A 288,358-nucleotide genomic window follows, 5' to 3' on the forward strand; every position below is an offset into this window, starting at 1 on the left:
ATATTGATTCTGGAAAATCTGTATGTTGAAATTTAACCAGTATGTCTTGGATAAGCTTAAAGATTGAAAATATGTTGGCAATCAGCTTAGATGAATCCTTCAGGAACAAAATACACCTGCTCCAATCTCTGAAAGTATCATGTAATGCTTTGTTTTGTTCATACTTAAACTAAATTTTGTGTTGGTTACAAGTCAAACAGGAACAGCTCCAAAAGTTTCCAGATATAGTCAACTTTAGTGTGAACATCTTGTTTGACCCCCCAAGTTATGTTTGGCATCAGTAAACAGAGGAAGTGATAAGTTGCTTATCCTGGTTTTGTTTTCTGTTTTCTGAAAGGATGCAAAAATGTATCGATTCTTACCTTCTAGCATCATCACCACATCACTCTTTTTGTCCAACTTAAGGCTAAAAAGCTAATAGGTAGCATAGTAAAGCATGTCCCAATCAGTGTTTTGGGAGAGCAGATCAGCTGATTGAGCCACTTTTGAACAGATGCCAGCTTTTTTCAATCTTTACCCTTAGACAAGCTAAGCTAACAGAAACGTAACCATTATCCAAAAAAAAAAAAAAAAAGCCAACAAGTTCTGATTCCAAAATGAGAACTCCTTCATTGCTGTGTGTTTATTTGGACCCTAAGTTATTTCCCTCTGCACTGACCTGCCCCACTAACATCCTGTGGCATTTGAAGGTTTTTGCACATTGTAGAAATAACTCAGGAGTGTTTTAAGGCTGACTCGTGGTTACTCTGTGCCCTCGCCTGTGTAGGAGAAATTCATGCTTTAAGTGGTCCTAGTTTCATCCTACTGCTGTTTTGCCATTTTAGATGACCAGTTCAGAGATGAAACCAGAGCCACACACAGATAGAGCTTATTTACAGAAGGTTCTAGGTTATACAGAGAATATATTTTTATGTTCGAGCCTTTAATGCAGTAGAGAGAATTAAAAGAACTGTTTTTATTTTTTTCATCAAGCTGCATTTTCCTATCAGTATTGTATCAATTTTAAGACTGACAAAAAGAAGCAATTTCTTGTGTTGTGTATGCATAATGAGGAGTGCTCTGATGTGAATGACATGGTGGACTAAATTCACTCTGAAGATGTAATGAGAGCCTGGTATCGCCTGTACATAGTTTGACCTTTGTATATAGATTTCTGGTTGTGATCACCTTTGCCTTTTTTCTCTTTTCTTTTTTTTTAATTTTCTTTTTTTTTGCAGGCGTTGCTATCTGCACTGTGCTTGAATCTGAATTTAGACGGGATGTACAGCTTCGATCTTCAATGAAAATGAAATAATGATAAAATAAGAATGGTAAACAAACTCCTGTGCGTCTGTTTTTATTGGCAGTCAGTCATTGGCAGAGCTGTAATGTCTTAATTGTGTGGGAAAAGAAAGGTCTGTGAAAAAAACAGTGTGAAGTAAAATGTATACAGCTGTGTGACGTATTAATATGAAGCAACTTATAAACAATTCATCTCAAATTAAATATTTTAAAGGTCCCATATAACTGTTTTTAAGGTGTTAACAACATGCCTTAGTTTTCTATTAAAGTTCAAAACAAATTCAGTAGCAAAAAATAATTCTCCCGGGTGCTATGGTAATGAGGTGCTGTGCTGATTGGCTGTCTCAGTGCTGTTAAAGGAGGGATTAGTGGTCAGATGCAGAGGATACAAAAAAATAAAATAAAATAACGAGCCCACCAAAATAAGTTCAGTGAGCACTCCAGAAGAACTCATGCAGGTATCTGACCCCAAATAAACAAATTAACATCATTTATTATGGTTAAAAACATAAAATAACCATCCTGACCTCTTGTGTTCTGTTGCTGTTGCAATATTGAGACATTTGTATGAACTGTGGCTTTACAGTGGTACCTTGACTTGCAGGTGTCCAAAATGACAAGTTTTTAAGCTATGCTGTCTCTAGGCTGGTTTTTTGTTTTGAGTTGAGAGATAAATTTAGAGCTACAAGCCAGCTTCAAATATTGTACCATTGGTGCAGCAGACGCTGTACTGAACACAGCAACATCTGCCCAGCATCCTGTTTCTCATTCAGTCACGCTAAGAGGTTAGCTTAGCTCACAGTGGAAGCGTCAGTGCTGTGCTAACATATGTGTTTGCCGTTATTTTGCAAAACTTTCAGACTTGTTTTGTGCATTTCAAAAAGAAATACACAGAAAAAGATGCAACTGGGCGTGTGATGGTGCTGTTTAACCAAACTTGGCTAACTAATTTAAGAAATATTCTGAAAAGGAGGATAAAACTGATGTCATTGAACTGTTTTCTAATGAAAAAAACATGAAAGTGTGGTGAAAAGGAAAAAAATGAGCTAGATATAGTTATTCAGTTCAGCCTTTTCCCCTCACCATCAGCATCTTCAAGTCATCTGATCTCCAAGGATGATGACGACTTAATTATATCTGATATTTGCAGTACATTCTATTGTATATTATAGAATAGTCATTGTTTATGAGTATATGTTCCATTTAAAAGTATGAAACAAAAAAAATTGTGTTTTGTGGGGGTCTGGAACAGATTAATGGCATTTCAATTCATTTCAATGGGGAAAATTGATTTTACCTACAAGTAATTAGATGTAAAAGCTCTGTCACAGAACGAATTATACTCTTGAGTCAAGGTACCACTGCATTTTTATGCTTAATTATTCCTTTAATTATGTCACCATAAAAGCTCATTTCGATCACCTTGAAGCTGTTTTTACAGCAGATGGGTTAAAGAAACAATGCTTCTCTGAGGTTTTTCACTCAAACGTTCCCATGGTTGCTCTGCTCAAGGGTTACAAAAGCATTTATACATAGTCAAGGTAAAAACATGATTTTCATTATGTGGTGCCTTTAACCTCGAGAGAAGGTGCAGATGAAACCAAGCTGTGTCCTCTTTAGAGACTCATACTCAACTATAAAAATCCAGCTTTTGTTTCAGATAAATATCTACAACAGTATGTGCTTTATGGTGATAATATCAAACATAAAAAACAGAATAATTATATATACCTTGTTGTATCTTACAATGAAGTCCCATAGCACCATTGTATTGTATTGGTAGTACTTCATATTATATGGCTGTGTTACTACTTCATTGTACTGCTAGTTTGTAAATATGGGTTCATTTGGTGCCTTGTTGGCAGAGGTTTAATTTCCAGCATTCTCCTCAAAGAAAAGGAAAAATAATAAAGATTATTTTATATACAGTACCTGTGAAAGGTATTTCAAGGGAAAAAAACTTAAATACAAAAAAATGCAGTACATGCTACCACCATCTCCTCACACTGCACTCTGCAGGTTTAGTTTTTGGCTTGAGGGGTTTGACTTTGTTCCACTTTGATGGTGAAAGAAAAGTTACGATGTACCATCGAAGTCAGGCAGATGAAACCAGCTTCAACAGTTCAAAGGACTCTTGAGCACACACTAAATCTTGATCCCAGGTCCAAACATGAAACTGCAGTTCTCATCAGAGAGTCTTTTTTTAAGTCATGAAGGTCTCTCAGCTGCCTGCTACAACTTGCTCTCACTCACATGAGTCTTTCAGTAAGAAGCTGATCTGTCCATGTTAAAGTCCTCCAGGTGCTATAATGAGTTGTCGTGTTGTGATTTTCCTCTGCTGCTGCTGGAGGTGAGGTGAGGAGGTCCACCTGAGGAAACACACACACAAAGAGGAGTGAGTCAGCAAACGTTCATATTGGATCAGAACACAGAAAAAAATGCAGGATCCGCAAATACAGGCGGGAAGTGAACTCTGTCAGCACTTTAACCAGTTATGGTTTCTTGTTTCACTGAGTCAGCTGTAATGTCACTTCTGCGCTGAGTCCAGATTCAGCACACTCGTCACCTGTCGGCCGTGTGGATGCAATGATAAAGGGAGATAAAGACAGCAGGGATGTGTGCCAGTTATCACCACACCTTCTTGACAGTAGAGTCCGATCCAGCTGTGCAGGCAGGTGCAGCGGCCGTTTTGTGGATCACACTGCGCCCCGTTTTTACACTCGCAGGTTTCTGTACAGTCAGGTCCATAATGATTCATTTTGCAGTCTGGAAAAAAGACAAAAATCAACTCAGGTGCAGAAATGATTCTGAGATGGAGAATTTTATTAGTTTAAGCAGCTAATTCCAAATCCTTATCCGAACAAAACCTCACCCTAAAACCAACTGCTGAACCTAAACCTAAACTTTAGATCAGGCGTGAACACTAACCTTGACCTAAACCCTCATCTTTGCCCTAAAACCAAAATCTAAATTGTGTTTTTGTTTTTTTTTTTAATAATTTTTTTTAGGGGGGGGGGGGCTTTTATGCCTGTAATTGGAGATGACAGTACAGTGGCTATAGCAGGAAACAGGATGAGAGTGGGGAATGACATTCAGGGAACAAACCCTATTTTGTGTTTAAATATGAACCCCTTTAAACACCCAAAACAGCCAAAATCATAAATTTAACTCAGATTGTGGACTTCTTGGGTTTTTTATCATGACGATAAGACACATTTGTAAAGGTCACTGTTCATGGTAAAAAAGACTCCAAAAATAACTAACTGGGTTCTGAAAAGGTCCTCACACTGCATTCAGTGCTGGATTCCTGATAAATAACACATCGCATACTCAGTTTGTGATCTGTTGATTACACAACACGATTTATCATCATAGTTCATTTCAGGGACAGAGCCAGGATTTTAAGTTTGGGTGGGCCTTAAATTACAAAAGTTGGTAAATAACTATTACTAAATAGATATAGTGCTGTTGATATGTACTTTTTTGAAGCAGATTTGGTTGCTTTTTGATCCTTTAATATTAATAAAATTTGAGTGTATCAGACGGCACTTGCTCTCCATGGTATGGGCCAAAGAGTAGCGCTCTAGCACAGGGAAAACATTGGGCTGTCAGAGCTGAAATTTTAACTGCAGTTAAATAAAAGACAAAAATCTATAGTCCTCCCCAATATCATTCTCTAGTCCTACTGGTATAACATGAGGCTGGATGATTCATAACTTTTTTACCAACAGGCTATAGGTTGCAAAACTTGCCTCATTTTATAAAGACATGGCATTTAACAATAACATAACAAGCATAAAGTAAAAAAATGTTATAATATTCCTATTCAAATACATTTTTTTTAATAAAGAAAGAAAGGAAAAAAAAAACATTCAAAAAGAGTTTGAGGTGAGCCTGCTAGAAAGTGGCTGGGCCTGGGACCCTTGGGCCCACCCATGACGCCGCCCCTGGTTCATTTGACATTTGTTGATTTTTTTATATGTAAATAATTTAAAATACATTTTGACAAATATACAGTCAACTCATCTATGGCTCTTAATATGTTACCTTAAAAATAAGCCTGGGGCACAGATGGCTTAGCAGTCTAGGTCGCACCCCATGAGGTTCGCCCTCGAGTGGGGGGCCCAGGTTCAAGTCCGGCCTGCAGCCTGTTCCCCCCATGTCATCCCCCACACTAACCCTATTTCCATCTATATCCTCTGTCCTATCCTCCAATTAAAGGCATGAAAAGCCCCCTAAAATAACTTTGAAATAAATAAACAAGCCTGTGTGTGCAACAAACAAACTGACAGATTACCAATGTCACATCTGGATCCAGTCTTCCCAGAGGAGCAGAGACATTTTCCCGTCACAGGATCACATGGAGAGTCGTCCTCACAGTCACACACCCTCGCACAGTTGAGGCCGTATGTTCCCTGATCACACACTGAGGCAGGAAGAAGATTTGCACAGAAATATACAGTTTCAAAAAAGAGCATTACTCTGTTGTTATCATGTGATAACGATGAGTGATGTTACTGACCTCTGTGGCAGCGAGCTCCATGATGTCCTGGAGGACAGACACAGAGTCCGGTCACGGGGTGACAGGACGCTCCGTTCATACAGTCACACTGCAGCTGGCACAGTGGGCCGTGAAGACCAGGAGGACACGCTGAGGAAAAGGAGGAGCAATAAATTCTCACTGGGTTGGTGAATAAGTAAAAAGCATACAGAAAGGCAAATAACCAAAAAATCATACTCCTAGAATATTAATGGACTTATGGATATGTATTTTCTTTTCCCCCCAGGGTACAAGTGTTTGTTTCTCACCGTGTTCACACAGATGTCCGTAGTATCCTGGTCCACACTGACACGTCCCTGTCACCCTGTCACATGTGCCGTTGTTTTGACAGTTACATGTCAGCTGACAGTTAGCACCAAATTTACCTGCGGGGCATTCTGAGAGGACAAAATACACAATCAATGCAGTGACAATCCAGGCACGGAGGAAGAACTCCGCTGCACCAAGACACAAGATAAATTAAAGACTATGATCACCTTCTTCACAGTGTTCACCAGTCCAGCCCAGACCACAGGTACAGTTTCCACTCACAGAGTCACACACCCCTCCATTACTGCAGTTACAGCGCTGGACACAGTCTGCACCAAACCAGCCTGGAGGACAGCCTGAGGAGGAGAATGCACACTCGTCAACTGAGGCGAAGGAAACAAAAACACTTCTGTAAACTGAAAGTCTGTCCACAGATTTCCTGTTGTTTATTTTCCTTTTAGAAAGATGTAAAATGTTGCTCTCTACTTTTGCACAGTCCATATCCATCATGGTAAGAAGAGAGTCTGGATGACACTAATATGAAACTGCACGCAGCTTAAAAGGACAAAATAGATCCTTCTCAAGAAAGAAGTCGTCTCAGATAAAATAAAACCTTATTTTTCTCAGACTGGTGTTTCAGAAAACTCTTGAATCAGCCTCTGCCTGAAACGCTCTGTTTGAGATTCTGCACTCCTTAAACCCCCTACCCTCTGATTGAGGCCTACTCCTCAGACGGGTCATGAACCATTTGGATCCTGAAGCGATGATCTCAACATGTCAGTAAGTTTCCTGAAGACCTTATGTTATTTTTAGAACAGACAACTTTGAGGAGCTCACAGAAAGATTCAGAGATTTCTGCAGCATATGAATGTGTAGTGGTTTAAAATCTATCACACGTTTAATGCTACATCTACACTTAAATTATGAGAAAGCATGATACCCTCCTCTTTATACCCTGAAAATGACTGACCAATCAGGCTTTACGGGTTCTTTTAAGGCTCCCCTTCTCAGTTTTTATATGATACTCACATGAAAAAAAAATGATTCAAATTGGTCCGTACAAAACAAGAGACAAAAGCTCTACAACAAAACAATACTAAATAACAAAACGATGCAATACTGTTTTATAGAGGGATTATCAGTCTTCGTCATCATAAAGATGCGCATGCATCTCAACCGCAGAAGCAGCGTTTAGCTCCATTCATTCAGACGAGTTCGCGTTTTTACAAACACTAAATTCAACCTGTTAGAAGCATCAAAATGTTCAGTTTTTCTGTGGACAGCTGTCAAAAACAATACTACACTATAGAGGCAACTTCTGTCAAGCTTCAACCGTTACAGCCCAACTGGTGTTTCGGCATTAATAGCGACCATGCTAACTGGTGACTTTCAGACAACGGCAGCCATGATTAATGGCCAAGAGTCACCAGTTAACAGGGTCACACTTTACACTGATACACCAGCGACGTCTGCATGTGTGTAGTTAAATGTGTATTCTTCATCCAACCTCAGTCAAACAGGTTTGACTGCAAACAAGCAATAATAACTGCTGATACTTAAAATACAGATTTGACTTTGTTTATTGAATGAAAAAGTTGGTTTGGGGCTGAGGTTCTGACCAAACATGGACTCAATATGGACAGTAAATAATGAGTGAACCTATAAATTATGATTAACAGAAACTGATTTTATGACCAAAGTAAAATTAGTGAATATTATGAAGCGATGTTTACATCCTGGTATGTCACAGTCTGGTAAGAGTCCACGGATAATGCAGTGATGAGCATCGAGTGAGAGTTGTGTTTTCTCTCTGGGTACACTCTAGACGCTAGGTTTCTCTGCTAAAAACGTCTGTCCACCTAATATCTGTCCACTTGCTGATCTTGTCTTTTCACTCACTGCTGTTTCACAAACCTGGGAGCCATTTACCATCTGTCAAAATGTGTTTTTTGTTCGTTAACTCCTCCACATCAGTTGACAAACCATTTTTACTCCGCAGTGCTTCTGCACCCAAGTTGCGCGCGCATCCACCGTTGTTGATAAACAAACAATCCCTCTATACCAGAGCATCAATACAAGATTTGTAAACACACCCTTCCCACAATCCTCTCCTCTGCGTCCTGGCAAGCACACACAGCGACCCATAACTGGATCACTCCGGGCTCCGTCTCCACACAGCGCCGCCTGAGCACAGTCAACCCCGTACCGGCCAGCTGGACACGCTGTCAGGACACAGACACATTTCATGTCATTCAATGCTCTCAGCTTTCCCAAACTCATCCAAACATTAATCGTTGTACAGACTTACTGATATTGCAGCGTGCTCCGATGAATCCTGCTGGACACTCACACGCTCCAGTGGTGGGAATGCACTTCCCTCCGTTTTCACACTGACACTGTCTCTCACAGTTTGGACCGTACTGACCCTCACTGCAAACTACGGAGAAATGTTTAACAGCACAGATTTACTGCTTTGTATTACTCAGACAGCGTTGTGATTCACTGAGAGAGATAAATCTGCTGCGTTTCATACTTTGGTCACATTTGGGGCCCTGGAAACCTGGAGCGCAGTAACACGATCCTGACACTGGGTGGCAGAGCTGGTTTGTCTGTGAGCACTGACAGACCTGGTTACAGTTCTGACCAAATGTTCCTGGAAGGCACACTGAGAAGCAGGGGAGAGGTCACATTAGAGTTTGTGATGGAAGTTACAGCTTTCAGATCATTTCACATCATCTGACGTCTTTTATGACGCCATGACTGAGTTTTTAAGTGTGATGCTTCTCAGGAGCAGAGGGTGACTCACTCTGCTCGCAGCCGTTTCCTGTGAACCCCGGAGGACAGCCGCAGTCTCCAGAGACGTGGTGGCAGGATGTTCCCTGGGCACAGCTGCAGCGCTGGATGCAACCTTTTCCAAACGTACCCGGTAAACATGCTGAAAGGAAACACGTGAGGAAAAAAGATGTTAGAAATCAGTGAGTGTGTTGGGTAATCTTGTTTTTTCCGTCTGTTTTTATGGTTTAAGGACACATCTTGTGTTATTATGTAAGTTTTATCTTTATAAGTCATCTCCGCAGTTGTGAGAAATAAATATATACCATAAGTGAAAAAGCTGTGGTATCATTGCTGAAGGGACAAACTTCATCCAGCAGAGGATGTCAGAGCACCAAAGCCTCCTTTTTACCCAGGTTTGTACCTTTATCACACAGTTTCCCTCTCCACCCGGGTGGACACTGACACTCTCCTGTGACGTGGTGGCATGAAGCTCCATGCACGCACTGACATCTCTCTTCACAGCCGACACCAAACAGGCCAGGTTCACAAGCTAAGAGGGTGAAAGTGCAAAGTTTAGATTATTATTTACAAAAAAATGACACACTCTATAGCAGTGTAGCAGCTCCCTCGAGGTCATTGTTTTGTTTCCATGCTCACCTTTTTCACAGCGCTCTCCGATCCAGCCGGAGCTGCAGCTGCACCGCCCGCTCTGTCTGTCACACTGACCGCCATTCTCGCACTCACACAGCTGCTGGCAGTCCTCCCCAAACCGTCCCACTGCACACTCTAAAAACACACACATGAGACAGCATGATGTGAACCACATACCAAAGAGAAATGATGCTCAGCATGTTTCTTACTCCTCTGGTTTATGGTTTGAAAAAGTACGGAGTTAGTAATAAGAGTTACGAGCCGCAGAGTTTAGTGGGTAAAGACGTTCCTGTGACAGGATTAGAGGTTTCCTGAGCTCAGAGGCTCCTGGCACAGCGACAGGAAGAGGCTGTTACAGTCACAGAGGGGGGATAGTGTGTGATGAGGAGCTCAGAGGGGAGAGAGTCACCGGTGGGTCGACAGACAGAAGTCGTCTGTGGAGCAGAAACAATCTCTGCCAGATTGTGGGCAAAAACAGATGAGCTCAGGCAGCAGATTAAACTCAGACTGATGTGTTTCCTGAGCACGGTGAAGCAACCACAGAGCGCTGTTTGAAACGTTTACTGCAGGAGTCAGCTCGTGTTTTTCCTCTGCATTTGGGTCCAGACTCAAGACTTGATTTTAAATTTGTAGGATGAGGTGCAGTTCACGTTTGAATTTTTTCAGTCCACTCTGAGGAAAATGATATCTTTGGTGTTTGTGTCTTATTTTTGTCAAATTTGTCTTATTAGACTTAACATGAGCCACATAAACCTGGAAAGTCCAGAAAAACCTCTTTAGTGGGGAAGCATAGAGTGGGTTGTTCCACTGTGGAAACCGGACGGTCATTGGATAAACGCTGGGCTTTGTCCCTCGGACGCTCAGCGTCTCTGGGGGTCTATGAGGCAGTGGGCTGGCCTGGACGCTGGGCTTCTGCATGATGATTGGATGATCTGTCTGAAGCCGAATCCCTTTTTGATTGACAGTGAAATGAGCCAGTCAGAGATCTTGAAGTATAACCCTCCACGGAGCATCTTCTCAGTTGTTCAGGTCTGATCCGGAGGCTTCATCAATCCCCTGCGAGTTTACCTTTCTTAAAAATGACGAGTGTTGAGAGAACACTGGTAAAATCCCTGGAAAAAACACCTGGTCGGTACGACAGGGTCACAGATCATTTTCTTGAAAAGGAACCGAGGGTTGAATTTACGTTTGAAGAAATAAACAAATTTATGATGTAGGCCGGAAAAAAATGAGCTTCCCCTCAATTTCTCATGTCTATATATATATATAATATAACTTAGTTGTGACTATTGTGTGTACTATACTCAAATTTACAATCTCCACTGAATTTATAATCTGTAAGAATGCAAAAACACATAAAGAAGATCTATTTTTATAATTGTTTGTTAATTCAAGTAGTAAGGGGTTAAGATATCAGGAGACAAGCGTTAAATAAATGCTACCATCACACTCTCCTGGTACAACAACTGACAGTTTCTTTTTGTTTATTTAGTATTATAACTTTGTCTAATACTGTAGGTACCGTCTTTGTCTGCTGTTCCTGCTGCGCACTTTGGGTCTTTGTTATTGCTTTTGTTATAAAATATGCACTACAAACCACTACAAAGAAAGTGTTAAAAAGAGTTAAGACTCAAAAAAAAACATTCAATGGTGCCAACAAAAATGTACAAGAAATCAAACAGGTACATTTTTTCTTACTCTGACACTTTTTTTTGTATTCTTTACAATTCAAGCATCATGTCAAACAAAATAGGTTATTTTTACCAAGGAGTAAGATGTAAAACTTTGCCAGAATTTCAGTATTTGTAGTGTAGATTGACCTTAATTTAAAACACCAAATTCGCAATATGTGTTTTTACTATTAGAACTTAAAGTTTGAAACTAGTTCTGTAGAGTTTCCTCTGGAAGTTAAGATCAGTGGGATTCAAAACCAATTTGATTTTAAGCCAATGAGACAGGACTGTAAAACCTGACTGTAAAAACTCAAAATCAGTGATAAGCAGCAGGAAATATTCATCATCAAGGTAAAAGTAACTCAAAAAATTGATCTTATTGAGGAAAAATAATTAAATGTGATTGAGAAAACTGGGACAGGACATGGACAAAGTTTTGCATGTGGATGATAAAAACAGACAGTGGTTTTAGAGGAATTTGGTTTGTGTTTCAGCCAGGTTTCTACAAGTTTTGTGTTTACAAACATTTGGTTTCTGTGCTTCTTTAAGAGGAAATGTAGCACAGCTAAAACAAACCTGAGGAAGTAAGAAGCAGAAGGAGTTGGTTGGTTATTTTGTAGCTCTGTTCGTCTCTATCCATAATCTACTTAAAGTAGTTAGTGATAGTAGTTAGTACACTGCATTTTTTTTATCTGTCCTACTTCCAAAGCCCAACACAGTCACAGCAGACGGCTGTTCATCAGGAGTCTGGTTCTGCTCCAGGTTTCTACCTGTTAGAGGGACGTTCTTCCTCCTGATGGGATAATACAGAGCACAGTCTGACCTGCTCTTTCTATGACATGTCTTGATGCCTTGATGTGAAATTTGTAATGAAATATTAAATTGTTTGAAGTGTCACTTTACAACCACAGAAGTTGATGAAAATGTAAGTGCACTTAATGTGTCACCACCGTTTCACTTGACTGCTGATTAAAAAGATGTTGAATGTATGTCGAATGAATGTTCTCTTGTTCCCCTTTAGTGTGAAAAAGTACAAACACTTGGCCAAAGCTGTAATAAATGAGTTTTCTTTCAGTGATCTGTCGAACGGTGGTTCTGTGGAAACAAACACAGAACCTTTGAGTCTTACCCAGCTCACATGCTGCACCCGTCCATCCTCTGGCACATGTACACTTTCCGTTCGTCTTGTTACAGGTGGCTCCGTTCTGACACAAGCAGCGCTGCTGACAGTCAGCGCCGTAAAACCCTGCAGGGCATTCTGGGAGGACAAACACAAAGACTAAACTGTTCAAGATTTTTCATTTACCTGTTTCATAGAGAGATGCTTTAGTGTGTGTTGTGTTCACTGACCTTCTGTACAGTTGGGTCCAGTCCAGCCTGGCGTGCACACACACTGTCCGCTGGCCGGGTGGCAGATGCCATCGTTACGGCAGCTACAGGTTTGGTTACATCCCTCCCCAAAGGAGCCAGTCGGGCACGCTGCCATGAGAGGGACAAACAATATGATTACCTCTTCATGAACTCTGGTGATCAAAAGTGGAAATTCCAGGGTATGGAAAGTGATCCAGGCCGCAGCATTGGGAACATCCAGTCGCTGCTTTCTCATGTGTGACTGAGCTGGGTTTTCCCAAATAACTCTGAAACTGAGCGAGTTTTTGTTCCACGGTGAGTCAGAGTCACAAAGATGCTCTCTGTGCTTCAGTGCTGCAGCACATATGTCCTGTTATGCTCCACCTGAACTTCTGATTAAACCTTTTCTTCATGAAACTGGAGGAAAACCAGTGTTTGAACTTTCACTCACTGAGGTTGCAGAGTGGACCCATCCAGCCAGCAGGACAGGAACACACTCCACTGACGTGATCGCAGCTCCCTCCGTTTAGACACAAACACTTCTTCTGACAGTCCAGCCCGTAGAAACCCTGAGGACATGCTAAAACGCACACACAGCTTTAAAATAAACATGTTACCAGCATGAGTATGCATCTGGCTTTGTTATGGAGGGGCTGCTCTTACGTTTTTCACAAAAGGTTCCCGTCCATCCCACTTGGCAGGTGCAGGCGCCGCTCACATGATCACACAACGCTTTGTTATCACACTGACAGCGATGACGACAGCCGAGACCGAACATACCCGCAGGACACTCTGAGAGGATAGAGTAAACATATGAGTGACAGTTACAAAAAGCAGTGGAAACAGTACGGCTGAGATACAAAGAGCACCTAGAATACATGAAAACAAAAAAAATCTTCTGAAGAAAAACAAAACTGGAGACAAATCAGAGTAAATTCACTGAAAAAACAGAAAAATGTCCATTTGAAAAAAATGAAGGGCTTAAATTATGGCCGAATGATTTTGGAAAAAATCTAAATAAGGTTTTCTGGACCAATATTGTGATTTAGCATGCAATATTTTGGGGAGGATTTCTGTCTGCTGTATTATTCTTTAAACCCAAGCAATAAATCATTCTATTGTATGACCAGATTCTTTCCTTTAAGCCGTTATCTATCTATTTATCTATCTATCTATCTATCTATCTATCTATCTATCTATCTATCTATCTATCTATCTATCTATCTATCTATCTATCTATCTATCTATCTATCTATCTATCTATCTATCTATCTATCTATCTATGAGCACATGAGTGATTGAGAGGAGGGAGAACATATACATATAGAGAAGAGAAACTAAAACTTAAGTATCAGTTTCATTACCCAAGTAGTGATCAATACTGATCCCAACGTTGGCATCAGCATATCAACATTTAAGATTGATCAGCACCCCACTACTCATAACAATTTCTACATATAAATATGTTTTTATGAATGGATCGAAGAGCTGCACACTGAAAGGCAAAGAGCCACATGCGGCTCCCGAGGCCACCCCTGGAATAACATACTTTTATTTCACTAGTATCATTCCAGTAAAATATTTGCTGATTGATTTAACTTCAAGTCTTGTAGATGTGTAATATTCCTGCCACAAAAAAAAACAAAACAAAACAAAACAGCATATTGACTTGTGCTGTTTTTAAGGAAGAACAAGTACAAGTTACTATATTCCCCACAGGTCTGTGTACATGAAATGTTTTTTTTTTCTAAATTGCAACTTTTGCATTTTATCACATTGTGATGTCAATTTCATTTTTGTTTAATTGTTCAGCTCTTACTAGAGTGAACTGCTTGAGAAGAGTAGAAAAAATCTGCCAATCAGGTAAGACTAATGCGTTTTTCTAGTTTCTTAGAATAAACAAATATTTTCATTTATAGAAGTATTAGGGGTGATAAATGCTGAAAGAGTTTCTTCTATTTTTTTCTTTCTTTAAAATATTTGTATTTCTTTCTTCTTCACAATAAATAGCTTTAAACTGGTTTCATAATGGAAATAAAGTGATAGGATGAGTGGCTGGAAGAGTCACTGGGTTGTCCTATGTTTTTATTGCATCATTCGGAGCGGGAACTAGGTCACTTTAGGTCATCATCGTAATCTGGAAAGTGCCTCCAGCTATGAAGGATGGTGGAATCTATGCGCTTGGCTCGCTTCAGACATCCCAAACTTTGAACTACTGATTTGAAACCAATTACTGTTCACTTGTTGAAACTCAATTTTAACAACATTTGGGCTGGCTGCTTCCCTCAATGCCACTTCCTGACTTGTCACTGGATTGACTGCTGGGTTTCTTGTTTCTCAAACCAGTTCTTATTATCAGTCTTTAATTTCCACTCTGTTTGATGCTCGTTAGGGTTACCTCACAGGGTTTTTACTTTTACTTTTACTTAGACACAAAGTCGTATCACTGGTCATTCTTCTTACCCCATTTGGAGACTTTTTTAAGCAATTCAGGTGACTTTTTTCTGACAATTAGACATAAAACACTTGATCAGATTTCAGTTTTTGAGGTGTATGTTATGTACACTAGGGGTGGATGAAAAAACAAAAAATTGATATATCGGGATTTTTGTTTGACAATATCAAAATCTGTATTCTTTGTCAAAAAATTATTTTTATCTTTTCAAATCCAAATTCTTCATTTTAACAAGTTAACACTTTTCTCCAGCAGAGGGTGAAATGTTTCTCTCTGAATCATGTGATGTGCATTTTATGGGAAAATATGGCCCCTGATATAGTCTGTAGACATCATCACCATCATCATTTAACTTTTTCATATGGTCTGGTGTTAAAAAAGCAAACAAAAAATCGCGAAAATTATCAATATCTGAGAATCGCAATTAAAATTGAATTGGCACCTCAAAAATCGTTATAGAATCGAATCGCGAAAATAGCATACCATCTCAGCCCAAATATATAATGTTTGATTCACAGGGTTGTAAACTCCACATAGATAGATTTATAATCAGCATGAGAAATTGATGATGTGTAACAGCAAGTTGATGAATGTTCAAATTATTATTCAACAAATGGAAACATCAGAAGAAGATTCTGCTAACTGGATCCCATGAATAAGTATTCTATAAATAAATTGAAACATTCAACAACATACTCTGATGGCAGCGTGTCCCAGTGTAACCAGCCTCACAGTTGCACTGTCCCGTCACAGCGTCACAGCTGCCGTCTCCGTTCCTACAGTCGCATGTTTCTGCACAGTCGGCCCCCCAGTGTCCTGCATCACAGGCTGCAGCAGAAATATCCCATCTTACATGATTCTCCTCCATAAGCTGACTTAAAAAATGATTTGATGATTTTGAAGGAGCAGCTACCTTTCCTGCAGTGGTGTCCAGTCCAGCCGGGAGCACAGGTACATCGCCCGCTCACAGGGTCACAGCGAGCGTTGTTCTCACACACACACTTCATTAGACATCCTTGACCAAAGCGTCCACTCGGGCATGCTGCATGAGGAGAGAAAAATGATCTCAAGTGCCAAGATTAATCTACCATAACCAGCTCCACTAGATTGCAAGGAGGCCGAGAAAGTTCCCATGACAGCTCTGATTATGAATCAGCCGTTGAGGGATGCCTTCAGAGGCGGTGGTTTCATAAAATGGAATAAATTGACTCCTCCAATGTGAAAATCTGCAGCTGAAGGATTTTGGTTATTAACTCTGGAGAAAGACTGCTTCTCCAACTTCTGACATGTTGCTTTGCTTCTCATCCAAACTGCACTGCTGCAACATTTCCATTCACCGCAGAGCTCACTGGTCGGTTCACTCCTCACTGCACGTTGCTTTGGAAACTAAGGATGCACAGTGCTGGTACTCACAGTTGTGGCAGAGTTTGCCCATGAACCCTGGTGCACAGATGCATGACCCATTGTGTTTATCACACACGCCTCCGTTCTCACAGACGGGACAGGTTTGAGTGCAGCCAGGACCCCAGAAACCATCAGGACACACTGGAGAATGTGAGATTTCGTCACTAACACTGAAACATCATGCTGAATCTGAGAGCTAACTTTAAATTTTCCAAGAAAAAAATCACTCACAGTTTTCACAGTGATCTCCAGTGGTTCCAGCTGGACACTTGCATAGTCCCGTCACTTTGTCACACGGGGCGCTGGTGCAGTTACAAGCATGCACACACCCTGCTCCAAACCTGCCCTCTGGACAGTCTGACACAGAAGAGACAGAGAGATTAATCAACAGATCTGAAGAAAAGAAGATTCAAAGATAGGTACAGCATGTCACACTCACCCTGATCACAGTTCTCTCCATGAGCTCCAGGAGGACACTTTCTCTGGCACTCTCCTGTCACATGATGACACGACACCCCAGGTGGACAGGAGCACTTCTTCTCACAGCCAGCGCCGTATGTACCGGGGTTACATTCTGGAGACCAGACAGGTGAGAGGACTGAGCATGAAATCATGTAGACATGTTACTACACCTCGACCTAAGCTGTAATATCTAGGCACTCTTTAATTTCACCTTAAACTAAAATCACCTCACACTGCACTTCATATTTTTGTGAAATTTAAAACCTCTTGGATGAATGTGCTGTCAATTATAATCATCATACCATGTGACTTCATCATATCCTATACCTGTCACTATAACCCATCACTACTGCATTCATGTTTGTGTTCTTGAAACAGAAAATCAATTTTCCACTCTCTGGGGATCAGTAGTTTAGTCTTTTCTTGTTTTGTCTTGTCCTGTCATGTTCTGCCCTGATTATTCCTGTCCAGTCAGGTCTGGTCTAGCCAAGTCTAGTCTAGTCTTGTATTGTTTTATCTTCCCTTGTTAAGTTATGTCTTGTCCAATCAGCAACCTCCAGTCTAAGAAAATGAGACAATGTGGAAGTGTTGAAATCTGCGGTTTCTTGAGTGTCCACTTGAGGCTGGCACCGGAAGTACCAGAAGTCACATACACATCAAGCCAAAAAAGCAGTTTTTAAAGCAGAAATTAACCTATTTACAGCCTGGTTCAAAAATGGCACCTGTCTGGATCGGCCACGTGACCGAGGGGCGCCTATAGCTGCACTCAAAGCCATTGCCACTACCAATATGGCCGCTAAAGCTGATGTGCTTCATTTTCTGTTTCAGGAACAGACGAGTGACATCAGGGAGACTGCATCCAGTAATTATACAGTCTATGGTCTTGTTTTGACTTGTCTAGTCTTGTCTTGTTTGGTCTAGTCCTGTCTTTGGACTTCTTTTCTTGTCTCATCTCCTCTTTCTTGCCATGTCATGTTTTGTATGTTTTGTCTGGTCTTGTCTGGTCCTCTATAAGCTTGTCCAGTCTTCTCCTGGTTTATCAGTGAATTCCTGAATGTTTTCTGTCTTGTTGGAGGAGATTCAGTGACTCTTCAGCTAATGTATATGGTTAATTTGGAATCACTCCAATGATGATGCCGGGAAGCAAATGGGCCCTGTTGCAATCTAAGTGCCTTTTTAAAGTAAGAGACTGATGATGGATAATACATCTAAAAGTTTGGACAGCAGAGAGGACACTGGTTCATCAGAGACACTTTCCCCACACATACAGGTTAGGATAAATAATTAATTAACAGGATGAAGAAGTGCCACTAACTACTTTAAGTCCATCAGACAGAGGTGATGACATGCAGTCTTTCAGTTTTTTCCTTATGCTGATGTATGGACTCTGTTACAAACTTCAGATTTACAACATATCTATAACATCAGGAGGATCAGACCCTACCTGATACAACAGGCCATGCAGCTTCTGATACAGGCCCTTGTGATATCATGCATCAACTACTGCAATTCCCTCGCAGGTCTCCCTGCGTGTACATTTAAACCTCTGCAGATGATCCAGAATGCAGCAGCACGTCTGGTCTTTAACTAGCCCCAAACAGCACACGTCACCCAGCTGTTAATTTCGCTTCACTGGCTTCCGGTAGCAGCTCAAATCCAATTCAAAGCTCTTCTTCTGGCTTACAAAACATTGACAAGAATGGCTCCTGCCTGCCAGGGGCCCCTCATCCAGGTTTACACTCCTTCTCGCCCACTACGCTCTACTTGTAAAAGACACCAGGTGCCCCCAGCCCAGCGCGGCTCCAAATCACTAGCCAGACTCTACTCCTCCGTTGTGCCCAAATAGTGGAATGAATTACCTAGCTCTATACGATCCGCAGAGTCTCTTTCTACTTTTAAAGATGTCTGAAAACTCATCTGTTCAGGTAACACCTGTGCACTTAATCTGACCCTTCTCCTCTTTGCCCTCAGGGGGGGAATGAGTCAGTAGGTTTAAGACTCAGCTCTTGTGATTTTTAGCACTACTACTGAATGTTGTTGAAATTTGAAGTATACTGTTCTAGCAATTAATTGTGGTTTGTTGGCTTGTTGATTATTGAACAACCCCCACCCCAAAAAATAAATAAATAAATAGGTTTTTGTCTAAAATCTTGCTTGTGTTGTACGTCGCTTTGGACAAAAGCATCTGCTAAATAAAACTGTAAACTGTAAACAATAATAAATCTGAACAACACAACACACACTCATTGAAGTGTAAGCACTGTGACAGTGGACTCACCGTCCTTGCAGGTGTTACCCTGGTAACCGGGTTTACAGACACAGGTGCCGTGGCGGCGGTGACACTCAAGTGTGTTCTGCTGGACACACGGACACTCCTCAGAGCAGCCGGCACCAAAAGTCCACTTAGGACACGCTGAAGGAGGAGCAACAGAGGAGAGATGATTCACAGAGAAACATTAGAGTGTGTATTTTTTATTACAAAGTGATGATGAAATGCTAAAAAAACACCTGTGCGGCTGCCGAACAGTGTTTTTATGCTCCCAACGTGACACATCAAGGTTTGGGGTGTGGTAGCATTTAGACTTACGGAGGTGACAGAAGCGTCCATACAGACCGGGATCACACAGACAGGCTCCGTAGGTTCGATGACAGCGCCCGTTATTGGCACAGTTACACTTCTTATTGCACAGTTTTCCGTAGAAGCCTTTAGGACAGCCTGCGCAGGAAAAACACACAACCCACAGTGAACTCCAGACAACCACCGAGGACTTTCTGAGCTCATGCTGCGGTGGGAACAAAACTTCTCCGTCAGAACTCACCATCTTGGCACAAGTCCCCACTGACCCCAGGTGGACAGCGACAGCTCCCAGTGACCGGATCACAGCTGGCACCATTTTTACACTTACAGGGGAAGGAGCAGTTTTTCCCAAAATACCCCTCAGAGCATGCTGTGGGATTAAAAATGTAAAGGGCTTTCATTGCCAAACTGTTTGTGGCATCACAGTAATTGAGCTCATATGTGTATGTATTTGTGTATCTTCATCCTCACTCTGGTTGCAGACGATGCCCGTCCAGCCATCGGGGCAGTCGCAGCCTGTTTTCCACTGGTTACATCCTCCTCCGTTAGAGCAGTCGTCACATGTCAGACTGCAGTCGTGGCCGAATGTGTCGTCCAAACACACTGGAAACAACAGAAGGAGGAACAAAAGTTCACTAGTATGTTCACTAGGTGACGGCTCAACACAGATTTTTCCCCCCTAAATGTCAGAGGCTGTAAAAGTGTCAGTGCTGACAGAGAATATTGAACCTTTCATGGAAATTAAGAGGAGCACGTAGGCAAAAGAGAGGGGGAAAAAAAATGCCTGAAGACTGTCTCAGGAATTATTAAAGTGGACAGTGTTCTAACCCCACTAAATATTTGTCAGGTCAACCAATGCCACAACTGTTTTCAGGCATTGCTAATGTCAGTTTTGAGTTGAAAACAAAATGTCAACTTTAACTGTTGTAGAAAGTGTTTATTAAGTTTGTATAACACAAACCAGACCCTCTACGGTTGCTAGGCGCTACCCAAGTAGCTGCCTGTTGCAGCAGCTCTCTCGTCTTTGTCCGTTTCTTGTAATTTTTTCGTCTCTTTTTCGTAATCTTTGTATTTGGAGTGGATCATCACTTTGTATGGTTCATTGTCGGTCACGGACACCAAACTTTTTGTGGCTTCGGCGGTATTTTTTTTACTACTTTTCTCCTGTGTTTGTCTGGAGACCCTACATGTAACCATGGCTGCATTGTTTACATGCGAAATTAGCTGTTAGCAGCCTGTAGCATGTCAATGCTAACTAGTGTAGGGCTTGATGATTTCCCTCGAGCTGAGGAGGAAGCGGTGAGGACGACGTGCTGGTTCTCGGATGTGAGCTGGGAGGTGACGACGTGGACCTGTCCTTCCATCCATCGTTGTTGGGAACGTGGGATCTCGCTCCGGGGGATGGATGAGCTAGCTGTGCTAATCCAGCGGCATCGTGCTGTTTACGGACGTGGCTGACGGAGCAGACATTGGACGCCGCGACACATCGGAGGAGCTTCGCCTGCTGTGAGCAGACAGGATCCAGGAGACAGAGACTGAACAGACTGCTGGGGAGGCTCAGTCCTGGACCCTGTGGAGGTGGAGGCTGGCTGGGCTGGAGAGTGGTGGACGGGATGTTGTCATCTAATTTCTTATGGACATTTTTGCACTTTCTATACTCTTTCTTACTTTTGTTTTCTTAAATGCTGCGGTGACTCCTGAATTTCCCCTCGGGGATAAATAAAGTATTTTCTATTCTATTCTATTCTATTCTATTCTGATTTCCTGCTCAGGCTCTGTTTAGCAGCCAGGTCTCATAAGCTCCAGCATTCCTGCCAGAGACGCAGTGATGATACTGTGTGTACCAACAGTCTGCAAACATGAGGCTCAGTAATTAACCCCCACCATGTGGTCTGTTTCTGCCCGCAGTAAATGAGTGTACACCTCCTGGGAGTCACACTCAGGTAATGGGATACAGCTTTTTCTTAATGATAACGAGCCGTTAACAGTTCGGAGGAGGAAACACACCGAATTTCTCAGCCAGGTTGCTTTCGGCCCTCAGCTCCCCCTCATCGTCCTCGTAGTCGTCATAGCGCTCCAAGGCCTGGCTGTAATCGTGCATCAAGGTGAGCTGAGGGCGCATGAGAGGCAGCTCGATGGCTCCCCCGCTGGACAGGGCCTCAACTGCATCTTCAAGTGCTGCAGAAAGACAAACAAAAGAAACATCAGCAACAAACGATACTCCATGTCTCATCTTGTTGGCGGGTTTTCAGTCTGCTGATGCTTCTGTGAGTAACTTTCAGATACTTTTACGGCCCCCAACGCTGCACTGATTTTATCCTGCACTTATGATAATAGTATTTTTCATTTTAAATAAAAACAATCAACTTGCTCTCTTTTACCAGGTAATAGCTCTTTGAGAACCGTTGATTAACCTCTCTGTCTGATATCCATGTAACACCACATTATGTAATAACGCCCTAATATGTGATAATGTCATAAATGTTCACCTCAGTGTGTAATAACCCAGCACTTTGTAATAAAATTCTTTAATGCAATATGTAATAAACTTTGACTTATTATGTAATAAGTACTAGTTACCTGCGGGAACCCACATTTTGTAAAAAGTGACGCAATATTTAAGATCTTATTACATAATGTGGCAAAGTTAATTACATATTGCGTCCTTGCATCCTGTTAACTACTGACTCTCAGATAGATGCTTTCCTCTACATGTCTCTAAGGTCACCATGAAATACTTCTCGGATTAAGATCTTTTATCAATGTAGCAAAGAAGGAAACTAGGATGCATTCCTGAGGACTCTTGTGTTTGCACACGGCAACTGCTGACAGGTTCAGCTGAAAGTCGGCACTTTACAAGGTCACTATTTGAACAGTAACACCAGGAGCTGACGGAGATGCATTCACTCTACCAGGCTGAAAAAGGACAAATGTAAAGTGCTTATCAAATCAAGTGTGCTTTCAAAGTACATTGTATTCAATTTAGATGAATTATTTTTAAATTAATACACTTAAATCAGCTCCACCAGTTACTGTAATTGAGTGTTTTTTTGTTTAATGTGAGGTTTCAGTCTAAATGGCACTTTTTTTATTTGTATCAGAGTATTTCTACAAAGTGGTGTATCTACATTCTCTAAAGTTAATGACCTAAGTTTGTCTTCCAGGACTGCTTTAGTGACAGAGGAGCTTTTTTTTCTGTGACAGGTTGAAAGTTGTTTTATTTTTTTATTTTCCAGCTGTGACATAAAAGAATAAACCCTTTTACAACCGACTGTCAAATCTTAAGCTCCTTTTGAGTGTTCACAGTCTCAATGAATGACTCTGAACACAGGATGTATTTTGCAGTTCGACTCGATGAGTGTGCCAGGTTTCCACTGGCATGTTTCTGCTGTGATCCACACTTGCCCACTCTCTCTTTCTCTTTTTTTTACTGTGATTGCTGATACTCACGGATGCAGGATTGCCGGTCCTCATCCAGACGGAAACCCCGGCGGCAGAAACACTGAAAGGAACCTGCGCTATTCTGGCATGTGTGATCACATCCGCCGTTTACAGCCAGACACTCGTCTACATCTGAACAACACAAAACACAACACACTCTCAAACACTTCTGCGACAAGAATTCAAAAAATCCCAAAGTAATTTAACCAAACAAATCCTCCTTTGTTTAATGTCAAACTAAAACAAAACGCTGTGTTCGTGTAAACCTGTTTAGAGTCAACTGGAAGTCTGCCTAACCCAACTCCAGTTAAAATCCAGGTTTATAAAGTTGTCATAAAACTAGGAGTGTAAGGATTCAACATACCATCACAGCTGCATCCGTCTGAGTTGAGTCTGTACCCTGCTGAGCAGTAGCACTCGTAGCCTCCTGGGTAGTTGGTGCAGTCCTGTTCGCAGCAGGAGCTCTGCTCTCCACACTCGTCCACGTCTGCCAAACACAACAAGCAGAAACACAAGAATTATGAGCCCACGGCAGGGGACCACTGTGCACTGCCACAAAGCTTTATGAGAAAATATTTATTTGGTTCAAGTTTTACTGCCAATTACTGTGAAAGTTTTACTGACTAGCATGCATATTATTATCATTTAATGATGTTATAGCCCTTAAATATCAGATTCTATCTTCTGAGCATAAAAGCGTTTTGTCTGCTTAAATAGTCCAACAGATTCCTGAAAGTTTGTAGAGCATCAGCTGTTGAAATAAACTTTCTGTTCAAAAAAGATCTGAAACTATCTGGTTTTTATTTTTCCTATACAATCAAATCTTGTGTTTATGTTTGATTTTTAGTAAAAAAGGTCTTGATAAACTTTGTATTGGCCACATTCCAGAAAAATGTCTATTTCAAGGTATAAAGGTGCGGTAGGCAGGATTACCCATGTAAGATGGCGATTTGAAAACCAGCACAGCCCCTCCTATCCTGTGTTCTCTGACATCACACCCTTTCGCAAGTTTAGCCCCTCCCACAAAGTTTACACAGGCGTTTATGGTTCTTCTTTTTGCTCTTCTTCTTCTTCTTCTTCTTCTCCCTCTTCTTCTTCGTGCTGTCCTTGTTTAACTCCTTGGTTTTTTGGGCGTTGAAAGTCCAACAAGGCAGGTAAATATGCGAGCCAGGACTTCCTTATGTGCTTTCACGAGAACAGAGAGCTTTACAAACAATCGCGACGAAGCGCTGCCCCTCGACCAATCAGGATAGAGCCTCAGGGGCTCTTCTGATTGGTCAAAGGTATCTGGAGCAGTCAAGAATCCTTGTCAGCTCATAACAGAGACAGATGGAAATGCTGCAATCTTGTGGTAGTGCAATTATACTACACTCATAAAGGCTTATCAATGGATACTCTAACATTTAATCCAAAGAAAACACAAAAAAATTAGCATTGACTAGCTAAATCCTGCCTACGGCACCTTTAAAAGATAAAAATAAGGCCTGGGTTGCTTCATCGTGGGTGGATGATATTCATTTAGTTGGAGAATTGCATTATGGCAAGTTTGCTCTGCCTCTTGGTCTCTTCACACTCTTCACACACTCTTTCCAACAGCAAATACCTGATGAAATGCTACACATGACAGTTTTTGTGCTGAAACAGAACATGACCAAAACCAAACCCTGGTCTCACGTCTGCAGGATGTATCCAGCTTGTTGTTGGCCTTAAATGTTTCCCATGCATGTTTTAAAATCACCCCGGTGGCTTACCAACACAAGTTTTAAGGTCATCATCGAGTCTGTAGCCATGGTTACAGGAACAAACAGGCCCATTGGTTGAATGTTGGCAGTGATGCGAACAGCCGCCATTGTTTTTCTCACAGCTGTTCACAATCTCCATCTCAATTCCTTTAACATGTAGAAAGTGAAATAATTGGTGTCGATTAAAGGACTGAAATATCTTGAATAAGTGAACACAGTGTAAGATTTAATGCAGGTTATAAATATAAAGAGGCTTTGTACTGACTGTAGCACTGTTTCCCATCAGACCCCAGCTCATAGGCAGTGTTACACACACAGGCGAAGGAGCCCAGTGTGTTGTGGCAGCCATGAGCGCAGTTGGCTTCCTCTGTCTCACACTCATCGATATCTGTCACAAAAATATGTTTTTTTTTTAAAAGAATAAAATACAGGAATACATCTGGTTTGTGCAGATTCATTTGCATCCACGATTGTTCCATATGTGCTCTTCACAAATCAAATCCCTGACAAGAATCTTTTCAGACTTTTCACTCAGAGTTGGAAGACACTAAATTGGAAACATCAGCCAAAAAATTTTCCTCAAACTTCTGTATTTATAAAAAGTTCAAATCTTGATGTGTTTAAGTCACAACAGGCATCATTTAGTAGCTTTCCTGGAGCTTTCAATTACCACACAATGATCTTTCTGTTCAAAATGGAAATGTGAACTTTTGAGCCAATGTGTAGAGGAAAATTTAACACCACTAAATTCTATTACCACTGGAAGATGAGTTTATGATACGCCTGAGAGTCCCAAAACAGAAACCCAACCAAACTTCCAACACATTCTTCATATTTACCACTAAAGCTGACATTTATATGTAAATATTAGTTTACCTTCACATGTTTTTCCGTCTTCAGCCAGGAGGAAGCCGTTTTTGCAGTCACAGTGAGCTCTGCCACCGTCAACCCGACACTCGTGCATACAGCCTCCATTCTGATCTGCACAGGGATTCTGCACTGCAACACAAAACACACAAACACACATATATGCTGGCAGTCTCTCAGCCCAACACCAAATCTTGAGGGTGCTGTTCTGGATCAGTACTGGTGCAGAGAGGCTGAAACACTTATTGCATGGGGTGCAAGTTTGACTCCCAGTCCTGTTACGATTTGTGTCATCCTCATCTGTTTCTCCCTTTATATCCTTTACCACCAAAACTAATATTCATTAACATATAAACAAATTATAAAATATCTGCTCCAGTACAACAGAGAGAACCCACTCTCTGCACAGCTCTGAGTGTGTGTTTGACTTGTGTGAGCCTGTCTGACATCTGGGATGAGAACCTTCAGCTCTGCAAAAATTAGAGGAAGCTCCTCACAGCCAACAATTACAAAGTAAAAGCCTCTGAAACACAGTCATTTCAAACGCACATAAGTATAATTTCCCATCCCTTTAACAGCCATTAACGTCACACTCAGAAAGATCGCACAGATTAAACCAGGCAGGAACTTTAATTTTATTTTCAAAAACAATAAAGCAGATTTCTGCAATGCATTCCAATTTAACGTCGTCCCACGAGCATCAGTTAATCAGTTTCCAGAGGGGACGTCCTGTAAGATAATTACATCTGGCAGCAGCTGCAGGGAAATCTGTTTCTGGTGTTATGATCAAAATTCAGTGACTCAGAATCCCACCTTCATAATCTTCCAAAATAATCACTTTTTATTGGCACTCCTTCAGTCACTCATCCATTTTATTACTCCTCTTTTCTGTTTTACGTGGTGTGTTGGTGTGTTGGTGTGTATTCATTATTCCCTTACAACAGATTTCACTTTGGGAACTTACGTATGCAGTGTTTTCCATCCTCTGCTAGCACGTAATTTGGCCGACAGCGACAGCGGAAATGAGCGGCGGATTGCTGCACACAGTACTGTTCACATCCTCCGTTGCTGATGGCACAAGAGTGGGTCGCTATGGAGACATGAAAGTTGAAGAAAGTTTGGTACATGAGAAAATCAGGCATCTTTACAGAGAAAAACCTGCTGTTTGATGTTCATCTGTCTGATTTTTATCTGATTGCAGTCTTTTTCTCAAAAAGGTTACGTCTGTGATCTCAACTCAGACAATACCACAGAGAGCTGCGATGCTTGAACCATGAGAGATGGAGCTCCAAAAACCACAGAAGGGTTTGATAGCGGGACCTCTGCAGTGGACAGCTCTCTCACGCTGATGAGACTGGGGCAGAACCAGATCAATCATCTCTTCTTTTCTTTGTTTCTCTCCTTCAAATCAGCAGATGAAACCCCTGCGGCTGACCTGGACTTTATCCCCTTAGGGAAACTTCAGTCAGAGGCCGAACAGCCTGGTGCTCTGGAGGTCGGTGTTTTTCAAACTCAAAGGCTGGAGATCCATCAATCACAAGCACACGTCAAATCTGTGAATGCTCTCCAGCTCAAATATTATTCAGACACACGCGAAGTGTGTGGGATTCATGTGACCTCTGCTGGCAGATCTTGAGTTGGATAAGATCAGGACATCTGCTCTCGGAGCTGATTGGTATGTGTTGTCTTCTCTCCAGGATGTATGTGGCTGTCATGCACCGTGCAGAAAATTTTTTTATCCACTTGTTGTACACAACGCTTGGATGTATTCTAAATCTTGATGGACCCATTTTGCAGTCTGTCTCTGCACACTTATAGCGTAACGGATATGCAGCCACACAGATGAGCTTCACCTGGGAGTCGATCCAGATGTGCATTGTGATTATTACTGCAATCAGTCATTTTTTTTCACGCATCAGCTGTCACACAAATGCCTCTCGGGGACTGTTGGGTCATTACTACGGCACGGTCTCTGCTCTATAAGACAATGAAATGACTTTCACTTCATGAAGCCAAGAAACACACAATATGATTTCCTCTCTAAATGTTAGGACACTGTACACATTCCTGACTGCACAGGCTGCACAGGCTGCTGCCAGGTTTACACTCTTTATCCCTGTGTCATGCGCAAAAACTAAATCTAATGCAGCTGATGGGAAAAAAACGTTTTGACACTGCTTAGTTTAAGGCTGACAAGATGAAATTTGAGAAATTTAGCTTATGTGGGGCTGCAAGCACAGCCAGTATGAATCTAGTATCATAAAAAGACAAAAATCAAAACTTAATAACAGTACAAAAACAAAAGTCAGCCTAACTGACGCATCAACACTCATTTTCTGCAGTCTAAAAAATAACTGTACTGTGTGGTTATTTACAATGTAAAGTTGTCAACCTGCTGTGAGGCATTACTTCCTTAACCCAGCCTTTATTAAGTTAAACACTACACCATGAACTGTGTCTTCATCAAAAATCATTTCACTTGAGTTAGATTCAAAATTCTTTGCAGCTCCAGAAAAAATAATCCCACCACAAAAGCTCCATTTAGTAACTGTCTGAGAGCTTTCAATCCATCCACACAACATTCATCTCCAGTAAATGGGGTTTGGACCATTGGTGATAAAATGCAGATAATCAAATTTCTGTTTTCCCAGCGCTTCAGAGTGAGTCCATGGTGCATTTTGCTGAGTAAAGGCCACTGAAGGAAATATCAATAAATGATGAATGATGGTAAATGATAAAATCAGAATGCTAAAGAAATTGCTTTTGTTAGATTTTGAAGAAAGACAGTGAATACTTTTGACATAAACCTCAGTGTTCCCATGTGGAGTTTGTTCTGAAACTTGTAGAAAGTTCATTCTTTTTTCATATTATTTTATTCAGTTTTTGGATGCTGAGGTCAAAGTCTGCATACAGTTCAAATTTCCAGAAACTAATACCCACAGCCTGGAGCTCAGACTCTACAGAAGAGTACAACATTTTTGAACCTGTTCAATAAATAACAGTAAAGGTTTACAGCTCTGATTTGAGTGTGATTTGCATGTCACTCATTTGAAGGAGTGGAAAAAGTGCAGTTGCTCTGAGGAGGAGAGTGGAAAAGTAAGTTCAATCCATCCGTTTTCTACCACTTATCCTGTTCAGGGTCGCTGCTGGCTGGAGCCTGTCCCAGCTATAAGGGTGAGAGGTGAGGTACACCCTGGACTGGTCGCCAGCCAATCACAGGGTGGACACACAGAGACCGTCAACCTTTAACGTGCACACTCACACCTACAGGCAATTCAGAATCATAGGGACACCCACAGGGAGTAGGGTTGCAAAATTCTGGGAATTTTTAGAGTCAGAAAATTTCCATGGAAATTTGTGGGAACATACTGGGAATTTATAATGAGAAACTTAAATATATTTTAGGCTAAAACCACCACATTTAATGCAAGTTCACTTGAATATCTATGCTATTCCTTGACCACATAGCAGCACTTTGCTGACTGAAGAGCTACTGAGGATAGACTCCCTTCATACACTGTGCATGATACCCACAGCACAAGATCATTAAGGGCACCACCTGAGGACTACATAAAGTCATGTAAGTTCCGAGTAAACAATTCAGGACTCTTCTGAATTTCCCGAGCTTAGCTTCTGACGGAGAGTTTAAGGAAATTTTCCACCCCTTGACAGTCCACTGGTACTTCAGCCACACGAGGCTCATAGAAGCCAGTGACCAGACCTTAGTGACCCAGAAATAACAAACCAGCGAATACACTTCCAAAGTCTTTCTTCTTGTGATTTCAGCACAAAGTATTTTCTGGATGTTCTCACAAGTCCATCCAACCAGAAAATCATTGATCAGCTGGAAGCCATGTTGTTGACAGAAAGCTCATCTTTGTTTGTCTGTAATTTATTTTTCATTCAGCAATGTATGCTCTGCAAAATGTATTACACAGATTAATATTTCCTACAAACTTTTACTCTAGTAGAGATTCCAGATTTTAAAATAAAAAAAAAATAGCAACTAACACATTTGATTTACAAACTTAAGTGAGCAGTTAGGAAGATCTGTTTCAACTGGACTGCAGCACCACCTTTTGGCCCAGAGTCTCAGGCACACTGACGTGAAGATGTAACTTTTAACAAGGCATGTGTACGTTTTGGAAATGAATAGAGATTGGATCGAAACAAGTTTTCTTTGTATAAGACAACTTTTTACTGGGTACAAAAGCAATAAGGTAAGGTATTTATCAACAATTACATAGCGCATTTATTTGAAACGTGAAAAAAGCAAATGTAAGTTTGTACCGTAGTTTAGTAGCATGCTTTATGAAACACTACTGGCAGCATTTACATTTCTGGTATGTGTAATCGAAGTGATTCCTTGTCATGTCCTGCCAGTCATCTACCAAGCAGAGCTACCATAACCTGACTCTCCAGTTTAAACAGGTCACTGCAGAAAAACTGCTGCATGTGGGTTGAAATGAACATTATCACAAACAGCTTAGTTCGAGTTTTAGCCTTTCGCCCGTGTACTATCACTCTCCTGTTTGACTTTCTTCTGTTCTTCTGTCCTTTTTCTATCTGACAGTTAGGCTCCTGTGTCCACATCACTACAAAATTAATTTGAAAAAAATCTTTTTAAGCTGACAAAAACATAGATCTTTCTTCTCACTACCAAACTTTTTCAGCCAGGGCGGTGTTGTCATGTAAACTTGGATGTGACAAAAATCAATCCGGTCTGGCTCGACCCAATCAGGAAGCTAGGAAGAAGCATTTCGAAATAGCCTAAGTTTGTGTTGCTAATCTCACTTTAAAGTGTGGATTACGATCAGGTATATATCTAGAAGGGAGACTTATTTAAGATCACTTAGAAAGTCCTCACAGCTCCTTTAAACTGAAATTAACAAGATAATAAGAGAACAATAGGCTGAGTATTTTGTAATATATTTTTTCCTTTTTTTAAGTAAATAGAGAGAGATGAAAGCAAGTTTTCTAAGAAGAGGCAAAACTGCTGAAAAGAGATTCTCAGATGAGACAATAAGCTGCTTGACTTTGTCCTGAGTGATTTTGCAATTCTACAATTTTACAATTTCATTTAACAGGCGCTTTTGTCCAAAGAGATGTACAACACAAAATAATCACAGCAGTTTAGAAACTTCAATGTTCATGCTTTCTGTTTTTGAAAAAGGCCAACCAATTATAAAGATGACTATGACATAGTTACTGTGCGATCCAGGGATTCACTTAAACAAAACATTTACTTGAAACCCAGTGCAGAGAATGTAACGTGCACAAGCAGCACTCCGGGTGGTTTAACCATCAAATGTCACTAGACCCATCTCACATCAGGGCTCACACTCAAAGGATCAGCTACCGCAACATCATGACTGTGGTTTACATGAGTGAGTGCTCATGTCAGAAAGTATATGTGACTAAACTGCAGTGAAATTAAAACAAAAATATTGCACTGCCAGTGCCGTCTTTATGAAGCTTCCAGCAGAGTCGCTCTTCCAGAGCAGTGTTTTAATGTTTATGTGACTTTGAGCCAGTCAAACCACACTGAAGAGAGGGAAACTTTGGATGTTTGCATACTCTGTGTCCGACTGGATTTAAAAAAAAAGGAAAAACATCAAATCATGTTGGATGTAATTTTCTCACTAAATTTTGTCAATATCACATTTTTGGTGAAAGCAACTTTTTGTGTTTCTGGTGTTTTCACACAGTTTGACACAAATCGAGAACACCTGACAAACATTAGGGTGCTGTGATTCAACATTAGTCACGGCTTTCTTATAAAGGCCAAGCTGCAGTATTCAGAGCACGGAGAAACTCAAAGCTGAGACGTAGTTACCGAGGCAGGTGCGTCCGTCCACATGCAGGCGAGAGCCCGGGTTGCACTCGCAGTAGTACGAGCCTCTCGTGTTCACACATCTGTGCTGGCAGCCTCCATTATGGACCTGGCACTCATCAATATCTGTGAGGAGGGAGGGAGGAAGAGGAGAGACAGAAGCAGGAAGAGAAATGAGTGCAATTTCACTAAATCCTCTCATTATGTTCAAAAAAAGATGAGCTTACGATCTGGGAAAAGAATTGTACACTGGTTTTAGGATTAAGATGTGCTCGGAGAAGAAAGCAGATGATGAATGAGAAGGGAAAGTATTCTTCAAGTGCAATGTGGCTCAAGCAAACAAATCCCCCATGTGTTAGCAACTACTGAACATTTAAAAGCAAATTTACATTCCTTTGCTTCTTGTCAGAGTCCTCTGGGAGCGGCCAACATATGGTAACGTAAATCAGAGGATGCAAAACATACACATTCCTCACAGTGGAGAGTAGAGATTATAAACAAATAGAAGAAAGGGGGCTCCTGGTCTGAGAAAGTGGTGGTGAGAGAAACATGACTGCCTCACTGTGTGATCAGATTGCGAATGAAACAAGCCCTGCTGCTAAACATTTCTAATCATACAGGGGTCAAAGACTAATAAATTGTTTTCCACTGCAGACCCCCTAAAAGATCTGAGCTGATTTATGGAGCTCAGCTTTGTTTGCACTCCTGCAACAGCCTGTCTGCCTCCATCATCATCATCATCAGGAAAATTAGGACACAAAGTCAACCCCTCTCACCTCCAGCACAGAGACAAGTTACCTGTTTGCTTCGTTAGCAGAACGACAATTAGCACAGTGGACTGACTGGAAACTTGCTGACTTAAACAAGTGACACATTAAAAAGGTGTGTGTAAAAGCATTTAGCTTCGGCATGCGGCCTGTAATAACATCTAACACTTCATAAAAGACCACAAGCCAGCGCCAATTGCAATGCCTGGCGGGGGTGAGTGTTTTTTCTACAATTCACTCCATTACAGCCACCTTTTTCCTTTTTTTACAAGAAAAAAATTCCAAGTATTGAGAGAATTCCAGTGAAAAACGCTGGTTTTAACATCATTAAGAAGATCATTTAGAAAAATTAGACCCATTTTTTGTGCTGTTGAGTTTGAACTCATTGACTTTCCCACCACAGACCACACATTTTGTCTTTGGACTCTATGGCTTTAAACACTGCTTCAAATAGCCCAGGATAAATAAACTCTATACATGATTTCCCAACATTTATCGCAGCGCAAACCCTCCGACAAAAAAAATAAACAGACAATCTGTACACTCAGTGGGAAGACTAATTTGCACACAGTACATGGAGATAATCATCTTCATCTCTCACCTCTACGAGTTATTTCCTCCCATACTTTGAAAAGGAACAGTTTAAGTCCTGTCATAGAGCCATGCCACAAAAAAATACAGTGTTTGCTTTGTAAGGGCTGATCGACTATACATCTTTTAAGTCTCATAAGTAGACAGGACAGTTAATCAGTTTTCCCATCAGCGGCCCTTTGGAAATAATAATCATCAGCCAATATCTGTGCTCACAAAGCTGATTAAGAATATCAACAAATAAAGTCTGCAGACACTGAGCAAAGGTACAGCCGCCCTAAATGACAACACATTGAAAACAGTAACTGGCTGGTGATTAACATTTAATTCCGGTAATATTGTTTCTTACAAAAATGTCTGTGATGGTCTGAAATTTACAGCATAACTCAGTATTTTTCTATTTCATGAATTTTAAGCTTAAAATGTCTCTCACCTTACATAATACATCTTACTACATCTTAAAAGTAAGTCATTATAAAGTCATTAAAAAAAACATTTATAAAAAACATTTCATATTCAACATTCATATTAAGTTTATACCATGAGATAGATAGATAGATAGATAGATAGATAGATAGATAGATAGATAGATAGATAGATAGATAGATAGATAGATAGATAGATAGATAGATAGATAGATAGATAGATAGATAGATAGATAGATAGATAGATAGATAGGTAGATGATAGATAGATTTCATCCTCTTTGTTTAAAGAGGTTTTTGATTGACATCACAATTTTTAGTAAGTATCATTCCTTGACTTAACAATGAATTTACTATCCAACACTTTGCTAAACATAATGATCTTAAATGTGTTATATACATTTTATAAACTGGGTCTGATTTGTTTTAACCAGGGGTACCCAAATTCTTTTCAGTGAAGGGCCAAAAACAAATCAGGGTGAAGGGTCACGGGCCAAAACTTAACAATCATGTTGCATGATATCAAATATGCCTAAAGCATAACTGTGCAAAATAAATTCTCATTCAAGTAATTTTGAATAAAAAAACGCATTTCTTTACTGAATTTCACAGTATGTCCGTTAAAGTTACTGCACATCCATATGGCACAAATACTAGGCTTATGTCTTCAAAGACATTTAGCACAATGTAACCTAAAAGCATGGGACACAGCTTGCTCCTATGAAACCAAAATAGTTCATTTTTCATCCTTTTAAAATAAGTGATTGTGACAAAACTGGACACTTGCTTTAGACATTTTTCCCTCTAAATGACTACTATATCTACATTATTTAACATTAATTTAAACATACAGCACTAGTTTTAGCATTTTGTACACTTGGCGTATTTTGCTTCTTCTTAACAGACAGGTGTCTTTCAGTCACTGTTGTTTTGAATTGATTCAGACATGCAAACTGTGGTTCCATAAAATAATCACATCACCATCATTTCTTTTTTCTGTGGTCTAACTTCATTTTCATTTTGGCCCTTAGACAGAATAGAGACAGAAACAGGTCGTGTCTTCTGCCAGTGCAGATATTTGATATTCGCCTCCTCAGGCTAACAAGCCCCTGAATATCAGGTGGTATGAACTTTTGCCACATAACTGTTAGCACATTCAGAAGGCATGAAGCCACTTGAGCACATGTTTAGTGTTGTGTCTTTGGCCTCCAGTGAAGTTCACTCCAGATCTTCACTCTGGTTTGTTCTCTGTTTTCCATCTCCTCCTGTTTTTGAGGATTAGATCTGTCTCTTTAGCTGCTAAATGATCAGCTTTGTCAACCAGTCACTGGTTGTTTTAGTGCCAGGCCCAAACAGGGAATATAGACTGGAATTTTTTTTCGAGCTGGGAACAGAGTCCCACCGCAGCTTGAAGTACAACTCGTGGGAGCATTCAAGGTCAACTATCGAGATCAATGAAAAATTGATAAATATTCTGTGGAGTTGAAGTGAAGTGCTGAGCTGAGAGCAACGTCTCTTTGGGTTACAAATACCTCTTCACCTCACACATACTAAGCTATAGTCATTCTAAAAATATTTGTCAGGGCAGCTTTACAGCAACAGGTTTTATGTTTGGCAATGAGACTGAATCTGTTCTTCACAGGAAGAGAATCTGGCTGTGTTCAAGCAGTGTTTGTGATCAAGGCAGCGTCAAACTTGGACAGCCTGTATCTCAATGTCATCATCTCACTATACACTACCACAACACTGTTTTCATGCTTCCAAAGTACACACAAGTGAGTACACAGAAAGTACGTGACCTGATATTTATTAAGAAATCAGGTCTTTACAAGGCCCCAAACACGTCATCACATAAAAATACGTCTAAGGTCAGTGCAGCCCTGTAAACACAGACATCTTGGTGGTCTGTGTTATAGATGAGACTGAATTCCACTCAGTCTTATTAAAACAAGGATGGGATTAGGTTGAGAACAAACTGCAGCACATTAGCATATAGGGACGCAAATCTATTTGCCCAGTGGTTCCTGTAAAAGCTTCTCCAGAGAGATGAATTACAGAAATACCCCTCAGCTGAACCTTCTACTCATATTAATATAACCCTAACATATTCAAATATGCTGCTTGAGGCAGATTTAGCTTCTAAATTTCCTTTTCTTTGTCTCTGCGGCCAAACTCTAGCTTCACTTTTGTCCAGGAAAGCTGGCAGGAGCTGTCCTTCATTTTTCCGTCCATGCTGCATGCTGTCCTTTGGTTTGGTTTTTCATGAAACAGATCCAGCGCTGTGGAGCTGCTGTTCCTCTGTCTGCTACAGCGCCCAGTCAGTGACTCCTTTCCAGCCTGGTTTCCACTTCCAGAACATGATCCCCCTCTACGAGCTCAGAGCCAAAGCCTCAGCAGACGTTGGCTTTTACAGAAGGCTCATTAATTCTCTGCCCACAGCTACCTACAGCACTGTGTCGTCCTCATGGAAAACTACTTTGGTCCATGTCCGAAAGGTGGTTTGTTTATTGTGCACAGAAGACAGAGTATTTATCCACAATCTTGATTTATCTCCAAGGATTATCTCTTTAAAAACACAGCAGATCAGCGGGATTATCAGAATTACGGTAATGAGAAATGTAAACAAGCTCCAACATGTGTATTTTTCTCCAGGTGCAGCAATTCTGCCAGAACTGAAACAAAATATGCATGAGTAGCTGTGTTTGTGTGAGCATTTCAAAGCTTCTCTCTTGATTTATGATGTCATGTGTACTAATCTTTGCAGATAAATGTTTTCCTCCTCTCCTCTGACAGAAGTTTTCAGCACAGTGCCAGACAGCACATACAGCAGACACAGTATCTATGAGCCTGATTAGGCCGTCTGACTGCGGAAAGACACAAACACTGACTTACTCCTGACTGTACTAACAAGTGAGTAATGACACACAGTTAAGGTTTTGGCACAAGTTATATTAAAAAATCTCTTGTAATCATATGTCAAGTCAAGTTATGTTAGAATAAAAAAGTACCTACTACTTTTGAAAGATCTGAATTGTTTTGAAGAAAAAAAAGTCAAACTCAGTAAAAAACACTTAAAGCTACTATGAGGATTTCTGGTCTGTGCCCACTTTGGGAAAAGTTTTACTTCTTTACTGAATTTGTCCTGTTTATTTTAAGTACCTCCTTTGATGAAGAAAAATGCATCACTTTTAGTCAATGAAAATGACTATTTAAGTAGCCTGCAGGTTACCACTTTTTCTGTCACCTACTCCCTGGCAGCAGTTTTAGGCAGAGAAAATAAAAACTTACAGATCATTAATCTTGATGCTGATGGGTTTGCTTGCTTTTGTAGCTCATAGAGAAATATTATCATCTATTCCAGACTCCATCATAAGTAGTAAAAAAAATACAAAGGGGAGCTTTAAACAAGTAAATGGAGCTTCAGAATAAACTCTGAAAGCATTAAATTAGTGCATCCTCAGCATCATTTGAGTTACTCACCTGCTGCCAGGTAGCCCATGTTGTAGCCATGGTATCCATGGTAACAGTGTGGCCTGTAGCAAATCCTTCTATAATAACTGTGTTGAAAGTTTGCAGCTCTTGTCAGGTGAGTCATGGCTTCAATTAAAAACAGGCAGAAAATCCAACATCCTGGCGACAGAGCCATGGCTGAAAAGAGGAAAACTTAAAAAGGATGCTTGAAATTCTTAAGCAAATAACATAAAACTGTTTTTATTTAGCACATAAACTGCTAATGGTTAATTCTCCAGGTGCTGAATCCTGCCCTGACTACTTCTTATTCCTTCTGCCTCCTGATTTTTCCTCTCCATCTCCCTCTTTTCACCCTCCCATTTAAATGTCCATCACATTAAAGATCCTCCTCTCTCCCCCACTTTTCCCCACTCTTCCCTTTTACCCAGACTCTCTTTCACTAAAAAGTACGACCAGCAGAGTTAAATACAGTTTTTTCACTTTGATTGATGCTTTTTCCTTGATGATTTACAACATTTAACTACTGATCCACTGTACCTTACTGTCCTTAAAGAATGTACTGAGATAAAAGGTGAGATTTATGATTGCACATTACTCTCTGTCAGAGAATAGAAAATGTGCTGTCTCTATTTTTTCATCGAAACCAACGTGGATTGCCACTAGAGTGAAGCCAAATTTTCTGACTGCCAGAAGTCACATTCAGAATTTATAATACCTACAGCTGAGAAAGGAATGAGGCTTGCAGTGAAATGGTCTGTTCAGGAGTTAACACCATGCTCTCTCATCTGTGGCCAAAAAGCGAGCACTAACGCAGCAGCACTAGCACATACATCTCATACAGCTCCAGAATCACCATTTTAACCTGAAATAACCCTTTAAGACCCCTGCTGGGAACAGGGACCATTCGTTTTATCCTTTTCTGCAGCCTTAAAGCTTCAGTGAAATACACCTGCACAACTATTACTTCACACCACAAGCATGTAAGAAGAACCCAAGCTGAGACAGGCCCCCAGAAACTGATTCTCACTGTGTTTCTGATGCACATCACATGCAAAACGCATTTTTGTGCAGAGTTCAGAATGATGTGGACAAAGATGCCAGGTAGGCGAGAGAGGAGCATGAGAGACTGATGATGGGCACAGAGCCAGGACTCTGAGATACTGAGCCAGAGTCGGAAAATCCTGAATAAAATACCAGAAAAATCCAGTCCAAAATGAAGAAAAGATGTTTTTCTTAATAAAGTCATTACGGGAACTCTCCGACTCTCAGAGTTAATGAGAGCATCTGATATGTGTTGATTTTGGGCACAGCTTTCTATTAAGACAGGTGTCTCAGCTGGCAGTCCGTCACTCTCACCTTCACGCTCATGTTGGTCTGAGCAGTAAAGTTCATTTAGCATGACGGCTAAAATGTTGACACTTTCTGCTCTGTGCTGCACACAGCATGACGGTAGTTACTGTTGGCTTCATTCACTTTGATCAGAAAGGTTTTTATCCATGATGGTTGTTCAAATTCAAATTTAGGCCACATGTGAACACGCAGGGAACTCTCCACAAGGGATTAAATAATACATTTCTTATTTTTCAGGTTTTTTGCACTGAACAAAAGAACCGTTGGTTTGATTCTTGCCCATGCCAGCAGATGTCTTTCATTTAGGAAAAACTACACCACCCTGCCAAGGATAGGATTCCCCAAAAGTTTTAATGTGGTTGAGCATGATCCAGCTCCAAAGAACCATTTACTCTTTCACTTCTAAATGAATGGCTCCCGTCTCTCTGTCACGCAGGTTCTGACTCTGCAGCCCTCCCTCCTGCTGGCTGATCACTTTCTGCAGACGCAGCACCTCACATGCAGCCACAACATTCAACCAGCTCTTTAATTTCTCCTAATACTACTGCCTATTACAGACAATTATGACACTAATGCTGTGGGTTGCTGTTTTTCTGCAGTACACTGCAGTGGCAGAGGGAAGACAGCTATGAAAGCCAGCTGTGACAACGTTCCCATCAGCTCTGCTAATAACCATGACCAGGATCAGATCGCCCTGTGCTTCCTCCAGCAGACAGCCGTGCTGCAGAGCACTCGTCGTGTCTCCTCCAGGCTTGGCTGCAGCACAGAGGAATCATTATTCTGATTACACCAACCACTGGCAGAGGTTTCCTAATCAGAAACATCAGAATATGATGGAGCAAAAAGAAATCTCATGGGAAAAATTTGGGAGAGAAGCACAGTTTGGATGAGTGGTAAATCAGAGATGCTGGGACTTGTGATAGACAGGAGGTAGCTACAGTGGCCGATAGGTGTCAGCCTCTTTGCAAAAGCAACAACATGAACGCAAACGCAACAATTGCAAATGCAAAAGCCACAATACAAATGCAAACACCACAACATGGATGCAAAAGCCACAACACAACGGGAGTACAGCCACAACGAAGGTTAAGAGGAAAGTTTTCCTAACAGACACAGAAAAGTTGTGGAAGTAAGTTAATGATTGTTTTCTTTTATAACTTGAGCTATGATAAACATAGTTCTAATGCTAACATAACTAAAGTAATATAAGTACTATGAAGGATATCATAAGGTGAGACCTCCATGAAGCTATATTTACCATAGATGAAGCCAATTATTTACCTACTTCTACAACCTCTCTGTGTTTGTTTGGATAACTAATGTCTTTTAACTTGCGTTGTGGCTGTACTTCTGTTGTCTTGTGGCTTTCGCATTTGTGTTGTAGCTTTTGCAAATTGTCTGACACCCACCAGCCACTGTAGGTAGCTGCAATTTTAGCTCAATATTGACAAAATCAGAGCTCACTGAATCATCAACATCACAGAAACCAGAAAAATCTTCAAATGCTGAAATCCTGATTACAAGTTACAGACTCCACATTTAGGGAGCCTCAAAAGAACAATAACAAATCACCATAAAGGTCAACATTACAACAGCAATATTGTCCTTATTTTTGAAAGCCCCAGTTGGGTTGTAGTTCATGTTTTCCACTGATTTAACACTGGTAGGGCTGAGGGACATACAAGAAATTCCAAGACGGACACCAGAGAAACTCTCTTCTCCTGTTTCAAAGCATGCAGATTTTTTTCTGACAGCAGAACAAAACAGTACTCGAGTAACCCACTGAGGGAGATCACCAAGCGGCACCCTCCGGTCTGAAAATATGAGACAATGCCCAAGTGCTTAAATCTGCTGTTTCTCGAGTGTTCGCTTGAGGCTGGCTCCGGAAGTATCGGGAGTCACAAACACAACAAGCCAAAAAGCTGTTTTCACAGCAAAAATTAACTTTTACAGCCTGGTACAAAAAAGTCTCCCCACTGAATCGCTAATTTTACCAATGGCACAAGAAGAGAATAGAAAAGAATGTGCTCCTGAGGTTAAGTTCACTTTCTTCTTCTTCTAGAGACATGAAAATACCAGGATGACAAATATGTCTGTGTAACTGCAACGAGTCCTCTACAGACAGAAACACTCAACGCTGGAGATGGCAGAGTTCAGTTTGTCTGAGGTCTCAGTGGCCCGTGTTTTAGCTGAACATGACCAACAGTCTAAAACAAGTGGCAACAGTTGCAACAAGTACAAAAATGTTGATGGGTTTCCAGGTACATGTTTATGACCAAACCAAAGTAATTGGAATATTTTAATGGCAGATACAGTGAAAAGTTAAGAAAGTTCTTAAATTCATCCTGTAGGGACAAATATTTTCAGGAATAAAACGATTGAATGCATTAAACCTTGAGGGTTAAACAAATAGTGAATCATTTTTAACAAGTATAGGCTGTTTTGCCGTATACTGGTCAAATCTGCTATAAACCAGCAATTACTACACTGAGGCAAACAATCACAGATAGCATATGTTGTCTTAAAGTGCAGCACAGTTTGCCAGTGTTTTGACTCAGAAAATGAAAAAAAAGTTGTATGTAGGCCTTAATGACTCAACTGGAGTAACCAGCACAGCCAGGTGGGTGTTAACCTGGAGGGACGACCAAAGGCTGGTGGAGCTAACTCTGCTAACTTTAGCCACACTCAGAAAACTAATGTGACATTGTTGAACAAACATTGTAACCTGGTGTTTAGCCATCTTAAACAGTGTTATACTGGTCAGTTTGTTGTAGTTTAAATTTCTTTTTTAACCCTTCAAAAACACATACAGAGCAGACTCACCTTCACAGGTTCTGCCATCTTCATTGAGCTTCAGTCCAGGTGGACACCTACAGTAGAAACTTCCAATGGTGTTGCAGCAGAGAGCCTCACAGCCTCCATTGGTCTCCTCACACTCATTCACATCTGACAAGGAGAAAGAAGTACAAAGTTAAACCTGCACCTACTACAATCAAAAGCATGACTTTGTAAAGTGCAAAGAGTTGTTGTGGTTCAACAGCAAAACTTGTCTTAGACCTTTGAGTGAAAACAGCGTTGACCTTTGTGTCAGCCTGATTAAGTTCCCAAGTATTTTCCATGAATAAATTAGGATGGAGTTAATGTGGAAAGTGCTCAAGTGCCTGGAAACTCGAACAAATTACTGTGAAAAAAAACGTGTGTGTCCACTCTTAGACTTGTCTCTTCAACAGGAAATTCAAATAAATGAAAAAAGAAAAATTACACTAAGTCCAAAGCAGAATGAAAATGAATCAAGTCTTTAATTGAGCCGGACAAAGGGGGAAAAAAGAGAAGTAAAAGCATGTTCTTGGTGACTCTAACCTGTTAATTCCTCTGCTGTGGAGCAGTGCATGCTCTACGACATTCTGCAGACACACTTCCACAAAAAGTCACAGTTTTTCCATTTCATTTCCATTAGCTAAATATCCTGCCAAGGCTGTCATCAAATAAACCTGATAAAAATCTTTCCCCCCAGCTTCAGACTGCACATAATGACAGGGGTCAGGCTCAGGTGCTGACAGTTCTGCATGTCACCTCATCAGAGCTGCAGAGCTTCTGCGTAATGAGGAGGAATCAGAACTGAAAATGAAAAGAGCAATGTGTTACGGGATGTTTGGTTTCACACACTGCAGTGAAAGGACGTTTGGCTGTTCATATGGAGGGTTGTCGGTAGAGATTACACCAGGCTTTATGACACTGCTCTGCTTCCCTCACTGTGCCAGTGGGAGGAATCTTGGACTAAAAACTAAAGGCCAAAGGGAGAATGAGGAGCGAGCGTTCACTTGGCACTAATCAGCTTGTAAACTTTCCCCGTGTCCATAAAAGAGCAGAGTTACAGTACAAAGGAAGAGTCAGGATGCTAAGAAAATTGGTTGATAAAATGTTTTCCTCCTTTTAGCGAATTTCAGTGCGCTGCAATGCCAGCCGAGCAATTAAACTTTCAGTTTACAACATCTGGAAATGTTCACGCTAAATACAGTGTGCTCTTCCAATTGCAAAATGTTCAAAAGCTGTCATGAAACCTACAGGGCACTTGATATGTAATAAATATTACCTTTAACATTACATTTAAGAGCATTTTATTATGCCATGAAACATAAATCTTTATCACTTTATTTCTCCATTACTTCACTTTATTCTCATCCAGACAAAATTGAACGCCCCAAAAGATCAAATTTAGCTTGTTCACTCATTTTCACTTAAACATGACACCACAAGGGTTCGTTTTAATGAGTCTGGGTTGTGGAGAGAGCTGATTTCACTTATAAAAAAGCTGTCTAATAACCGCAGGTTTGAAGACAAACAAGCAGACAAAAGCAGACATGAGTCAGAAGTGACCCGAAGTCCACAGCAGCATGAAATACCCCAAGGGACACCTCTATGTATCGGGAGTGTGAGCTGTGTTGTATTGAGTGTGCGTGAGGACGTCTATCTCCCCCCTCTCTCGGCCCCCCTGAGGCCACACACCTGTGCAGCACCGAGAGCAGAGGTCTGCCCAGGGTCAGAGTCACGCTCATCATTCTCCAAGTCTTTCTGCCCAATAAGAAAGCAGGAATGCTGAACTGCTTCGGGTCAGGAGAAGACGCAACGCAGCCGTGGAAACTGACAGTCCGCAGGGGCATTGATAAAGTATTAAGGATGGGGTTTCAGCCAAAGTCGTGTTTAGAGGGCAGAAGAAAGTCATTAGAAGGAAAACTATGCACAGACTCTGTTTTTTTTTTATATGGAAATCAACCCTGGCTGATTCTTTTGGGATGCTTGTTTTGGATTAGCTTCTTACATCGCATTTTCTTGCTTTCTTCAACAATGACAGCCACACTAAAAAAAAAAAAAGTTCAAACCTCAGCAAAAAAGAGAAACTGAATCTGGTTAATGTTAATATGTTGTTTTGAGGATATAGATAAAAATGTTTTCAAAACAAACACATGCCCAGCCAGAAAGGTTTTCTCTGTAACTGTTAAACTCAACGACCTCTGAACACATGATTGGGGCCGCACCCTCACCTGACTCCAGGGGGCACGCAGACATTTTCATGTTATGTCACCCTCATATCCATCAATCTGTCACCAGGCTGCACCTCCAGCAGAGTGATCAGACGAATCTGAGGGGGTGAAACAAGAGCTGGAGCCTCTTTAAAGCACAGAGGTGGTGTTAAAAGATCAGCCATGTTCCCTGAACATCACATCCCCGAGGTTTCCTCTCCCTGACCTGAGCCTCCTGGAGAGTGTGTGAGAGTGTGTGTTCTACAAAAAGAAATCAGATGCCTGAACCACAGTAGTGTGTCTGCAGACCGATCCACGCCTCAGGTCTGAGCCAAAGGCCAGAGCCCAGGGTCAAACACATGCAGGGAGAAGCACACAGCACTGTTTCTTCTCCTGTGAAGGCGATGAGGCGTTTGATAAACGTGACACGTGAGTTCACTTCCAGAGCTATAAACTGATATGAGGAAGTCATGACAGACCTTCCTTTAATTCTTTAAATGAATCCATTTAAAATGATATAATGTCAAAGAGAAGTCATTTTTATTCTGGCCGAGTGACAGAGTGACATCAGTAAACCTGCTTTATTGGTTTACTCTTTTAGCCAACTGTCAGTCCAATGAACTGTAACATCGATGATTAAAGAATCTATTAAAAGATCGTCTTACTGTCATCTGAAAGTTACACTCACACGGCTGTTGAAAGAGATACTGGCCTCTGTAATTGCTCCTCCGGTCTAAATTTATATTGGCAAGGAAAGATTCTTTCCTGAGGTGGTTTGATTGAGCTGGATGGTCGACAAAATCCACATGCTTTAACCTAAATCTGATTATCTGTACAGTTTAATTTTAGCAGCTTAATTCTGAACTTCCAATGATGCAGAGCAGAATTTGGTAAGGAGCTTTACACTGGTGTTGATTTTTGTATCCTTCTTGGACAAAGTAATACCCCTTATCTTTTGGCTGATCTTGTCCTGTCTGTGTGGAAAAAAATCCTCCTCCTCCTCTGACAGCGTAACATATCACTCATTGTGAATAACTTTTTGCTAAAACAGTTACCAGAAAGTATAATAAAATAACTTAATCTGGTTTGCGTTTGTTGATTATTAAAGGTACAGTTTAAGTATGTATTTCAAACTACTGTCTCATTTGATATCTGCTCACTGTACTTTGGAACCATGGCATTGCATACCCAGTCATTAGCTGACAATTAATTGATAAAGGTACTATTGACAGGAGGGAGGAAAGCTATTACAAGGAAGTGGTTACAACCCAATGCACCAACACTGGAGGACCGGCAAGACATTTTTTCACGAAATCTATATTATGGAGGGAATGACTTTTGCATTAAAACTACAATCTAAAAAATTTAAGAAGTTGTGGTCCAGATGGATAAGATATATAGAAGTGAGGAGGCCTGAAGTGTTTTGAGTATCTCTAATATATGGCTTTAAGTACCAGAATATTAACTATTGTGAGTGATGATTGAAAACTGTTGTGAGTCAAACTTCATGGAAAATGAGGTAGTGTGACACCCGTTGATTTGTTTTGTTTTATTTATTTTTTCTTACTTTGTATGCCTGTAAATAAAAGGGAGTGTAATAAATTAGTAGATATATTTTGATATTTTTGTATGTAACTGTAACTTTTGTAAGGACTTTGTATGTTCCTCCCTGGAAAAAAATAAAATGATAAAAAAATAAAAAAATAAAAATAAAAGATACAGTTTAATTGTTTCAGCCTGTTTTATAAAAACCTTAAAATCCCTTATAGTGGCTTTAAAAACAGTTTCCATTTCCATTTTCACCAAACTTTTAACCAAGACTGTTTAACACCGACTGTATTTAGCGCAATAAATCAGTGTCATATATAAACATAGAGGATGTATTTGTTAAATACTGTGACCAGGGCTGGGAGGATATGCTGTTCTCGCGATTTGATTTTTTTTTTTTTTTTACGATTTTTGGGTGCCAAGTCATTTAAATTGCGATCTTTTAATATTTAAGATTTTTGAGATTTTTAGTTTGCTTTTTCAACACCAGACCATGTTAAAAAAAATGTGGTAAACTTTTGTCCAATCCAGTTTATAAACAAAGACTGAAATGAAGAATTTGAATTTGAAAAAAGAAAATGATTTTTTTGTCCAAGAATCACGATTTTGATGTTGTAAAACAAAAAAACCCCAATATCAATTTTTAATTTTTAATTTTTCTCCCACCTCTAACTGTGACCCTGACATGTGGATTTGCAAGTGTAATGTTGACTTCTCATTTAAATTAAGAGACTGTTGTTTGTGGTTTGTATTTTGCTGTGTTTTCAAGGTATCATCAATGTGGACCACCATGACCAAAGCTGGCTCACATTATTTAGAACAGAGAATCTAAAAATGAAATGATGTAAAATATTACGTTTCTGTAAACATAATTGAAAACGTCTCTGTATGTAATAATCATCAACTTCACGCAGACATTTGAAGTGTTTCCTGTCATATGAAGGTGGAGTTTCTGTGCATTGTTCCACAAGAACAACACATCAGTTCATGCCAGATTGCTCTGTGCTGTTATGTCTTCTTGAAAGTAAAAAACTAAACAAAATCACATCTGTTAAATAACTGAAACCGTGTATTTCCCTGCAGTGGACGCTCTGTTCCAAAGTAATCAGGTAAAGAATTAAAACAAAAAGTGACTTGGCTAAAACTTTTGCTTGTCTCTAGGACTTCAGCTGCAGTTGAGTTTGGAGTTTGGGTTTACATTCCTCCACAGTATTGTGTGACTTCCTGCGATAAGGACAACAGCCACCGCTCCCAAGAGGAGGACATGGTGAAAGTCTCCTCTCCTCTAGACCATGAGGGGCCGAGAAAGATCGCTAGACTGCTGATGTTATCTCAAGGAGGTCATGGGCCGGAAAATTGCAGTATTCATCAAGGATCAGGAGTCAGAGGATAACCTAACCTGTTTCCTTTTAGGGTCCTGATCTGAAAGCCTGCTGGTGTAATAACGTGCTTTGCTAGTGCTCATTCCTGTCCGCATTCCCTGCTGTTCTCACAGCTGCTTTCATTTACCAGGTGCTATAAAGACACGGTTTGGCTGGAGACTCTGAGACGTGTTTGAGTCACTGAGGTTTCATTGAGACGAGGATTTCTCTGTGGCTGACCTGCACATGTGGCCAGAGGATGACTGACAAACCCACTGTCTGTGAAGTGAAACTGACAGTTTACTTCACACTCTCTCACAGGAAACACATCCTCACCTTCGACCTGCAGTGGAGATGACCCTGAAAATGTTTTTCTAGGGGTCAGGTTGAACTGCATTGTCCAGAAGGTGTCACACAAACAAACTGACCTCACTTTTTTTTCTGCTGGACATGTTTTCTTTTACCGCAGCTCTACAAGGCTGTCTGGAAAAAGCTCAAATGAAAGCGATAAACCAGTGACTTACGCAAACCTGAGCTCACAAAAGTGTTTGGAAAGTTATTTTATGGCATCCATAACTCCTTGTGGACTTCACATGCACATTCTCAGATATCATGAGAATCCCTCAGATGCATTTAAACAGCTTTATCAAAGTATTACCTCTGTGGTTTGGGTCACTGTGTCTATGTTGTGTAAGCACGTTGGTTCTAAGGTTTCCTTGTAAGGCGTCTCTGCCAGGATCTTGTCTCTGTGCAATGTAACATTTTCAGGTAGACTACAGGCAAACAAGAGCAGAGATTGAGACTTTTCTGATGGATGTCATCACATCTGGCAGGACATGCAGTTTTGAGGAATAGTTTTCACTTGGGGACATGATGAAGAAATAAAAAATGAAATATTGAGGCTCTGAAAGCAGTAACCTTGTGGCCTTTTATTGCAGCAGTGTAAAATTTCAGTTCAAGTTTCTGTGCGAATAAAAGACATTTGATGATGGATTGAAAATAGACAAATGTGGGATTGTACTTTTCTCTTTAGCGCTTCTGAAAGACATCAGCTCAGGTTCAACACTGCCCCCTGCTGTCAATCCTCCGCTACATCAACATTGTTCCAGATGTGCTGTTGTATGTTTATGAAGCAGACATTGCTCTCTTTCATTCATCATGGACTTAAACACAGCAACCACAACATAATAATTTAAAATCAAAGACCGGACTTAACTTGTCAACGTTCCCACTCTGAGGAAACAACTGTCAGATTGGTTCACCACACTGACTTACTCCAAAAAGCATCCAATAATTTACACATCCCCTCTTATTTCATACATCTTTAGAGACAGTTTGTACCATTTTTTCCCAGGAGCTCTTTAATTGTGGTCATGGTGGCAGCTTGGCTGTTGTGTTGCTCTGTGATTCAAACATAGCGTGGCCGTGGAGTGACAAATGTCCCCTTTAATGACAAAAAACAACCACAAACAGGCCTTGATGGTGTACATGCTAATGTTAAAGACGTTTGTACTTCCTTTTAATGTTTCCATGAAGTCATGAACACTTCATCCTAAGTTTAGAGCAGAAAAGTCTCACTACAGAGTAAAAACTACAACTGTAATTGCACGTTTACATCGTCAAAATACACTGTTTTAGTATAATAAACTCTATATACATTACTGTGTCCACTGAGTAACTGGTGCTTAATACTTTGTACAACTAAGTTGCAAAAATATCAAAGTCACAACAGATCAGTGGCTTGTTGATCCAAACAGATGATCAGTGCAGGTGGAGGAGCACATCTGTGTTGTGTCAACAAGTAGTGCCAAAAGAAGTAGGAGAGCGTACACTTAAACTGAAACCAGTGCTTTGGTCTGAGTCCCTTAAAATTAGCTAAATCACATGGCAGACTCACAATTTCTCACTTAGCGTACCAAGTTCATCGACATCCATCGATGCCAGTACAATTAAAAGTGATATCACCCATACAACCCTACTAAAAGAAAATAATTAAATATCTCATACCACAACTAATTGCTGTCTTCTATGCGTTTGATTTTATTGGTCAGTGATCAGATTTCTCAATCAAAGTTAAATAACACTAACCTATGGGTTAACCTAGGGGTTCGGGTGCAGAGACTGTGGTCCTCCTTGCAGCAACTGCAGGGTCGACTCTTTGCCTCAACCATTTGCTTCTCCTCACTTTGCCTCCAAGGTTTTTGTATCTCTTCGCCTGTCCAGTTAAGTAAAAAATGCAACCCTCCCCTTCCATTAAAAAGTAACTTTAAGACATTTCAAGAGGAGGATGCTGCTGAATTGTTGAATTGTTTATTCAACACTTTATTTTCATGAGATAAAAGCTTAATGTAGTCTTTACCATACTTGCCAACACTGGACTTGGCCAAGTTGGGTTGCCAGGTCTGACGACAGGTATTCTATGAACTTATAAACAAGCCTTTGATTAGTATCAGTGGGATAAATCAAGAGAAATTACACATCAGGAGTACAGTAGTAGAACGGGTTGAACAGCAGAAGACTCTAGGAGAACTCAGAAGTGTGGGAAGGACTTAAAAATATATACTTAAACAGTTAATGAGCTATTCAGGCTCTAATGACAACAATTAGAAGGGGAGTTCAGTTTTTTAGATAGGGTTATATGAGGTTGTCATCGACAAAATGTGTTTGTTTTTGTCAAGGTAAGAGGTAAAAGTGTCCAAAAATAAAGTGCCAAATAGTAATGTAAGCGTTTTAAGTAGCTGTGTTACATAGCTTAGCTTCCCTGTAGAGTCTCCAGTTGGCTCTTTCACACAGAGACCGTGCTTTCTACAATATGCTGTACATCAAACATTAACTTCTGATGTGTAGCTCATCCTTAAAACCTCCAAACTATCCCTTTAATTGCAACAAAAAGAGCTTGCAGCTCTGAAAACCATTACCACTTTTATAAGGTGTACTGCAGTATATGTCTTGACATGTTTCTCCCTCACGGGCAGGTTTGTCAGACTATTAGCTGGATCGTGGTGAGAGCTTTCCTTCAAATGAACATGTAGGCTGGCATGATCTTAATTTCTTCTTGAAAGTCTTTTTAAACTACTTAAGTTTTTTGTTTATGTACACTTCTTCTCATGACGTCTGTTGACAAGAAACCGCAGACAACCGGCAGACTGTTGTGCTGAGAGAAAGGCTGAGAGGCGGTCCGACTCTTGGGTACAAAAATATTAAGCGACTCAAGTCAGTGAGCCATGAGATTTATTATTTCATGTCTGACCACAGGGGGTTTATGTAGGACATCAAAGACATTGAAATACAGTGTTTAAGTTTGTTTGGTGAACATTTTGCTTCACTGAGTCCGTAACTCCTCTAATCCCTGTTTTGATGATCCAGTTCACTGCACCAGGGGGGAAAGCATGTACTTGTGTGTGTGTGTGTGTGTGTGTGTTAACAGGTACTCATTTGGGTGTTTGTGTGTTCTGGGATATCCCATTTCCTAAGAACAAGCTGCTTCTCACTCCTGTAAGCTGACTGCCTCTACAACAACTCACCGCTGGGAGCATAAAACTGGAAATGTGTGTCTCCATGCGTGTAGAGAGACGGCTGTTATGACTGTAATGGTTTGATTTAGGGTGCCTGACAGAGCAGTAAGTCTTCAGAAGAAGTTTATCCCTTCAGAAAACCTGAGGATAAGCCAAAGGTTTCTCACTCTTGTCACTCACTTTTACAGACAGTAAATGTTAAAAAAGTAGGCCAGCTGCCAACTCTACATGTCTCCAGAATAACATTTTATGATATACACAGACAAACAGGAGGAGCAAATACCTGGTGGACCTCAGGGGATCGACCCCTGACCCTTTGCGTGTGCTCTATCTATGTTCTGCCTGTTAAGACCTGTCTTTTTCAGCGTTGACCAGGAGTTTGGAGTGCCTGGGACAACACATGGAGGCCAGCATAAATCCAAAAATTACTTGTTGTGGTTTTCCAGCCTGTTTCCCTCTCGGTGGCATGCGTGAGATGTTCCACTGTGGTATGTTCGGGGCCTTAGTGGACGGAAAGTTGCTCTGAGGTGTTTACCTACGAGCCAAAAGGTGGCAGATACATGACAGTTGTCATGCTCAAGGTGTACAGCAGGGATAAACACTGAGGCTCTTGTTATTGCTTCACATGCACTACATGGTTTCAAAGATGTTTAAACTTGAAAGGGACAGCAGTCAAATACACAACCCTCTGGCAACATCTGATTCAGGGGAGAAGAGCTCTGCCTTCATGGCAAAAACCTGCATCAGCTGCAAAAAGAATACACTTAGAATAAAATTAAGTTTGTCTGCTTTTTGTGTTTCAAGCACGACAGAAAGAAAGCTTAACAGTCGCAACAAGACAGGAGCTTCACAGATGAAGAAGAATTCAGCCAAAAATCCAAAATCTGAATTGTTTTCAATGCAGCATCTCTGTGCTAAGTATCAAAAGATTCCACAGAAAACCAAAAAATGCAGTCAAAAATTAATAAATATGTGTTACATGATGCACAGTGAGATAAGATACTGTATCATGAGCCATTCTTCATCTCTTGTCTCATCCATCTTTTGTTTAAAAGGGATGAAACATATGGAATTAACAGTCCAAAGTGAGATTAGTAATATATAGATTACAATTTTAAAGTCTTTAGCGGCTGTGAGGGGGTAGGTGACGAGGCGAGTCGCAACCCTTTTCCTTTCTTTTTTTATTGCCAATTGTACATAATGACTCATCCATAATAATTAAAAGAACAGTGGAAGAAGAAACGAGAACCTAAGCAGGAAAGAACGAAATCTCCAGATAGAAACGAGGTGCAGCTTCACCACAGGGGGCGCCAAAATCAACACAAACAAATAGTTTCTTGTTGGAACTTTAAAAAATAAAAAAGAGTGCGTTTTGTTGCAGACCTGTATTCAACACAGATTAATGTCACCAGATCTGATTAGTTCATGGATTTATTTGAGTATTTTGAGACTTAATTTGAGACTTAACAATAACACAGTACCAGTGAGGACCCCTATCAACAAGGTATGCCTCTGATCTTTTTGCTGATCTCATCTTGTACACGTGCAAGTCATATTTTCTGACAAAATGTCCACCTCCTGTCTCTCTAACATATCACTTACTGCAACTTTTTTCTTTGAAAAAGGAAGAAAAAGAGGCTGTTGTAGCAGCGTGCTGTTAATCGCTTTATCTGACGCTGGAGGTAAAAGTTATTACACATAAATATACAGCAACAGTCAGTATTAAAGATGATGCTCTTGTTTATTTTTGTCAGTTACATGAAGGTATCAGTTTAAAGCTCTCCCAGTCCACATGCCTTAAATGTGTAATCATCACAACTATGGCGCAGATCTAAGATCAGAGAATATTTTACCAAATCTAACTTCCATAAACAGTTAATAAGTTGGGGAAATGTTTCCCTGATTGAAATGTAAGTGTGATGTATTTTGACTTAAAGATGCTATGAGGAGGATCTGTTTTTGTTGCACCCCCTCCTCACCTCCTGGCCCGGAGTCTCTGCACAATGTTGTAAATTACTTTCAGCAAGGAGTGTGTTTTTTTTTTTTTTTTTAAAGGAGATCGGATCAAAACAAATTATCTTTTTCCAAAACAACTTTTCACTGGATACAACGCGCCCAGGTAAGGTATTTATCAATACAGTTACGTAGCGCTACGGTTTGAAATGTGACATCAAGCAGACGTTGTAGAAGCTGGCTGTATATTGTGACATCTGCAGGCTGGTGCTCCGACGCAGGAAGCTAAGAAGTAGCACTTTAAAATAACCTGCAACCAGCAATATTGGTGCTGATAATCTCATTTTAAACTATGGATTACAGTCCGGCATATATCTAGAAGGGAGACTTTTCAAGATCACTTTCAAACTCCTCACAGCCCATTTAAGCAATAATGCCAGAGAGTCAGTCTGCACTGACATAAGACTGGATAAAACAACTACTGTAATGAGATTAAAACTGCTGGCTTGACAAGCGACTGACCCTGTCTCATTACATTTCTCTCAGATGAGCATTTGCTTTTTCGCACCTCAGGAAACACCAGTGAGACGCTGGCCGTGAACTGAAAGAGAGACAAGTCTCGCTTGGACTTTCCCCAAGGGCATGGAGACTCTCACATGGAGAGAATACACAGCAGAGGAGATAATGTTGTAGGTGGAGGAAAAACAGAGATAAGAAGTGAAATGTTTGGCTCAGTGGGATACAAACACAGCTGATAAGAAGAAACAAAGGCAGCAGAGGCAGATTTGGACAAATCAGCAGAAGATATGGGAGTAAAAAGGTAGCAGAGATCGTATCAGGGGACTGCGGGCTGATGAAGGGATCAGTCCGCGCTCATTATTCCACTAATTGTATTTTGCAAACTCTTGTCACTGCTAATTTAGACAAACTTGATGCCCTCGCCCCCAGTGTGACCAGTGCAGACCTTTCATCAGGAATGTTGTAAAGAGCCTAATGAGACAGGGTGGGAGCCCAGACTTAGCGCAATTATGGGAGATTAGGGTGCTGCACAGGATGCAATGGCAGGTAGGTGGGCAAGGATATGGACCCCACCCTGACTGCAACGCACTCCCTCTCATTAGTGATGCCTTTACTGACTTCAAGGAAAGATGGCTGCTCTGTTTCTCATAGATGTGGTCAGTTTATCTCTCAGGATGGAACAGCTGACATGAAAAGGAGTAAAATAACAGGGGTTTAGGCTTTTGCTCATGAGCTATTAACAAAAAAATCTCCAGTGAAGATAAACAGACTGAAACTCATAATGCTAATGATGCAAGTAATACTCCAGTCATAGACATGGAATATTTCTTTACAGATGTTTAATTTCTGTTACTATTATCTATTAATTAAAATATCTATTTATTTGGCTGTTCAACGAGAGCAAGATGAAATTTCTGTCATGAAACACGTCTAACACATGATGCATTATTCAGAAGAGACAAAGGCAGTACTGCTTTATTAAGAGGGGGCAGCAATATTTACACAAAAACTTCCTCTGAAGAAGTTAAGCAAAATATTTTTGCTTATCTCAATCAATTAACGTAATCATCTAATATTGGTAGCAAGGCCATTATGGACACATATGAAGAGACATTTCTTAAAAGGAATTTTAAAGCAGTGCTCAATATGCTTAATAATTCAAGTCAAGGCAAACTTCCTAAAAAACAGCTAAATCATACTTGTCTGTATGTCATATTGCTAATTTTGTGTAATGAGTTACATAAGTCTTTGTTCAATTTTTAGTCTTAATTTCTTCAAAATGTACATTATCAAAAGAAATCTCCACTGTAAGGTTTGTATCAATTAAGATGTCTATGGTGTATAAATAAAAATGTAATTAGTGTTAATGGGGTTAACAAGGCTTTTGCAGCTAGCCTCAAGTGGACACTTCAGGAACTGCAGCTGTTCTACACTTCTTCATTGGCTTCGTTTCTAACCTCAGAGGTTGTCTCCTGGTGTAACACACACAAACTTTGGTGTGTGTTAAAAAAGAATGCTCAGTAGCACCACCAGTGGTCAGGAAACCAAATCACACCTTTCAAAATACACAGGAAATTTTCAAATAAAAATAATAAATTTATTAACACGTATTGAAACAACTTAATTGTGGCTTTATTCTCACTGTTGGGTCATTTCAGTGTGTGGCGGTTATATTTTTATTTTCCTGATGTGTCTTCTGCAAAAAAACAGAGCCTGAGTAACATTTTCCAAATGTTGTTAAAAAATGTAGCAATGGCCTAGAAAAAAGGCGAAGCACAAGAGTTGAAGGTATATGCCACCAGTTTTTTAAAACTCATGGAACAAAGAATTTAAAAAAGTACTTTTTTCTAATTCTCAGGGTGCTAGTTAGTTAAGCAGTCTCTATTGTACGCCCATGAGGCAAGCCCAAAAGGGGTGGTCCAAGCCTGTGGCACCTTTCCCACATGTTGCTTCTTTTCTATCCTCCTTTCCTGCTTTATCCACTGTCCTTTCCTCTCCAATTAAACTCATAAAAAGCTTAAAAAGAAAAAAAAATGAATTAAAAAAATCCCTGCTCCAACAGATCCCTCTTTAAACTAAGATGGTCGCAGATCTGTTTATCTCACTGACTTAATCTTGTTTTTCTGATCCCATGTTTCTTTAAGTCATAGTATACCAGAAACGAAAGAAAGACAGACAGGAATTCAGGACATGGTGTGGAGAATGTGTGAGAAAACATTTGCTTTAGAGCCTCTGATTTTCTCAACAGTGCCCTACATCTCCATGACCTCCTTCAAATCAGCTTCTGTGGAGTCACGCTTTGCTGGCTGCTAACAATTCTCTAAGGACCGGATTAAACCTTTAAATGGCAAAAAAACAGAAAACATGTCAGAAACCTTGTGAATGGGTCCATTTAAGTGCCAATTTATTACTGATGGAAGGGATTGTGTGGTTTTAAAAAACTCTAAAGTTATGAAAAGTCTAATTATGTCAGCACCTGACCTTGTTCTTGCTCTAACAACCCTAAATTCCAAAGTCCCTCACTTCTTGTTTTTAAGATTGAAATCTAACAAGTCGTAATTCTTCAAGAGGTAAGTGAAAAAGCAGACTTCAACCTGTTCACAGCAATTTCAGCTGTGGCTGTTAGGTCCATCAGAGAGCAAAGGGGAAACAGTGAAAATGATTTAGACGGCTTGTGATCTTTGTCGACGTTTACTACGCCATTATCAGCCATTTTACTTTTACAACTTTTTCTCTCCCACTTATAAAACCGCTTTAAAGGCAAAGCAGCCGGATTCTGAGAAGATCATACAAATGTGGAAATCATTATACAACGCTTATATAACCTAGTGCCCTGATGCCTCGCACCTTTTGACCCCTCAGTGGAGAATGGACTCACCAATCATGACAGACAAACCGCCGCAGCTGGCTCAAAGCTTTACAACCTTTAGGCTTTAAAGTCTTTCCTGCTCTTATTCACCTTTAAAAAACAGACCAATAGAAATGATAATAATGTGAATTATGGGAAAGTGGTATCATCTGTAACCAAGCCAACACATTTCTATTCCTATGAGCAGTAGATTGAGAAAACAGAAGAATTTAAGGTGTGACACTCCTGGAGTCCTCTTAAAGTGAATCAGACCTGACCACAGTAATCTAGTTTTTTTTTTACTGGAGTGAGTGAACAATCACAGAGCTAAAACTGTCAATCAGAAGCACAGTCATAGTCAATTTCCATCCCAAGAACTTACACACATGATGTCAAAGTAAAGCCTTTCTTTACAGGTTTGGCTCTGGTTTTCAGATGACTTTCTGGAATTATATCTTGACTCTGCTTAGAATGTAAAACCGCTATCTTACAGGCATTGGCGTGACTTGACTTTCCCCTACCTTGTTTTCCACGTTTTATAGTTCCCACTCACAGGAGGCAAAATCTGAGCAGAGCATTGAAGTGGAAAACACACTATGATATGTTTCAAATGTTCACAATGTGTACTCAGATCACGAACCCTCACCATAATGTTCAACTAAACTACCAAATGGTATGTTTATGAGAATATTGACACCAACAATTATCCTATTCACATGATTTGATCTTAATGAAGGGTACTTCACCCTTTTTTATTTTTATTTTTGCTGTGATAATGGATCTTTGAGTATCTTAATGTTTTACGTTTTACCTGTGTCTCTGGTGTTTAGAATCGGATGCTACAAAACACATCTACCTACAGGTACAAATAAGGATGGGTACCGAATTAGGTACTTTTAAAGGTACCGACCGAATTCTGTCAAAAGTACCGGCTACCGGTTCACGCAGAATCAAAAGGTACCATGTTTAGGTACCTAAATGCATCCTTGTGACTGTGAGAGAGTGGAAGAGTAGGCAATTTTCCAAGCTGGACATGAACACAGCATTGCAAGGTTATATATTGAAGAGTAAATATGTTAAGCTGAAAAAAATATGTTTTATTATTAAACAAATTGATATTTTTTACCACAAAAACACAAAAAAGTAGTGAAACTTGGTACCATTGAGTACCGATACCTATTGCCAAGGACAGGGCATCGGTACCGTAATGTTTCAAATGTGAAAGGTGCACATCCCTAGGTACAATAAAGTAACCTGAACCTGAACACTTCAAGAACTTAAATCTAAGCAAGTGTTGTTTCTTTTTTTAGTAAAATTGCCCTATTAGACTTAACAAGAGTCACATACGCCTGACTGGTGCAGAAACGTCTTGTTTCAAAGAGACAAAGCCGTCACCTGAATTGCAAGTAAAGAGTAAAAGTAAATGCCAGTAGCTTGTGAAAAAAGTAAATATTAACTTTTTTGTTTTGACACTTTATCTTTATTTGAAGAAACTAAAAAGGTACATTTTTCTTACTGTTATGGATGTAGTATTTAAATTAAGTTAAATAGATTTGTTAGAAAAGGGATCCACATCTGCCTCATCTTATCAGTAGGAGCACCTGTGATATTCTCCCCAATCTGGTGGCAATCAATCTTACTTTTGACACATTTTTTAATCAGGGTTTTAAGTGCTTCAGTTTTCTTTCTGCCTATCAACCATTTCTTTACCCCAGATTATTAACTTTCATTTCGTTTTATTTTTTGAGATTCTTTAAGTAGTTTTAATGGATGTCTGTGGGGAGTCTAACTTCCTGCAACATTTTTATGGAACTCACAAGGGCCTAGTTAAATTTGTGCTTTAAAATTAAGAGCAGTTATGTTAGTTTCCCACACTGTGACCCCTGCCCTCTATCACTTACCTCACAGCAGACTTATTTACTCCTAAGAACCACTTTCGGCTTCATTTTTGTCTTTGAATAGCTTAAAAATAAGACATTTTTCTGGATTTGTCAAGTGAATGGGGCTCATATTAGGTCTAATAAGCCAGTTGTCATAAACACTTGGCTGAAAGCTGGAACCAAAGCCTCACCAGATGCCTACAGGTTTGAGGTTGAGGAAACCTGAGGTAACAACTTGATAAATTCCTTTGGTGAAAGTGTCACAAATTTACTTTATCTGTGGGTCGACAGGAGATGAATGCTGCTCTTTTTCAACCTATTCTCTTCATAGATCATTTACTGTTTCCACTACTAAAGCTTTATAACCTACTTTTTTAACAAAATAATCAAACTTGAATGCTGCAGCAAGGAAACCATTCCATCTCGCGTAATGAAGACCAATACATGCACACGTGTTTCATTTTGGGGCACTTCCTGGTAAAGTGCTTGGATAGCTCAGTGTGGAGGTTTCCCAAATGTTTCCATAATTCTAAGTGAAACTGCTCAATGGGACTAAGAGCTCTGGGATTTATTTTTACAATAGGGAGCCTCCCAAGGCCGCCACTCTAAATGCACCTCTTTCATTACATCCCTGAGTGGTCCAGAGAAGCACAATGTTTCCTCACTACTCAACCAAAGCAAACCTGTACCAGAGTGAGCGGCATGTGGGAAATGGTTTGTATGTGCAGTAAAATTATGCTGTCTTTTGTACAATGGCTTCATGTAGACTGTAACATGACAGCCTCTGCTTCCTGTCACTGTCACTCTGAACGATCAATGAGCAGCAGTGATGATCACAAACAGGCAAAATTTCAAACAGGGTGAGATGCCAACTAGCTTCCCCGCTGTTTATTACCAGCAAGTGCAGCTGTGGATGTTCCTGGCTGTACTAAAAGGGTGAACGCAGGGTCCAAATGCTTCCTGACCTTTGACCTTTGTACCCCTCTGCAATCCTCAGCACAGAGGGAGGTCAGAAAAGTCACCACTGTCATGTAAATCAGGATAACTAGGCACAAAGTTAGACTAATTATAACATTTTTACTGGTGATGTCCTACTTTGTAAGGCTAAAAAGACCACTTTAATGCCTCGCTGCAAAGTCCTGCAACACTTCTGGCCAACATGCCAGTAATGTGTTAACTAAGATTTCACATCTGGGACACATAAACCACCCACATCTTTTGGTCACATTGGACCATGATGGGCTTATGTAATTACCATGAAAAGAAGGAACAAACCTTGCGTGCACAAGCAAAAGGAGCCGTTTGTGTGCAGGAAAGATATACACATTATAAAAAGTCAACAAACACAGAGTGGCTTAAGAACTTCAAGGTAATTTGCTAAGTCTGCATGTAAGTGAGGTGAGAGCAGGGGTGATGAAAGGCCGGTTACAACAGGCCACGAGCTGGAGGACAGACTACGGCTGGGTTTCAAGTAATTGCAGAGCAGAGCAGGAACAGAGGTAGCATCATCAGTCACCACAAGTACATGCGAACTTCATCATTTCTCAAAACAAACTGAAGCACAGATTTTTGAATAAGATAATGAGTTTCATGTTTGTGGCGTCTATTTTTTCGCTTACATTTCAAATTCCTGACCACGACCCCTGCTCAAGTCTTTTTATACTTCAAAGGTTCAAGTCAACAAGTGTCCTTTAACCAGACAATGAGTTCTCACAATAGCTCCAGGGTTGTTGTCCTGACCTCGCTACCATGCTGACAAGCATGACACTAAACAATACATCTCCTGGTAAGAACCAGAAAAAACAAAGTACAGAAAAAAGCCTGAGAAACTGAAACACAGGAATAAGATTTGTCTTCTGTCCTCACAATAACTGTTTTAGTTTTGAGCACAGAAATACTGAAATGCACAATTAATGCACTGAGAAGTTACAAATGATGATTAAATAATACTTGCTGAGCATATCAAAACGATCACAGGTGAAACTACTTTTCAAGTTGTGCTTGTTTGGTTGTGACCAAAACTGTTCAGACATAACCACATTTTGAACCATGTTTGTAAACAAGTTATTCTTTATTGTAATAATTTTTTTGGGGGGGCTTGGTGTTTATATGGTTTCTGGTGTCTCTGAAGACAAATGCAGTTTTCAACTCACTTGGCTGTGAATGGGCAAATGTGACAAGTAATTCTCTGAATGATCATAAGACAAGAGGAAGTGTGATATACACTCCATTAATGTTGCCATTTATATAGACCACATAATGTCTGTAGCATAGAACATTCACCTTTGATTCACTTATTTTCTGACTGAAATGAGTTTTCACAACTTATTCACCCATGTGGTTACAAAAACATAGTTTAAATGCTTAGAAAGTGTAAGAAGTTATTTGAAATGTGATCTGAAGGTCATTGTTCTGCCCCTGTGCTATTTCTCAGCACCTCAGCCACCCGAGTGTGGAGGACTCACGTCATGCACCAACAGGCTCCAGAAGTAAGCCGCCTCTTGTTTAGATCTCCCGTCATCTTATTATAAGCCTGACTGAAACTGTGATGACATCTCGCACATTATTTTGGGATTATGGGAAGAAACTCTGTGACTGGCGTGAACTTTTATGATCAGCCCTAACTTTGGTTTCCTGATTGGATTATGCATGTGTGGATGCAGCAAACAGCATAATTTCACAACAATGTTATTTTTTCAAAACATTTTGTTTTATCTTCTGGTTATTTGCTTTGTTGAAAGGAGGAATATGTCATTTCATTTAACTGATAATCACATGAGATGTATGTAAGTTACCCAACAGATGGTTTAATACTTTGGCTAAAAGCTTCAAACGAGACATTTCTGAGAAAGGCAGCCTGAGTGCTTTGAAGTCTACATTCAGTTTAATGATGATGATGGTGATGGCCATCAGGAGGGTCTGTCTTGAGTGATTTCGAGAACAAGCTGGTCCCCCTGGCACTGCAATGACCCCAAACTCAGCCAAGATATGAACTTAAAGTTCAGGAGTAGCAGGCAAAGAGCAGATGAAAACACAAGGGGCGGCTGTGGCTCAGTGGTGAAGTTGTGGCCTCTCAATCGGAAGGTCAGGGGTTCGGTCCAGCTCCTGCAGTCACATGCCGAAGTATCCTTGAGCAAGACACTGAACCCCGAATTGCTCCCACTGTTGGTCAGGGGTGTGTGGATGGAGGTGTAAATGCATTAGTAAAAACTGATTGTTTCCAATAGAAAAAAACTTTGCAATCAGTGTGTGGATGGGTGAATGAGGCTGGCAGTGTAAAGCGCTTTGAGTGGTCTGAGAGAATAGAAGTACTGGTCCATTTACCATTTAAAACTGAGAGAGATCTCTTTCAGTATAAGACATATGAGGTTTTAGATCAAAAAATAAAAGCTGAGTCATCATGAATTAAAGCTGTGGGAAAGGGATAAATAAACTGGGTTCTGGATGTCAGTTTCTATTGGATTTCTTTTCCTTCTTCTATCAAGGATTTCAACCTATCACTGACTCCTTCACTCCTTCATCTATTTCAAACAACTCCATTTACACAAGCCATCCGTTTTATGTATCCTGGAAACCTTTTTTTTACCTTTCACCGCAGAAAATGACAGAAGAAGAAGCTTTAATGGATAATTCAAGATTCCTCAGGACAGACGCTTTGGTTTCATATTACAAACAGTGTCTGCCTGCCTTCTCTGTCTGTCTGTCTTTCTGTCTGTCTGCAGCTGAGCCCAGATGTCAGCTGGTATGAAGACATCTGCTCTGCCAGAGGTCTAAAAGCCTTGAAAGCTGTTGATCCCACACTTGTCTGCTGATGACAAGCTGAATACCGAGTGCATCAGGCAACAAGTGACTAAATCCCTCTAGATAAAGACAAGACGGAGTCTTAAAGAAGCGGAGAGACAGTTAAAACTACATAAGCACAGGTATGCAGCCACTAAAAACAGTGACATAACTTAATTATATTTATCAACAGCCTTAGTTTAAGGTACAATACAAATGTATTGTGAGAAGTTTATGTATGGTATCTGTAAATGATACCACCTTAAGATGATCAACTGTACTACGACTTAGAAAAAAGACAAAAAAAAAGTTTCTAGAGCTCAGTCATAGCCTAAGTACAAACTAAAGGCAGTCATACAAAAATCTTTAATTACTATCCTACAAATAACCAAGACAACATGAATAAAAACAAAACAGATGACAGCCTCAGACAACTATTGAGAGTGAAGCACTAATGAGCCCCTTCAAACGACATAAACACACACCAATAACTGCACACAAACATGGAGGAACCACATCAAACACACTTGGAGGGGCTGCCACCACATGCAATGTTAGAGGAATGATTGCACTGCCGAGGACCATCAAAGTGATTAAACAATGAGTGAATCTCCACACACGTCCCTTTACCACATCCTCTGCTGTGGCTTCAGCTTTCATGTTAACATGACCAGAGAGAGCGCGCTGTGACTGACAGCTGTGGGAAGCAAGTGGAGTAGCAGTAACCAAACACAGCATATAGACTCAGCAGCCATATTTCTCCCTATATCACTCTCAGGGTGTGAGGGTCTAACAGTGTTAGTGTACAGCTCCATGGGTGTTCAAAAATATGATGTATTATTTCAGGTAAGCTAAAGCTAATGTTAGCATTTACTCATGTTGTAGCAAGAAAACAGCTAAATGCTACACCAGTGGTTACCTTTTTATCTTATCTTATCTTATCTTATCTTATCTTATCTTATCTTATCTTATCTATTAGCTATTGTCAGGGTAAAAAATAAAGCTAGCTTTCAGCTTCTTTCAAGCTAATATTACAGTAACCCAAGGAGAGGTGAAATGCTAATGCTGATTTTGAAACAGTGCAGAAAAAAACAGGAGAGGCAAAAACAACTAAAAGACAACAAAAATGCAATGTTTTAGCTAAGCTAAATTTAGCTACAGCCACCCCCTGGCTAAATTGACTAACTCTAGCTAAAAAAAAGAAAATTTTGGATGCTATAATGACCTAACTTTGTGAAAAGACCAAGCATTTACCTATTAGCTAGTATAAATCATACTAGTCTAAGCATTTAGCTAAAATTAATATCAACATCTTTTCTATTGTATTGTAAAAAAAAAAAAAAAAGTCAAGTCACATGCATTTAGCCAGCTCCTTGCTAATGCTTTTTAAGCCTCCCAGTTGCTAACTTTAGCTGTAGATTGATGGAACCTAATGGTTTAGCAAACGTTTTCTCACTTGAAATATGTCCAAAACAACTTTGAATTTTCTCCTTGCTAGGTCTATTCATTTGAGGGGGACAGATGATATAACACTTCACTTACTTACCAGGTTTATAGAGCCTTAAACTTGAGGACACATCACCTAGCACATTATACGTCAACAGAACAAGGTTGTGACACACTGACTATCAAGGAGTTTTTTCAACAATTCATAAAACTTACTGTTAAGCCATCATCGTTTAACAAAGTCATTCACTGGGGATGATGTTGCTGTTTCTCTATTAAGTCAGTTTATACTCAGCCTGCAGCTCTTCTATCTGCCCTTTTGACTCTGAACTGACCTGTATTTGGCACATGCAGGACCTCAAAAAAGAGGGACAGCTGTGAGAGTATTCCTGTCTGACTCCCATCATCTTAAATGTTAACCCCCACTCAGGCAGAGTCTCCGTCATCCCAACACCCCTCATTCTCCAGCCCATTCTATGCCAATCACAAGGTAATATAACTGCCAAAGAGTTTACGGGCTGATAGCCTCCAATAGTGGGAGGATCAGGGTGTGGGCGTTAACTGCATAACTCTCCACCAGCAAGGGCCCCTGGGTACCCACTGATGACAGCTATCATTCAAACAGAAGAACAATGCAGGAGGATCTAAATGTGTGGAGGGAAAGTAGGGGGATGCTGATGTTTAAACTGATATCAAACTGTGTCGCTGAAGAGATTCCTGTAAGCAACGCTGACAGGGATTGGGCCAGCTTAATCATTTTTTCTTGAGTGTCAAATAAAGATTTAATCAACTATTTTTAGAATGTGCTTCAGGTTGTTTTCTTCAATTATAAGGTTTTTTGTGACTCAGTGCTCTTGCATCTTCAAGATAGTGTTCAAAACTTCAAAATCTAGACCAATACATAAAATCAGCCTGTGGATATTTCTTCCTTTCCACTTATCTTTGCCTCTGTCCCAGAGAGGAGAATATTTTGACAGATTCCTCATATACTAATGACTTCAATACTAACAGCTTTGACAATTCTTCTTGTGCTCTGTCCGTCTTGTGTCACTACACAGACATAAATCAAATACATCTGTCTACTTTACTGACAAATCTTTCATCTTTTGCTGAGGGTCAAAGGAGTTCAAGAAACTCATTCTCATCATAACACAGGAATCTATTCCCTCTGCAATGAAGAGGTGTATTTACTCCAGTAAGGACACAACAGACCTCTTGATGTTTGTTTTTCACAGTGAGGTGTAAAAGATGACGAGGAATTACATCCCACTGTGCCTGTGGCCATTTCTTCACCCCAACACACCATGATAAACCTTTAGTGTCACAGAAATATGCCAGTCCACTGCAGTACAGCTCAGTTCAGTTGAAGCTGTGATCAAAGTGAATTGTGGGGCGTTGTTCACGACTTAAAGCCCGTACAGAATTGAGAGCATGCTCCTGCACACTGAGTGTCAAAAACAAATTACTACAGTACCAGTGTTACTTTCTTAAAGGGCTGAACGATTTTGGAAAATAATCTAATTGCAGATTTTCTGGACCAATATTGCAATTGTGATTTATCATGCGATTTTTGGGGGTGATGTTTATATTTTCATTATTCACTCAACACAAGCAATAAACTGTTCTACAGTATGACCAACAGGACAAAGGATGCTGTCAACATATAAACTTTCCTTTCCTTTAGGCCAAGTCTACATGTTATAATGAAATGAGATAAATTGGTGCATGAATTAGTACGAATAACATAACTTTATTTAACTACTGCAATTACAGCAGAATATTGACTGATTGATTTAACTTCAAGCCTTGTAGACATGTAATAAAATTATTAATTTCCTTGAATAGCATCAGAGAAAGGAGCAAAACACTATAGAACAACAGACCTGGTATGACCAATAATCTGAAAAATAAATATGAATCCTCTCTTCCATGAATCTCACACTAAATAAAGTGAAAAAATGAGAATAAAATCAAATCTCTCTCAACCTCTGAAATATGTCAACATGCGATGTGCTCTTTTATAAAATGAAAAAGAAGCAGTGTGTAAACATTCATACCAAATGTATAAAAATCTCACTGATCTCTCATCAGTAACAAAACACAAACTAAGGTGCAGAAATGTAAATAAAAACAAAGTTTTGGCTCAACCACTGGAATATGTAAACCTGTGGATTACAGTTTTTAACTGTATTTTTATTTTTTTTAATTGCAGCCTTTGGGATTTAAAAATTGCATTCTATTACAATGCAATATCGGTTTAGATTTGATTAATTGTTCAGCCCTACTTTCTTACTTACCATTGTCTAATATATGAAATTATATGTGTGTGGAATGATCAAATCAGAGAATAATCCAACCACAAATACCGATCATAAATAGAAAATATGCTACTTCTCAATGCAAAGAAAGTTATTAGCCAAGTGTTGCAATATAGCACAAATAGTAAAAAAAAAAAACTGATCATAGTTTGACATAGTTTAGAGCAAACTGTGACTGTGCCTTGGTGTTTAAACAGATTATAATCCATATGTAATTTAGTTTGTATGAACAAGTACCTGTGGATCTATACTGTAAATTTTGCTGAACATGAAACTTCACATCCCACAGGTGGCTTCAATCTTCTTAAATTATTGTAATTACCTTAGCAAGGTAATTTGGCAACCAGCAGATGTTCCTTTTTTCAGATCCTGTATCTTTAACATTACCTCTTTCATTCATGCATGAAGTAATCAAAAGTAAGCCATGTTAGCTGAAGTAGCACACAGATCTCTGAAGGTATGGAGTGTCTCTCAGTGCTGCAAACTTAAACAAAGATCATTTCAATCAGTTTCAAAGTGCTACAGGGAGTCATGCAGCTCCAAATGTTGTTGCAGAAAACTGCTGAAACACTCACGATGGATGCTGACCCTTGTAAAGCTAGACTTGAATGACAGATAGGCACCATGACTTCTCCCCTCAGCATGAACTTGTCTTATGCAACACAGTCTGCAGTGTGCAAGACAGCCTAATTTCAGCAGGAGATAGATTATTCTGGTAAAAAGAAGTTGACACCAAGAAGAATTTCCTGTCGTGTGGAGTTATCAGAAAAACAACAGAATCCTCTGCTGTTTTACTTCAACAGAGCAGAATTAACAATGGGGTAGCTGATAAAATACTTTGACTGCTGTTGAAGAGGCCAACTGCTGATGTGAGGAGATTTTCATTAAGTTGCTGAAGTGGAGCTCAGTGTCCAAGCTGAATGAAATGGAATTGTAGACTCACTGAAAGAGCCAAGAAGGTATTTTTAATCAAGCAGAAAGCTTCTATCAATTTCAATCAATTCTGTGGGGAGGTTGTGATTTCTTGATTTCGCATCTGACTGTATCTGTTTTTAACTTTTATTTCAACAGACAGGATGTTTCCACTCACCATACTGGCAGCTGGGTCCGTTGAACCCGGCAGGACAGTCACAGAGCTGCGTGGAGCCCTCCCGACACTGGCCTCCATTGAAGCAGACACCGTAGCTGCACACCGCTGCACGTGTGGACAGACAGAGTCATAGGAAAAGAGAAAAAGACAGGAAAAAAAAAGTTAGGGGAGCAGACACCTGGCTGTTGTCATGACATGTCAACATCTGCAGTTTGAAACGCTGACCTCCTTCTATCAAATCCTTATCACAGGCCTGTTAACTCCAGACTAAAGAGGAGCCATAATTTCTTCTCCATTCACACCAACCAATGTCAGAGGAATTCACAGCTCGGCTCTCAGCAGGATTTAAGCCAAGTGAAAGAAATTTCTGAACTCCATTTTCACAGAATCAGAGTGTTTAAAATGAGTGGCAGCAACAGCTTGAAAGAAGGAAAACAAGGCCTTCTTTCCTACGTCCAGCCTGGAAATAACTTTGATTGATTTGACTGAAGTTCTTTCTTTGTCACAAGCAAGCGATCATACAGATGTGCACATGTGGGATAAAATCACAGAGCCACAGGGTGTGCGTGGCTCATCCATCTCTCTGAGCCAGCGGCTCCATGTCCATAAATCCCTGTAAGTCAAACTCGTGAAATTCAAAGAATCCAGGACGCATAAACAGCGTGTGCCACTAGGTAGCTCCGAACATGTGAATCCACCGTCACATTCCACTCACTCACATCAATCATGACAGTCCTCGGCCTTAAACTCTGCGTGCGTGTGTCTGAGAGTGTGTGAGTATGTGTGCTTGTAGAGTACAAGTGTGTTGAAGTCCCCCTCCGTGTGTGCTTATCTGATGTGCATGGAGCCTAATGTCCCTGTGGAGTCAGAGACAGCTGTTAAAGCCAGCCCTGTTGTTTGCACTCTTCCTGAGCAGAGTACAGTTCTTAGTGATGACAGGAACAGATTGATGTCTATCATTGCTGTTTCTAGCATGGCAACATGTGGACACTGAGATTAAAAAGCAAAAGAAACCAACAAGAAACGCGATCCAGCTAATCATGAGAGGAATTTAGATGCCAGTCATTCTCTCAGGATGTGGAGAAACCCTCTTGAAGCTTGTGAAATAAAACACTGTTTGCCAGATCTGCATTTTTCTGGTCTTGTTATCCAAGCAGAGGCAGCATGACCAATCATCACACCAGGCACTACTGGTTCTGAAGACATGTTTTGGCGACGTGAGAATAGTAACCGTACCAATAGGCCAGGGACACGTTAAACAAAAACCTTTTGCTGATCAGAATTTAACTGTGGCTTTTATCATGTGGTCCTTTTGTTGTGGTCTATACTGAGTTCAATGCTGGCTCTTGTACACTGATAAAGGTTTTGAACTATTGACTGTACAGAAAAATGGATGGCGCAACAGCTAACTTTAATGAAGCCGAAACATTTAGGGCTGGCGACTGTCTGTAGCACAGGTCATAAAGCTACCATCCACTTTTCCGAACAGATTAGATGAATGCAACCAGTATAAAGTTAAATACATGATGAATAAACTTTTTGGTGACGGGTGTCTGTCAAGACAGCTCGTTCTTATCTTCCTAAAAGTTATGCATACCGTAACTTTCTGAGGGACTAATCAGTTGTTTCATAAAGAGAAAAAAAGAAATGTAGTGTCACGATTGACAGTTTTGTCAAAACGTACAACAGATAAAAAAATTGAAACTCCTGGAGAGTTGATTATCTGATTTGAAGCCTGTCAAAGAAACCGTGCAAAAAAAAGTATCTAACACCCACAGTTAAATGTGTGCTTTGGTTAGCTGAAGAAGCACGACACCATGGCACTAGTCACCAGTCAGATTGCCTCTGTGCAGACTCTGGCTCCAAATGAGGTATTTTGGCTTCACTATATTTTACAATGTGAGGAAATTAAGACACACTGGTAAAAATTATGTCGAGTTAATGTTTTGATTATCAGTAAAATAAGCAGGACTGCTGAATATAAAAGTTGATTCAACCATCAGTCAACAAAGAATTTAGTCAATGACTTTTAATAATTCAGTGGGTGACAATAATATAGACTTTTTGTGTCTTGAAAAACAAAATTTAACTTGATTTAGTCACTGTTATGTTCAGATGTGAAGCTTTTACTCAAAACATTACTCAACCACTGTGAATCTAACAACCCACTAACACACAAAGGTTTAGGCTGATCAGGTGAGGAAACTCAACGTGTAAGAAAAACAGCATCTAAATTGAACTGTCATTACTGTGACAGGGGATCACATCATATTTTCTAGAAAAAGAAGAGGGAAACATGAAGAAGTAATCCTGAATAATCACAAATGAGCCAGAATAATTTCATCCATGCCTCTCAGTAGATTTCACAGGGCTCAGCCTTAACATCCGCCTGTCGTCTGGCTTCTTCCTCAGACACCTGCTAAACAACTGGACCATCCAGAGAGTCCACGATAAATAACCCACGCTGACCCTACACTGTGCATACAAAACTATCCCTTCAAAACATCAGTGTCTCAAAAAAACTGATACAACTGCACATTCTTCAAATACATACACGTTCCTGTGCTCGGTAATCTATCTTGCCCCAAATTGTGGAGCCACAGAAATCGTTCTCCAGCAGGAAGACTGTCTCAGTGTTGCTAATCTGCACATGATGACTTCCAGTTCCTCCAGATTGCGCTGCAACACAAAATATGGCACACAGAAGTAGTTCAATGTACATTCTCCAAGCTATCCAAGCTTCTGTGTTCATCTAACATAAAGAGCATTTGATGTGATGACTGCCGTCTGACATGGGTAAAGTTTAATGCACAGTTTCAAACAGATCCCAGTCCTTCAGGACAGTTATATAACAACAAGCTGTGATGGATCAAATTAATTAGACATTCCACAATTGTGGTAAAATGTTTCAAATTAACTAAATTACCAACAACAAAGCAAAGGTCAGATGTCTCAGGGAATTATGGCTAAGCGACAACAAGAAAAATGTACATTCCCCCTCCTGAGATGTGAGACACAGGATTGTTGGCAGCTGACCAGGGCATTTTTTGGCCTCGCCCTGAGTCCTGAACGCTGCTTAATCTTCCCTGAAATAATTCTTTAATGTGGCATGCAGCGCTGCATGAAACTCACTCTCATCTGTCACTGTGAAAGCCTCCTCTCTGTTACAAAGACACCTTCACAGAAAGGATTAGCAGAATTCACAAAACAAGGAGGCAGAACGAGCAGGGTCAGCGACTCACTCAGAGAAACTGAAGCAGGTGTCACCCTTACAGCTTCTGAAGGAGATGACCACATCGACAGAGGCAGCCCTGTGTTTGTTTTGGCTCAGTTGATCCGTTTAACCCCCAGAGTGCGACCCAGAGGGAGTCCACATTTAGGGCAATTCACAGACACAAAGGCCTGCGCTCCAGGCTCCGTTTGGTGCCATAATTGTTACGCGCACGGCAAAGCACTGTACTTTAGGGTTACAAATCATGTTCTGCTATGCTGAGGAATGTGTCATTTTAAAGAAAACCAGGCCAAGCTTTGTAAGACATTCTCTGACAGGTTTCTTTGAAAGACTTGGAACACAAATCAAAGAGACACTGGGTCAGTTTGACAAAGCAGGCACAAAAACAGTTAGCCAAACTGTCTTAGAATACAAGACCCTGCAAGGGGTAAATCTGAGGCACTTGAGGAACGTTTTGTTTTGTTGTATACTGAGAATGAACTGATTTATCCTTTTCTCTCTTTAATTTGATATAGCTCAGGGTCAGATAGGACAAACAGGACAAATACGACACATGCGTGTACGGTATGTAGTGAGATTATCTGGAGAGCTGAATGGTAAATCACAGTTTTAACCAAAACGGCCACAACACTTAACCTCTCCTTACTTCACCTAACTCAACATAACCTTGTACATTAACCTTAACTAACACTACTTCACTTTTCCAACCTGAACCTTAACCATACTGAGCCTTCCACAATTTAATCCTACTTTACCTAAACTAACCCTATTTGACCTTAACTGACCTTATCTAAAAAGAACTGAACCTTACCTGGATTAACTTAACCTGCTTTCACAAAAAAAAGTAACCTAACCCAACCTGACCTAACCTTTTCTTCATTAACTCAATCAAGCGTAGCCTAGCCTAACCTAACATGACAAAACTTAACCTTAACCTAACCCAATGATACCTTTATCTAACTTAACTTTACCTTATATAAACTAGTGACATAGTCTAACCTTACCATCATTATACTTACCAAACATATACCTTGCCAAGCCTGACGCCTAATTTTACAAGACCTATCATGACCTAACCTTACGTTTAAGCAGACCTAACATCAACTAATTTAACAGTACCTTTCATAGCCCAACCTAAACTATCCCAACTTTACCAGACTTCACTCAAATCAAGTCAACCTACCGCACTTTAACCAAGCGGCAACCTCTGGTCTAAGAATATGAGACAATGTAGAAGTGCTAAAATCTGCTGTGTCTCGAGTGTCAGCTTGAGGCTGGCTCCGGAAATACCAGAAGTCACATACACACCAAGCCAAACGAGTTGTTTTCAAAGCAGAAATTGATCCATTTACAGCCTGGTACGTCTTCTATCTGAGTCGCTAATTTTACTATCGGCACACACTGAACGGGGGGTGAATTTTTTTCTAACTTGGCAGTTTAGAGGATATTATGATCGCAAGCTCGCCCAATAAGAGGCACACCTGAGGGTCACGTGACCGACAGGCGCCCCATAGCTGTACGCGAAGCCCTTGCCACTACCAATATGGCCAGGGTAGCCCATGTGCTTCATTTTCCGTTTCAGAAACAGATGGGTGACATTGGGGGGACTACGTCCGTATTTTATACAGTCTATGATTTCAACCCAACCCTCTTCACTTGGGGTGGGAGAAAAATAATCGTTATATCAAAGTCGAGACTGTCAAAATTTTTTTTTATTTTTTCTAATTCAAATTCTTCATTTCAGTCTTTGTTTATAAACTGGATTGGAAAAAAGTTACCACTTTTCTCTGGCAGAGGGTTGATTCTCTAAAATTGTATGAGAATCAAATTGAGCCCTTCTCTTCACACAGCTACAGTTAACATCCCACAAATCCTGAAGCTAAAAATGGAAAGCGTCATCATCATCTTATTATCTGTGTGTTGACGTCTAGTCAGGGGATTCAAAAAGCTGCTTTTGCTCTTTAGATTCAAACTAGTGTTAAGGCTGTGTATGTTCTTGTGTTCCCTCTCTCTTGTTCTTATTTTCCAGGTGAGACTGCTACTTATCAATGAGGTCACCTGGTCACAGATTTAAAAAGCTGACCGCTACCTGCAGCAGGAGAAAGGCATTTGAGTTGGGGACAGCTGCCCTGCTACCTATCCTGAGGGATTTTTTTTGTGGGTTTGTTTGTGCACTTTATTCCCTTGTTTTGTATTAATAAATCCGTCTTTGTAATCGTTTATGGTATGTTTTAATATATTATCATTTGGATTGTTGTAAGCCTCATAGGACCACTCTTAAGTTGTGGCGTAACGCTAGTTTAAGAGTAATGCTACAACCAGCACTTCTTCTTGCCAAAAAGGCCTCACCCTGTTGTGAGTAAGCTGGTGCCTGCTCAAAAACTTTGTGTAAGACCCAAAAACTTCACAAAATGTGGTAGCTTAATTTTGTTTTGATTATCCTGCTAACCTTGCTGCTGTTACTCGTTAGCTCAAAGAGGATCTCAGAGGCGGCACTTTGTGAACCAAACAATCTAAATTACATCACTGATTTGTTGTGTAATGCTCCATGTTACGTTTCAGTCTGATGCTTCCTGTCTGTTTGTATGTATGTGTCTGGGTCTGTTCTAATTTGTGTTCAGCCGCTCACTGTTCTGTCTCATGACCGCCACTGTTTTCCACGACTGAAACACACATACACATGCACAGACCACCCAGGGCTAAACAAAAGCCAATTTCCTCTTCTTTCTGGCTTCTGGGCCTATGTCAAATGTAGCTACCTTCCCCTGCCTGCTCCCTCCACAAAAGGGGGCCAAGTTTCTATTCAGCAGATAACAAGGATGACAAACTGGAGGAACCATTGTCCCTGCTCCTTAGCCCTTGTCACAAAGCGTATTGCCACTGTCAATCAACACAACTGCTTGTTTCCACTCCCAACGTCCACCCTTGGCCCATCCTGCTGCTGCTGGGGCAAAAAAGGTCCTACTCGTTAATGAAGTGGTGCTTCAAACGTTTAAGTGGAGGAAGTCGCCACCATAAAGTCAAGAGCTCTTCACCTTCAGGAAAACAAGGATAGAGTCATGGAGCTGATTGAAGCCTTTGGAAAACACACAACTGTCACCTCAGATGCTCTCTGGGTTTTCGGAGACTGCATTCAAGGCTTCATATCATCCAGATGACTCTGAAGACAAAAGTTATTAATCTTTTCTTCAAACATTGATTGGATTATTGATAAACTGACCATGACACGCTGAAATTTACAGCACATAGCAGCTTCATTTTAGATTTCTGCAACCAAGCATACCTCCAAAATGAAGGAACAGCAAAGACCTCAGTCTGTTTTGTCACTTTATGCATTTTTGTGCAATAATGCTGGAAAACATCAGAGCTTGGAAACAAAACCTTAAAATCACAAATATTTGCAAGCCCGCTCTAAATCGATTCTATTGTTTGACTGGAAAACTCATAAACTCTCATAATTACATGATAGGAACCTTAAACAGAGAGATTTGGAAATAGAAAAGAGGTGGTCAAAATGGGGGAATAAAATGTGAAAATAACCAGATGTTTACTGAGCTGTGGTATATACTTTCACCAAGTATGTGACTAATTAAGCCGGGCAAAGAATGCAGGAGGGAACAACAACTAAAGGAATTCACTGCAAGACTGCGGGAAGACATCAACATCTGCATGAATACAGAAGAGAAAGAAGAAGACAGGTGAAGTGAAAGAAAGGCAACGTACTTAACTTGCAGCCTCTTCCCAGACGCCGTGTTTGCTGTGTCTACACCATGATTAGAGGTTCAATTCCACTCCACTACCTCACAATGACCGCAAATCATTAGCCTAATTACCCAACACTGGCATTTTATTGGGGAACACACACAGAGAAAGAGGGGCAACACAGAAGAGAAAGAAAGAAACCTTAGAAGTGCCAGGCACTAAATCACTATCTCCGCACAAAGCATTCCCATCTTCACAATCTTCCTGTCTTTTGGGGGTTTTCAGAGGATTTGCTAAAGCTGTACATTTCGCAAAGCAGATTTTCCCTTTTGGATGTCAGAGTTGCTGTTGAAAACTGCCCCTCAGATTGCATTGTGCTGACTGAGGTACAGTACAGATAGTGCACAGCAAAGTGCGCAGGGGTGAGAGAGGGAGGATTGTGGTGTGAGCTTCCTTTTATCCTGGTTCAATGGCTCAGAGAAAAGGGTGATTAGTTTGTCCCATCTCAAAGCGCTGCCACATCTTCGGTTACAGAGATAAAAGCTCTCGCCTCACGTCGAAGAGAGCAGCCATTGTCACGCGAAAAACGAAAAACAAAACCCTGAGTCTGCTTAAGTGAGGGGAGACACTGGGCAGCCCTGAGGAATGTCTCTCAGATATTTCTTTATGAGTGCCCTGAAATGAGTCTGGTTTGTTTTAAAAATGACAGTGTAATGCTTCCTCGTATAATTTAATACTGTAACCTTTTCCTGAGAAACAAAGACCTCTTTGAAGAGAGTAGGGATGCCATAATAAGACACCGATGACAGGCACATCCAGGAGATCTTCCCTTGCTCTCTATCCCGCCACTTCTCATCTGCAGACTATCCCACAGAGCACTGGGCCTGTGCTGGGGTTTGGGACGCTCAGGGTTTGGTTCTCGGAGCATGGAAGTGGGAACCGACTACTGGACAGGGGACAAACTGTTTACAGGAAGGCTTTGCCAAGGGTCTCTCGAAGGTATGCAGGCTATGCGATCTGGATCACTGGCTGTAAAATCCCATCAAAGGAGGCTTCTTGGTCTCAGCGGTGTGAAGCTAAGCTTATCCACAAGGAGATGAGCCGCTGGCAGCCCTACTGTGACCAACAGAACCACTTCTCCATACATGGACCCAAGGACTGAAATCACAGAGGGGAGATTCAGGTTGTTTCTCCTCTTTTTGTGCTCATCAGCAGGTGGTCCCCCCAACATGAGCTGATAGGTATTGTTTTGGGGGCCCTGACTGTGAGTGGTTGGGGTAAACACTTGAGGAGCTTGTCTGCTTTAATATCCATAATGTAATCCCCTGACCTGCACCGCCATGTCACACCTCTGAAAGAGAGGAGTGGCATGACTGTATGGACAAGAGCCAAGATTTAAACATGGGACCACAGCATGGCTGGGAATGTGGACATTGGGGGCTTTAACTTGTACTTCAAAGTGTAAAAAAGGCAAGTCCAAGCTGACTTCCAGACAGGCTTTCCATCTTACACTGGAGCCAGGGTTGTAACTGTTTTTTGTTAAGTGCAGAATGAGACACTACAACCCTGCGAGCCTCACCTTAGAGCAAACGTCAACACTCAAACTCTGTCAACACTCAAGATGTTTTTTCCCCTACTAGCCTCATTTAAACCCAGTGGGGCTTTGTAACTGTGGACATGGCACTGACTCACTACATCTGCTGAAGGGTCTGGATGGGCAAAGCACCTCTTGACCCTTTTTGAAAACCTTTCAGTCACAGGTTTGTACCATGGGTGGAGTGATGTTCAAAGCAAATGAAGGCTGAGTGCCTTTTAGCAAACATACCTACCTACAATCAAAGTGATGTCAAAATAATGAGAATATTTCCTATTTTCATGCTTTATATTTTTTTTTACTTACGGTAAAGGCATCCTGCTTCTCCATTGAGTTGAGACCATCCACGGCAACACTTGTACACAGTCTGGTAGTCCTGTCTGTAAACTTGTCTGTACGCAGTGTAATACGCCGTCCTGTTAAATGAGTAACACAGTTCAAAAAACTTGCATTCAAGTGGAAGAAACAAACAGAAAAAGGCATTATCTGGGCAATAAATCTGGAAATCTAATGTGGCTGAACCAGTAGATTAAGAAAACAAACTTTGACTCCCAGTCACTTTAATGTTCAGCAAACATTTTCCCAGACTTTTTAAGCGTCTCTTTTTAAGTATAAGACCTGCAGACTACAGAGAACGCTGCCTATCCCTGTACTTTGGGACCCCTCTCATTGCTCCACAGTCATTGTGGTAACACGTTTTGTTTACAGCGAGTAATTGTGGCCTTGGCTGTCTTCAAAGCAGCTTTTTGACTTTGTAACACTGTAAAAAATAACACAGGGAAAGCTAGCAAAAGCAGCACAGAGAAAAGTCCATAGAGAAGAGCTAACATGCTAGCAATAGGGCTCCTTCAAAGGAATGCTGGCTGCAGTGATGCCTGTGTGTTAAATAGAAAAGGGGCTTCACCTTGCACTTAAAGGTGTTTGAGAGGTTCAAAGCTGTGATTATAGAAGACAAACTGAAGTTTAAGGAGGTGAGCTCAGGGAGTTAAACTCACTTTGTTTGATACTGTTGGGGTTAAATGAAGGATCATGCCCTCTCTGATGAATTCTTTTGCTTGAATGACTCAAAGAGTAAACATAGAACCATTAATTAATGCTTTGCTCCAGCCAGAGCTCGGGCACGTCATCCCCCGCAGGTGAACGTTGGAGTGTTTGTACGAGAGCAGAGTCAGACATTTAGACTGCAGATAGGTGCATTACTCACCTCCTCTCGTATCCCATGCACCATGACTGTCCCACACAGCCCTGCTTCCACACTTTAACCATGCGTGTGAAGGCCTGCACGCAGGGCTGCCTCTGGGCTACAAGTGTCACCTCCCGCTCCATGCACACATTAGGCCTGCAATGAAAAAAAAAAAAAGAGTTGTTCAAAAATACTTAAGGTGTCAGAGTGTTCTGCTGTGATTTAACAGACGTACATGGCAGTGAGGACATTTATGAGTTATTTATAGAAAATGGGACATCCAAGAGAGATGGGTGTTTTTTTTTTTTCAAAATTTTAAAGATGTAATGCCTGTGACAATACCTGCCGGGGCTGACACTAGGATTTTTTAAGACTTTAGGGGAATTCCTCAAATATAACCAATCTTATTCCTGAACCGCAAAGCAAAAGATGACACCTGAAGGTGGACTTATCTTCAGAATACATCTGAAATATCTCCTTTCAGAAAGTGTGATGCATGTAGGACTCCCAGGTCTCTCTTTTAAATGAGATTTCTGATATTAATGGGACTTCCAGATTAAACAAAGTTTGAATAAATAAAATGTAAATGTGGCGACAATTTAACTTCTATTTTTATCTACCACTCCCAAAGCTAAAAAAGCAAACACACAAAAAAAAAATCACAACCAGAGAAGATTGAAATGTTTTTGATGTAGTCCACATTTGCTGGGAAAACAAAAGCACATGATGCTGAGTTGTCAGTTCCCTTTGCAACATTTTCTAAATAAATGAAAAGGGCAAAAACATGCTACAATTTTCCATTACACATTTGTGTGTTTTTCAGCTGGACATACAGTGGCATGTACATGTTTACACTTGTATGTACAAGGCAGATCATCAGCAGAGACAGAAGAGAGTTCCCCTCCTTGCTCTCTCTCCCTCAGGTGAAATAAGTTAAGCCTTCAGCTGTTCTGTTTCGTCCCTCTTACACAAAGTCTGTCTGGGTTCACAGGCAGACCTGCCACTGATGTCTTCACACCATGTGCGGCTGATCTCTGAGACATTTACTTCTTTGGTTGCTCTCCAAGGACAGTCAGACAGACAGGGAGACGGGAGGCTCTGCATGTGGAGATCAGCAGGAATCTTAAAGACAACCTCCAGCTGCTCATCTCATAAACAATAGTAATCACAATCACCTCCAGCTGTACACATTATCTCCATGAAAGAGCGTATTGTCAGCAGCAGGTAACAGCAGAGATTCTTCTCTCAGCTCATTTATTATTTCAGGGTTTTAAATAGCTGTTAAAGTTGTCTGGCTTTTCACTCTTAGGGTCTTAAAATAAAACTGGGTTTGACAGACTTAGGTATGCAGTGCAGAAAATCCACATAATTATGAGCATTAGTGTGATACCTGGAAGGGGAAAAGAACAGCAGAATGAACCCTCCAGAAAACAGATCTGTCAACTGACTGTTGTGGTGATCAGAAAACAGCACAATCCTCAGGTTTCTGCCACTGTTAGTGTGTTTGTTAGTGCATCTAAGTAAGGGGTGCAGGTGGCTTTCAATACTTCCAATATTCAAAAGATGAGTGATTAATCTGAATCAGCTACACAGTCTTTAACTGAGAGAAAACAGATTACTCACATATAAGGTTGAAGGTTGCTGGGGATGCCATAACGCACTGCAAGAGTTTCTTTTATAAATAATACAAGAAAAGAAAAGTATAAACAATCCATGCTTCTTGTTTTTCTTGGTTTAGTTTCGAAAAATCATTCACTATTCGGACTCATTCATGGGAATAACTGGACAACAGCACGAATGAGAAGAGACCGAAAATAAAAAAATAAGCTTATCAAAAATAAAATCCGCGCGATCAACAGGGGGAAAAAAAACTTAAAAGGCGCGTAAAGGATCTCCCGCGTGGCTATAGTCAGCACTTTCCAAAAGGATCCCAGCCATCACATGCGGTGTGTTTTCTTTCCCTCTCAGCCGGTGTGTGACACTGTCTGCAAACTGAAGCACACCTCCGCTTCCTCCTCAGTGCAGATGTTGGACTGACGGGCAGAGACTCGTGGAGGCTGAGCGCTTTCTGAACTCTCTCCATTCATTTGGTAATGACGGCAGAAAGGGGTGTTCGAAGAGGGGAGGATGGAAAAGGTGCCATTTAACATTCAGACCTTCTGAATCATACACGAGACAGTCTAAAAAGTATACAAACAAACTTAGGAACGGGAAAGTTCCCTCGAACTTTGATTAACTATTTCCAGTTCTATACGGTGTATTGCGGTATTTGACTTAAGATAGGCCACCAACGCGCACAACATTTCCAACCCCGAAATTCAAAGTCCTACTCTTATATCGCGTTTGGTTCTAGGGACATCCATAGGTGAACACAAAGTTCGTTATAAAGGGAGAGAAGCGCACGTGCACCCAAGAATCCCAGCATCTGCACGAGGGAAGCTCATACTCACTTGGCCACAGACAACGACATCCAGGAAAACTGTGATGTACTACCATTCTTGGAGCAACAGAGGAAGTTTGGGGTTAAATTCGGGGTCTAAAGCAGCCAGTGGTCACTCTGCAGGGCAAACAGCTGATGGTGCGGTCAAAGGGTCAACACAGACTACTGCTGCTTTCTAAACAAAGCGTGCATTGCCCGCATGTGTGCTCATGACCCCAACGAGACCCAGGTCACTGGTGTCCGAGCGGCCCTGCATGTTGTTCTCATTAGATCAGGAGCCGTCACCCAATTGGCGTCACTGAAGGTGACCACAAAAACGAGTCTAATGGTTTTCTGGTCTAATTAGTTTGTTGTTCCTGATTTTTTTGCCCTAATTTAAAAATATCCAAGACAAATCACCTGTTAGAAAGCCTCAAAGCATAGGCCTTATCTTCTTTGTGACCCCCTATTTACCTACTTCTGTGTGCAAAGTGTTTATAACATTTGAAGGCTGTATAGGCTCAGAGAAAAATATGAGGAAGATTTACACTAGTTATTCATGTAGCTTACATCCTTTAAGTAAATCTCAATTAATTTAGTCAAACTCTGACATAATTTAAGATATTTGAACTGGACTGAGACCTCTGTGAGAGAGTGAGTCACTCACCGACTTATAACTTTAAAAAATCAATGCACTAAGTGCAAAAAAAAAGTTTACGGATGCTTATCCCTACACAGTTTTGCTTATTATCATTTAAAGAGTATAAAAGCGAACTCGGCCTGGGGCAAATCACTGGCAGAGGTGGATGGGTACATGCACTACTTGGGGTCTGATGATTCAGCACATGTTCAATACGTTGAATGACAAGTCAACCAAAGAGAAGACAACTTGAAAATAATCAAGTTGTAACCTTGTTTTGGACAAGAGCATCACCAAACAAGTCCATTTCAGGGCCTGTATTCACAAAAAAACAAACAAAAAAAAAACCGGTTAAAATTATGTCATCTTAAAATCCCAGCCATGAACCATCTCTTGCTGTCCATCTTTTTTATTGTTTGGGTTAGGGGAGCTGTCGAGGGGAAGGTAATGGAATTTCAAAGTTGTGCATTAACGCTGGGATGAGGACACATGTGGTGGGCCCCCTCAAGAAGCACTGATCCTTTCATTAAAACCCAAGTACCTTGTTCAAAATTGTCATAATCTTACTGGAGAGGGATGCACTGTCAGATGCTGCACTCATGGGTCGGGAATGGAGATGGTCCATACAAAGGTGAAGGTTAACAAATGTATTGTCACTAGTTTGCAATATCCTTGGAGTATTGTGATCTCTAAATGAAGCAGTGATAGATCACTTGCAGCTCTGAGCGACTTTTTTAGAAGAGAAGAGGTGGCTCGGGAATCAATCACAGTGTTGGAGTTGTATACAGTTATGGGTGATGGGTGCAGAAGTGCAAGAGACAAGCTGGAGACGGACATCCACATACACTCAGAATAAAAATATGTGATCTATCCTTGACTAAAACATGGCTGGAAACGCAAAACTTACCAACAAGAAATGACAAACAATTGAGGGTTTCTCCTTACTCATACAATAATACACTCAGTAAAGTGTGTGGAAAGCAGTACTTAGATTCTGGCTTCAATTATATAAGAATTACAGTTAACATCCATTATTACAGCATGATATGAGCTCAGAATGTTGATATTAATAATGGCTCACACATTTTTTTTTTATCTGTCTGAGAATTTGGCCCTGTCTCAAGCAGTTAATTTTATTACCTTTACTATTTCAGTAAATATTGTTTAAATATCTTGATCTGATTTTGACCCCCAGTGTTTTTCTGTCCATGCATGGAAATCTGCTGACACCTTGTGGTTAAGAGCCTGAACTATTTCTGTAGCCTGTTAAAAACTGCTCTCTAAATGGTACAACGAAGAGACTTGAACAAATATTAACACATCATACCAAAAACAACAGGAAATGGTCACAGACGACCTTTGCACCACCCAGTCAAAAACTAAGAGGCCAGCAGGCGGCTGTTCCTCAGATATAATATAATATCACACTCGCTCCGTTTAAACACGGTTAAGTAACTTTACGACGCTCCCTAACTACTACTTACAACACGACCTTTACCCTTCGCATGCTCGCTGCTGTACTTTAGCATGCAGTGGGTAATAACAGGAGCACTCTGCACACTTAGAAGGAGCCACATTATTAAAGACGTGCTCGTACATCTGCCGCGGTTTGCAGCTCGTCGAAACATGTCGTCTACAGCGAAACGGCCAGTTTCCTTACTGGGAACTATGGCGTTTGGTGGGCGAGCTGATGCGGAGCAGAGCCTGCAGATGGTGCAGGCTTTCCTGGGCAGGGGGCACGATAAAGTGGATACAGCCTTCATGTACGCGGATGGAAAGTCAGAGACAGTCATTGGGGGCATGAATCTTCCTAAAACAGGTATACTAGAAGCACGGGTATTCATGTTGAAGGGAAAAACTCAACTATCCTTGTGGGCTAACAAAGTTAGCAAAGTTAAGTTCTTCTGTTACTAATTAGTACATACCCGTGTGCTGACTGCAGCTTGGAATTATGGGTACCAGAAAGACCCACTTCCCTTAGACCCAGTAGGGACTTCTGCTTCTGTAGCTTTTATTTAGTTAGCATATGTTGAAATGCGGGCTAGACTCTCAAATTAGCCACAAATTATTAAAAGTATATTCATGTTACAAAGTAAACTCCTGAAATTTGCTGAATTGATTGGTTGCACTGTTTTGTAACAACTGAAGCATTTTCAATAGTGTTTTCATGAAACTCTCCTTGCTTGCTTACAATGCAGTCTTCTGAGGAAGGGGTTACCAAACTTATATATATATATATATATATATATATATATATATATATATATATATATATATATATATATATATATATATAAAACATAAAGAACAGATAGTTTTCAGTGTTTTTTTCTCAAAGTTTTGATTGTTTGTAAAAATGTATGCACTTCCTGGCTTATGAAAAACATGTTTTTGCAAAAAATTACCTGTTAACTCAATTTTAATCTCTTGACAGTAAGTTTAGCTACCAAGGCCAACCCCTGGGAGGGAAAGACGCTCAAACCAGAGAGTGTTCGCTCTCAGCTTGAGACATCCCTTCAGAGGCTGAAGACTGACTGTGTCGACCTTTTCTACCTTCACGCTCCTGATCATCAAAACCCGATTGAAGACACACTTAGGGCCTGTAATGAGCTACACAAAGCGGTAAAGGGACCAGATGCCCACTGATTCAATAATGCTGATGCACCGCTTACTCAAATAACTGTTTTGATTTTAAAACGTCACTCACAGGGTAAATTCAAGGAGTTTGGCCTTTCAAACTATGCATCGTGGGAAGTTGCTGAAATTGTGTGCATCTGCAGACATAACAATTGGATTGTTCCAACTGTATATCAGGTATTGTGACACTTACTGAAGTAATGGTACCGTTTCATTTCCAGACATTTTATTTTAATAAGCTAGTCACTTTTCATTTAAGCTTCAAAGCTGACGATCGTTTAAGTTTGTGTTTTATGTGAGCTGATCAATTTTAGGTATCCAACTATCCAAACATGGTAGCTTTTGTATTTTAAAGGACCATGGTTAATTAGTCTAACTAGCATTCCTTTCTTTTCTCCATTTCAATTTGTATGCAGTATTTTTGCTGTCTTATACTGTTGTTTCATTTCCCAAAACTTGTAACAGGGCATGTACAATGCCACTACAAGACAGGTGGAGACGGAGCTACTGCCTTGTCTGAAATACTACGGGATGAAGTTCTACGCATACAATCCTCTTGCAGGTATTGTATAGTTTCCATCTTTGATGCGCAGTTTTATTTATTTATTTATTAAATGATGGAAAAAAAACATTATCCACATGCCTTAAATTTACATTTTAAATAGCTATCATGCAGATTTTTTAAGAACGTATTGTAAATGTGGTTGGTATACATTTCTATATCCACACATTCATATAAAATCTTATTAGGTTATATGCCAAACTGTTGTGGAAGTAAGAAAATAAAAATGTTAAGTGTGGTGTAGGGAAAGTATTAAGGACAACAAAATACTGGATAATTTCTGGTTAAATGTGCCCTCTTGCTCCTTCGCAGGAGGCCTTCTAACTGGGAAGTACCATTATGAAGACAAAGATGGCACAAAGCCTGCAGGACGATTCTTTGGCAACAGCTGGGCTAAAGCATACCAGGACAGGTCAGAGACTGGATACTCATTTGCATGAAATATTCCTGCACGCTTGCAAGTATTGAAATCTGTTGACTCTGATAAATCAACATGTTTTTTTTTTCTCTGTTAGATACTGGAAGTTGAGTCATTTCCAGGCGATCGAGTTGGTTATTAAAGCCTTGGAGACAGCTTATGGACCAGAGAAACCCACTATGACATCTGCTGCTATGCGCTGGATGTACCACCACTCTAAACTTCAGGTACTCATGGAGGATTTGAGTAAAATATATCCTTACATTATATGGTTTTATGGGTAAATTAGTTCTGCACTGGCACACCTCACAAGAGTCTGCAAATTAAGAAATTCAAGAAGCTTTTACCATCCTGAACCTAAGGCATGAACTAAGAGGAGAATGCACAGTTTTCTCTTTTAGTGGTCATTAATTCACCAAGTACAACAAAAGTCTGGACACTAAAATCTATACATTTTTGCTAATACTAGTGTTTTATGTACAGTCTCAAAACTATAGAGTCAAACAGTCTATTTAGCAGGTATAGTAATTAGAGAGAGATTGTATACAATCTTAAATAAAAATAAATGTTAAGTCATTGTTTTAATAACTCTAATTTGTCTGTTCAAGGGTGATCTTGGTGATGGAGTCATCATTGGAATGTCAACTATGGAGCAACTTCAGCAAAACCTGGCTGCTGCAGAAGAGGGTCCTTTGGATGAGAGGGTGGTGGCCGCCTTCGATGAGGCCTGGAATCTTGTTGCCCACGAGTGTCCAAACTACTTCCGCTAAGATCTCCTTTTACAGTCCAATCAAACATCAGTCAATCTTTGAAAGATTTCTTGTTCTCATTTTGGTTTTTACAGAAATCACATTTTGTAATTGTTTTCTAATCAGCAGACATATTCAGAGACCAATATGCAGCGATACCAAAAGCACTTCATAATTAATTTATAAATGTCTAAAATAAAACATGGAGATTGTTTTCAGAGAAAATACTTTTCTTTTGACTGCCTTAATGAAACAAACATAAAAAATAGATCCTCAAACATTTTTACTACACCCAAATACATCAAACAGTAGTTTGTGTTTTGTTTACTTTCCTTTTTTCTCAGAGCACAGGGTTTTGGCATCATTATGCAAGTTATCATGTGATCTTGACTCCTGTGATAAGTGTTGAACAAGTGAATACTGAACAAATACTCAGTTTGAAGCTTTAAGTTCAAGATAAAGGACACACGTTCTTGTGTTTGGATAAAAAATGAACAGTGAGAGGAGGTTAAACAGTGTCCAGATGCAGCACTGGCACTAAGGATGAATAGTTTCAGCATCATTGTCCTTCTGCTGCTGAAGGTCAGCAGAAATAATATAAAATATGTTTACAAGCCAGTGGCCTTGAATGTCATTCACTCTGCATCATCATCATCATCGTTGTCTGCTTCTTCATTATCCTCCATGGCCTCTTCCTCTCCAGCAATGTTCTCAAACTCGCCCGTCTCTGAGTTCCACATACATTTGATCTGCACCTTGAATTCTGCCATTTCGATGGCAAAGAGTTTCTGTGGGCGAAATGAAAAAAACGCCAGGTTAAAAAGTCAGTAAGATTTGATGCATCAACAACATATCATGGTTCACATCTTCTGTTGATCAAAAAATTTGAGAACTCACCAGAATACGAGCCTGCTCAGGTGTTAGCACATCTCCCTCCTTACAGACCTCATAGTCCTTCAGCAGTGTCACCACGCCTAAAAACACATGATCCAAACTTTTAACTTGAGGTATGTGATTTAAATATGGGAATGTATATTTGTGTTCCAATTTGCAAAGTTGGATTCTAAACACTGAGCTTAGAGCTGCAGACAGCACGGAGGTATGATGTCTTATGCTTATTAACTTTTCATTTGAAAAATAATTCGAAAAAATCATTCAAACACTAATTATAATCATACCTTTCTTTAGTGCAGTAGGAAGCCCCAATTGTCTCAACTGTGGCTCCATTGAGTGAGGAAACTGATCCAAAGGTCCCTCATCCAGAGTAATGTCCATCTGTGCCTGGTTGCCTGCCCGTGCATAATCCGTCTCTTTGAAATGATTGAAATACCTTAAAAAAGATACCATTCTATTAGCTTCAAATGCAATGTGTGAGAGAATCACAGCTAAAGCTTTTCATTAAATGAGGCATTACTTACTCCTGCACCTCATCCTTTGTTTTGTTCGTGAATAACACTCCCACTTCTCCTCTGAGATATTTGCTGACCTAATGGACATAAAAACATGTTAAGATTCTTCAAGATAACCTTTTGCCATGAATATTGTGGCACTGCATGCAAAGACTCAAATACCTTGTGCAAATTATCTTTGTATTCATCTGTTTCCCCTTTACCCAAGGCAATCATCATGACTTTATTTTTTCCAAAGAAGAACCTGCAGAATAAAAATGTCCATCTGTTAGCGTGGCAAAAATTCAAGAAAATAAAAAGTCAAAATGAAAGACCAGGACACTTTATTCTTTCAGTAACATGTAAGACAAAATTTTGTTCATTCTCAGATTCCTGCCCCTTGTTGAAGATTTAGCATGTTGTTTTTTCATTGAATAGTGAAAACAGCATTTGGGTTTTTACCTGTAGGTTAAACATAATTAGCTCCTCAGTGACACTTTAGTCTGTGACAAATAGTGTACAATCTTTTGAACTCCATGCTGCGATATTACTAAAACAAGCAGTCTGATTTTTAATTTTGGAGACTCAAACTACTCTGACAGTAGTAATATAGCCATACCAGACTCGCTGAAAATGGGCAGAAAATCAGTATAAAACACATCAAGTGTCTGTAAATCTTATGATATACGTCCTGTCGTTACCTGCTGTGTTTCCAGGCTGTCCTGATGTCTTTCAGTTTGTTATTCCTCATGTTTTCCACGGAGAATATGAACAAGTTTCTGTATGTGTCCACACATTTCCGTAACTAGAAAGAAAAATACCAAAAATGATTTAATAAATGAAAATCAAGTTGCTCAGAGTTAGCATATAGCTAGATGCAGATGACACTCACCTCCTCGATTAATTTCTGTTTTAACTCCAAGCCTTTCTTGGCTGTCTTCGTTAACGAAACTAATGGGAAGGGTTTATACGAAGACAATTTGTTAATCACGAGGATCAAATACTTCTTCAGCCATATCTGTTACAGCATTCATATGTACGGTAACTGCTACTTCACCCAAGAGGGCTAATGTTAGCTTGTTTATCAGTTTTCGTTACTTTTCTCCTTCAACAGTCAGCATTCAAACACGTAACGAGATAACATATCCACCTCCCAAAAAAAGTCATTCTGAATTTCACTAAAACATTTATTAACTCACTTTTCTTGTCTCTCTTTGACTTCGGCATGGTTTCCTCTCACGATGGCAGAGCAGCAAACTCACACGTGAAGTGAAAGGACCCCAAGTGTTTCTATGAGTTGTAGGTGGCCGTGTAGTGCCTGATGACAAAAGTAAAGAAGAAATCACGTGCAAGTATAAATAATTAATTATTCAACTGTTCCTCGAGTGTACTACAGCATTTCACTGCTGGTGCTGAATATTTATTAATACACGATTAAGTGTTAATAGATTTGGCTTTATTTGAAACAACTCGTAGGGCTCAAAGAGGCTTTTTCTACTGTCTGTGCTTACTGGTGCAATACAGCCAGATTTTAAAAAGAAAGGACAGCTCCAGTAATTCATTAGAATAAGAGTAGTTAATCTTATCTAATTCACTTCAGTGAAATAAACAAATGTGTGGAAACCTGTTTCCTTAAGGTATTAGAAATAGGTAAACTTTCCCCAATTTTAAAAAAATAGATAGAAACACATGTCAGTTTTATGGCAAGTCCTAAAATTTTGTTTATTTATTTTTATTTATAAGGGCAAGTGGCCTTCCCCCCACTTTTCTCATGACTGTACATCCGTGTCTCATAATTTCGACTTTTTATATGTTATAGGGCAAGTACAAATTTTTATATTTATTTTTTAACTTACTTTTTTGTTAATCGTTGGGGAATTTTCTATATCTATTTGTTTTACCTGGCGGAAACAGGTTTCTATCAAAATGTGACCCAAAGCAGCATTTCTTACAAATTACCGCTAGGGGGCGTCTGAACCAAAGCGACAACATGCAAGAATCGTAAACCTGACATCATCACACATCCACAACGTGGTGCAAACCCATGTACCTTGAGTCCCTTTCAATTCAATATACTATCTCTATTTTTTAATCCTATGACATCTATAAAAGAAAAAAACAAACAAACACGTTTTTATACTCAATCGCTCCAATAGTCCTCTTTAAGGCACATTGGGTCCACTTTCAACGTTATGAGTGATTTCAATAAATGAGATTAGGATGTACAGGTCCTGGCTTCGATAAAAAAAAAGGCCCTAAGAAATAAAAATCAGACTCATTAAACGCTTTTTAATCTGGTGTTTTAAAAACAAACTTTTCATTTACCAGGGGGAAAGCATTAGCTAGAGTAGCACAGGCAGACAAGTTCAATAGCTTTAAAGAATATATCAAATGATACAAATAGCTTTAAAATGATATAAAAATAAACATGTCATATACAGTAAAAGGTATTGGAAGTGTTTACTTTAAGGGGACTGTTGTTATGAAAACCAGCTTACAAACTGCTCATATGCTTTAGCTTTCATTAGGCTCTACAGTGCAGTCATACACACTACAATATACAAAAAAAGAAACAAGAATAAAAGAAAAAAACGCTCTGACAAGAAAGAAAACCAGGCTATCACTGTATAAATCTCTCTGATACAAATGTTTTTGGGTTTTTTTTGTCATTCTAAATCGATACTAAGTTAAGCCTCTAATTTCATGCTTATTTTTTGTATTTTAAATAAGATGAAATGGAAGTCCATTGTAATTAAAGTTTCTTTATCCTATCAATTAGGTTTATGTTTATCCTTTTAGTCATGATGTGATCCGTCTCGTCGCTGCTGTCTCGTGTGAAAGGGAAAGGGGGAGGGACGTGGGAGGGGCTGATGTGGGCGATAGTGCCGAGTTTAGCACTTTGCAATATGATCCGTGCACACCACGGAGAGGCCGGGCTCTGCGGTCCTGCATCCTTCCAGCCCACCGCACCATATGGAGGAGACCGGATAGAGGAAAACTAACGGAGGAATGACAAAGAAAGAAGGTGGACCGTCTTCCTCAGGCTTATATGAACCGGCACAGCATCAGCAGCTCCTGACAAAGCAGAGACAAACAGACATGAGGGTGACGGGAAGGGTGACTGCTGTTGCTTATTGCGGTCTGCGTCAAACCTCCTCGAGATAATGCCCTCGGTGCCTCTTTAAGGACTTTTTGGGGATTTTTGTGAGCTTACATGCGGCAGGGGTCCATGTCAGTATCTCGGGGAAAACATCCAGCAGGGACAGGGATGGTTAGCCAGTCTCAGCCACTCTCAGCATCTGCATTGTAAGGAGAAACTCGTCCTGTGGGAGTGGGATTGTGGGTGAATATGCAGAGATAGGAGGAAGAGTTTTGTTGTGTCTTCCAAACCATTCAGAGCCATAGTTGGTTTATTCGGTGTTGTGTGTTTGGCATCATGAACTCCATGTTTTTCTCTGACACACCACCCGGGCCGGTTTGTGGCGTACCCACCGGGTCGGGTGCGGTGACCAGCGCCCTGCGAAATGACCTGGGCTCAAACATCCATGTGCTGAAGACCCTCAACCTGCGCTTCCGCTGCTTCCTCGCCAAAGTCCACGAATTGGAGAGGAGAAACAAACTGCTAGAGAGCCAGCTGCAAAAAGCCCTGCAGAAACAGCAACGCCACTTTTACGCCCGGGAAGTTGCAGTGCAGACGGACGGTCCCGAATCCAGACTGCCGGGCACCATCTGGAGTTTCACCAGCGTCCGGAGGCAGGGGGAGCGCTTTGAGACCCTGCACGGGCCCGGGGTGACGTGGACTCATCCTGACGGAGTTGGGGTCCAGATAGACACCATAACCCCAGAGCTGAGGGCTTTGTATAATGTGCTGGCCAAAGTCAAAAGAGAGAGGGATGAGTACAGAAAAAAGTAAGTACCGGCTTGTTAACATGTTTGTGGACTGCTGGTGTGGACAAAATGTGCTTGTTGGTGATGATACTACCCACTCTTCAAAAAAGAAACAAAAAACAACGAAATATTTGAACTGATTATAGCTTAACTTTAAACTTGGCTGCTTTTGTTGACTATGAGGGGGTAAACTGACTGAATCACACCCCATAATAATCATTAACAAGCAAGGAATTATGGGTTGTGGACAAATGCTTTGGGCCCCTTTTCTTTTTCGGGTCCTACAGTCATCTTCCTTAAATTAGTCATGCTGCGTACAAAAAGAACTGAGAATGACTACATACCACATAACACTTCATAAGTATGAAAACATAAAGCATTCAGCCCAAATTCTGCATTAGCTCCCCTACCACAAGTTCAGGGGTTGACGATCCATGAAATTAAAACAGTTCACGAGTGAAGAAACTGTTGTAATGTGGGGCTGCATTAAACAGAGACATTTAATCAATAATGCTCTCAAAGACAAGCCTGTTCTGAACACGTTAACCTGTTCATATTAGAGCTTAAAATTGACAGACAGCTCCTCCAACAAAGATTTTAGAGAAGTCCTCTTCAGCCCTTTTAGACCAAACAATCAGTAGATTAGTCACAAATTAGATCAGGGCATGAAATCATCAGTAAGATGTCTGAGAGTAAGATCTGAATGTTTTCATATCGAGATGCAGTTTTCTTTAACCATCTCCTTCATCCAACATGTTTTTCTCACCATGTGGGTGTGACTGTCAAATGTCCCCATATGCTCATCTGACATTATAGTGTAGATACCTGATAGGGTTTCACTTGAGGTCATGTTTCATATGGAGGATGTCAGAGCTGAGAGTGTTTTCTGTATTTTATCTCCACACTAATGAGAACTGATTTGGCTCTGTTTCACACACACTTCTGGGGAAATTCCTTTTCCCGGCCCAGTCTCCACCAATTGTTCCTCTTCTTTAGTCACATTAGTTATGTTTCCTTGAGGACTCATTGATGCGTCCCCGGCTGACCCACGTCACTGCTGGCCGGCTTGGCTGGCTGCTGGGGGGAGACTTTGCCAAGCAGCCGCCAGCTTCTGTTTGCTGCTATGATTCAAGCAGAGAGGCATTTTAACAGCCCCAGTCTACTCGCTGAGGTCGGCTATGACGAACACCGACTTCCCCCTGTGTTCACTGACTCAGTGACACAGAATGTGAGCTCTCTCCCATTTTTCGGGGAATCTTCACATCCTGCCCAGTCATTCCCTGTAACACCAGCAGATCCTTTTTTGAGCATTTCTGCTCCAGGATGTCAGAGACTGGGAGGGCAGCCAGATTGAAAAGTGCTGCGGCTGAGTCCAAAAAAAAATTGGATCTCCACTGGCAAGATTGGGAGCACTTAACTTTATACATCACTGACACAGCTGCCTAATTTTCTTTTAAATAGAGTTTCAGTTAGCAAATACATAAAGCCACTGCACTCTTAATATACTTTGCTGGAAATAGTGGCTGTTGGGTAGTAGATAAACTGGTCCCCTTTGGTTTTTTTATTTTGGATGTGTGGATTGGTAATCCAAGCAACTAAACATCGACACCTTTGCTTGCTGGCACCAGAATGACTGATGTAACTATTTGTACTTTTGGTGCCACTGGTTGAGCTGTAGCTCTGATGAAAGATTACCACAGGATTGCTCTGATGGTCTCATACCTAGATGTAAACAAGCAGAGTTGACAGATTGCATGTTATAGCGCAGTTTCCCAGTTTTGATCCAGAAAATTAAACAAACATAAAGTTGTTTGCAGGCTATGCGAATTTTAACTGCCATATGACTATCCGATGAAAGCAGTGCTTCACCTGTACAGGCATGTGGACATTAACCTTCAAGAAGAATTGGAGGCTGGTGGGGCTACCTCTGCTAGTGTTAGCCACACTTTTTGCAGTGTTTTCTTTATTTTAAAAAAGTCAGTTCTCCAGAGTTTAAATTTATATTGCAATGACTGGCGAATGGGTTGCTTCAGAACGTCCCTGTTTTATTCATTGTTTTGTGGATTTGGTTGAGTTTGGTAAAGTGTCATTTGATATTTTCGAAAAAAAAAACCAAACAAAAGGGTTTTATCTTGTAAAAGCAAAGTAACAGCTGTTAATTTTTTCTACCAAAGTTTTGTATGTTTTCATTAATCACACTGGTATAGTGTTACTTATCAAACTGGATATTAAGAAAGAAAAAATGGATTTTTCCATGCTTAGGCTTGCTTTGATAGTTCTAAAGGTACCAAAGTAACAGATTTTCCCTTTTCAATTCTTTTTAGATTCACAAAAGTATGGAAAAAGAAACATTTTCAGCTCCAGCTCAATAATCTTTGCAGTCAATCTGTCTCCTCTCACTTTCCGTCTCTGCTCTCAGCTCAGTAATTGCATCATCGCAGAGTTCACTGCCCAGTTGTTTTCTCTCTGTCTACCAGTCTAAATCCTCTTTACTACAGTCACGTTTCAGTGTTCAATGCCCTCACCCCGTCCTCCCAGTGCCTTTTCAGTTCTGCACTTTTTGTATGCCACCATTCCTTCAACCCCTTGCTCCACCCCTCTACAGCCCCTCCACCCGTCTGCGTGAAGACTGCTTTGTAAGGCATCTTTGAATCCCCCTGGTACTCCCACTTCGCCCTGGTGATTTATTAAAGCTTTACCATAGTGGGCACACACTCAGATAGATGGCCAGATGCTCCATTTGTGACTTGCACTTCTACTGAAAAGTACTGGTTTGTTTACTTTCGGTCTGATCAAGGCACTATTTTCTGAGCCTGAGGCAAAATGGTGTGCTCTGTCACTGTTAGTAACACAATCACTTATGAGGTTATTCTGTGAAGTCAGTTCCCAGGCTGCTTGTAAACAAAAACATGGCCCAAATGTAATAGAAAGTATGCTAGCCCAGACAATGGCAACCAGTACAATACAGACATCACACAGATCAGCACCTGTGGTATGCTCCCACGGTGAGATGGTTAAATTGGCACAACTTCAGAGTTTAGAACCTGATTAACCCTTTTACGTTCTAAAACTTCTATAAAACTTTCCCTTAAGAAGTTTTAAAGTAAAAATCAAAACAGTTTCCTAAATGTTGTCAGTTTTGGTTCAAATTCATCCCTTTAAAAGTAGTCAACTGGTCAGTGTCATTGTTGAATCTTAAATAACCTTGCAGTCTGAAGGCCAGACTGAGTTCAATTACAGAAAAAAATACCCAAAGAAAGTAACATGACATTACTGGTACTGGTAAAGGATAATTTTTGATTAAAATTTGACACTTTTGGAGAACTGGTTCAGCTTTCATACATAATAGGCGCCCCATGTATGAAGACAAAGTCTTCCACGCACAGGTTACAATTTCAGTCACAGTACTTAAAAAATAACTCAAACCATTGTACAATTTACAAGTGTCGGAAGGACAACACTGTAGTGTTCACCCCACTATTTTTATTTCTTTAGCAAATATTAACATTTATAAACCTACATGCTACAGATTTCCAGATTTGTAGTTTCAAATTAATATGATCAGTAATAGGAATAACCAACTGGTAACTAAGTCAAAACCAGCACAGACAATGTTTAACTACGAATAAGACAATGTTTAACTACATATATGTTTAACTACGTACCTTGGTGTGTTTTCTGAGTTTCTGTACACCCTGACCAGGTTAGTGTTTGGGGAACAAAGCAAATCAATCTTGAAAATGGGTTTAAGACATGGTCATGGACACTCAGGATGAGAATCCTCTTCCTTCACTCCATCATAACAAGCACTAAATGGACATCCTGATCTTAGAGACATTTACTCTGCATTTGAGCTAGGTTCAGTTATTGAAACGTGCAACGCACAGTAACTGCAATACCACTTAGACAAACCACACAGAAAACTACATTAGAAGTACACAGTTTTTTGTGTTTTGGATTGGTTGTAAGAGAGGACAGGTGAATTCCTCAGCGGAAATAGTGAGTAACGAGAACAGTCAAAGAAATGCAGTAGAGTTCAAAAATACGATAACGGTCTTTCAAAGATACTGCAATAAAAGTAATGTTTCCCGAAAAAAAGTACAGAATAAAAAGTGAAAAGGTGATTCACTATTCACTATACTAAGAACTTCGATAAACCTTTACCTTGATATAAATTTCACAAATTTTAGAAATATGAACATTTTTGATATCAGTTGACTTCATTAGCCTTTAATTGTTTTTAAAAGATTTTTTTATTTATTTAAAGATGGTTTTGTACTCTCTAGATTTGTACTTGAACTTAAAAGTGTGCTAGTTTTCAGACACAGGAAACGCATTTACAGGGAGGGGTTTTAATATAGTGCCTGTTTTCTCCTCTCCAGTAAACTGCTTTGTTTTGAAAACACTGCAATCATGTCCTTTCACATGTATTGGGTCTATTTGTGGATCTGTAAAAGCTCTTAAACCGATTTAGTCCACATTCTTTACTTTGTCAAAAAAACTGTGAAAAAGCTGTGCCCTGTCGCAGCCATCACGTCACGTCCACATACAAAATATAGAGCGTACAGAGATACATTTGTTCAAGGTCTGGCTTCATAAATCAGAGGACCAGCTCATATGAACCTCCACTTAGTGCTACAGTGTCTGGACTGTGGGGTCACATACCTCTCACTCTGACAAGCGACTGTGTAAGAGATGCAGGGTGAGGTCAATGCCACTGCCCTCGTACACACAGTGTTTATCCCTCTGTCGTCCTGCATCCCTGTGAAATGTCTCACTTTGATGTCAGCGCGTCTCGAACAGTCATTACCAGGTTGATGTGATAGTGCTTATATGGTGATGAAAACAGCTGCAGGGACATACATGTTTGTCAGTCAAAACATTTAGTGTGTTAACTGGAACACAGTGTGTCACTGCAGCTCTGTGAGCAGAGCGATAAAACTGGAATTTGTTTAAAATTTACATGTTGAACTGTTGATGCAGCGATACTGACGACGGCGGTATTCAATATGCAGATACTGCACAGACGAAGAGATAGGGAGTGAAAGAGAGCATTTAAGCTGTGTGTTAATACAAGTTGTCAATGCTGTGTGTTTTAAGATAAGGTTTTTTTCTTATTCTTTGAATATTCATGAAGATTAAAGCTAAACTAGTATTTTATTTGTGTGGAGGAGACATTGAGATGATTGCATAAACAGATTTTTAAGATGCAGTATACTGGTATGTTTTATTTTTTTCTTCTTTGAACAGAATGCAATGCCATTCATAGGCAACAGAATTTATTTTTTAACACTAAAAAGATTGTCCATTTTTATTAAGAAAGAAAAAAGGGAGACAACAAAACCCTTATCCCTGTATCCAGCAATATTTGTCCAGTATACTTTATATTTTTCTTTTAGAAGAAATGTCTGCTGGTAGTGTGAATAGCTCTTTAGAACAAGAGAGAAAGGAAGGGATAAACATAAATGCTTTTAGTAGTTGAATAATATAACACTAAGCTATTCAAATAAAAAAATACAAGTCTAATTAATGACAAACCAACACATATTTACCATCAGCCATGTGCCTTGACCAATTGAATAGGTCCCAGAAGTTTGAGAAAAGTAGTTTTAGTTTTTTCTAACTTACTGTATCAGAATGTACTTAATTCAGTCCGACCCTTTTGCTTTACTGATCTCATGTAATAGAGTATGTGTGTGTGCTGATGATATATGAGACAAAAAATTAGGAAATCATCCTGACTTATAGATACTTGAATAAAAAATAATACAGGTTTCACCTGAAATTTGACTCACCCTGTCATTTCTGCATGACTTCTTGTAGGTACCGATACTCAACAGTACCAATTTTTGGTACTTTTTTGTGTTGATGTGGTAAAAAAAATCAATTGGTTTAATAATAAAACATATCTTTTTTTCAATTTAACATATTTATTCTTCAATGTATAACCTTGCAATGCTGTGTTCATGTCCAGCATGTAAAATTGCCTACTCGTCCACTCCCTCACATTCACAAGGATGTGTTTAGGTACCTAAACATGGAACCTTTTGATTTTACCTGAATCAGGTACCTGGTACCTGTGACAGGATTCGGTCGGTTTTTGCAATATATCAATCACATGCAATATTGCTGTATCATGATGAATACCGTTATTGCAGGCACTGAATTGAGGGGTCTTATCATTTTTCTTCCAATTTCTTTCTTTCAATTTGTGTCTTATCCTATTGTATCACATCCTATCATATCACACAATATCCTATTTTATTGCATTGCATTGCATTGCAATGCATCCAAATGTAGCACAACGTCAAGTTCTGTTTAATATCTTATTGCATCATACCGTTATGTATCGCTGTGTAAAGTTCAGTAAATTATTATTTTGTATTGTGTCATGTTCTGTTTTTGTCGTGTCTTTACATCTAATTTCATGTTGTGTCAGTCGTATCCCGTTGTATCACGTCAAAACATGTTCTGGTGGTCATGGCCCTGTGTAATTGTTTGTGTCAAAAAAAATGTCAGCATTATCAAGGTTGTTTGGGAACAAACAGACTATTTTTCAGCCTTGGTTTCCATTTCCCCACTATGCCTACATAGGGAGTGGAAGTGATGAAAAATTGAACATTTATTCAGCAAATTTCTCTCTACTGCAGCATTTTTTCGACACCCTGTAGTGCCACAAAGACACGCTGGCTGAGAGTTCTCCCCCCTCTTGTAAAGATTACCACGGACCCTCGGTCATTGTAGCCTCTCCTAATTGGTTCTTTATTCCGTTATTGCACAGAGGCCTAACAAGTGTCCTGCTGGATGACAATGTAGGCGATCCGTAGATGTATAGTGAACCCAACAGTCTCTGGGCCTCCTGGGCATGTTCTCTCTGCATGAATAATTCACGTTCAGCTGAATTTAGCTGCATGTGTGGATCAATGCAGCCAGAATCTACTGAAGACACTTTTCTGATGCTTTGATCTCGCTTCCTGTGCTAAAGACAGGGAGTAGCAGAGCTGAGCATCTCTTTTGAAAGTAGGATTTAGGGTTGTCTTGTTAAAGAAGTGACTAATTACAGGCAGAGGTTTGCCGTGATTCAGAGCTGCAGGCTGCATTGTGTTTCAAATATCATATTTCCTCTATGAAGTGCAGCGCTGATGAACTCTTCACTCTCTGTATGTCTTTGGATGCTGACCTGCCCCTGATTATAATCCAGGCAGTCTATTCAGGAAAGGGATTTTCTCTAAGCCGTCACCTAGCACCGAGGCTCTAACCCTGCTGCCAGCGCTGCACCGCGTCCTGGCATACAGCCGGCACTCTGAGCTGGGGCCTCTCAGAGAGGGAGACTCCCTGCTGCTGAGATACTGAGAGAGAAAGAGGGAAAGAGAGTTCAGTCCACTAAGACCATTGAGCCTCAGATTAGAGCTCATATTGTTCCTCTCTTACCCTCTCTTCCTGTCTGCTTGGTGTGCTTTGCTTAAGCTCACAACAAGTTTTTGAACTTGCATTCCAGCTTTTATTGTGGGTCACATCTATTACTGAGACTAAAAATTCCTTTAGTTGAATATCCGCATAAAAATGTCCTCAAGGTTTATTTGTCTGTGCCGTAAACCTCCATTGTTGTCCTGAAACAATAAACTTGGCCACACTGTTGCACCAAGTTATTTTACATCTAGGCACTGTAGTTTATTTTAAGTCCTGTGCACACATTCCTTCACTTGCTGCCAGACCCAGGGGTCAGGCCATCCAAAGTTAGAAAAGTAAACCCTCGGTGTCCTAGAATACGATTGCAAAAAGGAGACAACAGGCAAATTCTAAAAAAAGTAAAGTAATAAAAAATTGGGCATAGTGTTTGCTCAGGCAGGCCAAAAAGCCAAGCTTGGCCACAGTACATCGGCTACTCTGAAAGCCAGCCCCCATCATCTGACAGCTCAGCAGTTATATCTGGAATCTAAAGTATCAGTGTCTTTGCTGCTGCTCTCCCTGCTTGATTTCTCATGTATGCACTTAATGGAGAGGGGAGGTGTGCTCTCCCCACCACAGGCTTTGGCACTCCACAGAGGCACGTGGTAAGGCAGGACAATCCCAGCACAGAGCCATGCCACCAATTATAACATATTAATGCTATTAATCATTGCTTTGACAAGACTGGTCCGACTGAAATGTCTGATTTTTCAATCTATCCTCAAAAGTTTCCTTTTTGCAAACATTTAACATGTGCCTCTTAAGGTGTATGAATCAGTCTTGTGACAATGTCTTAACAGCACTTTGGAACTTGATTCATACCAAAAACTCCAACTGCCCCGCATTTCTGGAAAAATCACTTCTCTAGAGTTTTTCATGCCTTTTCATGATTTATTTTGGAGTACTATCAGCTCCAGGTTGGCATAAAAAAAATAACAAATTATTCAGAAACAGACCATGATAATAGATAAATACAGAAAAATCATCTCATCTGCAAATAAATATGTGTAGTAAACTGGATTCTGGGACCCTTATTAAAGCAAGAATCAGTCAGACATTTGCTGTGTTATCAGCACGAGATGATGAAAGGAAGTCTTTGTAGCCTTTGAAGGAGAAACTGTGTGATGCCATGCCTGGAGTGTGTTTCCCTCTCTGTTTTCCTGCTTGTGCCTGAGCTGCTTTGCTGTGCTGTGCTGTGCAGCTGTGCTTGATTATTCATGGGTATCGATACAGTTGAGAGCAGTGGCGTGCTGCCATACACAAAAGTGCATGAATGCACCTGTACCTCTGTGTCGTGAGCTCTGCGACTGCAGAGGGAAAGACTGATCCAGCGTTGAAGGTTTGTTGTTGGGTTGTTTTGTGAAAGCAGTTGTTACCTGAAGCAAAGCAGAAGAGTAAGTGAGGCCAGGTATATTGTCCTCCTAATTCCATAATGATCAGACCTAATCCTTATTTACACCCTCTGATTTAACAAGTTTGTTTGCCTTCTGTTCAGACCTGCTAAGTTTGAAAACCTATTAGTCTTTTACCTAAGGCCTTCATGTCCTGAAACAGCATTCCAACTTAATAATCGCTGCAGTTCAAAAGCCTGATTTTCCAAATAATGCTAGTTGGCTAGAAACCCAAGAAAACAAACACACATCAAGGAGCACTTTAGAATGCTGCACATGTGCCAGGTAGAAAAGTGGCGTGTGAGAGTCTTGACAGGTTGTTATATCTGTGCTGCTGCATGCTGGGAGGAGACCACAGGAGCCAGTCATCAGCAGAAATATGAAGTGTTGAAATCTTCTAAGACTGAATTTCCAAAATGAACATATAAAAGCTGTAATTTGTGACCTCTTTGTGAAAAAGCAGTGCTTTCACAAGACGGCAATGATGGCTAACACAGCAGGATGGATTCGATAGATAAAAGTCACATCATTTACAAGCAGAGGCAAATAAAATATTCTTTTATATTGCAATTTTACATTGCCAATGAAGTCAATATGTTTTCATGTTGACATATTGACAACAAGAAGTAGGCTCATATCTAATTCCCTTGTTCGAAAAAGAAGACATCTACCTTCATTGATGCATTACATGTGAACGTATTGCATCTTTAAAGACACTGTAGGCAACTGAAGAGTCTTCTTGTGTTAATATGTACGATACACAGTCAGTGTTGTGGTCAAGTCACCAAACCCCGTGGGTCCACTTGTGGGTCCAAGTTCACATTACCACTGGTAAAATTGTAATTAGTTTTAACGAGGCTCCCTGACCCATTCCAAACTCTTCACCCGAGAACTTTTTGGTTATAAAGAAAACGCTTTTTATTTGTTAAACTAGATTCAGACTGGTCCTATTGCCCTGTCTGGAGATTTAAATTATAAATGAAGCTACAGCGCTGTCTGCTGTGTGTAAAAACGTATTGCCTCCAGTAATGAGGAGACACTTATCAGTTCTGCTGCTGTAGGACAGCTGTAAATGCAGAATTACCTTAAAAACACAGTATCAATTAGAATTTAACAAATTCAAACTAACATCTTGTACTTACTGCATGAGCCATTTTTCTACCATTAATGTTTATTTACTTCTATTGACAGTCCACATAACATTGGAAACATCTTTTCTGGTTGAATCCTTTTCTGTTAAAGTTGGAGATTGTTTTTGTCTTCTCCTTGATGAAAGTTGTCAGTGCTTAAATCATATTCAAGTCTCAAGGTCTGGAAATCAAAAATTTGATGAGAACTTCAGTTCTGGTCTGGATATTAGAGTTATCCATTAAGTTGGAAGGCTTTTTGTTTGTGTAAATACAGTGCCATAATGGGGACACACACTTTTCACTTCTGCTGAGGTGGGATTAGTACAAGTGTCTAATATATTCAAAATAACCATCAGAGCATTTTTTGTTACATTCTTTTTTATTTTCTTTCTCATTGCTTTTTTTACATTTTGGTTTTGAACCTTAAGTCTTTATTTTCTCATAGCATGCATCCTGACACTGCATCATAACAGGACGACATCTATTTGCTCACAGCTAATTCACATTAATCTCCATGAAAATTAATCTTCTATTTCACCTTTCTGGAATCTGTCTTAAGCCCACCTTTTTTTAAGTTCAGAGAAAAGACGTTTTGGGTGTTTGTGATGTACAGTAGTTGAGCCGAATCCGAAAAGTTTACCCTGGTTTAGGAGTTTTTGTTTGAAGTCGTTGCAGCTAAAGCCAAGGCAAAATGTATGAAAATACAGTTTATCTAATCTGCATTAATATCTCTATTATTTTCTGAATGAAAGTGTAGAAAGTGTTTTACTTAACTGAAAAGAGGGGCCATCTTTCTGTCCCTAAGTGATCCAGTGCGGTTGTTGGACTTTCTTCTTAGAAATGGCTAAAATGTTTGTCACCAAATTGGCTGATTGGCTAAGGTCTCTGTTTGTAATCTGAATGTCTTTCTTTGTAATTAAGGGATTATTATTAACTACAGTACCAAGGGTTTGTCCATGATTCAGAAGCCTGCAGGTTAGTTTTTTGTGATGTGAGCGTGTAAATGGGTGAATTATAGCCTCATTATTAGGTACATTGAATGAACTAGTGCATACTTGTTGTGCATTTTGCTGAAACTCAAAATGGAAACAATTAAATGTAATAAAAACACAGGGGTTGTTGTGTAATTGTCAGTGGGCTGCATGTAGCCCATGGGATGGGAGTTTCAGTTTGGCAAACACATGTGTAATAAAAACCAATTTGTGGTCAAGAAACCAGATTTCCTCTGAATAGTGCTGTTGCAGTTTGATGTTGACCCCTGGGGTTCTTCCTGCAGGTGTGTGTACCCAGAGGTATAAAAGACGTTTGTGTCCCAGGGATGTCTCATAGCTCTGTTATGTCTCACATAATTTGTCTGCACACACCCTTGACACTTTTTGTGCCAGAACCTAACATCTTTCTCTTCTTTTCTTCTTCACTGTCATGTCCCTCCCTGTGCTGCCCCACCCTAACAAGGCCGGGCATGCATGATGTTGTTTGCACTTGGAAGGACTCTCCTAAATCCTTGTCATTTGTCAATCAGAGCATCCAGCTCAAAGCCCTTCTTTCAGATTGAAAAGTCTATAAGTGAAGTGTTTTCACAGCTTATGTCTTAACAGTTTTTATGCTTGTACTTGAGCTGTACATTAAGTCAACAGCCTGGGGTGTAGTGCTTTTATGAGAACTGAAGGACATGAAATCAGTGGGAAAATAATTCACCAGCAGAGTTTGGGGTGGGGTCTGTTTGCACTTTGCAAGACCGCAGAGAAAACTGATTTTCTGTCACAACAGTGTCACACCCTCTGCTGCAGGCTGTACCAACAAGCCATGGGTTACAGATCCATTCTTGGGAAGAAAAGATCAAATAATGTGAGATTGAGCCCAAAATGAAATTCTTATGCCAGAATGCCCCAAAATCACAGTATCAAAACAAGAGTGAGACAACAGAGCATGATTTATAACTCATATACATGATGGAATTATAAAGATTTAACGCAAGAAACAGTGCCCAAAAGAATAGGAACAAAAGCGTGACCAGTAAAACACCAAATTAAGCTCAGTAGGAGAGTAATAATGGCACTTACAGGAACAGTAGTAATGCAATTTTAGTAAGAGGTATTAAAAAACTAAAATAGTATCATAAAATGAATATATACATAGACATTATGTTGAACGCAGTCAAAGAACCCAACAGCTATCATCTGCTGCTTTGACTAAAGGTCAGCTCTGAGGGCATTCCAGTGTAGCTAACTTTTAGCCTCACATGTCTTTTTCCAATATATAGCCTTATTAGCTATATAGAAAAAGGGGATGTGTCCACATTGAAAATAAAGCCAGATTTCCTTTGTGGGACACAGCCTTCACACAGTCTTTTCTTAGAGCATGACATCACCCTCCCCAGCAAGCTTGTGCATTTGTTTCTGGTGGGTCTTGGTTTCGCTGTAAATAGTAAGTTACACAGAGGCTTCAGCTGTTTGAGTCCCCAAAAGAAATTGACAGTCTTTTAACAAATTAAATGATGATACATGATCTGGGTGAAAATAGTGACTTAAGCTTGTCGGGATTGTCCTTCAAAGGAGGGAACAACTGTTAAAATAGAATAGAATAGAATAGAATAGAATAGAATAGAAAATACTTTATCTCTGAGGGGGAATTCAGGAGGTAAAGTTCAGGAAAAGTAAGAAAGTGTATAGAAAGTGCAAAAGGGTCCATAAGAAAATAGATGATGACAGCTTATCCATCATTCTCCAGTTCAGCTAGTCTTCACCTCCACAGGGTCCAGGACTGAGCTTCTTCAGTTATGCTCCATCTCTGTCTCCTGGATCCTGTCTGCTCACAGCATGTGAAGCTCTCTAAATGTGGCATTGGTGTCTGGTGTTAGCTCTGTTAGCCATGTCAGTGAATAGTATGATGCTACTCTGCCCTCTGGTATTCCCTCTGTTGCTGGGTTAGCACAGCTAGCTCATCCATCTTATTGAAGATAGATCTTACGTTCCCAATAATGATGGATGGAAGGACAGGTCCATGTCGTCGCTTCTTAACTCCTGAGAACCAGCACGTCGTCCTCACCTCCTTCTCCTCACCTTATGGGAAAACATCAGGCCTTGCACCAGTTAGCATTGACATGCTACAGGCTGCTAACAGCTGATTTCACATGTAAACAATACAGTCATGGTTACATGTAGGATCTCCAGACAAACACAGGAGCAAAAGTAGCAAAAATATCACTGAAGCCACAAAAAGTTTGGTGTCCATGACCAACAAATGAGCCCCACAAAGTAGTGACCCAATCTAAATACAAAGATGACGAAAAACAGATGAAATTAGGAGTTCTAAATTGCGTTCTCGGGGCGGGTGGAATAATAAAAAAGAAACTGACGAAAAACAATAGTGTTCTTGGCCTGCGGCCAAGGACACCTTCTAGCTCTTGCTAGAAGGTGTCCTCAGCTCAGGCCTTGGACCCTAAAAATTACAAGAAACGGAGAAAGAGACAGAGATGCTGCAACAGGCAGCCACAACCAACAACCACAACCGCCTGGCAACATGCCTGTGTGTTGACCATTGGTTTGGGCAATCATTTCTTAACCATCCAGGAAGTTGGAAAACAACCACAGATTGGCTTTTGTGGCAGAGCTTGGGCAACATTTGATTATTTGATATAGACTCTTAGCTAGACTTGCATGCAGATACCTATTTCAACAGATCAATAAATCGTCTTTAGACTACCACCGATCAGAGCAGGGATGTCATTGGGTTCTGTTGCATGATAACATACAAAAACCTTGTCCCCTGTAAACAGCATTATCATAAACATGTTTATAGAGATCATATTGAATGCAGTTGTGTGTGACAATAATGGAAAGTAATTGAGTTTGATAGTGAAAGTTAACGTTATGTTTCACATGGTATTCATATGTGATGGGTTTGCAATGTTGCTCATTAAAATAAACAGTCTCTGATATTTGAAAGTAATGTGATGTTAAAAAAGAAGAAATGTATGAATGAAAAAGTGAAACTGCACATGAGAAAATGCATGTTATCATAGCGTGCAATCACCAAGTTATGGTTCTTGAGTAGGTTCAAAACTCCTGTCGACAGATTTGTTCGGACTTCCTGCCAGATCTGCCATCAGACATTTAACTGTCAACCACTGTAAATATCAACAAATCATTAAGTTTGGGTTGGTTTCAAAGAGTCTTCACTGTGGGCATGTCACTGCAAAGATCAATTATTTACAGTTTAAGACGCAGCTGCCATTATAAATACTTACATAAGACTCCATGGAAATAATTAGCCCCCCTTTTTGGGTGACACTAAGGTCATACCTGTTTGTTGGAAATCAACGGTAATTACTTTTGAACACTCCTGTTTGTCTCTTATCCTGGAGGGTTTACGACTAACCTGACAGCAGTATCCCGCAGGCAGGAGAAAAGAGGGCTTGGACATAGTTTGGGAGTGGAGCAATTAGATAATGCATGTGCAGAGTGCAAACAAGTCGAGCTCACACCCTTATTGTGGGGTAAGGCTGTGTGGCAATGCAATGAGGCCGGGTCGGGACTGAGGATTAGACATGTTACAACAGCAGCAGCTGATTATCTCTGAGTCCATCAGCATGAAGGGAGGATTCACTGGTGACGTACCCAACCCTCTATTCAGACAGGTGCTTTGATGTGAGCAAATGAATCGCTATAATCTCACCTCATTTCAAACAATTTAAAAGACATAATCAGTGTCTATGGAGTCGAGTTTAATCTTAATGTTACTGTGTTGTCTAGCAGCCAGTCCACATTATAGAAGATTTAACTCAGTCTGAGCTTGTTTTAGGGGTTAAGTCACCAAAAGTTTTTTCCATTCAACAAGGATTTAGTAATGATTATACAAGATGGGATTTTTTTTTTTAGCTTGTTAATGACCCATAAAAATCCTTTGACACAAATGCTGCTTAGAGAAGCTTTATCCCTGCTTGAGTACAAACAAACAAACTACTATTATAAGACCAGTGATTAACAGATGTGTGTTGGGACAGAGAACATCCATCAGGCTCTGAGCTTGAATTTCTCGCATCCTCAATGTGAATGCTCTTTATCTAAATGAAAGCTGTTGCTATTACTGGTATTGATAATAACTGTTTTTTTTTTTAAATAAATAAATAAATTGCGCCATAAAATTAGCTCATGGTAACTCTGTTTAACTGATTGGTTCATTTTAGTGGTGGTTCTTTATGCTCTTTACAAAAAAATGATGAATAGACTGTTAAAGTCAAAGAAATGATACCTAACATCATTGTGGTTGCGCCCAGTTGATGATTTTGATTTAGATGGCATGTTGTCATCAGGTGTTGGGCTTTGTGGAAATTTTGTTACCAGTTTATTTAGTTTCATTTTCACTTTTCTTTCAAAGTGAACTTGTTCTTTTTTGTAGATATTTTTTCACAGAGTTGGTTTGAGACTCGTCCTTCGTCTTCCTTTGCTTTTGTACAAAGTACTTTGCCAATGACGAGATTAACATTAAAGTGAAAGACTTTTCTGGGTGATAACATTTTGTTTTTTTCACTAAGTTTATCAAAATATCATATTAATACCATTGTCTTTTGACCACATCAACTTGGAACTGAAATTCTTTTCCTTGACCAGCACTAGTTAAAAGAATGAACTTCCCTGGATTCGGCTTGTTGATAGTGTGTACTCACTGAAATAGCTTCTCAGTGTTTTTATTGAAAAACATATTCCTGCTGATAGACACAACTGACTATGATTAAGTCTTTTAGTTATATTCAAGATACTCAGTATTTGACTCTCCTTATTGTGACATGTACTTTTACATGCTTTATGAACATCAATGTCCATTTGAACATTTATGCAAGCATACATGCTTATACTGTATAGAATAGATCTATATCATTACAGTTATTTTGCTTGTCCATTGCAGAGACTATCAGTCAAGTGAAAACACACTCAGATTTGCAACTTTTTCTGAACAGTGATAACCTTTTTTTAGTTTTTTTTTTTTTTTTTTTGCTGATTAATATAGCAGCATAATATCGATTGATAGGTTTTAAAAAAAAGAAAGAAAGAAAGAATACTTTTTCAAACATCTTATACACTAAATAAGGAGGAATGGTATGATATTTGAGGCATAAACAGTTTATATATTTCCAAGTGTTAGGAGTTGACCCCTAATAAGCTCAATAACCTTGAGGAATGTTCTTCCCTCAGAAAATGCCAGATATTTTTAATCAAAGCCGTCTGCATTTCCTCCCAAGAGGAACTCTCTCATAAATGAAAAATGCTCAGTGCGAGCCGCCTCCGACAGATTTCAAAGTCTTCAGATAGAGGCAAGCTATGCCGACTGATAAAGACACAGCAGGGAATGACCAGTTAATGAAGACGCAGTCCTCATACTCCATCGAGAAGCTGATGTTTTTAAGATACCGCTGCTCTATTTTACAAGCTGAAGGTCAGAAGTTCAGTTTGGTTTACTGAGCTTCATTCAAACTATACAGCCAGTTCTAAGGAAGGAGCATCGTGTTATTCTGGATGTCTGTTTTATAACCATGTGGTTAAGACAATCAATGTAGTTCCAGTAAAGTGAAGTAAAAACAGTCAGTGGTTTGTCTAAATATTTGTCCAAACTGGAACCATTCATTAAAATTCTTTGCTGACATTGTGCTGTGGTAGAGTTGCTGATCTCAGCTACCACCATCTTTTAAAATCTCTTGAGAACAAGCCTCTTTTTTTGTGAATCAAGTATATTTCTGCAAATACAAAGTCTGTTTAAAACATCAAGAAAGATATGAAAGATTTTCTTCAGCAGTGCAAATATAAGTTTATTTTTACTGAGTTGGCACAAAGCAAAGATTACCTAAAATATAGATGCAGCACAAAACAAAAATATTAACTTAAGATTTCATAATAGTATCACATACTGCACATACACTGCCACAAATTTTGTTTTCAAATACTTCTGATCCCCGGATTATTTTTGAAACTCTCCTTTTGAGTTGAATTTTTCTTGAATAGATTCTGAAAACACTATGGACACACAATTAATGTGTACATAGATTTTCCCTGAAACTTCATTTTTAAAATGACAATCCAGTTGCTATCATGGCCTTGTATAAACAGTGCTAATTTTCAAATGTGAGCATGTTAGCATTTTACTTTCAGAGGTTTAATGCTAAACCTACTGAATACCATAATGTTATTGTAAACATGTTAGCATGTCCATCTCAATATGCTAGAATTGTAATTTAGAACACGTGAGAATGCCAACATGACTATGTTAGCATCACCATTTTGAACATGTGAGCACGTCAGCCTCAACATGAGTCATGATTGGCAGTTTGGTTTCATGCCAACAACAATACAAAGACATGACAGTTGTAAACTTGTTAGCTAGCCAAAATTTATTAACAAGTAGTTATTTTCAGCATGTTAGCAGGCTGGCATCAACCTTTAAACATTTTCTTTGTCACAAGCTAGCATGACATTAATTTCAAAGTACAGCCATTCCCAACTACGGCCTCAAAAAGCTAACTGTTGTCTACTTGATATGCTGGTCTTGTTCTATGTAAAATACAGTGAAGTGATGCCATGTTAAAGCAGGGGGTTATCTTTCAGAGTAACACAATTGGGAAAACAAGTTTTATTCTTACTATTATCAGAGATACACCCAAAAGCATGTCCTCTTCCAAATTATAGTTATTCTGTTGTCAACAAAAAAATCTTACATGATTTGGAGGAAAATATTGAAAAATATTGTGTTACATTGTTACCTTTAACAGTGACGGATGAGATGCTCAGTTTTCCTGGTGTCCAGTGAAAACAGTGGCCTGGGAAATGTGTGTGGTCACTTAGCAACACCAGCATTCCTGCTGCTCTGCCCAGTGGTGTCTGTGTCCTGTCTGGGTGTGGAGGGCTATATTTAAGTCTGACCGTGCTTGTGGAGCTTCAGGCAGAGAAATCATCCGTCAGTGAGCAATGATACTCCTCTACATCTCTGCTCACAGTTTACATGATTGAGTTGAGCCAGGAATTAATCGGCATCCACTTCCGATGCAGGCCAGTGGCACAGTTTCCATGGACACAAGATGGGAAGATGGAGCGATGGAGGACAAATGTGTGTGTGGTTTTGTGTTATGGATATGGATTGAGGTCAAGGAAGGAAGGTGGAGTCATTCTGAGCAGAGGAATGAAATGATGTTGACCTTGAAGCGTTGTCTTGTCACAGACCCTCAAAGCAGACAGACCGGGCTCTTCAGCTGCCATTTTATCCCATCTGCTTCCCATAGCTGCCTCATTAGCACGCTACACATGTGTCTCTGTGGAGTCTGGAGGTGCTATTGATTACAGAGAGCCATAACACTCAATCGATGACCCACTATGGTCAAACCTCCCCTTCTTCTTGTCCTCAAGAAGCTGCACATCTCTCTGTGTTTCACATCCCTCACTGTTTCACATCTCTGTGATTCTTTCCATGCTGCTCTTCCTGCAGCTGAGCTTATTGCAAGAATCTGTCCTGAAAGTAAATCACGGACCCTGGTGTCCTGTATGACGGCCCATATAGGGTGGGGTGCGGGTGCTGCCACGGACATTATAGACACCTATAGAGATCCACTGGGGGAGTCATGTGAGCTCTGGACACTGGGAAAAGATTTATCAAAGCTGTCAGCAGCCTCATTTCATACAGCAGATGAGCTGAATGGCTGCTTGTCCTGTATGTAGCCAAGTGTATTGATCCTTTAATCTGTTATCATATAACACTTCCTGTTTTACTATCGCCTGCACTCATGAGAATGAATTTTAATGGCCCTAATAAAATCTCTTGATAGTGTTTAGCCTGAGAGACTTGGGTATGAAAAGAGACATCATGATATGTTTCCTCACAAAAATTCTCAGTTCAAAGTACACAATGAATTGACCTCAGTGATGGAAAAAAACAAGTTTCAAATTTAAAAAGTTCCCAGTTTATTTCATAAAACTAGAGGTACATTTAGAGATACCTAAAAAAAAATCCCTTTTTCAAAAGTCAACATTTTTTAGTTTTCGCTTTCTTTGTTCCCGATTTTTAACCTCACTGGCTGTTTTGCATGACACAGTTTTAGATGTTGCTGATGCTTAATGTTGTACAAACAAGTGCCAGTGCTATGTAAACTTAATCATCCTGAAGAAGTCAAAGTGAATGGAATACTTCAAACAGAAACTAAAACTGTCTCTGAAAAGGATACTCTGTCCTGACAGCTTGAATCAGTGTTTAAGCTTGTAACCAGATGCTTAAGGAGAGATTCCAGTCAGTAATATGTAACACTCTTCAGAGCATCATATAGTTCAAACAGGGTGTTGTCTGACTCTTAACTTTTTTATTTGCTCTGAGTAACAGAGGCTTTAAGAATGATACAACCACACCTCTGAGTTTTCCCTGTGTTCCTTTGGTATTTACCGCCTGTTGCCAAGCGCCACAATGCTCACCTCACCATACAACATATGATCATTAAAACAATTATGCATCATTTTATCATCTCCTAGGTAAAATCTTTTAGAAGTTTTCTAATTCTGGCAGCAGTTAATCAACTTTTAAGATTAATCATTATAGCTGCCAAGAAACTGTCACTATGAGCACTGTAATGAAAAGATGTATCGGCACATGAACACAAGTGCAACAGATTTTCATGTACGTGCTGTGTATCCACAGGCACAGTGATGGGAAATCATAAAAGCAGCTCGCGTGCAAACATAACTTCCAGACATGCCACACAAGGCAGGGAGTGTTAGCTGACAGGCGCTGCAGGAATGCTAGTGTTCAACAGAGAAAGTTGTATGAGAAAATCTCTGTTTCATGTGAGACACTCGCTTTTAATCCCTTTGTGTCGCACTGCAGTGTCTTCTTAAGCCTCAGCTTTAAAGTGTTTTGTTAGATTGCTTTTATAAAAGGAGCTATTATTGAGGAAATATGGACCCAAATGTGTACGCCTGCTAGACAAACTAGTTAGACAAATGTTGATTCAAATGGAACTCTGTCTAAAAGAGAAAAATATGATTAAGCATCACTTGATATTTTACTTAAAATTTCCAAAGTTCGATTTTGTTCTCCAATCCTATAATAATTTTGATTGCCCCATAAAAGGAAAAGAAACTCTTCAGTTTATTGCAGCAATTTCCGTTGGCCTTGGCGGGACAAGCACATCTGTAACAGCACACACAGTTTGTGATTTATTAGAGCAAGATTGCTGAAGATTCCTCTGGCTATAAACAGATGTCTGTGAGCTGACACAGGCTCCAACCCTCCTGCTGTCTTTGTCCTTGTAAGGACACTTTGGGTGTGTTCATCTGACTCAGTCACACAACAGGTACAGGAAAATATGAACCTCAGCTTTGATTGGGGAGGCCAGTGAATACCTCTTGCATGCTGTAGTGTTATATTTGGATGAGCAGTTTTGATCTGGATGCTTGAAAGCAGCAACTATCTATCATGACTTTTATAGATTTTAACCGCTCCAAAATAACGTGGTGCAAGCAGCAGCTGCTAAGTCCTGTCAATGACTCTATTATCTTTGATGGCTGATAGAAGCACCCTTGACACATTGTTGACACAGAGAGTTACCCCTCTATCAGGAGGTCAATTTAATCATGTTCTCCAGTAATCACCAGCACTTTTAAAGAAAGTGCTGTGGTTTCTTCAGGAAGTGACAACACAAGTGATGCAGATTCAGTGACACAGATTTGTGTCTGCAGAGGATGTGATGCAGTTGTGAAAATCTGTGACCTTAGCCAGAGTCCTGCGGCAGACAGCCCCAGTGTTGTGGACACAGTAGAGCAGCACTGCCAGCGATTTTTTAGAAAACAAGGCTTCAATCACAGAGGGGGCTGGCACACCCTGCCAAGGAATACTTCTCTCTAATTAGACAGTGTGTATTCATTGGGACCTGAATGGACACAAGAAAGAGAAAGCCTGTGAAAGTGATTCTCTGGCAACGCATGTTGTGATACTTCTCGCTGTGTTTACGTTTCTCCATGGCAAAGGCTTTACGTGCAGCAACATCCTGGGATTTAACACTGGTAGTCATATGTAAGATGTTTCTGCTGTTTCCCGTAAATATTTATCGAAAGACACTAAACTCAGCCCAAATCTTAGCTCTGTTTCTTCTCTCACACACATGCAGCAAAACCCTCTTAAATTCTCCTCCACTGTCATCCATGTGGTTCACAGCAGCTTATCATCACGAGTGTCTGACACTGTGCGGTTACTTCATCTCACTGAATGAGCTCTTTATTCATTCTGAACCTCAAACTCTCTTTTGGGAAGCATCCGTGACTCAGCACACAGACTGTCTCACATCTTGGAGAACAAGATAAATGTGTATTAGTAGTATGCTGAAGTGAGTAATGGGGAATAAGCCATGACTTGTTTGCTTTGTATTGAACGCATACTGCATGGCCATTATAAAGACTACTTACTTTGTTTTACATCTGTGTCTTTCATGGTGCGAATTAAGTATATTAGTGAATGACCTGTCAGGAGAGGTAAAGAGAGGAGAATGTGTCGCTAATCATAGCTAGATGCCAATGTGGGGATGGGCCTGATTGTTTAATTTTAGCCATACTAGCAGCACCAGCCTTGTTAGCTGCTTTTACTTGTGTCTTAATCACAACCTGGAAAAAAAAAAAACAGGTTTAGTGATAAATGCCGGAGAAAATTGGTACCCTTATTCATCTTCCCTATAGGATGAAACTGTAACATCCTCAAACGCCTTGACTTTGCCTCATTTAAAAAAAAAAAACCTCAGCCTTTAGAAAGTTATCAAAATACCAAAAACACTCTTAATAGCCTTGGAAAAGCTAGTAGCATAACATGCTAACACTTAAAACTATTAGAGCCTCAAACCGTGAACATCATACATCTGTAAAATTGACTTTTTGGCTTTGTCATTGTGCACGTTAGCATGCTAACATTAGCTTAAAGAGGTTCAGTGTCTAAGTATAACTTTGAAGCGCTGTCAGCATGGCTGTAGGTCACATTTTTTGTGGGGGTGTGACTTAACACATTATTTGGCATGCTAGCATGAGTTAAAGGTCCAACTTTGTTGGTTTTGTCCCCATCAGTACAATCAATAAAGATTTTTTAAATTCCTTTTAGTTTTGGTAGTGAAATTTCGTAAACAGATTCCTCACTCGTCCTGAGACTTCATGTGGAATGACAGAGTTCACACAAAGGAACGCTGCAGCACACAGATACTCCACCCTTTTGGGTGTGTTAGAGCTCAATGTCCCTCAGCAGTCACTCAAAAGCAATTCATGAGTAATGTTTGCTGTGCTTGGAGAATGATGGGACTCCATTCAATAGTTTTTCATTGAGGCAGTGGGGCTGTAAAGATAAAAGGCCTCACAAAGAAGGAAAGGGACAAAACGCTGAGAACAGGAGTAGGAGAGGTGGGTGTGAAGCCACACTGTCAAGGGCATTTTGTAATCAGAGATGGGGGCATTATCTCCACAAAAGTAGCATTAACCTGCCTGGTGGCTCACAGGAGACCAGCTCTAGCTATTACTGACCCACCTCTGTGTTCTGTGTTGCAGATGGGAGGAGGAGGTTTCCAAGCGAGAGCAGCTGGAGTCCACGATGGAATCCCTTCAGCAGGTTGGAAAACATAAACATTATAATACATTTCCACCAACATGCTTATTGATGGGTTTTTGAAATCTTGCCAAAGGTTATTTACCACATGCAGACAAAAGCACAATAATAAATGTGGCGAAAATGTGTGCACGCACATTTTAAAACTGCTAGTACAGCACATGCATAAACATTTTTATATAACCCTATTCCTCATGGTGTTTTATGGATCCAGCAAAGCTGAAACAGAAACAGCTACAGCCAGCAGGATGTGTGTCAGATTAGAAAAACCATATTACAAACCCATCAGGGAGAGTCTGTTGGCCTAGATATAGATACAAACATCAAATATCACCAGCCAGCTACCATTATGTGCCTATTCAGGAAATAGATTTGGAGGCAGAATCGATTTCAAGTGTCACACCTGGAGGCTGTATCACAACAACGTGCTCCGTCCCAGCAGCTGCAAGTGCCTTGTCCAGGCAGCAGCCTTCCCTATCTCTGCTTTAGCTCCATTGATTGCTTCAAGCATGCGTGTTTGTTTTAGATTCTGGGTCAGCAAAACCCAGATAGAAAGGTGGAGTGCTGTCCCTTGGGGGCTTTAACCTTTTAGAGCACACAAGCTGATGTCCCTGTGTGTGGAGGGGCTGGAAATCTGTTCGGAGACGGTCAATTCAGTGCAAACAGCCATTTATTGTTGAGGGCCCAGAGCCAAAGGGCTGTTATCCTATGCTGATTTAAATCAGATGCAGGGAACAGTGTAAGTCTTTTTGAAGTCTGTGTTAAATATCTGTATAGTAAGTTACATTTTGGTCATTGTCTCCTTCACTTGACTGTAAAACTGAAGCAGGTCAGTTGGGGAGAAGAGAGTGGGGCTGTGGCGAAGACTGCAGAGAGTATGTTACAATTGCTGAACTAGACCAGTGCCCAAGACTGAAAATTTACTAACTGAAAAGATCTTTTTAGTGGGTATTTCTTTGAATAATTATTATTTTCAAAGCAACTTTAACAAGGTAGAGTTCCTGAATTTCGCAAGTGGGAGGTAAATTACAAGGTTATATCTAGACCAAGAAAGGATGTTATATACCAAAAAGGAGGCTCCTGGCTAAAGCTACAATTCAGCCATGTACTGTAGATGAGGATACTGAACTATTTTGCTTTAAACAGAGTAGTTTGATATCTGAGGAAGGATTTCTTTTTATTCATGTTCTTAAATCGGAAGAAAGAAGCCCTTTCCATGTTTTAGAGTCCAGACTATACAGACCTGTTAGAATGAAGGCGGTGGTTGCAGCTAACTTTTCAACCCTCCAGTCCGATTAGATATGCCAGATTGTGTTTTTTACATGAAGGGTTATGTGTTAGACTGTCTTGACAGCAAACAGCTAGCATTGTGGGGATCACTGCACCTAGCTAACAAAGTGAAGCAGTCTTGAATTCACAACTGTAAAACAACTTGACTAGTTCCTACGTTGTCTGACATAGTTAACCCAAAAATGTTCAATGTGTGAGAATTTGGGCTTTACTGGAATGAAAACTTTTTCAATTTTAGGCACAGACAAGCTAGCTGCTTCATTGTTGGTTGTTATGCTAACTTAGCTAACTGTCTGGTACTTGCTAACAATAGCGCTAACTTATTCTGCAACCACAGAACCTTTGTACCAGTTCTTCTTAGATTTTGTCAGGAAGAAGTGGAAATGACTATTAGATATTTAGCTTTATAGCTTTCTTGTATGTTCCTAAAATCATTCTGCATGACTAAAGTCCCTGATGGCCACAGCCCCAAGCTAAGGTACACTGTTGCATCATGGCCTATGTAAGGATAGGGAGGGAAAAAGCTAATTTTCTTTTTACCGGTCATGAAATGCTCTAAAGTAACCAAACTAAAAAAGTTGGTATTGCTTTATATTAAGGTCCTGTAATAAGCATTAATAAGACTTTTGTAAGTACTTATAAGATTCTTATTCACATTATTATTTGTTTATAAGACTATATAACTGCTTAATAAGTGTTTAATAAGGTCATTGTAAGGGTTAGGCGTGAGGCCCCACAGGTTAGGTTTAGGCATGGGGCCCTAAATGGTTAGATTTAGGGGTAGGGCTTGGATAGGGCTCATGAGAGACCAAAGCAGAAGACAAAAAACAAAGAGGGTTAGGGGTAGGTTCCATATAGCTTATAGATTAAGTAAACACTCATTAAGCAGTTATATAGTCTTATAAACAAATAATAATGTTAATAAGCATCTTATAAGTACTTACAAAGGTCTTATTAATATTTACTACAGGACCTTAATATAAAGCGTTACCAAAAAGTTACAAAGTTTTATTTAATTTGAAGGGGTTTTCTGGAATTTAGCTAGACAGTTTTTTTTTTAATCTAACTGAAAGTTTTTAGCCATTTGGTACATGTAGTTACTGATTACCTAATTTCCTAAACATAATAAAGCAGAGTTTATTGTGGTTAGATATTATATGATATCTGCAGTATCTTTGTTTACCTGTCAAGTGGGTGTATTGTTTTAATTTTTTCCCTGTGCTGTTCTCTCAGAGCGCCAAGGAGTCATCTGAGGTCCGGGCGGAGCTGAGCGAAAAGGTGGACCGACTAAAGGCTGAGCTTGTGGTCTTTAAGAGTCTGATGAGTGATGTAAGTATTTGTTCAGAGCTTAGGTTGACGTCACCATCACTTTCCCTAGTCTGATAAAGCTTTCTCACAATTGAAAAAAGTGCTGTGTTAACTCCCATTCTCAAAGACGCCCAATAAGCTTTCCAGCTGTAGTGTTTGAAGAATGAACTACTGCTTTCCTGCACTGGTCTGATAAAAGGCTCATTCATGCCGCCCATCATTGCACAACTTACAACAAAACTCCTCCTCGTTCTTCCTTCCTCTTATTTCTGGAGTCAAGAGAAATATATAATGCCTTGAATCCTCCAAGACAATCCTTCATTGAAAATAGCTCAAATCGCAGCTGTAGATCAGGAGGACTTCCTGTTCTGTACAGTCCTGTATTGTTCCCTGGCAGGCCTGTTTCAGTGTGATATACAGCTGTAATATACTGCAGGGGGCTCGGTCACAGCTTGTGCTTGCTCAGGGATAAATAAAGTCAGTTGTTGTTTATTTTGGCACACTTTATTGCTTTTTTCTTCTTATCTCCATCGTTGGCATCTGCAGATGTATTTCATAATTTTCTTTGCTTGACTTTTTCCCTGATGTGTGACTCCAGAGACAGGTGAGTGACGTAGAAGTAGTGGATCTTGTAGGAGACGGAGGTTGTTTAACATACTGTTTGACTGAGTTGTGGTTAGACATCCTGTGTGTTGTGATGTGTCCTCTAGTTGTGGTGATCTTAGTGTCATAGCTCATTAAATCCTCCCTTTATTCAAACATAAACTAGAGTAGAAGGAATAAATACATATATCCTCTCATTGTGATAAACACTTAATTTTGAAAATTGAATTTAAGAATTAAAATCTCATGACCAAAATTGCAAAGTAACACTGAGTAAAATTCAACTCCAAATGTCTTTTTAAAGTTATAAATAAAGGTGCTAATCCAAGATGTATTAAAAATGTTGCTTCAAAGTAAAGAAAAATCTGTCAAAAAGAAATGTTAATGATACAACATGTAAATATGTAGCTTGAACAGACAGAATGATGTGCTGAAGATCAGGCTAGAACTGACATTGTGTTGATTCTTCATGGACTAACTTCACTAAATTTGTGTAAAAAGATCAATGATCTATCAATGGATGGATTTAAATTGGATCAATTTATGTTTTAAGAAGGTGTCTCAATTACACACGTCATTGAAACACATCTCTCTACCCAAGCAGCAAATGTCCGACCTGGACACACAGATCCAGGAGAAGGCTCGGCGAGTGGACATGGACATCTGCAGACGGATCGACATCACGGCCAAACTGTGCGACGTGGCCCAGCAGCGCAACTCCGAGGACATGTCCAAGATGTTCAACGTCAGCCCGGCCAGATCGCTGCCGGAGAGGGTGGGTGTCATCTGCTGTCTCACTGTTAGCAAGCGAAAAATGTGAATTCTTCTGTGAATGAGCCAGTCAGCACTCTGTGGATGTAACCAGAGCTGCCGCGTCTGACTGTGTGTAGTTCGCCAGCTGATCATGTACCGGGTGACCCTTCTGAAGGGGCAGAAATGCATGCCTGAGATTTCGCAAATACACGCACAACCATATAAACATACACATGCGGACTTGTGTGTATATGTGAACACACACACAAACATGCAGGAGAGTGAAATCCTGAGGTGGACTCTCTCCACTGCTCACAAGGTTATCACATTGCGCAGACAGGGCTGGCTTTGGACCAAGAATAAACCTGCTGTGAATCAAGCTGCTGGCTTCTCTTAGCTTGTATGTTGTTTACGGCCTGACCCTGATTCTTGTGATACTATTTACAGTATCTATAAGTAAGATTCTGCACATATGAGTGGCTTATCTTTAGATTTGTTTACAAAGCAGGCAGTGTGTGTGGAAAGTAGCTCCTATACCACGTCATTCCCTTACACTCTCACCCAGTTTCTTCCAATATATGTAACGTTATTCCCTCTCCAAATAAAGGTGTCAAAGCCCAAAAAATGTAACACAAGATTTAACTCACAATAGGTTCACTGAATATTCAGTCTTGTAAAGGAACTACATTAAATATGGAAGGATTACCCATTACAAATGTTAGATTTTGGATTCAGGCTTGCCTTTAATTGTCATCATCACGTGTTTAAACTTGTCTCTGTGTACTGCAGGGTGCTGTGGCGTGCTGCAGGAGGAAGGAGCGTAAAGCTGTATCAGATGAGGAGAGTTCAGAGATGGATGCCGAGCCCAGCTCCACAGAGGAAGAGGCCCCTGGATCGCTTAACATCACTGACGAAATGAAACGCATGCTCAACCAGCTGTAAGCAAAACACACACGCACTTACACACACCTGAGCACCATCCTCTCTGCTTTAAGTAAAGGCAGTCAAACCTGACCTGCTCAGTACCGTTTCCTGCAGTGTTGTTTTGATGCACCTGCTCTATGTGTTCCTTTATCTCCCTCTATTGGTTATATGGAGTATTGCAACCGGTTCATGGTGTGCTGATTCAGCAAAATCCAGTAGCTTTTTATACAGTGGGTCTAATTTGCTTTGTTAAAGTCACTGTTACATTCTAGGTTTAAACACCACACGTATTTTAGCTCTGCCTTCTTGCTAACATCTCATCCTAAAAATAAGCTGTCGAGGAAATTTTCTGCTTGGGGCTTTTCTTTTGAGAATATTCACTGTCGTCTTCTACAACCTCTTCTTTCTCTGTTTGTCGTAAGCGCATCTTCCTCCTTGCTTGTGACCTTTGCTGAGTCTGGTGGCTGTTATACATGTCCTTCCCCCTCTCTCTTTCTCTCGCCTCCTTTTTCCGTTTCCCTTGTCTTTGTCCTACACAGACATTGTTCAGATAACTCCTTTGTTGCCAGGCGCGAGACATTCGAAATCGACGATGACTGCGACAGTCTGACGTGGGAGGAGAACGAGGAGACTCTGTTACTGTGGGAGGACTTCACCAACTACAACATGCCATACACCATCGCAAACACAAACTGCACCAACACTGGGACCTGTGACAGCAGTGCTGAGGCCGCTGATCCAGTAAGTCCTGAGTGCTTTTTTAAGGTTGTGTGCTCAGAGAACTGTTTTTAAACTCACACGTGTGGATCGGTGCGATGTGTGCTGTGTCAGACATTGACTCATGCATGATGAATGAAGCCTCTGTCTGTGCTCTTGCAGGACTCCCAGGATGGAAGTCTTGGCAGCCTCATTGATGAGACAGAGTCACTGTTTAAGACCAGAGAACAGGAGTACCAGGAGACCATTGGACAGATCGAGGTATCTACTGTCTCTGTGCAGTGATGTGAATGAAATAAATGCTTTAAGGCATCCTTAAAACATGAACAATAAAAGCCCCACATTCCTGTTAGATCATTTCCTCCAGTCTCTCACATTTGCTCTCCCCCTTTTCTCCCAGATGGAATTGGCCACAGCAAAGAGCGACATGAACCGACACCTGCACGAGTACATGGAGATGTGCAGCATGAAGAGGGGCCTGGACGTTCAGATGGAGACGTGTCGGCGGATGATAAAAGGTGGAAGGAACTCTCCCTCTTTCAGCTCTGTGGCCAGCAGCGACTCAGGGAACACAGACGAGATCCAGGATGAGATCTCGGACAAAGACGCAGAGGCTGAAGTCCCTGTTAGTTGATGGCTGTGGAGCCCGGCTTTGTCCCCTCTCCTCCTGTACCACCCCAGAGGTCTAACACACTCAGAGCTCTACCGTAATAGAGAGTAAGAGCGACCTTAATCCAGTTGTGTTTGACCTGTTTAGTTCTGATGGTCATGCTCTCTGTCGCAGGCCCAGAACTGGTGCTTTTATACGATTTCTGTTGTTGAAATAAAGGTGAGGGGGCGATTTTGCTTCACTAAGAGAAAGGGTGCAAATAGGGTCTGAGCTGTGCTCTCTTCCTCTCTGCTGCCTTGCTGGATTCTCATCCAGAGCTTCACATCATTTCAAGAGAGAGGAGAAAAATCTCGTCTTTTTGACTCGGCTGACACGTATTTTGTACAAATTCTTACCCAAATAATGTCCTTTTATTTTCTAAAGGATAAAAAATAGTACATATTGTGCTCCACATAATAATCACAACATAATACACGCTTTTTTTTTTTTTTTTTAAATGTTTGATTCAGACTGAGACGTGTCCGCGGCCCTCGGTTGGAACACTGTGCTGTTTGTATTTGCAGTCCAAATTAAAGTGCCGAGGCTTTAAGTGTCTCCTGCCACTGAGACAAAACGAGGAGTGGAGACGGATGGTGTTGGAGTTCTGGTGGTTTCTGAGGGAACTCTGCGGAGTTGCCAAAGTTGAAGGAGGAAAGGAGCACAGCCTTTGATACATCAGTGCACTACTGAAGTTCTATGCAATTACGCTGGCCTTATTTTTGGACTGGCTTTCACCCTTCTTCATTTCTCTCAAAACAAATAGCCTTCCAAGCAAAGCAGGTGTTTTCTATGTATCATTTTGAAAACTGTGCACTTTGAGTGTAAAATAAATGTAGGATTGTGGGATGTTTTACTTTTGCTTTTTGTTTGCTTTTCATGTAAACCAACAGTAAAAACTGGAACAGTGTCCCCTCAACAAGAGACTTTTATCTGTTTTCAGTTGTAATCTTTAACATCTGCCTGCTGAAGAAAAGTTGTATGACTATCTGATTTTGACATACCATCACTGTTTGCCTCGCACAGTTTAGTCTGTGCACTAAATAATGATTGTTTTAAGGCTTAGACCCAATTATTATTTAGAAAAATCAATGTCAAGTTACAAAAGCCAAACATTGCCCACTGACATCTTGAGAAAAACCAAAGGACACATTTCTAAAGTTCCTGTGTTTTTATCCCGGTGCGGGGGATTCTGTTCCAGCACTTCCTGCTTTGTTTCTTGTGAAATGGGGCTATCAGTGTCAGACTGTACATAGAGGGCTGTGGGCATGTGATCATGAACCCCTAGTGGCCTTTTTGTTCACATCAGTGGTTTTGCAGCACATGAAGATGTCTCAGACTGCTTCTTGTCAGTGATTTCACTAGAGGAGCGTATAAACTAACGGACGCATGGGGAGGAAAGTGATGTTTTTATTGCCTCTTTGTATCATTATGTATGTACCGTTTGCTGGATCAAAGATCAAGTGCTACTTCTATCTTGAAGTTTTATAGAAGCAGAATGTTAAAATACAGGCCTTTTCCTTATTTCAGCATGTTTGTGTGAGGAAAAAGAAGCTATGGGTGTTTCTTTTTATATAACTGTGTTTTTGAACTGAACAGCTGCGCGCCATGATTTTAATCATAAGTGTCTATCATAATCATTAACTGTATTTGAAGCAGGTAATATATTTTACACAGTTTTTAATTATTAAGTGTTAACCAAAAGAGTTTGTTTCTGCTTGTTTTTTGTTTTTTGGATTTTTTTTTTTTGTTGTTGTTGTTGCTGTTTCTAAATTTGCGATATGATTAAACTAATTTCACAAGTTTTGGTCATTCATTGACCTATGAGAGAGGATTAGGGCCACAGTGGAAAAAAAAAAGCTTTCAAGTTTATTTTCATAGTGTAACAAGATAAAGGTTAGTATTTCAAGATTAAAGTCACATTATTATGAAGATAGTTTTTATATAAGTAGAATTAAATCATAAAATACAAAATATTGTCAGAACTTTGGGCTCGGTTAAGCCTGTATGCTAAATTGGGGCAGATTGATTGATTAGCTATAGCCAATACTTAAGACTTCTTTCTTATAAACCTACAAAATAATTCTCTAAATTTAACAACTCAAATCTAGGAATATTACAACTTTTTTTCTATCATTTCTACCTAAATCTAAAGTTTCCAATTTATTGTTCAAACATTTTGACCCTTATCTCTTAACACTAATATTTTTTCTCATAACATTAAAACTTTAATCTTGTTACATTGCGGCTTAAAAGTCATGACATTTTAACTTTTTCCAATATCCTTATTCCTTTAATCTTGAAACCTTACATCATTCTCCTAACTATTCTTTATTTTCATGACATCACATCACAAATCTTGTAACATTTGATTTTATGCTTTTGGCATTAAGACTTTATTCTTGTTACATGAAAAAGTAAATCTTGTAACATTACCACTCTTTTCTTGTAACATTACAGCTTTGATCTCACAATGCTGTGACTTTTTTCAACTAAAACATTTTTTAACTGTGGCCCTAATCCATCAGTGTATGGACCATATGAGATAACCCATAACAAAAACTAACCGCTGACATGAGACAAGAGTGAAGAGTGTCACTCACACAGAACCTGTGTGTTGTTTTATGTTTGTGTTGATGTAAAACCAGCCTGAAAAGTAACAAAGAGCCATTCTTGTGTTGGTACTGTACTTTATATAAACAATATCAAAAGCTTTATTTACCAGTTAAACAGCTGTGACATCCACAAACAGCAGGACCAACACATTTCACTGTTCTTACTTTTTAGCCATTAGCCATTAGCCACAGCAGTCTGACCATCGCTCCAACCAGCCAACCAAAGCTACAGAAACATGTCAAAGATGTAAATCATGCAGAGTTATTCCAACAGCAGAGCCTTAGATACAGCTCTTTGCGCCGTATCTGGTGTGGCAACCTTACCTTACCTACCTAAGATTTTGTTTTTTCCATCGCAAATTGTAAGGCTATATTCTTTTTAACTAAGGTATTAAGGCAAAAGAAAGGAAGGCCTGCAAACAAAAGCAACCATATCACTTCCACACAGGGTCAGTACTGTGGAGCTCAGAACATCTCTAAAATCAAGCTTTGAACACAAATAGCTGTGGAAAGCCTCACACTCACTCTTTGTTATTAACTGTGACAGATGTGTTGACCTGATATAAGAAAAGTCATTGCCCTTTTTTTCCATCACATCTGGTTGAATTCCCACAACATCCACCTGATAAAGCTGTAAAAAAAAAACCTCCACTATGAATGTAGCTGGATTGGAGGCCTTCTTTGAAGATCTGACAATTAAAAATGTAGCTGTTTAAATCCAGGGATAAATGGTGTGCTGTTACTTACCGGGGACCTTGGTATGTTTCGCTTCATGAATCCAGTTCCTACTCAAGCTAAGCTACAGTGTGTGAGCTGTGTGTAGGTGAATGAGGTCCTGGTCGATGTGAGATCTTTCATACTAAGAAGGGTTTTATATGATTGTTTTTTTAAATCCCTGTTGCTCTGGATTTATGTGGTCGATTTAACTGTTGTGTCAATTTACAGTTTCACATGTTCATGGGCGCACTGATTTGCTGTTACATTTCATTATTGGTTGTTTCATTGTGGTAAAAATGACTGGATATGAAAAGTGCAGCAATACTAATTTGGGTAAAATTAACTTAAGTGTTTAGCAGGAAGCATCCTGCTAAGTCACTATGAGAGATTCATTTGTCTGCTTTAATTTAATGCTTTTCTCAGTTTTTTTTTTCTTTGTTTAAATTGTTGATATAATGTATTCAAGTGGGTCTGGGGGTGATTGTTTATTAAATAATGAATGTATTCAATTGATACTGAGGGACAATGAAATAAAAACGGTGACTTGGTTAAAAAATCACGAGTTATGCGACTTTACTGTGACTCTTAAGACAGGAATCTAATCTCTAGTTTTATTTTCCAATGTTTTTTAATTATTATACACAACGTCCATATGTTACCCACCTTCTCTGGCTTCCTATTGCTTTGATACGTTTAAAAAAAAAACTGTTGGCAATCACTCAAAATGGTTACATTGCAGTATTTTATTTGTTTAAGAATGTGTTTCAAACATCACGTTAAAATACATTGTGTTTTTTATTTTCTAAAAAAATATTTTCAACTAAACTAATACAATTCGATAAAATTGTAAAACAGTCAAAGTAAAACCCTAAGAGAATATTTTATTTCAAATGTTCCAATCTCATGCTTCAGGAACATCAAAGCAGAACATAGTGTGCTTTGCTTGATATCACACTCAAACACCTCAGGTAGCACATTAGATGAGTGTCACGTTTTTTCTCCTTCTTATTGAGACTAATCTGCCTTTCATTTTCATCCCTCTACCTCAAGGAACAAGATTCTTTTCACAAGTGCCTCCTCGCCGTACTTTTCTTGCAGCTGCTGTCGGATTTCAGGATCAGCTGCGAGTAGGAGATTATCATCATGGCGATCCCAAATGGGTCCTGAAGTGCAGCCTGGGTTCATAAGCAGATTTAAAGCGGCTGAGAAGTCTCCACTGGCCTTCAAGAGGGCTTTGGTCACAGAAAATAGATCCTAGAATAAAACATGTCTGCAGCAGTCAGTAGATATTTGCTGAGGGAACAGGGAAGAAAACAGAAGCAGTGGCAAAGAAATTTGATAAATAAAAAGCAGGGCTTTAAATTTATTCCAAATTTTTGTAGCACTAAAGGAAACGCTGCCCCCTGCTGACTCTAATAACAACGTAGGACTCTTCAATATGAAAGGTTTACTCATAAACTGGTTTGCTCCAATGATTATTTCTTCTTTCTTGATTGATTCAATTTGTTTTAGTATAAATCAAAGAATAAAATAAAGATATAACTAAAAAAATGAATAATGGAAGCAGCAGCTCTTCAGGCTGAACGTTTGAAACCAAAGTTTAAACCCCCCTGAGGTCTCACCTGATTTGTCTCATTCATCAGCTCTGTGATTCTTCGTTTGTCCTCTTCCAGCTGATTCTGGGTCAGAGAATAAGGAGGGTTTTCATTCACCGTTTCCTTCGGCGCAGGTGGAACTTCTGTCTCCTCACTGACTGTAGACTGAGCTTCTTCTTCTTGTGATTCTCTGTCGAATATAAACTGGTGAGGCTTGCTGGCAGGGCAGATTATCTGTGGTGGGAAGTTGCTTGTGGAGGCCTGGATCTGGGTTTCTGACACGACGTCCTGCGGGCTGGGTACATATTCAGGGTTGGACTGGGCGGAGGCAGCATCTGCAGCTGTGTTTGAGGAGGGCTCTGAGGATGTGGGCTGTAATGCTGCAGTTTCTGTTTCCTTTTGTAGATCTGAAGTTTCATCCTCATCAGACTGAGAGATGGGAACAAAAGAGTTTAAATATTTAGAGCACAAGCCCTCATTTTCCATGTGAAATTCATGTGGCAGTGCCATAGTTTTCTACTCCATGATGAGATTTATTTCAAAAATGTGATAAAACAAAACAGAAAATCAGCTAAAATCCCCTGTTGATGTATCACTGATCAGGGGCATGTGCAGACTTGTTTGACTGCATTAGCCAAGGAACAGTGCCAAGAATGCCCAATCCAACAAACAATGTCCTGACAAATCCTGTGTATGAGTCAGAGAGGGCTGGAGATGGTTTCAAAGTGAGGAAAAGAAAATCACGAAATGATGTGCTGCATGGGAACAAGATATACCATCGAATACTAATAAACAACAACAACACAACACCTCCAGTATGAATTCTAACAGTAACACAACTGAAAAAGAACTTGTGAGCACTTTATAAATGGCATGTTTAGGGTTGGGAATCGATAAGAAATGTTTCAATCTATCGACATCGTTAGCCATTGTGCTTAACGATTCTCTTAGCAATTCTTTACACTATGTCAGAGCTGCAGGACCTTATGTGACTAGTCTGCTGCAGCTTTCTTAGCTTAGCAGTTAGGTAACGTTTCCCAAGAAAACCCTGTCTTAAAGGGGACATATCATGCTTGTTTCTCCTTTTCACTATGCCAGACTAGGATGCCTGTAAAGCATTTCTGCCCTCAGTACAAGTCATTTAGTTCCTTCATTGCCCCACAATAGCGTTCTCAATATCCTCAGTTTAGGCCATTCTGGAGATCTCGTTGAAACGCTCCGTTTCGAGAATGACCTCCAGTAACCTCGCAACGTCACAGCCCTTTGTGCTCTGATTGGTCAGTTCTATCAGAGGGGCGGAGGGGGTGGAGTCAGGGGGCGGTTTTTGCAGCATGACAGTATTTACAAAATCGCCACATTGAATGGAGCAGAACGAGCGAGTTTGCTGTTTGTCAAAACTTCACCGTAAGGCATTTATAGCACTAATAAAATGCCTTTTGTATTGGACCCCGAGTCAGACCCGGACGGTTCTACAGCTGAGGAGGAAGAAAATCCATTTCGACACAGATCATCTCAGGATGCTTCAGTGTAGTGAGTTAAACCGGTACTGTGACATGTATAGTTTATACGTGGAAATACAGGCAGACTTCACCAATAAACTATTTCTATAACAGGGCTCCATCCTGCTCCTTCACTTTTCTCTGTCTGTTTTATCCATCATGCTGAAAGTGTAGTCTAAAGATCGCCTCTACCGTCAGTTCGTCACTATGTTAGCACTCAGTCAAGTTAGCCAGAGCTAGTAGGGAGCTTTATTTATACTCGGCTCTTGGTGGGTGTATCCCTCGGTGGTGGTTGTGTGACTAACTGACTTCACACAGGAGGAGCTGCTTTATCAGATTACTCCAATAAAAAGAAAATATCCGTCATAAAGGTCGAAATCTCAAAGCCAAATGTCAATGACCTATTTTCAAAGGCATCAAATCTCGTTCTAGGATATCAGAAAAAATACAATATGTCATTTTTTGAAAATTCAGGGGGTGAAAGGTCTTGTTTTCAACTTTATTATTTTATATGTATATATTAAATCACGGATCAGCATGATATGTCCCCTTTAAGGATTTCTAGCTCAAAATTTTACTGACGAACTAAACACACAAAGAAATCTATATTACTCGCTCACAGGAGATTCCTATTCAATACATTCAACATGGTATAAATTTCCTTATTTACCAAAACAATATAAACAAAATAGCCCTAGCTTGATGCTAATGTAAATGGGAAATTGCATTGATACGCTAGCGGTTAGCATACGTCAGTATAACTTAGGCTTCTGAGTAGAATTTCAACTTTCATCACGGAGGCATATCACAGTAACTCTTTTTAAAAAATACTGAGAACTCCAAATGTCAAAATACTTTCATGCAAATGAAAGAAAAGTTTGGCTCATGGTTGGCTTCATAGCTACGGCAAGGTTCCAAACAACTTAGAATAATGCTATAACTACTTCGAGACAGTAGATGGCTTATTTGAGTCAATAACATATTACAAAACTGTACATATTGAAAGAAAGAATTGATAAGGGAATCGATAAAGAATTGAATTGATAAGCAGAATCGATAAGAGCATTGATATCAATAAAATCTCTTCAACGCCCATCCCTAGTCATGTTTTTTTTGTAAGTCTAGAAATGCAGCTGTGGTTCAGTGGGAGGGTGTATCGTAATTTCAAATAGGATTCCTTTTGGTGACTGATGGAGGGGTAATCATTTTTAAATCCAATGCTTCTACTTTCTTAGGTAATCATAATCTCTCTCAGTATGTCTGTTATTTCTTTTATCTTTAGTTCTGGGTTTTCCACTGTTATTTTAATGTTTAACATCCTTACTTTGAGAGTAGATACATGCTTTCCAAATATCTGTGCCTTCTCTTACCTCACTGTCGTCCTCAAATTCCTTCGTAGCCGCTTCTAAAATCCCCAGCTTTCTCTTTTCTTTTTTCTTCTCGGCTTTCTGTGGCACTGAAACAGATTCTGCATCTGCAACACAAACCGTAAGAAATAAGAAGGAATCAGCAGATCAGTAGCTTTTAAAATATTTTTCTGTGCTGTGTTGTTTAGTGTGTGTTGGATGCCACACACTAGTTGATGTTACTAACCTGGTTCTGCTGTTTTTTGAACATTAGATGGTTCAATCTCTTCTTGTTGGGTCTCTTGCTCCACAGCGTCACTTGTTTGCATTTCCACCTCATTTTCTTGCACTGCCGCATCACTTTCTTGCACTGCAGCTGCACTTTCATGCTCAGCAACATCACTTTCTTGCACTGCAGCTGCACTTTCATGCTCAGCAACATCACTTTCTTGCACTGCAGCTGCACTTTCATGCTCAGCAACATCACTTTCTTGCACTGCAGCTGCACTTTCATGCTCAGCAACATCACTTTCTTGCACTGCAGCTGCACTTTCATGTCCAGCAACATCACTCTTTGCCGCTGCAGTCTTACTGTCTTGTTCAACAGGAGCACCCTTGCCTCTGGCTGTTTTAGAAGGTGGCTGCTCCGCTGTTGTGTCTCTCCAAGAAGCTGACCGAACAGTTGGTTTGATTCTCCTTAACAGTTGGGGAGACGATGATGATGATGATGCAGAGGAGGGTGAGGATCTGAGTTTTTTGCAGTAAGGTTCAGGTCCCAAAAGCTCATCCAGCTGAAGCTGCCGGCGCGTTCGCCTACGCTGTGGCTGCTCAGGGGAGATGTTTCTCTTTTCTTTCAGCTTTTTCTGAGGGGAGACATCCTGGGACACAGAATGAGCTACAGGAGAGTCCTCTGGCACACTTTCTTTTTGTGTGGAGATGACTGTTTGCTTTTCCTGTGTTTCAGGTTCTTGTGTATCAGGTAGAAATAGATGGAAATCTTTCGGACATTCTGAAGAGGGTTCTTCTTGGGAAGTTTTGGACGCTTCAGTTTCTGGTTCTGTGCCTTCTGCAAGCTGCTCTCCTGTGTGTGCACTCACTGGTTGCATTTCTTCTTCCTGAGATGAGATTGAAGTCTGAGCTTCTACAAGTTCTAGCTGCTTGCTGTCATCTGGTGTTGACAGGGAGTCTTTCTGCTGAGATAACAAATGCATTCTGTTTGGATTAGTTGTATTTGATCACACACAGACATCAAGTCTTTAAATTAATGTTAAAACTATAATCAGATTCTACTTGAACTATGGTGTACCTGTGTCAGGTCTGATCCTGCTGAATGTGCCGGGGGAGGAAGAGGAACATCTTTTGCACACGAGGGTCTCTCAACATCTGTCTCCTTGTTTTCTTCTACCTAGAAGCAGAAGGATAAGAAACATCTGTAACATCCATTAAACATGTGAAAATGGGTTAATGTGTAAATGTTCCCAGCTGGAATAGACTTTACCATACACATGTGTATAAGCTATTTAATGTTTTTTCTTTTTGTTTAGAATTTAGTTTTGCGTTTAGATTTTTAAATCAATTAATTTTGATTTAATCATGATTACATTTTTGTTAGTATTCCAGTAGTTTATCATTCCTTTAGTTTGGGTGTTTTGTTTATTATTTGTTTAAGTTGGGCACGGTGGCACTAAAGGTTAAATAAGTAGGCGCACGGTAGGGACCAGCATGCACCTGGGTGGGCAAATGGTTTTTTTACCGGCGCGGGAGAGACACAGGGATCTTTCCTTTGTTCTGTGTTTGCTTGATTTCTGATTTCATATACCCCGTTTTTGTAAAAATTGGACATTCGTTTGGACCTTACGGTTTTCCCATCCGTGTATGCCACAACCCACGGTGCAAGAGTGGCCTTTTGAGCCTTTTATGAAAGAGTTTGTTTGAAACTTTTTGTTGCCTTTTTTAGTGGACAAACGGCCACTACAACATGTGTAACACAGAGAGAACAAACAAAACAACTTGCAGGCTAATCACCTTGCCAACGCTTTCTGCTGCTTCTGTCATTTTCTCCTCCACAACCTCATGCTGTTTCTTTCTCAGTCGAACTCTGTAACGGTATTTCATAGACTGCCAGGTGTGGTTGGTTACTTTCTGTTTCTCCATCTCCTGCCAGAGCCGGTTTCCCCCGACCTCTGACCTGTGCTCATTGACATATTTCAAAATGGCGGCATCCTCTTCAGATGTGTAAGCAGCCCTCCCTTTTAATAAAGACATAAAGTACAAACATTAGCAGGGCTAGAAGGTCATGGTCAGAAAAGCTCACACTTGCATACTTTTCATCAAGAAAATGTTTTCTGAAGCCAATTTTCTTCATAGGTTACAATATAAGCAATGGATTGTAATTGACTATTGTAACCAGGATTGCTCCTCATAAAAACAAAGTCATAGTTAAATTATACCTGCTAAATTTGCAGCAGAGCTTTCTTTGTTACTGCTTCTTTTAGCAGACTGATTTGGGACAGCTTCTGGGTTTAACCTGTAGTCCTCTACGTTCAGCTGTTCGCCTTTTTCAACACAGTCACGGATGTACTGAGTGGAAATATACCTGGGACAGAGACAAACAGCAGCTCATGTCCAATTACCCCGGTTTAGAAAGAATCTGTAGTAGTAAATTAAAATCAGCAAAAGTTTAATGTTCCTTTAAAAGGTTGGAAGTGAACAAACACAAGCTTTAATTTATGTTGTAGCTGTGTGATTGGTTTGGTTAGTATTACCTACACATAATAAAAAGTTATTCAAAGCAAAAAGTGAATAAAAATAAAAGGCATGTGCAGGTGAGTTAGAAACCGCACCACGACAGAAAAAAAACAATCAAATAATGAAATAATGATCCTTCTGAATACTATCATAACCACTTCTAAAGGCATCCCCATTTGGTGCTCTACCCACCTGTGTGCAGTAGATTCAGTGACAGAGCCTCTCTCCGCCGGGTCAATCAGCAGGACTGCTCCTGGTTGCTGAACGTTACACAACAGCCCTCCTCCAGCTTTAATGAGTGGCTGGAGATCACATTTCACAGGACCTGGGCGCAGGTAAAAAGTCATGGACTCACCATCCACATTTATGAAAAGAACTGGTGAGATATCAGGTTTAACCACATCCTGCTGCTTGGATGGCATGGTCAACCTGGTTTAGAGATAAAGGGAAAAAAAACAAAAGACACTGAAGGCAGTGCTCTCATACCACAGACATGAGCACAACAATATACTATTCAGTGTTAATTTGGCAGCTATTTAAGGTGAAGTCTTAGTCTTGTGACAAAAAAATACCTGAAAGTTTAAGTCCACAAAACTCTTCACATTTGTTCTTGTGTGACATGTTTATGTTATAATTCCGCCTGGTCTCTGCTGCCAATGTTAACCTAGATAGAAGTGTAGTTATAGAAGAATGTTCCCTGAAGAAAAAACGATTTTTGTGAACGCTGTGGTTATAATTCTAATCTCTTGCTTCAAATGAAAGTGTGGTGGACGCAGTACAATAACAGTCATGCTCTATTATGACAGTGCTTACATGACACCTGCAGTTACAGACTCACAGTCTTGTGCTTTGACCCAAATCGCATACTTCTGCACTTACTATTTTGAGTACATAAGTGTGTTCACACTTGAACACACTTTGATTCCTCAACTGGCACACTCAAAACGGTCAGAGAGATGAGTATTTACACTTTTCACACTAATGGTCGCCATATGGGCTACGTAAAGGAAGGGGCGGAAACGGACCAAATGATGGTTGATGGACGTAATTGTGAATGAAAAGCAGAAGGACACGCGTGGAAAGCGATCGCAGTTTCCGGTACGTGCGAAGCTACAGTGTTTGAATTGGGACAATACTACCCGCTACGATTTCTGCTCTGGTAAGTGTAAAGTGTACACAGTGCAGAACAAGTAAATGTAACAACAGAAGAAGGCGTTTAGGAACACAGCACAAGTAAACGTGTCGAACAGATCGCCAAATGCCTTCTACATGAATGTATTGCTAGTATTTTCAGAGATTAACCCAAAATAAGAAAATCAATATGGATTTCCAAAGGGGTCCCCGACGAACATTTTCGTCTTACCTCAACGAAAACAAACTTCATGCATATGGCTAACTCACAACAATATGACATCGGGTAACGGCAAGACTATGAAATTCACAGTAGTTGTAACATATTAATTCAAAACTCTTATTGGTCTTTATATTTAGTTGCTGTCAGCACACACTTATTTAGAAGCTTTGTTATAATCTGGCAATATGCATTATGAAACAATTGGTTATTGTAGCTAAGCATAGTTAGCATTATTAGCTTTACCGTAGCCAGTTTTATCGCTGCTTTTTTGTTAAGTGTTGACAAATTACTGATGAAGGCGTAAATTTAGATAAAACATTGCCTCCTAATCTTACCATTACAGTTGTTTACCTCCCAAATTTACTTCCCGCCGCGTACAAATCCAAAACATATCCAACATCCGGGTTTTTCTTCTTCCCATGTAGCTCTTTGGCGTTTGACAAACCGCCTTCCTGTGCCTTGTCGCCATCTTGTGTTCTGGAGTACAGTCTAACCCTTGGTGCCTTTAGGCAAAATACCCATTTTTGGCCTTTTACATTCACACAATACATCCCAGCTGTCGTAAAACACTTTTAAAAGAAGAGAAAAACCTTGAGTAACCAATAGCAGTGTTTGAATTTGCATTATTATCATATGGAGGTCATGCAGAATCCCTTTTTTGCAAGGACCAACTCTACCAATAACTTTGTTTTTACTTTCTACATGGCTTTTCTTAGTCTAGAAAAAAATATGTTCATATTCAAAGACAAGTAAAGTTGAAGCTCTAATAGTTAAATGTACTTGTGTGTGTGTTAATGTTTTAGTATCATTTAAAATTCACAGCTCTTGTTGTAGGTTTTATAAAATACCTGCTTTATTGTTTTAGTAGTCCACAGTTGCCACTCGTGCCATTTCAACCATGATTACGCATTTAGCCACCTGTAATGTTGACTGTAAGGAACAGCAATGAGGTTATGGGTCATTTTAGCCACCACAAGGTAAAATATCCAAAATAGGTCCCAAACCCCCAAAATCCTGATAAGCAGTGTCAATATTTTATTACTATCAATATTTAGTGCAGCGCTGTTCTGTACTCTCATAGGTAATTATTCAGTTGAGATATTTCACTTGTTTTTTTATAAACAAAATATATGTTTAATATTTTACTAAAAGTTTCACTAACTTCTTACGTTCTAAAAACTAACATAAAAACCCACAGATTTACATATCGTTTTGCACAAGTAACATGCCCTAATTTTTGCTTTGTGTAAATGAATTTTGCACTTTTCACACAGTATGCTTGTTTTGACATCATCAGATGGGCTGCAGACTTGGTACCTCTTCCTATTTCTTTTTCTCGTGTTGAAACTAGAGGATGTGTGGTGTCACAAGCCTCTTCACCAGCTCCTCAAGAAAGACACACCTTTTGTACAGCTATGACACTAAAGAATCATCAGTATAACCAGTTGTTATTTGAGCAAAAATAACAATAAAAAGGAACATATAACGTGACTCCAGAAAATGCACAGGGTCAGGACCACACACACCCAGAGTGTTGTTGACCATATATTAACATAACAGTACTCTGCATAAGTGAACACAGCTGAGCTGTGATTCTCTTTCAGCAGAGAAAAATTAGATTCATAAGATTAAAAACAAACACATGTAGTCCGGGGAGACATTAATCTGCCTGGTTGATTGCCCCCCTGAGTGTGTAAAAGGCACATTGGATAACTTCAGTGCTGCTTTCATCACTGCATATAACAAACAACAGACAATTTAACCAGTTAACCTACATTAAAAGCTAAACAAGATTAAATTAAATAAGAGGATGTGTTGTGGGAACATGCTCTTCAATTTCACAGTAGCGCACAGTAAAAATCTTCCTGTATATTCAAAACAGATAAAAAGATACAAAAAAAATCTTTTACTGTTTCATTACAATTACATTTTTTCCAACATCACTTATACTTAAATTGTTTAAATTTTTTGAAGCTTCAGATTTTTGCATTTTTGCCTCACTGGTGTGTAGTTTTGACTCCATATCAGGGATCCAGTCTCATTCTGACAGAATTCCATCAAAGCAAACTTTAAATAGTCAAAAAGAAGCTATGGTTTATTAGTTGCAGTGCACAGGTTAAAGGGAAAAAAAGATGATTTCACTTGTAAAATCATAATTGTGTAGCATTTCTCACACTAACTTCCTTGTTTGCCTTGAATGGCACAGGTGTCTGATGTAGGTCACATTGCATCACAGTGATGCACCTTTCCGTTGAAGTACCATGGTATTCAAGAACAAGTCGAGTGAATCACTTTGGAAAATTTCACCTGACAGGAAACATGTTTAAATACCTGCCAGCATATGGCTTAGTCACACAATTTTTCCACCAAGTCAGTGCTGGGACTTCTTTTGAGCCAAGGGCAGATCTGGAACCAGTTCTTTGTGCTTTCAAGAACTAGCCCTCAACCAGAAAAACCCGTCCCAGAGTAGCACCAACTCCTTGCTGGTCTACAAGAAAGTAGCGCTTGCGTCAGGGACTGGAGACATGTTGGAGACATAGTGGGTGGAAAAACCAGCTGACTTTTTAAAATGTACTAATACACCAGTTTTTGACATGTTGACCTATTACAAAAAACCTGTGGAATAGAATAAAATTGAACAGAACTTAATTGTCATTGTAACAAGTACAATGAAATTAAAGTCACAGCAGCAATCAAGAAAACAAAAGTAAGAAAGTGTATAGAAAGTGCAAAAAGGTCCATAAGAAAATAGATGATGACAGCTTGTCCATCATTCTCCAGTCCAGCCAGCCTCCATCTCCACAGGGTCCAGGACTGAGCTTCTTCAGTCATGCTCCATCTCTGTCTCCTGGATCCTGTCTGCTCACAGCAGGTGAAGCTTTTCCAACATGGCGTTGGTGTCTGATGTTAGCTCTGTTAGCCATGTCTGTGAATAGCATGATGCTACTCTGCCCTCTGGTATTCCCTCTGTTGCTGGGTTAGCATGGTTAGCTCGTCCATCTTATTGAAGGTAGATCTAACGTTCCCAATAACGATGGATGGAAGGACAGATCCATGTCGTCGCTTCTTAGCTCACACCTGAGAACCAGTACATCGTCCTCACCTCCTTCTCCTCACCTTGTGGGAAGACATCAGGCCTTACACCAGTTAGCATTGACATGCTACAGACTGCTAACAGCAGAGTTCACACGTAAATAATGTGGCCATGGTTACATAGAGGATCTCCAGACAAACACAGGAGAAAAAAATAGTAAAAATGGTGTCCATAACCAACAAATAAGCCATCCAAAGTAATGACCAACTCCAAATACAAAGATTACTAAAAAGAGACGAAAAAAATTACAAGAAACAGATTAAAAAAAAAGAGAGGTGCAGCAAAAGGCAGCCATAGCCAACAGGGTGGCACCTAGCAACTCAGAACATCCAGAACATCTAGAACATATCATACAGAATTGCTCATGTCAAATAAGCTTCACATCCCAAAGTCTATTATTTTTTTATGTACTTCAATTAACAACAATTAGGGTGGTAAGGAAGCATAAAGCATTGAGTTTGAGAACAGCACCAAATCCTTGATCTGACCCGTTCGTGGCTCTTGTTGAAACATGTTGAGGACAAAAAGAACACATTTTATAATTTTTGGTTGATACCAATCCAAGCTATCAACAAACCCACACAATATTAGTGCCTCATTTATGATAAAGTCCAGCTTTAGCTTGTTCTAATCTTCATCCTTCATTTCCTGGAAAGGAATCGAGCTGGCCTGTTTTTATTTACTGTATCGCCTCGCCGACCTCACCTCCCTCACAGTCCTGACAGCTTTTATTGTTATTGGCCACCATTATTTCTCTCCCTTTTCAACTCAACCAGCTGAAACAATACAATAGCCACTAAGGTGCTGCAACTCCTCTGTGCCAGTGAATGTTTGTGAACAGGCTTTATTAATAAGACAGAGGAGGTGATATTCCCTCCCTGAGAGATGAGATCCATTCATGACCCACACCTCTGAACTGCAATCATCAACTTGTTTTGGAGACGTCAAGCTGTTTTTGTAAGAAGTGTTTCCCTCTCTTTTAACCAGTTACTGAAGAGGCAGTGTGGCCAGGTCATTAAAATCTAACAGTTTAGTTTGGATCTGGAGGAGACAGATGTCAAGGGTTATTTTCAGCCTACAGAGGGAGATGTTACACTACTTTACAGAACATTAGGCCTGTCAATCAAACAGTACACAGCATGACTTTGGTTTGTATTTATAGTCTTTATAAAATAAAGCTAATTTCAACAACATCTGCTAAAGGCTGTATAGTAATCTGTTTGCAGAATTGGAAGCAGTTTAGTTGCATTTTCAGATGTCAGTCAAATTGATGTATTTTTTATCCATAGAATGTCACTGAACCTCAGTCATACCATAGTCAAGGATCTGCCTTGATCTCATTCCTGTGAATGCGCCATTTCAAGGAAATATATTTCCAAAGGGATCCTCTGAACCACTTGAAGGCTCAGATTTAATCCAAGTAGAGCCACATTGAAATTCCTTCATGTGTGCCCTGCTGCCCTCCCAGATTTTATTTTTTACTTCTTTATCGCATTTTTTTAGGAGATTTATGTCAGAGAAAACTACGACCTTGTCTTTAAAGTTCCTGCCAGGCTGTCCCCTCAGAGCTTAATGCCATAAATAGACCAGTTTTCCCCGCATTTTGACACATGATGAGTACAGATGTTTTACGGAGAAAGCTTTGTCATGCCTCTTTTAAAAATATCAAGCTTTTAAGATTCCGAACTTAAGAGTTATAATGGAAGAAAGACTTCATTCAGTGGACGTCTACAGGCCCAAGGATGGAGACTGGTAAACCAAACATTGTTCAGTTTTTCCCTTGGATTCTCTGAGTTGTTTCCCTGATCCTGGTTTGATAGAGAATTTAAATTTAGCACTGATGCCTGAATCTTCACAGGGGAATTTGCTCATTTAAGGTAAACAACTGAGCAAAAACTAGGCCACTATGCATCACGTATTACATCACTTTCTTTCCTTTACAGTGTCATGTAATTGTATTGAAGAGTCACTGGAACGCCATGGAAACTCCACCTGACACAGGTATGTTATGTTGTTGAATTGCTGCTGGTTAAAGCAGTGCTTAAACAATGTCTGAAGTATGATGGTGGGTGGAAAAAAAAAATATGTCAACATTTCCAGTAGTTATTTAATGAAGCATTCAGTGTCATGAACAGTGGCTGTTTTCAGGTTGAGCAATGTCAAATAACCTAGATTCATTGCATGAAACAGGCGTTGTTTTAAATCATAGATACTAAGCTTGAGTATACGTATGTGATAAAATATTACATCATATAACTACACTGCACTTCGATTTTTATCAAAGAAAGATGGAAACATTAACAACAGATTTAAAAAACCTTTCACTGTCTCTCTGAATATTCAACATTTAAGAGAAGAGCAAGTCTTATCTCAGTAGGTTTTGCTTTGTGTCATACAAACTGATCTCGTATAAACATCTAAAATTTTTATTAAAATGTTTACCAATAATTTTGTTTTCTAAATAAAAGAACCAATTCTATGTCCATTGAATTTCAGACTGAAAGTGTTGAAATCATTCTTCTCTTTGGAAAGTCTAAAAAGTTTTTCCTTCCTTAAAACAACCTAAAGTCAGGAATACGAATTCCAAAGATGTTGTCTATTTAAACATATTAAACAAGAAAATCCCCCTGAGCTGTAGTTGTCTTACAGTGGCAGGTGTATAGCTTCAGAAACTAGGCTTGTACCAGAACCCACATAAACATGTATCAGGTATCGCAGTGTGGTGGGAGTGAAATTCCTCTCTGATACTAAAACAAAAGAGGATAAAACATGAAGCTGCTGTTTCTTAAGGATCTCAAAGAAAAACAAAATTTCCCTGTGTAAATCACAATCCCTCTCCCTCTGGCCTTGGTTCAGCGAGGACGGACAACAGCAGAAATATACTTTCTGAAAATTATTTGGCAGATCAGCTCAGAATTCTTGGCAGGGTTTGGTCAGCAGAGACCGGCTGCAACAAAGTGAGGATATGCTGACTCGACATAAAGAACACATTCAATTACCATCATCATCAACCATCCAAGAGAACCATTGGGGTAAGAGCCAGAATCCCCCCACCACCACCACCAACAGCATCATCTGCCAAATCAAAGGCTTATTTTTAGGGCCAAACTTCTCCTTTACCCTGTTACATTCTCACGGCCTTCATCCCTCTGTGTATCAACGTTCTTAAGTTTTACATCTTACATATCTTCCTGTGATTCCTCATCTTTTTCTCCCTTAAATTTTGTATTGAGTCACCTAAACCACTTTTTTTTTTCGTTTAGCAACAGATCACCGAAAAAAAAAAAAAAAATCATCCCATGATGCAATATAATCCAGAAGCCTGTAAAAACAGTGGCATGAGAAAAACGCTACAGACACCTCAATTAAACTAGACTTAAAGCTAGGTAGCCATCTACTAGGAAAATAAAAATAAAAATGGTGTATGTTCTGTTCAACTGCAGGGACAAATTCCCCTTCCCAAAATAAATAAATACAATTTTTGTGAAATGAAATGTAAAGATATTTTTATTTGCTTTTACAAGACTTTTTTATTATTATTATTATTTTAACATTAGCACAGCAGCACAAAGCAATATCTTAGCCCTCTTTTCAGAACCATATTCTTGTTTTATCATCCTCTGTACTTACTTTTTCTCTCTTCAAAGCTCTGTCACAAACCACACATTTTTTGGTTGTTGTTCCAGATGTAAGTTGTAAGTCGAACAAGTTTATTTTCACTTTAGTTTTTAGCCAGCTAACTAGCTAGCAACAGCTCCAGACATTGTGCTAGTCCTCATTCAACACCCTAATTATCAGAATTTTAACACCTTTCCCTCATATTCCTGTATTAATGCTTGAAACTTATAAATTGCCGTTTCTTTCAACTTTAAAAGCCAGGTTGATAAATTAGAGCAGCTATTCCAAATCTCTTTTTGCGCCAACAGGGTATTGGATAACTTTGCTTGTAGCCTCTGTAACTATTAGCATCGGCTGAGCTCCCGTCACTAGTGTGTAATGTGAAGTGTTCCAGCATGTTTTAGATCGTGTTTTGTTGGAGCAGTTTGGTGATTTGGTTCACCCTAGGCTCTGACAGACTTTTTCAAGCCAGGAATTTAGTTTTTGATCTGCAGTAAACTGCAAACTGTGAGATAAATCCTGATATCCCGTCAGAGAGGCAGTTAGTGTTAGGTATACATAGGTTTAGCAGAACTGAGGAGCACAGCTGCTCCATTTAGGGCCACATATGTGTTAGAAACCACAGAGTGCATTTCTTATGAAGAAGTAGAAGGCACAACCACAAGGTCCACACAGGAGGTGAGATCATAAGGTGAGACCCATATATGATAAAACACAATGTCTGAACTTGTGTAAAAAGTTTTTATACAAAATGTCAAAAAGTGTGATGAGACCATTTTTGGTCTTGAAGCATCTTCTTCCACTTCAGTGAATATATGTCATTTTTACAGACTGACTATCAGAAAAATAAATGAACATAAAGATATTTAACTGTCTCAGAGTTAACTTTAGTTCATGTTACACTGTTTTTAATGCCAGTGGTCATTTAAGGTACTGTGGCTGCCACTGATAAATAACTTAATCCACATTTGGAAGCAGTCATTATCATTGTTCAGGAGGTGACTAAACGTGTTTGTGTGCTGTAGGGTTTAAAACCTGGCAAAAAGCCAAATACTGGTCTATCTTTGTACAACTGGATGTGCATTGGGTGTTGAGGTGATTTAAGTCTCAACAGACATGTCCTGAGTTTGTCTCTGAACCTGTAGTTGCATGCTTTGTCCTGTAGATGGTATTTGTCAAATTTTTGTAGATTTGTCACAAAAGTGACAAAAGCTGGTGCCTTCTCCAGAAAGAGACAGCATCTCGAATACATCAAACTTAAAATGTAAACCAGTTCCTTCACTCTGTGATCACATCTGACAGACTTTGGTCTTTTGGCTTGGTTCAGCAGAGTTCATGTGTTGCAATCTTTTCAGCAGGGTGTGTGTAGGTTTGGTAAGAGACACTGAGGACAGCTGATGTAATGACTGGGAAAAAGATTTCCCAGAGTTTGGGAGTCTGGGAAGCTTTTGAGAAAAATACACGATTTGGAAATCAAGAGTTTATGAGGAGAGTTCTCTTTTTAAAGTTATTTTTTTCACGTTGTTTATGCCTATAATTAGAGACTATAGGACAGTGGATAGAGTAGGACACATAGGGTGAGAGTGGGGAATGCCATGTGGGAAGTAGGCCACAAGCTGGATTTGAACCTGGGCCACCCACTCCAAGGCACGTCCTAGACCACTGTAAGAAGATGTTGTGCAGTTACACTTTCATTACCTCAAACAAGAGACACACTTTAAATAAAAAGTTAGAAAATATTTTATTTACAACAAATTACCCCCCCCCAGCTCTCTGTCATAAATTCATCCCTTTTGAGAGCAGACCCTCCCTTGAAAAACAAAATCTGAAGATCAGACGCAATAGACACTTTGCACATGTACAAAATAATTTCATAGTAAATATCAGACCTCTTCTGAAGAATTTGAATAAAAATTAAAGCCAAAAAGTAAATTGTGTTTGGCAGTTTTAACCATTTAAATAATATATACAAAAACGTATACACTATACATTAGTAATGTATAAAATGTATGTAAATGGCATTTATTCCACATAAAAGTCATAAGCAAATCTTAAAGGCACAATATGGCACATACAGTTTCATGTTTGACACCAGAACAAAGATGTGCCTTTTGTTTTCTTCACGTTCTCACAGTTTCTGCAGGTGGCTGAGTCTAAAATATGTCAAAGGCAATAATCTGATTTCTGTTTTTGGATCGAGCTGATTGAAAAAGAGATAGCACCTTCCTCCCTGATGTCAAAACAGAGAATGTGTACACATGAGCGTTCATGCATTTGTGCGCGTTCACGGAGGTTTAGAGTCACGTTCACACTGCGACTGCCGCTGCTGCCTAGGACGGTTGTAACGTAAGGTGTGTGTAGATAAGCTACACAATGAGCATCATATGGGGGGTGAAATATTCACAGTGGTGCATTTCTCCTTCTGTAGAGTGAGCTGTGCTGTGTTCATCTTGTTAAGTTTGCGCATAAGAAAGCTGTCTGTTCCCCGATTGGTGCACAAGGTAGTCGTCCTTGTGTTTTGCTTGGCAGCTGAGTCATTAACAAAATGTCCAGGCTCAGCAGTGGCTAAATGACTTAGCACCACAACTTCTTCACATGTTACAGTCTAGACAAGATGAAACACAGATTCTGTTTCTCCCTTCCTGGATTTCTTTCTCTGTTCTTCCCCTTCACTGTCTCATTTTCAGTCAGACAGTTGGCTGACCTCCCTTTTTTGTGCATGCTTATTTCACAAGCCCTGATTTCAAAAATAAAATCCCTTTTCCCCCTCTCCTTGTTTTATCATTCTCCTCCCACTTCTCTTTGGTTTGTCCACTTGGGCAGTTAAAGTCTAATACAAGTCTTTTATGATCTCCTGCAGAAGCGGGTGTATACACATGTCCATCTCCGTGTTCTTCAGCATCTGAATGAGGTGCACATGGTCCGTGACGATCTGACGCAGGTCGGTCATTTTCTGGAGCAGCTTGGCGAACAGCTGCAGAGAGTCTGGATGGTTTAGTTTCAGCTGCAGCTCCAACGAGTGAAGCACTGTCTCTTGGAGCTGCTCGATGGGCTTCACATTGAGCAGGCCTGGGCGATCTGGGTGGGTCAGAGCAAAAACAGTGAATGGAAAAAAAATCAGTTAGTTAAGGAAAGTAGAAAGAGCGGTGGGGAGATGATTCAAATTTGCAACATTTATTTTACAGATTAAAAACAAACATTTAAAAGCCCCATATTTCTATAAAAAACACTCTTTATTTAGCCCTGGATATTGGTGTGTTGTTGCTTTTTTTAAAAAGCCGTCTTATCTCCTTTTCAAGCCGTAATCTGAGTCATTTCAGTTAATAATTGACTAGAATGTCTGATTTTAATCCTCATCAGGTTCAAGGTCAGACTTTTATCAAGTAGCCACACGCAAACCAGAAATATTAGATCATGGAGCTAGGATTTATGACGAGTCTACTGGATTTACTTTGACTTTTCAAATGAAGATTTTTCAACACCCCCCCCTTTATGGTTGTTTTTTTTAGCTTGAGTTGGTTTGTTCTGGTTGCTCATGTGGTCGTCTATGAAACCTGACCTACTTTATGATCCTTGTCCAAATGTCTCAAACTTTTCTCAACAACACAATGTCGTAAAATCTCACTGAATATGATTTAGCTGCTGTTTATAGTTTCCACGTGAAAAATGATTCATTCACCTTCACTCCCACTCCCCCGTTCTTTCTAATAATATCTTTCACCTCACGGCTGAAGATAAATGGGTCAAGGCGGGCCATAGATAGCATGGCAAACACAGCAGTGTTTATGAGTCTGCTGTTAACCGCAGGCAACTTAACGTGTCATGCTCGCTAAGAACTTACCTGTTCTGATGCCACGTTTGCAAGAAAAAATCACGTTAATGTTACAAGACAGGCTGAGAGTAAAAATGTTCTGACGTAACTGTTTTTCTGTTTGTTTAAGAAGAAGTTTAAATTCTGGAAAGCAGTCAGAGTTGAATAATGGTAAACACAGGATCATAAATACAGGGGTAAACTGTGTTAAGTTAGCAGAGCTAGCACCAGCTAGTCCTTCTTGCAGGTTAACGCCAATGTGTAGCAGCATCCTCTGGTCTTAAAATGTGAAGCCTATGCTAAAGTGCTAAAAACTATAGTTCCTTTAGACAGCTTGAGGCTGCAGGAAGACCAGAGACCACATACACACTAAGCCAAAATGACGATTCTTACAGCAAAAGTAAACATGTTTTGATTGGCACACACTATACAGGAAGTGATTATTTTTAGCTATAACATTTTATTTTTTTAATTATTGTTTTATATGTGGTCAAAGTTGTTAAACCTATAAGTTTTGAATCTGCACTCAAACTATTAATAAGATCCACTTTATCCACCGTTCTATCTGCTCAAGAAAGACAGTTAACATGCAAAAATAAAGTATTTGGAGAAAAAAAAAACCTGCTGTATCACAACACATTTACTTGTTTAAAGCCAAAATAGACCCTTCTTTTTTCTCTAACTTATTATAGGGAAGTGAATGCTGATTGTATGATCTTTGTTACTAAGTTACCATAAGGGTTAGGATTAATTTCCCCTGCAAGACTGCAATGCTTTCAGTAACGAAAAGGCCGCTTTAAATTTAGAGTAGGAAAATGCCATAAGCTGCCTTTTTCAGAAAAATTATAAAAGGTTAAGTGACAGTGGTGTGCACACTGGAGATGGTCTAATTGTTGAAAAATGTGCACTTAAGTGCACTCTCGGAAGCCAAAGTGCACATTTTACTGATTTCTAAGTTGACAAAAACGCGCAGAAGTATCCGCACTAAAGTGTATGCGCTAAAGTGCCCCCTTGAGAGCTTAAGTGTGTGCCAAAGTGCCTTCTTGGGAGCCGAAACACATGATAAACTGCTTTCAAAAACACACAAAACCCCATATGTAACTCTTCATTTACCCCTGCTCTTTAAAAAATCTGTGCACTGGGCTGTAAAGTGACATAAAATAATGGTTTGGCCAGACTGTTGAATGCTACCAAATCACTTCAATCAGAAACCTGAGAACCCCTTAAGGCTTCAGTGATCTATGACCAAAAAGAAAAAAATTCCACCCACCACCACTGAGGATGATGACAGCCAGAAACAGAGCCATGTCACTGTCGTCCAGCTCCAGTGTGTTGAACTTGACTGAGAACTCAAACTTTGGCTCCATCATTTGACAGAAAGGTTTCCTGAGACTCTTGAGGAATTCCCGCGTCATGAAGATTTGTCCGTATGAGATCAAGGTCCCATCTTTGTTCATCAGGGGTGACATCATGATGATTAAGACCTCAATCACGCCATACTTTAGTAAAGTAACCTGGGATGAGGGAATGATTACGATAACAATCAATAACACAGATTGAAGTTTGAATGAAGGAGCTGCTTTTTTTAACCCTCCCACCTGATCATTAAGATCCAAGTTGATGAATCCTGGGATGCTCTTGGCGAACTCTGTCACTTCTCTAACTGCTTCAACTGAGCGTGATTGACAGCTGTTGAAAAAACGCAGCTCCACAGCTTCTGCGACGGCATACTCCAAGCCTTGGTGAGCTGCTGGTAGACCTGATGGTGGATGAGATAAACAGGGAAAAAGATGAAAGAGCTGCAAGATTCCAAGAAAAAATAGACTCAGAAATGTCATGCTAATCTAGCAAGGATTGTTACATTGTGAGTTCACTCTCTGCATGACACAAAAATGTCTCCCCATGAAGGATTTTTGTGGGCTGACTAGATAACAAACAAGTTAGCTGAATGAAGTAGAACCTTTGGTTAATTTTGAGACTGTATATACTCATGATCTAAAACAATTGTTGTAGAAATAACATATAAACAGACTAAATAACATCTCCAAATAATGACAAAAAGTGTTTTTAAATCTAACCTCCATGTCCAACTGTTGGAGAGGACGTCGGCTGCTGCTGCTCTTGATTCGGTATCTGCCTACAATTAATAAACTGCTCCCCTTCCACCAGAGACTTCATGTCATGGATGACAAAAGGCTGGAGGAATGGAAAGAAAAAAAGAGGGCATGAAAAAAATTTTGGATGGTGAGGGAAAAGGGAGAGAAAATGCAGTAGAGAGGGAGACAGAGGGAAAAAAAAATCAGTGCTGCTCCTTATGGGTCCTCTGAGGACATGTGAGCTGCAACTCTAATCTCATATACTGTGTGTGCACTTTGGTCACGGCTCATTCATCAGACCTGCTAAACCAAACACGACACATCTCATATGTCTGATGGGCAAAGTAAATAAATGTTAGCTGCAGGCTGGGGCAGACAAAAACACCGTTTGCTGGCAAATGAAGCTTCACGAGTTCAAAACTGTTTGGTAAAATACTGACATGCAGCGGCCTGAATGATGAATGGGAGCATTCATTCACCGTTTCCATGGTGATAACATGAAATGTGAGACGTGATAAAGGAAACAAGAGATGAAACCCAAATGTGATGCAATCAAAGACACTTTTTAAAATATAAAACGGAGCGCAGTGGCATTTGCCGTTTTTCTTTTGGTATATGTGCCGACTTGTCCGATTTTGTCAGCCCCCTAAGTTTGGGAGTGCTCTTTAGTTTAAGGCTCATTATTCTGATTAAATTACCATGACATTGGACACTGAACCTGAATACAGCATGGGATTTACCATGGGAGAGATGGCACCTCGGTAGTCTATAGAGAATGTACAAGCAGCAGGACAAGCTAACATTCACTTTATTTTTGATTTATCTAACAAAAGTCATTTATACAGCACAGAGAAAGTCCTTTTTGTCATACAACTATTTCTTTACATCAAACCTCAAAATCTAAAAGAATGGAAACATTTCAAAATAAAACAAAAACATTTAAAAAATCCTTCTAGCTTCATTGACTCCCTATTTGTCTCAGGATGTTTGCAGTGGTTCAGTAAATATCCCAAAACTTCCTCCAGCTGCTATCACAGTGATGACCAGTCACAACAATCTGACCACAAATGTTCAGAGTGGCCTTGAACGCATCTCAATCTGGAGACAACTACAAACAAAAGACGAGAGAGAAAACAAACTTTGATGTCCAATACAAAACGAACTACTATCACTACTTCTACTTCTACTGAGCATTTACTGAATCAACATCATGACTTAATTTAAACATATTTTAGCTAAACACCTGCTTGTGCTTTGACATTTCAAAATAAAAGCCAATTAGTTCCACTGTTTGCATGCACTCACTGTCTGTATAAGGAACAATAATTCACTCAGAAGGCTGACTCACTAAACTCTTTAAAAGGATTGTTTAATCTTGTTTTGGTTCTAGATGGGTTATCTTAATATTGTGAAAACACTTGCAAATTATAATTCTATTTCTTAAGAAACTACAGCTTGAAACTGAACTGTTCCCTGCATGCGCATCATTTAAAGTATTTGTTTTTTCTTTTGCTGTCACTCCTGATTTAGTTGAGGCGGATTTCCTGGTTAAGTGTCCTTTTTGAAAACTCAGACTCAATGATTCATTTCATAATTTCATAAAAACACAGAAAGACATTATATCCAACATTTAATGGTTTAGACAAAAATAAATTCTTGGTCAACTTGTATCAGTTCCCAACTGTCATTATCAATGATTGTAACTCTCTGAGTAGAGTTACCCTGATTCGTAGTTTGACTGCTGTAATCTGAGACTATTTCTAACAGCCAAAACACGTAGAAACCAGTCAAACCACTTCTGTTCAACAGCAATAGAGGCTTAAAAGGACATCACTGGAACTGAAGTGAGTGAAGAAACTGCAAACAGTGAAAGAAAAATATGTAGTGCGTTGAGAGGCTGTGGACTACAAGACAGAAGTTTAAGGATTTCAAGGTAGGGTTTTTGAATAAATGAGAAAAAGTTGAGACAATTCTATTTTTTTAGATAATGATTGACCATTTTATGCACAAAAAGTTCCCAAACCCGATGAGATCACAGGACGCCAGAACTTAAGTCCAAGTGATCCAATAATTAGTTGCAAGTCAGAACAATGTGGCATGTTTCTTTTACTAATCAGTCTTAAACACTGTTTTCTTCTTTAGTCCTCAGAGAAAATCCTCAGCTACACTTTTTCAGTCATTAAGGAAAGACATTTTTTTTCTTTTTAATTTTGCAATGTTGTTTAGAAAACATTAATTTCTGCCTCTACCTGAAACACTTTGTTTTAGCAGCTGTCTCTTTAAGGCTCCGCCCTCAACAAACCCCCTTCTCCCTGATTAGCCAGCCCTCTGGAGGCCTGTTGGAGGAGGACTCCGGTGTTTGATGTGTCACAATTTCAGCAAAACTTGTCATGATCCTTTGAAAGTCTTGTGTTAATTTTAGAACAGACCGTTTTGAGCAGTTTATGATATATGAACATGTAGCAGTTTCAAAATCTGCACGCATTTAAGATGGAAATCCAGTATTGTTGCTTTGTCTCCATGTTTAGTATGCAGGACAGCAGAATCCCCCCTCTTTAAATGTTTTTGTCTTACCTCATGAATATCAGGGACTAACATCATGTTTTAAACTAAGAAAAAATGATTCAAATAAAATACACAATTCAAATCACTGGCTCCAGGATGATGATGAAAACCATCCCATATAAATATATTTCTAACGAGCCTGACGAGACATCATTACAATTTTTTTCCAAAACAAGAGCAGCTCACGTTTGTGTCTGATGTTTAGGAGCTCCACAAATTTATGCGTGCATATGTGACAGTAAAGTTTCAATAATGCCATTACTTACTGCGTTATCTCCAGTCTTCCCAGAGAGGATGGCCCTGGCCTTGGCCTTGGTAAGGGGGAAGTATTTTAGATAGGCCTCGTACAGATGCCGGGCCAGAGACCTCAGATCTGCTGCCTCCGGATGCATGTGCTCCATGTCAGAAGAGAACTCGGCCAGAAGTTTCTCCTTCTCTGCCTGCGGCATTCTGCCAAAACGAATGGCTGAGAAAGGAAATGGACAGAGAGAAAGACAGATTATAACATAAATATGAAGATAAGGGCTGCTGGGCGAGCAGATCAAGTGTGCAAGAGTAGAGACGGAAACAAACCATACCAACATACACCAACATCCAATTAACACAAGGGATGAATCACTGTAGGAGAAAACCTGTTTTAACAACAAACAATAATTATCCCTTTGTGTGTCCACAAAATGGTGTAAAATAATATCTTCCCTCTTATTACTTGTAATGAATTTTTATAGTTAAGTTGTCACAGTTCACTGCACAACCAGACAAACACTGAGTACCCACTGCCTCATCTCCACCTGTTGCCTCAGGTTATATTTCAGGAAGAAAGGAGCCAGGTCTTATTTTAGCATTATTAAGCACAGATGTGAATCTGTTTATTTTTTTAAATAGTTTTGAAGTCCTTTTATTTTTCTGCAAGCTGGGGGGTAAAGCGCTCTTCACTGTCTCTCTGTAACCTGACCTCATGTTGTGAAATAGTTAAACCCTTGTCTTTCTGTCAGTGGAAGTCATTAATTACACCTCCATTCAGGCCTGCACTCTGCGTTTACAACAGTGTGTATTTGATTGTGTAATGCTGACTGCGTGATAAACGCACACCTTAAGCAAATGAATACAAACCAGAGCTGCCCTACCACCATTTGGCAGCGTGCCCGCTGCAGTGACACAGCAGGTTGGGGAAATCAGTTGAGGTCTGTGCACTCTGAGATGTCAATCATTGATAAATACAAACCCACACAGAGCAAAGACTTTCAAAGCATGGGCTGTGACTCGTTAAATAGCAGAGAAAAGACGCGTGGGAGGAGGTAAGGGTAAGTTAAGGATAAGAAAGTGGTGGACAATAATGTGGCAGGAGAGGAGAAACAAACACGTTAAAGATAAGAATGAAGTACAGTTAAAATAAAGCTGCACCTGAGAGCTGAGGATTGACGAGACTGGTTGAGGAGATTAGCTTCAGTGGAATGCAGGACATGTAGACTACTTTCTGCCAACAAAACATTAATACAATGCTAGTTTTTAGATGCAAAAAAATAATATCTATATTCATCTTTTTGTGGCAAAAATGGTAATTGGCTTTAAATAGGGATGAATCATAACTTTTACATATTTGAATAATTGCTTAACAATAAAAAAATCAAATCGTTCATGTGATTAAACCCAATCTTAAAAATGCACAACACTAGTTGTTATGTGATAATAAGGACATCTGAAAGCTATTTTTTCACAATTTGGCAGAAAAAAAAAAATTCATACTAACATAAAAATATCCTAAATAACAATAAAATTATACTTTTTTAAGATTTACTGTTATTTATTTATTTATTTAATTTTTTCTTCCTCTCTGTTTACTGTATTTATGTCAGTAATCATACACAATATTCTTTTGGCAAAAGATTATTATTTAATTACCTCCACCAAGGAGATTTGTTTGTTTGTGAACAACATAACTCAAAACGTTACGTACAGATTTTGATGAAATTTTAAGGAAATGTCCAAAATGGGTTAAGGAAGAAGTGATTACATTTTGGAGGTGATCTGGATCACTGTTTGGATCCAGGATTTTTTTAAAGGATTCTTTATCATTGTGAGATAAGGCTGTTTTCACCATATGTGTGTATAACTCTATGATAAATGGTCGGATTGCTTTGCAAAAGAATACAAGACAAAGTCACGATAATTTCTGACAGATGTAAAAGTATGATCCAGATCCTGCTAATATTCTGGATACTAAGATAGGAAAAATTAAACATGTACTGGGTCATCATAATTTTCAACACTGTCAGGTAACAAATTATCGTACAAACCTGCAACACCAAATTGTAGCAGACAGTCTGCTGAAAGGAAGTATAACATTAAAGTAGGACTAAAGCGTGAGAATCACAATATGCTTGGCTAAGTGCTTGTCTAGTTGTAATATGCAATATGTACTTATTGTAATGTACCATTGTTTGGGAATGACAATTTATGAAAACTTCCTACATGAGCTTTAACTGAGAGTTAGAAGCACTGATAATGGAAGCTCCAAACGTTCTAATTAATGCAAAGATACAATGAGAATTTCAATCATTAATTTGAGTTGGGGGGCCATAGCTGTAGGTATTCAACTCTTGCATGCACGACAAGGTTTACAAAAGAGTGTGACGAACGTCAGAACGTCAGAACGTCAGAACGTCTATACTTGAAGTCATAGATGAGGCCAAGTCAGCTGAGCACAGGAAAAAGGGTGTTGAAGGCTCTTCAACAAAAGCTTCTGAATTTTTAGAGTCAGGTGATTTCTTTCATTCTCATACATTATATCAGGAGCTTGTGAGGAGCTGTAACATATCAGTGGCTTGTAGCAGCTACACATCTATTTGAGTCATCAATATCTGCGAATTCTATTGGTAATGTGTTTCAGACCAGAAGCAGCTTGCAAATAGAAACAGAAGAAGCAGTAAACTACATTTGGATCTAGTTCAACTGATGCAGACGTCTGAGTGTGGGAGGTGTTGGCAGTTACTGGCCACCATGAAACATTGAAGAGTTTCACCAAACGACTAAACAAAGCATGGATGTTTTTAGTGGGTGGAGTTGGATTTAAAGTTAGCTTAAACCACAGTCTTATCTGTATGGGAGGTGCACAAGCACACAAATGATGTGAACTGGACCATGACAGGAGGGTGTGAGTTAGGCTTGAGACCACAGAGGAAGAGATGGGAAACGTATAGGGCAGTGGTGCACATTTTATCACAACACTTCAGACCAAATTGGCAGTAGTGTGGTAAAGACGTTCTGTGGGCGTCAAAGACAGAAGAGTTGGTCTGAATAAGGAGGTGATACCTGGGCCACACTTGTAGAGAAGAATCAGTCTTTTACTTTAGTGTGCTTATTTATAGTGAGGTGGCAGAGGGGTCTGTTCCTGTCTACAGAGAGTCATGAAAATGAAACTTCAGTGAACGTAAGCTAGACTTTTGTTCATGGCCTGTCAGTTTAAAACTCAGGTCAATCTATGATTAAATTGAGATGGACAAGAGTTTTGAACATATTGTGACTGTAGACTGATGTAAAACCACCGCCTTACCGTTGTGTGACATGCCAACATTGAGGCACTTCTGGAAGCGACAGTATTGGCATTTGTTGCGGGACTTCTTGTGAATGCGGCAGTGGAGGTCGCAGTGATCGTACACCAACTTTAACCTGATTGTCCGTCGGAAGAAACCCTGAAACAGAAAAGAGACACCTCAGATGTTGACATGTCATCTATCACACTTTTTTTTCTCACTGTATACCAAAAACTGTGTCCCTTTAGGTAAGAGGTTTCTTCCACTCTTGCCCATTCTTGTGACACTCTGCTTACAAATATGTCAGAGGTCACTTGTGTGGAAACATAATTAGACAATAACTGTATAATAAAATTATAAGTACAGAAGATATCTTGATTAGATTCAGGATGAAATGTCATAATAAATTACTCCTTGTAGATAAGGGCTGGAAAAATCAAACATCTATGAGGAAAGTATGACTGAAAGAAAAAGGATAAAGTAGGAATTGTTCAAGCTAAATGAAACACATTTTTCCCCTTGAGTAAATAAAACAATGACATTGTTAAACTTTCTACTCCAGCATTTATCACCTGTCACATGTTCCTCATGAGCAGAGGAGCTCCAGAAGCTTTAATTTCCGAACTGATTCATATTACATCCTGTACTTTCTAATCAGTGAAAAAGCCTACAAGTGTATTTAAAAGTGGACTGTGTCTCGGGTTGATTTTCTGCTTTGATGTTTTCAACCTTAGGACCAAAGGAGCCATAAGACTCCTTGCGCTTATCTTTTAACTACACAGCCATGGTAAAACTCTCACCACAGTCACAGGTTTGTTATCGGCTCTTGTGTTTGACTATCCTGACCACAGGACATCATGAAAAGATGAAGTAAATGGAGTAAAACAGTAACAAAGAAAGTGCCGCAGGAAGGTTATGTTTGAGTTCTTCTTTCACATCCACATCTGGATTTATGGGAAGTCTGCTTTGATTGGCATCTGCCTTCCTAAGTTCTATACGTGTTTCTTTTTTAAATCATAGGTTATTTTAAGAAAGAGGAAGTTAAAGCGGGTCAAGCCCCCACCTTATTAAAGAATGTTTTCTGTTATGAACAATTAAGTGCTTGCCTGCTTGGCTGACCCCTCTCCACTCTCTTCTGGTGAGTCTCCCCTGAGACCTTGACAGAACAATGACTACTGTACCTTAGCTTCATTCATCCTGTGAAAGTACAGTATGACTGAGAGTACGAGGACAGAAAAACACAAACCCTCATACCGTGAATTAAATAAAGCTCACATTTCTGACCAAGTTCCAAAGATGGTGAATCAACTCTGATGGTTAAGGATTTCTCTACTCTAGTCTTTTAATTCATTTTATTAAACAGTAGGTTCGCTCTCTTATTACTCTGATGTACAAATCAGGTAGCAGCACCCTATAATACAGCCAATTAATAACCATCACACAGTTCAGACTCCTTAAAAAAAGTGATATTAATAAACGTGAGGGTTTTAGACCATAGGCTGATAGTATTCAGCATACAACCTATAGAAAACAGTTTGAAACAGAAATCTAAATACTGTTTACCTTTACTGTTTTGTCTGAAGCTCCCAACCAAGTGACTTAGCACAAAAATCTTAAATACAAGCTGTAGGTTTTAAAACTAATCATTGAAAATACACTTACATATCAAGGCATCATGTTCAAGAAAGCTGTGTCTCTGGGCCAGAGTAATTAGAAAATGCACAAAGCGCTTTATTTAGTGACAGGCTTGCTTTGTTAGCATCTTTTTATGGCAGCAGCAGGTTGTTGTAAATGTGATGGAATCAAAATAAACCACAGTGAGGGAAGAAACACGTCATGCACTGTAACCATTTACAGAAAAAGGAGGTGATGTATTATACGATGTATTTATCAGTACTTTCAGTGTTGGTGCAGTGTACGGATGCTTCTTGTTTTGTTTGTTAAATTTAGATTTTTCCATTGGTATGTGTGTGGAGACATTTCTTCCAAAATGATAATTGAAAAGTTTAAATTTCCCCAGCAAAGAAAGTGACTGTGATTTTATCTTTAAATTATGTTTAACAAATATCCTAAAATACATTTTTCATTATAACAGAGACACCAAAAAGGTGTATTGAATCTTAGGGATTTTATGGTTTTACTTACTTCATTTCATTCTTTTGAATAATTTTTGGGACTTTTGGCCTTACTTAAATGAACTGAATAAAAATGATTTTTTAATTTTTTAATTTTTTAAAAAGTAAAAGAAATTCTAGGAAAAGAATTAAAGACAAACAGAAAGTCAGAACATAGATAAATTAACAGTTTTGCAAGCAGTGCAAAAACAAAACAAAACTAGATGGTTGAATTTCCGATTCAACATCTTTTACATTTCCAAAAAGTAGAGGGAAGAAGTAAAACTTATCAATTTTCTTTCGTTCTCCACTGTAAATTAATTTATTATCATCATTATTATTATTATTATTATTATTATTAATAATAATAATAATAATAATAATAATAATAATAATGATAATGATAATAATACATTATTATCAAAATAATAATAGATTATTATTATTTTAATAATAATGATATTAAGAGTTAGAGAACTAAAGATGACATGCATCAAATGCTGCTGGGACCTGGAACTGATCCTCTGACCAGTTAAACAAGGAGCTCCTATAATGACATACTGTTTATTATAACTATTTATGATTTAATATACATGGGACTCCTGCTCTACTAGCTGAGCAGCACCAGGAACCCAAAAAGGGTTTGAGTAGAGCACAGATTTAATGTATGCGTGTATGAGTAAGACAAGATGAGCTTTTGAACTCTGAACAAAAGGGGGAAAAAAAAATTCAGTCATTTTTTTTCTCGTCTGTCTGTGAAGGACAACTCTACTATTATAGCCCGCCTTCTTAAAAAGTCTCGTTATTTCAAAGAAAATGAAATAGTGAAACTCCCCCCCACACACTTGCTTATTTAAACTCTCCACTGAAAACCATCAGAGGGTACAAGGGGCTGGCTCATACCTTCCTTGAGGCTTCGCAGAGTGGAAAATGCATGGGGCTTGTGGTTAAAGTGACAGACATCAAATAGCTTAAAAAGACACGCTTCGTATGTATCGTATAATTATATATTCCACCAACATGTTTCATCAAAGGTGAGACTGGCAGGGAAACAAAACTTAACACTTTAAAGAAGAAACTCTTGCACTTGTTAGCATTTCCTGCCATGACTCTAAGGTGGTGTGATCGTGAGAGCTGCGATCAATATATCAAACAATGCTGTGCTCCAAAATTTAAAGTTTACATTGATGTGTTTAAGTTTTTGGGGCTAATGTTTCAACAAAGAAAAAGAGAGGAAATAGAAATAGTCTCTAATCATGTCTCCTGGAAACCATCATCAGATGTATTCCTGCTTATTTGAATGTGCCCACAAGACACAAGACCCAGAGACTGACTTACTGATGAAATGACTCTACAAGGGGCAATCGTTTAAAATGAAGACGTGCTTTTTAAATTTTTTAGGGGGAGGCATTTTTACTTTTATTGTTACCACAGCTGAAGAAACACAGGAAATGTGGGGAGTAGAAAGCAGGGGAAGACATGCAGCAAAAGGTTGTGGTTGGGAGTTGAACTAGCGGGCGCTGCAAGAAGGACTAGAGCAACACTTAGATGCCAACCAGCACTCCAAGTTTGAGTCATTACAAGCCCCAAAAACCAGAAGACAGTCATCTGTAGAGTTTGGGAGACAAACTATCAACACTGCAATCATGAGATGTAATTCATAGTCTCTAATTTCTAATTTTTTTTTATTTTTTATTTTTTTACATTTTCAACTCAAAAAGTCATATCTGCCTTTTAACTGTGAGGATTCTCTGAGTTTCTTCACCTTTTTTTTCACTGTCCTACCTTGCATCCCTCACAGGCATGGACACCGTAGTGAAACCCTGATGCTTTGTCTCCACACACGCGACACTCGATGTTTAGTGCTGTTGCTGTTGTGTCATCCTGGAGCTTTGAGAACACTGGACTGTCTGAGTACTGAGGAGGCGACTCCGGCTCCAGCTTGATTGAGTCTGATGGAGGGAAAATTATCAGGCAGGTGAGACAACAAGAAAGCAGAGAGACAGACTCCACTTCATTTCCAAATTAAAGTTTTCTTGCGTGGCTTCCTAAGTAAGATGCTTTCACACGTCAGCCTTAGATGAACCTGTGCAGCAAACCTAGAAAACATGACTGAGGTGTGGACTTACTGTGCATGTCCTGCTCTGCCCTGTAGCTCTGCATGTTGGTGAAGTCCATGTTGGTCAGGTGCTCCTCGCTCTGTGGTGGACTGGGGTCATAGGCCACTCCGGCAGAGGAGATGCAGGAAATGAGTGGGGGGGACATCGAGGTAGGGACAGAGGGGGAGGAAATGGAGGAGTAGTCTAACGTGGAGAGATGCTTCATGTCCAGGGAGTGGGAGCTATCGTCCAGCTCTGACAGGTCCACGGCACTCAGACTGAATCCCACAGGCCAGGCTAGGAGCTGCTGGGTGTCCACCATGTCTTCTGTGGAAAGAGTGAGAGAGGGAGACAGAAGAGGCTGTGACGTGAAAGCTGATGCAACATCCTTTGTTGACTGTTTGTGGCCTTGTTAAAAGAAAACAACCCTAAAAGAACCGGAGAGGGGAGAAGAGGAAGGCGCAGAATTTGTAGAAGGAGAGGATGAGATAAAAAGGATGACAATCCAAACATTGAAAGACGAGCGCTCATTTGGCATTGTGCACAGACTAAATGATAAAAGGTGTCCTGTAAGAAAAGCAACACACGCACTTTACACCATAATGAGTACCCCGTCCTCCAACTCGTTTTCGCACTCCGTCTGTTATTTAGTAAACAGGGCGGCCGATTGTGTCACAAGGAGTACAAGACGAACTCTGGCACTGAAGACTCTCTTCTGCTTGAAACACATCGATCTTCCTCTGTTTCTGTTTGGGTGGCTCGCTGTGTGATTACCCAACCAAAACACACAGACGGCAGGGACTGTTCGAGCTTTAGTCTGTCCGAGGCCAAGGGTGTGAGATTTAGCTACCGCAGTGAAGCAGACTGCACCTTCTGAGAAATTAATGTGCTGCTTGTTGGTAAAAAAGAAATGGGTTGGCACCAATAAATTTTGCAATGGTGTCCTCTCAACTTTTGGAGATTTCCCTCTGTTTTCTTGGGAAGACTGTGGATGACAAGTTATGGCTGGAGATATTGCGCAATTTTCCTAATTCGTATGAAATCCTGTCAAGGGAAAATTTCAAGAAAAAACTGTTTGTCCTTTCACCCAGTACTTTCAGAACTCCTATCTTTAGCGCTTAGTCTTTGCTCCACTTTTATTTTTCCAAGACTATTTCGGTATTTCAGTTTAAGAGCATGGGTATGAGACTCAAGTTTCAGTGCTAATTGTTAATATTGCCATCAACGTAACCTATAATGGTGTTTTGGGTCAACAAGTTATAAAAGAGAGGGTATTGTGCTTTTCTAAAAGGTTTTGTTCTGCTTTCAAAGTAGCTTTACATGGTTTGCAGTTAAAATAAAATCCACATTTTTCTCACACTGGCATTCTAGAAAACTCGTTTCAATCTCTTTTTTAAAAAATGTGGTTTTAGCTATTAACTCATCAAGCCACCCCCTTTCCTCTGATCGGTCAGTCATGGTGAGAGGTATGGGAAGACCAAGACACCAGTCTTGGCGTCGCTTCACTGGCTCCCAGTCCGTTTTCGCATTGATTTTAAAATTCTTTTAATTGCTTTTAAAGCCCTCAATGGTCTTGCCCCTCTCTACCTGTCTGAAATGCTACATCTATACTCCCCAACCAGAGCCCTAAGGTCTTCTGACCAGCTGCTGTTGGAGGTTCCCAAAACCAGACTCAAGTCGAGAGGTGACAGGGCCTTTGCAGCGGCTGCCCCCAGACTGTGGAACAGTCTCCCCTTCCATATAAGAGCCTCCCCGTCCATAGAGATTTTTAAATCTTCCTTGAAGGCCCACTTTTTCTCCCTGGCATTTCATCAATGAGCTTTTATTTAACATAGGCACTTTAGTTTTTAGTTTTTAAATTTTTACTGTTTTATTACAATGTTTTTCTATCTTTTTATTGTTTTTATTGTTATATTTACTTATTTCTTTGTATTTGTGTACAGCACTTTGATCGACTGCTGTCGTCTTGAAGGTGCTCTATAAATAAAGCTGACTTGACTTGACTTGACTTGGTGTTTGAGGCCTGCTTCTCCAAAGTGGCATTAGGCCCTCATCATCTCTCATGACTTTGGAAATTTCCTCTTCAACCCTTAAAAGCCTGACCCATGAAAAAGTAGCCAGAAATTGTGATTTTTCAAAGCTGAGATGTTTATCAACCATTTCAATAAAATCCTCAAAAAACATATTACGTTTGATAAATTGGACTTTTTTTAGTGAAGTTTCTAGTAAATATGCATTTTTCTGATGCATTTAATTACATATTTTAAAAAATGAGTAACAATTTTGATGTTATTTTTACTGCAACTTCTTGAAAATAAGCAACGATTTTCCAGACTAAAAGTGTGTGGATGATTTCAAAAGGCCAAAATACAACTTCAGCAGCCTGTAGTGGAATTGTAATCCACAAAGAAAAGGAATACATTTTTTTTATTTGAACAGGTTTTTAAGAAAACCATCAGGATGATGAGAAAGAGGTCTCTGAAAATCTCTGTATCAACTATAATATGTCCAGCAGCAGGCTGTTGTTTAAACAGCTGAAGCACAACTACAGTATCTAGGCAAAACTGCTATCATTTTGTGGGTCTTTGGTTGGTAGTCTAGTTTTTTAATGATGATGACCTTATTTAAGGAAAGTAGGATAGTTCATGTGCAAATCTGTTGTTTTTTTCTGAATGTTTTCCTACTCTGAAGTCTGTGACCAATCAGAGTCAAGCAACACGTGACATCCCAGGTAGCTTGTTCCCTGATGTTAAGCAACACTTGGCATTTCTTTGTAACTTAAACTCAGACTCAGCTTGTCTGACACTGACCTCAGCATATCTAGAATTTTGCACATCAGCAGTTAAAGTGTTTCATCTTAAAAAAAAAAAAAAAAAAAAAAAAAAAAGCCCAAACAGAATTTATCTCATCTTGACATGTATCACAGGATATGGTCTACACCTCTGGACCTTTTTGTAAAGTGTCTTGAGATAATATTTGTTGTGAACTGGGGCTTTTTAAATAGAGACTGGTTGGTTGATTGATTCAACCAGCTCCACAGTAGGAAAATGAGTCCAACCAGGACCAAACAGTTTCTTGAATAATTTCCCTGGTAAGTATAAAATAGGATCTATTTTCCTGAAAAGCATATTTTAACATTCCTGGAGAATACATTCTAACCCCGAGCTCAGCTTGGTATTGACATAATGAAAACAGGCTCTTTGATCATTCCTAACATGGTTTGCCAGAGATTGAAAGATAGAAGAGAATCAAAATGGCCTAAGTCCAGCTGTAGCAGGTCACTTCAGTCCACACACAAACCCACAAATCACATGCTGTAAATTCAAGCCTTCAAGTTTTATTTATTGGGTGATGCAAAATCTATTAAAACCTTTTATACCTTAATTAATACCAGAATCATAAGGGCTTCAGCTGCTTAGCAGGTTGACACAAAAGTGGAATTTGTCTTTGTGATCTGGCGCAAAACAAGAATAACAAATAATGAATGACTAGCAAACTGTTGAATTGGTTGAGTGAGTTTGGCATCTTTTCTGTCGGTCACATTTTCTTGAAAGTAACATGAAGGGTGTGAAAGGGAAAAAAAAGGTGTAAGTCCCCATCCACAGGTTGATTCTTGTCTGTGGTGAAATTGGCTGAAACTTTTTCTTTGAGCACGGTGCTTTTGTAACATATGTGTGATTTACCCCAGTGAGGCTGTGAAACAGGGAAGTGAATCTTTTCTCTGTGACATTCATAAGCTTGCGTGTACCACAGGCACAAAACATATGAATTTTATTGGTTATTGTGTCACAGCTGTCAGCAGAAAAAAGGAGAATTTCCTGGGAACCCAAAGCTGCTGTGACGTGATTCAGCTGGGAAAAAGTGGGATGTGTGTTTTAGTGAGCTGACTGAACAGAGCACGTTTTAACCGCATTGTCTCACAGCCGTTCTTCACCATTTAACGGTTAGTTGCTACAACTCAAGCTATTGTAAAATGACAGTCTAACAAAAGGTCAGGTGACTTCGGTTACAAGTAGAAATAAGGTTAAAGCTTATCATCATCTCCTCATAAACTTAGATGTATAACAGATATTTGATTGACTACCTGAATTAATTAAGATTTCCCACTTTTTGTTTCTTATTTTGAAAACTGAGGAAAACATGCTTGAATTCTGAACCTGATTTAAATCAAAGAAGCTCTGAAAAGGAAGACTGAAGAGTAGCACCAGGCTTTAAATAACTTACAGATTCAAGGATGCATCCTCTAAAACACCTGGTATGCCAAACAACCTTTTGTATCCAACACCAAAAATACACCTCCTCTAATCAAGGAGTACCTGATTCGGAAAAGATAGTAACAAAGAAGAATGCGAGGAATTATGCAACAGGACAAAACTAAAATAGCAATATTCCGATTGGCACAGCAGCACAGGGTATAAAAACGGCTTCACATTACTTTGCAAAACATCCCCCTGGAGCAAACATCCTCGTCCCTCAAATAGTTATTGTTTCCTTTTTACATGCTTGGACTGTGGCAGCGATAATTAGCAGGGGAACTACTTAAAATTCACAGAGACGGTGACATTGTTACAGAACAGGAGGAAGAGAGAGAAGTGTGTGTGTGAATGAGTGTGTGCCTGTGGGTTGAAAAGCCTCCACAGCCTCGGAAGCTGCTCTAAAGGAAAATGCTGACTATTAATAACCAAGAAATCTGGTTATTTTTCCCTTTTGTTGGCTGGTTGCCATCTGATCCACACTTAAAATAAACATTGGAAAGACTTGTGACCTGCTTGGCATTGAGGCATCATACAGAGGCAGAAATCTTGAGGGAGAAGGAGCACAGGAGATAAGGGGTGATGAAGGGCGAGTCCCGATACCACGTCAAGAAATCAAACTTGGCATTTGTTGCTAAAGAAAAACTCATGATCTAAACTTAAAGGATCCCTCATGGTACCAAAAAGAGCACGCTTCCTCAGTCAAAGTGGAAACCACTTTCCACTGTAACTTCTGTTCTGTAAGTTTTCATGGAAATATCGTAGAATGATTCTGCTGAATTAAACACTTAAACCAATGCGAGCGCTGTGAGCACTGTGTGGGCAAACATCCTGTCAGGCCATATAAAAGATGACAGATGATGCACAGATGTGCGTGCAAAACTGTATATGTGTGTGTGTGTGTGTGTGTGTGTGTGTGTGTGTGTGTGTGTGTGTGTGTGTGTGTGTGTGTGTGTGTGTGTGTACGTGCACGTGCATAACAGTTCTGCTGGTGTCTCCAGCCACTTCTCAGGTTTCCACCTGTCAGAACTCGTCTTCCAGGTGAGAGTGCAGCATGTAGGAGTATTTTTTTATCACCTATTGCTTTAATCATGACATAATAACAAAAGGCCCAACGGCAAACTGGCAGGCAGGTCTGGCAAGCTACTGTACCCACGACGTGGACTGATACTGTGTGTGTGTTTTTGAGCCAAGACATACAGTAACACAAACTCCACACACAGCCTTTTCATGTAGAATCTTGTAGAGATCTTTGAATGGACAAATGCATTGGATGAGAGGAGAGAGGGAAGAATGAGAGTACAGACAAAAGGTACAAAGATGCCACTATAATACCAAAAAGATGTTAAAGGAGGATCTGCTCTTAAAAAGACTAAAACAGGTCAAACTTAGAGGTCAGAACAGGGAGATGTGAAATCTGTCTTCAGAGACAAAGTTACAAAACTCATTAGATAGTCATCTTTCATATTTCCCAACAGCAGGCATGATTTTGCCAAGTGCAATGACTAAAAATCCGGGGGTGAGATTATTGCCTAAAATGAGTGGAGTCTTCCTCTAACTGGTACTTTTTTTAATGAATTTAATGATTTTAACAAATGAGCAAAATAATGTAAAGGAAGGAGCACTTACTTTACTTAAAAGAAACTCTTTAAAAAATCTGAAGACTCCGTATGAATAAGCTGGAAAACATCCAGTATCATCATTTTTTCCTAGGGTGTAGAAACCTCCTACACTCCTACACACATGCCATGTAACAGTCAAGTGAAGGAGAGCACAAGCTGAGGGGTAGTTAAGGAAAATGACAGAAGTGAAAACAGAAGCCGGTCTGGTATATTTAGTAATGTTATAGACAAAAAGGCAGAACCTGCCCTGCTGCATTCAGACGCATTAACGCTCTTATCTTCTGTGTTTGGATAATAGCTCTGCAACGTTTCTAAGGGTGAGAATCACGCCACTCGTGTTTACGTGAATGCACGAATCAGTTGTTTATAAATTGGCTTGATTGTGAACCAAAAAAAAAACAGACAAAAAAAAAACAGGGAAACAACACACATTGCTTTTATATTTGCTCCAACATGCTTTACTTCCTTACTTATCTTGGCCTCACACTTAAGAAGTCTTTGTGCCGCTGTCTTAATAACATCCTGATGATCTCAGAATGTTTCTTCTCTTTTTTGCACAGTAAGCTCTTTATATTACGACAGTTGTCCGGTGTAAATTAATGTGTGTATGTGTCAAATGAAGTGTTAGCGCAAACAGAAAGCTTGGTGACTTCCTGACCTCTTCATGTAAAGAAACCTGTGGTTCAGTGACGAAAACAAAGATGTGCCCGCCTGCATGTCTGCCTGTAGGCCCCACAAATTCTTTGAAAAGACTGAGTGTGATTTTTGCCTGGCTTAGGAGTATAGTAAAAAGATCACATGTTGTGGTGCTTTAATTGTGAGCAGCTGATTTCATTATTTAAGTCTGTAAACAGAAACGAACAGCAGGTTTTAAAAAGTTCTAGTGTGCAAAATGCAGAAGAGCTACCATCCTGCCTCTCTCTTCAGGAAATGAGCTTTTTTTTTTCTTTTTTACTTTGGTGGTTTGAAGCCACCGCAAGTGAGTTACCTGAAAGGGCCTTCCCCCTTTCTATACCTCAATGATCAAACAGGAGAGGAATGGAAAACAATGTGCACACAAAGTGTCAGCTAGAGGTCTGGACTCTCCTCTTTGCAGAACCGAGAGTCTCCTCATGTCTGAAAACCCACTTCTTCTGTTAGTACTGATCTCACTCATGAAACTTCAAAAGCTTGTTGAAGGTTTGGAACCACAATCAGTGTCTGCATGGCACAGCTCTGAGTAAAAAAGCAGCCAGACAATCACTCTCTGATTTCTGTCTGAAATTTTTTGTCTAATTTTTGTTTCATCGTCCATGGCTGAAAAAGTGTTGAGCTGCAGGTCAACCTCAGGTTAGGCTGAGGGGGAGGAGGGAGTTCTTAGAAACTGGCACAAGCCTGCACAAATCTTTTTGCTCTGTTTCTAGGGGATTCTAGAGGCAAAACAGGACATCTCATCGTCAGTGTTAAACCATCAAATATCACAACTACTTTCCTAGAGACAGATCGATATGGATTTTTCTGGGCCGATACCGATTATTTGTAGTCAAGGAGGCCGATAACCGATGTTTGAAGCCGTTATTAATTTGCAGTCAAAGTGCAATTATTGTTGTCAAAATTTTGAACAATACAAACTCCAACACTTAACATTCAAATACCTTTGAGCATGAGTTTAGTAAACAGCTCCCAGGCTTAGCAGCATGTTTTATAAAGTTAGATTAAAAATTAAAAAAATAAATAGCTAAAGTTTTCTACAGTAAATAAAGTTCTCCAAAATTTAGATGTAACTGCAATAACTGTAATAACTGCACTGCTGATTGGCTGTTTCCCAAGCCATGGCTCTGCTTGTAACCAATCAGATGGTACTGTGGGTCGGACAGTGCTGGGGACTGAGTAGTGACTGCAGACAGCGGGGTGGTTGCATCAGAGCCGCAACAAGCCGCAAATTTGTTTCTTATCGGCCGTCAGATTAGAAAAAAGGCCGATGCCGATGTGCCTCAAAATGACAAATACCGGCCCGATAACAGGCCAAGACAACAATCGGTCTATCCCTATACTTTACAACAACAACCTTTTACAACAGCACTTGTTTCCCTTGACAGTCTGGACCACTATGATTGATAATACTGTAATGCTTTTGGAGTATTTCACAGAAAAAACAACAGCAAAAAAAAACAATCAACAGCAATTATGTCACAGCATCTATACTTGTAAGCTGCTACTTATTTATTTAAGTTGGTTTGTTTCTTGATTTCAATAGTTCTGGTCCTTTTTGATTTTGATTGGATCATGGAAGAGAAGTGATACTGACAAGTAGGGCGATGTTCCAAAGGTTAGCTAATAGCTATTATTAGTGTTGTCAGTGTAAACAAAAAACACTAATAAAAAGTTTTTTTTGTGCATTACACACTGAATGCTGAACACTGAACTGCACCAGATCTGTATAAGAGGTATTTGCTGCCAGTGCAAAATAAATAAATAAATAAAAAGGTCAGACATTAGCCCCCAGTGCAACCAAGTTGTGTTTATAACATTGTAGCTTCATGACAGCTATTTTCCAGGCTAGCAAAAAAAATCTGAAAACCCAACCATGTCTTATTTGCTTAGCAACTGTAAAAGTCAGTAAAATGGAAAAATTCCCTGAAGGCAATGCAGAATATGACAAAAATACTAAAAAATATTTGATAACTTTTAGGAATCCACACGTGAGCCAAAACTGCTATGTTAGCATTCATCCAAATTCCAGCTAAAATTACCATGAGCTAGCTAAATGTTTTATGGCTGGGTATGTATTAGTCTTAAGTTTTATACTGTGTCATGATAAAGGTTGGCTACCAAGTGGCTAACTGCTAATGTTAGCTGTTTTTGATAGCTGACAAAGAAATTTGTCTTACATGAAGAATGTTATTCATGATTATTATTTTCTCTCTTTCTGCTTGCCAACAAAACTTCAAAAAATTTTAAGATATGTAACATTGTGATTTGAAAACCTGGAACAAACCAGTACAACATTATAACAGCATTTGAGCTTCCTGATGATATCTGTGGCATTAAATCAAAATGGCGGCAGCGTGGTTCTAGTGAAATCGTTTTGGAGAAAACTCATAATGCATGGTTCAGTTATAGATTTTTCTGATTATACAAACCTTTTTTTGTCATAATAAAAACATAAAAAGTTAGGTGAACAGGTGCTGCTGAAGCTCACAAAAATCCAAAACACCAACCGATGCAGACTTGTGAAATGATAAACTGCAGAAATCAAAACCTACAGAGTATCTGACCAAACGGATTGAGAGTAATTAGATCGCTCACCATGTATTGTCATGATTATAATGACATTTATATCGTATTTTTATCTTAAGATGTAGATATGATTATATAAAATGTAAGGGTAAATCTGTCTTTGCTGATTTGAAGCAGCTGCATCTCATGCATAAAAAAAACACCAACAGCAGCGACAACATAAACTCACACAGAAACACAGGACACTTACCCTGCTCACCCCGCTTCAGCTCTGAGAGTTTCAAGCACAAGCAAGTGACAGTGACAGGAGAAGCGTCTGGTGTGTGTGTGTGTGTGTGTGTGTGTGTGTGTGTGTGTGTGTGTGTGTGTGTGTGTGTGTGTGTGTGTGTGTGTGTGTGTGAGAGTGTGCAATGGTCATGCTTTTCCTCAGGAAGTGATGACCGATAGAAAGGGAACTACACACATTTTCTCTCTCTGACAGAGTCTGGGCTCAGCAAAAGTTCAGACAGCTAACTATCATGTGGTCTATGTATGTGTGTGTGTGTGTGTGTGTGTGTGTGTGTGTGTGTGTGTGTGTGTGTGTGTGTGTGTGTGGGTGCGCAGTTGTGTGTGTGTGTGTGTGTGAGTCTTCCATTCCCAATTTTTCAGTCTATACTTCTCTGTCTATTTTTACCCTATATACTTGTGTTTATTTTGTACCTGATAGTGTTTCTTGGTATTTGTGTACATGCATGCGCGTGTGTGTGTGCGTGTGTGTGTGTGTGTGGAAGTGTGTGTGTGTGTGTGTGTGTGTGTGTGTGTGTGTGTGTGTGTGTAAGTGGTAGACATCAGATGCAGATGATTTCCTGTTGCTTCACTCTGACAGGCGACCTCATCATGCCTCTCTGGTTGCACTTCTCCCCGACCGCTCAGTCACTCATTGTCGGTGTGACAGCGGTGACGCACTCACTTCAGCCTCCTCATGCAATACCAACACAATACAAGACCGCCAATCCTCTGATTCATCTTTTCAGAAAACCCAAAACCAAATTATTTTTTCTTGTACAATGAAAGTGAACATTTTCAAAAACGCTCATGCACGTATCAAAGCCAAACCAAAGAGAAGAGGTTTCTCCTGTGAACAAGATATTTATGCCGTCACTACCATTTGTACATAAGTCACCTGACCATACAGGACAGTTAAAAGTAAGTCTTAAGTGACAGAAGTGATCCTGAAAAAGACTCAGCTTGAAGAGGGAAGTAATTATGAAATAATGAGACAGAGGAGACAGACTGACTGAACCCGTCAGAGACAGAGAGTCTCAGCTTGTCTGTATCTATCAATCATTCACTCACAGATGTCACAGTTGGACAGGTAGGGTCAAGTGGTCTCACATTAGCTTGACAGGAGCTTTCTCCTCTACTTTAATACCTGAAGACAATAACCAATTCAAACTTTGCAAAGAAAACAAGAAGAAATGTTAAACTGTGTACGCTCAGCTCTGAATAGATTAACTGAAGAGCTCATGCTAGGATGTACTGGGTATATGAACTGTGAAAACTTCATCTAAAAAATTGTAGATTTGGAGGAAAAAAACAACTATTTTTCCTTTTATTTTGTTGCGCATTGAAACAAATCATACAGCAGTGAGAATATTTGATTATAACATTGGTTAAACTCCAACAGCCAACCTGCGTGTGTCTCAATGACTCTGCTAACACAAAAGATTGACAATTCCCTTATTCACTAAAGAATAATTCACACAAACATGTGCTTAAACTGTGGGTATGAACGTTTGAAGCACAAATCTGGGATTCATCATTTTCTTACTTGAATTTGTTCTTACACTGCAAACAAAAGCAGAACTTTCTCAGACCATGCACACTCTCAAAAAATGTAAACACATACACTTCAACTGAATGCATGACATATTTGTACTACTTTCAGTTAGAATAAAAAGCCTTTAATAGACTCAAATAATAAAAACTGTGAACTTAAGATGGTCAGAACATAACTGACGCATGTGTCATGAATCCAACAGTGATTTTTCGTACATACAATTGTTTTATGCGCAGAGTAAAACATTTCTACGCATTTATTAGTGAACGAGGCCCATTGTCCCTGAGCCCAACTACAGCCAGCCAAAAGTCTGCAGGTTAAGGAGCTACTATTGTAACAATACTCTTTGTAACCATATGAAATGATCCACAAATATGCACAAAGATACACAACTGTGTAGAAATCCCCACAAATATGTGTGAATTGATACACAACAGGCTCTGGCAAGGCAGCCTGTGCCTGAGTCTGAGTTAAGAGCAGTCAAAACCATCGCCAGACAAATCCTTTTTTTAAAATTGGTGGATCTCAAACACGACAGAACTGTTGCTAAAGTGATGACAAGCAGCTAATTAAAAGGCCAAACTCGATTGTAAGCATTGACTTCTGCATTCATTTATGTTGGTCTTGTAGCAAAAACAGTTTGACTTTGAAGTCATTAATTACTAAGTATACATTTGTAGATTGGTGTGCACATCTGTCAGTGCACTTGTGGATTTATGTGCACACATGTAAATTTACTATGTAGTTTCAGATCTGTTAACATAATTTCTGATCTCACATTTGTGGACACACAACAACTCCATAACTAGTGAGGGCAACCAACACTCTATTGTACTGTTTAATGGTTAAAGAGGACCTTTTTCATATGTTCAATACTTTTGATTGTATATTATACAAAATTAAGAACGTTTGAGGAATGCTTTTGTTGTGAATGCATGATATTAAAGACATAGATATGGAAAATAGAAAAGTAACCATGTAACTTCTCCTTTCTAACCTCTTGGTCTGCTGAAGTCTTCTGAGTGGCCTTTGCATGTAACTTCTGCAACACTCTCACTGAGTTGAATTTACTTTCAGTGTTTCAGTGTTCTGAAGTGACAAATTTCCTTGTCATTGAAAAAGAAAAAAACTAGATTTTGACAAGTCCAAAGAAATAAAAACAAAACTGAGCACAATTCATTTAACATTGCAAAAAAGACGGTCAGAGTTTATGGGAAAAAAAGGTGGTATATGTTTTCCAAGTGGGGCCAACAATTGCAGAGCCAGCACCTCCTGCCTGTGATCTCCCTTGCATCCTCAGGTTACAAGGGGCTCTAGAGGAAGATTAAATGCAAATTTAACCAGACAAAGCCCACAGTATAGCCCACAATGGCAGTAGCCTTTAACTCAAGCCGCAGCACCTACCAGTGGTGGGTGGCTCAGCTACAGCTGGATAATAACTTAACTTTGCTTCTAGCAAGGTTGGTCATGTTTAATAAATTAGTCTACCAAACATGCACATTTATTCACAACATGTGCTGCCTCCTTAATTTGGAAAAACAACAATTACAACAACAAATACACAAATGTTTTTGCTATCAAAGGCTCACACAACTGCTTTCAAACAAAGAGGCTAATCTAACTCTTCAATCTCTGAACCAAGCTTTTGATCACTGTCGCATCAAATAATAATCCATTGTGATGGGGAGGCTTGGCTTGCCAGATTTACACGTACACACACATAAACACACACAAACAGTTTTAGAGGATATGATCTACACTGCTGTCAGGATCATAATGTGACTGAGACGTGAGGTGTGCCTTGTATTACAAGACTACATGCTGAGTGAACTCAGCTGAAAAGCACTCTGGGGGACTGCAAAGAAACATATTGATTGACTTCATGCCAACATCAACATGCGTATACACAAGGGCTTCAACAGATCACTGGAGCCTTTCAATGCATCATCATCCCAGCCCCCAAGAAATCTTCCACCAAGAGATTTAGTGACTACAAGTCTGTTGTTTTGGCATCTGTGGTCATGAATAACTGTAAAAGAGCGCATAAAACCATTGTACCCAAACCCCTCCAGCTCACTGAGCCAGCGTTCACATGTCAGTAAGATACCAGCTTCGTGGCAGACAGTAGGTGAGGCTGGTAAGCATCACATCCAGCACACTATCAACTGTGGCATCCCCCAGGGATGTATCCTTGTCCCACTGCTCATTGTCCCTTCATATGAATAACAACAACTCAGGAGCCCTGTTTATCAAACAAGTCGTCCATCTAGGACATATCAGCCTAGGGTTAAGAAGGGGCAGGTAAAATCACCGTAGACCCCTGTACACAAGCTGTTTACCTTAGAGCTAAAAGCAGAAACTTCCAGGCATTTTCATCAAGCTGTCCAATTTAGTTCAGTCCAGTTTGGTTCAGTCCAGTTTGATTCAGTCCAGTTTAGTTCAGTCCAGTTAAGGTCACTACAGTTCAGTCCAGTTAAGGTCACTACAGTTCGGTGAACCTTGATCTTGACTCTGTTTCTTGACCAACTCTGGGCTTGGCTTCGTTTTCATTTCAGCGAGTGTTTTCACTGATCAGACTGGTCACTCTGCATATACCGAGAAGCAAGTCTTGTATGTCTCTCCTGCCAAATATCTGGAGGACAGAAGTAGTGACAATTTATTTTCCCAATCTAAACTCTGATCTAGGTCAAAATGCACAAATTAGTGATACACTGATGTCTGCATTTGCCTTGTATGACTTATATCAAAAGCAAAGCATTTTTGTGTCAGAGCACATCTGGAATGCTTTTCAAAGCATAGTCTCATTGTAAACAATGCATTTATTTTGGAGCTTTACACAAAGTTTATAAATTTTTACTAATGTCTCATGTTTATGTTGGTTTGTATGTTTATGGTAACAATTCTAGCTTGGTGTGCTTAGAGTATAGTCAGCCAGAGTCAAATTCTTTCTGCAGATACACATACCTGGAAAATAAAGCTAGTTTTGACTCTTATTATGCTCTACTTGTGTGTAAATTTCCATTTCTGTGTTGAGCTGTTTTCTTTTTCTTTGCACACATAAGAGAAAAGCATACAAGGACATCACCAGTCAATATCTATACTAAGGTATGATCAACAGTATGCACTGTCATGCAAACAAAACAAGAGAGCTGGAGCATGAGACAGAGATAACTCTCCTTTCACTGTAAGCTGACATGTGTGTGCATTCCATGCTCTGTGGGAATCTGCAGTTTTAACAATAATCTGAGGACGTGAACTTTCCCCTAATTCCTTTAAATAGTATGAGTTAATGGTTGATGACTCTCTTGAGTCTCAAGAGCTTCCTCACTGGATAAAGGGAAGGAGTGGTGCATGCTGTCAAGGCCTCACACACACACAAACACAAACGCACACACACACACGCACACACACGCACACACACACACACACACACACACACACACACACACACACACACACACACGCTCGTATACCATAGAGTTCTGTATGAACAGCATACAAGGTGTATTAAGCACGTGTACACAGCATAAACAAAGCACAGTTGAGGGCACTCCTTCATTTATGACAGGAGAGCAAAGTCAAAATCTGTCTTTGTCTCACAAACACACACACACACACACACACACACACACACACACACACACACACACACACACACACACACACACACACACACACACACACACACACACACACACACACAGACTATTAGGCACCTTTAAGGCTGAGGTCAGAGGCTTAACATTGATGCAAGGTGAAAAGAGAAACAAATTTCACATAAAGACAGACACGAGGTTAACAATCAATATGACTGTCATACGATGATGCCACATTTGTAAACGGTCATTTTATGTGAGTAATCTCAGCTGTAGGAAACCACAGCAAAGATTTACAGGTAAACATGTTTTGGGGAGTGAGAGGAGGGCAACATGGTAGGAAGAGGGAGAGGTACAATGCGGGAAGGGTCATGCCCTGTTCCTTGAAGTGGAGAGGAAAAGACGGGAGTGTGCTGCCCACCGCTGTTCAGCTGGACAATAAGAAAACAAAACATGATGTGACTTTCATTAACAGAACACGCTGTAAATACGAGTGCAGGAAATGTGTTCACAAAGACACTTATTTAGAAATGTCACTAAAAAAGGAAGGTGAAGGTTTGATATAAGCTAAATCAGCGTCAGAGTTAGACAAATGAGCACTTCCTAATCCACTCCCAGCATTGTCCAATGTGACACAGTGAGTACGTTTACATGCACGCTGCGGTCCGATTAAGGTCATAACTGGATCATTAAGTCACAGCGAGAGTTCTAGTCTGTGTATAAATGCAGAATAGGGGGTCGGACTTCTGGCTTAGAATATCTCACACAGTAAGTACGTTTACATGCACGCCTTAACTCGATCGTTAAGTCACAGCGAGGGATCTGGTCTTGTTTGGGTTTACATGCAGAATAGGGGATCCTACTTCTGGCCAAGAATATCTCACTCCACTTCCTTTGGGGCTGTGTCCTTTATGACAATTTTTTGTTGATAGGCAAAGCTGCATATCAAACTTGTTTCAGTTCACCCAAAGAAGAGACAACATTCCAACGATGATGGCTGGGTCTTCTGGGGAAATTTGCTCACGCTGAACAGTAAGGAGTACCGAGACAAGTCCTGTCTCTGTCGAATCCAACCACAGTCTGATTGCAATTGCATCATCTAGGTGTGTTAATTAAACTATTTATTTCCTTTCAGAACTTTTACTTATTTTCCAAACAGTAGCGTCAACAGTTGAGCAATGATGCCCTTTAATATCCAGTTTTAAATTGAGGGGGAGGACTTCAGTGATGTGTCAAGCCACATCCAATGACCTCATAGAGGACCTCTTGCACATGAAGCCTGAGTCACTCTTGTATTCCCATTAGGCAAAAATGTGAGCCTGAGGAACAGCAGTTTGCTCCCACATCTTTTGAAAAGGGAAATTAAGACAAAGGTCAAAAGATATCCCAACTGTCTGTTGAATAATATCTATGTCAAAGTGCAACCAAGCTTGTGTTGGTTGAATGTGTCTTTAGGACCCTGTTGACACTTGGTTTACTAATGTATTTTGGACATTTGAGTCACAATGCTAAATCGATCCAATAGACCACATGAACTAGTCTCAGTGACATTAACCAGTGGTCACTGAGGTTGAGTTTCAAAACCCATCAATGATGGCCTCAATATTGGAAATGCTTATTCAATCTAATGTCTGGTCGACCTAGCAAAAGGTAGAGTTAAGGCAGGCCTTTAGCCTTCTTGCTAACTGCAACAGTGTTGTCACCTAACTTTCAACTCAGCCACTTGTTATTCCAAACCTTTAACCTCAATTACTCCAAAAATAATAAGTTACAAAATTGTCACCACATTGTACCTGTTGTACACTCTTGTACACCACAGTTTACAAACAGACAAGAAATCCCTTTTTGAACTAGGCTATAAAGCTGTTCTCTACAGAATGGTTGTGTATGTGTGGCTTCCGGGGCTTTTGGGTGTAGCCTCAAAGGGACACTCAAGAACTACAGATTTTAGTACTTCTGTGTTTGCTTCACTTCTCAAGACTGGAAGATGCATTAAGTACGTAAAAGTCTCTCTTGCTTTAGCATGACACTGCCGGAACAACAGACCCCCTAATGAAACAGTGTAATACAGTGTAATTACTGGGCTCTTACAGCTGACTGCTACCCCATAAAACTACTTCCCTTTCACTGTTGAAAAGTTTTGCCCCTTCATTTTAATCTTAATATAACAAAATAAATTTACCTGCTGAAATAGTTGTGAACACATTATCTGATTACCTATTAGCCCACATTTCTTACCTCGCCTGACTTTTTGATTGCATACCAGATCAACAGAGTTAACTTGTAGATTCACAAGATAAGCAGCCAAAACAAATCAAATTGTATTTTTGTAACCAACAAGAATTTCACTTCAACGGTAAAACAGCAAAGGATTGATACTTTCATCGACCAACTTTATTCTTTAAAACTGCTATCAGGAACTTGATTTTTTTGCCAACTATAGCAAAGATGTGTATCGTACCACTTTCCCGCTCTTATCGTGTGCATGCCAGGGTAGTTTATTCAAAACATAGGGAAAAAAATGTGGTTTTTAACAAGCAAATTTGTCAGTTATTGTGAACTCCTTACTTGCCCATGAAGTCCTAAAACACCAAGGTCTACCCATAGTTCTGCCCCTGACAGGCCTCCAAAGGGATGGCCAATCAGAGGGAAGACGGTTTATGGAGCTGAGAGTTTTAAACAGACAGAAGCTAAGCGTTACAGATAAGGGTTTTCGAAAACACTAGTGTGAGCAATAGTTTTTAAATCGTAAATAATGTAAGGCTTCATCAGGGGTATCAATAAAATAATCATGATACCCCCCTCTTTAAGGACATAAAGGCCACTTGGTTTATCCCCATCCTGCAACAAATACTCTTTTTATGTAATTCCACCTCATGAATGTTTACAGAATAAATAACGCTTCAAGAAGACACTCTGAAAGATTCTTAGGAAAGAAGAATATCATTCAACAGTACTGCAGCACTAAATAAGCAGATGGTAAACCTTAAGCCTGTAACTGTACATAATGTAAAACTGATAAATTTGATACAACTCAGGTTACGGGTGAACTTTTATTGTCTGAATGTCATGAGGTATGTTTCGCTAAAAACTTTTCTTTGAAAGTATTCTAAAAGGAAAAATAATAGCTAAATAAGCTCATAGGCCACGTTGCCAGAGGTGTGGAGGCTTCAGGGGTTCACCATCGGTGGGCTGAACAAGAGTGTGACACTCTGTCTTATCTGCTTATTTATACAAATACAAACACGCACCAGAGCATCCTCCTTCCTTTCATGCAGTGATTATGTTTAGCTCTTACTGAGGCTCATACACGTTTTTAAGCTGCTGCAGCTGCACAGAAGACAGGAAACTGTTGTCTCAGGTGTTTTAAAAGACTTACAGAAATGAGAGAATTCCTGTCACAAAGAGACCATTAAAAAAAACAATTTTGTCTTCACCACACACCAACTCAAACAGGCTTTGTGAGTAAATATGATGTCCGCAGAAAGTTAAACATCACTCTCAGGCTGTGTGAGGACAACATAAACATAGCCTGGTATCTTGAGACACTCCTTCAATTTACAACAACAGAGCAAAGTCCAAATTTGTCAAAGTCATTCACATTTACACAAATACACTGTCCATACACACATGACTCTTTAGGAATTATACTACTTGATGAGCAACAATTTGCTGGCTGGAACTGAATCAACACAATCACTCAGGCATAGTAAAGCAAATCATGCACAGATTTAAGTTGTCTGAGATTTTCTTCCGATACCTTTCTAATCTAATCATGTGCAGCAGCGTCGTGAACAGTAGAGGTGTTACTAGTTTGGCGACATTTCTCAGAAACAAGTTGGGAACACTGCTATTTTCAAGAATTGAGAAGCAATGCTTTTATGTGCCCAAAAAAATACTAATTTCTCCATGTGTTTCTGAGGGTGAAGCACAGCAAGAAAATTCATCTGTTTTCTGAATTTCAAGTATTAAATATCAGTTATGGATGCCAGCATACACATAGACTTGCATAGAAGTAAATCTGTATGGAAGTAAATTTTGGAGGTGATTGCAAGACAACATAAAAAAGACTCAATAGATCTATTTTTTTAAACCAAAAGCTGGCGAAGGATTCGTAACAACTCCAGAGGGTCTTGCTATGGTGGTACCGTGAGAAGTTTAAGTAATGACATTTGTGTAAAGACGCTAACTCTGCAACTCCCCAAGAAGAAGCTCCTCGAAGAAAACTTCAAACTCTAGGGTGCCAGTTAGGCTTGGCGTTTGAATGCTCCCCCTAATTTAGGGCAAAAACTCCCAATAAGTAACCAATCAGCCTTCACATTTTGGTAGCTCCCAAATAAAAACCAACCGTCATCATTTAAGCTAACTTTCCAGCGCAGCCAGGCTAGCTTCATTTGTTTTTTACTGGCTGTTGGAAGAAAATGATCAAAATCAGTTTGGTGTGTTGGAAAACCCACTCATCTACTATATAATGTAAAATACTAAATGTAAAAACAATTACTCATAAATGGGTAGAGAAAGGGGTTAATGAGGGAAGTTAAAAAGCCAAAAATCCCTTTTTTATTTTTAACACAGTCTGCTACAAAAAGACCTAACGAGAGGTTACAAACAGCATTTCTTTGAAACCAGTTGTATAAAATTACTTAACTTCCTGAAATATTATACTTATTAAACAGCTGACAGTTTTATAAAAAAAAACAAGATGACATAAAGAATAAAAATGGCTAAATGTTACAAAAAAAAAAAAAAACTTCAGAACAGAGAGATGCAAAAAAAGGACATGTGGACTACAATACTTACATTATGTTTGCTGCTGCATGGATTAAAAGTTTGTGCCAAAAATAGTTAGCGAGTGCAACATTTTTTAAGTGCTCTTTGATTACTTCTCCCTCTCTGTAAGGGCTTATTTCATAACCCTAAATAAACCTTATCATGAGTTCTTTGAAATAAAGAAGCCTTGTTACATCAACATTCTAACCTTTAATAAACCTAGAAGCCATGGTATCACGCTGTAAGACGCCTTAAAACGTTGGCATTGGTGTAATGTGTGACGTCCTCTTTGGCTTGTAATTTGGAGTCATGTAAGGGAAGTTTAACTCTGCCTTCTAAACTTTCCATATGGCTTGGTTTGGCTTTTGTTTTGTTTATCCATGAGTAATTCTTTATTGTTTTTTTACTCCTTTTTCTACTTTTTGTATAGAACTGCTGATTTAAACTGTCAGAAAGAACAATTTATCTGGCATGTGTAGGACCAGTAACTGGCATCTAGTTACCAAATCTCAAAGCAAATTTGCATATATTTTACTACAATACGATAAAGAAAGGCTTAATCTGCCTTAGCTGCATCACTATAACAAATGTAAAAGTAGATTCAATTGGTATGTATCTGAAGCATTTCATTGCATTTTTAAATAATAGTGGTAAATCAATGGAAACTAATTGCACCCTACAAAGACATCAAACCTTATGTGTCATTTAAAATCTAAAGAGGAACAACACCTACTAAGGTATGCTGGCAAGCATGTACCCATAAACTTATATATATATATATATATATATATATATATATATATATATATATATATATATATATATATATATATATATATACACACAAACAAACAAACACATATCTGAAACAAACACAAGCATGAATACTTTGAATATTTAAAAATACAAAGCCTCAGACAGGTAAATGATTCATTGCAGATCTCCTGTGAAATCACGTTTGACATGACAATCATATAAAACAATGAGAGAAGAGGTACAAGGATACTAAGAAATGTGATCTACTTTGAGAAGTATTTTATCTTAATGAAACATCATTGCACCTGTCCCTATCAACCTCTTCACAAGCACATGCGTTGCTTGTGTCCACATAATTGCTGAGTCACAACCAAGACTTTACAGTAGTTGCACCAACACTAAAATTCCTCATTTGTGTAATATCAAATTCTGCCGATGTTCAAGAAGATTGAGACAAACGAGATTTATATTCAAAATACATTAAGTAAATCTTTTTTGTTTCTTAATTTTTTTTTGTTTTGTACACACAATGATACATACTATTCTAAACGGTCCAGAGATAGGACAGCAGAATAAGCCTTGATGTATTGACAGGCAATGGGTCTCTTTCACTCACCTGAGCAGTTGTGACCACTTTGATGGTTAAAATCTCTGCCTGGTGTTTGCATGTCAAACTCACCCTGTTGCCCTGCAGACATACTGTGGACCAACACCTGACTGTGTGCCAGTTGTCAGTCCTGTGACCGCACCCCCACCCCCACCTTCATCATCGCCTCCCCTCATCTACACACCACTGGCGGCCTGTCACACTCATAGACTGGAGTGGTCACACTTTGACAACTTTACACCTCGACGAGATCAAACACCTGGCAGTCAGTCACAATGGTCTGTCGAGGAGCAGCAGGACGAGGGAAATTAAACAAACTTTGTCCGTTTCGACAACTTAAAGTTCTAGTGGTGTTGACATCCTTCAGTAAGTAGGTTTATTTGACAGAAGAAAAAGAAATGCAGACTCAGTGCTGAAAGCTAAATGCGTCTATCTTCCATCCAGAAGCAACGACTGACAGCGAACAGTGAGCCGAGCGGAGGTGACTGACCTGACCAGTGTTGTGAAGCTCAGAGCAGTCAGAGACCACTTTTTTCTTGAAGTCGAGTCGTCCTCCTTGATTGTGAAATCTTTCCTTGTCAGCTAAGGAAAACAGTCGACAAGAGCGTAGTCTGTGTGAAAGCGGTCAGGTCCGTTCGCTGGGGAGGTTTCTGGTCATGCTGCGGGTGCTGCTGAGCTGCTGTGGTCGGTGTCCGCCTGCCTCTCTCTCCTCCCTCCTCTCAACAGCCGCCCGGGAACCTGAGGACACACGCAGAGGCATCAAATTACCCCGAAGCCACAGCCTCAGCTAAAAACTGTATCATAACTCTTTATGGAGACGATTTATAAGTCCTCTGAATAAGCGGCATGTTTTTTGGAAAACATTTTTGAAAAATATAATTTTTGAGTTCATGTCGTTCATTTGTTTAATATAATTTAAATCGTAATTGACGTCTGAACAACCTAGCTGCCTTTAATAAAGTAAGCAGTGTAATGAGAGGGCAATAACCGAAAAAAGAGCGAAACCCTCCCCCCCAAAAACTAGCATAGACAGTTAGCCACCTATTGGCTCTCATTATACAGTCTATGCTCTTATCCAACGGTCGAATGGGCTTACAAGTGCTTTCTAAGTTGAGTACTACGCTAAAAAAAAATAATAATACATGTTTTAATGTATTAAGGTTCTAAATTAAAACAGCTTTGTCAGTTTAACCAGAACTTTGCTATGAGAAGCTGCCAGGCGACTAAAATATGCTTTTCGAGATAAAATAAAAGTCCCCTTTTTATTCGAAATTCTACCTTTTCCTAAAATGTAATAGTTCTGCTTTCAAATGGTGCCATTTTCTATATGTTAGACAAAGCTAAGTTAGCTGTATCCACCATTTCCAGCTACATGCTCAGCTAGCTTGATGTCAGCTATGCTGTTGAAAGGACTTGAGTGTAGTATCTCAACCTTTTCAGTCTTGTTCCCAAGAAGCATACTGATGTTACCTTACAATTAGTGAAATATATTGATTTTTATATGGTTTATTATTATTATTATTATTATTATTATTATTATTATTATTATTATTATTATTATTCAATGAGAGTGTTACAATTTAGCCCCTATTTCAAGGTATGACATGCTTTGGACTGACAACACCAAACTAAAAGCAGGGATGTCTGTTAATACTTTGATTATTAAATAATTACCCCAGTAGATCTGAAGTTAAGAAAAGATAAATCTCATAAAAATGAAAAGTAATCATAACATCAGGTGCAAATGTTGGGCTGCAGCTAAAGGTAGTAGGACCTCAAACTAACTTCCCTCTGTAGCCTATTTAATTTTTTTTTTTTTTACCCTTTGTAAGACACTGATATCCAAATGCTATTTGTTGGAGAACTGCAACTCTGGATACAGTAGTATTCAGAGTTATCCTAAATCACACCACACTTTTAAGGTATTCTAGATTCTTTATTATAACAATTTGCTTCACATAAGAGAAAAATATATTTTTGTTAACTAAAGGAATTAAGAACAAAAAACAACAGCACAACATTTGAACCTGTCATGCCCCCTTCCCTTTATTTATTACTCAAGGAAACAGGAAAGAGGCTGAAATGTGGCATCACATGAGGCATGCTGACAGATTTCCCTTTACAAAACAGAGGTTCTGGTTGGATTTGGTGCTGAACCTCGGGTGCACTCAAAACAGGAGACAGAGAAGACCAGTGAAGAAACTTTTTCCACGCGAAAGGAGATCAGTACATGAAGAAATAATGTTCCTGTTTTGGTCAGTGTCACTTGACCAGACACTGGCCTTCTGTCTGACCCCCAGTCAAACAACTCTTTGTAAAGTCTCAGATATTTAGTCACCCAGTCAAATGTAAGACTAGATTTAATTTTGCCTTGCCGTGGTTCTGTAAGCTATAAGAATCAAATATACTGTGGTGATTTGGTTTGGCATAGACTCATAAAGTTGGCCCTAAAAAAACTATCTCTAAAAATCTCTCTGACATGATTTAGAAACAGATATTTTCCTCTGACGAGATAATGTAGTCAAGTTTTATCCAAGCTGTGTATATTTTTTGTAGATGCTGTGTCAAGAAATGCTAGGGTTAGGGTTAGCTAATGGTAACAATGAGTGGTCTGAAAGAAATCCATTAGCACATATTTAAGATATTTTGATGAAGAAATGAACCTGCTGTTACCTTCCTTTTAAAAAAAGTGAATTTTTATTTTACTAAGCCTTTAATCAAAGAAACTTTTTTGAAGACAATGATAATTTTTAGAAAAATCAGTATGAGAAATGTCTCGGTGATGAGTTTTGAATTTTTTTAATGTTATTTTTTTTATTATTTTTTTTGGCATCAAAACACAAAAGTAATACTTAAAAATGTAAATGTAGTCCTACTTTGCTGCTTTAACTGTGCAGCAGTCAGCTTGTCTTAGCTCCCTTTGATCTATTAGAATCGATACTGTGAACAAAGACAGCTGGCACACTTGGGAGTATTTACAGACTTGCATACACCCACATTTTCTCGCTCCCTTATGCAAAAACAGTCCTCCCCATGCTCGAATTCTTGTGTGGGACTTTAAAAAATGGCCCCCTGAGAGTTATGCTGTCTCAAACAGAACGAAGCAATATCTTTTAATTGTTTGTACAGTGTAATCCCGCAGGACAGGAGCTCTTGGATTTGATCATGTTCATTACTGAAGTGCCTTTGAATATTTACAGGACTTTTAAACTTTTATGAAACAATAGTTATTGTGAGATAGAACTGATCTGCAATTTTTAGGAAGCAAGAAGTTTAAATTGATCTGCTAAAATCAGCTTGGGTTGATACTTGACATGCAGAACATCGTCTGAATATGTGTTACTGTTCCCTCAAAACCCCAAACACACTTGACTAAAGATGTGAACCGCCAACCCCACATCCCAACTCTCACTCATGCTTTTGCCTGGCCCCAGCAGATTAACATGAGCAACAAGAATAACACAGTTTGGCTAGTGTAGGCCTGCTTTGATTTGTTAAACGCCCACGATCATGTCCCTGAGCAATGTGATGTAGATTTCCCACAGATTTCCACTTACTGGTTGTCCTGTGGACCAGAAACCCACAGTAGAGTTTCATCTGTCTCTATTGCACAATAATGCATTAAAATAATAGTGATTTGTTGGAGATATTTTTTTTTATTTAAAATCACATTTAAATGAATAATTGGTGGAATACTAACATATTTCTTCTCTGTACTGTTTGTCTATTTACAACAAAGAGAAATCTCTGTTTGGCTTATGCATGTTGCAATTCATGCGAGATGAGACATTGTTTGTTACACATAATTTATTTGCTCCACTTAAAATAAAAACCAAGGAGTATGAAATTAAATCGGCAATCTAAAACGTGAGAAAATGTATGAAGTGTGTGGAGCAAATGAAGGTGTTGATATATAATATCAAAGACTCAGGTTAAAGGGATATGAGGACATGATAAGGTGTGTTAGCACACTAACAATTATCATCTTCTGTCCACTGTAGCTAATTTATGGTCCTCTCTATCAACTACAGCTTATTAAAATGATAATAAACATCAAACAATATTGACATCATATAGATATTTTAAAGAGTTATAAATGTGTATTGTATATTGATGTCATGAAAAGTTCCAAAGGTCACAGTCAATTTATCGGGTGCCACTTAATGCAGGATTTATAAGAAAAACATAAATCTAACTTCAAAGAACACACTCGCAAACTCTTTTCTTACATTCACTGGATTGTAAAGTTCACTAAACACAAATGTTGGTAGATGTGAAACATGCTTACGGTCATGATTTCCTTTATCCACATGTGTATAGTGCCATCTACTGGCTCAGTATAGGTTGTGCAACTATCTATATATGTTGGGGGAACATAACTGCACAGCAAGTTTGAAAGTCTGACATGCCTGTGAATAGGGATTTATTGATTTTGTTTCACAGTTGGGATAGTTTGATTATGAGCAGGAAAAGACAACACTGATGTGTCCTTGACCAAGAACAGTCACTCAAAAAATAAATAAATAAATAAAAATCTATGAGCTTTTAGAAAAGCTTTTTGTTAATGTGTTTTTTCTCTGTTTAAAGGTCCTCTGACTTGACTCTTGGTTTATATTCTTTTGATCACAATAAAAGAGGCAATTTTATAGGAGAATGCTCGAATGCTTGACTTACATGGTTGATGTTGTCCTGAAATGCATACCCTCCTCCCATAATCAAACACTGCCCCTGTCTCCATAAATTTCTTGTGCTACTCATGATTCAATGGGCGTGACAGTGGATCTCTTCCATACTCAGCCCTGTAGTTTCGCTAAATCAGCGTATCCTACTTTATTTCAATAAACCATGACACACTATGTGCTTTTTTGGTGAAGAGACTTTATGGAACTTTATGTACGAAAGTTTAACTGCTTTTACTTACTAGACTTCTTCCTTTTATTTGACAAATCAAAATCCCGAGTCTGTTTTCACAAACTAAGATATCATAGGTAAATGGATAAAGCTAATCTGAAATGGCAGTGAGAAAAAAAACAAACATGAGCACACATCACAAAACTTTCATAGTGAATCAGTGGAATGATGGAACCACATCTTTATTAACTTTTATCTGTACAGAAAGGAAACAAACATTTCAGTCACCAGATCATGCAAAGCAGTATTGCGTTACAAATAAAAACACAATACAAAACAAACAATATATACTGTACCATAAATATGGAGCCTCAAAAAAATAAATCAGTCAATCAATATGTTACAAAAAATAAACTCCTGAGATAACACTTACATACATACAAATACAATATGTTTTAATTCACAATGGGTAAGCAGACAGGTTGATATGCTGTTGTCAAGCGTTGAGATTCTTCTTCTTTTTTTAAGTATTATATTTTTATGAATTCAGCAACTCAACTGAAAATGACCAGCTAAGGGACTAAGCTCAATCCAGGTGGCTTTAACTTCAGTCCCACATTTCAAAAAGGATTGATCAGATAAACCAGCAGTTTAATATGCTGTGCCAATCTGAAACCCAGCTTCTTACTTGATACTTGAAAGCAACTTTGAAAGTCGCCATTGAAAGGAACCTTAAAGGGAATGTAAGAATAAGGTATTTAACAGATACACAGATCCTGTATTTATGTATATTTATATTCATAGTAGGGTGACAGCGCTCAACAGTCATGTCGAGGTGTTATTGCACTACTGTCTCAATGTCTTTTCATGAGAATAATCAACAAATTACAATACTGTTGATAAATCTACACAGAGGTGAAATAAGAGATCACCAGTCACAGCTACAGACATGAGTCTTTTTACTCTTTGAGACGCATTCATTTACCCCGTGCGATTGATTTGTTCAGTCTTCTGCACCGAGTCTAATGTCAATGCTTCCAAAACACAACAGCTGCAATCAATCTGGTCCTCAGTGGTGCCGATTACATTTTAACGCTTGAGGTAAATGAATGAGTTTCCAGCTGTAATCGACCCAGGTCTGCACAGCTAACAAATGTAGCTGCGAATTGAAAACATGTTCACAATAAGGCTACAACATCAAGAGAGAGAGAGGCAACGTAGGGAAAACTCAACACTGATAGAGCTTCCATCTGCTCCAAAAGTCAAACCGAGCCACTTGGAGGAGCCATGCAGAACAATTGAACACAGATGAACATACACAGATTTCAAACTCCCTCACACAACAATGAATTTCAAGGCTTGTGGACAAAAAAAGGGGGGCAGCAATTACAGGCCAAGTTAGTTGCCAAGGACCAGAGACACAAAGGCTGGATTAACACAGAAACAAGTAAAGTCATCGTTTTTTCTCCACTCACATACTTTGCACCAAAATTTATCTACTGGTGTGCAACCATCAAATGTCAAATATCTAGCTATTTTTTTTTAAACGTATGAATCCAGCCACTGAATGAAAGAGTTATGTCACTGACAAAAGTTAATTGAAAAGTGCTGCTGGATTTTTTTAATATATCATATTGGCTTATCTCCCTTTACAGCTCTATATCTTTATATCTATATACTGTGTGTATACATATTTCTATATTTATATACTGTATGTACATTCCATCTGAAGTCTTAAGTATTATACTTTTTGTATTTCTTAAAGTGTTCTTTTATAGGGTGCTCTGGGAAAAATAAACACTCTCTTCTCGGCTTTATCAATGACGTAACTCCTTCAGTCCAATTACTCTGGCACAAAATCATTCACTGAACATCCCACCCAGCAGGCCTCACTGTTACTCACACAGAGAAGCTGAAAAGGGAGGACAAAGGGACAGGGACGGAGGGGAATACAGCACAGTTAACACACAAAGTTTAATCTCAGACTGGTTCACATTTAATGTCAAGTCATCACCGGCCAATAGTAAAAGGAGGCCAGAATCATTTAAGGGGCTATAACTACGGCTCGGATGTGTCTAGTCAGAGAAAAGGCTGGCGAAGGACTTTCGGAGGTTGCGAATGGTCTCAGCCTTGGCCTCTTCTTGGCCGTCGCCTCCGGAGCTTGACACGCCGCGGAAGAAAGAGGAGTCGCTGAAGGCGTTGAAGGCATTGGTCAGGGACTGGGATTTACTAAGGAGGGAAGAGGGGGAAAATGGGTGGGATGGGTGGCAGGGAGGAATAGGGGAGGGAATACCAGAATATTAATAAATTAAATTAGAGGGAAAAGTAAGGAAGACAAACAGGGAAATGTGTGAGTGGGCCAAAATTTCACAACACAACATACATTTACCTTCCAAAAACATTCCAAATATTAGCATTGTAATTTTATCCCCGTATTTACTTTGTGAATACATAGATTATAGGGGATTAAAATGTATTTTAGCAAATATAACAACATTCTTTAGTGCTTACTGATGCATCCTAGCTACCACTGAAAACACATTTCACATCCACGATTTTTAAGTTTACACAATTAAATGAAATATTTTGACCTGCAATGTAGAGTGTTAAATGGACAATGGATTAATAAGGAGGTAAAACAAAATGTTACACAGATAGCTAATTGTTTCCCAATTTGGGATCTGCACTGACACATTTAGTAAACATCAAAAGGATAACATAGAGTGGTTATTTTTTCAATATGATCAAACTTCACATTTTAGAGTGCTGTTTAATTTGGTGGCGACCTGAAATGCATGTCTTTACATTATCAACACTGTGTTGATAATTCAGCTCTTACTTCAGCAGAGGGTGGGTCTTCTGCTCAGATGTTGGTTGTTCTTCAACCTGAGCCTCAGCCTCCTCAGGGGCCGCAGCTGCTTCAGCCGACACTGCCTCTGGGTTTTGGGAGGGTGAGGGAGGCTTAGCCAAAGACTGAGGCTTAGCTGGAGACTGGACACTTGGCGGGGACTGGCTGGCTTTGGCTGGGGACTGAACCTGTGTAGGGGATGGGGCTGAGGCAGTATCTGAGGCCTGAGTGGGTGCTGGGGCTTGGGCAGCCGGCTGGGGTTTAGGTGAGGCCTTGGGAGGGGGTGGAGTTTGGGGCTTTGGCTGGAGCTGTGGCTTTGAATTCCTGCGAACAGGAGGGATGGGCTTTGCGGGTGGTGTGGGTTTGGGGGGCAGCTCTTTTGGTTTGCCAGGAGCTGGGGATGGGGAGCCCTGAGGCTGGGGCTTGGGCTGCTCTGTGGTGGGAGCTGAGGCTGCAGGGGAGGCTGGAGCTGGAGCTGGGGTGGGTGCTGGGGCTGGAGCTGAAGCTGCAGGGGAGCCTGGGGCTGCGGCTGAGGCAGCTGCTTTTTTCGTTGTGGGAGAGCCTGGAGCTGCTGCGGCTGCTGCTGTTTTAGCTGGGGATGTTGGCGAGGCTTTGGCCGGGGCTGGGGTGGAAGCAGGACCAGGTGCTGGTTTTGTAACAGATGGGGCTCTCGTCATCGGAGGAGGCCTCGGCACTGGAGGCTTTGAGACTGAACCGGTCCGCTGGACTGGGCCTGGCTTCTGAGCCTGAGCTGGTTTCTGAGCTGGACCTGGACCAGGTTTCTGGGCCTGACCAGGCTTTGGTACTTGGTCAGATGCTCTCTTAGCAGACTCTGATGATTGCTCCACACTCTGTGACTTCATTGGTGCACCTTAAAGATTGAGACAACAGAGACTTAAGATTTAGCTGTATGGCTTTAAAACACAGAAGCAATAAAGGGAAAGTGACTCATAAACATCATCTCAGATCCAGCACCTTTGACTTTAGTGCAGCAGTTAGAATGGAGGCACCTGTTACACTAAACCAAGACCAAAGCAGAGCATAAAACAGACAATGAGCCTGACATGCCCATTCACATAAGATCCTCTCACTTTTATTGTTATCCAACAACCCATCTCTCAAGAACAGACCAGAGCAAAGCAGGCTGTGAATGTTTAGATTGCAGGTACCAGCAGGGGGCAGCAGATCAATGCTTAACACTTGGTGTAGTTCCTAGCTTTTCATGCTAAGAGGTAGTTTCTTCAATGCACCACAGCTAATGTGACAAAAAACTGTGAGGAAAGGAGGGATTGTAAGATAAAGAATAATGTAGAAATGGTACAACCGAAATGGTACACAGGCATAAAAAAATAAATCAGTTAACAAAGGCAGTCAAGTAACCCATGCAGCACAAAAACAAATCAAAACACAAAACAGACTTGGCAGGGATGAGTTTCCACTGGCAGATACTTTTCTTTCCATAATGCTGGATTACAGATTGATGAAATTTAATGTTTAAATTTAATGTTTAAATTTCCCTGAAATAATGTCTGTATTGTTAGGGAGCAGTATATATTGATGTATTCAAAATTGTGATGACATGTTAATTAATTAACCTGTCATATGAATACTACAACTCCCCCCATGAAAATTCATCCCAGACATCCTCTTAATGTAAGGCAGCTACATGAGCATGGGTCTTACGTTTTATTAGAGTCTGTCATTAAGCATCCAAATGGTGTCTTAGGACTCACGGCACATAAAAACCAAAGAAAATAACATTTGTAGAAATAAAGATTGTATGAGGTGATAGACAAGAATTTGCTTGGATGGTAACCTTGAATAATCAAATCTTTCTGATGATAAATGTTTGTGTACAAAATAATTAGATGCTGTTTTCAGCATCAACTGTTGAAGCTTTTTTTTTTTTCTGAACCCATGCTTGTGCGATGCTAAATCCACACATTATTTTCAGTTGAACTTTCAAGATTTTATATGTATTTGGAGATACAGCTGACTTTTTTTTTCCAGAGGTCAAATCCAAGCAAATGAGAAACAATCATGCAGAAAAATAAAGTGATGCTTTGTTTTGTCAAAATATTTCAAGAGTCACGTAACCAAGTTAAATAATTGCCAAGAAAACATATATTTTGTACCGTATGAAGCCACTTTGTCTTGTCTCATGTATTTCAACACAGAACAATTACAATTAATCAACAGCAAAACACGACCCCAGGCAGTTAATCACAGTCAGATCTGGCAAAGAAGGCTTTGTTCTTTTACTGTGGAAAAATCCCTCAAGAGAGCTTCTTTTTTCTTATCTGAGAGATAAAGTTAAGACAAAAAGCTATAAAGCATTAATCAGTTAGGTAAAGCTTAGCTGACAAAAAGTACAGTGATCATGTACCTTACGTTTGGGAAATGCATACAAAATACACAGACCACCCTTTCACAAATAGGCTAATTTCTGCCACTAGTTGGTCATAAGAAATGTTAATTTTGTCTTTAGGGGCAAAATAATTAGTAAAAATTTACCTCAACAGGAGGGGCACTTGTGAACCTTTTCTAAATCCTTTAAAAACGGAATAAGCTAGCCTCGCTAAAACAACTGTTCACACATGACGTAACATGTAGTGCCACAAATTTTTCACATCCATGCAAAATAATAAAAAAATATTTAAACAAACATGCAAATCCATACATTCACACATAGTACAGTCTCTAAAATAGGGCTTTGGCAATTGATAATGTGGCACACTGTTGTAAAAACGCTTTAAACAGGCACATGTAGGCCTGAGGACAAACACCACTACACTGACTCAGATGCTGCAGCTGTAGCTAGACTCAACAGGAAACATAAATACACTTTACTGTATGTTGCTGCTTGTTGATTCATGTGCTAAAGGTCATAACTTCATCAAGACAAGACCAGAAAATGCTTTTCATGGACCAAGAGCACTACAGGTATGATCCATGTTCACACCATATTTGCCATGAAACACACTAGTGCAAGGAAAGCAATTAACTTTAAGGAACAGTTCCAGGTGAAACCTGTGCTGATCTTACTCCTGGTAGATAAAAGCTGGCATTTTTTTGCCAAGTATTAGAGGGAAAAAAAAAGAAGTTGATTCCAATTTTACATCTGCAAGATTAATGAGAAGCTACAGCCAGCATAAATTTAGCTAATCTAGCTTTGCAAACTGTGGCTCCTGGCCATGCCACAATAATGGTAACTAAACCACTCCACCAGCACACAATGTTCCCATTTTCAAAAGCAAATAATCCAATTTTTTTTCTTGTTTGAAGTCATTTTTTGATGAATAAGTTGCTGCATATTTTGCTTCTTGCACAAAACTTCTCTAGAGGTCTGAGCAAAACCTGCCCCAAGACTGATTTGGATTTTCTAGACATGCTTTGGCCCTTTGATGGCAGCACTTGTATCACAATGGAGAGCAGTGTTTGGACAACCTTGAGGTTGAGGACGCTGGCCCGAAGTCCTGTTTGGATCTGCCACTCCTTCCTTCAGGGCAGCACTCTATAGAGAGTGAGAGGCGAAAGAAAGACAGACAGAAAGGAAAAGAAAGAGATGCTTAGATATTCACAAATACTTAGATTTCATAGGATATGCACTTTAACAGCCTCTACCTGTTGGGGCTGTACAGTAGTTGCTCTCTGGCCTTGAGGGGAGCGAACAGGTGAGCGGGAAATGCTGGATGACCTCCTGGCAGACAGTGCCTGGTTCATTTTAGCCAGCACCACCTCTGAGATGAGCTGGCGATCCTCTACCTGGTGATCACCAATCAACTGCATAGATGAACCCACAACCTGGACAAAGACGAGCACAGATGAAGGAAAGATAAGGTGTGAGTTTGTAAGAGGTGAATACATCTTAAGTTACGTACCAAAGTCAAGAGTCAACATTTATAGACTAATTCACCTTGTCTGCAGAATTCCCACCAACCTTTTTTTTTTTTTAACATATCCTTCATAGAGAATGGTCGGCCAAAAAATACTGATAGTGTGTTGAAATAACTTGACTGCTAATTGAAATGTTTTATTAGATTTTTCTAAGCACTACAAGAAGGAAATGTAATCCATAGCCATGGTAGCTCTAGCAACTGGGGATTTCAGAAGAAGTACTTTTTTATCTTTACATTTTTAAACAAGTAAAATTTCCTTAAATCAGTATATAGTGTCACTTTTTTATGATCTGAGTCAGTTGCAGGGTAATTACTGGGATAACTCATAGTGAGTGGGTAGTTACGCAAATTAGAATCCTTATTGTCAGGGTCAAGTCTCACCCTGTTGGTATTCTGATTATAACACCACCAACTCACCATTAGTTATCTCCTAGATAATGCACATTTTTCTATACGTTTTGAAATTCATTATAGTAGTTTGTGTAATTTGGTGCCATTTGTAATCTGTTTTAACTGCTAGTCCCATGCATTTCCCTCCAACCTCACCCACAGACTTTGTTGTGAAACATAAGTTACGAAAAACTGCTAAGAGCAAGGAAAGAAATTGTCAACTCACACGTCACTCTGACACACAGTAAGCTGTCTGTTTCTGTGTAAACTGTAAGATTCATCAATAGCTCTGATAACCCAATGGTAGCAACATAGAACCTTTTAAATCCACATCAACATCACAGCATCACTGTTAAAACCAAAACACTTAGCTTCTTAAACTGGCCCATGGTAAGACATGGTTTATAGGTGTTTCTCCCTTCTGTATCTAAAGTTCATTTTGAGGTTTCATTTTGACAGTCAGGCAGTTTCAAAGTGTGAGCATAGTTTTAACACCACAATGATAGGGTGTGGGTGTCACTGTGGCCTCAGCATCATTTCCCTACACAGTCTCATACTCACTACCTGTCTTTTGCAATAGTAGTTGTCTAAACTTCAAGAGGCCCTGCCTTATGAGCTGCTGCCGGTTAACTCAGCCACCCATCTTTCCTGTTTACTCTTTATAATCTCAGTTAACTTCTACTTGTCTCTGCCAATTCATCTGTGTTGGCACATTGCCCAACATTTTGTACAGGTCTTTCCCTCTGGCTGTTTTCTGTTTGTTTTCAGCTTGTTTAAACTCTACCTCTCCTCCCTTTAAACACTGAGTTTGCTTGACTTATTTGAGTGATAGTTTGTCACTAACTGTGAAACAGCAACCACCACTCAGCCTCAGCGCAGTATACGTTTATTCGAGCAGTGACCAGGATTTTGACAAAAAAAAAAAAATCACCTCAGTTGACCTAGCTTCCTCTGCAAATAAGGGGGCTGTGTTGACCTATACCATTGAGTGGCTGGGTACTTGGAGCCAAAATGCATCCCAGGAGAAGCAGCTCTCTCCAGAGCACTCCAGCTTGTGTCCTACAAACCCCGGCTCTTCAAGTTGCCCCCTAAGCTGGCCACTCAACAGCTCAATTCTGTGGCCTAATTAGTTTCTCCCAATTTTTCCCTAGTTTCTTTGGAGTCCTGCCTGGTTACCTCCAGAGCCTCCCTGGACTGGCTTACTGCTAACATCCTGTAGGCTGGCCTTTTGCTTGCTTTGTGGCCCCTCTAGTTCGGTGCCATTTTCCTCTTTGGCTAGTTTTCTGCTTGCCTTTAAAAGGCCTCCTACATGGGAAGTTAACCACTCCATACTGCCTTTTTCCTCTCAGCCACTTAAAGTTCTTCTTTACATGCCACTTTCACCCCATTTACACACATATCACACTCTGATGGAGGAGGCTAAAGTTGGGCCTGGGGTTGAGGGTTTTTCCCAAGGACACTTCTCATGAGCTTGAAGGGCCAAGTACAACGGTTGCTCTTCCAATTGGCGGCAATGGCCATCCCCTGTTTGCTCTAAACATTTGCAGGCTTAAGTATTTTCAACCACAGAAACTTTCCCCAGAACTTCGCACTTTTTAACCAAAGGAACTAGGGTCTAGATTTAGTTCTGGGTCAATGAATTTACCCTTAAAAACAGCCCTGCCTATAGGGTAGTACTTTCCAGATGTCACAGAATTTTGGGTGGCAACGCCTACAAGCTGATATTTCTGATTGGTAGAGAAACCGCAGTATTTCACCTGCTGTCCACAACAATGTTACACAGAGCTGTGATTCGCTTGGTTTGGTAACTCCCAAACAAATGTCTTATTAGAGTGCGAAAGTGTGAATGTGTCTCTGTCAGCTCCCGCAGTTACAGTTCAAAGAGTGACCCTATAAACTGGAGACCGTGTCAGTGGATATTGAGTTTACTTATGTGTGCTACAATATTCTCATCAGATAAGTATTTAATGAATATCCAAAACCATTACATAGTGATTCATCAAACTGAATGTCATCAATAAACTATCTTATTTTTTTAAGCTGAAACACCAGTATATGTGCTGTTTTTTTTCATTTATATTTACTGGGTTTTTCTGCTGCTTACATCAATCGTACAGTGCATGTTACCCACTTTTATATTTTTACAGAAAAACAAGAACACATCGTACATTGTCAACCACTAGAGTCCAATTCAATGTGTATCAAATTATTTCATCTTAAAATTAAGAAAACAGGATGGACTTGTGAATTAGAAAGAAGATATAACAATTATACAAAATAATAAGTAAAAATTAAATAAAATATAATAAGAAGAAATAAACTATAAAAAATTAAAATCTTAAAATGATTTTTTCCAACTTGCCCTATGAAACATATATCACATTAATTTTCAAGAGAGGGAATAGAATTTACAAAAGACAGCACAGGACCCCAAGTTTGTTCAAAAGTATCTAAACAAACCCTAGTACTATTCTTTATTTTCTCTAGGTAGAGGAAAAGCATCAGGTTCTTTCAGTTTTCAGAAGGCGGTTTGTGAACCTTTAATTGTTTAATTGACACTAAGGAGCTGGGAGGTACATGTCTACAAAAAGCTTTTGATAATTTATTGTACAAAGAAGGCCAGAATGATCTCAGTTTTGGGCAGGGGAAAAACGTGTTTGTGATAGCAGATGAAACAGAAAATCTGTCACACAGTTTGCTTGCGTTAAACTATTTGTTGAACTGAGAGATGCTGTTTTTTTTAATGCTTTAGATGGTGAGGTTGTCCATTTTTTTGCCAGTCAAAGCAGTTTCAGGCCTTTTTTAAAAGGATTTGACTGCTAATGGTTTGCCACTAACTCTTGTCTCCTTTCAAGCGTCAACAAATCCATCTGCAGTGCAATAAAACTAGATCAGAACCAGCACAGGCTGAAGATCCTCCATGCTAATAGGCTAACTGTATTGCTACACATGGTATACTGGCCTGTTTTTGCCCAGTACAGTGTCCTTTTTGCAGAGCAGGAGCCTTTCTATGTGAAATTTACATGTTGTCCGCGTGCGTGTGTGGTTCTCTGTGGCTGTCCATCTTCCTCTCACAGTCCAAAGAACGAGCTAACTGGTCGCTCTTGTTTTGTCCATCACTATGAGTGTGTGCCTGAGAGGTTTTGTGTTTCTCTACGTTTCTTTGTGATTGGACCTGTCCAGTGGAGACCTTGCTTAGAGAAATGCTGCACTTACCTCTGAAATATGACCAGATGTTAATTATCAAGCTCATGATGTGTATTAAAGTTGAGCGCAGTCAGTTTATTCCCAGCCAGACAACCCCAGGCCGCAGCAGTGTGAATTAGGCCAGACATGCTAAATTTAAGACTCAGACCTTATTAATAAGCTTCTGAAGCACAGGATGGAGTTTTTAGTAGTCAATAAACACTGTTTTTCAGGGATGATGTCACACCTCTAAATAAGAGCTCTTGTTGTGTTGTTTGACCTGCTTCGTGAGTGATGTGTCATGTATGTGGCTGAGCACTTCATCTATTTTCAGTTTTATGTTTCCATCTCACCTCAGTTATGTAGTCATTACCATCCTTGCCACAGATGGCTTTTACAGCACAAATATCCAGCCCTCCAAAGATCTCTGAGCAGGCATCAACCCACAGCTTGTACCTGTCACAGAGAAGAGATGGAGTGAGTTTACAAGGAATCACAATCTGCACACTGAAACACCATCTCTAAAGTTTGCCCTTCAGATGAGCCAAGAAGAGTTACAGGTGGCCAGAGAATGGAAACTTTCTTGGCTCAAAACTAGCCTGTCAGGTAGGTCAAGAAAAGTTTCGTTGCAGTCTTTTTAAAAAGAAATAACGACATGGGAACCACTTCAACCCAGTAAGCAAGTCTGAATGATGCTCCACAGGGGTATTTATTCTGACAGTGAACCTTAAACAGAACATCTCTACCCCCAGGCCAGGTTGGCTGTAGACTGAATAAGTTCCTGAATAATCACGAGCTCTGGAGCTTCCTCGTTGCTTCACAAACAGCTGTACAGAGATCTATTGTCTCTCTATTGGGAAGATCAGCTTTAGGAACAACTGACAAATAATTTTCATAAACTTAACCATGTGTTTGTGAACATTACGGATAGGTTCAAACAAAACAAACATTGACAGAGTGAGCAGGAATTTTTACTCCAGATAATGCAGGATATGCACCCGGTTTAAGCTCTCTTTAAGTAGTGCTCCACACAGATATTGATGCCGTTACAATCCAGATGATGCCACCTCATTTTAATCTCCTATCCTGTGACAGGTCTTTTAATCACAGTGATTTCTTTCTTTATCATCGCCACTCTGTTGTATGCCTGTGCTGTTTTTGAAAAATGTCTCTAGACTTTTAATCAATAGAATTTAGCTTATAGTGATAATATAATGATATTTTTCCATCTTTTTTTCTAATAATGACAGAGGAAACACTCAAATGACGTTTACTGTGTGGCATCACTCCACCAGAACCACCCACTGACTGATTCTGCTGTGTAACTTCACTGCATCTAACAGTGATGTAACACAAGCATGACATATGTGACACCAGGGCAGCTTAAGCATCTCTAATGTGGAAGCGATGCTCACTTGTCAGTCATGGCTACTTGTTCCAACATGGCAGATCCAGTATTGCTCTTCCAGTTACCAGAGATGGATGTTCGCCTGAAAAAGAAGAGGACGATGAGTGTTAAATTACAGGCGACACCAACCTTCATGTGGGATTTAGACAGTTTTGTTGCTGGAAGAGTGTTATTTGTTTTTCAGTGAATACTCACTCACTTTCTGGTTTGCTCACGACTCACATGAAGGAAAAAGACCTAAAACTACATCCTGTCTGATTTATTAGCCTTTTGCTTAATCTACCACTCCAACTTTTGTTTGCTTTTCTCACTCTATACTGACATAAAGAAGTCAAATAGTAATATGCTGTAAGTACCTGGCATGTCTGATTACCTGGTCTTGTGATAGCACTGTTGACTTTGCAAAAGCAATAACAAAGGGCACAGTCATGAATATCTGTTTATATACAAGTACACTGCTTATGTAAGTAACTTTCTGTCAATACACCTGGATGCCAAATGGATGATGGATGCCTTAGATACTTATGGCTGTAACAGAATTATAGAGGTGGCCTATGTTGCTCATATAAAAAAAAAATGTTTTTACGTTTTTTAAGCTTTTGCTGCCTTAGATCCTCTGGTGAAGGCCTGCTGGTCGTTCCAAAGTCGAGACTCAAGACTAAGGGTGATCGAGCTTTCTCCATCCGAGCTCCTCGACTTTGGAACGACCTGCCGGAGGAGATAAGGCATGCGGAGTCTGTTGCTTCTTTTAAGTCCCTTTTAAAGACTCACTTTTACAGACTTGCTTTTATGTGATGCCGTCTATTACTGTCTTTTACTGTCTTTTACCATCTTTTAATGTCTTTTATCTCTATCTTATTTATTTATTTATTATATTTTAATCATTTACCTATTTATTTATTTATTTCTTATTCTTATTATATATATATATATATATATATATATATATATATATATATATATATATATATATATATATATATATATATATATATATATATATATATATATATATATATATATATATTTTTTTTTTTTTTTCTTTACTCCTTTTGGTTAATTTATTAATACTATTATGTGTTTTTATTTATGTATTTACTTTTATTTATTTAATTGCGTTTCCTATTCTTGCTCATTTTATGTTTTTTATGTTTGGTCCTCATGGTCTCTCTTTTTAGACTGCATGGTTCTTGTATTGTCTGGGTTTCTATTAAGTACTATAAATTATGGAAAGGACCGTTCCACCCTTTGTCCTTTTACACTGCTTTTTGATTTTATTTTATTGTGCTTATTGTTTCTTTGTTTGTGCTGAATGCTTGTAAAGCACTTTGTAAACTTTGTTTTAAAAAGTGCTATACAAATAATAAAATTATTATTATCATTATTATTGATAGGTTAGATAAAGTGAGATAATCAGGCGAAGAAAGAAATGATAACAAGCATCAAATGATGCTTTCCAGAGCTTGAGGATTCCAGTTAGGGTTAAAACATTTCATGATGAGAAGTTTGACCTCAGTTAAAGAAAATACCCATATTAAACAGCCCACATGTTCATAATGAAAATAACAAGAACAGTTACATGTATGCTTTGTAGTCACTGCCGATTTTCTGGACCCGGATGTCATACTTGGCGTCTACAAATGGCTCTGTAGTGCAGTAGGTCTGAGTGATGGCCACCACACTCGCAATATCCTGGAAGTCACTCACGTTGTCCACTTTGACCTGGGGGGATGAAAACATTCAGTGAACAGCTTAGCAGCATGTTTTGCATAACCCTGGTTTTGAAAATTAAGTTGTAAAGTTAGCTGAATAAAATCATAATGCTACCAGAACTTACGCATTCCCATAATGTTACACTATTTCCTTAAAGACGGGTATTAGTTTTTTTTTAGGATTTATAATGTCGCTCTGGAATCTGTTGTAATGTTAGAAGATTAAACGCTCAAAATAAAAATCCAGTTTTCCTCAGATTATTTAGGGTGTCGCCACAGTGGCCATCCATACTGTGCCCAAGCATGTTTCAACCCTAAACTCCAGTTCGTTTGGCCAGTGTGACCACAAGTATAACACAAGTATACCGTGCTCAGGCGCGGCACACTTCTGGAAAGGTGTGCTGCAGCAGGTAATGTGGACATGACATATGATCCATGACTTATGATCTCTGCAACTTCTCTCGACAATCATTTTAAACAACCGTGGGGGTGTTAGAGGGTTGTATTGGACCAAAACAACTTTACACGAGCCAAAAGCAACTAAAGTTGTAGCAATAATCTCTGTGCCTCATACTTGTAAAAACAGATGCTTCACGATGACGTATGGGGCCATGTGTGTGCCTTAAGTCTGATTCACACTGGAATAGTGTGACAGTAGACCAACCAGCGGGGAAACAGCACTGTGGGGGGGCAATCATGCTTGAGTATGGTAGGGTTCGGCTGGCTAGTGTCACTGCGCCCTTAGAAAACCCTTATTTCAGCCTCTGTCTGAACAGGCTGTCTTAGCTGCTGCCTCTTTAAGGCTCCCTGCTCCACAAAAAAACCTCTACTCTGATTGGCCAGCCTTCGGAGGCCGACCTTGGTGTTTGGGGCCCGCCCCTTCAAAAGGTCATGGACCAGTTAGGAGACCCTTATGTTATGACCTCAACACTTCAGCAAGTCTCATCACTATCCCATGAAGATCTGGTGCTATTTGAGAACAAACTGTTCAACATCAGCTAATTTTAGGAGTTGAAATATAACTGGATCAACGTTTTTTTTTTTTTTTTTTTTTGATACTTATCAGATAATGCATTGGAGAGAAAAAAACATTACTTTTCCCATTCCAGAGTGGGCGTGTCCAATCTTCACAACCACAGGGAAACTTGGTGTCGTGATCTGAAAAGTGAAAGGAAACATAAAGATGAATACCGGTGAACAATGCAGAGAGAAAAACAACAGCCATTATATAGCCATTAAGAATATCAATATAAATTACCATGAAATAAAAACAGCATTGCTATAGAGCAAGTTTGGAAACATCTGTCAACTTGTTATCAGGCAGTAATATACCAGCATGATCTTTTACAGCTACTGAAAAGCCTGTCTTCATCATCATTGTTGTCAATCATTTGTGTTGTCTTGAAGGATATATCTGGACCATCATGCACTAAAGAGTGCACTATATCAAAGATGCTATGAGGAGGATCTGTTTTAACTGGACTGCCTCACCACCTTCTGGCCTCATGCACATGTCTCATGCACACTTTCGTAAATAACTTTTAGCGAGGCGTGTGTTTGTTTTGGAATTGAATGGAGATTGGAATGAAACTAACGTAACCTCACTCTTCATTTTATTAAAAGACTTTCAAGTTTGAAGGGACCACTGCAGAATAACTGCTGCATGTGGATTGGCATGGACATTATCACGAACAGTTTAGTCCCTGTGTTAGCCTTTAGCTCGGGCTGTATCTCTCTCCTGTTAAGCTTTCTTCTTCTCTTCTTCTTCCTTTTTCTGTCCGACAGTTAGGCTCAAGTGTTCACTATCGCTACAAAATTAATCACAGAAATTGTTTTCAGCAGAGGAAAACAGATCTATCTTCATCAGCCAGCGTGGTGTTGTCATAGAGACCTAGACGTGCCGTAAATCAATCCTGTCCTGGTTGACCTGATCAGGAAGCTAAGAAGTAGCAATTTAAAAAAACATATAACCAGCAATATTAGTGCTGATAATCTCATTTTAAAGCATGGATTATAATCAGGACTAAATCTAAAGGGAGAATTTTGCAAAATCACACAAACTCCTCACAGCTCCTTTAAGCACCTAGCCGCTAATTTTTTAACCATAGAAATTTGACTTTGTGCAGGTGTGTAAAGTGAGCTTATGATAACTTTTCTGTATAGCAGCTGCTGTTCATTATTAAGTGGATAAATACACTGTTTAATCTTAGATTTTGAATTTTCTTTTTCAGTGATAAATTTCTCAAATTCATCTCTTGCATTTATGACTCAGGTGTGTGTTAACACATAATCACACAAGCTGCATCTGAACAGCACTAATAACATCCTGAATTTAAAAAAAAAAAAAGGTTTTAAAAGCAGTGTGTGGGTGGATACTTTGATCAGTCATAATGTGATGACTAACAGCATGAATACACTAACAGCAGCCAATGAGAGAGGAGGGAGGACATCAAAAGAGGGCACAAGAAGAGGCAAAGGATGGCATTTTTTTTCAGCCTTTGAGGAGGCTGTCCCCAAATTGTTGAGTACATAAGAGGCTCCCTGTGTGTGACCCTCTCAGCATTCAAGACCAGAGTGTGAGGGGATCCAACTATTGTAAGTTTCTCTGTGTGTTGTCCTTAGAGAGAGAGAGGGAGAGAAAGAGAGAGAGGGGGCAGCATCAGCTTCCCTCCAATTCCAGTCATTCGTTCTCCGTGAATTCAGACTAAACTTATGAAACCATTTCTATCCACAGCTGCCTTTCAGCTCAGCAGAGCTCATCTCACTACTCCGGCTCCACTGTCTTATCCATCCTTCTTCGCTGACTGCTGGCCTGATTTGTATTCCTGCGGATCTTAACAGGATCAGAAGAGGTTGCCGAGTGTTCATCGAGTAGTGGAGCGAGAGTCAGAGGCTGCCAGAGTCATCATGGCCATGTCCCAGGAGCAGAGTGTGTGTTTGGGGCTCTGGGTGCTCCTTTTGCTTGGTGCAGGCATGGAGGAAGTCGTGGAGGGATGTAGCTGCTATCCAGCGCACCCACAGCAGCTTTTCTGCAGCGCTGAGATTGGTAAGTCAATAATCATGTAGTTCCTGTTCACACTATCCAAGTAAAGCATTTTTCTTAATAATAGCATCTTAACTTCTTGGGACTATGGATGAAATGACTCCAAAGTGGTTTTCGGATACCTGGTATTGATGATTATTGATCCACTTCCAGTGATAAGATTCTTTGTGAGGAGGGAAAATCAGTCGGCAGTGTAAATCCACTTTGACCAAACCAATCAATGGAGCTCTAGGGCTAAGCTTCTCAGGGTAGATGATTGAAATATATATACATCATCTTGGCTCGCTCCATTGAATCAATAAAATGATTGATTTTAGGAAGAGGTCAAAGCTATTTGAGCAGAAAAGTGTAATGGTAATGGTGCTGATGATTGACAAGTTAAAAAATTAAGAAATTAGTTGGGTAAACATAAGTCATAAGAAAAACCTGCACACACAGCTGTTTCTCTGACTGGCCTTTTTTCCCTCTATTGTTATTATCATTCCTAAACAGGGCAGCCTGCTGTCTGTTCTTTGCAGTTACATAATTGAGTCTTCTTGCTCTGGATCATAGATAAACAAACCCTGAAAAACAGTCGGCACCAAAGTGGCCTCAGCCTACTTTTCATCTCTCCCTCTCTCTGTCTGTCGGTCGGCCGGGTTGCCTGCCTGTCTCCCTGTTTGACACCCCCCAACATCCAGTTCTTTCTTGTTTAAGCAGCGGCCAAAACCAACACTCTGCTCTGACTTTGAGCACTTGGCTCCAGACTGTGGAAAGCTGGAGTATGTGCCTCTGTCAAAGGTCACACTCCAGTGGAAGAGAGGGAGAGACCAGCGGCAAGAAAGTTGATGAACAAGTTGCCTTGATGGTATTTCAGTCTTGTTGTGTAATTGGTCTGTTTCTCCCCTGTGGGATCAGCTCCTTTACTTTGAAGATGTTTCTGAAAATAGTCTGTTTAAATGGAGGCTGAGACCTGTTTTCAGGATCGCTATTAAGCCAAATTAGATCTGGGTTAAGAGAACACAATGAGAGTGTTTGGAGAAGTTTCTAGGGCAGAGCTTTACGTATAAAGTGTGTTATGGAAGAGTAAGATGGGAGTCCTGTAGGAATGATCAATCTGAATGAATAGTTGAGATTTTTCTGTTGGCCTGACACTGCAAAAATCCTGTAAGTGAGACTGGAATAAATTAAGTCCCATTTCTGAATCTGCTGGCTTATACTGGAAGAAATGTAGTCTAAATTTGTCACTAGCTGTAGTTTTCATGCATTCATTTCTGTCAGTCTTAAAAGAAACTGTGATTTGCTGTGACTTTTTTCATATGTTAAAGTGGTTCTAATTAGACTGAGGCAATACTCAATATCGCAGCAGTTTTGACAAGGGGTTAGCTTACTTTTTGAACATTTTATTTATCAAAGACATTTTCCTTTTTTGTACAGTGAAAACGAAGCAAGAGAAAAGGAAACTTGGGAAATAGATTGACCCAGTGTTAATGGATGACAAGGGAATCAAAAAATGGGACACACATGGGACAACAAGGGAATTGAACCACAGACTTGTAGCACTGTCCAGTGCCCATGTTGCATTTACCATAATCATGTAGTTTGGCAGCCTTATGCCTTTTAATGTCATCTTTTTTAAAAGAAAAAAGAATAAGCAGGAGTAAGACATAGACAAATTATGTTAACCATAATTTAAATATCCATCATCCAGTATTACTAACCAATCAAGTTGGAGTCATCCTGGGATTCTTAGACCAGAGTTTAGAGCAACACTGGGGAGGCTTAATTAAAGACAGAAGGAGTGACTTCAGCAGCTGACTCATCACTACATTACATTATTTAGCATTTCCCTCAAAGTCTACTATCCAGTTTGGACAGTGAAATATTCTTTTTTTTTTTTTTTTTTTAAGGTTGTCAGGTAAGATTTCTGGAAGCGAAAAATCCAAACAGTACAAATTAAGGTTAAATAAAGCTTGATTGCAAGATAATTCCTGAATTCTTCACACTAGCTAACTAGTTAGCAAGCAATACTGCTAGCTAACTGCTGCTCAGTGTTCTTGCATAAGTATATGGACATTTCCACATATTCCTCATTTCAAACCTGTTTGTAGTATTTACAAAAAAACAGCTACATAAGCTGAATGCTCTCAAAACACTTGTGCTGCTGACCTAGCTAAACATTTAACTTAAGAAGTCTACATGTACAAGCTAAAAAAGTGGTTATTTTTTTTGGCTATGTAAAATCAGGTTTCAGACGCCACAGTTTAAGAAACTACCGGGAATTTCATATGAAAAATGCTCTGCCAACATTATAACCATTAACCAGTATGTCCTGAACGACGTCAGAAGCCATAAGAGAAGGACTATTAGGATTGAGGAGGCAGGCTTAACAAAAGTCAATCAACCACCAGCTCTTTAGTAATTAGATTGAATTTCTTTAGGATAAGCTCAGGCCTCTGGTCTGTTTGGCTTTGAAAGTAGAGGTACAAGAGTCAGTGGTCCTTGTCAGGTAGGATGAAACTTCTTGGACTCATGAATAAAAGTTGGGGAAAATCCCCCATTTACTCCAAGAAAACCTTTTTATTTGTTGGAATGTGTGATTACACTGCAGAGGTTGTTTTCTAAGCACAGGCTGGTGCTGGCCTTTAGTTGACCTGACAGTGTTGTCAGAGCCGATGAGCCCCTTGAATAAAGCTGTACATCTGAGTAATATCCCATCTGGACAAACCCTGGACCATTCCCCGGCCTTGCTTGTGTATCTGAGATTGTGCATCAGTGTGAGTGTGTGTGTGTTGGATGGAGGCCAAGCCATGCCAACACAGCCTACTCCATCTCTCTTGCTTTTCTCTTCCCTCTCTCTCCCCACTTCATTTCCATGTCTATAGGCTCAGTCGAATGGTCTGCATACTAACAATATCAGTGTGAAAGCCCGCTGACAGTCCAGCTTTGTGAGCATGACAAGGGTGCCGATTCATCAGGGAGGGGGGAAGTTAGTTACTACATCAGTTCTCATGGTACAAGTTTGCAATATTTTTTCTTTGGTTATGTAGCGGTAAGGCAGATGCAAGAAAACTTTCATTCATTAGGCCCGTCTGTCCTTATTCCTGTTCATAACACAGCAGCAGCAACTTAACTGAGCACAAAACCTTGCCTGCTCACTTTGAGGACGAGGGCAAACATGATGAGGGAGTCTGGGCCAATTCATTCTCAGGAGACTCAGAAAAAAAAAAAAAAAGGTTTTCTTTTATATTTTGGCTTCTAATTTCTACAGCTTATGTACAATCACTACCCCAAGAGTATAAACTCTGGGAAATGATCCAGTCCAGATTGTTTCAATCTTATCTGGCCCACAGAATATTAACTATATTAAACCACAGATTCACTATAATGAAAAATGACTGCACTATTCTTAGTTTAGTAACTTCTGTCCCTGTCCTGGATGCACTGATATACAGCCAAGGCATGTACTGCCAACTATATGATGCTTGCACAGAGCACAGGCGTGCATTAGTGTAACGCTTTCCATTAATAGACCCACTTTTCTGCTAAAAGTAAGGTTTAAGTAGGACAGCTTCTTTGCCAAAGCACTTCATCTACATTTATGTTTCTTCTTGCCAAAGGAAGAGCAGATCAAAGAGCTAAATCACACAAAGAGGCCTTTAATATGAGTCAGCGTTGGTAGGGTGGATTTTCAAACAAGGATGACAGAGGTATTCAGTGTTAAAATCTTAGCTGGGGTGTACCAATGTCTGGTGAGCATAAGTAGATGTGACCAGGCATACAAAACAATAACACAGCTTAAAACAACACTTATGGTCACTGTGGAGCAGAGCTAATGACGGTGGGGCTGTGGGTTCAGAAAGTTACATAATGGCCCAACACAGTCTTGAATTGCAACACGTTGCCTATCACTGATAGGTCGGAAGTATAACAAGCCTTGTACAAGTCTGATGTAATTTATAAACTGTCCCACCAGTGATAAAACAATCTTACACTGACACTTGGCTCCATGGACAAATTTCTCTTTTCCAACTCTCAGCTGATCTCTGAGATAAATTTCTGGGCACAACTGTTAAACCACAGAGTAATTTTCAGTAATCTGTGATAATGTCAGTAAAAAAAGGTATATGCAGGCTGAGGTGTATGTAAACAAGATTACGGGCAAATGCATTGTAGAATGAAATTTGATTGTTTGGTGTATTCTTTTACCAGTCCAAGCTCAAGACTCTTTTTCCACATGTGGGTGTAAAAGATGAAAAACACGATTAAATTTTTTTTTTTTTTTTACACTTTTAACTTCTCTTTTAGACCAACAGTGCTACATGTTGTTTGAATATTCAGTGATTTGGTCTTTAAAACAGTTTAATTTGTAATATTACCGGTCTGTGCTACATCCCAGCGGCAAAAACAACTGTGAGTAATGAAGCTGATGTTTAAGTGCAAAAAACCTCAGTTCCTTTAGAGTCCACTTGAGGCTCGCTCCAGTAGTACTGCAAACTACATAGACTCCTTTTGAAAAAGCATAGCATGCTTACAGCCTCTCACTAAAACAAGTTCAGTCTGATTAGCTCATGTCTTATATGTAGCTGGTATGGATTGTGTTTAGCTTATTGTGATGAGGCTCAAACCCTGCTTCAACTCTGCCTCTTCACTTCATGCTAGGTTTACCAAAGTGAGGTTAGGTTGAACTGATCCAGATACAGATGGGTGGTGTCATGGAGGCTAAATCCATGTATTACACAGTGTATGGATAAACCAAACCACTATAACTTGCTGCAGCAGCAATACTAAAAAAAATATGGCTGTAAAATCATGAGCATCTGTTAAAAACAAACAACACAAAAAAACGACAACAATACGCTGGTGACAGATAAATTATGCAAGCGAAGTGATAAGTTGCACAACAATGTAAAAAAAAAAAAAAAGCTCTTTAGAGATAATACAATAGCATTTATTTTTATAATGATCACACTACAGTTTACTGCACCTTTATCTACAATAGCTCAGTGTGCTTATCTTTTTTAGGTCACAGCTGTGTTTGTTTACAAGCAGGTGTGTTTTCTGAGGTCAGACACTGTCAGGTGAACTACAAAGTATAATAAAGCATCAGTGAACTTGCTATTGCTACATTTTTAGTCTACGTTATATTTGTTTTTCTACCTTTCAACCATTCTCCCTTAAGTTAAATTCTACTTCACTTGTTTGCTTCACAGTGATAACAAAGCCGTATTAGTGACAGTAATTTGCAGCCTTTGTGATTCCAGATATTTTGTTACGCTCTTTTTCAACCTTAAGGCAACAAGTCACGCAGTAAACCTGTAAAGTATATCAAAGTTAAATCTCTCACTCTTTGACATTTTTCATAAAGTGAATGTCCCTGCACCAGCTGTCTCTCTGTGGGCAGTGCAGTGTGCTCAGATTAAACTGCAACACTTCAGACAAGTTCACATCGACTTTCTGTCAGTCCGTATTTGTTGTTACAAAAAAAGTCTTCTTTTTCTCCTAAGCCAGTATCAAAGAACTCAGTGAGCTCCTCCTCCTATTACCGGCACACACAAACCGCGGAGCAGTTATGTGATGAGCGAAAAGCAAAAACAAAGGGGGTGGTTTGTGTAGCTGTGTGAGAGGCTGTGGGTTAGAGCTGTGCTGGGTCACACTTTCTCTCCCTCTCTTGTTCTGTAGTGTTTCCTCTTCCTTTATTCTACCAAGGTCACTTGTTTTGTTTCTGCCAGTCTTCTGTATCCATAGGGCCCTGACATCTTTCATGTAGAGGGAGGAAAGTAGGCGTGGAGGAGAGACATTTATGTGGAGTGTTTAGGAGCCTCAAAGTTAGCTTAATGCAAATTTTTTATAGCTCAAAAGATCAAAAAGTGAACCATTTTGGTTGACCCTGCCCACTGTAGTTACTGTTCCTGTACCAGGTGGTTATGAAATAGAAAAAAATCTTTTTTCTAGATAACGTTCATGCTAGCTACATGCTGTGCTTTTTCTATAATCTGAGCCTCCTCTGGTACATTCTGAACTATGTGCACAGTGGTGGTCTGTCTGATGTCTGCTGTGTGCCTCTGCATATCCAACTTCCCTTTGAACTCTGTGTGCATTTAATGAATGGATACTTAGCCAAGCACTCTGCGCATTGCTTTCTATCTGTCACCATTTAAAGTCTCTCAGGTGCACCGTCAATGATTGTTTTCATATCAGAACATCAACATAAGTCTGACAAGCTGAACTTGATTCAAATATTCATTTGAGTGTGTGTGTTACACAAGCAGCCACTTGTGAGCAATGCACTTGCGTTAGAGGTTCACTCCAATACTATTAACAATAGCACTTCACCCCTTTGTAGTAGCATCACCACTAGCCAAACAAGCTTATTCTTGCATCTCATATTCTGTATGAGGGGTCAGTGTCCTGTTTGTTTTTTTCTCTTTACATAAGTGTCATCTATTCTCTATGAGCACTCACTTGAAAACACCTTTAACTTTGGAACACTCACTTTGCTCATCAATATCACTTTCTGATCAACAATCAATCAGAACCAAAAAGGGGAAGAACTTCTGATAACATTTTTGTCAAGTGTAATGTTTTTGGTAGGTACAATTTCCAAGCCTAAAGCTGCTGCTAATATTAGCAGATTTCTGCTGCAGGACAACTTTCATTACTGTAAACTCTGGTGAGAAGTCATATGGTTATCATATACTCCATTTCCTTTCTACTAAGGTTTTGAAGAAGACTCATTTACATCTGCAGCTCTTTTATTGTATATATTAGAGCCCACTCCAGAACAGACACTTAAACGTCTCTTTCTATAAGCTCTATGGCCTTATAGAGTTAAAGCATTACCTGAAAGCCAAGCCCAGTTATTCGCCCTCCTAATGATAGGTCATCAGAGCCATGGCAAAGTAAAAGGTAATATTGGTGTCCTGCCTCTTGCAATTTTTACATTGTGTGCCATGCCACAGATTTTCTGTCGGCTGAATATTAAAAAAAAAACAGCCATCTGCCAAGATCAAAGTCCAAAAGCAAAATCATTTCAGGAGCCATAATAGTGAACTTAATAATGTTTGACTGACTGGGGCTTAGCAGTTTTATTAGCTGTAAGGAAATGTTTGCCAGTGGAAATGGTTTGTTAACGTAATGAGTGGTGCAGGAATCTGAGAGTGCCGACTTTATTGGTTTGGATTCGAGGGGAAATCAGTTATGTAGCCATGAGGTCTGTAATAACAGTTTGATTTGGCACTGTGTGGACTGAATCTTGTGGTGTGGATGAGTAAAATGTACAAGACTAGTACTAGTAGATACTTTGGGGCTTATAAGTTGTTTTAAGAGTAAGAGGCTGAAATGGTTTGATTCCACTTTTTACCTTTCTGCTGAAATCCACAGAGCTTTTTTACAGCTTTAATTTAGCTTTCATCTTGATTTATAATTTTGGACAGACTAATGTGAAGCCACATCTGTTCCACACAGGCTGGGTGATGAGTGAGTGTGAGAGTGTGTGTGGTGTATTAGACATACATAAATGTGTGTGAGTAGAGTCAGTGGATGGGAGTGTGCAAGCAGAGAGCTACTTGTTATTCCATGTGAGTTTTGATTTCCTTCCCAGGGAGAGGAGGGACACATCCGGTATCACTGCTTCTGAGAGGGCCTGCTGCACTGTCTGTGAGAGGAGGAGGAGGAGGACAAAAAACGATCTCTATCTCTTAACATTAATCTAAAACAGGAACACAATATAACTTACTGTTATAAACCTGAATAATTCAGATTGTTGTCTCGTCTCTGGCATGTAAATCACACTCATTTCCTATCTCTTGCATTATTTGGCGTGTCAGTTAATCTTAATCCTCATCTCCTCCTGTGTTTTTCTTCTCTCTCTGACAGTGATAAGGGCAAAGATTTCCGGTGAGAAGATTGTGTCGCCTAGCAACAGTTCCTCACCTTACATGAAGATGATTCAATACGAAATCAAAATGATCAAGGTGAGATCACTGGACAGCAGGAGGAGCTGCCAGAGCCGCAGATACACATCATCTACTCTGCATGCTGCTTTTATAGCGTTGATGTATTTGGGTATTGAATACATATAATTTGACTGGAAAGGTAAACAAACCCAGATTGGCTGTTCTCATAATCGATTCAACCCTTCTCATTTTCTGAAGAGTTTGCACATAAGCAGCTCAAACGTCTGCAAACATCCCCCTCCACTTGACCCTACAATATGCTGATAAATACCATGAAACCTACAGAGGAAGGTGCTAAATAATTCATATTCACAGACGTGGCGTAGAGTCAACGTGTGCTTTATTTCTCCATACTGCAGCTAAAATGTATAAAACAATGTTTAACTTCTCTCTTTATTAAAACAAGAGCATTTCAACTCTCCACTCTTTTATAACATGTTTTTTGGTGTGTTTGTGTGTCCAGATGTTCAAAGGTTTCAACAAAGCAAAGGACATCCAGTACGTGTACACTCCAGTCTTCTCCTCTCTGTGTGGAGTCAAACTGGACTCCAACAATAAAGCAGGCTACCTGCTCTCAGGTACAGTGTGTATGGTTCTGTTTTAATATTTCTTTGTGTGGATGAAATACCTCTTTACTGTAACCTTAAATTAGTCCATCAGTATAATTTCAATGTGAACAGTTGATTAAAGGACCTTTTGTTCCTATACCAACCTTCTGCTTCGACAGAAATATTTAGATACTTGTATACAGAAGCTATTTAGCCTGGCTTAGCATGTGGGCAAGAATTTGCACTACAAAAACCAAAAAAAATTACGCAAGTGTTTTTGTCTTAATTTTCATAAAAATTGAAAGACTTAATATTAGCCACAATCACACAGCTAGTCCATAAAAAGAGATGTGACAAAAATGTCATCTCAATTGCATGCAGGGAGTTAAAAAATCTGCCAGTGGGGGAAAACCTTGAAATGAATAATGTCTTGATACAAGAAACTAAAGAAAAAATATTAGATATAGATATTTTTCTAGGCTTGCAAGATGAATCTGGCTACTACAAAGTCTGAAAAGACAATTTTTACTCAAAAAAACAACAACATATTCACCATTAAGTTGGGTTTTTGCAGTAATTTCATATAATCCACATATCTTCATTTTGCTTAATATCCCATTTTCTTTTTGGCCTCACATTTTTAAATAGTATGCTCTTGTGTCTTACTTTTAATTTATGTCATATTTCTTTAATGCTCGTAATGGTCCAAATGTTGAACAGCTAACTTAGCATTGTTTATTAGTATCCAAAATGATCATGCAGGCCTCTCTAAAGCTTATAATTTCCACCTTGTACATCAATGTTTTAGACCATTTTTTAAATTTAGCAAATGTGTGTCTAACATGTATGCTTAAAAAGATGAGCCTGGATTTCTTCAAACTGGAACCTATCTTGAGAGGAGTTTAAAAAAAATGCCATAGTTCTGATATTTAAAGGCTCATTTTGAAATCTAACATGACTTGATTTTTTGGTGTGATTATTCAATGTGCTGTGATGTCACTGAACAGGAAGTATGTGGAGCGATGGCAGAATTTCCATTGGCCAGTGTGACCTGGTAGAGTCCTGGGACAACTTGTCGGTGTCACAGAAGAAGAATCTGAACTACAGATACCAGATGGGCTGTGAATGCAGAGTGAGTAAACTGAAAATTTCTTAAACTCAGCTGAAAAAGATGATTTTTAGTAAGCTTTATAAAAAAGTAAATCTTCAAAATGTTTTCTTCTCAGATCAACACGTGTTACACGGTGCCGTGTGCGTCTACAGGAGAAGACGAGTGCTTGTGGACTGACTGGCTGCTGGATAACAGCCTAAACGGGGAGCAGGCCCGACAGTACGCCTGCATCCGCCACTCTGACACAACCTGCAGCTGGTACCGTGGGGGACCTGCGCCTGAGAAAGACTTCATGGACATATCTGACCCCTGACCTGTAAATCTGACATCAGTCTGACTCCATCTCACTCCTGCAATTACCATCAAACATCTCCTGCTACATGAAGTTAAAATGTGTCCCTCATCAGATTCCATAATAAAATTGTCTGACATTTTGAAGTAGAGGGAGCTCTACCTTCTGTCAGCAGAGTCCAGGTTGCTGCTAAGGCAAGCCTGGGATCAGTTACTGACTCATTTCTCACTCTCACACATTTAATTTCATGTGAAGTTTCTGTAGAGTAAGAAAAACCATCCACTACAAATGATTCACCCCTGAGTGAGTCTCTTCTTCATACCTGATGGCGTGCTTGTTAATGCATAAACATAAAAAGACCTCAGATTTGTTTCTGCATTTAAACAATATGATATGGGTTATGCATGCACTTAAAGTAAAAGGAAGTTGGGCATTTACTGTAAATAATCTGGAGGCAAGTTTTACCACCTGCAACCGTGCTTTGAAAATCTGACCCTAGCTGAAGTCTGTGCACTACATTTCACTTACTTCCCTCTACACACTCCAGATTTCAGCCCTGTTCTTTATCAAATTAGAACAACTATCCTATAAAAATGAAAATGCACTGAATGTTTATGAAAAACAACACAAACATCCCCAAACAGTTCTATTTTGACATGATCTGACTAAAAGATTATGACCATAATTCTTGAATATGAAAATCGTCATAGTTTGAACTCTAAACTGCAAAGAATGTAAATATTGTAACTCAGTAAGAACTAACACTTTAAAGGCTAACGGGCTCTTGTCTGATAGATTAGTTGATGTTATCTTGTGGTTTTGTGATGTGTTTAGTTTCCTTGGTTGAACTCTGTACTATTTCCTCTGCCAAAAAACTCTAATCCAGTGCTTTGATAACAACACTGCCACCTGTAGATGCCAAGCCACCTCTCCTTTGAGGAAATTATGTAACAGGACACGGTTCAATTCCCCTTTTTTTAACTTAAAAGAACAGTAAGTCGGTTGTCCTTAACTCAGAGGTACGAACAAAAAAGAATTGAGCACAATTTAACCAGTCTAAAGAATTAAAAAAAAATCATAAATATGCCTAAACTAATTTTACAGTCATTATTTTATATGATACTCCACTTATTTTAAGAAACCCAAAACCTGAATTGACCCCTGTCTTGTTACTGGACTGTTTCACTGAAGTCATTCACATTAAAGTGCATTTTTTTTGTTTAAACATCATGAGACAGAACTATAATATAGCCAGTAATGTGTCACACTCGTTCAGCATGTTTGAGACTGCATCTCGACGTATTCTCATAATCTTATGAAGACTGAATGGTGTGATAACAATGCATTATAAGTGTACGGCTTTAATGAAGCAGTTTCAAACAGTTTCATGTGTTTTATACTGAAAGAATTGTTTGGGTTTGTATTTATGTCTCTGTTTCTGTCTAAATAGAGTTTTCTATTTCATGTACCAAAAAAGATTGTATATAAAATGTCTGAATGGAAAAGTGTTACACTGGCTCCTTTTTTCCACCTTTTCTTACCACTCAAAAGAAAAGACAAGTCTTTGGGTAGCTACATGGGAATCTCACAGGGAGGATCTCAACTTTGAAAAATGAATCAGGGATATTTATGAGAAAGAGACATTAACCAGATAAATCTAATTTTGATTTTGTATTTGTCTCATTACTAATTCTTATAGTAATATCCACACTCTTGCTTGAAAGATAAAACTAGCCCCAAGATATGTTAGGTGTTAGGCTTTGGCTTTATGGTATAATAAATGATTTGTGTTCAGTGAAGTGGTGCTGAGCCCCTGAGATCCTGTAGGGTGAAGATTTTTATGTTGTACACACAACTTTAGTTGTAATAAGCTCCATTAAAACATGTTACAGAAAGTTAATTCTTCCTGTGGAGAGACTCCCTGAATTTAACACCAAACACTTGGCTGATGGTATGGGTCTGCTGTAGAGTAAATGAGGCTGATCTCATTGTGCTTTTACTACCTTGATCACAGCTACAACATTAATCTTAATGGTGTTGCAACCCACCATCTATCCCACAGTTAGCTAAATAACTTCCCTCTTCCATTAGCATATTAATACTATAAAGATGGCCGTCAGAGACCTAATATGCCTCTGTTGTTCTCAGAATAAATGGGATGCTTGAGCCAAAAATCAATGTTTATAGCTAGTTCATCACTGGTAAGAGAGAGTGTGGCAACTCCCTTCCTAACAGATTTACTCATGCTGACGGGATAAGAGCGATCACCTTTGTGGGACTTTGAGGGCTCCACAAATCAGGAATTTAATAGAGGCAAATCCACGTGGAAGGTGTCATTAACGCATGATTATCAGAGATGTATCTTCCAATTTTAATAGTATCATAAGGTTTAACATGAAACATTCGCTAATAATAGGAAAATCAAAGACTTTCTATTTGACGACTGACATTGTTAAGTCAACAATCACCTTTTTCATCCAAACCAATCAATTCAAGCACAGTTATACAATCTGAATACAAACAGCACAATTTGATGTTGAAGAAGCCCGTCTTTCAGAAATGTGAGTTTGCTGCTGGTAACTAACAGATGGTAATGTGGAGGCATAAAAAATAATGTATTATCTTACCATGTCTTTGTAGTTGGGGTAGAAAGTCTGGTCAATGAGTGGAAACTTGTCAGTACCCAACTTCTTCTGATTGTTGATCAGCTGTGAAAACTGGAGGATGAGAGGGATGAAGAAAGAGAGAAACAGTCACACAGGGTTGGTTATAATTTAAACACGGGTATATAATGAGTGTAAAGTTATAGTTCAGTGCAGAGAATGCACATTATTAATGTGGGGATAATCAATGTTATGGCTTTTAAGCTTTGTTTGAGTTTAAAAGAAGCATTAAAATGACAAAAAACCCTTCAGAGTATCTCACAAACGATGTAACAAAAAGCACATTGGTTTTATGAACAGTCTAGGGAACAAAACACTTTAAAGTTTGTTGCAGATGTCTTTAGTTATGGCTAAATCTCTTACAGCCCAGGGTTTGTCGCTGAGGTTGTAAATGGAGTCTAGAGAGTTCACAGACGGGACTCCAGCGTACTGCAGACCGATGATCAAGTTCCTGAAGTCCTCGTTCTGGGCCATGCTGAAGGCGTGCTGGCGAACCAAGACAAAGTCAGGCCTGAAAGACCTGATAAGACAGCAGAAAGAGGAAATAAAGAATATGTCAACATGGTTAGGATAAGAATGAAGCTACATTTCAACTTTCACTGTACTCTTCTTGCATTAGTATTTCACTAGAATTCTTATGTTGCAAAATATATGATGTAAACAGTCACTTTTGAATGGCAAAAGTTGACCTGACTTTAGTGATACACAAGGAAGTCACATAAAACAGTTTGAGTGATTGTCTGCCCACTGAGGATGATGTAGCACTGAGAGGATACACATGTCTTCCAACATAAATTGCTTTTATTGGACTAACAAATGAAGGACATTGGAGTAGATGTCCCAGAGTGGATCATCACCTGTGAAGGACTTTCAGTGAGCGCTCTGCTCTGGATAGATGAATCAATGCCGACACGATGAAAATGGGAGGTTATTTGGTCGTCAGTTAAGCTTTCAGTGGGTAATAGATTTTACATTTGTCCTCTGTTATTTATATCAAAGTAACACAACAATGTAAATCATACTGAACAAAGCACTTGTTCAAGCAGGCGACAGAGTCAAGCTCAACAACAGAGCACCACTGCTCTTAACCCCAGCTCCTGTCGCTGACAGCTCAGCTGATTGCATCTATGCATCCAGTTTGTAAAGAGTAGAATGGGTGCTCTATTTAAACTGCTTTAGCCTGCCTACTCCTACTCCTGCCAACTGCTTTGCAACTCACTTTACCTTTAACACTGTGTCTGATAATAACAGTGTCACATGTCCTTTAGGATCTTTGCGTTCCAGATAAGCACATGGAAGATCAGGGGGCTCCTACCTCATGGCCATATAGCCAGATGTAACTTTATGCATGCAAATAATTATCTTTGAAGGAATTTTCCTGACTGAACTATACTCAAGAAAACTAATCCCATGTCATGAAAGAAGTGAAAAGTTGTCAGTAATTTACATCTAAAAATCAAAAATCTGCATGTTTAAAACCATCTGTCCAATCAGTATGCGTCTTTTTGTCTTCTATTTCCACACAGTGCTGATTTTAAAATAAAGGAGTGAAAACACGTTGATTTTATCCCCTCAGTTTTTGCCCAAAATACCATGATTACCACCGTTATTATTATTTTTTCCTTTTTCTCATTTAAAGGAGAAAAGAAGCTAACTAATTTCCTTTACCAGAAAGAGACTTGTTGAGATTATATTTTTTTTCTCCAAGAGTGTCCTGGCCAAGACAGGTAACTATATTGAATTTCCAGAGTTACACAATTTCTGATGAATCCTCCTTTGAAAATATAATTGAATTTCCAAATCTATATTCTGTTTGTATCTTTCTATTCACTCTTGTGTCTTCAAAAATTAAGAATGGACAGGAGACTCTTTTAACAAAATTCAGCTGATGGTTAACGACCTCTTACATTTAATGGATTGCTAAATTAGACAGTTGTTAATTACAAGGCCTGGCTGAACTGATAATGAAGTCGGAAGAAAATCACAGGTAAACAGATACCACTCATGGCGTTTCTTTGCCGTCATTCAATCCTGCTGAGGTCTTTATATTTTAGAAGGTATCAGACTATCACACAGAAATGCTTTATTTACTGACATAGTTGGTACAAAATAAAGTTCTGTTTTGGATATCACCCAGGGAACAGCTTTCAGCAGCAGCATAACAAACACTGCAGTTAGTTTATCTGATTCGTACGTACTGCTTTTAGCTCATAAAGCGCTTGACCATAAAAAATACATTTGAAATATCTTCTCTGTTTGGGTTTTTCCTTCAGGGCAAACAGAGTCCAACCAGCTCCTCAATGTTCACCATCTTTCTCTGCTCACATGTCGAAACCTTTTAAAAATTTCATGTGAAGGGACCCTTGTTTCGCTGCTAAAGCATGCACCCTATGGACAGAGGTTACGCTACTGCATGTCATCTCTCACTATCTGTTCGCCACACCTTTTCAGCTGTTTCATACTCGAAGTTCTGTTCGAAGTTCTATTCTAAGTGTTACAAAACAATATTCATCACCCTGGCTGATGTGTGTCTGACTTAGACTATATGAAAAGATGGATGAGATGACAACTTCCCAAAAGTGAAGCCAATACAGTCTGCAGTATTAGTCTTAAAGCCTAGCTCATCCACATTGATGGATACAACATGGATCAAAATCTTAAATCAAAGCACTTATGGAATAAGATTTTCTTTTACTTGGTTTCTGATTCATGTCCGAGTTATTTTTTTTAGAAGTCTAAATTAATGAGTTATTTGAAACATAAGGTCACAGCAATGAATGACAACTCTGTTTATAGATCCAGCTTCTGCGGAAAGAGGTGAAGTAACAAACACTGACATTTCCTGCTGTTGTCTCTACCAGCCTAGAGGACCTTTGCTATTTTATTTATAAGGTAAATGTGTGGTTTGTGAGCAGAAGCAGCCAGAAGTCAATACTGCATCTCCATCGACTGATCCCTACTGCAGAGATTCAGGATCCAAAAATGTAAACAGTGCAGGTTGGAAGCTGTCACAGAAGATCTTATTACTTCCATCACCACGACTGTGAATTGATAAAACTTGAGTTTTCCTAATGTCTTCAGCATATACAAATTTCTTGACCTTTATTCAAAGTATGCATGTCAAAGTTTCCAAAACATGGACACAGAGAAGATGAGTAACAAGGAGTCAGCTGTCATAAAAATGTAGTGAGATTAATTTTATTAATGATCATTTTATGGAAAAAAATTATCAGGATTCACAAGACTTTTCTCCCCAAAAGAACAACAGTATCAGCCCTCTAACTAGCTTACAGTATGTTCTGTTCAAGAGATAAAGCCTGCTAACAGGTGGTGCAAATATAATGAGAGGATCAAACCAGGAAGTCTGGTGTTTTGGTTTCAGAAAAACAAGTCTGCAGAGTGAGAAGATGTGGGAGTGGACAGATCAACAAAATCCAGAAGACAATTGTTAATTTCCCAAGAAGCACACCCACGATCTGTCCATAACCATGACCACTTATTATTTTAACCATGGCAACAAAGTCTATTGAAGAATCTAGCATTCATAACTTGAGAGAAAGTGGGCGATGAAGCTGCAAAGGTTTTATGATCTGTAACATGTTTGTAGGGTTTTTATAACACTTTATTTCAATGTTTTGCTTCCAAATGTGTCACCATCCAGAGCAAAACACTGCAAACCACAGCGGTAAACCCAGATATGCAACTAGTGACCAGTGTTTGAAGGGCAAAAACAATATTCAGAGCAGTTCAGCTCAGTGAAAGGTTGACGGTGATAGGGCCTGACTCCTGTTATTTTTCCTTTTGTCTGTGGTTGTGTGTCGTTGAGAGGGAATGTGGGGATAAGAGCTGAGAGAGAACTAGAGAGCCAGGCGATAGAGGTTTTAGAATAGAGACAGGGAAAAAGACAAATGTAGAGAGGAGTGAGAGAAAAGGGACGGAGAGAAAACTCTGGCACAGTGTGACTACCACCAGCTCCTCATGCTCAGAGAATACTAATCAGACACTCCAGGAGGCTCGAAAAGACTGAAGAGGAGAGGACACAGTGATTAATGTGTCCGTGGTGTCTTCATTAGAGACAGTGGGCTGTGGAAATCAACATGGCCTTGACTCTGTGCTCAGTATATAAATCCATAAGCATACAGTGCAAAGTGTAAATTTTGTGAAGCTGGATTTTACTTATGGGACTCACACTGAGAGTCGACAAATTTTTCAGGCTGACTGTAAGAATGTCACCATGCTAACACGTCAATATGAAGGGTGCTAAAATGCAAAATGTAATTCTTGGTGTTGGTAAAAATGATGGTGAATATGATGATTGTGAAAATTATGATGCTTCTAATGATGATAATAGGGATGTTGATTAAATTACTGTTGTAATGTTATAATAGTAAAAAAAGATGATGATAATGACCATGATAATTTTGATGGTAACAGTGATGCAGATGACTTGATGATAATGGTAATAACGATGGTGAAAATGATGATGATAGTAAGGATGAAAATGATGATAATGACCCCAATGATGATGGTAACAATGATACAGATGATGTTGATAAGATGATCATGATGATACAGATGATAATTATGACCACAATGACGATGGTAACAATGACACAGATGATGTTGATGAAATGATAATGATGATCATGATGATGATAATGACCACAATGACGATGGTTACAATGACACAGATGATGTTGATGAGATAATAATGATGACACAGATGATGATAATGACCACAATGATGATGGTAACAATGATACAGATGATGTTAATGAGATGATAATGATGACACAGATGATGATGATAATGACCACAATGATGATGGTTACAATGATACAGATGATGTTGATAAGATTATAATGATAGTACAGATGATGATAATGACCACAATGATGATGGTTACAATGATACAGATGATGTTGATTAGATAATAAAGGTGAAAATGATACTTTAGAGAAAGAAAATGTGATGATGATGATGATGATAATGATGGTGATGGTAATTATGAAGATAACGATGATGAAGAACCTGACTTTGATGAAATTGGCTTTGTGAAGATAAAGGTAATTTTGACATTTATAATTACCTCCACCAAGGAGGTGAGGTTTTTGGAAGTTTGTCTTTCTGTTTGTTTGTTTTTTTGTTTGTTTGTGAACAACATAACTTAAAAAGTAACAAACGGATCTCAATGAAATTTTCAGGAAATGTTCACAATGTGATAAGGCAGAAGTAATTTCATTTTGGAGGTGATCCAGATGACCATCTGGAGCCAGAATCTTTTTAAAGGATTCTTTATCATAGTGAGATCAGGCCGCTTTCACTATATGTGTATACAACTCCATGATAAATGGTGGGATTGCTTTGAAAAACAAGACAAGGCAAGGTCACGATAATTTCGGACAGATGTAAAACTATGATCCAGATCCTGGCAATATTCTGGATATTAAGATCTGGAATATAAAATATGTACTGGGTCATCATAATTTTCAACACTGTCAAATAAATTATCAAACAAACCTGGGACTGACACAAAATTGTAGCAGACAGTCTGTCGAAAGGGGGTATAACATTAAAGTAGGACTAAAGTGTTGTGTGAAAATCACAATATGCTCAGCAGAGGTCTGTGCTTTCTGGATACTTTTCTAGTTGATGAAGAAGTCAATGATTTTGATAATTATGTGTTTAAAGGTAAGGTAAAGACCAAAGTGATTTACACACTTATTAACAGACTTCACTTTCAGTCTCCAGATTATTTTTTACATTATTTTTTAAAAATATTGGGGACTGCTGCCATGAGGTGGGTGCCAGCCGAAGTAAGAAGCTGCAAGAGCAACATGTTAAACTGTAACTAAACCACACCTAAAAGTACTGGTTTTGTCTACCTCGACTAGATTGCATTATTCAAGGGACAGTTAAATCCATTTATCCGATATCTTAATTTATTAGTCTTTGTACTTTAATTTAATGTGTGTTTTTCTACATTTTAGTCAGTCCAAATACTGTAATTAAAAGAGAAAAAGACAGCAAGAGCTGATATTAGAGACCTGCTTAGAAGTCAATACTCAATACTTGCAGGCATTAAGCAAAGTCTGAGCTTTCAAGAGAAATTGATAGACAGGGGGCAATTACAGAGACAAATGCTGATCATTAAGTAAGTCTGAGTCAGAGGTCTGTAATGAATATAGATAGTTGGACAACATGACAGAAACACAATTATGTTGTTAAATCATTATATTTTCTACTTACAAATCATGTTTGTGCAAGACTGAGGCCATAATATGAATATATACACAGTAGATAAACAATGAATCAAAGTTTCCCTGAACACATGCTATCTTTGACTTTCTGTTAGTGTGTGGGCACGTTTGCTTCAGCCTCCCATAAAGTGTAATTACAGGGCAGAGCCCCTGATAATCAGACTGAGGCTGACTTCTTCATTTCCTGTTGGTTTTGTTGGTTTGTGAGCAGAGGGAGTTACAGTCACAGCTGTGTGTGTCAGTGCGGTCTGGGGTGTGTGAATGGGGCTGTGCGATGTCTGGTTTACAGTAAGTTCACATGTTTGTACACACATCAACTGTGCCAGTCTGTGGGAGATGACTGTGGTCAAACGCCTCTGCTCTTTTTCCACTGGAAACAAATGTATTTAATACTCCCGAGAACACTCTGATGAGTGTGAGTTCACAGAGAATCTCTGAAGCATCTTCATATATGCATAAACCTTGCTCAGCAGCAAGATGTTGGGGTTTGAATACTGGTAAAAGTCTAATATCTGGCTTTTTCTTTTTGGAACAGTTAGTGACTCATATACATGAGCTTTCAGGGACATCATGGGAGTTTTAAATTAAGAACTTAGGTTTGAATTTGATTATTATTATTATAACTATGTATCTAAGTAACAAGTAGGAGCCAGGCCTGTTTCCTACCCAACAGACCAAGGCCCCATTTGAATGTTTCATCCAACTAAAAACGCAGCAGTAAGCATGCCAGGCCTGTAGTTGGTGCTATAAGATATATGCTGCTATATAAATGAAATATAGATCTCCACCTAAGTACAGTTTATCTGGTGTATTGAAGAATACTAAGTTCAGAAGTGGAGCAACAGATGCACATTTTGCTGAAAGACAGTCAGCAGATTCAGCAGATTCAGCAGCACAAGCACAGCATGGTAGTCAGATGTGACGTCAGCGTTTCATAAAAAATCCACTCTGGAGGCCATTTTCAAAAAAATTGTGTTTAAGGTCGGCTGTAAACGCGAGGCAAAAAAAAACAACAATACTTTTGTGTTTCTCCCTAAAACCATTGTCGTTTAAACTGTTTCTATTTCCACTTCCTTCTGATGGTGATGGACAAAACTATCCAATACCACTGCAGCCAGTACAGCTCTCTTTCCAAAATAATTATTTACAAAAATCAAGTTACATTTGGTGGTATGTCTCTGGTCTTGGAGCCTCCTGCCCTTCCACATGCCTGCAATGAGACCTACTGTCTCTTTCATATGCATAAAGGGGAAACCAAGACAGGGAGAGGAGTGGCAAAGACACCCAGTGTTGCAGAAAAGATTGGGTATAAGCAAAGATTCCCTATGAGTGATACCACTGAGTGGTAGAAAGAAGCCTTTTTGTTCTTGTTGCTGAAAACACTGCTTTCTCATACAGGGCACAAGGAGAAAATGAGCAGAGATAGAACATACCACTCTGGCCACAGGGGACCCCAATTTTGACACAATCCAAAAGCTCCTTAATGTGGCTTTCATCTCAAAGACGATGACTCTGATATGGGCAACATCAAAGCATGCTGCTTTAAAACCTTTGTTTCTCAAAGACCAAATGTTCTTGAGAAATTTGAAAAACCTTCCCCTTAGATCAGATGCTTTTTTGAGGACAGGGTTTTGTTAATTCTTGTTTTGCTCTGCAATGTTTGATCCATGGTGACAGTTTTTGATTATGTATGTATATATGTGTGTGTTGATGTGGCACTGACCTGACCACTTTAGTCCCGCCCCTGATGACCTGCATGTCCACATTACAGGTGCCGTTTGAATGTGAGACCAGATTAACCTCTGAGAATTCAGCCTGCAAGGATTGAAAACAACACAAGAGATTTAAATCAGAGAAACACTTGAGGACCTTGAAAAACAAACTAAAAAACAAGTTATAGTGACAGACAAGGTTAATATTTCAAGTCGGTTAGATAACCATTGTTGTTTTCATGGTTGATTACTTGTTAAGTGGGAAAATTAACTGTAAAAATGCAGTCTATAAGCAGTTAATAATCTTAATTTACAGAGGCAGTGACAGAAGATGGCAGTTGCTTTTTCCATTTAAATGCTCCAAATAGCCTCACTTTTTTGTTCATATTCTTGTTTAGTGTGGTAGCAAATACGGCGAGGGTTTCTCTGACTCATAGATCCCGGCTCCTGTCTCTTTTGGGCTTATTTTTGTCTCTGTGGTAAAGCTTGAGGTTGTAATTTAACTGTCATCTTCTATTAGGCGTGAAACTCCAGAGAAAGAAGACTCGTTTCAAAAGCCGTGACCAAATACCATAAAATAAACTGCTGGTTTGGTTCTAACCAATATGAAAATAACACGTCACATACTATTAAAGTTTAACTTCATTTTGTACAGTAAGCATAACATCACACCAAAATTTGGATTAAGATGATAACTTTATATTTTAAGTACATGTGGTTTTAAAACTGTGGTTTATTTGTACAAAGTGAGAAACAGCCTTTAGCGAAGTAGCTTTGTCAGGAATTGCAAATGCTAAATTTGAACAAAAGGGTGTTTGTATTTCACATAGGCATTGTAAAAATTATTGATCAAGATGCCATTTGAACCCAGCTCATGCTAGCAACTCTCAAAAACTTAGAGCTAACAGCAAGCATTGACATGCTAGTCTGCTCAATGTGACACTGACATGCTAATGTAAAATAAGTTGTATTTCACAGGTTTACCATCTTAGTTTAGCCTTATAGCATGCTAACAGTGGGTAATTAGCCAAAAACACAAGCACTTACTACTTTCATTAGCAGTATGCTGAAGCATGCGGAAATGTTAGCTTGATTTTAGTGTTGCATCAAAACTTTTTAGGACCTTTATCCTCTGAAGACCAGGGATATTTGAGTAGTGACGCCATGGTTGTCAAGATACATCCCCAAAAATAAAAATGGTGGTATTATACCATGGATTCATTTAAGAGGCTGTGAGGACTTGCTGTAAAAGCTAGCGTTAGCCCTAGCGATGAAGACTCTGCTTTCCATGAGCACTTGTTTCCCACCATTGTGAGGACCAGGGCATGTTTGTAATGAAAATGAACTAAGATTGGATCTTCTTTTGAATACTGTTTTTCTTTGTTCAAGAGAACTTTTAACTGGGTACAACACAAGGAGGTAATTCATTTATCAACGGTTATGTAGAGCTATAGTTTTAGCATTGTTTACTAGCCAGCTATATTTAGGGTTACTCACAGCCTCTGAGACGTGTCCATAACTTGTAATGATAGTGAATCCTGCTTATGTCTGCCAGTGCTCATCTACCAAGCAGAGCTAACATAGCCTCACTTCTCATTTTCAAGAAAGAATCTTGAGTTTGAACAGACCACTGTAGTATAACTGCTGTTAAGTATGTAATGAACATTATCACAAACAGTTTAGCTCTTGCTTTAGCCTTAAGCTCTTGTTTTAGTCCTTAACTCGTGTTTTGACTTTTAGTTTTTTGGGTTTTTTTTAAGCCTTTTGACCATCTTTTAGATTTTAGCCCATGCTCCATCACTCTCCCTGTAAGTCTTCTTCTGCTCATCGTCCTTTTTCTATCAGACAAAATAAATCCAAGAAAATCACGGATCTCTCTTTTCACTACAGAACGTGGTCAGCCGGTGTGATGTTGTCATAGAGACTTTGATGTACCGTACTTCAATCAGGTACTGCCCGACCTAATTGGGAAGCTGAGAGATAGCATTTAGAAAACCTATTTTGGTGATGATAATCTCATTTTAAGTTATGGATTACAATCAGGCATATAAATATATAGAGATGAGACTTTTTCATGTTCACAAAGAAAGTCCCTACAGTCCCTCTCAAATTTTAGCATTCACTTCGCTGGGGCAAGAAATGTCTGCACTGGCCTTTTTGCTACCTGTCTTGCAGATACTGAAATATTTCGCTGAATAAATGAAAACTTATTCAACTTATTCTGGTGACACTTCTTTAAGAAAATGCATCAAAGTCTGAATAATTCACTGTGTGGGAAGTTAAATGGTGTTTTGTTTTTTTGAATAGGTGAAGATAAGTTCAAATGCTCCAAGTTCTCTGTGGTAACTTCTAACTTGCTGTATAAGCAGAAGGTAAGTTATAAAGCCCTGTCTTATAGAGGTACAGTCGTTTTATTCAAGATGTGCCAGAGACACTGAGTGAACCTGTGCATTTCCACATCAAACATGAATGTGTCACTCCACTTTCATCCCACATCCAAGCACCTCTAACCTTTGATAAATGACTCAGGAGCGATGTAGTTCTATAAAAATCAAAATGATACCTGCTCCACTTTGATGTCATAGTCCCCAAGCACCTTCTTTCCCCGAAACACTTTGGCCCTGAAAGAGAAAAGAAGATAGGAGAGGATATTTAGTTGCACACTCTCAGTTGTCTCTGCTGCCCTCTACTGGACATCACACTCCCTGTGGAATAAATAAGAGAAGAGAAAATGGATGCCTCCCTGAGCACTGTATGAAAAAAAAAAGTTTGTGTCAAAACTTTCTCATCTGTGGGAGAATGCTTTTCATAATTAGCATTTTGAAAAGCACCAACACACGCAGCAGCTCAAAGAGACTGTCCCAAAAGTGTAATTACTTTCATTTCAATTCATGGTGACATTAAAATCTGTGTAGAGCGGCAATTCTGCTGCAATATTAAACGCTGTCTTGGAGTTTCAGTGATGAATGTATCCAATAACAGAGGGGGTTGAATGTTGACTTCTTAATATCTGTGCTGCCACTTGCTCAATGGTGATGTGTAGAAATAGAATACAAGTAAACACACACACACACACACACACACACACACACACACACACACACACACACACACACACACACACACACACACACACACACACACACACACACACATACATACACAAGCTGGCAGATGGAGAGCAGACAGTCAGAGACTTATGCTCACAGACACACAGGATGAGACACGCTGAGAGGCTGCCAGTCAACACACAACAGACTAAACGCTCAGGACGTCTCATTTTACACGACATGATAAATGGATCACAGATGGTTTTCATCTGAGCATACACTGAAGATTAATGAAAGGATAACCAATAAACAGATATAACTTTACAGCCTGTAACCTTTTAGATCCATATTACCATATTCATCTTCATGTTTTAGTTCATACAATACAAAATACATGTGACTGATTTTGTCTTCTGATGTAATATCTCTCCTATCAACAGGTCTTGAGTCCCACATTAGCATCATTTATCTCCCACCAAACAGTGTGCCAGCTTATCTACCAAAACATGACCCTGAATCAATCCTACCTGCTCTCCCTCCATGCCAACTGGATTAAAAATGTATGTCAGAGTCCTTCCATATAACCTCATAGGACCTCTGAGAGTGCCACACAGAGGCATCTGGCTTGTTAGTGTGGTTCATTAGGACCAGGCCATCTGTGGGAGAAACACTCTCAGGGTAGGATGCCATAACTTCAAACAATCAATAACCTCAGCAGCAAAATCAGTGGTCTCAGGATTCCAGCTTCATTTATTTTTCTCAGTGCTGCTTTATGGTGCAATTCTATTACTGTGTGATTGTGAAGTTTTCTTTCCTCAAAGGCAGCTTCATTGAATGCACCACTTTGCTGCGATAATGACCCAAACATCCACCAGTGATACTTTGATCTTGATTTCACTGAAAACAAACCTCCCTCTGAGAAAAACAGCACCATTATTTCCTTTAACTTTACTGTTTCCTCTGAGAAAGTTCAATTTTAAAATCAAGCATTTTCATTCCTTTGCTGATGAATATGTCTGAATAGACTCCACATTTATCTGCAGTGAAACACAAAAACATGGGATGTCAGTACTGTTGTGTTTCGCGGAGAGTCTGCTGATGTAGCTCCCTTATTTAACTCCACCAGAAAACATCATGTACCTGCCTGACAGCAACAAACATGATGTGCAAACATGACTTTTTGCCTCAGAGTGGTAGGTGAATTTCTGGAAACGTCTGTACAGGGATCTACACGCTCATCAAACAAACAAAGAAAGCAACCTCTAAGCTTTCTTGGTATAAAAAAGTGCTTTTTTCTTCAAAGCTGCATGGCTTCCTTTTTGGCCACTAGAAGGCAGCAGAACAAGCTGTCAAACTATTTTTAACATAGAACTGAAATATAGTGTTGTTAACAAAGCTAACACAGGGCAACAAAATATTCTTTTGAATGGTTTTTTCAGACTAAAAGTTCAGCTGTTACATGCTGGCATTTTCTCTCATTAGCTTTCCATCACGGACCTTCAGGAAAATTAGACTTCAAGTGAGCAACACAGTCTGTAGTGTATCTTGTCACTCCAAGTCGTAACACAGGGGATACTCCTTTCACAAGTAACCCCTGATTCCTTCAAAAAATATTGAAGTTCATACAAACCACCATCATTAACTTTTTCAAACCCCAGGAAGACCAGGACGATGGCTAAAGGGCAAAACCTCGTATCTGCAAAATTTTCTGATTTCACTCTAGATGATGAGAAGAAGGAATGCTGCTCACATTTAGCCTGAATTTGATATTGTAACATAGTCTAAAATCAGTGTTTTATGCATTGAATACTACTCTTAACAAATAGCATTCTGCAAGAAAAAAAAAACAAAACTTTTTTTTTTGTTTGTTTGTTTTTTTTTAAAGTTTTTTCAAAAAAGTGAATTTTGCAGTTAGGAGGTTTTTAGTTTCAGCTATCAAGGAGCAGTTTTGCTATCAGCTTGGCCATAGTTTACTGCAGCTTTCCAAAACACAGTACAAAAAATATGACCGTAATAAGAAGTATGTATATGTACATATAAGCATGTATACACTACACACTGCACACACACTCCAAAGAAGTATAGAGTATGCTGTGTTGAAAACAGCTGCCATATTTTCTCCTGCCTTTCTCAGATTGTTTTCATTTTCTTCTTGTCTCTTTGTGTGATTTTCTATGAGGCTGTATTCATACTACCTATGAGTATAGTTTGCAGTATATACTGTAGATGTTTCCTTTGTTTACGTTACTACAATATTCTGATAAAACCCTGTGATTTTTGTGTTGGAAGGTTTATGAGTAAGCTTCTTTGTTTTTGGTTTTGTTTGTAAATCTTAATTATCTGCCACATTGGGTAAAACAAAGAAGAGGACAAGCAGAGGATAATGATGTTTTATTAACAATAGCCAAAACAACAAAGATTAACTGGTCCGTTTCATGAAATTCAAAAAACATCATTGATTACTCTGAATGTGTTCAGAAGAGAGGATTAAAGTTTTCTTACACACTCGACATAATCAAATCATGTTTTTGCTGTAACTATTTAATTTGTTTTTGTTTGTTGTTTCAAAAATCCTAAGCCACTGTGATAAACAACCCAGCACCCCATCGCTCCCCAAATAACTCCTCTGTGCCCCCGCAGCTCTTTCCCTCACACATATCATTTCAGCTGCTAGCTTGTAATGAGCTTTACAGCTTCACTGAGCAGCTAATACAGTCATAGATCTAAGTCCTGTTAGAGTAAAGAAGCCACACTTTAGCGTTGCAAGTATAAATCATTTCTGGCGCAGCGTCTCTATGGCTTGGTATATTAAGTTTACAGAAGCCACTGGTGTTCTACAAGAAAAGTTAAAAAGTTTAAAGAATGTGAGTTCAAGGCAGTTTGGGTGTTACAACTTTTAAAGAGACATGATGTTTTACACTTTCAACCTCAACTTAAGTAAATTAAACGAACATGGGCACCGGAAAGGGTTTCAGAGCCACAGATAAGGGCACACACTTGCTATGTAACTTGTGTTACAGTTCAAGTGTGTTATAAAAATTAATTATAAATTAAAAAAAAGCTTATTCAACAACTTTAAAGACATTTTTCAGACCTTCAAATCAAGGTTGGGAAGAAACATTCAATTACAAAGGGTTTTTCAATGCAGGCATGAAATCAATTGAAGCTTAAATGGATTTTAAGATGAAGCAAATTACTTTTGCCCATCATCAAACTGTGCAATGAATACTTAAAAAAAAGAGGTTGGAGGCGATGTAATCCCAAATCACCCATTAATCTCAGTACAAAGTGGAAAGCATTTAAGTTTCTATAGTAACTGGTACAGCTCTATTGATTTACTCAGCCAACTTTGTGTGGGTGATAGGAAGATTTAGAGCCCCTCTGGCTGTTTCCCAAAAGCAGCTGTGAAAATGTAGAAGTGTGGCAGGCTTGTGTGAGAATCTCTTTTATTCATGGTGCTAGCAGCTCAAGAAGATGCAGCTGGAGTAAACATCTCAAGAACAGAGAGTGAAGGATGAAATGAAATTTCTTGTGTAAAGATATTTTGAAAAAAATAAATTATGTTTATGAAAAAAGAACTTTGTATGACCCCACTATAGTGTGGTATGCAGTGATTTTAAATGTATCTGGAAAAGTAAATCTAAAACAACATGATTTTAAACATTTTGTTTCTATGTTTTTTGACAGGGACAGTGAAGACATTGAACTCATAGTTAGCTATTAGCTAATCAACATCTGAAGTCTCCAGGCAGGAGACAGAGACAGTGCCTCTGTTAAAAACAAATATACAGAGAGATACACACTCATCATGACCACTAAACAACTGCACGGGTACTTCTACAGTGAAATAAACATTACAAACTCAGTGCACTACCCTAAAACAACAATTCATACAGCATCTATCTTTCTGCTAACCTATAAGTCTCACTTTGAAAATGAACCACGGCATGATATCCCAGGGCTGATGAGAGATAAAGTGGATAGACGTGTCGCAGAAGCCAGCTTGGGAAGTTATTGGGGGTGCCACTGAAAACAACCGGACCAATAAATGCTCTCTGCTGGGTTCAATTCACCAGCTGAGCTCGGTTGACTCCATTTTTGTTCAGGGTCATTTGATGCAATCCGGCTTTCATTATTGATCAGTGGAGCCTGAGAGTCTGAGCCCGACACACACTCCTGTAGAATTAAAGCTTTTTGAATCAATGCAAGGTAGTCAGAAAGACAAGAATATAGACATCAAAAAGAGGAGAGGGAAAGCGTTTCGGAATTGATGGGGCTGGAAAATAGCGAAAATAATAAACAATAACCGGAAAGTGGATTTGAGTGGAAGTCACTGCTGAATTATCATGATAACACTCATTGTTACAACACAGCAAATAAAGATTTACGATACTAAGTTGCCATCCTGGTTCTCAGTCCGACTTTTCAATAGCAAGTGAATAGTTCTTCTTTGATACTAGTACAATCAAAATATCTAAAATATTGGTATTAAAACACTAACAGCAGTAATTTCATTGACTTTGACTCAACATGACTTCACCATCTTCAAGAAGTTTTGGATACAGCTTTAAAAACTGGCATTCTTCACAGATGCAAATACCAACAGACAACATGCACTATTTCCTCTCTCCCCAAAGACTCCCTGATAAAAAAGTATCTCAGAAACTACATATGAGAGATGACTGCAAAAAATGTAGCCTAATGGGCCCAAAGCCTGCTGCTAAAGCTTTATTTTATGCAGTCCTAGCACTAGACAATAACAGTTTTTAAGTCCAGACACCATGGTCAGGATACTGTCTGACAGGAATAAAGCACAACACATCTGGCTTTGTGTTATTTATTCTTCCTTGTTACTTTCTTTCCACATTTCTTCTCTGTCTCTATATTTCTTGCTATCTCTCTCCTAAAGCATAATCTGATCCAATAATTTCCACCCATCTGCTTTTTCTCTGCCCCTCTGAGGTTATCGTGATCGATTCAATGCAAAGGCATTAATGGAATGTATGCATACAAATGAACCGTGCATGATGAGTGAGTGCTATTTAATGGATTTACTGGGACATGAGTAATAGTGAGAGACAGATTGTGTTGCTAGGCTGTTTTAAAATGCAGAGATCAAATATCAAGATTTAGAAAGTGGAGGGTCTCGCTGTGTTCGTAAGGTGGCCAGTTTCCTCTGATTCGAACACAAATGCTTTCATGTTGTACGGCTGTGTTCCAGTTTTTAAGTGATATGAAAATAAAGATTAGCGAATCATTTTCATTCAACCAATCCATCCATCTACTTTCTGTACTGCTTATCCGATCAGGGGTAGCAAGGGGCTGGATCCCAGCTGTCACTGTATGAGAGGCAGAGTATATCATGCCAATCTATCATAGAGCGTTTCCATTTCTGAGCTTCCAGATTTTTCCATCAACTGTCAGGACAAAAAAAGGCATACAATTCAAGGTACATTAGGGCGTAATTTAGTCAAACACTACACTTTGATATCCCGGCAGTAACCATCAGACCAATGACAACATCCAAGCTCCATTCAGACCTGCTGCAGTCTCTGTGATATCAACCATCAGTTGTTGAAGTTGGGTATAGAAGCCGTTTGTAATGCTGACGTTTGGATGACTAAATGTGAGCCAAAGAGGTCAAGTTCTTCACCAACAGCTACAATGGACCTGCTTCCAGAAAAGTCAACCGCGTCTCCATTTATATCAAACTGCAGAGGCATTTAGCTATCTAATTGCGTAGCATGTGTTTGTAGTTTCCAGTGCTCCTGCCAGCCTGAAGTGGACACTCGAGAAACTGCACTTTTTCCCCACATACCTCCTTTTGTTTTATTTCTCAGGACCAGAGTTTGCCGTTTTAAGTTATGTTATTTTACCTTAAAATAATACCTGATGTCCCTTTGTGACCTGCTGAACGCCTCCCATGAAAAAACCTCAATGATATCATTAGGTGATATAGTGAGAACGGTATAAATTTGTAGCTAATGATGATGTTGGCTAGGAAATGGTCAAATGCAAACACATGGTGTTGTCTGACCAGTTAATACTGTAGCCATGAAACCTTTAAAATATTCACAAACATGTCAGCCACTGCACAGCAGACTGATGTTGTAACAGCACTTGAGCCTCAAACTAAGAAGTTGTAAGAAGACAATGGCTGCCATGTTATTAGAAGTATAAAGGATCTCTAGACTAACAGAAAAGAGTCGCTGGAACCACCTAAAGAACTGCTTAGAGGCAGTTTGAGAGCTAGGCCCCTGGCGGTTCTGACTCAGTGAAGAAAATCAAATGTCCCAAAACATTTTTTCACCATCCCTCCTCTCTTGGCAGAGTACAATGAATCTGGCAACACGGACTACACACACTCTGGCCTTTTCACAACTAGTTCCAAACATGAAGTGAAAATTTGTGTGAAACAAGCCTCCGACTGCTGAGGTGAGAGGTCAGTGAGGTATTGGAGCACTCCTGTCAGCTGTGCTGTGCTGTGGGAGAGAGCTGCAGTGTAATTGTTTGGCTAGCTGGCATGTTTTCTTCCTGCAGGTGCAGACAGACGGTGTGGATACATGGTAATGAGAGAACAGTGGTAGCACTAATACCGGGGCTGGAGACTGTGCTGGCTCCAGACCAAGGATTAATTTCAGTCTCTATGGAAACTCTCTCTTTAAAGGCATCTTTCTTTTTGCTAAATGTCAAAGGCAGCAAAGGGAGATGTGCTGAAGTCCTTTAATTAAGCATAAATTGCAAACCTGCCATGTAGAAACAAGTATCCAAATAACAAAGGTCTGTAATGTATGAAGACTATATACAACACCTTTTCAAGTGGGGAAGTGAGAACAATATATAAAATTGGAGTAAGAATATGAAGTTGAATAAAATGTAAGTACTCAAGTAAGCACAAGTATCTGTGTTTGCACTTCAGCAGTACTTTGGCTGTACTTGAGAAATCATTTCTTCTTATTTCTTGGCACAGGTTTGAGAACAGGAGCTCTAAGACAGATGTTTGACTACGTGTAACACATGCGGAACATCTGCCCTTGAAACCACTTGTTGTGTCATGTCCAGTAGTAAAACAAGCTGGTATACTGAGAAAAAAAAACAAAAACAAAAAAAACGTAAATTTCTAATGAAGTACTACAAAATAATCCAGGAAGGAACCTGAGAGTCAGACAACAACCTCTGATGCTGCCTGTTTTATTTTGCCCAGCAACACTAACACTGTACTTCACGGTCATGGCTGTGTGATGCAACAGCACACCAGGCTCTGCATGCACAATGTATAATGCAGCTGTTGAAAAATATGAGAAATTCTGGGGAAAATAGTGTTGATTTTTAAATCATAGGTAAATAAGAGCAATATTGGGAATTAAGAAAAAAAATGAACAAAAATCAAATTAAATGTGTTTCTCTCAATATTACTTGATATTCACTAAAATCTTTGAGTTATCCAGTGAGCAGGCTATCTGCTCATCACAAGCTTTCTATAACTGAGTATCATTCCAGCTAACAAAGCTCAGGTGTATGTTTGTGTATTTTCTTCAAACAGCAAGTCTCTGAGTCTGTTCTGACACTGTCTGTTGTCAAGCCAAACATCAAACTGCAAATATGATGGTAGATTGTTCAGAGAGTTATCAGGCAGACCATCAGCACTCAAACCAAGACTAAGGCAAACAGTTTTCAATCAGTGCTCAGTATGACATTTGTCCTCCACTGTGCTGTTGTCTGCATGTGTGAGGGAGAATCAGCTGGATAGAGGGGAGTGGCAATTGGATTTACAAGCTGAACATGCAGGGAGCAAAGATTTACGTCAGAGGTGTTGGCTCATGTTTTCTGACATGAAGATGGCCAACGTCCAATGTATGTTTGTGTTTTTATGTGTGTGTGCGTGTGCATGCACGCGTGCATCCGTGTGTATGTGTATAAAATCAACATGCTAAGTAAAAAATGTAGATTCTGGTGAATGCAATTAAAGACGTCATGAGTAGGAAACTGACTCATGCTAATCAACTTAACTTTTCATTTAACAACTTTCACTTTGCAAAATAAATCAGTTTAAGTCCAATGATAAGATCTAAATTAAGAGACCCAGGTTTTCCATAGCTCAAAATGCCATGAATGTTCGCCTGTGTAATTCAAAGAAAGACCAACCTCACCACTGCGTTCATAGTTTGGCACAAATGTAGAAGGTGGGGGATGTTAGCGAGATCCATCTAAACTAGTGTAAAATATCTTTCTTGTTATTCCAAAGCTAAACCAGTTGGGTGCTTTTTGATCAGGCTTTGAGGATGTTGGTTCTCTGAACCTAACATTTTAATCATGGGCAAAGACTTTTGGGGTGAAAACATTTAAAATAAGTGATAACATTTTCAAAAGTAGTAACGGCAGTGGAAGTTAATTCAAGATACATCTAAAGAGTTTTATATACTTTCCCACTGTCCTAGATCTTTAATCTGTCTGTATTATCTAAGTCACTTGCTAGCTTGCGCATCAGTTAGCCATGTGAGCCTCCAGACAGCAGGCTCCAGACCCTGCCTCCTAACATTTCAAAGTGGCAGTGATGTGTTTGCTGATCTCTATAACAAGAATCTTACTGTGTAAATTAATTAATGTTGTAAAAAAGGAGCTTATGAGTCCCATTTAATACAGTCTAAGCTAGCTAGTTTGTCTGTAAATACTTTTCAACTGTTGGATGGAAACAAGCTGTTTAACTTTATATAACTCCTATGGAAATTAAAGCTGTTAAGTTTATGTTAAGACATTTTGCGATTTTTTGAGAATTCAGTAGACTTCAGCCTGGCAGAGTATTACAAAATGTAGCCAGTTGCTGCAATGATTGCTATCAGTAAGATTATGAAAAACATGTTGTACATTTGGACAGTATTGCACATAAATCTATGGGATGTTGATTTCCTGTTTGTCCTCCTGCATCATTACATAAACAAGTTTTAGAGACCGAAAAGTGTGTTTGTGTCTAAACAGGAAGCAGCATGTTTGTGTGTTTTTATTACATTACTGTGACAAATGACAACTAACAGGGAGGACTGCGCTCTAATCATACACGCTCAGACGTGTATGTTTGTGTGCAGGTGTGAGTTTCTGTGTGTGTCGGAGCCCCCTCTGACTGAACATCTGCTCACTGAAAAACACACGTCTGAGAAACATCTTGCAGCTAATGGCAGAGCTGATTGTTTTTCCTGAGCTTTCACCGAATCTTGCCTGCAGATACCAGAGATTTGTTTCTGAACGGTTCTTGTGGGTGTGTGTGTTTATATGTGTGTTCTGTGCGTGGGTGTATTCTGTGTCTGTGTGTCTATAGGAGAGTATAGCTGTTGGGCTTCTTGTCCTTGGAAGGCAGGCAGGAGTGACAGTAATCTTTTTTATCTTGTCCCTGTGATTTGACAGCTTTTGTTTTTACTCGGCACTGCAGCTGTCTCTCCTTTTCTCTTGTGCCTCCACTTGTTCTTTCCCACCATCATTACTTTGCACTTTCTCAGTGAGAATCTGTTTCTGTAACATGGCCATTCACCTCTTTTTACATTGAGCAGGGAGATATTTTAAGCTGAAATTATCATCACATTACCCTTCTCCAATTTAAAATTGATGTGAGTCTTTTACTAACACGCCATGTCTTTCATTTTTTATCATAAGACCCTAAATTCTGCATCTACTTGACATAACTGAAACGTTTCAAATTATGTAAAAACTGTATTCATGATACTTGTCCCTTTCTTTATGAAAGCAGTCGGATATTTCCCGGTAAAACACAACAAAAAGCCATCAGTGGGAAACATCTGAGCAAAGAACACTCAAAAACCGCCCAAGGCTTCCTTTTAAACGAATAAAGTTAGATGAAGAACAGTGTCGAGTGCACTTCCAGGCAAAGAAAAGGAGATAGCCATATGGGGTGCCCTTTATTCGTGATAACATTCCTAGCAATGCAGCTCTTGCCCTTTTTTTTTTTTTTTTGCCTACCACTGCTTTTTTATACTTCTAAACCATTTCTTTCCAGTGGGAAATATTATTCTCTTTTGCCTTTACTGTAGGGGTTTTACAACTGACAGAGCCCGCTCTTTTATATAAAGGCTGAATGAAAACATCAGTCTTTAAAATAGGGTGCATTGTTATAGTCAAAATTCGAAGATGAGAAGCTGTATAAGCTTCAGAAGGTCCCAAAAACTGATATTAAAGTACAGGGATGTTTCTACTGCATGTATATCGCACCCTAAAAATGTTCATACATTTACTTTAAGCTCCTGTGATGAGTTCTCAATTGCTTATGAATCAATATCAAGGCAATACTGATGTCTTCATTTGTACTTCATTTGTCTTCATTGAGTACTTTGGATTTTTTTTAGGCTTTAAACTGTCCCTCTAGTACTTCCATAGTCCCTTTCCATGGTTTGCTGCTAAAAAAAATCAAAAACAAACAAAAAAAACCAAAACAAGTTTTTTGACACTGGTGTTTTAGATGAACCCTTATTTCAGTGTTTGTCTGAAGCACTTTGTTTTAGCTCCTGTTTCTTTAAAGCTCCCCGCTCCACAAACCCCCTTCCCTCTGATTGGTCAGCCCTTTGGAAGCCTGTCAAGGGCAGACCCTGGTGTTTAAAACCTGCCCAACCAATATGTCATGAGCCAGTTTGAGATGATTCATCTAAGTACAATGCTGGATTCTAAAAACAAAACAAAAAAAGTATTTCACATAGAGGTGTTCATATTTTTCATTTTTTAATTCAAACAGGGTTAAAGTACCCATTATTCACAGTCAACTTTTGAATGATAGCAATACATGCAAGTCCTGAAGACTGAGCCTGTCCATGTTTTTCTCAAACTTGAAAAAGCTGATAGCTCAGAGTAAAATGAGTCTCAAGTCACCTCCACAGAAGACTGGCTCTGAAATACATGTCTTGCATGAAAAAATAACTGGTGGTGTGTTTTTCTGAATATTTCATTGATTTGAAATGGAAAAGGCTGGCTTGAAAGTCTGCTCACTACATTTCTGGTGCCTGCTGTGGAGGGGTTGTGAAAATTAATCGGTAGTGTCAGAAAAATCACGAGACTCAGCCATTAATATTCAACTTTAAATATAAATGAACATGAGGATGCAGAGACTGAGCACGGCACAGTGAGGAGGAATGTTAATACAGGAATATTTAAGTTGTGAGAAGAATTCCAATCACTTCTTGGCTGCCATGTATTTTTATAGTGTTTCAAAGAGCTGCAGTAGAGCCAAAAATACCATCAGAGTGTCCGTCAATGGCACAATAAATCAAGTTTTCAATACATTCAGTATCTGTTTCGTGTAATGATATCAAAATCCTCAGAACCTAACTCTTGTTAAAGCCAATCCAATCAGCCACTGCTGTTTCTTTCAGACTGGATGCAGTGCCGTTTTCATATTCAGTTCACTCCCTAGCATGGTCGTCAAAAACAAACAGTTACCAGTATCTAACTACAAAGCATTATTTTAAATGTCAAAACAAAGTCCTCCAGGCAGGAGAATTTTCCATCATTACTATGGTGTAAATTGTTGGCTGAGTCAGCGACACCTCTGTGACCTGGGAGAAGAGTTTGATTAGACCTGTTGTTTTTTTTCCTGCTAAAATCCACCTCGAATTAAGCCAGTAATATTATCCATTGATTTTCTAATTAATTTTAGAGAAGAACACAAAGTAGATTATGGCTGCAAGTAATGATTATTTATATAACTTATTATTCAGCAAATTTAATTTGGGAGTAGTTGTTTAATGTCATTAAATGCCAGGGAAAAAAATTATCATTACCATAATTATGTCCCAGGGCTCCAGGCAGAGTTTCAAAAATCATTGTTTCATCTGAGTTGTCAAAAAAACAAAATTAGCCAAAGTTTAAACAAACAAGAACAAAAGAAAGCTGAGACAGAAATGTACAATTGGGAAAAAGGAGCAAAATACTGCCTGAAACAGCTATGCCTATAGAAAAAAAAAAAAAGTTGCTGACACGCTTAAAGGTAATACTAACATCAGTATGCTTACATATGCACATTGAATTTTATATTTAGCTGTATATAAAAATAATATGAACATTCTACAAAAGAAGTAACTATTTTCACTCAGTAAGTTATATTTGGTGGTAAGGTTATGTTATAAAAGCCCTTCAACCAGCCCATGCCAATGTGGAATGCCAAATCCCCCCTTCTCTTTGATGCACATGCATGAAAAGCTGAAGCAGGGAGAGCAGCAGTAAAGCTCTCCATGGCTACAGAACGGTACAACATCACAGATAATACATGTGACTGGCGCTAAGAGCAGCTGATATTCTGTGGATCAGCTTGCCTGAATGAACACTGACTGTGCTCAATCAGCTGAAGAAAAATCTTGCTTAGTATCACAAATAATTACCTCACGTTAGCTACAGGTGAATCAAAGACATCATAAACACCTTATGAATGAAACATCTGAGAACCGTCTACCAAAACAAAGCATTCATTTAGCAGCCAAGGTAATTAATGCCTATGTATTTGAATCAAGATCAAACTGGTCTTTTTTTTAAATAGAAAAACTTTTATAATGTGTTCTCCAACTTGAGATGGTGATAGTACTTGGTTTACCCTTAAAGGGGTAATTTATAGCTCCTTCCCTGAGCTGCTACTTTCCCAGCACAAAAGGCCCCTTAGGTATTGCAATGTTCAGTGATTGGCCCTTAATCTAGACAAATGAAACACCAGTGGAGTCTCTTTTTCAACTGTATTGAACTCATGAGACCCACAAGGCAGAAAAACATATCTCAAACTACAAGGGGGCTCAATGTCGATATGTTTTTTTTTTATTATTGTGTGTCACATAGCCTACAACTTACTAACTACAGCATCACTTAACTTTCTGCTGGTGTGACAGAAAATAGAAAAAGGGCCTTGAGGTTTGTGGTTCTCACTCGCACGCAACTCCCAGCTAGTACCTTGTTTTTGACTTAAGCATTCACATGCAACAGGATTTAGTGTAACCATCAAAAGCTAAACTTAAATTCAACTCAAAGTCTGATTGTAATCTGTTTCTTTACAACAATAAGATACAAGTCCTGCCAAGAAACATGTCCTCCAGTTACTGTGGGCAAGAGTTCTGTTCCAGGTTTTTAAAGACAGGGCTTTCTCTTTATGCTGAATGTTTTATTCCCTAGCTGAGGCACTAGGCTCAATACAGAGTTGAGGAAACAGATTTTTAGACTTAAAGATTCTTCCCAAATCAATTTTCATCAATCAAATCAGGGCCTCCAGGGATTGATCAGCTTTGCTTCTGAGAAAAGAGACTTAACAAGTCTTTAACAGATTCCTGACACTGTCCTATTCAATAATGGTCGAACAATTTGATTCCACTGCAGTCAGCAGATTTTATTTGTTAGAACATGAGAACTTGTGCATAGAATCTCATAGCGGAAAAGTGTGGGCCATGAACTTTGCAACTAGATGACCGGTCTTGTAGTAACAGAAACGCAGTGATTCATCTATCTGCAAGGTGAAACCTGGGCGAGAGCTCTTCCTGGTTTAATGGTGGGTTGAGACAGAGTGTTAGTCCACAGCAAGATGGAGAGCAGATAAATCAATGCAGACAGCAGTGCTCTGGCTTGGAACAAATGAGAGTTTGGGTGCATTATATTCTGCTATCTTTATCGCTGTTGTCTGGACACACCAGCAATCTCAGACTATTAAATGCGCACACTATTAAACCACAGTCCAGTCTCAAAAAATCAGTCAGCAAGAAGAAGAACCCCAGGTAAAGTGGGCTTTAAAAGCAGTTAACAACAAATTGGTGTCAGCGTAGCTGCAATTAAGGAAGAGTTATATTATCTGTCAGCTAATTTTCTTGTCACTAGCAAAAGAAACAAGATTTTAGTGGCAGTCCAGGTTTGTAATTCAATGTTGTTTCAATTTGATGAGAAGATTAACCAGCTCTCTCAGGGCTCACTTAGGAGTGTTGGAGGAGCACAGGGGCATGACTTTCTGCTCAGAGGCGCAGTGTGGAGATTTGTGTGCAGAGAAAAGTACCTAATGAACACAGTTGTCAGTGAGCTGAGAGGATAAGCCACAGTAATGAAGAGTTAAAAAAGAGCCAGTGTTTGTTTATTGCATGCTCAGAGCAGCCTTTAATGAGATACCATTCAGCTGTCATTATGAAAATCTGTTGCTGAAATCTTAATGATAAGGATCTCCAAATCTCACCTAATGGTCACTAATATAATGCAACTCTGTGCCAAAGCTATGCTGTCTTTGCACCTTTGGTCTCACACATTAAACTCCAGGATGGCATAATATGGTAGTCCCAGAGTGTGATTTCACACTGGATTCATAGCAGGAGCTTCATATACACAAACATCCAGCGCTGCTCTGCCCTGCTGGCTCCAACACTGCACACTGACAACATCTTTGCATCATTACACCTCTGTTACTACCGCCAACTGCAGATTAGAGTCAGAAGATTGTAAACACTTTAATTGTGTTGAGGTGTATTTGCAGCAAGTTTTCCTAATGTGTTGTGTTGTGGTCTTTGCAACACATTTTTCCAATGTGTTGTTTATAAAAATAAAAATATCACAAAACCTTTATTGTAAAAACTGACCCAAATAGATCAAGGTTCTTCTCTTGTTTGGCAAACCAAAACTGACTTTGTCAACATGTTAACTGGTAAGACTCAAATTCATTAAGATTTATTCATTTTAATGTAAATTTAATATCTGAAACAAGAGGGTGATAGGGTTGATTATTAGGGGCTCGGGGCGCGTGGCTTTTGCTTGTGGCTATTACTCTTCTGTTGCGTTAATTTTCTTCATATTCAGGCCAAAATTTTGATTAGCTTCTCCTCCTAGGACTTTGAGAACCCCCCCACAAATTATGCATCAAAACGTGTGGTTTGGCCAGGATCGGTGTGCTATGACTTTTCTTGTTATTTTGCCAAATTTTGGCCAAGTTATTTTGCAAATAACTGTGAAAAATGTCTCATAAGAAATAAATGGGAATCTAGGACTCCCTCCCCCAAATTTCCACTAACTTTGAGATGCTAAAACTTTGACATACTTCCACTTACAGGCACCATTTTTGCCTTAAAATGTTCATTGATCTTTCGGCTGTTTGGATAAGACTTTACTTTTAGATATCTTTTACAGTTTTTGAGATTTTACAGTTTAAGCAACATAAACTTTTCAGATTTTGCCCTGAGACCTCAGCGCCTAGAGTGCGGAACTTCTTCAGCTAGAGTAAGGAAGGCTGCTGCTCAAATGTTTCAACTTTCTCAACAAATTGTCATAAATTCTAAAATCTTCACAGTAGAAAAATAAAACATACATTTAAATGTTTCCTTACTCTTCCTGCTTCTTACAACGGTAGTGTTTTACCAAAAAATTGTACTGTTTTGCCAAAAAATGCCCCAGTGTGAGAGTAATCTCCAGAAATGTTATTCTCTGACCTATTTTTCTTGTCAGCTTTATTCCTAACTACATTTGTAGATCGTTGGCCTGCCCTCATTTCTAATCCTACAGACTTGGGAAGCACATCATCGTGTTCATCAGCGTCTCCAGATTCTCACAATGATATTGTTTTTCTTCTAGCCCTTAGGGTTTCAACATAAAGCCCAAGGTCATTGAGGAACAGAGAAACACAAATGTTTGTTTATAATGCCTAAACAGCCCACATAAACACAGGTTAAAGGGGCTTTTAGATCTCAACTACTTATACTGACACACATATTTACAGTTGGGACAAACTGCTTCACCAACAACACACTATCTCCCTCTCTCACACGCCTACACACAGAATCACACACAGACACACGCACAGACACACACACATAATCACAAACAGGGTGATTCTGGCTATAAAATCTAAAACTACAAGGCACAAACAGAGTCAGGGCAAACTGTATCACCAACAATACACGCTCTCTTCCTCTCACTACCCCCCCAACACACACACACACACACACACACACACACACACACACACACACACACACACACACACACACACACACACACACACACACACACTGCCCTCTCTCATCCTCTTTCTGTCTCTCTCTCTCATACACAGGTGCTTTGACATGTTGTCATATACTGATTGGGGTCTTGGGCTTTGCAAAGAGCAACTCTCCCCCATGTATTGTGTCATGGTATATGCCCAAAGCCTGTACCTCGTATATGATATACATGACATATTGTTTTGAAGCTAGAAAGGTATATATGAATGTGTGCGGGTAAAGTGTGCATGACTGTGCATAAGGTAACTTTGACCTCACTTAAACCAGAAACCAGAAATGTGTGGAGGTGTTTGCTAAAGTCAGTCTCAAGCACGCGAATAAGGTATGGTGATATCCCTCCTGTGTTTCTGAACTATTTCATGAATGCAAAAGCCCATGCCCCTGTCACGATTTCCGTGGAAATTGTCTAGTTTTGGTGGTATTTTCCTCCAAACAGTTGTAGATAATGTGAAAAATGTACTTTAAAACTAATTTAGGTCAAAAGACACTTAAAAAGTATTTGAACTTGAAATTTTTTGTCCTTAAACACATTCTGTAAGGTGATGATTATAACATTTTAAAAATATTTAGTTGTTTTTTGGGCATCAGGGATTATTCTAGAACCCTTCAACTGAAGGAATTGAAGAAAGTTTATTTTAAAATTTTATTTTTGGTGTAATATAGAGTAGATAAGACCTGCAGCTGAGTTCTGATTACTGATGAAATCCTGTGTACTTTTTTTGGTCTCATTTTTATGATCTTCTTATCTTTGTTAAATTTGTTTGTTTTTGGCTGCAATAAATAAAAATATATTTTTAAAAAGGACTCAAACAGATCCCTCACCCTTACACACTCACTTATTTTCCTCCCTGTTTTATCTCTTTACAGTAACTGATACAGTGCCAGCCATCCGTGCAGGTCAGACCCTGCAAAGCAGCTTGACTGCGTACACCATCCTGGAGTTTATTGGTGAGGGCACTTTCGAAAGATTGGTCAAGTGCCTAAATCTCCAAACCGGAGAAACTGTGGCTGTTAAAGTCCTGAAAAAGGACCCTGATTTGATTCAGGACGCTGAGCATGAGGTAGACTCTCAGACTTGTTTTGATTCTTACAGCACATTGGTAGAGATAAGATAGATAACATAGGTTAAGTAAAGAAACTAACTTGTTCCACAAAAGGAAAATTTAAAGAATTACAATAAAAAAAGGACAGTATATAGCCAAAAAAAAAAAAAACAATGAGTATATAAAATACATATTTATACTAATTAAAGTGTGACAAGAGAACATTTTAAATACATGAAATATGTACAATATAAATACAAGTATGAAATGTGCAGCGACTGATAACATAACAGAGGTAATCACTATACACAGAGCAATAGCACAGTGGTAATGTATTGCAAAAAACAAAGTGGTGAAACTCTTCTGAGAGACTCAGTCGCTCTCTAAACCCAGTAATTTTACTACCTTTGGAAAGTCATCTCAATAGTTGGAGATGTTCCTGTAGGTGTTTGTTGCCAGCATTACCCAACTTTTTCACTGTTTTGTTGTCTCTTAGCCAACTTTTGTAACATGTTGCTGGCAATGTATTTTTAAATGACTGTATTTATTGAAATAAAAAGTGATGTTTTTAAATTTGATCATGTTTTATGCCATTATTGCATCAAATATGGGCTTTTTATAGGATTCACCAACCATCAAAATCTGTTTTTATGAACAATAGAGACAGCACTAACTGTACACTGAACTGTTGTCATGCCTCCTCTTTCCTCTCCAGGTGTCCATTTCGGTGCTGGACCCCAACTCCACCAATGCCGTCAAATTCTTCGAGCAGTTTGATTACATGGAAAACACCTGCCTGGCATTTGAAATGCTCAAGGCAAATCTGTAAGACCTGTTTGACCATAACGACTGGGAACCAGTGCACCTGCGAGGAATCAGGCCCATAGCAAAGCAGGTAGGTACTAATGTTGAATACAGAGTTATCTACTGTACATATTTGCAACATATCAGCTAGAACCCCCAACCCCAGACCCTTCAACAGAAAACTGAACCTCTCTGTTGTGTCTCTGCTGCTCTTTGTCACTTTGGCTGCCCTCAAGACTTTTGGAATCCTGCATACAGATATCAAGCCGGACAATATAATGATTGTCAGGGAGCAGGAGGAGTCAGTCAGGGTAAAACTCATCGACTTTGGCTTGGCCATTCCAGCCAGCAGAGTCGAGCCTGGCATGGTGTGCCAGCCCTTTGGATACAGGTAAGTTGATGTTTTATGGCAGAGTTCAAGTCTTTCATCCAAACCCACTCTTCCTGTTGTTTTTCGAAGATTTCCAAAAAAAACCTAACCCAGTTTTTATTCCTGTCCTCCCTCTTCAGGGTTCCAGAGATTTCGCTTGGGCTTCCCTTCACAGAAGCCATAGATGATTGGGCAGTAGGCAGCATCCTTGGCTCCCTTTGCCTTACCCAAAATTTTTTCCCAGTCCTCTGTGAATATCGTATGATATGTAGGCTACTTTTGATAGCTTCATTATTCTTTCACAGGACTACCACAGATCAGCTTACATTTGTCTGCAGATGAAACGCATAGTGGAGATACTGGGTGCGCCGGGAGAGTACCTGCAATGGGGTGAGAAGTACACACAGTACTTCTTTGCTCTGGATGAGGCTAATTGGGAAACCTGGAGGCTTGTGGTAAAAACATGTTCTTCTACGTTTATAGTGGTTGAAGCACTTCTGTTGGACTTCTTGAAAAAGTTCTCACATGTAATTTCTACCTTTAGACCCCTGAGGAGTATGCACGGAAGAATGGAGTCAGTGAACATGAACTCGACACCTCCCACATTCTGCCCACATCACTGGATGACATGATGAATGTAAGTAGTTACTCAACAATGAGTACAGAATGATCAGTGTGAATCACAGTACTGTCGCTGAGACTGAGTGATCAAGGTGTAACTAACCTGAATCTGTTTCTAAGTCCAGGTCTATCCAAAAGTCAAGGCAGGGAAAACTGAGGACACAAAGGCCTTTGTGGACCTTATGAAAGGTTTGCTGCACCTTGATGGGTCCCTAAGACTCACCCCCGATCAAGCTCTGCAGCATTCCTTCATCACAATGTCCCACCTGGGCCATGATGTCCTGAACCGTTTAGCACACTGAGGCGTTTATTTTGATCAACTGACATGTTTGCTAATTGTTGTTTTCCATCTAGTTACACAAAATCGGAGCTCAAAATAAGCAACTGCCAATACAGAGGCTTGGACTCTTGTCCCCAGGAAGACTCAGACTCCTGGGATTCCTTCTCTCATGGCAAAGCCTCAGAGGGATTGAGTTGTGAGGATGAAATACCCTCTTACTCTCAATGGGATGAGTACTTTTGGTCTCTAGATGAACTACAAACCAATGCACAGTCCTGGAACTCTGATGTCAATCAAGCTGACCAATCCCATCATGAGAATTCAGATAACTGGTCCATGAATGGAGATAAGGAGCCTGATGAAGATGATTAGGGTGACAAAACCCATTCTGAGAATCCAGAGAACTGGTCCTTGGATGGAGATCAAGAGTCTCATGTAGACCATGAAGTTACCCAATCCCATCCTGAGACTCCAGAGAACTGGTCCTTGGATCGAGATCAAAAGTCTCATATAAATGAAGAAACAACAACGGACTCCCCTTCTGGTACCAACATCTCATCTAGAAGCCTAAAAAAAAAAAAAAGGCTCCTGAGGTTTTTTAGGTCTCTGAAGAGACAAGCTCTTAAGAGCCTCTGCTGCCTCAGTCCTGCTAAAGACTCTTATCTAAAAGTACTCTTATGTAAAAATAAACAAAAATACAAATGTGCAGTTCAGTGCAACAGGCTTTCCGGGAAAAACAGACTTCTTGCGGATTCTTTCTGTTGTGCCGTACGGCTCCCGCAACTGCACTCCCACTGCACGGGGCTAATGTGAGCTTACAATACTGATTTAAATGATAGGGATAGATACGGATACGGATATAACCTTATAACCCTACCTGGGGTTAGTAACATGTCTCCAACTCCTCAACAAGGTCTTCAGCCCTTCTTACTCTACCTTGTTCATGCTGATGAGAAAACATGACTTCCTTAAGGTTTAGAGAGGGATAAGTTAATTGTTTCTGATGACATAAAGAAAACTGTACCACCTTTATTCAAACAAGATGACTTTGTTTGCCTGCTTAATGACATGATGTTCAAATGTTTCAAAGACGTTGCATTCACTTCATATGATGTTACTGATAAAGAACACTGAAATCTGAATTTTAATGTGAACTATTTTACTTAGCAATAAAAAAATGGCAACTCTACAGCAGTATCAAGCACTCAAAAAGTCTCAAAAGTGAGTGTCTGAGTATCTTGAATTCTCTGCATACTAAAGTGAATTTGATTTAAGCATCATTAAGAGTCATTAGTAGATTAAAAACCTGTTTTGTGAGGTAAAATAATTCTCCCCTCTCCTTGCTTATTAACCCCCAAAATAAAAAAGGTCACACCCACAAACAACTCTCCATACACTCATCACTATTTCATTGACACAGCCAAACTGTGTGCTGAGTCATCAGCACTCCACTTATTGTTCTTCTGTGTGTAGAGTGTGTACGATGCCCTGCTGTGTGTGCTCTTGTGTGTGCCCATGCGTTCGCCCATCGCCCACACCGCCTGTTAGTCGTGACACGCTTGAAGCACAGGGTTTAATTTTAGGGAGAGATGGAGACAGAGACAGACAGAGAGAGGACACAGGACTGCTGATCCACTGTTTGGCTCTTTGCCTGATGGGAAAGCTTTGTGAACTGAAAGTTCAGGGTTGTCTCAGCTGTCTGGGTGACGTGCAGTTCAGAGGAGACATGGGATAAAATGTTCTCGTAAGTCTGTTTGATTATTACCAATGTGATTTGAAAAGTTAATTCTGCTGTGAAGCACTTGGTGTCTGGTACCTTTAGAAAGTTCCCCATCAAATATTTTTTCTTTGATTGGCATCACAATGCTTTAGCTTATTCCCAATCTGGCTGCCAAGACCGAAAAAACACAATAGCGCTTTAATTTTTAGCTATTTAAAGGTGAATATGATCCATAATTTGATAGAATGAGGGACATATAAGGGTCAACAATTTTCAGTAATGTGTTCAGAAAAAGTGGCTGAAAGAAAATAAGTTCTTTGCATTGTTTGTGGAAATAAATAATCAGTGAGTGGAGCTGGGACAGGCCTCAGCATGACTTCAGCTCCATGTTTAGAAGCAGCAGACAGTCTCCTAATGGGCCGGGTGGGGAGTCCAGTTGGCTTTGCCTAAGAGAAAACTGGGTGTAATGAGAAAGTGCAGTCACATAGCACAAATGTACAAAATGACAAAGCTATGTGTCATTATTTCCTGTCTAAAAAATTCTACAATTTCCAAGCATTATAAACTTTTATTTTATTTATATAAAACTTAGATTACTAGACTTAACAAAACATTTTTGTGTGTGCACAAAATACACAAATCTTAATAAGCACTAGTTAGCAAGCATAACCTGGGGTAACGTCGTCTGAATGTTGCATAAAGAGAGTAGTGCAAATTTTAACTCAAGGATCATCTAACAACATAAACAAAGGGACAGTTTTGACTTTTTATTGTCAACAAGCTCACTGGCAGCTAACCTAGCTAATCAGCCAACTGTAGAGCTAACATGGCATAATAGACATTTTTAACCCCAACTGAATTTATACCAAACTAAATCCCTACACCATGCCAAGTTAGTTAAAATAATGAACGTGGTTTCAATTTAAAGCTTTATCCCAGATAAAACTACTGACTACCCACTGTGTTCCATTTTTCAATTTAAAGTTACAACCTGTGTTATCCCCTTGTCATGTTCTGATCTCTCTCCATCAATCATACTTGAATCTCTGCCCGATTCCAAACAGCCAGGTAAGAAGGTGATAGTCTTCAGTGCCACTCATGCTCCTTACAGAAAGAAATGATTGTGATAAAAGCTCAGGCAGTTTACGACTCGGCTGCACAGATCCCCATCAATCCTGAGTTATTCCTGGGTATTGGCAGTGCGCCCAGCCTTTAACTAGCCTGTTCTCTTTCCAATCGATTTCTCAATTACTTTTTTTCCAGGAGCAACACTGAGGGGCTTTAAAATAAGAGTGAAAATGTCTTCCCCCTCACACTGCCAACCAGGTAGACCCTAGATATTGTTGCTGTTTACAGACATCAATGAGAAACACTGTTATGGTGGTACGGTTACACAGGAGGACACATACAATGGGATGAGGCTTGAGAAAAAATTAATTGCAAAATGCTAATACTGTTGGAACCGGGCCTTTGTCTTATTATCAGTATAACTTACTGAATGATAATGTTTAATGTGGTAAATACCAACATCCCTACTGGTGTCACTCCTGAACTTATCCAGACTTTTTCTGGATCTTTTATGCAATATTTTTTTAAAGCTGGTGTGAGTCCAAGAAGGCAGAACATGACTTTAAAAACTCTGCAAAAACCACTGGGTAAATTTTACAATACGAGGATGCATAAATCAACACAGATCTAAATTATGATGAAAGTTTGTACATTTTCATCCATACCACAGGAAAATAAGAACACAAATCTTTGTGTATGCTGTTACCAACAATTGTAAGAAATACATCATCCTTGCCTGAAGATTTTCCTAAGCAAATTTAGGCTCCTCAAATTGATAAAAGAGATTTTACTCTCTTGAAAAAGTCTTGGGGAAGCCAAGGATGATTTTGTGCATTTACCTTCACATGGATGGCATCTCCATTTAAGGTAAAGTTCAGGGAGTTTTGTGCATGTCTGAATAAAGTGATGGCAAGAGTAAATACACTGCTCTGCTATGACAGGCAAAAAATGCAATGTGATGTTTTCCTTTTAAAAGTTGAATATTAGTCTAATTATTCTAGCATACTGATACATAATTTTAAAGTTATAGTTAGATCTTAATGCAAACCTTCAAACTGATCAAAGGAAACGTGTGTTCAGGCAAGGAAGTTTTCAACCAAGTTTTTCCTTGCATTGAACATGCTACAAAGTGCTGTACTCATGGAGGGTTAAGAGGAGATTCTTATCTTGTCTTGATGTTGGGTCTCGGGTCTAGTGGCAAGTGTCTCGAGATTGTTTTGATTTGGGGACATAAAAGCAAAGATTGATTGATCAGGGATTGATTTGTGAATACAGCCTGTGTGTACCCCTGTTAAGACTACTAGTACAAAAAGGAGGGAAGATGACACCTTTCACAAGGAAAAACAGTATTGGTCGTAAGTGGGGAAAAGATGCTTTTTCTCTGTTTCTACTAGATCCATATCCAAGTCAAAGTCAACCAAGTGAGAATGGTATGTTGAAGAATCATTGTGACATGGCTGGTGAACTGTTAAAACTGTGACCATCAAATGTTGGTGGTACTTTATATTTTATGACATTTACACAAGCAACACCAGGCTTATCTGACAGAGATACAAGTAAAGATCCCTCTGCTTAAAGCTACACAAATTATCACAAGAATAGTCTCTGAAGAGAAAATCCAGACGACTACTAAGCTTAAGATCAAAACAAACACACCCAGCCCCAACAGCTGATACCGTTGTGCTCTCTGTGCTCACAGTACTCACTGCTGTACAGAGAGCTGGATAAATCTCCGCCCAGGTAATGTCCGTGCTTTGCTAATGCGTCTCCAAAATGCAATTTGAATGGCTAAGCAGTCTGTCCTGTGTACACCAAGGTAAAATGAGCTGATGGATTATTTCCCCAGGCTGTGGCTATCTCACTCATCTCATGATGGTGAGATAATCTGGTCTAAAATGGAGGAAAATACATTTTTAAAAAGACTCTTTAATCCATTTATAAACATGTCTCCGTGAAATTGTTCTTCTCTGTTTATTTGCTGCAGAGGACTCTGATCGGGTTTGGTGTGTGCTGCAGTTTATCATCATAGATGAATGGAGCGGAGCAGTGCCGTTATGTCGGGATCAGTGGCGTTATTATTGAAGTGACAAATTCATACCTAACACACACAAATCACTGGAGCCTGATCATGGGGATATGAAATAAGAGCTAATCTTGGGCTACGACTTCATTTTCTGCACAACAAATTTGTTCCAGTGAGTTCAACCTCTGTAAAGTATAACGCAGTGAAAGGCGGGGAACGTTCTGCTGCCTCTTCAAATGTTTTCATAGTTAAATAAAGAAACGAATCGAAAGCACCAGCCTTGAAATGCATAATACTTTTCATCTTTTGATGTCTACTTGAGACTCTGTAAGAAAAATGTTTGTTTACATTTCCTCTTCTTAAACATGGGTGCAGAGACCACGTTTTGACTGAAAATATTTGGATTTACTTTCAAAGCATTGTTTTTTTTTGTTGTTGTTGTTGTTCAAGGAAGCTTTTAGACAATGAAATACTTTTTTACCATGCACTTTGTTTAGTGACACTACTGTGAGCTTGAGAAACACCGTTTTTATATTCTAATGGATTAAGATAATAATAATAATAATAATAATAATAATAATAATAATAATAACAATAATAATAATAAATCATATGAACTGATTCAAAATGAATACAACCTATGAGCAACTTTCAGTTAGTGTTGGTTTTAACACCCCCTATGGAAAAAGTAGATAAAATTAGCTGTTGTCTAATTTTATTTATAAAGATGAGCTTTTGTTTTCTCAGACTGTCATCCTGCTTTATTCTTACAATCAGATGTTTCACTCATTGAGAAAATACAGGTGGAATATCAGAGAGATCACCCACCTATGGAGCCAAACAATCGTGGTTGCCATATTGAAAATGTTAACTCAACCTTACCTTCAGGTAGCAGGAGGCAAAGAAATGGAGTTCAGACAGGCTTTTAGCATCTGGACATACAGCTACACAATACCAACCTGTCAGTTAAGTCAGCCACACCACTAGTAGTGCTAAATCACATATAACTCATAGCCCTAGTATCTTTAAAATGATTATTAAACTGGCTGATCAGATAAAATTATTTTTTTATGTACTAGACTGTAAATACATTTGTTTATGCTATATAAGTACCTATTGTAATCTAGGGGCAACATCCAGTTTACAAAAAATGAAGCTTATGTGGAAGTGCTTAAAGTTGCGGTTCATTGGCGGTCTGCTTGAGGATGGGTGCAGAAAGACCAGAACTATGTTTACACCAAGCCAAAAAGAGGAACTTTTACGGCCTTAAATAACACATTTACAGCCAGGTTAAAAAAACAGCAAACTGTGCGGGGGTTTAATCTTTTTTCTAAGTCAGTGGTTTAGAATAGGGGTGCACCAATCACAATTTTCTGGCCGATCACTGATCTTTAAAAAGCCTGACCAGTGGACACCGATTTGGGCCAATTTTTATTTTATATACCTGACAGCATATACCTTCAATGTTCCAATCTTATTTTATTGAAAATCGTTGAACAATACCTGTGAAACCAGAAAATCTATGTTTTAACTTATACAACCAATAAAGTGCCCTGAGTTTTGGGTCTCAGAGCAAAAAAACAACAATGGCTGGTTGTCAGACTTTCCCGGAGGTATATAAGATCAGTTTCATATGTCAGGATGGGCCGATCACTGATCCCCCAAATTAAGGAAATTGGTGATCAATTGGTGCATGTGGAGTTTAGATAATCAAGATCATGAGTTTGTCCAATCAGAGGCGCCGGTCATGTGACTGACAGGCCTGACGCCCTACAGCTGTTTGTGAAGAGGCTCAAAGCCCACCTCTTTAGTCAACATTTTCAATATGGCTCCCGCTGGCGACTGGCTTCATTTCGCTGAACACTCAAAAAAAGCAACATGGATGTTTGTTCAATCAGCATAAGTAAAACTTGTAGCATCTACTATCTATTTTATGTTAAGACTGCAAGATTACTTTATGTAAACTCAACATAATTGGTTTAGGTAGGAATTCCATTTGCAACAACCCTCCAGAGCAGGAGGTGGCAGTATGTGCAATAGGCCCTAGTCATCAGAGAGCCAGAGAGCAGTGCCAGACTAAAACCTGGATAACGTGGACATAATATTGGAGGGTGCAAGTTCCCTATGAGCTGGGGAACAATCCACTTGTTGCCTGAGGTGCATCTGGACATAACTTTGTACACTTTTGTTTGTATAATTGGAATAAGCTGATCAAGTATCTTTTGTTTTGACGGCACTTAAAAACTGTGAATGAGGAGGGAACTCAGTGCATATGAGACCCTGCTGCCCATTGTGATGTGGCGCAGGGGGAACAGCATGTCTGCACCCATTGATTTTAACAGAGCATTTTATATTAATTAAACAGGACATGTTGATGGGCTATGCTATGTTGGCCATGTCAATTTTAAAATGGAGTGTTTTAAAGATTACACAGCTGGTCCATACAGTGGTACACAGACAGCCTACAGATCTACAATTTCATCTAGCAGACACTTTTGTCCAAAGCAACTTACAACACAGCTCACTGTACAGCAGGGTCTTATACCACTGTGTACCCTCTTCACTCATGGTTCAAATGTATAACTTTGGTGAATATGTTGAAACAACCTTTACAAATTAAGTTGGACCCAAACAATGCAAATAAGTGACTCAAAGAACTGCAGTTTTTGGTACTTCTCCTTGTGTTTGAATGCTGCTCGTGAAAAATATAAAAAATATCCATTAACCTGCAGTTAATCACGTTGGACATCTGTTGTAGGTAATAACAATTAAAACAGCACTTCTCAACATAACAAGCTGTTTACTGCATCAGTTCAGTGAAACACTGGGTCTATAATCAACCAAGCTTTATATTTAACTCAGCCTCAATGTTTCTAATTAAGTAACAGAACAGATGAGTCTGTTTCCCTTCACTGGTTCCTCCTAAGTTATGAAGTCTCCAGTAGAAAGGCGCAGAGTGGAGGGCAGAGATGATAGGAGGCATATGAGAGAGTATTAGTGGGAGGGAGAGAGCAGGGGAAAGGGAAAGCATGAAAGAGCTGTCTTACAGTTTTGTAGCAGTTTAATTAGTTTAGTCTGTTGAGTCAGAGAGTGGTGGGAGTAGCTGTCGTTCGGGTTAACAGCTATGAAACCTCGACTGCATGTTACCACTGATCAGTGCAGGATAATGAAGACACCACGCCCACACATATAAACATATTCATTAACACAACAGAAACATACGTTTAACACTTTATAAACAAATTCTTTAATTGATCTCCCTTACCCAAGCACTAATCAAGAAAATGAAAGTTATAGCTCTGTTACAGGTGATTTTTTTTTACTTTAAAACACAGGGGTGCAATCTAAGAGGCTGAAACAAGCGACCCTGTGTCTCAGCATACAGCAACTCACTAAGTCAAGACAAATGCACCAGTTTGTGTGTTTCCAATACTATACATCACACTGACGGATAGATTAATGGTTCTTCAATTAATCTGGTCTGGCTCGATAGAATCTAACAGTTAGACTGTGTGGGTGGGAAGACGAATGGGTGAGGTAGAAACTCCTGATGGTTTATCAGGTGTCTTAAAGAAAGTTGGATGGAAGTGTAGGGCTGTTAAAACGATAGGTATAAAGAAGCAACTGGAGACAGGTATATCAGAGAAACAAGGGGGAGTTTGTAAAACCCTGACCAGAGAAACAGCAAGTTGATGTACTCGACACACTTGTTATAGTGGTAGCGCAAATTTTACTCTGTTCCGAGTAAACTAGAGGATATGTTGTCTTCTTCATCCTGCCAGCCCAGTCTTCTCTTCATGACCACATTTTATTTTCAGAGTGGTTTTAGAAGATCTCAGGGAAAAAATGACACAGGAAGCATCATGTTTGCAAAATCCGTCTCAAGCCACAATCTAAGTTGTTTTAATATGTGACGCCTGGTGACTTAAGCCAGATCTTAAAGTGTTTTTTCATCGCTCAGCGTGACACACAGCAAGGATGTCAAAGCCAGAGAAACGTAAGTGAAGCACAGCAGCCTAGCTGTATCCCTGCTGCTACTAGCTGAGTGGTGTAAATACAGCAGCCTGGTGTAATAGATGAGCTCTATAAGACGACCTGACAGCACATCACATGAAGGGAAAGTTATTGATTCTTTAATTCCAGTACTTCTGTGTTTGTAAGTGGTGTCATCAGCATACATAGATATACAGATACAACAACTATTGTTGTAACAGCAACCACTGCAGATGTATTTGTGATATCTTGATAAAAAAATACAACTGATGGCATCCATCATGGGCAGTCTCTTAGAAATCTGATCAGAGAAACAAGTCAAATTTGTAGTTTGTACTAAGTCTTGTAGATTTTGAGTTTGGGGTGCCTTCATGAAATATCAGACTCTACATGGAACCTGGTTTATACTTCTATTGTAAAATAATGCTGTAGCCTACCTGTACCCCTGTTCCAGTGCAGTAGCCTACGTGTCTATCTAGAAGTGGACCTTCTCCCAAATTTTACTGCATATCAAGAAAGGGGGCTGTGAGCACTGTGGGTGGTCTGCTGGGGGGCATCATAATCCACTTGGAATCGCTGTTAGCAAGCAAGCAGAAAATGTAGGACTGCAGACAAGATCTGGTGAGCACAGAATACATACTACCAGAAAAAAAAAAAACCCATGCAGATGTTTGTAACAAGCACAATATGCAACAAACCCTCTGTTGCATGAATTTTCTTTGAGCATCTTTTAGAATTGCAATATAAACGCAGGTGTTATGCATTTTGTTTATTTTGATTTGGATGTTTATGTATGTATATTAATGTGCATTGTTTCTGAATTGCAGCATTTGGCAGCATTTTCATCAGTCTTGTCTGCTATGTACAATCCCTAACCAAAGTTACACAGCAAAAACTGAAATTTAAGCAAGTGTTTAGGGCTTAGCTTTGTAAAAAAAAATAACTTGCAAGACTTAATATGAGCATCATTCACCCCTCAAGTCCCCAAAAATGTCTTATTTCAAGATATTAACTCTTTCCTTGCCATTGACGTCTATAGACGCCAATATGATTACACCAATTTACTGCATCCTTGAATTATGTTTTGGGTCTGGCAGAGTTTGTCAATCTGTATCAGGCTTGTAAACTACTGTGGGTGAGAGCAGAGTGCTCTTTGGATGAGAGATCAGCATGGATATGAGAAGAGGATGTGAGATGACAGAGGCATAGTGGGATTGCTGCAAGTCAGAAGAGATCAGGCAGCTCACACTCAAACAGAGGGTGTGTTGCGGTAGTTCAGACAGAAAGAGTGGCACAATGGTGAGAAAAGATGGAGCGCCCGAGGTGAGCAGGATCTAAAAAAGTATGTTTCCTTCTTTTGGATCAAAATCTGGAAGAGAGAGGAGAGGTGTTTGCATAGTCATAGAAAACAATACTATTTGAGCATCGAAAGATTGTTCAAGATGCTTTGAAAATGGCTGGCAACTAACTACTGAAAAGAAAAATATTTCATTACAGAGCATTAAAGGTACTTATTGACACATTTGATTGACTCTCAAAGGCATTGAGTGTATTTCAAGTTGATGAGGGTTTTTGTTCAAAGAAAAGTTTGCCACAGACTAGATCAGTTAATTCTTTTGATGTCCTTGCCACATGAATACATCAGAGACAATCCAGGTCCTGCTGTTACACTAAGCAGAGGCACTCAGTCCGTTATATCTCAGCATCTGAATTCAGATCCAAAGCAAAAGACCAATTTGGGTTCTCCAGCTCTGCACGCACACACAGCACACATCCAAACACATCCTCACTGTCACCGCTCAGCCAAATGGCTCCTCACATAACAGTAATACCAAGGACCTCTGCTCCTCTGTGGAACAGGGAAACTCTTAATTGCTTTTGTGAAGCACCCCGCAATGCTGCGGTTGTGTAGGCGTGAATGTGTGTATGTGTGAGAGACAAGGGGAAAGAGTCTAATGAGAGATGAAGTGTCCCACTGAATGGACAGAATGTAAATGAGATGTTGTTTGTGTCCTGCCCCTGAAACGTTCTTATATGTACTAACCACAGTCTTGAAAAGTTTAATCCTGAGCTTTTGAAGAAAGTTTAGAGACACCCGGAGAATCCCTGAGAGCTTATGCAAAACATTTAAAATTTAATCGCTGTGTGAGCAAACATAAGAGAGGATTGGGACAGGAAACAAACTATGTAAAGCAAAGGTTTCGAGTGGGAAACTGTTCAGGCTTATTACTAAAATTTCCTTATTTGTTTTTCCTGGCTTATCAATAAAATGATGACACTGAGCTTAGACATTATGGGACCATCATCCCTGAAACTAGTGCAGAGAATAAACACCAAACAATAGCAGAAAGAAGTTTACAAAGGTTGAAAAAGTAACATCCCATAATGGGAAAAATTCAGTGAATTAGAGACAGTGTGTCCTCGTTTATTCATTTGTCTCATGCTGGTGCAGCAAAAACAGTACAGCTGCAGTGCTGCTAATAGTTTCACTCTCACCCGCTGGTCAAGAAGTGGAAGTAATAAAATGTGCTAAAAAGCATCAACACAAAAGACAAAGAAAATGACTGCTAACTTGTTCACTTGATTGTAAACAAGAAGGATTGCCTGTCAGTTTGTTTGGCCCTGATACTTATTCACAGAGCGAGCAGTCAGAAGATTGGATATAGTACTTCAGAATGAGAATATTGGAGCCTGCTTTATGTTTGCCATTATTTACTTGCAACGTTCATTCTAAAGAAGGCAGAAAGCCAGTACGATGAAGGCACCATTCGGGTAATGCATAAAAAACATGACTCATCCCAAGAGATATCTAGTCCAGCTTGCACAATGACTCTCTAATGGGATCAGAAGGGTACGCTCAAAAACTGTTTAAGATACAATAACTGTGAGTCAGACTAAGTTTAAACCTTCAGAGTTTTTTAATCTGCAGTGAAGGTCTGCTATTGTTTGAGGACAGATGATGTTAGCCTCTGGGAAAGGCTGCCAGCTTTTCAGTGATTCTGGTGTCACCAGCCGTGAGGGCAAGACCAACATCTAGCCAAGACTAGCTCTTCTGCAGCCTGAACACTTTCTTTACTCGTTTATTACATCACTTTGAGTAGCACTGATTCATCTATTTCAATGTAGATTGGTAAGTGAGTTACATAGAGGCTTCTCGGGCATACTTAAGTGCTATAAGCCTGAAAAAGAAACTTATTTTTCTTTGATTTAATCACAATTAACAGGTCTTTGGTTTGCTAAAAAAACAAACAGCCCTACTTTCTAAAAATCTGCATTAGCCTCATGATGCCTGATATCGCAAATTTGCCCATACCCTGCTAGTTCTTGATGCAGCTGAAATGACCTTTGTATGTCATTATTACCTATTGATTCATATTCTATACATACCACAGATCTCTTTTGCTAGGCGACGCCCTGTTGGCTATGGCTGCCTTTTGCAGCAGCTCTGTCTTCTTTGTCCGTTTCTTTTAATTTTTTCTTCTGTTTTTCGTAATCTTTGTATTTGGAGTGGATCATTACTTTGTATGGCTCATTTGTTGGTCATCGACTCCAAATTTTTTGTGGCTTCAGCGATATTTTTATCACTTTTTCTCCTGTGTTTGTCTGGAGATCCTAATTGTTACCATGGCTGCTTTGTTTACATGTGAACTCAGCTTTTAGCAGCCTGTAGCATGTCAATGCTAACTGGTGTAAGTCCTGATGCCTTCGCGTAACATCTATCTCCAATAAGATGGACGAGCTAGCTGTGCTAACCCGGCAACAGAGGGAATACCAGAGGGCAGAGTAGCATCATATTATTCACAGACATGGCTAATAGAGCTAGCATCAGACACCAACGCCATGTTGGAAAAGATTTAGCTGCTGTGAGCAGACAGGATCTAGGAGACAGAGATGGAGCATGACTGAAGAAGCTCAGTCCTGGACCCTGTGCAGGTGGAGGCTGGCTGAACTGGAGAATGATGGACAAGCTGTAATCATCTATTTTTTTATGGGCCTTTTTGCACTTTCTATACACTTTCTTACTTTTATTTTCTTGATTGCTGCTGTGACTTCATTTTCGTTGTACTAGTTGGAATGACAATAAAGTTCTATTCTATTCTATCATATTAGATCCATTATGTCACAATATATTGACCAAGGGATGAACTTCTCATCTCTCAAGAATATAATTTAGTCATAACTATTGCGTGTACTACAATCTCTGCTCAATTTAACATCTGTAGGAATGCAAAAACACATACATACAATCTATTCTTATAATTGTTAATTAATTCAGGCAGAAAGGGGTTAACAGCATTAATGAGTTATGCTAGTTTCTTGTCATGCTAGTTGTCGTCATAAGTTATTTTGGAGGATTTTTTATGCCTTTAGCCAGAAAGGACACAACAGTGGGTAGAGCATGAAACAGGGTGAGAGTGGGGTGTGACATGTAGGACAGAGGCCGCAGGTTGGCTCGAGGACTGGCATCATGATGCACATGATCTGAAATGCTAGGCTATAGCAGGATCCCAGCATGCTAGTTCCAAATGAACATTTCCCTGGTAGCACTCTGTTGATTAGTCACGTTTGTATCTCCCTGCTCTTGCTACAGGTGTAATGAAAATTACTGATACCACCACACTTCTGAACATTTCTGAGCATTTATAGTCAATTTAAAAGTGACATGTAAACAAATATAAGAAAAAGTGCTTTGAGTTTAAGTTATAACCTGTGAGCTAAACATACAGGCGCAGATAATCAGGCTGATGTAAGCAGGTTACCGCATCACAAAGGCAGGCAGGGCAGTGCTTTGGAGTGTACAGAGAAGTGCTTGCCAAATGGGTAGCAACTGTGTTGACCTGAGAAAGAGAAAGTAACTAGAATTGCCTTTTGTTGTTCAAACAAACTTCAGAAGCTGTTTTTCAAATGCCAACAAATGGAATTTTATACATGCATAAAGAGATCAATCACATTAACTATTCCAATTCTCCAATTGGTCCTGATTTTAGAAACGAATAACCTGACAGCCTTTGCAAAAAGTCAGTTCATCCCCAGGAGGCAGAAAAACAACTCTCAAAACTTTTTTTTTTTTCTGACTGTGAACAAATCAATTATTTCTGATGCATTCCTGCTAGTCGAGAAATCCAAACTCTGATCGGCTTTTGTAACAACAGCATCAAGCAGATTTGTTGCTCAAGTTGAAACCTTCGATCTACGGCTGCCTCTCAGCTGCACCACCTGTACGCAGGCGTCTGAGGAGATAAATAAAGCGTCCTCAGATTACTGCCGATGGGAGCTAGGATGTCATTACGGCGTTGTTTGTTCCGCCTGCTGTAGCTGCAGATTATTTGTCCTGCAAACACCACAGAGAGGTGAAATGTGACTGATCAGAGCTTCACTTCTCCTGCTTTAAAATCCAGGCACCTTGGTACAGTCTACATTTCCCCTACAACCTGGATGGAGGCCGTGTAAAATAAAACATAGAGAACAAACAGTGACCTCCAGCCTATTTGACCTGCAAAAGCAATCGAAACAGCACAGGTCTTGAAAACTCAGAGACTTGTGAGCACATTCTCTGAATCACCAATCAGTGTTTGAAAAGGATTGAACTCATGGGATCATAAATGTTGAGCCACACAAGCACATTTCTACTGAGCTCCATCCTTAGCGCCGTTTCAAATTACAGATCTGCTGTATATTCATTTCTTGAACAGCAGGCTGTCCCTGCAGTCACAGAGTAATAAATGCATGTGAGCTCTAATTTATCAGGAGATTCAGGCTCACCTGCGCAAATAACGAAAGGAGAGCAGTGAACACAGCTGCTGCGAGCAAACAGTAGAGTAGAAATATTTTCCCCCTGTGATTCTCCTGCTCTGAAAACGTCTCACTGCCATGACATTCTTACTTTCACTACCCGCCCCTCCTCCACCTCCTCATCTTATCTTCCTCCTTCACTTGACATCTTTCCACACCTCCATCCTCGTTTCCTCCGTCGCTATAACCTCTCACTCTCTCCTTCACTCTGTTCCCCACTCTCTCATCCCCCTGTCACTATCTCCGGCTGTGTTTCTGTGTGTACTTATACTGTATATGCGTGTTAATATGAGAATGTGTGTGTGTGAGTTTGTTGAGCCATGACAGGGCTGAGTGCAGCAGCCCTGGGGCAGTCATGCGCTGTGGTGCTCAGCCGGACGATGAAGACACGTGTCACAGATCTTTCTGGTTTCCATTCAGCTTCAGTGTCTCTGGCTCTCCTCTTTTTCTGAAAAATGCACAAATTTTCTCTTCATTCACTCATTCTTCTCGACATTTTTAAGCTCCTTGTTTCTCCTGTCTGTTTCACATCTCTCTCTTTTATTCTTCTCACCTCCCTTCACCTTTGAGTTTCTCATTATTATTTTTCCAGCTCAGTCCTTTCTAACGAATAAAAAACTCTCTCTGCAGTAATAAAAACCCCTGTTCAACTCAAATCATCCTCTCCACCCTTGTTACTAACACCCTCTGACACCAGAGAGAGGAGGTGAAGCCCCGTCCCGCCCTCCTCTGCGTCACATTTTTTCATTTTTTTCTCTCAAATCCTTCACGACACACTCATCTGCTTTGCATCTCCTCAGATTCTTCTCTCCACTCTCGGCTCAAGGCTGAGGAATAATAGTTCCCTCTGCATACTGATGGGCTACAAGACAATCCTGCATGTCATTGTGGCTAAATATTCTGCCGAGATGCAAAAGCTCCACAAATAAGTTATTCTGCCTTGTTCCAGAAAACATTTCCTCAGGGCTTGTTTGTTATTCTTATATCTGAGAAATCAACTCCAGGAAACAAAACGGACAGTAATATCTTTCTCTGCTAAAGATGAATGGTTGCAACAAAAGTAAAGCTGCAATTGAGAAGAAGTAGAGAATAGCTTTATTGCACAACAACCGTTAAATTGATGACAAAACTTGAAAAGAGAACCCTTCTTATCATACATCACAGGAGTTTCTTGTCCCAGAAGTCTGTCATCAGAACTTCAATGACAGGAAGGGTGAGCAAGTGAGCGTTTTGATGTCACTAAGTATTTCCATTTCTATGAGCTGATGTTTTAGCTTAGGCAGAGTCCAGAAATCAATATTTGATGAAACAACTCTGATTGTAATTACAGCTGTCAGACCTCTTCAAAGTGCTGTTGGATGATGGTACGCCACTCCTGACATAACTTCACCAAACACCCGGCAGAGTGCAGGAAAATCAACTGCAAACAATAACATGATTAAAGCCATGTTCAAAAAACTGTTTGGGTCTGAGAACCTTATTTTTCTATTGGTACACTCTGTACAGAGGGTGGATTTTTTTCACAACTTATTTTCAAAACTTATTTTTGTTATAGAGCTCATGAGTTTGCCCGTACAAGCTCACCGCTGAATTGACTGACAGGCAGTCACCCTGTAGCTATCTGCAAAGAGGCTAAACACCCATCTCTTCATCTCATCTAAACAACACACACTTGGTAAATAAGTTATACAGTCTACTGCTGAAATGCGCTGTCAATGCTAGGGGAAAATCAAAGGAGTTTCTGGGTGGTCGCGTCCTTCAACATGAAAAGACAGAAAAGGCTGATATCAGGTTCAGGCAAAGTTCTTGAAAAACATTTTAGGTAATTATACCAACAGTTATGTATCACACTGTAATGACACTTTGCACAATCAAACTCTAACATGGATATTTTACAAAATAACACCTAATTTTTGTAGTAAACAGATCAGCCTAAAAGGAATTGCTTGAAAGGGTTAGTTCAACATACAAACTACACCACATCTCCACTCCATCATAACACTGAATTAGATAGAATTATTTTTTTAAGCCGACTTACACTAGATCTGCAGTCCAGCTGTGTCCCTGCTCTGGCAGGTTGCAGCTAGGGATGGGTACCTTTCACATTTGAAATGATACAGTACCAATGCCCGATACCTGGCAATCGGTACCGGTACTCAACGGTACCACTTTTCGGTACTTTTTTGTGTTTATGTGGTAAAAGATATTAATTTTTTTAATAATAAAATATTTGAATATTTCAATATAACATTTTTATTCTTCAATAAATAACCTTGCAATGCTGTGTTCATGTCCAGCATGGAAAATCACTACTTTTCCACTCCCTCTCAGTCACAAAGATGCATTCAGGTACCTAAACATGGTACCTTTTGGTTTACGCGAATCTGTACTTGGTAATTTTGACTGAATTCGGTCGGTACCTATAAAAGTACCTAATTCGGTACCCATCCCTAGTTGCAGCAGATACACAAGTCACCTAATTTTGCCAGAATGCTGGAGCTGTGATGCATCAATTTACAAAAAAGAAGATCAAGCTGGACAGGAAGTTACCACCTAAAATTGGTCAGTGATTTTCAGAAAATAAAAAGCCCATGTCAAAACCAGATCACATTTAACTTGACTTAAACAACAAATGGAGATACTGAGCACAGCTAGGCCAGAAGTACACAGGTCTTGAAGTTGTATAGCCAAATATGAATGAAGAGATGCTTCTTGAGTGGGGAGTGCACGAACGCAGATGTCTAGCAGTCCTGCAAAGTGCTTGACTTAACATGCTGATACCATTCTATTCATTTGAAAAAGGGAGAACGTGATATTGCACCGCTGCAAAGCTCTGCCACTGTTTTCACCCCAAACAAATACACAGGAAACAGAGAGTATACAGAGACTTGCCTGGACTAAATGCATGCCAACCAGTTTTTAGTTTCAAAGTGACCACAAGAGGTGTGATCAAATTACTTCCATCTGCACGCTCCATTACAGTGGACATATTCAAGAACTGCCTCATTTACTAGCAGTTATTCTTTCCAAATTAGCCCCTCCTAAAGGTCCCCTGGAGCAAGATTTAATGAACACACCCAAGCATCCTGCAGATGTAGAAATGATTCAGCTTAAAGATGACTTTTAGACAATCTTTCTCTGGTTCTCAACCTCTTTTGCTGAGATTTGATTACAGGTCTTCGTCACTGGCAAATTCATGGAGCAAAGAGTGACACTTTTTAGCTAACTGGGTGCAAGAAGATGGACTTGATGGTTCAAAAGGGCAGACATAACAGGTTCAGAGGAGAAGCAGAAAAGATGGATGATAAGAAAGGGTAAATCATCGGGTAGCTTCTTTTTCCAACCTTAAGAAACACTTTACACCAGTCTTATCTATGAAATGCTGCTTGCTGTGGCACTCACGAGAGATTAAAAAAGACACTAGCAGTCCAAAAATCCTGACCTCCACAGCAGCTGCACCACCCGAGAGGAAAAGAACTGCAAGACGATGATGGAGAAAACCAAGACTCATCACAGTACTGCCTTAAGAACTGGTTTTCTGCCAGTTTGAAGATGATACTTGGAGGATCCCTGGGTATAAGGGAGTGTTAGCCACTGCTCTACCACACTGTCTTCCCTGCATCAGGCTAATACATGTAGACTGTAGTTTACACTGCAGCAGCGAAAACCTCAATGTGGGTGTGTGTGAGACATGCAAAGGAGGGAGGAGATTCTCCGGTCACGACTCAAAGACGGCACCTTCTGCACACTCAGATACGCACGCACACACTCACAGTCACACTCGCACAAATGCACTTTTAGCTAAATGCTGACGTTTTCTCCTGCTTTAATTCGTTAAGCCTTTTTAGAGAAGTGCTCGCTCCAACGTGTCGCATGACTTCCCCCCTGAGGTGTGTGAAATGCCAGCATGTGAATGGAGAACATAGATGCAGAAGGCGGCCTTCAGCATGACAGCACACACACAGTCAGTCTCTGCACACCCACCCACACGAGCCCACACCTACAGTGCATGCACATATGGATACACACAAACATGCACTAAAGGATGAGCACACATACTTTTATCTTCAGAGAACAGAAAGCAGCCCTCACAGTCAGTTTTCACAGTCGGAGAAAAGAATCTCCAACTCGTCTCTTTTCTTTCATAATCTCTCTTATGGGAAGGTAAACACTCTTACAAGGGTAGTTTAGGTGACGCTGAAGTGACATCAGCTGCAATACAATGGGTCCATTATTTTACTGTTGTTTAAAAGGTCTTTGCTAGCAGAGTGGATGAATCACAGTGAAACAATGACTGTCAGTTAAAAAAATGACTGAAGGATGCAACCAGGCAGGCTTTTTGTGTCACCTCTTCAACAGCTTTCATTTTTATTTGATTAGATTTTCTAAAATTTGTATTAATTCAGTTGTAATTGTTCAATTTTTCCTTCGCTTATCTCTCCGCTACTGTGAACTGAGAGTCCCCAAAGACGTGATTAGTCCTGATTGGAAAAAACAGTGAACACAGTCGGAGTGCTCTCTGATTAATGTGACAGCAGATTTGAATGAACATTTACAGCTGGTACAGTTTGTCATTCTGACTTCAGGTGTGTGTATGTGTAAGTGTGTGTGTTTGTGAATGTAATAATTTTTCATTCGGAAAGTTAAGATCAGAGTCTCCCGCTTAACCTTTGCAGTTTACAGTGCTTTACAATACTGTCAGCTTGACACTTTAAATCTACTGCAGTGCTGCATGCAGAGAGTAAGCCATGCTCCATGTTTGATGTGTGTATTTATATAAGTACTCTACATAAGTAGGGATGCACTGATGTGAAAATTTTGGCCAATACCGATATCTGATACTAATATTGCTGTTAAGGCCGATAACCAATATTTACCAATATCAATATTGAAAAAAAACAAAAAACAATATGAGATGATGTGTCTAGGTAATTCAGAGAGAAAGTGCAGTGTGATCGTAAGAAAAGACGACCATGGAGAGGATCAAAGGATGTAGCGCTGAGATGAACACAAACAAAAAAGTATGTTTTGTCTGTTTTTTAATCAAAAATTAGGAAGAGAGACATAAAAGGAGACAGTCCACTGTTCTTAGATAGTTTTGGTGTTTACATAGTGGTAGAAAAGCAATCCTTTACACATTTACACATACACTTATACACAATGCCGATATACCATGCATTTCTATACATAAGTGTACATAAGTGACTGATAGAGAAGAGGGGAAAAAAGAGAAGTAAACCTGCATGCATCTTTGCTGTTGAGGCCCACTCAGTAGTTTTAATGAGGAGGATCAAGTTTACCACATATGTCTCTCTAGATTCATTCAAACTGGGGCTATTGTGTTATAACACAAAAAATATGCAATTTCTAAGATCAAAGTCAACATATGGACAAAATGCCAGAATTGGGTAAAGACATGTACTACATATGGCCATAGATGGTCCTCATTACTTTAAGTGCTGATCTTGAAAATTGCCACAGTCTTATTGGTGCTTTTCAACCAAAAGTGCCATGAGCTTTTAGTTCCAGGAACTATTCAAGGAGCTTGTTGGTTTCTGTGGCCCATAGTTGTCAGAGCCAATCAGGCCAGAGACAGATAAGCAATATAAGAAATGTTCAACATTGCACGCCCTGCCCCTTAAAGATCCTGGACCCTTGGACTGTGCTTACTCCCCCAACAGGGACTATAAAGGCACAGATAAAATACCCCAGAACTAAATTTACACCTTGCTGTCAAATGAACTCTGCACAAAGTTGATAAAAAAGTTTGTGCAGTCAAAAATCTCTCTAAGTTAGCCTGTTAGTTTTTTTTCCTCCAACGGTTAGTAATTGAAGTAATTGTTGTTGTTTTTTGTAACTTCAGCTCCTCTATGCAGAAGGAAACACACTTCTTGCCATCTCTAAAGGTTAACCTGATATCATGTGGTGGTATTAAATTAAACAAAATGATTCCCTCTGTAATTATGCCTCAGATTCCCATTATATGCCACTGTGAAAATAGCAGACTGATTCATGACTCTGACAGTGGTCACATTTGAAATCCATATCTCATTATGTGCCTATAGCAGAGCTGATGTTACTATGCAGGAAAAATAAATTCATATGTTATCCTGTGACTCTTTTGTTGAATTAATTTGGCTTCAGTAAGATTAGGTATAATTTGGCACAGAGTTATGTGAAAGTGAACAAGTGCACAGTGTGTGTGTTAATTGTGCAGCATGTTCTGCCAAAGTGAACCACTGCACCTGGCACCATATGGTCAGCCGAGCCATGTAAGACCTCAGAGAGTCACTGTTTAACTCTGTGTGCAGCTGGCTAAAGACACAAAAGCCTGGCCAGCAAATTAAGTCTCATAGAGAGTCCCACTTACTGCTTCCTATCTTCTATCTGCTGAACAACACAAAAAAAAAAATCACATTTTATTTCAGTCAGGCTATGTCTGCTCACTATATAAAAAAAAAGAGATTTTCTATTTTTTCCCTAATTTGTGGGAGTGCATAGCAGTTTTCAGCAGACCTTGAATGCAGCAGACGAAGCAGAACCAATGTTGGATAGATGCTGCTTAGGGGGGTGATTTTTCTTCGCATGACGGTATATGTATGTAGGGTCTGCAGTTTTCCTGGTTGCTGAGTCTCTTTATGTCCTCTTGTTTGATAGCCAGCTGCAGAAAGTGATGACATTGGCTATAGATCCAAGGTCAGAGCTGTTTCATTATCTACCCACTTCATCTCTCACAAAACACTTTACATGATTAATACAACAATGTACCAACCACCTTCCAAACACCGTCAAAGTTTAGATTATGATCAAGTTGGGTTTGTTTAAAAGCAACGGAAGTACAGTTTGAGTTAACCTACAGTTATTGATAACACTGATAACACTGAATTGTATTATTTGAAACTTATAATTTATAGTTTTCATTCATATTGAAGACCACATACATTTTTGCTTTTGGTTTCTTATCTTTTTTTTATTATGGTGCACTACGGAGGTGTCATCTTGACATGTGCATAATTTACATTCAGGAAATTTTCACAACTGATACACTAAGGTATGTATCACACCATATCACACTGCAGCCAAGCCTATCATAAAGAATCAAACCATATGAAATAAAAGTGCATCGTATCAAATATTTACCATATCACATCATAATGTATGATATTATATCAAGTCAAATCCTATCGTATCAAAGGGAATGATATCTAATGAGATCAAATACATATGTATCATATTTTGAGGTATTTAATACACAACCTGTTGTATTGCATAATATTTCATGACAGTGTATCCTATCATTTCACAGTCTATTGTATGTATCAAATACATATCATGAGGTAATTTAAGGCCTTGTACTAAATTGTAGCTTCTTTTGGAATGTTTCGATAAGTTCCTCAAACTCTCAGTTATTTCTTCACCAAATCATCCATGAGTTTTTACAGCTCAGCAAATCAGTTCTTTGAATTCTTGGCAAACTTTTCAGTAATTATTCAAGTGATAATGTATAAAACATACGATAACTAGAAAAGCACTCAGAGAGTGCAGACCTCCAGCAAGCATATTGTGATTGTCACACAACACTTAAGTCCTACTTTAATGTTATACACCCTTTCGGCAGACTGTCTGCTACAATTTGGTATTAGTTACAGCTTTGTACCAGAATTCCTTACCTGACAGTGTTGAAAATTATGATGAAGCAGTACATATCTTATAATCTGGATTTTAGTTTCTAGCCATTTGCCATGATGTGGATCATACTTTTACATCTGTCAGAAATTATGGTGATCTTGTCTTGTATTGTTTTGCAAAGCAATTTATTTATTGTGGAGTTATATACACATATGATGGAAACGGCCCTATCTCACAATGATAAAGAATCCTTTAAAAAAATCCTGGATCCAGACGGTGATCCAGATCGCCTCCAAAATTTGATCTGTTCTTCCTTATCCCAATTTGAACATTTCCTGAAAATTTCATCAAGCTGTATTCGTTACTTTTTGAATTATGTTGTTCATAAACAAACAGACAAACTCTTCCAAAAACATAACCTCCTTGGCGGAGGTAATAAGAATAGATAGAAATTACAAGTTTAATCAGTCTAACTAAAATGATGGCAACCAAGCTTAATTCTATTTTTTCTGAGTTTCCTCAATTAATGTTTAAAAAACACTGATAAGGATCACGTCCTCTTGCACATGTGGATGCTGTAAATTAATGCATTAATGCATTTTGAATTGTGTGATTTTTTTGCCACTTTTCATGAAGGTTGTTTAAAAAGGTATGTGTTTTTAGACCAATTGTGGTTTAGCTTGTGAAATAAACATCTTATACTGTCTGCAGTGTTTTTCCAGTAAAACAATGCTAGCAACAAATGTGTGGGCAGCACTAAGGAGCCAGTGTTAAACTGAGTAGCCAATGGCTCAGGCTGGCTTTAAGCCTATCTGATCCTTTGATGGATTGAACCTCTAATTATATGGATTGAAGTGAGGCAGCGAGAGAAAGCAAGATGAGGCGAGGGCAACAGACACAGAAAGATGGTTACCAGGGGAGGAAGGCCTGGAGCCCTGTTAGATACAGCTTCTTGTTATACACCATAAGTAGCTGATGGTTACAGACGTCATACAGGGATCGACAATCTCTTCTTCTGCTCAGCTAATTTTCTCCCCATTTTCCCTCTTTCATCTTTATCTCTCTCCCTCTCCATGCAGCTTCCTCTGTCATTCACTCTGTTCTGTCTTCTGGTTTCTCTCCATTTCCCTTTTCTGTTTCTTCCTACTTCTATCTATCCAATACTCCAGAATCCCTGCTGACTCTTAAACTAACACAGCTTCAATTCACTCTGACCTCAGCTTAATGGAGGAACAGCAAAGTCAGACTGAACTGAATCTTCTCACAGCTCGCAGAGAAAAGGGAGATGACATGAAGAAAGGACAATCTAAGTTCTCCCAGAGGGAATAATGGAAACCTCTGGATTGCCCTGTGTTTAATCACACAGCAGACTTCTCTGTCATGAGTCAGGTGTGTCTTTTTCCAAAAGTCTGTTCAATGCTCTGAGTGGGCTGAGTTCGGGGCTGGCTCAAGGGGGAAAACCTGCGCCCAGTCAGCTTATTGCACTGCACCACTGATCAAATTATGTTTACTTACAGTGCAATTAGAGTGTAAGGTAATGGTAGGAGCTGCTACACAAGGAACATCAAGCCTCATGCAGAAACTTACAGTCTCTTTAAGTGGCAGAACATGTGAAAACTTATGGCCTTTGTTAATTCCAGGCACTATTGCATTGTGGACCACTATAAAAACACTCCAATTTCAAGGCCTGTGAGTAACCCAAGTCAGATTGGTTTGCAGAGAGTAACAAGGTTAGCAGAGCTAGCATCATCAGTTTTTGGTCCAACATGCCCAGAGTGGTTATATGTCAGCTTTACTAGACCAGCCTATTACAACCTGAGCTGTTCCTTGTATGAGTAAATATGCCGATTTACAAGATGCTTCATATTCACACAATGTAGAAATCTCTAAATCTGTGTGTGAACTGATCAAAACAGTCTGTTCTTAAAATAGCACAAAATCTTAAAGAGATCTTCACGAGCCACGTGGCTGAACTAATGAGGTCATTGAATAAGGATTTCCTTACTGATTCATGACACATTGGAGGGGCAGGCCTAAAGCACCAAGGTCTGTCAACAGCTCTGTTCTGGACAGGCCTCCAGAGGGCTGGCCAATCAGTAGAAAAGGGGTTCCTAGACCAGGGAGCCTTAAAGAGACAGCAGCTGAAACAAATCATTTCAGACAGAGGCTGAATTAAGGATTTTTTTTAAACACCAGTGGGTCACAAATAGCCTTTATGTTAGCCATAAATCATGTAAAGCTACAACAGCGTTACCAGAGGGACAGTAAAAACTCTTTAAAAAAAAATCAGAGTACCCCCCTCTTGAACAGAATTTTAATCCATGTTTTATTTGCTACAGACTTCCCACCTTTTTTGACAACTTTATTTGTATCTACTTTATTGTTGTCCTTGCCTCATGTGGAGTTCCCTCCTTGTTTTTTAGAGGATGTAAATTCTAAAATGATGAAATATTACTTGACTCTAATCATTTCTCGATGTGAGTTTTCTTCCTTTTTAAAATGTTAGTGCTGCACTGCAGCATTCCTCCGATGACACTTTGTTGGCAGCTGTGCTATAAATATTTCTAATTATTGCAGCTCTCACTCCATTATCAACACTCTGATATGAAACACTTGTTTCTGTTATGTCAATGATGGCACTTTCCCTTAGCTAGAACTAAAAATGTACAGTAGCTTGATACACTGTTGTGCTTCAGACTAAAAGAAGAAATTTAAAGTTTGTGCAGGAGTGTAGAGGCACTAGGCGCTGCCATGTTGGTTGTGGCAGCTCTCTCTTCTTTGTCTGTTTCTTGTAATTTTTTGGTCTCTTTTTCGTCATCTTTGTATTTGGAGTGGATCATTACTATGTATGGCTCATTTGTTGGTCGTGGACACCAAACTGGTTGTCTTAAGTGATATTTTCACCAGTTTTGCTCCTGTGTTTGTCTGAAGTACTGGTGGGCAATATAGCCTCAAAATTATATCACGATAGCAGGAAGCATCATACGTCATTGAGTCTCTGCACTGTAAATATCCCAAAATGACAAATTTATATAATCAAAAAAATTATACCGGTATTATCGTAGGCGGTATGATATGACACACCCCTAGTCTGGAGATCCTACATGTAACCATGGCTGCTTTGTTTACATGTGAAATCAGCTGTTAGCAGCCTGTAGCATGTCAGTGCTAAGTGGTGCAAGGCCTGATGTCTTCCCACAAGGTGAGGAGAAGGAGGTGAGGACGACATGCTGGTTCTCAGGTGTAAGGTAAGAAGGGACAACATCAACCTGCTCTTCCATCCATCATTATTGGGAACGTAAGATCATCTTATCTCCAATAAGATGGGCAAGCCAGCTGTGCTAACCCAGCAACAGAGGGAATTCAGAGTAGCATCATGCTATTCACAGACATGGCTAACGGAGCTAACACCACACATCAATGCCACATTGGAAGAATTTCACCTGCTGTGAGCAGGCAGGATACAGGAGACAGAGAGTGATCAGACTGCTGAGGAAGCTCAGTCCTGGACTCTGTGGCGGTGGAGGCTGGCTGACTGGAGAATGATGGACAAGCTGTCTATCTTGTTATGGACCTTTTTGCACTTTCTATACACTTTCTTACTTTTGGTTTCTTGATTGCTGCTGTGACTCCTGAATTTCCCCTCAGGGAAAAATAAAGTATTTTCTATTCTATTCTGTTCTATTCTTATTATTGCAGCCAACCAGCAGGTATGAATGCAGTATAAGTGTATTTATGTTTATTGTAAAGAAATGTAAGGCAAAAACTACAGCTTGTGTTCACACATACACACACACACACACACACACACACACACACACACACACACACACACACGTGCACGCACACACACACACACACACACACACACACACACACACACACACACACACACACACACACACACACACACACACACACACACACACACACAATATGTGAGGCAGTAGCAGCAAATAAAGTAAGATTATTTCTCTCCGTTGTAGAAACTGTTGAGCACATTTAACTGTGAACAGGAGAACAGCTAAGCACCGACTTCTGTGAGGCTTAGCTGCTGCGTGCCAAGCTATGAGCACTTTCAACAGGCTGCGAATGTCTACAATAGACAACAATACATATTGTGTGCCAGCTTCTAAAATACAAAAACAATCAAATTAGTATGCTCCCATAGCAACTGGGATAGAAGAGATAAAGTATGTGTGTCTCTGTGAAGGAGAAGTGAAAGTAACAAAACCATTGCTGTCATAAAAGATTTTGATTTTCCTTTAGAATTGGGGCAGGCATATTCATTTTGGTCAAATTAACAAATAAGAAGGTCAGAGAGTGTGCCTTCTTACAGGGGCAATAATTCATCAAACACCATGACAGAGGTGGCCTTTTGATTATTTAGCTCAAATGGAAATGCTGAACTTAGGACCTGTGGGTGTGATCTCATTCACACCTCCTCTGCCACAATTCCCCTGGAAAATATTTAGAAATGTGTGATTTATCATGGTGCATGGCAGTGACAATTTAAAAACAACATAGATCTCATACATCCATTAACAAATTAGAATAATTAATACCACTATGTTGAAAAGTGTGGTATTGTGTATTTGTGACTACAGGTAATTTTGCAGTGTCGCTGGTTGTCTGTCTTAAATGTCTGTGTCCAAACTGTTAATATGATCCTTTAGTCAATGGGATTTTTAATATCAGACATTTAACATTAAGACGAGTGAAACCAAAGAGTTGCTAGAATTTCAATTTGACAGGCATTTCGTTCAAAACAGCACAATACTGCTCCGCATGAGAACCTATCAGCTCTTATTACCACTGACCTGGATTTGATTGCAGGCTCCTTTCCTCAGCTATAATTACACCCAAGAAATGAGCTTAATATCCATGTTTGACAGGTAACTTCCTTCTCTCCACTGGTGGTTTATCACATTAAGAGCTAACCCTGTTCCCTGACAATCACTCCTTCAGAACAGACACACACACATGCACACACAATCTTCTGAAACAAAATAAAATATGGAAAAAGCAGGTAGTTATACCAGACACACACTGGATAACTTTAAGATCTTGACTGATTTTGAAATTGTGGGGGACTACTTCGAAAGATATTTCTAACAGATTTTCAATATGAAAATCATGCCTTTAACAATTTGATAAGACCGCTTGACTACGCACAAAAGGACTGTGACAAGGATTCCATAGACATGAGATCTCACAGAAGTTTGCATGACCAAAGATAACTACAGAAGGTAAACTAGAAAAGCACTCAGGAAGCACAGACCTCCACCAAGCATATTGTGATTGTCACACACCACTTTAGTTCAACTTTAATGTTATCCTCCCTTTCAGCAGACTGTCTGCTACAATTTGGTGTTAGTTGCAGGTTTGTACCAGAATTTGTTACCTGACAGTGCTGATAAATATGATAACTCAGTACATATTTCATATTCCAGATCTTAGTATCCAGAATATTGCCAGGATCTGGATCTGGATATTTTTTTATATCTGTCAGAATTTATGGTGATCTTATCTTATATTGTTCTGCAAAGCAATCCAACCATTTAACGTGGAGTTATATGCACATATGGTGAAAACAGCCTTATCTCACAATGATAAAGAATCCTTTAAAAAAATCATGGATCCAGACAGTGATCCGGATCACTTCCAAAATTTAATTGGTTCTTCCTTATCCCATTTTGAGGATTTGCCCTAAAAATTTCATCAAGATCCGTACGATGTACCAAAAACATAACCTCTTTGGCGGAGGTAACAAACCAGGTTATCAACGTCTGCTTTTCAATTTTCCATTTGGCTCAGGTTACAGTTTTATTCACATTCACTGCTATACTTGTGAGCCGTAACTTCCAGCTGATGACACTTCCCAGTCTGCTGATAGGTTCATTCTTTATGGCCAGATCAGGGGGGCTCTAACTCAATTGGAAACTGTAAAACAGTTGTTTTGACAAGGCTTTGGGATTATTTTGTCTAATAAATTGTTAAGATAAGCTTTGAATCAGAAATCTACATCAAGTTTAAAGATCTTCTAGTGGGTGCATTTCTGAGACTAAGCAGTCATTCCTCTCATCAAAAACGTTAACATTTTTTAGCAGCACCTGAAAGATGTACAAGGTTACCCAGCTCAATACTGCTTTTTGAATTCCCAGCTCTGACCTAAATCTTGTAACAGTATTTTCAGAAGCCTTCATACAAAAACATGAAAAGAAAAAAAAACACGCCAGGTGGACATTCAAACCACTCAGGACAAAATACATCCATTTTAATTGTCTTCCTGTGCTGTTGTTGCATGTATGAAGGTTTGACAGAACATTTGTAGGTCACAGTCTACCTCTACATGAGCAGATGAAGTTAACCCAGCAGTCCTGGATCTGAGATTGATGCCATAAAAGCCTTATTGAATGATTTTTTAATTATTTTATTATTTCTTCCTTTTTAATATCTGCTCAGATTTTTGCTTTAACAGACGGTGATCACAAGCAGCAGATGTCAAACTGCCCGGTACAACACTTCTCCAAATTACACTGCCTTATTGCTCAACTGCATAAGGTCCAAAAATGACTCTATTATCAGGGTGCAGATGTCCCATTCACAGGCTAACTATTGAAAGTTGCTGGCTGGGCACATATGCTGAAAATATTAGGCTTCTTGATTTCAGTCACTCTGGACTTTTTGTGACTCAGAAAACAACCCATCTCCTTGGTTCTATTCTGTGAAGTAGGAAGACAATTTAGGCCAAAGTGGCTGATATGACTTTCACTGCAACTACATGGAAATGACTTTACAGCCATGCACTGCTTTTAAGGGGCCAGTGTGCTTTAACAGGACTGCCCCACAGAGCCTACTTTTGTACATTCTCAAAACTGACAATCTGACCTTCACGCCTGCCTCATGCAGCTGTCTGCCGGGTGTGTAGAGGTGAGAAAGTTGGCAGGGTTTGACTCCCTCAAGCTCTCTGCCATTCTTGTTTTCCTTCTAGGTGATTCTGTCTGAAAACAGATTCCAGCAGGAGGCAAATTATCACATTTAAATGAATGATAAGCTTGCCATCCTGTACTATGGCAGTTTTTTCATGATTTTTTTTTTACCTGGAAACAAATTTGACACACAGTTGAGTGATAGCTTGCTCGTTTTATTTATGTTCTTTTTTCTGTTAAAGAGGGGGCATTATACTCCCCATATTACTAACATGGATTTAAAATAATAATGTTGGATGTCCAAAATAAACGTGTACATTTTAAACCACTACTAATTTATAGATTGTAGAATGCTCAAAACCTTTGTCAAAACAGCACAAGATCTTGAAGGAGCTCTTGAGACTTTCTTGAATGATGAGGATTTCCAAACTGATTAACTACATGTTGCAGAGGAGGACCTCAAACGGCAAGGTCTGTCAATACCTCTGCCCTGGAAGGCCTCTGAAGGACTGGCCAATCAGACATAATGAAACGGGGATCCTCAAACCTGCAGAAGATTAGACTAAGTAATTCAGACAGACGCTGAAATACACGTTTTATTCAACAGCAGTGTGAGGAAAAATAGGGTATTGTTTCAGCAATAAATCTTAAGTTTAATCTTGACAGAGGCATCAGTAAAGTGGGGTTAAAGCATCAAGAGGAATCTTTATTTTTTTGTGCAAGTACAGACCTTTCTTATCTTATCAGTGCACATTTTTTTGTGCTTCTTGTGATTGAGAAAAGGTTTAATTTGATGTAATATCACATCAATGGCTCTTTCCAATAGTGCATTTTGGGAGATCATTAGAGAAGATTACCTGTTGCCATAGCAACAGTGCACCGTTTCACCGCAAGGTTGTGATGACTGGTCTGGTTTATGGCCCTCTTAGGTATGCTTGATGCATCGTAACAGGTTTATCCCCGGAATACTGCAGAGGGCTCAGAGAAGCACCAAACACAAATACAATCAGACATACTACAATCCAAATCAGGACAAAGCTTGTTTCTGTGTTTTACTGAACACGGTTTTTTTTTTTTATGCTGCCCCTTTCTGTATGTTTTTAGAGTCAAACAGCAGATTGTAAAGGTCATTCTGTTGCTTTATCCGCACATTGATAAAAAGCAGTCAAATCAAGTTAAAAAAGCCTGGCCTGGTAATCAGCTGCTCATTAAGAGTGCCCTTTCATCTTCTGAAGAGACTACTCAGCAGAAGAGGACCAGAGGGTCTTAATGCAATATGTACATTTTTCAATCAGACTAAAGGTCAAATGCAACACAAAAATTTTCCATTACTGTAAGATCAAGCATTTAGGATAAAGCACAGATCATCACCTGCTGTTTCAATAAATGTATAAATGTACTCTTTTGAAATCAAATGGGTTTACTAAGATGAATTTAAATGAAGTGTATTTGAATAAATCTTTCGTATTCTACCCGTCAGGACAGAGTGACAGTTTTTGGGGGTAAAATATTTTTTGGAGTACTGTTGTAAGAAAGCATATCATTCAGCAACTAATACCCTGGTTGTTTAAACAGGCCTTCACATTTCAATGACCTGAGCAGTCTACAGTTAAGAAATTACTCAGAAAACTATGGTGTAAGGAAGCTGTCAAAAAGGACGTATGTGTAATTAATGATTTGTCAAAAAAGACGTATGCATAACTAATGATTCGTATTTTTAATTCAAAAAAATTCTGTGTCAATAAAGTTATTTCACACAAAAAATCTGCTGTCATATACGTAAGTCTGTGAAACTGGGTTCAGGTTACAGTTGTTTTTATACGAGTGCAAAGTCTTATGAATACAACTCAACTTTCTACGACTATGAATTCTTCCCTATGAATACGAATCCAAGCCTACGAGTACGAATCCAAGATTATGAGTACGAATCAAAAAAGTGCTGAAATGACGTCACTGAGGTCACAGGTCACACGAAAAGCAATCAATCTCCTCCAACCGCGCATACCCAAGCCACAGAGGTAAACATGGAGCGGAATACGCACGGAGACAGCCTCCCGGGTGCCTCCAGCTCCAGAGAAACACAACAGGTAACGTTTATAAGATGTTACATAAAATATGTAAGGTATCTTAGAATCACAAACGTATTGCTTAAAGAGCAAGCTAAAGACTCGTCTTGTCTGCAAGAGATTGCGGAGCGGGAGACGTGGATCATTCAGCCCAGAGAGGTTACTGTGGAGAAAAGGGAGTTTGTACTCTCCATGTAACAACTAAAAAGTCATTTATCGCATATTTCTGTTCTGACTGTTAAACCGCCGCCTTTGTTTGTCGAAGAGGTCTATGCTGGTATAATCTTTGCCTTATTTAACCAGCTTGGACTAGTTGTGATATGCGATAAATGGCTTTTATGAATCATTAATTATGCATATGTCTTTTTTTGACGAATCATTAATTACACATACGTCCTTTTTGACAGCTTCCTTACACCATAGAAAACAAACAATAAAAGAGCTCAATAGTTTTAACACAGCTAAACAGGTGATCACAGAGTCTGCAGACAAGCGATGTCAGATTAGTTTGCCAACAGAGGCTAACAGAAGCAGAGCCAGCCCCACGGTCAGCTGTCCTTGCAGGTTCATGCCTTCATGCCTAGGCCAGTTATGTGCTGCTTCAGTTGAGTGATAATACCAGTTTCACCTCAGAACAAAAGCATACAACAATTTTTGAGCCCATTTTCAGGATCAAAACCCTAAAGAGTATAGCATAAAAGTAATAATAACCACAAAGGCAAAAGCTTTACCAGGTTGCACAACACTGAATTATCATCCAAAATGGCAGATACTTATTATGATTCTCCAGTAGATTATTAAATCAAAGTTTGAGTGGAAGTTAGCAATGTTGGCCCTAAACCACACATGCAACAACTATTTGAATGTTTTTGTGTATTAGCTGTTATTTTTTTCTGTTGTGTCTTTCTGAAAAACAAGATATTGATACAAAATAGTGGAAGAGAAAGTGTCGAGGAAAGTCAACCTCCATAAAATATTGATCTTGTAGCTTACATATCAGCAAAAGCTATCAGCTTTTTTAAGCCTTGATAGTGTGACTCATCTACCACAAAACATTTAATAGCACTAGTATCAGTTATCTTTCATAATTTTCCAAGTATTTGCCATCAGTTAATCTCTTTTTAATTTATTTTAGTTGTCTAGTGACAAAAGCTCTCTTTTTAAAACCCTAAAACATGAGTTTTATACATCTATGGTTCAGTCCTGTAACTACTCTAGTTGTCTCTAAAATGTCTACCATTGTTAAGAGAATGAAAAAAAAAAAAGACTTAAAAGTATTCTCAACACACTCTTTGTTTTAATTAGTACATACATATATTTTCCTGATGCATCTAAATTAGCTAAAAGGCTAACTGCTTCTGTTGACATACACAGGGCTAATGGAGGATCTTTATGCTTAACAGTCCTGCGGGGTAAAAGCTCTCTTTAGAGCTGGTTATTAGTCAGGCAGTATTGACAAAGCCACTGCCACCAATATGCTTTTAGTAATAGTCTGGTCCCCAGGGACCAAGTACAAGCTTTCTGTTTACTTAGGTATTCCTCACAGAGACAGTCTAAGGCTTATTGGAAAATGCTAATCATGGAGATACTAATTATGAATGTGACACAACAAAGCCAGTGTTACACTCTACTCTGAGGAATACAACTTGGCGTGCGTTCAGTTTTTCAAGAAATGAAAAAAAAAATATCTGTCTGTTAAAAATATCTGTCTGTTAAAAATATTTAACAGACAAAGATTCAATCATTTAAAGCAGAGGTCTTCAACAAGAGGTCCACAGTCCCTAGGTGGTGTGTGAAGATACTGTAGGGGGTCCCTGACATTTTAGGTTGATGAGGCAATTTTTTATATTTTCAAATAGTTCTTCACAATTGTTTCAATTTTGAATCATGTTATTGTCTTTGCCACAAATCAATGGATACATGGGGGGCAAATATGTTATCTTTCGGTCAGAAATGAACACATCCAGCAATACAGCTGCTCTCTTAAACTGCATACATGTTCACTCAGCATTCACTTCTTGTTCTTCAAGACAGAGGAAGACCTCTCTCTATTGCTGCTCAATCAATCACAAGGCTGCACGTTTCACACTGGCTCAGGTTCCCAAGAATAGCTTAATACTGAATGCTCACTAACATGGTATGTTTGTGTGTGTGTGTGTATATATATATATATATATATATATATATATATATATATATATATATATATATATATATATATATATATATATATATATATAGTACTCATCAGTGACATAACAATTACAGTACATTTTTGTCTCTCTTGTTCAAACCCAAAAAATGGTTTTAAAATATACTCTTGTGTTACATCTTGTCCTCTCATGTCCTCTGAGGGAAGTTACAAGGTTACCTGTTTTACCTTGGAGCTGTTTCTGCACCATCCCTGGGCTGAAAAGGCCACCGGTCTAATCTGACAGAAGCTGAAAGGTACAAGAGCTAATGCAAGAGAAACCTATGAAGCCAATATAACATTGCCTCAGGCTGTAAAAAGGTCAGTTTTAAGCCTGTGAGTGTGTGAGAGTGTGTGTGGGAATGTAACCCACAGCTGAAAACAACAGTGCCATGAAATGAAACCTACATCCTGCAGAAATCACAAGCATCCCTGAAAAGGATCAGGCCTGGTAGTAGTTCATAGAGTAAAAGCTGTATGTAACTGCATGTGGGTGTGCTGTGGAAAGGTTTACTTAGAGAGCAATGGAAATATTCTGTCTTTGCAAAAACAGCTTGAACAATGAGCTGCTTTATTCCCAAAACGCTCCACTATAGTAAACTCAGCAAGCTGTAACGAGGAACTATGAATCGCTGAAAAACGCAGAATCCCTATGAGACATGATTTCATATATTTTATGATAAGATTACAGGAAACTGGAACAGGGAATGGAGATGCTAGGGATTTTTTTTCTCTGTGTGTATTTGTGTATGTGTGTGGTCTGTTGATAGAGGCTCCACCTCCCCACCTGCTCTCACTGTGTACTCCTGTCTACACTGCTGGGGAAGAACATTTCTCCAACACATGGATGAATCCAGAACAAAGCCATAAACTAAACACTCTTTTACAATCAGTCTGAGTTCGTTTTTCATGATAGGTCAATAAAAACGTTACAGCTTTCTGTCGTGCTCAACCACAGGAAACCAGTAACCCTGACAAATAAGTGGGTTATCTCTTGTTTTATACCTGCACTATGTGGTAATGAGATTCACTCCATTCATTTATTCCTCTGTAGGAAAACAGAAAAACACCTGCTCTGATTTGGTGTAAATGTAACATACCCTTAATGGTTCTTATTACTGTTCCTGTTTTATTTTTTAAGACTAACAGCTACTGTTGGTTTAGTTCCTACATATGTGCACTCATTATACACCTTCTCATAATCATATCATCAGACATCAGGCACTGAATCTTTGTTTCACCACAGAGTGGATCTGGCACCCTTTACATCACCAGTTCAAGAATGGACACCTCTGCAACATCTTGCCTGCAATGTAAAAGAGAAATTAATTTTGTTTTATTTATTTTTCATTTACCTTTTTTTACCCAGGATGATTCCAACTGAGATTTTAAGGCTTAAAACTGATCCTCTGGTACCCCTGTGGTGGCTTTATGTGATGAACAGCTAAAAAAATTCCATATTTTTCTATTTTTTCTATTTCTCAGCTGTTGGTGACCGCAGCGCCGTGCTGTGTGAATGCATTGATTGACTACGGTGGTTTCTAAGGGGCCGTTTGCACGACAACGATTTTAGGGTGGAACGCAAAAGTTTTGTTTCGTTTCAGCCTCGCGTTTACACGGAAACGGCATTTCAGCTGACCCAAAAAGCAAACTTTTGAAAACGGCCTTCAGAGTGGGATTATTCTGAAACGCTCCTGACCCCGTGGCCGTGTAAACAGTAAGCCGGCGTTTTCGGTGGAAAACTACCGTGTTGTGCTTGTGCTGCTCAATCTGCTGAATCTGCTGACTTACTATCATCAAAATGTGTATCTTTTGCTCCACTTCTTAACTTAGTATTCCCCAATACACCAGATGACCGGCTCAACTCTACTTCGGTGGAGATCTCCTAAAAGCGGCTTCTAGACAAGACAGTTATAGCACCACCTACAGGCCTGGCATGCTTACTACAGCGTTTTCAGTCCATCAGCGTTTCCGTGTAAAAGCAGATTTTTTTCACTGCGTTTTCACAGCATTTTAGCATTTTCAGATGAAACGTTGTTGTGTAAACGGGGCCTAAGCACGGCATAGTGCATGGCGCTACGTGGAACACAACTGAATTGGGGGTAAGACCCTCAGCTCCTCCACCCCTCCCCAATCTGATTGGTCAGTCCTCATCTGTGGGCCAGTGGTAGGCAGAGCTATGGGAAGACCTTGGTGTTTGAGGTCTGCCCCTCAACATATCATGAATCAGCTCAGAGATCCTTATGTGATGACTTTATAATTTCAGTAAGGCTCAAGAAGATCTTATTTTTTTCTTATTTTCTTATTTTTAGAACTGACTGTTTTAAGCAGTTTATGGCCTTTTTCCTGCATGTCACTCCCCACTCTAACTCTGTTTCTTGCTCCATCCACTGTACTGTTCACTCTGAAAGAAGGCACAAAGAGCCCAAAAAAGAAAACAAGACACAGACAAAAAAAATAATAAAGTACAAAAAATCACATAGGGATACAAAAGAAACACTTATGAATAAAATTTAACAAGACATTAAACTAGATACCAAACAAGAATCATATATGACATTCTTTTTTTATCAGAGATGCATTTATACCGACAAAAAATATTTTCAGCCCTGTCACTTCTTTGAAGCTCCTACATGTTTGCTAATCACTGTGCTTTCAAGAACCAGCCAGCGATAACGCCACTGAAAGTTCAACTTTTAGCTGCAGGACAGTTGGATGACATTCACCATCAATCTCATGCTTGTCGGCGAACTATGCATCAACCTGCAGTCAAATTGACAAACCCCTCTCTGCTATGACTCATATACAAAAGTCAACAGTCTGAAATCATCTCCTCTGATGGGGGTTTATGCAACAAAGGTGGCAGAAAGAGTCAGTGGTACTCAGGCAGATTCTGAAAAGTACTGTACGTCCTCGGTACATAAATAGAGACAAAAAAGTGAGGAGTCAAAAAGAGGGCGCGAGATGCAGACGGATAGAGAGAGAGCAAAGGAAAGAGAGCAGATGTGGCCTTTGGGCTGAAACTGCTGAATCACCATGTCTCTTCTGATTACTTCATTGCATCGTGAACCCGGAGCACTTTCCCTTCCAGCCACACACAGTGACACTGTCATGATAAAAGGCTGTGAGAGGAAACAAAGAGGAAAATAGACGCAGGGGAGGGTGAACAAACAAGAAAGAGCAGCACAGAGACATCCAAAGATAAACAGCAAAAGGAGATTCTGCCTCCATCCTCCTGAATCCTCTTTCCCCTCTGTGCCGACATCACCTTGTGTCACCCAGGAGGACATGGTCTGTTCCCTCAGCCACCTCAAAGGGTTTGGGTCTGTTACGTAAGGTCGATATCAAACACACTCTCACTCCCTAAAATGCTTTCAAAAACAGTTACACTTTCATCTTGCAGATTTATGGCTGGACTCACACTGAGGTCTCTTTTTGTGGCACGGTCAGTTTAAGCCATCAGATGGGGCACAGTCGATATCTGAAAGCTGAGAGAATGAGCCATTACAGTATCACAGCGCTGGCTTATGCAACTGATAGCTGTTTCAAAGGGGAATGCCAGTGTTATTAAGACTTATGGCATGTTTATAACTGCGTGTCCAGAGTCAATTAGCCGTTAAATCCACATTTAATGCTCATTTAATGCCAATTTTTATTGTAAGATGTGAAATTCGGACCAATTTGGCAATTAAAGAAGTTTAATCTGCTTGAAAGTTGCATGAAGACAGGAGGAAAAGTAAACACCCTCATTAATATTGTCCACATTAAGAATATCAGTGTGATTTGGGAACAATTACTGCAATTCATGATGTATATTATTTTATCTGTGTCATAGATGGAGCAAATAGCTGCAGTGACACTGGGCTACCAGTACAGATATTGTTTTAAAAGGAAGCTTTACTGTTTTTATGTAATTTTATTTTATGACTAATGTTTTTAAACTGTTGCCTTTCAGTGCACCTCCACTGTGAGAGAGGAACTGGAGTGGACAGTTGATTTATCTCAGAGGTTTGGTTTGAATATTTATCAGACTAAAGGGAATAGTTTTTTTTTCTCTTTGAAGTGGGGTTATATAAGGTACTGGTCTACAGTAAGTGTATTACGTTCAGAAGAAGGAACAAGTGTATGTTGTGTCTCAGCAGTGACCTCTGGTCTAAAAAGAAATCAAAGCAGGAAAACTGCAGTTTACTGGGTGTCCACTTGAGGCTGGCTGCAAAAACTCCAGAAACAACAATCACACGCATTCAAAAAAGCTGATCTTTATGGCATTAACATATTAACTTTAAACAAGTTTGCAGCCTGGTTGAAAACAGATTTTGGTCTGAATGGCTCATAATTTCTGAACATGCTGTACAGGGAGTGTGTTTTTATAAAAAAATCTGTTTTAATCGCATCAAGATTACAAGTTTTTCCTAATTAAGGACCTGACTGACTTTACTGACAGGCAGGAACACTGCAGTTGTCAGTGAAGAGGCTTAAGACCTGCCTTAACCCCACCTCTTTACCTCTCAATCTGTTGACCAAAAGTGACGTTGTGACTGCTTTACAGTACGGCGACTGCCATGAATAGGGTTCAAAACTCTGCTGCAAAAACCAGTGGGTGATGTTGAAACTACATTCTTGTTTAATACAGTCTTTGACTGCGTGTATGAAACAGTGCAAGAACAAATGGGATTTTTGATGCCAAAGTAACTGATACCAGTATTGGTTTGTTGTAAAAGGGTTGAATTTTCTTGAAATTATTTAAAATGATATGAAAATGATCTTTTCTGCCCTGTCGAGCTCTGGCCTTTTGAGTCTCTGCTAGAAAAGTAACATAAACAAATTGAAAAGAGTATATCTCTGCATCTACAATGTCTATTTAAAACATTCTGGTGTCATAATAAAGGGAGCACTGGTAAAATTTCTTCAGTGGTGTCAGTACCGGTATTTATGTCACTGGCTCAGAGAAATAACTCATGTATTTTTTTTGTGCCTTTTGTTGCAGTGTCCTCAAAGCCCCTCTTTAAAGGGTTAAGCCTTTATTCAATGGGGACAGGACAGTGGATAGGACAGGAAGTATGTAAGAGTGCAGAGTGACATTTAGGGAAGAGGCCGTATGTTACATTCAACCCCCAACCAAGGGATATCCTCATAGGGTGCATGACCTCACAGCGTGGCCATAACAGTGCACAAGTGTTGTTTCTTTTTAACCAACACAACAGAGAAGTTCAACGGGAATGTCAAATTATCACTTTGGCTACCAGTAGAAACCAACATTACTCCCTGCTTGCTGATCAATTACAGTAGGGATGGCCAACCTGTGGCTCGTGAGCCGCATGTGACTCTTTGTCTTTTGGTGTGCGGCTCTTAGATCCATTCTTAGGCCCCGTTTACACGACAACGTTTATCTGAAAACGCTAGAACACTCTGAAAACGCAGCGAAAAAAATTTGCGTTTACACAGTAATGCTGATGGACTGAAAACGCTGTAGTAAGCATGCCAGGCCTGTAGGTGGTGCTATAACTGTCTTGTCCAGAAGCCGCTTTTGGGAGATCTCCACTGAAGTAGAGTTGAGCCGGTCATCTGGTGTATTGGGGAATACCAAGTTAAAAAGTGGAGCAAAAGATGCACATTTTGTTGAAAGACAGTCAGCAGATTGAGCAGCACAAGCACAACAAGGTAGTTCATGAGGATCATAACAATGGTACGGTTGTATGCGTGCGCGCGAGGCAGAGTGTGACGTCAGCTTTTCCACTGAAAACGCCGGCTTACTGTTTACACGGCAATGGTGTCGTGAGCGTTTCAGAAAAATCCCACTCTGGAGGCCGTTTTCAAAAGTTTGCGTTTTGGGTCGGCTGAAATGCCGTTTCCGTGTAAACGGGAGGCTGAAACGCAACAAAACTTTTGCGTTTCACCCTAAAACCGTTGTCCTGTAAACGGCTCCTTAAATTAAAATTAAATAAATAAAGCAAATATTGTTATGTGTAGTGGTGTGCTGATCAATCTAACTATTGATATATTGATGCAATGTAGGGATCAGTATTGATCAATACTTGGGTGATAAGAATGATTCTTAAGTTTCAGTTTTTCTTCTCTACATGTGCTCCCCTCAATCGCTCATGCAGACATAGATAGATAGATGGACCTTTGTCTCTTTCACAATAAAAACAGAAAATTGTCTTTAGCACAGCTCCAAGTACCAACTTAAACACAATACATCTTGCTTTGAAAATTGGAATTGTATTGATTTTAATTTGATGTATTCTCGTTAATGTGTGAGAGGAAGTGCGTTTTTAAGACTACGTGTGTTATGTGGCTCTTTGTAGTTCCACAGTAATTTCTGTCTGGTTGGCCACCCCATAATTACAGCCTCTGCCTCAATCTGTTCATTGAGCTTTTCTTGAAAATTACAAATACAACCAGGCTCAGGCCTCGGACCATAATTAAAATTGTGAATAACAACGTAGTCTATTCTTACAATGTCCATGTTGTAATGGATTCTTGGATTATAGTTGGTCTAGTGCTTGGGGGTACATGGTCACCAAATGTGCACACATGACAATACTGCTTTACCAGATCACCTTGGCTGGAGTCATTATAGGCTACCCATTTATCTGTTCTAATCCACTGAACACAATATCAGAGAAAAACCCAGAGGGAATATCTCCAAATCTGGCACAAATGTCCACTTGGACTCTGAGATGAACAAATACTAATTTGGTGGCCATTGGTCAAAGATCAATACCCCTTGCTAGATCTTATATATGCTCCCTGATCTTTTGAACCCAATATCTCAGCAATACCTGGAGGGAATTCTATGACATGGTTTTAGGGACACTAATGGACAAAAGCTACAGCTGGGCTGGCTGTAAGTGCTATAAAACCATCTGGAAGTTATTCTATTTTGACTTATAATTCGAATAAATTTCACAACCGGCTGTTCCACTTTGTAAATAATGCAGGGCGCTTGTAGTAAAAGTCATGAAAATGGAGCCGCTGCTGGTTGTTTACCGCTGGCTGAAAGGCTCTCTGCCAACATTTTTCTCACCAAGATATATTACGCTCTAACTGGGCAAAACTGTCTGCCAGAAAATGTCCTCAAGCATATAATAGTAAAACAATTGCTCCATCCAACAGAAAGCCTCTTATACATCTTAATGGAAGATAAATGAATCCTTCAGTAGCTCCTAAAAACATTATTTTAGTTTTTGGAGAGACAAACCGGCATGTTCTCCTGTTTTATTTATCAAAATGTAACCTTGATATAGACAACATACAGAGTCATTACATAAGTGGGTGTATGTGGTGTGACTCTCCGTTGTCCAAGTCATATTACAGAGAGCCTGAACCAAGCTCTCAGCGAGGTGGAAAATCAATAACACTAAGCAGAATGCCTCCCTGGCCCTGATGCTTTAAGGGGAGCTCTGTCTACAAACAATACGACATTAATATTTATGTAGAGCTCTCAGGATGAAATATTGTTTACACACAAAATGTGAGGTTTGCTGGAAGGACACAATACTTTATGTTAGAGAAATCAAGATTGCTTACTTGGTATTGCAGCTTGTGCCCTTTCTTTGCAATGAACTTGCATTTGTACATTAGGATGTTTTGGCATGGGTCACGGAAAAGATGAGGCACTGACTGATTATGATATTGGCTTCGTCTCTTCACTTGTTATAATTTTCTGATTATAATGGATATGTCACAAAAATGGGAAGGTGATTCAGAGGAGAAGCCCTGAAATTTGGTAGATCATCTTAAGTACTGCGCAGAAATCCTGAACTACTATTGGCTTTTTGCCTTGTCTGAGGCGGGACTTGTGTTAAAATCAAATATTTGGGATGTTTTCATTACAAGCCATCAGAAGTGTTTTTTAATGCAGCATCTTTTGTACCTTCAGTGGGAGTGTGTCTGTGTCTTATGTTCTAACAGTCAACAGTTCCCACATGTCTAAGATTTATTTTTAAATCTGTGTTTGACTTAAAGGGAAGGGTTCAGCATCCAAAAGCCTTGCTTCAGCCATAGACTGTATATAGAGTGAACAACGTCACTCTGCCATTTACCACTGTACGGTTTTGAAGCCAAGATACCCCTGTCACAGTCTATGTAGTAAAGGGTTATGCGGGACTCAGAGGGAAAATGAAAATCATATTTTTTTTTTCTTTCAAGAGTTTAATCTCTTTTTAGCGCACCTCCCCGACACATTTTACTATCCGTGAAAAAAATACACAAGAATGGCAGCTGTCAATCATTGTTAAAAGAGAAATGATGCGCCGTTTTTAACCTCAACTGACTAATGAAAATGAAACTTTCCAGGAAAAAGAGGACATAAATACAAGGCAGTCAAATAATATCTTCAAATCACTACAACAAATGAATGTGAGAAACATTTCCATGAGGTGTATTTATTTTTTAAAAATTTGACTACAGCCCATCTGGAAGGGAGCTGGATTTTTTGACCTATACTGCAACCAGCCACCAAGGGGAAGATTTTTTTGAAGACCTCGCGTACAGCAAGATGATGTCCATTTTTTTACAGTCTATGGCTTCAGCTGAAACTCTTTACAATTAGCCAATTTTATTTTTTCTTGTTATAATTGTGATTGTAACAATTTGTGCAGCTGCTGATGGGAATAACATTCCTCGTATATTCATTCAATTAATTTAAAGTGCTTCCAAAAGATCATGTGGCAAGTTAGGGCTTAAATTGAATGGAAATGTAGAAACTCAAGACTTAATTTTGAAAATGTCCGAAAAATGTGGGAACATTCAGGTTGACCTTCGTTTGGTTTTTACTTGGGCAAACCATTTTATTTCATTCCTCAATTCCTTGGAGAATAAAAGAAGAACAATTTTTGTGTTGCTACTTTTATAACGCAAAAAATAGTTTGGCCACTCAACTCAAACAGTCTGGGCACACCACTACGAACATGGAGTACTTCTAAAGGCCTACCCTCTTTTTAAAAACCTGAATACATCATGTGATTCAAACTGCAATGTTCAGATTGATGTAGTGATTGAAAAGGGCAGTAATAGTGTTCTCCAAGGGGACACTGTTCAGAGAAAAACTTTTAAGTTCAAATCCAACCTCTTGGATTTCAATATATTTCCATAAAAATCCAAGAGTACACAATTTAAATAACAGAGTTATATGAATATGAATAAGCATGCTAATATTTATGCAGTTCTAAATCACCATCCTTATGTTTTCAGTAAAAACATGACTGTGTTAAAGTAAGCCATGCATTCACCCGCCTCTTCTCTGCAGTGTCTCACATACAGACAAGGCCACATCATGACGGTGGCAGGCGTCCAATCATATGCCTCCAAAACACTCACAGCAAGAGATGCAGGATTACCATAATGTAGAGCTGCCAGTCTTTTTCAGTCAGTGCAGAGTGGTGGAGCTTCAGCATTCACGCAAGAAGACCGCACATGAATAATGCACCATTTTAGAGTTAATCCTGCGCTGATTGTGTTGGAAACAATACTTACTACACTAAGGAGAAAGCACAAGTTCATTTCATGTACCTGTGTCTGCTACTCAGACATTATTCAATCAATGGAGGATGGCAACTGTTTATGCCAATTATTCAAATATGGGAAAACAGTGTTATGGTGTTAAATTCTGCTGCAGAGCTCATTTAGAGAGATTGTAATTTGTGCCAAAATGGGTAACAGTGACAGTGCATTAAACTTCATTTGCATTTTACTTTCTGAAGGCACTCCAGTAGCAGTATCACGCACTTTTAGTGTAACCATTCCAAAGAGCACAAGAAGCAGGTTTTAAAAACTTACTTTCGTCTCCCTGATCAGTCTAACTAACATAGTAAATTCAATCAAACATAGCAAAAAAAAGTACAGAGAGGTGTAGAAAAGGCACCCCTTCCTGATATGTCAGTTGTGCCAAAGAAAAATTTCCCAAAGATAGAGTGTTTCCAGAGAAACTCAACATGTGTGTTGGCCCACATGTTGGCGTGTTGCTTGTATTTACCTCTTGAAGAATGCCTTCGACCATCGCACACAGTTTCAACAACCACTATCTAACCACACTCCACAGCGTCCATTAAAGTTAAAGGTCAAAACTATCTCACCCAGCTGCCACTTTGTCACAACGCCTTCCAACACAAGGGGGACAAGATGAGACCACATAGATAATAACCGCAATGAATGGCTGTAAAATCCATCATCAGCATCCATTCAGAAAACCCTCACAGGCTGAAAACATGATTTGTAGGAGAAAGCAGTCAGGGGGATAGCCAGTTATTACCAAGCCAAAAGCTTACACTTCCCTCAAAGTACATCATGTTTTATTCAAAGCTACGTGTTCTTGTACAGCAGTGTATGATGTACCACTTGATAGCATGAGGAAATCATCCTCTTAGCTAACTTCTACTGTCAAGAGATGAGAGCACTTACTCATAGCTCTCTGACACACATACACTAACATTAGCATAAATATGGACACCCGTGGCGTCACAAGGGCTCGCTCAACGACGCAGAAGCAGAGACAGGTGACGACGCAGGGCGGAGGGATGTGTGAATAAAAAACCCCAGAGAAAAGCTGGCCTGTCTGCTTGGATTAATAGAGCTGTTTCTATTTTGGGAGCAGCGTCAGAGAGCAGGAAACAATACATTTAAACACAAACAGAAAGCACAGGAGAGGACATGATTGTGGACTCTAATACCACATGCATAGTCTTATTGACATGGATAAGTGTTTGTTGTAAAACTCAAGTTGTTTTGCGACTTGCTGGCTTGTATCCGACCTCTCAATGTCAACCTTGGAGACAGTCTTGGGAATGTCAGAGTTTACTCTTTAAGTCATAAAATGTGATTCTATATGAGGAACTAAACAACAGTTACATTTTTGACAACACTCCACGGAATCTAAAGCTTAAGCCTTTACGAGAAAAAGCTTTACCTGCCAAAATAAGGTTTCCAGTACTGAAAAGTGTATGATTAATGCTATCATCTAGTACTATGAAGAAATATTTTAGTATGTCTTGCAACAAAAGTGTGGAGACAGAAAGTCTCAAGTTTCTCAAAGTTTGTTAAATATAGTAGATCCCACTTTTTTCCACCAGTATCAATGAGAATAGCACAAATCACCCAATATATAGCCACTTAGAAGATATTTGAACAAGATTTTTGGAGTAAACAGTTGGTCATATTCCTTCTGGCTGACTCTATAATAAACATTTTCTGCACCAAATCATCTTCCAAAAAAAACTCAGAAATAGCGCGCCAGTCAACATAATCACCGACTTCTTCAACTTCCCAGAAGCCAGTTGGACATCAGTCATTAAAACCAAATCCATCCCCACACTTACCACTCATGCTGAGGCTCGTCAATGACCAACAGGATCTTGAACTTCTTGGAAAGAGAAGGGGAAGGAGCCGACTGCTCCACAAACCCGGCAGCAGATGCGGCTGTCTGTTTGACCACGTTGGTGATGGAGCTGAAGGAGCTGAAGAAACCAGAGGAGCCACTGGAAGAGGAGGACTGGGCCTGTTGAGGCGGCTGCTGAGCCTGCTGGCTGGGACGGCGCTCTTGGGTTGCAGGAGAGCTTGCTGGTGCCTGGGATGCCGCTGGAGCTACAGTTGGGGACTGGGCAGGGGCGGGAGCGTTTGCTGGGGCTTCACCTTGCTGGGAAGGGGAGGAGGCAGAAGGGGGAGGAGGAGCAGGTGGGTCGGGCCTCTGGAGGTCCGACATGTAGCCGTTGGGCAGGTTGGACATGAAGCTGCTGTCCGAGAGGCGGCGTCGGAGGAAGTTCATGATTGCGGGTCAAAAAGGTCGAGTCTCTCAGCTGCTTTTGGTGTCTCTTGGTTTCTTGGCTGAAAGGAGTAAAAGCAGAAATGCTGCCAGAGAGAAACCCACAGATCAGAGGTTAGATGAATGACAGAGAGCCAGTCAGCAAGGGATGTGGATAGAGAGCTGCTTCTCTGCTGGAGGAATGAAGAGCAGGGAGGAAGGAAAGAATGGATGAAGCGATGGATACAGCTCTGGTCCAGTCTTCAAGAGACAGCTCTCCAAAGCCTAGCAAAGCCAGCAAAAAACAGCGCGAGTATATGTGGTAGTCCTCCTCCTGAGCCTTACGCCTCCTCACGAATGCATGTGTGACGTGTGAGAGCGTGTCTATAGTGTGTGTAAGAGAGAGAGAGAAGATAGAGAGGTGTGGTTTGGTGTCGCCCCCTTCGGTGAGGTGCTGGTGCTCTCCTCCACCTCTACTCTGCCTTCCAGCTTACTGAGCCTCTGCAAGCCGAATGCTCTGAAGAGATGCTGCTCTCTGCTTATCTCACCCTTTCACTCTCTCCCTCTCCCTCTGCCCTTTCCCTCCCGTTCACTTGCTCGCTTTGCTCGGCACGCTCGCAGGCTGTCTCCCCCTCCCCCCTCGCCTCCCCCTCCTCCTCCTCCTCCTCTCTCTTGTCATCATCCTCCTACATCACAGGCTACGTGTGTGTGTCGTGCTGCAGCCTTGTAGCGCTGCGTGCCGTGTGCAACCACTGGAAGGGGTTTCCTATAAGCGTGCATAAGGTGGAGTTCACAGATGGGAACGCCATCCACTCCACTTTGCAAGCCCCACCCCCTTCCCTTACCAACAATCCATCTTTATAGTCTCATTTTCAACCTGTCCTTCTTTCATCCCTTTTTCCTTCCACCATGGGATCACAAATTTGACATCACTGATAGATTTTCCAGAGGATTAATTCAAGGGGAGCTGAGAAAATACCCCCTACTCCGAGGATGCCATTAAAAGCATGTGGCCTTACGGAGTGCAGGGTTTATTTGTAACCCAAAACCACACTGGTGAAGAAGCAAAGCAAAGAAGTAAAACAGGAGGAGAGGAGAAGAACAGAGATTAATTCCTCTCTCATGGTTTCCATCGACTGATTTAATCAGTGGAATGATTCCCTCCAGTTGAAAGTGTTGCTCCTCAATAATGCAACCTGTTCTGCAGCATGAAAATGGCGCATGGAGGTAACGGTTTGTGCTGACCAGGGGAGGTCAGGCTTGAAAAGATTCAATAGCCATGTCAGCGAGATGCACTTTTCATCATCTTTTGACGTGTTGCACGTTATAAACTCTTTGCACTGACAGAAGTGATGGAAAATGTAATATTTTATGGGTTTCTCACAAGATGATGGCAAAGTAGCGCCAAAGCAACCCTTGAAGCGTTAAAAAAATGAAATAAAACACAAGTTAGCCCTGGTCAGCTACAAACTTATATTCAAAAGAAAAAATCTTCTGAAGTCATCTGGCTCTGAGGTGCTATGTCTGTCATTTTCACTGTCAAAGTACCCCTTTTCTCAGTAGTTGCTTGCTATATGCTGCTATTTATACTTTTTTTATTTCTTGTAAGTTATTTCTGGGGCTTTTTTACCTTTAAGAGGATAGGAGAGAGGACAACGGATAGTGCAGGAGTGACATATGGGAAAGAGGTCACAGGCTGGATTCGAACCATAGACTGTAAAAAAAAAAATGGACGTCCACTTGCTCGGCTCCAAGTGAGGACTCCACATAAAGTGCTCCCCCTGGTGGCTGGCTGCAGTATAGGTTAGAAAATCCAGCTTTCCAGCCATTCCAGATGGGCTGTAGTCAAACGTTAAAAAATTAATACACCTCGCAGAAATGTTATTACGTTCGATTGTTGTGGTGATTTGAAGATATCATTTGGCTGTCTTGTATCCAAGTCCTTTTTTTTTCGAAGAAGTTTCGTTTTCATTAGTTATTGGGTTAAAAACAAGGCTTTACGTAACGTTTAACGATGATTGACGGCTGCCGTTGTCGTGTATTTTTTCGGGGATGTAAAATATGTCTGGAGGTAGAGTCAAGAAGTGATTAGACTCATGAAAGAAAAAAAAACTATTATTTTTGTCACCCAGCACCACTCAGATTCTCCCAGAATCCCTCATCGTCTGCAGACTCTGGCTGCAATTGCTACAATGGCTGCGCCTGTGAAAGGGGGGAAATTTGGCTTCAAAACCGTACAATGATAAATGGCTGAGCCACGCTGTCCACTCTATATACAGTCCATGATTGGAACCCAGGCCATCCGCGCCAGGGCGAACCTCATGGAGTGCGACCTGCACCACTGGCTCATCTACACTCCTATTTATGCTTGTTTACATCACAAAATAGCCAAATCTGAAAGTTCAGCTTGTTTTTGCACCTGGCTGAGGTATTCCAGTCCTTCCCATCTTTTGTAAACCTCCCCTCCATGTGCTGAATCGCATCTGGGCACAAACTGTGTTGTGTGGCTATGTACAGCTTGTTTTTGGTTGTTTGCTGTTTCAAATGTTACTCGTATCACTGTATGATGCTTCGCTAACTGGCCTATGTTTATGTCCTCCATAGCTTTATGCTAACCAGAGGGAACACTTGAAGGGAGCTTGGAGTACAACTATGGTCTGTTTACATCAAGGAGTCAGCTGATTTGGTTTTGGCTTTTGATGAAGAGGCCTCTCCTTTGAGGTGTGAGCACGAACTTGCTGGAGGGATTAGATATCCCACCTAGTCTGGAAACGCCTTGGGATTTCCCAGGAGAGGCTGGAAATGTTGAGGGATGTCTCGGTCGATTTGCTTAGACAGCTGCCTCCGTGATGTGACCATTGATTAGTAGAAGGAAATGGTTGGATGGGGGCTCGATGGATGGAAATCTTGTTCCTAGAGGTACCGATTGCTGTTGAAGCATCACTACCACTTCCAGTCTGTTTTATAACAAGTTAAAAACTCCTCACAGTAGGTGTAAACAATAAAAAAAATGTTCTCTCTTCCTTTCTGAGCATCACACATTTTGTTGCTGCGTCTCTTCCACTTCGTGTTCCTAAACAAACACCTCCTCCTCGTGTCTGGCTCCATTATGAATTCACTATCTCTGGGCGTGAGAGGAGCACAACTCTGACTTAAATGCCGACAGCAACTGCAGCAGTAGCGTTTGTTTCTCTCAGCTTTACTTTCTAAAACAGCCTGAAGATGACAGGACAAAGAGAGAGACAGAAGATTATTCAAGCAGGAAGAAAATCCCACACACTGAGAAGAACAGCTTGGCAATCAAAGACTGCAGCAGAGGAAAATGTAGTCCCCAAAGATCCTCTATCTTGACTTCAACAAGCAGTTCTCCCTTTAGGGATAGAAAGCATGAATATTCCTTGACACATTTATCCAGATTGACTGCTAATACATCAGGAAGCAGTGAGATTTTCATGACAGTTTGATTTTTCAAGGCAGCTTTTGTAAGCAGCGATACGATCTGAAATGATGGAAATGTATTCCTCGACCTTTACGCCGTTGAGCAGCAGCTTTTCAGCTTGACTCTCAAACACTTATCTGGCTGCATCTCTTTTGGACCTGAAAGCTGTTTTTGGTGACTCATAATTTCATTTTTCTGATGGATGAGCAGTTGTTGCAATTTGCAGGCGAAGAGTGAGTGCTGTATGGATTACTGAATAATAATGCGCAAGCCCCCCATTAGCCACCTGCATTAGTCATCTGTTTATGCCTCGCGCAGAGTATTTAACACAAACATCAGACTGCAGCAGAGGTGTTAACTGTGCTTTAAGGACCTACAGGCCTCTATTTTCATATGATGTGAAGCGTGTCATAAAATGTGCTGATCACAGGAGAACATACATCTTGACATGTCCAAAAGGTAGATGGAAATAAATTGCCCTTTGAGTTGAACACCGTGTAGGAAAATGACAGATAAACTGACCAGGATTCAGTCCTCAAAAGAGACTGTTTTGCAAAACATGCTGGATGCACATTTGTAGCAAGTCACGATGAGTCAAACCAAGTGGGGGTGGGGAAGGGGAGGGGAGAGGGAGAGGGGGGCGTGTTAAGTCAACCAGAAGAGAGCTGGAGTGAGTCACAGTCAGAGATGCAGTGTGAACTGTAGCGACATTCTAAGCTCACCCTGGCCTACATGTTTCATGACACACATACACACAACATTTACAAACAACCATTATATAACATTCATACATACGCAGCTATGCTACGCTCCAGATGGAGTGAAAGATTAAATACCCTGGATGTACAAAAACACTGAAGCATAAACCATTTCATTCTTAGGCTTTTTAACTGCAAAAGAGTACAGGAGTCCAAACCTTCCTCATATTTTCCAAAACTCTTGACTTGTGGGGTGTTATGTATGGTATAACTCAAGTTCTTTACTGCAAATAACTCAAGTTCTGTACTGCAAAAAATTCAATCTAAGCAAGTGTTTCTTTTACTAAAGCAAAAAAAAAGTCTCATTGGACTTAATCCGTCACATTCACCTTACAAGTCCTGAAAAACAGTCTCATTCCAAGATTGTTGAAGACAAAAACAGCACATGAAATCCGCAAATGAGGCAAGAAAAAAATGCTTGTTTAGTTTCTTGTATCAAGACATTTTTCTTATCCCAAGAAACTTGAGAGCCAATCGTTTTTGTTAAGATTTTTTTAAGCAATTCAAATGTCTTTTTTTTTTTTTTTTTTAGTGCTGCATGATTTGGGGAAAAAGGTGCGATTGGTGATTAGGTGGACGATATTGCGCTTGCGATTGTGCTTGCGATTTAATAAAAAAAGTTATGTCATGAGTCTACAGACTTGCTTTGTTATCATGGAGAAAAATCAAGAAAAAAGCAGAGATGGATTACTGAGGATATTAATTGTGTAATAATTCTCAAAATATTTAAACTTACTGTATACAAAGAACAATGTACAGCACAACAGTACTGTTTTGTTTGTTTGTATTCAAAATAGCATATTTATGCCACTTTTGCTTTGCATGTTTTGAAAATTACATCTTTTTGCTGTGTCATTCAACCGGTAACCAAATAACAGAGGTAGAGTTTCTTTTCGCCTTGAGCGCCTCACTTACTTATTCGTGCTACATCTTGTCTGATTAAACTGCCGTACCAGGGGAGCAGGTAGTCAAATGACCAGTTGAAACAGTGACTGATTAGTCATCTCACACTCGCTCTACTCAGTCACACACACATCACTGACACAAACACTCTCATTTTTTTTACACTTTTTAAAAATAATTGCACAATCGCACCTATTTTGCGATAACGTAATTGCATGTGCTGATATAGCTATTGCGATAATCTCTTTTGCGATTACGTAGTTGCATGTGCTGACATTGCGATTGCGATTGCGATAATCGTGCAGCTCTAGTTTTTTTTTAACATCTTTAATAAGATATGTTACTGGAATTTTCAGATAAACGTTGCTCATAATAAGTCTAAAAATAAGACAGAAACACTTTGATTTCAGTTTTTGTAGTGAATATATATATAAAAATATGAAAATACACACACATAAAGTCTAATAATAAAACAGACACAAACAGTAGGATTTCAGCTTATGCAGTGTATCTGCAGGGAACACTGAATGAATACTTAAACAGAATGTCCACATGTCAAGACGCTTCAGTCATCTGTCAACACACACGATGAGACAAATGCTGTACAGGCAAAGACTTACACACTCCCACGCATAATCGCATTGGTATGTGCACAGAATCATGGATGCTGATGCAAACACATTCAGCTTTCTCGCTGTCTCTGATGGGCAAATATGCATACACACACACACACTCACACATACTCACGCACACACACAAGTACGCGATCACAAAGGAACAAAAAATATTGTCTTGAACTGCGCATAATTTAATTCATAATGTTTCATCAATAAATAAAATGTACTACGCAGTTAAACAGTAATTGATTCAGTAATAAAAGTTATTATGTAATCTGTCTTCATTAGTACCGTGTGTGCGTGAGTGTGTTTGTATGCCTGTGTGTGTGTGTGTATGTGTGTGTGTGTGTGTGTGTGTGTGTGTGTGTGTGTGTGTGTGTGTGTGTGTGTGCGTGTGTGTGTGTGTGTGTGTGTGTGTGGTTTACAGTGCTGGTTTAATGCAGCTTTGGGAGGATTTACTGCAGATATCAAGGCGTATGTGTAAAAGTATTCTGAGGTCAGACCTCCTGTGGCTTCATGGGCTCATTTAAGATAATCCAGACAAAATCCAAACATTTTTGCACTCTTCACATCTGGCATCAACAGCAGGTGCTTCAGTCTTTGTTTAATACAGGCCACAACTTCAGCCGTGGTAGAATTTCACATTCCAAAAATGATTTATGAATTATTAATTTCTAATTTCTACTACATGCAAATCCCTGTCATGAAAATAGGTTTTTAATCACTATATGTAATAGAGCAGCTATTACTGAAAAATTAAGCAGGATAAATGAAAGTTCCCCAGCAGGGGGTGATCTCAGGAGCACCTGCAGGTTAATCAAGAACACAGGGGGGCGCAGCACAGAGCAAAGAGACCAAATAATTTTTCAGCCAATCTGTTATAAAATTAAAATGCTGTAATGTCTTAACACAAGGTAATACAGTGGCAGACTTCCCAGATGGCACCTTGACGTGCTTCATGCTGTACAAACAAGTTTCGAAACTATCATCTCACACAAAAAAACAAGAACAAAAAGAAAAAAATCACGATTTATATCCTTTGAAGCTACTTTAGTAAACAGAGTTGGTTCAGCCATAAAAGATAGCTCCCTGAATGAACTTTAACAGCTCAATGTGGACTGATGTAGCTTGAAGATTAAAACACCCACACGCACACAGCTCGGGTATCAGCAGCAGATCTGCCGAAACACCATTAAACCAGGCTGTCTGCAACTCTCATACATACTCATGAACACATAACCAAACTTTCCCTGCTCTGCAGAGGCTGTTGCAGAGCTGAAGACAATGATGCTTGGTTTAATTATATATTTCTAGGCACAGTAACACGTTCAACATTCACAACTGCCATAGCAACCAGTATAAAAGAAGTTGGCTTTGGTACTGCAATAACTAGATTAGCAGAAATTACATATAAGCGTGATGACATACAAGGAAAAAAGGCAAGTGACACTCAGATCTCTTTCTAAGTTACTAAAAATGTGTATGAAAGCAGAGAATCTACTGCACATGCTTTAATTTGCTGCAGTATCATTCCTACAATATTTACATGCCAGCTGTTTCCTCTTACATCATGAAAAATTC

At 39.5% G+C, this 288,358-nt stretch overlaps 8 protein-coding genes across 14 annotated transcripts; 3 read left to right on the forward strand and 5 right to left on the reverse strand.

The window, feature by feature from the left end:
- Nucleotides 1-1,334: 1,334 nt before the first annotated feature.
- megf6b (multiple EGF-like-domains 6b) lies at nucleotides 1,335-79,946 on the reverse strand. Its single transcript, XM_074667797.1, has 38 exons — nucleotides 79,900-79,946; nucleotides 74,937-75,071; nucleotides 74,039-74,148; nucleotides 65,205-65,309; nucleotides 40,749-40,871; nucleotides 31,326-31,448; nucleotides 26,454-26,579; nucleotides 25,499-25,621; nucleotides 24,888-25,010; nucleotides 24,632-24,769; nucleotides 23,245-23,367; nucleotides 22,890-23,012; nucleotides 21,447-21,617; nucleotides 19,911-20,042; nucleotides 19,681-19,809; nucleotides 19,449-19,577; nucleotides 19,140-19,274; nucleotides 16,839-16,973; nucleotides 16,631-16,756; nucleotides 16,409-16,540; nucleotides 15,909-16,037; nucleotides 15,692-15,823; nucleotides 13,204-13,332; nucleotides 12,992-13,120; nucleotides 12,541-12,669; nucleotides 12,320-12,448; nucleotides 9,524-9,652; nucleotides 9,288-9,416; nucleotides 8,898-9,026; nucleotides 8,625-8,756; nucleotides 8,400-8,528; nucleotides 8,185-8,313; nucleotides 6,319-6,447; nucleotides 6,091-6,219; nucleotides 5,804-5,932; nucleotides 5,579-5,707; nucleotides 3,919-4,047; nucleotides 1,335-3,650 (listed from the first exon to the last, which is right to left on the reverse strand). Exons 2-38 carry the CDS (start codon nucleotides 75,056-75,058, stop codon nucleotides 3,586-3,588), a joined length of 4,692 nt encoding a protein of 1,563 aa, XP_074523898.1. The 5' UTR covers nucleotides 75,059-75,071; nucleotides 79,900-79,946; the 3' UTR covers nucleotides 1,335-3,585.
- Nucleotides 79,296-82,526, forward strand: akr7a3 (aldo-keto reductase family 7, member A3 (aflatoxin aldehyde reductase)). The gene is made up of 7 exons (XM_074667849.1): nucleotides 79,296-79,793; nucleotides 80,409-80,596; nucleotides 80,684-80,788; nucleotides 81,077-81,173; nucleotides 81,486-81,585; nucleotides 81,689-81,818; nucleotides 82,200-82,526. The coding sequence occupies exons 1-7, from the start codon at nucleotides 79,502-79,504 to the stop codon at nucleotides 82,359-82,361; spliced, it is 1,074 nt and encodes a 357-aa protein (XP_074523950.1). The 5' UTR covers nucleotides 79,296-79,501; the 3' UTR covers nucleotides 82,362-82,526.
- Nucleotides 82,527-82,831: 305 nt separating this feature from the next.
- Nucleotides 82,832-85,027, reverse strand: mrto4 (MRT4 homolog, ribosome maturation factor). Its single transcript, XM_074667861.1, has 8 exons — nucleotides 84,928-85,027; nucleotides 84,621-84,679; nucleotides 84,430-84,533; nucleotides 83,912-83,993; nucleotides 83,759-83,826; nucleotides 83,519-83,670; nucleotides 83,238-83,314; nucleotides 82,832-83,128 (listed from the first exon to the last, which is right to left on the reverse strand). The coding sequence occupies exons 1-8, from the start codon at nucleotides 84,953-84,955 to the stop codon at nucleotides 82,976-82,978; spliced, it is 723 nt and encodes a 240-aa protein (XP_074523962.1). The 5' UTR covers nucleotides 84,956-85,027; the 3' UTR covers nucleotides 82,832-82,975.
- Nucleotides 85,028-86,610: 1,583 nt separating this feature from the next.
- Nucleotides 86,611-120,322, forward strand: iffo2b (intermediate filament family orphan 2b). Of its 4 annotated transcripts, none has more exons than XM_074676445.1 (8): nucleotides 86,611-87,637; nucleotides 110,135-110,195; nucleotides 112,716-112,811; nucleotides 113,995-114,168; nucleotides 114,936-115,084; nucleotides 115,610-115,811; nucleotides 115,950-116,048; nucleotides 116,188-120,322. In XM_074676445.1, exons 1-8 carry the CDS (start codon nucleotides 87,165-87,167, stop codon nucleotides 116,419-116,421), a joined length of 1,488 nt encoding a protein of 495 aa, XP_074532546.1. In that variant the 5' UTR covers nucleotides 86,611-87,164; the 3' UTR covers nucleotides 116,422-120,322. The 4 variants fall into 4 exon arrangements, with proteins under 4 accessions (XP_074532546.1, XP_074532552.1, XP_074532559.1 ...); XM_074676451.1 differs by having other exon boundaries at nucleotides 113,998-114,168; XM_074676458.1 differs by having other exon boundaries at nucleotides 86,612-87,637; nucleotides 115,640-115,811.
- A 181-nt stretch (nucleotides 120,323-120,503) lies between these two features.
- Nucleotides 120,504-128,754, reverse strand: terf2ip (telomeric repeat binding factor 2, interacting protein). 3 transcript variants are annotated; one of them, XM_074691405.1, is made up of 9 exons: nucleotides 128,643-128,754; nucleotides 127,146-127,382; nucleotides 126,656-126,801; nucleotides 126,231-126,454; nucleotides 125,512-125,610; nucleotides 124,453-125,395; nucleotides 124,230-124,333; nucleotides 121,388-121,789; nucleotides 120,504-121,019 (listed from the first exon to the last, which is right to left on the reverse strand). In XM_074691405.1, exons 2-9 carry the CDS (start codon nucleotides 127,373-127,375, stop codon nucleotides 120,798-120,800), a joined length of 2,370 nt encoding a protein of 789 aa, XP_074547506.1. In that variant the 5' UTR covers nucleotides 127,376-127,382; nucleotides 128,643-128,754; the 3' UTR covers nucleotides 120,504-120,797. The 3 variants fall into 3 exon arrangements, with proteins under 3 accessions (XP_074547506.1, XP_074545914.1, XP_074546765.1); XM_074689813.1 differs by having other exon boundaries at nucleotides 124,453-125,398; XM_074690664.1 differs by having other exon boundaries at nucleotides 124,453-125,398; nucleotides 128,659-128,749.
- An 8,030-nt stretch (nucleotides 128,755-136,784) lies between these two features.
- Nucleotides 136,785-171,973, reverse strand: pparg (peroxisome proliferator-activated receptor gamma). The gene is made up of 9 exons (XM_074692635.1): nucleotides 171,889-171,973; nucleotides 151,268-151,564; nucleotides 150,924-151,090; nucleotides 147,045-147,183; nucleotides 143,758-143,957; nucleotides 140,909-141,026; nucleotides 140,429-140,589; nucleotides 140,101-140,344; nucleotides 136,785-138,097 (listed from the first exon to the last, which is right to left on the reverse strand). The coding sequence occupies exons 1-9, from the start codon at nucleotides 171,968-171,970 to the stop codon at nucleotides 137,850-137,852; spliced, it is 1,656 nt and encodes a 551-aa protein (XP_074548736.1). The 5' UTR covers nucleotides 171,971-171,973; the 3' UTR covers nucleotides 136,785-137,849.
- Nucleotides 171,974-177,006: 5,033 nt separating this feature from the next.
- On the reverse strand, nucleotides 177,007-281,679 carry syn2b (synapsin IIb). The gene is made up of 13 exons (XM_074667956.1): nucleotides 280,639-281,679; nucleotides 216,303-216,360; nucleotides 213,751-213,842; nucleotides 206,131-206,287; nucleotides 205,732-205,821; nucleotides 191,269-191,331; nucleotides 190,041-190,183; nucleotides 188,469-188,543; nucleotides 187,407-187,509; nucleotides 183,203-183,382; nucleotides 183,026-183,092; nucleotides 179,570-180,449; nucleotides 177,007-178,959 (listed from the first exon to the last, which is right to left on the reverse strand). Exons 1-13 carry the CDS (start codon nucleotides 281,082-281,084, stop codon nucleotides 178,806-178,808), a joined length of 2,508 nt encoding a protein of 835 aa, XP_074524057.1. The 5' UTR covers nucleotides 281,085-281,679; the 3' UTR covers nucleotides 177,007-178,805.
- On the forward strand, nucleotides 192,622-204,590 carry LOC141789832 (metalloproteinase inhibitor 4-like). 2 transcript variants are annotated; one of them, XM_074669439.1, is made up of 6 exons: nucleotides 192,622-192,768; nucleotides 192,908-193,219; nucleotides 201,074-201,171; nucleotides 201,617-201,731; nucleotides 202,709-202,833; nucleotides 202,928-204,590. In XM_074669439.1, the coding sequence occupies exons 2-6, from the start codon at nucleotides 193,081-193,083 to the stop codon at nucleotides 203,123-203,125; spliced, it is 675 nt and encodes a 224-aa protein (XP_074525540.1). In that variant the 5' UTR covers nucleotides 192,622-192,768; nucleotides 192,908-193,080; the 3' UTR covers nucleotides 203,126-204,590. The 2 variants fall into 2 exon arrangements, with proteins under 2 accessions (XP_074525540.1, XP_074525452.1); XM_074669351.1 differs by lacking the exon at nucleotides 192,622-192,768 and having other exon boundaries at nucleotides 192,804-193,219.
- Nucleotides 281,680-288,358: the final 6,679 nt, after the last annotated feature.

This window comes from Halichoeres trimaculatus, unplaced genomic scaffold (assembly GCF_033239565.1).
Source record: "Halichoeres trimaculatus isolate MK-OKI-2021-1 unplaced genomic scaffold, fHalTri1.1 fHalTri1_scaffold_1, whole genome shotgun sequence".
Classification (NCBI taxonomy): Eukaryota; Metazoa; Chordata; class Actinopteri; order Labriformes; family Labridae; genus Halichoeres; species Halichoeres trimaculatus.

Excerpts from the sequence above, each read along its gene's own strand:
- megf6b (XM_074667797.1), bottom strand. The coding sequence starts at position 75,058 with ATGGAGCGGGAGGTGACACTTGTAGCCCAGAGGCAGCCCTGCGTGCAG. Across the intron at positions 16,541-16,630 it reads TGGAGATCACTGTGAAAACT|TGTGTCCTGATGGTTTCTGG; the intron begins GTGAGTGATTTT and ends CACATTCTCCAG. Across the intron at positions 9,653-12,319 it reads GGGTGCAGCATGTGAGCTGG|AGTGTGCAGTGGGACGGTTT; the intron begins GTAAGACTCAAA and ends GTGTGTTTTTAG.
- akr7a3 (XM_074667849.1), top strand. The coding sequence starts at position 79,502 with ATGCAGTGGGTAATAACAGGAGCACTCTGCACACTTAGAAGGAGCCAC. Across the intron at positions 79,794-80,408 it reads CATGAATCTTCCTAAAACAG|TAAGTTTAGCTACCAAGGCC; the intron begins GTATACTAGAAG and ends ATCTCTTGACAG. Across the intron at positions 81,586-81,688 it reads GCTAAAGCATACCAGGACAG|ATACTGGAAGTTGAGTCATT; the intron begins GTCAGAGACTGG and ends TTTCTCTGTTAG.
- mrto4 (XM_074667861.1), bottom strand. The coding sequence starts at position 84,955 with ATGCCGAAGTCAAAGAGAGACAAGAAAA. Across the intron at positions 84,680-84,927 it reads GTCAAAGAGAGACAAGAAAA|TTTCGTTAACGAAGACAGCC; the intron begins GTGAGTTAATAA and ends CCTTCCCATTAG. Across the intron at positions 83,129-83,237 it reads CTGAGCAGGCTCGTATTCTG|AAACTCTTTGCCATCGAAAT; the intron begins GTGAGTTCTCAA and ends TTTCGCCCACAG.
- iffo2b (XM_074676445.1), top strand. The coding sequence starts at position 87,165 with ATGAACTCCATGTTTTTCTCTGACACACCACCCGGGCCGGTTTGTGGC. Across the intron at positions 115,085-115,609 it reads AAACGCATGCTCAACCAGCT|ACATTGTTCAGATAACTCCT; the intron begins GTAAGCAAAACA and ends TGTCCTACACAG. Across the intron at positions 116,049-116,187 it reads AGACCATTGGACAGATCGAG|ATGGAATTGGCCACAGCAAA; the intron begins GTATCTACTGTC and ends CTTTTCTCCCAG.
- terf2ip (XM_074689813.1), bottom strand. The coding sequence starts at position 127,375 with ATGCCATCCAAGCAGCAGGATGTGGTTAAACCTGATATCTCACCAGTT. Across the intron at positions 126,455-126,655 it reads CTCTGCTGCAAATTTAGCAG|GGAGGGCTGCTTACACATCT; the intron begins GTATAATTTAAC and ends CTTTATTAAAAG. Across the intron at positions 121,790-124,229 it reads AATTTGAGGACGACAGTGAG|TCTGATGAGGATGAAACTTC; the intron begins GTAAGAGAAGGC and ends CCCATCTCTCAG.
- pparg (XM_074692635.1), bottom strand. The coding sequence starts at position 171,970 with ATGTCTGCAGGGCAACAGGGTGAGTTTGACATGCAAACACCAGGCAGA. Across the intron at positions 140,590-140,908 it reads TCCAACAGTTGGACATGGAG|GTCTACCAGCAGCTCACCAA; the intron begins GTTAGATTTAAA and ends ATCCACCATCAG. Across the intron at positions 138,098-140,100 it reads TGTCATCATCCTCAGTGGTG|ATCGCCCAGGCCTGCTCAAT; the intron begins GTGGGTGGAATT and ends TGACCCACCCAG.
- LOC141789832 (XM_074669439.1), top strand. The coding sequence starts at position 193,081 with ATGGCCATGTCCCAGGAGCAGAGTGTGTGTTTGGGGCTCTGGGTGCTC. Across the intron at positions 193,220-201,073 it reads TTTCTGCAGCGCTGAGATTG|TGATAAGGGCAAAGATTTCC; the intron begins GTAAGTCAATAA and ends TCTCTCTGACAG. Across the intron at positions 201,732-202,708 it reads AGCAGGCTACCTGCTCTCAG|GAAGTATGTGGAGCGATGGC; the intron begins GTACAGTGTGTA and ends GTCACTGAACAG.
- syn2b (XM_074667956.1), bottom strand. The coding sequence starts at position 281,084 with ATGAACTTCCTCCGACGCCGCCTCTCGGACAGCAGCTTCATGTCCAAC. Across the intron at positions 205,822-206,130 it reads TCAGCGACAAACCCTGGGCT|TTTTCACAGCTGATCAACAA; the intron begins GTAAGAGATTTA and ends CTCATCCTCCAG. Across the intron at positions 191,332-205,731 it reads ACCCCAACTACAAAGACATG|ATCACGACACCAAGTTTCCC; the intron begins GTAAGATAATAC and ends TTCACTTTTCAG.